Below are 288,358 nucleotides of genomic sequence, written 5' to 3' on the forward strand. Positions count from 1 at the left end.
AGGGGAAAACCAGACGTGAACAGTGCAGTCCTGTATTTGTCTATTAAGAAGCCATCACCATTGAGTTCTTACTCTCAAGTAAACATGCTGATACCTGTAAATCAGTGAAACGCTTTGTTGAAAGAAAGTTGCGGGGAACAATTTCACAAAACTATTTCCCTTTCAAATTACTATGTCAAATCCATGGTTTTATGGTTGAAACAGTTTCCCTAAAGCCCTAATAAACTGCTATATGACAGCTTTCAGGTATCTGTAGGCCCCTATCCTGCCTTCTCTTAATATTCTCTTTTCCAGGTTAACCAAACTAAGAACTTTCAACTGTTCCTCATAGGACTTGGTTTTCAGACTGCTCTCCATCATGGTTGTCCTCAGCTGAACATGGTCTTCTTCAAATGTGGCAGCCATGACTGGACATAGTGGTTTGCATTGTGCCTAGGACACATTGGATCAAAACGATGGTTTTAAATTGTGTTAACAGACTATTATTGCAATCTAGCTGGTCATTTTCCTGCACAGGGCCCATGGAAATGAATGGGAACAAGAATATCATTGTTTTTCTCACCTCCAGTTTATTTCCATGGACCTTTCACAGGAAGAGCTGTGTGCTGAGTCTCCATGCCTTCCCAATTCCTTTCAGCTTGGTCAATTCTTCACTAGCAAGAGACTGCCCATACAGACAAGACTTTTCTATATGTACAAGTTACCCCTGTTGGAAATCAACTTGCCTACCACTGTAACAAAGCTAAAATAGCAAACTAAAACCTTCAGTCAGGTAGGTAGTGATTCAAGATGGTGGCGTCAACGGTAGCTTTTCACATTGGCTCTGTGGTTTGTTTTTGTTTTAATTTCATTTTAAGTTTACGTTTAATTTTTTTTTAATGGTTTTCCCTTCATAACTTATCTTTTGCTGACCTCAAGCAGAACAAGCTACGCCTGCTGGCTCTCTGCCTTTCCTTTTGTGAATTAAAGCACTCCAAAGTCTATTTACTTAAATGGCTCTCAGCTGTGTGGGAGACCTTGCTGAAGCTAAGGGCCTTTGCTGTTTGGGGTACACGGTGAATACTTCTGTTGAGTTATTCACATGTGCAAATTGTTGACCTTAGCGAGCTCTTCTCCTCGTTGCATTTTGTTGATTTACCAACAGAGGTTTACTAATTGAGAAAGAAGGAAAAGCCCCTCAATAATAATAATAATAAGTCATCATAAAAAAAGAGACCACTGAGAATGGATGAGGTTTTGGGGTGATGAGTGATTTGAGTGAACTAATGGAAAGTTACGGATTTACCTGGCCTATTATAGAGCTAACTGAAACAAAAGGACTTTGCTACTAAGGTGGAGGAGGTAGTGGAGGTAACGCTGAGTCACGCATGGGTAGGCAAACTAAGGCCCGGGGGCCGGATCTGGCCCAATCGCCTTCTCAATTCGGCCCGCAGACAGTCCAGGAATCAGCGTGTGTTTACATGAGTGGAATGTGTCCTTTTATTTAAAATGCATCTCTGGGTTATTTGTGGGGCCTGCCTGGTGTTTTTACACGAGTAGAATGTAAAAACACCTCCTGCCTAGAGGAGGAAGGGGGCTGGGCTGAGCTGGCTGAGCACCATTTTAAGCAGCCCCTCTCCGGAGCCAGCCCTTTCACGCCTTTCATCTTCCTGCCCCCGCCACTGCCCTGGTGCTCCTGTGGGCCAGAGAGTAGAGCGGACGGGCTTGCTCTGCCTACCCATGAGAAGCAGCAGCAGTGGTGGTGGTGGCAGTAGCCCCTGGGTAGGTAAGCATTGGGGCTGGGGTGGGGCTGGGGCTGGGAGGTGGGGAGGAGGACTACTTGCCCCCCTTGCCTCTTCTTCCAACCCCCAATGTCGCTTCTACGGCCCACCACAAGGTCTGAGGGACAGTGGACCTGCCCGCGGCTAAAAAAAATTGCTGACCCCTGATCTAGATGTAACTGCAGTGCAGAGAAGATGCTTTTCCCATGTCCCAATCAACACACAATTCAAATGTTGCAGGGACACAGAAGGCAGCCTCTGTAGATGATCTTAACTAGAAACCAAGTTCTACATTCAAACAGAAAATCTGAGAGGACTTCTCATGGTTCTTCTTGTTCAGCTGGAGAGACATCTAAGGATGTACCTTCACTATTCCCTCTGGAAGGATTTTAGCATGGGGGTTAACAGCTTTCCCATGAATGGGAAAGGACATCTTTGCACCTGGGAGGACATCTTTGGATCCAACCCAAAGGTTCTGGTGTAGTGGAAGACTTTGAAGTTGAGGAGGCCATGGCCACATCCCCAAGGAGAGTCAAGAATGCTGGCAGCTGTGCTGATACACACCCACCACGTAGCAGCAGTACACAGCATAACACAAAATTAATTAGAATCAGCTGGCAGTCATATAACAGTGAGCTGGCAACGGGTGGGGTAGTGGTTCTTAGCATGTTGGAATTTAGCTGGGGGAAAGTTCATGGCGATGATCAGCCATACTGCACGGCTGCCATTCAATGCACAGTTACCCGAATGCCATTAAACCAAGCGCTGCCTATTTCTCACTGCACAGGTTAAAGTTGAAAAACAAGACATTGAGCTTTAACAACATAAGTGAAATGTAGACCATCTTGCAAATATGTGTTACTATTATAACTGCCAGCATGAAGTGGAAACCCCATCAAAGGAAAGAATTGAACAGTCTCTCACTACCCTATTCTCTGACTTCCTCTAAGCTAATCTGCCGCTAACTAAGGACTCTTGAAAGCCTCATTATCACCTCATTCACTTGCAGAATCCATCCATGCTCCAGCAGGCAGGGTGTGCTAGGAAGGCCGAACCTTAGCTCTTACCTGCCACCTTGTCAGTTTCTTGCCTCTTCTCTTGAGATCCCTGAAAAAGAAAACCAGATGAAGTGTGTTTTGCTCCTTGCTTATGTTTTTACCCTGTATCGGTGGTCCTTTTCCCACTGGAATCAATGTTATCTACTGTACAGAAACAATTCATTTATGAATCTGCCACTGTTCAGTGACTTTGTTCTTGTTGTTTAGTCATTTAGCTGTGTCCGACTCTTTGTGACCCCATGGACCAGAGCACGCCAGGCACTCTTTTATATGCCTGTTGTCTTTGTCCATGGAGTTTTCTTGGCAGGGATACTGGAGTGGCTTTCCGGTTTCTGCTCCAGGTTGATCACGTTTGGTCAAAACTCTCCACTATGACCTGTCCATCTTGGGTGTCCCTGCATGGCATAGCTCATAGCTTCTCTGAGTTATTCAAGCCCCTTCACCACGGCAAGGCAGTGATCCATGAAGGGGGTTCAGTGACTAGGAGGCACAAAAAAAGAAGTACTTTAATGATATTTTATCTTTAAGGATGTGACAAAGCGTTACCTGCCCAAAGATGAAGGTGAAGAAGAGGAGGTTCCAGACAAAAAGAAGACAGTGGTTCGTATGGTTTGGACAGTATGTTTTAAGTATAGCATTTTACCTTTATACAATGTGTGTATATGCTGACATTGCCTGTCATTTAAGTGCTTAATAAACACATACAGTATGCTTAATGTCTCTTATTCTACCACCACAAAAAAAACCAAGTCCTGGAGCTGTCTCCTGCACCACTCTTTTGGTGGGACCCTAGGGCTGAACTGGCTCTTTGCGGTGTGAGCTTTCCTTGCAGAAATCCCCGCAACCCCTTCCTGCCATTAACCTCTTAGAGGAAGCAGAGAGTGCAAGTTCCAGATCTGGTTTCCTCAAAATATCCTCAAGCAATTCTGTTCCCTACCCCACCCCATGTTTCGGTGACCCGGGCATGCAAAGGAGTCTTTCTCTCGGCCGTCATTCTTCCGCCAGGCTCTTCCCCTTCCAGCCGAACCTCCTGCCGTCTCTGCTCATTCCAAGTGACAGCCCAGCCCAGGAAAGTTATTTACTCTGCGTTCCTGGTCCGCTTTGTTTCCTACCTCCTAAGTAAACCCACCAGTATTTATAGCCCTGCCTCCACACTTGTAGTATATATTAGCTTTTTATGCATTCCCTGTCACCTGTTGAAATGAGAACTCGAAGCCTCGGCGGCCCTTCCCTTACATTGACTTAAATCACACCAGATGTGGGCCCTTACTGCAAGAGGAAGACTAATTGATTTCGCCAGCCACAGTACACCTATTGTTTTTTGACACAAATAAACACTGTGGTGTGTGGGGTTCATATACTCCCCCCCCCCTTTCTTGCCACAAAAGCCAAAGGTTATTCAATTAAAGGAGTCCAGAAAGTGTGACTAATAGTCCATGGGCAGAGTGTATTTCTACTGTAAAGAAAGGGGGTGGGGTGGAAATCTCCCTACTAGAACAGTGGCCTCGGCGGGCCTAGCCATCAGTGATGGATGGCTGGTGTGTGCAAGACATTATTATTTGTTATGTGTGTGGGGGTAGATGGCAGGCGCATTGGGCAGTACACCTGCTGAGACCCAAGAACCAAGAACAGCTGTGTGCATTGATTTAGAAGCTTGCTACTTGGGGCTGCAGGAACGAATCAAGCAACAGCTCATAAAAAAGAGGGTTTTATGATTTCCCCCCTTCTTTCTACAAACAAACGGCCACATCATATGTTTTTCTAATGCTGCCATAAGTCAAAATTAAATCCCAGCCCAAGGTGTCAGCTTGGTACCATGTCAGAATTGTAACGGCTTATTTTAAAGGTCATTATGTGTGTGCCGGTGAGAAACACTGGAGGTTGGGATGGCCAGGGGTGGGGGGGGCAAGTTTTGACACAAGGGTGCCATTTCATTTCACTTCAACTCAGCCCGGGCACTTAGGAGCAATTAGCTTTGCTGTTTAAAAAAAATAAAAACGAAATGAGAGTGTTTTAACTGGTGATTTTATGCTAATAACAACCACTAATTCAAACGGTCAAAAGAGAAAGTCGAAGCTGCAAAAGCACCGTGCGCCGTCGACTCTGGGGCCTCCTCGTACCCCAAGGGTGCCTCATGTCAAACGCGCCACGGTGTGGTGTGCACTGTGTCATGCAACAAGTGAGGACCGAGCGTGATAAAAAGAGAACATGCGTTTCGGCTTTCACGATTGTGGTCGAGAGAACTACCATCTCCCTTTCCTCTCCGTTTATGCAGGCAAAAGCAACATAACTATAGCGATGGGTATCTGCCACCACAAAAATTGTCGCTTGATTCCATTACTTAGCCTATTTGACTAGGCCTCCCGGTCAGATATCTCTTCCACCTCAGAACTGAATGCCCAGTAAAAGGAAATAGAGGATGCCCAAAGGTTCAAAGCTTTGGATATTGTTTGCCAGTGTAGATCTTCACTTACCCTTTCTTCCCTGGTGCAAGGCGGTGCCATTTTGTGGTATGCCTCAGGTGCCAAAATGTATTGGGCTGCCTCCGGTGGGGTGCTGTGTGTGTGTGGAATCAGCTGGCTGGCTGGCAAAGAAGAGGGCATGGCCTTAGCAGCCCAGGAGACTTCACAATGCCCATAAGCAGTGATTTTTCTGGGGGTGCTCAAGGAGTACCAGCACCTTTCCCCCCCAAAAAATGTTTAAAGTGTGGCACTTACTGTAACAACTTCCTGGTGAGTATCTGCACTTTTTTTCCTATATAAAAAAGCACTGTTCCTAACTGGCTGACAAGTGTGCAGGAGAGGCTAGCTGTAGGAGAAGATCAGGAAGAGAGAGGAAAGCGGGTAGTTCTATCGATGTGTCTCACATACTTAGGGTAAGATTGCCATACGTCTGGAAGTTCCCAGACATAGCTGGTATTTGGTCCTTTTTAGCAGCGTCTGGAGGGGACACAGGTGGCGCTGTGGGTTAAACCACAGAGCCTAGGACTTGCCGATCAGAAGGTCGGCAGTTCGAATCCTCGCGACGGGATGAACTCCCGTTGCTCGGTCCCTGCTCCTGCCAACCTAGCAGTTCGAAAGCACGTCAAAGTGCAAATAGATAAATAGGTACCGCTCCAGCGGGAAGGTAAACGGCGTTTCCGTGCGCTGCTCTGGTTCACCAGAAGCGGCTTAGTCATGCTGGCCACATGACCCAGAAGCTGTACACTGGCTCCCTCGGCCAATAAAGCGAGATGAGCACCACAACCCCAGAATTGGTCATGACTGGACCTAATGGTCAGGGGTGCCTTTACCTTTACCTAGCAGCGTCTGGGTGGAAATCACTGAAATGTCCAGGAAATGTCCTGGAAAATCTAGATGCATGGCAGCCCATGTCGGAAGTGTAGATTTTGGTGAATTTTATTAAAAATGGATATTGCTTAAAAAAGCAACAACTTTGCCAAAAAAAAGGTCAACAACTTTTGTGTCCGGATTCTCACTTTTTGAAATCCTCTGTTTGCTCCATTGATCTCCTTCTCTTTCTTTTGGCCGCCTCCAAAAGAAATGAACAAAAGCATATTGGAGAACACGCACACAGACAGTCATGAGAACCATTGAGTTGTCTGGATATGTCATTTCCTGGCTCACCCTGAAAAGTGGCGTATGACAGTCCTGCAGTATAGGTCACAGTGCATACTGCTGTTTTGGCTCATTATGCTCTCTTTCATGGAGACAGACGAACAGACAGGGCTGCTGACTGCTTTTTGCCCAGAAGTGCTCTTATATTTGCTGTAGGGGAATGGCAGTAATAATATTATAAGTTTATCATTTACCATAATTTTTGCTCTATAAGACTCCCTTTTTCCCTCCTAAAAAGTAAGGGGAAATGTGTGTGCGTCTTATGGAGTGAATGCAGGCTGCACAGCTATCCCAGAAGCCAGAACAGCAAGAGGGATTGCTGCTTTCACTACGTAGCGATCCCTCTTGCTGTTCTGGCTTCTGAGATTCAGAATATTTTTTTTCTTGTTTTCCTCCTCCAAAAACTAGGTGTGTCTTGTGGTCTGGTGCATCTTATAGAGCGAAAAATACAGTATATGATGCCCATCTGACATTGGGTGCACCCGGCTGCTCTGGGTGGCTCCCAACAAAATACAAGGTATGACCGGAAAGTTCGGTGAACGGTCACAGAAATCGGACAGCGAAAAATATCCGAACATACAATCCGCATCGGAAACCCATGAAATGCTCACAATTGTGTACTGAGATGAAGCTGTAACTCGAAAGACAGCGTATGAGTGGTTTAGATGTTTCCATGAACGGCGGCAAACCATCGAAGATGACCCTCCGTCTGACGAGCAGGACGGCGGCAAATGGCAACAGAGTTCATGAGTTATTGATGCAGGATCGGCGTTTCTCTGTCCGAATGATGGCAGAAGAATTGCAGGTTCACATTATATCGTTACTGAGGTTACTGAGTTGTCCCACCCTCCATATTCTCCCGATCCGGCTCCAACGGATTTCTTTATTTTTCCAAAACTGAAATCTGCACTGAAAGGGCACAGATTTTCCAAGATTCCATACGTCCAAGCTGCTATGATGAGGGAACTAAAAACAGTACGAAAAGAGGACTTCTCCAGAAGTTTCCCACAGTTCTATGAATGTTGTCAATGGTGCATTTTATCAAAAGGTGCCTACTTTGAAGGCCTGTAATACAGGGGTCAGCAACCTGCGGCCTATGGGCCACAAGCGCCCCATGGGGGTCGTTTAAACGGCCCACAAGCCACCCCCAAACTGAGCCACCCGCTTGGCGAGTCCCCACGTGCTGTGCTAAACCGTTGCAGCGCGGAGCGGGGACTCGCATCCGCAGCACCAGAAATCACATCTACGCAGGTGCCGGAAATCACATCTGCGCAGACACGATCCGGCCCACAGAACGATCTCCATGGGAGTGAACCAGCCCAGGCGAGGTAAACCTTGCTGACCCTTGCTGTAAGGTATGTATGTTTGAATATTTCTCGCTGCCCGATTTCTGTGACCATTCAGCGAACTTTCTGGTCACACCTTGTATTAAAAACACAATAAAACATCAGCCATTAAAAACATCCCTGAACAGAATTGCCTTCAGATGTATTCTAAAAGCTATTGATCCGTCTGACATCTGATGGGAGGGCGTTTCACAGAATGGGCACCATTACCTGTAGAGAGAGAGAGAACCCTTCAGGGGCAGAGTACAAAACTTTTAAAACACAAAGTATTTTTCCTATTTGCCCACCCCCCAAAAGTAGCCATCCTGCTTTTTGCCACCCCCATAATTCCCTCTTCTACAAAACTGTTAAAGGTACAAGATGCCCGCTCTCCTTTTCCTCTGATCACCTGGAAGTCAGGGAACAGTAGGAAATAGACATGGATAGTTAAAAACCTAAAAGGGGGCCCCAGCTTGCAGTTAAAATTATGCTAAGTGTTTGAGATGTTGAAAAACCGCTGTCCGTTTGTGTGCTTCTGTAGACCTGCTCAGAAAGGAGCTAAGCTGCTTCCTTAAAAATGCTCGCTTTTGGAGAAGCTTACATGCCTGCAAATAAAAATCAGACCTGTAACCAGAAATTTTATGGTGAGGGAGCCTAAGGATACACTGGGGGGCCATTGTAAGTCAATATGAAACAGCAAAAACCTAAATATACATCTGATATGTTTAAATTCACTTTTTATTACTTTAAATTGAATTACGTTTTAAGTGCCAGGTGCCCAAGGAATCCATCTAAGCCCTAAATTCTTGAATGACCACAAAATGGTTCCATTCAAATGAGGGAGGATGCCTCAGTCCACCGATGCCTTATCTGACCAAGCTGTTTTTGCACTTTGCAAACATAAAGGGACAGTGCTAACGTTCCATCCAGCTATACGCAGAAGCAGAAATATATCATTTCGGATTCCTTTTCAGCATTTGCATATGAAAAGAGCTGGGGCTTTCAGCTAAAGGAGAGCAAACAAGAAGGATAATAGGATCGGGCATGAACTTGGAACTAGAGCATATCATCCAGCTATGGCTTTTATTCAGTTGTAAAATGCCTAAAGTTTTCTTTGGTGACTGGGTTTGCAAGAGGCTAGCCTATGCAGTTAAAGCTCTGGTTTTCCCAGTAGTGATGTATGGAAGTGAGAGCTGGACCATAAAGAAGGCTGATCGCCGAAGAATGGATGCTTTTGAATTATGGTGCTGGAGGAGACTCTTGAGAGTCCCATGGACTGCAAGAAGATCCAACCTCTCCATTCTGAAGGAAATCAGCCCTGAGTGCTCACTGGAAGGACAGATCGTGAAGCTGAGGCTCCAAGACTTTGGCCACCTCAGGAGAAGAGAAGACTCCCTGGAAAAGACCTTGATGTTGGGAAAGATGGAGGGCACAAGGAGAAGGGGACAACAGAGGATGAGATGGTTGGACAGTGTTCTCGAAGCTACCAGCATAAGGGAGGCAGTGGAAGACAGGAGTGCCTGGCGTGCTCTGATCCAGGGGGGGTCACGAAGAGTCGGACACGACTAAACGACTAAACAAAAACAACAGCCTATGGAGTTCTATGAAACCCCAAAAGGGCACAAAGGCAAGATTTGGTTCAGATCTTGATTCCGTGTTTCAGAAAGGGGGTCTTAGTCCAAATCTGATGCATGCTTTGGAAACCAAAGGCTTCACATGTCTCCCCTCTGACTAGCATGAAGAAATGGACTTTAACTTTTTAACTTTTGCATGGAATTCACAGGCTTAGTAGCTCCTTGTAAGCCTACCAAATATCACACAAATATGCACAGAAGTTTCTGTACTGTAGGAGTGGGGATCTTACAGCCCTCCAGCTGTTATTGGAATACAACTCCCATCATTTCTGACCACTGGATATCCTGGCTGAGGCTGATAATTTCTAAAGGGTCCTCACCCCGCTTTACAGCTTCAGTGTTGGGGGATTCATTTTTTTAAAGCACATACACAAAAATGAACAGGCAGATGCCTACATACAATGCTTTCTTTCTTAAAAAGAATGTTTAGGGGTACTCTCATTTTGACTCAAGAAAATCACCATTTTATAATTCAGATTGCGAAAAATAAATACAGTAAATGGACAAAAGTACAAAGATTCACAAAATGTTTAGGAGTATGTGTACCTTTGCAGAATTGAATGAAATTTGCAGGTGTGGTTGCTCTTTTTTCATAATGATAAGTGTTGCGGGGTGTTATGCAAGGGGAGTGAAAGTTTCATCCAATTTTTTAGGGCAAATGTTGTGGAGGTGCCCCTGTGTAAGCAACCTGCAAAATTTCAGATGAGGGATTAGGAAACTATAATGGATGAAAAACTGAGTATTTTCACCAGCTGTCTTCATCTTTCTGAAAATCTGTGTGATTTGGAAGTATAAAAAAGGACCCCTGTAAAAAGCTAGAGCTGTTAGTTACAAAATGACAATCCTCCTCCTCCTAATAATAATAATAATAATAATAATAATAATAAAATATATTATTTATACCACGCCTATCTGGCTGGGTTTCCCCAGCCACTCTGGGTGGCTCCCTTCATCATCATCTTCATCATCATAAAATATCAAACATTAAAAATTTCCCTAAACAGGGCTCCCTTCAGATGTCTTCTAAAAGTCAGATAGTTGTTTCTTTCCTTGACATCTGATGGGAGGGCGTTCCACAGGACAGGCGCCACTACTGAGAAGGCCCTCTGCCTGGTTCCCTGCAACCTCACTTCTCGCAGTGAGGGAACTGCCAGAAGGCCCTCGGAGCTGGACCTCAGTGTCCTGGCTGAACAATGGGGCTGGAGATGCTCCTTCAGGTATACTGGGTCGAGGCCATTTAGGGCTTTAAAGTTCAGCACCAACACTTTGAATTGTGCTCGGAATGTCCATGCCTGACATTTTCCATCTATGGAGACCTTGGAGAGTAAACGTAACCATTTTTGAAAGGCAGTCTGAGGCTGCCTGATTCTGTTTGCACCCACCAAATCTCCAAGACAGACCCGAGGCATCAAGAGCTTCTTTCTTGAAGTCTTGCTTCAGCTTAAACAAAGCCTGAATCACTCTAAGGCAGCCCTCATTTTGGAGTCAGGTTTTGTATGAAGTGGATGCACATCGTTAAAAAATGAGGACTAGTCTCCTGTCATTTAATTCCAGGAGCTTTGCTCAATTTGGGCAGGGTGTGTGTCAAAAGTATCCCAACGAAACAAAAAGGTGCAGAAGTGCCAGAACAATTTAGGAAAGGGGGGAATTTTATTTTTATTTTTCTTTGTTTAAAACTTTAAAAATATGTTTTAAAGCTGGCAGCATGCCTGATGACTTTTGTTGGTGTTTCAGAGGGCTCCTAATGCACTGGTTCCACTTTGGAAGCAAAATAAGGTAAACATCTCTATTCTTGATAGAATGGTATAAGCCTCCCGCTACACACGTCAAGCACTGGCATAGTTAATCATTTGGAAAACACCTCATAAACGGAACAGACATTCAGATCAAACAGGCATATGAAGAAGAAGAAGAAGAAAAACCCTTGGTTGCTTTTGCTATACTGAGCCACTGCTATCAGTCAGTCATAACTTTTGAACTTTGCTTACACACCCCCCCCCCCATCGTCTAGGCTCCTTCTTTGGCCACCACCTGGACCCCCAGATGCTTATATTTCTACCCAGGTGGCCTTGAGTAACGTTTGCAGTGGAATTTGCTTCATTTACCAGCGTGGGGGCATTGGGTGGTTTTGTGATGCTGTGAACAGGACACCTCTAGCAATAGACAAATCTGCCAACCACGTCAATTCCTTATTGAATCCATTCCACGAAGCACATTAATGGAGGACGACAAGATAGATTCAGGTTCCTGGTTACAGAGCTGCTGCACCCAGAGGCCCTGAACACCACCCACCCAAGATGTTCTGGCAGCGCTAGGTGCACAGATTATCACCATCCTGAAGAGTCATTTCAGAATACAAATCCCTTAACGGCCCCAATCTGCAAGATGCTTTTGCAGCTTAGCGTGGTTACAGAGCACAACTTTCTTTCTTTTTATTGCTCTTAGATGTAGAAGAGGGAAAAGCCATTACTCACTCTCCAGGATACAGCACTTAAATGCCTGGAGTTGTTGAAGGGGTCTGGTCAGCATCAGCCGATTTTTCATTTCCTTTCAATGGGGACAGTGTGGTGCTCTGGAATCCCCAGAGCCGGGCAGCATGAATGCAGGTATTGAATTTTCTGGGAAGAGACAATTAGCGCCAAACATGTGACAGAGACATGTTCTTGTTAAACTCCCATTCATTTGAAAAGGGCTTAAACAGAAGTTCGTTATCTCTGCTACTTGTCCCTAGCCTTCGAGACCGGCGAAGTGGTTGGGCATAGGAAGTGCAAATGTAAAATCTTTGTCTTAGAATTGTTCGGTTATTTGCTTTCTCCTGAGAGTTGTCAGTGCTCGGTGTCTGCAGACATCATTAAGCGTTCAGGTTGTCAGTTCATGCAAACTTCACCGTGCAACACAGAGGCACGCTGGCTAAGGCAGGGGTGGGGAAGTTCTGGCCCACAGGTCTAATTACACCCCGCAGGAGTTCTAATTTGCCCCACAAGTCTGCTTTCCTGATGCTATGATCACCTATCCCACCCCTGACATAATCTGTCTCTAAGCACCCAGCAGCTGACGGAGTGATCCAGTCAATGTCCGTTTCCATCTCAGCATTCCATAGTGCAACTGGGGACTCAAGCAAAGTGCCCGCCATGACAACTGTTATGTACTGAAGTTCTCACCCTGGGCCAGCAGGGGGATACTGTAGATAGTTCAGGTCCACATATGCAAATAAAGGATCGAAAGTGACGTTCAGTGATTGGATAGTTACAGAAAATGGTTCCTGTTGCGTTCTAGTGGAGCTCTATATAAGCAGGCTGGCTGAACCCTCCAGTTCAGTTCTGTTCTGGCCTGTGAATAAACAAGAGCTGTTTGAAGAATCGCTGTGTCGTCTGATATGTTCACCCACAACTTAACACTGGCGACGAAGGTGGGATCGATGGACATCAGAGCACAGCCAGATGCGGCCACTTTCTGAGCTGAATCACTGAACGCCAGATTTAGATGAAGAGAGGCCCTCGGCTACTCCACTTGTGAGGCCCTCCCCATCCCCCACCCTCACAACTAGAAGGAAATGGAAGAGGGTTATAAACAAAATTGAGTGAAGCCTGGGATGATGACGGGTATTTAAAATTCTAAAATTCACAATTTCTCCTCTAAAGGACATAAGATATTATTGTTAAATACCACGGTGATTTTTAAAAATGCATAAAATGAACACTGAAAAACTTTTGCAATAACTGAACTTGGTAAACCTTTTGTGGCTGGGCAGGCCTGGAACGAGTTCCCATGTCTTGTTCCTCTCTAAGGAGTCAAGTTCAGCCTTCATGGTATTTAACCAGGGCTCAGCATCCTCTGAGGTTAAACTTTGGACCTCTTGGAAGCTTCTCTGAGCTACTAACAACAGCTGTATCTGCTACGACTGTTTTAGCAAACTCTTCAGCATACCTTTTGGGTGGTTTACCCTTTGTGGCCCTTTCAGATCTGCGTACTATACACAAGTCTTCCATGCTAGGCTTCTCCTCTTTAGGAGAATGGTGGGCAGGCTGGGTCGTCCTCTTATATACCTGCGGGGATTGGCAAGGCATCTGACCCGCACCTGAATCTCATAGCTCTCCTGTAGCTGCCTCTGAGTAGTTATAATTTAACTCTTGGGGGAAATAATTAGCATCACACGTCATGTGCATGGAAGTTGCAGAACCATTTAACCCACCCTGGAACTTTTCTTTATTAGTGCCACTTTGTTTTGTACGATCCCTTGCAAATGAAGGAAAACAACTTTTCTGCTTGTATATGTTGATAATATAATTTTGGTTACTGAGGACAAACAAGATTGTACAAAAACAAGATTGGGTGCAGGCCTGGCCAGGACATAGGCATCCTGACTGTGACAAAGGTGACCTGTGTGCTTGCTTGCTTGCTTGATTAACAGCTGTTAGGAACTTCAAGGTCCCTTCTCTCCCTTCTTATGGTCTTTGTACTGGACCTGGAGACTCCAATAGAGAGCATTCCATGTCAAGAAGGAGGGCAAGTGGGCACTCTATCAAATGACAGGGCAGGCGTTACATTGAGCAGGGTCTTTTCACTGGTGGTGCCCATTGTATGCTTCTCTCTCTTCCCAGACCTGCTCTCTTTTGCCCTGTATTTTGGAGCTTTATAATTTAGGAAGTCTTTGGAAGAAGTGGTTGACAAATCTTATCAGTTGCTGACGTATGAGCAGATTTTATTTGCTGCTATTCTGTGCTTCTGGTGCACCAGGGTTTACACCAGTGTAATAGAGTTGGCCAGGATGCCAGAAGGGATACAGTTTACGAGCTTTCTCCATTATCTGCACAGCAGGGGGTGTTCAGTCAACAGTGCAAAGGCTGAGCTGAAGCATTCTCTGCTGGTTACCTGCTTTCAGCAATAGGGATCGCTGTATGGTAGTACCCAATTGGTTAGCTGTCAGACTCTAGAGCTCCCTATTGGTGGCTCTTAGGTAATTCACAAAATACAGAGTCCATTCATAAAATACAGTGTTCATTCATAAAGCAGTAACATAAATCTCCATTGCTACATATTGGGTGTACGTTTCAGTGGTTGAATGTATAGGTTTATGGCCATGCTGTAGTGTAGTGCTTATGCGACTGTGAATAAAAGGTGGCTGGGCTCATTGTCTCGGGGTTTGGGGGGGAAGAGGTGACAAAACTGATTTCCAATAAGTGCCCCCCTTTATTTCCATAACAAGTCCTTGAGTCTGTACTCTGAATGGTGACACCAGGGACCTAGAAGGTGCAGGGCTTGTCAGTCCAACCCCTGTATAGTCATCAGGGCTGACCTTAAGGCAATTGGAGCAATTGGGCCAAACTGGGCCCCACGGGCTGCTCCTAAGGGGGCCCCTGCACCAGGACAATCTAGATGGATTTTATTTATATCTATAAGATTTTGCAGACTTTGGCTGTGAACTGGGGCCCTAAAAAAAATTAAAAATCAAGTTGTGCCCCATTGGCTAGCCCTGAGTCTAATAGTTGCTGGGCCTGAGATGCCCTGCCCTTGCATGAAGTCTTTGGTTTACAATTTTGGGAGAGGGAAGACTGCAGCTCTGGGGAGCGGGCAGGGTGGCGAGGCCCCGTAGATTTGGAGGCCCTAGGCTTCAGCCTACTTAGCCTATACATAAATCCAGCACTGCCTGGGAGGTTCTGGTTGACTGCTGTCGATCGCAGGCTCCTTTTCCATTGCTTTTGCCAAAGAGCAGCTGGCCCCGCCCTCTCTCCCCGCCCTCCATTTTTGCATGATCGCTGGAACGTAAGACAGAGTTTTTGCTGTGAGGCAGATTGTTTCTATAGTGATATTTTGGTGAGGGACTAATCCCCTTCCCCATTTACTGTAGTGTGACAACTTTGGCCTGAACACCCCCCCCCCCATGGAACTTTCCTCTCTAAAAAACAACAACTTTGACCTGAACCCCCCCCCCCAAAGGGGGTAGATCACTGCCAGTCCCCCCACCCCCATGAGTAGATCACAGTGTCTTGGGAGTTGGACGTCCCTGATCTAAAGCATTCAGGAACCTCTCCAGTTCCAAAGGTTTCTGGATGCAGACCATCCTAATAGGTCCCCTACCCCTGAAGGAGGGAGGAACTGCCACCGCCAATCTAAACCTCACCAGGAAGTGATCTATCAATGACAACTGGGTTATTTGAGCATCACTACCACTAATACTGGGGCACTTTCCCTAGAGGCCAGATCCAACTTACCGAGGATACTAGACATTGAAATACCAAAGAAAGCCTCAATGGTATTTTATTATGTGACTGCAGTGGCAACGATTCTCTATGCACAGAAATGGAAAAAGGAGAGAACACCCTCAAAGGAATAACGGTTGATGAAAATCTTGGAACAGAGATGGCAAAACTGGTGGCACTGATAAGAGACACAAATTTAGAATCCTTTAAAGAAGACTGGACACCCTTCCTAGTCTATTTTAAAAGTCATTTCCCATATGTGAAGAACACGGTGAAGTCTGAAGTGTAAGAAAATAGCAGAATATATTAAGAAACATTTTAAAGAGGATGAAATTAGATAAAACAGAACCTTAAAATGCAATTGTATGTAATTTGGGTTATAAACATCAATGTTGGGTGAGTGGAAAGTCACCAGTTTTGTTGAATTGGAATATAACTGTTGAGTAACAAATGTAACTTTCAATATGAAAAAATGAAAAAATATTATAATATATATATGAACAAATTAAAGGAAATCTGTTGTGATGAAATATCATGTGGAGTTTGGCAGAATATTTTGAGAGCCATGGACACTTGTGTCTGTCCAAAGTGCAGGAGATGCAGAAATTTGTGTGGAGGGAAATAAAGATGTCAGCTGTGCATTTGCATCCATGTCGAAGGGTTATTAAAACCACAAAGTGCACAGCTGGCTCTCTATGATCTCATGCAAAGTTCCTTCTCACCCTTCTACTGGAAGGGACCAATTGCATCTGGGACTTCCTAAGTGCAAAATATGAACATACCGTGTACCATCATCTCATGCACAAACACAATGCTGTGGTGTCACATTGAGAAAGCATTATCTTTTCTATGATAGAGAACCCCATTTTCAGGGACAGGAGGGCCATCATGATTGATGAGGCTGGAGGCTGTGTTAGAGCCGGCTGGAGCTATTTGTTTTGACAATAAACCATCCTTTTTAATTAACTACGCTTACTGTGTGATAAAGCCGGGGACTGGACTCGTGACACCAGAGTTAGAGGTGTGTCAACAGATTGTGAAGAGTTTGAAGAGGACCTCTCCAAACTGAGTAAATGTGCTATAAAATAGGAAATGCAGTTCAGTGTAAACAAGTGTAAAGTGATGCACATCAGGAGAAAAATAATAATATTAATTTCACATATACGCTCATGGAGTCTGAACTGACAGTGATCTTGGGGTCAATGGAGATTCAAATTCCATGCTAGGAATAATCAGGAATGGAAAATGAAACGGCTGATATCATAACGCCATTATGCAAATCTATGGTGCGACCACATTCAGAATACTAACTCATCACAGACCTATTTCCATACCTGGAAATTAATCAATCTTACACTGTGAATTGCAACCACAACTGTGATGCTTTACTGGTCTGGAAGAAGAAGGTCAAGAATTAACCTAGTGACCAGCAACCAGCACTTCGCTGCCTACTCAGTTGTTGCCAAATTTCTACACATTCACACCGCTTGGTGGGCATTTATGTTTTTATTATTACATTTCCACCCCTCCATCTTTCCTCCAAGGAGTTCAAAGTGGTGTACATTCTCCCCTGCTCAATTTTATCCTCTCAACAAACCTGGCCCCAAGTCACCCAGTGAACTTCACAGCCAAGTGGGAATTTGAACCCTGTTCTCCCAGGTCCAAGTCCATAAACCTCTATGCCACTCAAACCCCTACGCCACTCTTGCCTTTAAAGCTCATTGACTTGACCGACATATCGTGAGATAAGCTACTGAGCCTCCTGTGTCCTTCGGACTTAAAGCATTCCCCCTCTTCATGTGATTCAGTGGCTACCCAGAGAACAAAGGGCAAAGCCTGCACTGAATTGCTACACCCCGACAATGGTTAATCTGTATTAGTAAAGGTAAAGGGACCCCTGACCATTAGGTCCAGTCGTGACCGACTCTGGGGTTGCGGCACTCATCTAGCTTTATTGGCCAAGGGAGCCAGCGTACAGCTTCCGGGTCATGTGGCCAGCATGACTAAGCCGCTTCTGGTAAACCAGAGCAGCGCATGGAAATGCTGTTTACCTTCCCGCCGGTGTGGTACCTATTTATTTACTTGCACTTTGATGTGCTTTCGAACTGCTAGGTTGGCAGGAGCTGGGACCGAGCAGCGGGAGCTCATCCCGTCACGGGGATTTGACCCACCGACCTTCTGATTGGCAAGTCCTAGGCTCTGTGGTTTAACCCACAGCGCCACCTGCGTCCTGATGTAGCTTAGTTTATTTCTAATTTGGTTAGGCACTAGGGTTGGGAAGCTCACCCACCCCTACTTTAGGTTATGCATGCATCCGTAGATTTGCTCAGGATGTGGCAACGGATTTGGAGCTGAAATACAGAAGACCTGTTTTCCAAAAGGTTTCATCAGGATTGAAAAGGTCCTTTTTGCAGCAATTTTAGGCAGGGTTTTTAAAAAATCAAACTGCGGGGGGGGGGTATTCATCTATTCATCTACATAGTTGTGCTGGCTGTTTTCTGCTGCAAGAGTGGTATTGACTGTGCATAAAATAGCCATATCTATATGTCAGGAGTTCAGCTTATACTAGAGTAGGACTCTGGTAGAGACACATGCCCGACTGGCATGTTCCCTCCCTCCTGGTCGATCGTTTGGGAGCTTCAAAAGCTTTCTTCAGCCCAAACATCACAGCGACTGATGCCAACAGACACAGGCACACTTAGGGATCCACAGAATCTTCGCAGCTTGTGTAACAGACCTTAGCAACTCAGCATTTTGGCTAATCTACTTTATTTACACATAAACACACACGGAGCACTGCAACATGGCTCCCTCTCTCTCTAGCATCAGACAGCAAAGAGAAAGAACAAAGGACAATAGTCCCACTTCACGGAACACAGTAACACAAACATCCTGTTTCCGTCACTTCCCACTCTGTGGAGTCAAAACATATAATGTCATGTGAAAGACAAAAATCCCATGACTGCAATCATGGAGCAGGAATTCTAACACTATACACACATGCATATATAAATACACTGGTTCCTTGGGTTACATACTCTTCAGGTTACATACTGTCAGGGGTTCAGGAGCAGAGGCACAGGAAAGGGAGGAAATAGAGAGCGAGGGGGAGGAGTCCGAAGGAAATGTTAGCGATGACAGCGGTCCGAGGTCTCTGAGTCTTTCCAGCGAATCGGAAGATTCACAGAAAGGGGCTCCCATGGTCAGAGCAAGGGGAGTGCCTAGGGGGACACCCCAGGAAGAAGGGGCCAGAGGGGACTCAGAGAGCAGCAGTTGGAAATCAGGACCAGCGTCCACACCAGAGTGCAGTAGGGGGGAGGAGTCCCAGGCATCGGGATCAGGCGGCGCACTGCCAGTGGGAGGACATGAGTCAGGATTGGCCACGCCTCCATCGGGGAGCGAGGAAACGGTCGAGAGGAAGGTTGAAGGCTGGGCGCGCGCGCCAAGTTCAAATGTACAGGAGGGCGGCGCAGTTGGCAGCCCGGATAGGGAGCCAGGTCCCAAAGCCCGCCGAAAAGAGGGGGAGGAGTCAGGGGGGTCAACGTCAGCGTCAGAAGAATCCAGGAAGGAAGGGACCCCGGGGGGTAGCAGGACCCAGAGGAGAAAGGAGAGACGGAAGAGGTGGAGTAAGGCTAGAATCTTAAACTGGTGTACAGGGGGCGGAGACTCAGATGGAGCTTCGCCGATCTAACCCCTAGACGTAGAGCTGGGGCGCTGCGGCTTGAAAATGGAAACTGTACTTCAATAAAGACTTTTGTACATTACTGCCGGCTTGCGTTGGTCCTCTGTGAGCTGGGACCTGGAGCCAGCTCTGACAGTAAGCTCCATCTCCAAAAGTTTTGCACCAAAAACCTCGTAACGTGAGTGGACGCAGCGAGGGAAGAAGATTGGTGCTTCGCGAGCTCACAAAAGTCAGGCAAGATAACTACAGAACAGCAACTAGCAGCCCTGCAAGATGCAGTGACACAACTCAACGCGGAGGTACTCGCATCCAGGAAAAGGGAAGAGGAAGCGGCTGCCGCCTGCAGGGATCTCCAAGCCAGGTTGGAAGTGCTTGCTAAGCAGGGGCAACCGGGACCCAAATCAGAGGGGATTGGGCTGGGGAAAAGAGGAGGCAGCCTGGTATCTCATTTCGATGGGAATTTGCAGCAGTACCCTAACTTCCGAGCAGACGTGCTGTTTGCGCTGGAACTGCTGGATAAAGACTTTAGAGATGAGCAAGAGAAGGTGGGGTTTATCTTGTCCCATTTGCATGGGGAAGCTAAAGGGTGGCTGCGCAATCTGTGGAGAGATAAGGATCCGGCGCTCCAAAATGCGGATGCATTCATTAAAGCGATGGATTCGTGTTTTTTATCAAATATAGACATTGATATCGCCAGAAAAGACATACATGGGCTCAAACAAGGCAGAGCCAGTGTAAGGCAGTACCATTCCCGCTTTTTTGCATTAGTCCATGCGCTGGGATGGGAGAAGGATTCTGCCCCAGCCAGAGACCTTTTTGGGGAAGGCTTGAATGCAAATGTGAAAGATGAGATTGCAAGGGGGGAGAGACCAAAGAGCACTCAGGAGGTTGTCCGGCGGGCGCTGCAAATTGGGGTGCGTCTGGAAGAACGTCCATGGAACAGAGAAGAAGGACGTTGGGGACGTACGCCAGTGAGAGCACCTCCCCTCTTTCCCAAGGATGCAGCGCGTGCGCAATCCACACCTCCGCAGGGAGGGGGAGAGGAACCGATGGAGATTGGAGGCGCCAGGGCTCAGTCAGCAACCAGAGCCCTAACACCGGGAGCAGTCAAAGCGAAGCCTCCTAGAGGGAACAGGAAGTGCTACATCTGCGACAGTGCTCAGCACATGGCGAAAGAGTGTCCCCAGAGGCTCCACAAGCACACTGCAGCCTCAGCAACAGTAACAGACGCAACTCAGCAGAGAGAACCACAGCAGGGAAACGACAGAGTCTGGCTGGAGGAAGAGGCACTGGGGCCCAGCCAGACAAGTCAATGAAGCCGTCCCCAGAGATTTTGCAGCCCACAGACCCCCTCCCGCCCAAACCAGTGGTGCAGCTCACAGCATCGCTCCAACTACCCAATGGACTCACTATGGAAGTGCCGATTACCATTGACTCTGGTAGTAACGCAGACTTCATAGGACTGGATTTCATTCAAGAGCACAACATAGCACTCCTGCCAGCCACGCTGCCTCTGAAGGTTGTCACGGTGGATGGCAGGGAATTGCTGGGGGGGCAGGTGGTGCAGCAAACGCCTCCGATGGTGATGCAAATTGGGAATCACCGAGAAGTCATCAGCTTCAATGTCACCCAACTGTCGGACACGCCTATAGTATTAGGCATGAGTTGGCTGCACAGGCACAGCCCAGCATTGGCGTGGTACCAGCGACAACTGACCTTCGGCTCCTCATACTGTGCGGAACATTGCATTCTGCCTAGCCCGGAAGGGGAAGAGGATGACCCGCAGCTACAATTGGGCAAGCTGCAAGCAGTGCCACTCAAGTACGCAGCGTTTTTGGAGGTTTTCTGCGAGAAGGAAGCGGACAAGCTGCCTCCCCACAGGTCCTATGACTGCAAGATTGACCTCCTGCCAGGGGCGACGCTGCCAACCGGGAAACTGTATTCCATGTCTGAAGACGAGCTGCAGGAACTCAGGGAGTTCATAGACCTCAACTTGAAGCGCGGTTTCATCCAGGAGTCGAAGGCAGTGGGGGGCAGTCCTGTATTCTTTGTGAAGAAGAAGGACACGCCCCAAAAAAGGCTTGTGGTGGACTATAGAATTTTGAACTCGAAAACCAAGCCCACAGCCTTTCCCATGCCCAAGATAGATGACCTGCTCGCAACGGTGAGGAAAGGACGCGTTTTCACAAAGTTGGATCTGCGAGGGGCGTACAACCTGATTCGCATACGGGAGGGCGACGAATGGAAGACTGCCATGTTCACGCCCCTGGGCACCTATGAATACAGAGTTATGCCCTTTGGATTACAAAATGGCTCCCACTGTTTTCAAGCCTTCATGCATCACGTATTGGCGGGTCTCCTCTACAAGAAATGCGTCTGCTTCCTGGACGACATCCTGATATTTTCAGAATCAGAGGAGACCCACGAGGGAGACGTCAAGGAAGTTCTGCAGAGACTGCAGGAGCACAGGCTGTACGCCAAGCTGGAGAAGTGCCAGTTCGACATGAAGGAGGTAGATTTCCTGGGCTACAAGTTGTCGGACAAGGGGCTCGCCATGGACAGCGCCAAGGTTCGCTCAGTGTTGGACTGGAAGAGCCCGCGCAATCGGAAGGAGGTCCAGCGGTTTGTCGGTTTCGCCAACTTTTACCGCAAGTTCATCAAGGGGTTCACGATGCAGACGGTGGCCATTACCGACACGCTCAGCTCCAAGAAGAAGAAGTTCATCTGGACGGAGCAAGTGGAGCAGTCCTTTCAGAAACTCAAGCGTCTCTTCTCGTCCGAAGAGCAGCTACTGCATGTGAATCCCAGCAGACCGATGAGGGTTGAAACGGACGCCTCAGACAGAGCCGTGGGAGCAGTACTGTTGCAGCAAGACCCGCATGGGGACTGGAGACCGTGTGCCTTCTACTCCAGGAAGCTCAGCAAGTCAGAGCAGAACTACACCATCTGGGACAGGGAGTTGCTGGCCATTCATGCAGCATTCAAGGCGTGGCGGCACTTCCTCATTGGAGCCAAACACACAGTGCAGGTCCGCACGGACCATAAAAACCTGGAGTACTGGCGCACGGCAAGGTTCCTGAACCAGAGGCACATACGATGGGCGGAGTTCTTTGCGGATTTCGACTTCAGGATAGAGTACATCCCAGGCGACAACAACATCATGGCGGATGCACTGTCCAGAAAGCCGCAATACCTCGAGGAGGCGGCACCAGCAGCGGCCAAGCACATTTTCGCACCGAAAGCGTGGGCGTGCGCTTCAGCAACCGTGGACCTGGATGCTGTACGTCGAGCACTGCAGGAGGACCCCTTCGCACAAGCCAAGATGGAGGAGGTGCAAAGGGGCACGGCGGAGGACGACGAGTTCCAGATACGCGACGGATTGCTCATCCGCAGAGGGGCCCTCTACGTACCGGGAGACGACCTCCGCGCGAAAGTACTGCAGCAGTTGCACGACGCACCCACCGCCGGGCACTTTGGCAAAGAGAAGACGGTAGAATTAGTAGCCAGAGATTTTTGGTGGCCCAAGATGCGGGGGGAAGTCGCGGATTACGTCTCGAGGTGCGACACCTGCCAAAGGGCCAAGTCAGTGCACAAACCGCCGGCGGGACTGCTCGAACTGCTGCAGACACCGCTCGAACCGTGGGAGAGGGTGGCCCTGGACTTTGTCACGGATCTACCCAGCTCGAGGGGCAAGACGGCAGTGCTAGTGGTGGTGGACATGTTCACCAAAATGGCCCACTTCATTCCGTGCGCGAAGGTGGCCACGGCGGAACAGACCGCCAAACTGTTCATAGACCACGTGTTCAGGGTTCACGGTCTGCCACGGTCTATCCTGTCCGACCGGGGGCGACAGTTCATCTCGAACTTCTGGCAGAAGCTGATGGGTTTCCTGAACGTCAAGATCAACCTAGCGTCGGCGAGACACCCGCAGACGAACGGACAAGCGGAGCGAGTCAACGCCATCATGCAGCAGTACCTGCGATGCTACGCAAATCAGCAGCCGGCAACATGGGTGGACTACCTGCCGCTCGCTGAGTTCGCCTACAACAACACGAAGCACGTGTCCACGGGGGTGACACCGTTCTTCGCCAACAACGGGAGGCATCCCAGAACCTTCCCGGGATTAGCGAGAGCGGGGGAGGGGGAGCCACAGGCAGCGGAAGCCTTAGCATCAGAGTTGCAGGAGGTTCACGAACAGCTTCGGAGGCAGTTAGAACTAGCAAAGCACGCATACAAACTGCAGGCTGACAAGCACAGAAGGGTTGGGGAAGACATACAGGTGGGAGACTGGGTTTGGTTAGCAGCCCAGGCAGTGCCGGCCAGATCGTTAGCGAAGAAGAAGCTAGGGCATAAGCAGCTAGGACCTTACCAAGTCGAGGCACAGGTCAATCCAGTGGCCTTCCGGTTGACACTGCCGGAGGGATCCAGAATGCACCCAGTTTTCCATAGATCAGTGCTCACGCCCTACAAAGCACCTCATAGATTTCAGGAGCCAGGCACGGCACCAGACCCGTTCAGGGAGACGCCCACAAGGGGGGGGTCGCCAAGGCGGGAACCCGTCAACGAAGTCACAGAGATTTTAGACTCGAGATGGGGGGAAGAGGGAGTAGAATATCTTCTTGCCAGAGAAGGTACCCCGGCCAGCGCCAACAGTTGGGTGCCAGACTATGCCTTGGACGAACCTCTTCTCAAGGACGAGTTTCATGCCCTTTTCCCACACAGGCCCATGCCAGCCGAGTATTTCGACGACTGGCTTTTCACACCCACATTTTCAGCCAGCACATTCCAGGGGTTCACCTCGGACGAGGAACCGGCACTAGAAACACGTTCCCCGGAGGGATCACCCTCGGGGTCTGCCTCAGACCGTTCCTATTGGTGGGACGATCGACCAGAGGAGCAGTGGCGCAGGAAGTGGCTGGGGGGTCCTTGGCAGGCAACGTCCCCGGAGGAGACCGGGGGAGAGACGGACATGGACGTGTTGGGGGAGGACCTTGGGTTCGAGCACGGCGGCAAAGAGATGGAAGCAGAGGAAATTGAGGTCGGCGAGAGCACGGAGGACGAGCCGGACTTATCCGGCTGGATGCACGCCACGGGGGACGAACTGTATCCGGCACTCACCCCCACAACGACGGAGCACCCAGTACCCACACCTGAAGGAGGGGAGGGGGGAAGGGGGGGCTTCGAGGGGGGGATGGATGTCAGGGGTTCAGGAGCAGAGGCACAGGAAAGGGAGGAAATAGAGAGCGAGGGGGAGGAGTCCGAAGGAAATGTTAGCGATGACAGCGGTCCGAGGTCTCTGAGTCTTTCCAGCGAATCGGAAGATTCACAGAAAGGGGCTCCCATGGTCAGAGCAAGGGGAGTGCCTAGGGGGACACCCCAGGAAGAAGGGGCCAGAGGGGACTCAGAGAGCAGCAGTTGGAAATCAGGACCAGCGTCCACACCAGAGTGCAGTAGGGGGGAGGAGTCCCAGGCATCGGGATCAGGCGGCGCACTGCCAGTGGGAGGACATGAGTCAGGATTGGCCACGCCTCCATCGGGGAGCGAGGAAACGGTCGAGAGGAAGGTTGAAGGCTGGGCGCGCGCGCCAAGTTCAAATGTACAGGAGGGCGGCGCAGTTGGCAGCCCGGATAGGGAGCCAGGTCCCAAAGCCCGCCGAAAAGAGGGGGAGGAGTCAGGGGGGTCAACGTCAGCGTCAGAAGAATCCAGGAAGGAAGGGACCCCGGGGGGTAGCAGGACCCAGAGGAGAAAGGAGAGACGGAAGAGGTGGAGTAAGGCTAGAATCTTAAACTGGTGTACAGGGGGCGGAGACTCAGATGGAGCTTCGCCGATCTAACCCCTAGACGTAGAGCTGGGGCGCTGCGGCTTGAAAATGGAAACTGTACTTCAATAAAGACTTTTGTACATTACTGCCGGCTAGCGTTGGTCCTCTGTGAGCTGGGACCTGGAGCCAGCTCTGACACATACGCTTCAGGTTACAAACTCTGCTAACCCAGAAATATTACCTGGGGTTAAGAACTTTGCTTCAGGATAAGAACAGAAATCACGCTCCGGCAACGCGGCGGCAGCAGCAGGAGGCCCCATTAGCTAAAGTGGTGCTTCAGGTTAAGAACAGTTTCAGGTTAAGAACAGACCTCCAGAACGAATTAAGTTCTTAACCCGAGGTACCACTGTAAGTGTAATAAAGGATACAGGCATGAGAAGCCAACCAGTCCTGGGCAATCGAGATATAAAAGGAGTTTCTCCTTGTCCTGTCTTTTTCCCATTCCCCACATCAGCACATCAACTGTTTAGGGACACCATATCCATCTGGGGAGTCTCACTTTCCTTGTCTTCTGAGCCAGCCACATCTGCTGTCCATCCCACCCACCCCAGCCACTTTTCTCCCTGCAGACCACCTCCTGATTCCCCCAGCAATGGAGCCCCCCCCCCGAGTCCTTCCCTCCTGCTATCAGCAGCTTAGTCTGGGCAGTATCTTGGTCAACCGGGAACCAACCCAACACCACCTGCCCTGTTGGAACTGCTATTGCTTTAGCTTGTATTTGGCTTGTCTAAACAGGCAACCGGCCAGCCAGCCACTTCCTTCTTGCCAAGTTTCCTCCCGGTGGGATCACGGCTGGAGTTAAGGACTGTCCTTCCAATCTCCTCAGGTGACTGTGATTTGCTCGAATGGGCCTTGTTCTTTCTCATAAGGTTCCCATTGTTGCTCACGCCACAGACAAGGAATCTAACCGAAAAACTAACAGACAAGAAGTGCTCGCCTGCAGGGACCATGGTGCAGAAATGGCTTGAAAGTCTCCTGTTGTCAGCATGCTCTTTAGAACTATCAGCACCACGGCATATCCTTAGCCTCAGAGAGATAATTCCTACCCCCCTACTGAGCATGCTAGAGCCGGCTCTCATGAGCTGCTTTTTGTTTCCATCCTGAGTTCAGCATTGCTCAGTTTAGATGGGATCTACAGCTCTAGGAATAGACTCCTGTCATGTACAGTATGTGCAAGGCTATTCCCCCTGCCTAATCTCAGCTAATTGGCGACAGAAGCCCTGGCATTAGGTGCAGAGGTGTGAATGATATTAGCAAAAGAATATGAAAAGTCATTAACGTTTGTGCTGACTGAAGGACAGGTGGGACCCATTAGATGACACGGCCACCCTCTTGAGATCGTGCCTCTTGCACACAGCTTTGCAGATGGAAGTTTCGCGAGGTGCATTTCATTCACCCTGACCAAATTGTTGTGGGTAATACAGATTATGAGGGACGCCAGAGTTGGCCACAACTGGACCTAATGGTCAGGGGTCCCTCTACCTTTTTAAGCTACACCGGGGGGGGGGGACACCTGGGAAAACGTGTCAAAGGCTCATAATGTTGTCTGAGTTAATCCAACTCCAAATCAACCTTGCCACCCATTTGCACATACCCATTTTCATGATGTCAGGCTCAGAGGATGAGGGTCAGGGTGAGGATGAGCTGGCTATCGAACCACCGCTGGGTTGAGATGCTGTGCCAGAGCTTTTAAGAGGCCAGATGATGCTACCTGACTCTCCTGCAGTTCTGGATCGAGCCTAGGGTGGCCACCTGGGTTGCTGGCAGATCTCTTGGCAAAACCACTGCCTGGATTTTAAAGCGCAAAGGGGAAAATGCATTTTAAATCTAGCTGTGCTGCTGCAAGCCAATGGTTTTACGGATGCCTCCGCAGCAGCAGTTAGCCCAGGTTGGCTGGCTGCCATTTAGGAAGGGGAAATGGAACTATGCCGCGCAATTATGTTCCTTTCCCAGTTCCCCGGTTCCACTTTCAAATTAGCAACGGGCCTGGCCAGCGATCCTAGCCCAGAGGAGAGTGTGGTCATTCAGCAAGGGCTGGTGGGGGGAGTGGTCAGGGCAGCAAAGAGACTCTCTTACCCAGGGTCCTCTCAAACCTGGCAGTGCTTGTGGCAGGGGGAAAAATTACATATACTCAAAGCCATTTAGTCTGCCAGGCTCTGTTCATGTCCCTTCATCAGCACAGCCTTCTCACCTGCAGCATCTGGACTGTGGAACTCACTGCTTCATGAAATCCATCTGAGTACTTATTTATATACTTCAGGCATCAACTTAAAGATGACGCCTGATGCATATTTGATAAAAATGCCTTCTGAAGTTGAATTATCTGTGGTTTAAGCTTTCGCTGCTGGTTATCTGCTTTTGTTTTAATTGTTTACCTGAGTTGATGTCAGAACTGGTCTCAGAATTGGTCTGATGGCCCCCAAGCCAGGGCTTTTGAGGAAACCTTTGCTTGCCTTGTCTGGATTGGCTTAGGGTTTCGTGGCCCCCATGACAACGATGGTGCTGTCTCAAAAATAGACTGGTTCCACTTGTGGCAGGCCACACCTATGGTATTATGTTTTCCACTGGGCAGGTAACAGGCTGTTATTAAGATTGAGGTTATGTGCACATTCTCTGTGAGGCCTGGTAGATCTGCACCATGGCTGGTTTTTATGCACATTAACCATTCAAATTACATTATTCCTAATATACAGACCATCACTGAAGATCACTAGGGACTCAGCTATATAGCTGCAAATAAAACGCTTTAAGTATGTTTTAAGTGCAATGTATGTGACACCAGATGGCGACAGTGAGCCTTCTGGAAAATTCTATGTATTTTTAAAAAATGCAGTTTCAGAACGGTTTTTATATGTGTGTAGATTCCACCTAGTGCTCACATGGAAACCAACTTTCTTGCATAACAAGCTAACAAGCAAGTTGTTGCAGAGCTTGGGACCAAGTTTAATTATTGCGAAATTCTCCAGCATTCCTAGTCAAGAGCATAAATTTGTCCTCCCAGGCTACCTGAGTTCTGCATCTTAGCCCATTTTTAACTGCTTCTTTGTGGCTCATTTTATTACGATGGATTTGTTTTGCTGTGCTACACTCATTTTTATTACATGGATTTAATTGTCCGTATTTTACTGTGAATTGTCCTGGGAGTCATTTGGCTGAAAGGCAGTATGCAAACAAACATGCAAGGTAAATATTGTTGTTGTTTCTTTAACTGTTATTTTATTCCTTTGTTTTTAAAACTTGTAATTCATCCTTTGTCCTCAAGACTCCAAGGTGGATTACAACAGCAAACATAGAAAACAATCAACATTGTTGTTGTTTTTTAATGTAAAATACCAGCTATACAATGAAAATGTAAGCAAGCTGCCTATTTCCTGAGACCTTGGAATCCCTCTCTATTAAAGAGACAAGCTGTCCGGAAGGTCCTGCGTGTAAACGAAAAGGTGCAGGATATAAATTATACTGTATAAGAGCCTAGCTACACTTTGTGCTTCATCACATAAAAGGAAGCCGTATATAAAGCTGGACTCTGCTGCTGAGAATTTTTAAAAGCTGCCCCAGAGACAGGCAGAGAAAGCTGGGAAGGGATCTTGAGAATGAGAGGAGAGTGTTGCTTGTAATGACTGCCAGATCCTCTTCATTAGACTATATACAAGGTCTTCTATCTTTTCTTTACACTAGGCATTACCTCTTATATTTTTGGACTGGGGTGTGTGTGTGTGTGTGTGTGTGTGTGTGTGTGTGTGTGTGTAATGCAGAGATCATTATTTCAGCTGGAAGTTTTTTCACCTCATTGCAGCATTACCCTTGGAACAATAATCGCCCCTGCCAATCTGACCCAGGTCCATCTATAACCGGTAACAGAATATTTTTGTGTGTGTGCTGTCAGCTGGTAATATTTTGCTTCTCAGTGAAGCAGGCACTGGATACCTCTCTGCGATCCAACTTGCACATTCCCATTAAAGCCAAATTTGCCTCCATGGCAACATCTGTGTTATGCTGAGTCTAGTATCTCTCTGTGTTTTCAGAGCTAGACTCATCTATCATCGAAGACAGAAGGTTGGAACACGGTCGCTACTGCTGTTGCTTTGGGTCCCGGCTTAAAGGGGAGGGGGGTGTTCGAAACTTGACTAAGGTCCAAAAACATCCAAGAGATGTGGTTACCTTGCCCAGATGTAGCCGTTCTGCTCCTTGAACTCTGTGGTTCTTGTCGGGTGGCAAGTCTCCCTGAAAGATGCCTGGAATAAATGACACCCTATAATTCCACTTCCAGCCACTGAGTGAATGGTGGATTTACCCATAATCAGGGCCAATTCAGACGTAACATTTTACTCCATGGGAGAACTTTTAAAAAATTATTCCTCTGGACGAATATAAATAGAAAACATGAGCAGGAGCCAGCAGGAATCTAATATCCTGCTCACAAATCCTTCCTGGAAAATCAATGTGGATTTTCAGTTCTGATGTAATGTTTACCCAATGCAGACCTCTAAAGGAATACTTCCAAAATCACTTCTCCTTAGGAGAAGAAAACCTGACATGAGAATTGGTTCGATCCTGTGTATTTTCCTTTAGAGAGGTAACATGCAATTCAGTTCAAAGGGCCTTGCAAGCGTCTAAATGTTCACCGCTATCTCAGCGTAGGAATCATTCTGCTACCTGGCTTCTTCCATACCCACTCAGGGTGCAAAAGCATTTCTGTCATAACTACAAAACGAAAATAGCCACTAGTGTAATAGAACCTGCATGCTGTTGTCAAAAACAAGCACTCGTATTGTAGCTAATGTTTGGCAGCCGGCCTCAGAGTCAAAGGCCACAAGGGGCCTCCTGCAGGGAATTCCGGGATTTGCTCTCCGAGTACATACACCATGCTGTACACAGACTTACGATATATCATGTGTACACGCCAGGAATAACACTCTAAGCTGGACCTATGCATCAATCAACGCAGCACACACAATAAGCACACATATATTTCCATTCTGGGACAGGGAGTGAGTGCGCTGGTGTGAATTAATAGATGAAATAAACAAACAGGTTTTTCCTCCCCTGGGGGTGCAGAATGTGAAGACTCCAAGAAACAAAGCAAAAAAACGAACAACAATGTTCATAAGTGTTCCAAGTAGTAAATAACAATGGTACATTCAAAAAATATAAAGCAATGTGCTACATAAAACAGAAGGACAAAAACAACAACAACAGACAAATGTGAGGCCAGGTTGCTTTAAAAAGTCCATACTACAATAATAATAGTAATAGTAATATGACGATGGTGATGATGTTACAATTAAATCCATAAAAAAGCTTACGTAATTACCCTTATTCTGGGCAAATACACCAAAATGGAGAAACCGTATCCATATTGTCGATTTATGATGGATAACAAGAGGCAATGTCTTCCATATGCTCTGGAACTGTGAAAAGAATGCTAAAAATCCCTCTTACTAAAAATAGTTGGCACTCATTCCTTCTTCAACATCTACATGTGATCGTTGAGATGGGGTCGTCTGGGGATTTGGAATAAGGTGCCATCAATATGCTGATGACTCCCAGCTCCATTTCTCCATTTCATCAGTTTCAGTTGGCACCATGTCGGTGCTGAACTGCACTCCTTGCTCACACCGAACTTAGTTGGGGAAGGGGGGGGAGTTTTTGTGTCTGATCTGTGGGTGTCGGGTGTAGACCCCCATGCAGTGGGTGGGGTGTGGCCTGGGGGGGTGACTATGATAAGCCAGACTCTGCCTCTCTTCGGTTCAGCTACTGTTATGTACTGAGAACAATAGGATCCAAAATGCAGCAGTCTGATTGGTCCTAGAACAATGCAGCAGTATGATTGGTCCACAGGAGCCACCTAATCCAGCTCCGGGTGGAAGTGAATCCACAACCTGATTGGCCTACAGGAGAATCCCGGAATTAGCCAATCACGTGGGGCCCATTGTGTAAATAATGTATATAAAGCAGATATTGAGGGGGAACTTCCATTCCTCCTCACCGCTATGAGCTGAATAAAGAGCATGAAATCCACTCTCAACTCCGAGTATATTTCAGCTACAAAGCATTGCAGCGTTTGTAAACGACCTTAATCTTTTTTGAAACCAAAAAGTGGTCTAAAAATGGTTTTAATAAATAAGCAAAATGGATTAATATAGTGTAGGCACATCCCAGCTAAAGTTAAACATTTTAAAGTTGTATTGATTTCAATGGGATGAAATTGGGCACTTCCTTTCATTGGTAAGGGAAGTTCTTCATTTTATCTTTCGTGAGGTGTGGGGAAACTTAGTTGGCCTCTAAGGTGCTACTGGACAATTTTTTATTTTTATTATTATTACTACAGCAAGCGTGGGGAACTCTTGGCCCTTCAGACTCTAACTTCCAGCCAGCCAGCATGGCCAATAGTCCAGGATTATGGGGACCGCAGTCCGCCAACATCTAGAGGGCCACATGTCTCCCCATCCTTATCCTACAGTGAGAGAAAGAAAGACAAGGATCATTTTCAGATTGGCTTGCAACGCACCCCTTGTCACTTCAGGTTGATGAAGAACCATCGATTAGGACTTCAGTACTGTTTCCCTCTTTTTTGCAAAATGTCACTCCAACTTCTGCATCGCATGAAAATGGTGTTAACATTTAAGGGAGACATTTCTACTCGGTCCTTGTTGGCAAAAAAGGAAAACAGTCTTAGAGAAGTAAAGCAGAATGTGAAAAGTTAGACAGAGTGGCTAAGTTTATAGCTGAGTGCATTACAAAAATTAACCAACAAGAAGAATGGGAGAAGGAAGGAAAGCAACATACCTCCCTGAAGCTGCTAATGTTTTTGCAGTTCTAAACAGCAGCAGAAATACAAGTAAATCTGCTTGACTATAAACCAATGCAACCTCCTTGGTGTACAATTATTCTGCACATAATGGGACCGAGAGCCTTGTCCACTGCGGTTTATTTACTGCCTCCCGAACATGGGTCAGTAACAGAGCACTTTTAACATGCACCAGGCAATCTTCCAGAATAGCGGGTTGATGAATACTCAAAACAGAACCGAGTGACACTCGGAGTCTGTATGATAATTATTATGCAGGACATCTGGAACTTGTTTAGCAGCAGAATGAGCTGATACAAAATCATGTTATGAATATTTACATACGCATAGAGGTGTTAAAATTCAGAAATGCCACATATGTGTTTAAATTTCACTTGTTGAGAACACTGCCTATAAGCTTTAGGTAAACTGTAGCTATTACTTATTACTCTACTTACGACTATTATTTTAAAATGTATACTATTTCTCTATCAGCACCTAACAATTTGCACTTCAGGAGATGTATATAATCGTAATACTATAGCGTATCGAATAAACTTAATATGCCATAATAAACATTTCAGCATGATTTTGGGCTGAAAAACTCAAAGGGCAATATAAGTAAACAATGAATTGCCATAGTTGACAAATCCCATCAGGTCCTACCTCCCTCATATGGGAGAAATGGGGGCTGAGGAGCGGGAACAAGGAAGTCAGTTATCAAGCACCTGCACAGATTAGCCAACTATGGGCTGACACCAAAGCTATGGCCATTTTTTCAGTCCTTGAGGCCTTTTGCTAAGGCTTAGATGAGCTTCCCACACAGACGCTGAGCTACACTCACAGTTGACTCTTACTGGCATTTGGCCTGCACAATTCAGTCATTATTGTTGTTTAATCGTTTAGTCGTGTCCGCCTCCCACAGTTTGGTCAGACTCATGCTGGTAGCTTTGAGAACACTGTCCCACCATCTCGTCCTCTCTCGTCCCCTTCTCCTTGTGCCCTCCATCTTTCCCAACATCAGGGTCTTTTCCAGAGAGTCTTCTCTTCTCCTGAGGTGGCCAAAGTCTTGGAGCCTCAGCTTCAGGATCTGTCCTTCCAGTGAGCACTCAGGGCTGATTTCCTTCTGAATGGAGAAGTTTGATCTTCTTGCAGTCCATGGGACTCTCAAGAGTCTCCTCCAGCACCAGAATTCAAAAGCATCAAAGAAGGCGATCAGCCTTCTTGATGGTCCAGCTCTCACAATTTACTCAAGGGCTGGGAGAACCTGTGGCCCTCAACATGCTGTTGGACTCCCTGTCAGCCCCTGTCAGTAGAGCCAATGGCCAGGAATGGCAGGAGCTGTAGTTCAGCAGTGAAATTTTTCATAGGGGAACAGTTAGGGCCATCACACCTCCCTAAGTCGGGCAGAAGCTTCCCAAGGTTTGGGAAGGAGGTGCCAGGGAACATTTAGGGGACTAGCCTAGTCCCCCTAGGCCAGGCATAGGCAAACTCAGCCCTCCAGATGTTTTGGGACTACAATTCCCATCATCCCTTACCACTGGTCCTAGGGATCATGGGAGTTGTAGTCCCAAAACATCTGGAGGGCCGAGTTTGCCTATGCCTGCCCTAGCCCACAAATTGCACGCCACTGGAAGGTCCCAGGTTCACCACACTTGTTTTACTCTCTGTCTGAGGAGACATTTAACATCAGATGGATGGGCCCTGCTAAAACCTTCTGTTGTGAAAAATATTTGTATTTCAAAGTTAATATTTTAGCCTTAGGAATGCTTGCAGGGCAACCCTTATTACAATTCTCTAAGCCATAGTTCCCATGTTTCCAATCTATATACATGCTTTTCCCTCACAGAATTCTGTCCTCCAGAGGTTTGTTGGCTTCTTAAAGGAAAGTGTACAACTAAGACTTTACAATAGCAAGTTGGTCTGCAGAAGCACTTTTAGTGGGGAAGAAGTGAGCACGAGCAAAATTATTTTTTAAAAACCCCTCCCATGTAAAGCAGAAAGTAGATATTTTGCTTCTCCCCAAACCCTGGTCCTGAGAAGGAGGCTGAAACCCTGAAACTGCAGGTCAAAACCAGATACTTTGAGAATAGAATTACTATAAATATGCTGAAAGGGTGCCTTTTTTTTTAACCACTTCAACCATCTTATTTCACTGCAGGTTTTTAATGCACTCTTTAAGTGAAATAAAAATAACTTTTCCTCAGTAAACAGTTTTATATCTCAAAGTCACCAAGGGTCCATCTCCCATGTCTCGAAGGAGGGGCAGACTGCACTCCGCCGACTTGTGAGAAAGCTTCCTCTCTTTCCCCCTCCAGCGCCCACAAATCAATCACAAACAAGAGCGGCAGTATTTCTGCAATTAAAAATACACTGGACTACACAGTCAACTTTATGAAAGGAAAGGGCAGCGTTTCTTTCTGGCACAGTGAAGGAAAGAGGAGAGGAGATACGCTTGCGAAAAACACACACGCACGCCTTTCCTTTTTGTTGTTGTTGAGGATCCAGAAAATGCTGGACTTTGGACAAGCGAGAAAAACACGAGTCTCCCCACCAAGCCAGAAAATGCCCTAGCGTTAAACACCTTGTTAATTTTTTTAGCAATTAACAGCCATTTAGCACATGGAGGTGCAGTGAGTGTATTGCAGATGAAAAATAAAGAACAGCTCGGCGTTTGTTCCAACATAAAAATTCAAAGCTGTCCATTTTATTGGAAAGGCATCTGCAAAGCAGTAGAGAAGGAAATTGGTATCTCATTAAAAATGGGGGAAATAGAGTGGAGAGGGGGAGCAAGAGGCAGAGAGAGGAAACTAAAAGCTCATTAAAGCAACTAGGAGGTTGCCAGAATTATACCTTCCCATTAGCTGAAAACTAATGAGCTCAAGACATTTTTTCCTCCATCGAAAGCAGAGTGAAGGCAAAGCACAAGTGATCTTGTTCCCACACCAACCAGCCCCACTGAGACACTATGGGGCGTCTCGTTCCCCACCCTCCAGACCTCCCATCTCAATACCTAATTGGGAACACAAGGAGCAGAGAGGCTGCGGAAGAAGCCCTAGTGAACAGCTCCATATCCATGGTTGTTGAGAGGTGCTGCTGCAGGCCTCCTCCCTTGGGCAGCTCCTAGCGGCTGCTGGAGAGCAAGTGAGGATGAGGAGAGGCTGCCACCACTAAGGCCCTGCTCTGCGTGATGCACCGACTCTGAGGGGCAGGCTGAGGACAGGCTGAGGAAAGGGGGAGCGGAGCAGAGCGCAAGGAGTCTTGATTTTTCTTTTTAAAACAAAAACAAAAAAAACCCCATGCTTTGTGCCACTGCGTTGAATCTTGCCCCTTTCTTAAAAAATGTTTATTGGTATAGGGAGCCGGCGTTTGTCCACAGACAGCTTTCCAGATCATGTGGCTGGCATGACTAAACCGCTTCTGGCGCAATGGAACACTGTGACGGAAACCAGAGCACACGGAAATGCCATTTACCTTCCCGCTGGAGCAGTACCTATTTATCTACTTGCACTGGTGTGCTTTCGAGCTGCTAGGTTGGCAGGAGCTGGGACAGAGCAACGGGAACCCACCCCGTCGTGGAGATTCAAACCGCCGACCTTGTGATCGGCAAACCCAAGAGGCTCAGTGGTTTAACCCACAATGCCACCCACATCCCATAGTGTTGCGTTATCCTGGTTACATGTTGCTAATGAGATGGTAACAGATCAAGGAATAAAAAATCAAGGAATGCCTTTCCTCCCCACCAACTATCTCCGAATTTTAGTCCCTGTATGTGTGTCTATATTTATTTATGTCTATATTGAAGTCTCCAGCGAGGTCTCAGTATCCTTCTGAAAAACTCAACACAATTGGGAATTCTTTGACCAAAAGAAAGAGAAAAGAGGCCTCCTGGGTATTTGGGGCATACAGTGAACCTAATGTAATGCTTCTTCCCTGTATTTACCTTTTAGGAAGTGCCCCATGGAGTCCATTTTCCTCTTCTCCAGAATAAACAGAATATAGTTAGCTAGAAGGATGGCTGTGCTGTGACTCTGCTAAGCGCCTGGAGAGCCAAACTGCTGTGTGTGCTTGGCTGTCTGCAAGAGCTTTTCCCAATAGGAGTTTACTGTATTTCCTGTAAAAAGAAAACATCTTTTTTTACAGACTGCCCTGTCATCTTCATGTTATTTGGACTATGTTCATTAAGTTACCCATTAACTATTGGTAAGAATATGCTCCTTGAATAGGGATAGGGAGATTTCCAGTTTGCTCCATGTTTTGAAACCAAGCTATCCATTTCACCTTCTTCAGACTCATGTGCCGATAGAAATGTAGACCTGTGGATCAAGCTTCAGAATTGGCAAACCTATCTGCGCCTGGGTCCACACCCTGCTTATGGGGTGATCCCAAGGGCTGTTGCTTTCTTTAACCTTTTACAGCTTCTTAGAGCAGGTAACAGCTCCTCCATGGCTGTATGGTAAAAACAACAACAAAAACCTATTTTAAAAAGCTTCCAGGAAGCAACTGTGCAATCCCTGCCTGAGGAATTTTATGCAGAAAAAGATTATTGTCCCCACGTACCTATAGGAGCAGCCATCTGTTTTTCCATATAACATCCTTGTAAGGCTACCAAGCACATTGCGTGGAAGAGAAAGATGGCTGTCCCCATAGGGTTTCCCAAAAGATCTGCCCAGAAATGAGACGTTGCAGAACTGGTTTTGTGAACACACAAAACCAACACGGGATGGGGCTAGGTTCGTGCATCTATCCCTACTCTTGTGTGCTTGTGAATCTTCAGAATAAGAATGTGGATCCAGACTATGCATAGTAAAGGTAAAGGGACCCCTGACCATTAGGTCCAGTCATGACCAACTCTGGGGTTGCGGCGCTCATCTCGCTTTATTGGCCGAGGGAGCCGGCATACAGCTTCAGGGTCATGTGGCCAGCATGACTAAGCCGCTTCTGGCGAACCAGAGCAGCACACGGAAACGCTGTTTACCTTCCCGCCGGAGCGGTATCTACTTATCTACTTGCAATTTGACGTGCTTTTGAACTGCTAGGTTGGCAGGAGCAGGGACTGAGCAACAGGAGCTCACCCCGTTGCAGGGATTCAAACCGCCGACCTTCTGATCGGCAAGTCCTAGGCTCTGTGGTTTAACCCACAGCACCACCCATGTCCCTTATGCATAGTAGATGTACAGATTTATTTTAGAGCATGGGTAGGCAAACTAAGGCCCAGGGGCTGGATCCGGCCCAATTGCCTTCTAAATCTGGCCACGGACGGTCCGGGAATCAGCGTGTTTTTACATGAGTAGAATGTGTGCTTTTATTTAAAATGCATCTCTGGGTTATGTGTGGGGCATAGGAATTCATTCATTTTTTCTCCAAAATATAGTCTGGCCCCCCACATCCATTAATGATGACAGACACAGGCTTAGAACCACAGGTCTGAGGGACAGCGGACCGGCCCCCTGCTGGAAAAGTTTGCTAACCCCTGTTTACAGTCCCTTCCTTGCCTACAGCAACATGCAGATAAGGGTTACTCATAAAATGTAGGAATTTTAGTTTCCCATACCCCTCATTGTCATCTCCATTGGCAGGCCAATTCAGGAAAAGCAGTACTCTATAGGCTTTCAAATGTAAAGTGATATTTGTGGGCTTTTATTAAAATGTATCTTAAAAAGCAGAGACATCACCTTGCTAACAAAGGTCCGTATAGTTAAAGCTCTGGTTTTCCCAGTAGTGATGTATGGAAGTGAGAGCTGGACCATAAAGAAGGCTGATCGCCAAAGAATTGATGCTTTTGAATTCTGGTGCTGGAGGAGACTCTTGAGAGTCCCATGGGCTGCAAGATGATCAAACCTCTCCATTCTTAAGGAATTCAGCCCTGAGTGCTCACTGGAAGGACAGATCGTGAAGCTGAGGCTCCAGGACTTTGGCCACCTCATGAGAAGAGAAGACTCCCTGGAAAAGACCCTGATGTTGGGAAAGAATGAGGGCACAAGGAGAAGGGGACGACAGAGGGTGAGATGTTTGGACAGTGTTCTCGAAGCTACCAGCATGAGTTTGACCAAACTGTGGGAGGTAGTGGAAGACAGGAGGGCCTGGCGTGCTCTGGTCCATGGGGTCACAAAGAGGCGGACATGACTAAACAACTAAACAACAACAACAAGGTAATTTATTTTAATAGGTGATACTGACAGTGTTTTAAAGCTGTAGGTGATTCTGTTAAAGTATTTTTGATGTCCAATACAGTATATGATACACAATGATGTTTACTATTTGAGTGAATATAGGGCATATGTAACAAAAAAAACCACATAATCATAAAATGTGTTTCATGTAAATGCATAAAAAACAGAACCATTTTTCAACATTTTTTTCCTGAAGTTGTTCCAATTTTACTCTTGAGGGCTACTATATCCACAGTTTAAGAGGGAAATCAAGAATAGAAGGTGATCCAGGAAGTTGCCCACGTTGCAGCAATGTGAACTCTGGCCATGATTTATAAAATGGTTTCCTTAAAAGAAACACTACTTTTCACATCATAGTTTGCAGAGTAATGTTTCTCTGAGGAGACGTAGAGTGATAATAATGAAAAGCTGGCGTGCTAAAAGGCTGGGTGTTACTATATGGGAGAAAAGACCAAAAAGAAAAGAGAAAAACCAACCACCAGGAAACTTGAAATGGGGAAACCCCGACCGTATACACAGGCTGGGGGTGTTGGCAGAGATATGGATCACGCTGATACTACACTAGGAGATGAAAAGGACACCATCAGGCCGCAGAGCAGAGGCATGGCCATCCCATCTGCTTGGCTGAGATACCGTATTTTTTGCTCTATAAGACTCACTTTTTCCCTCCTAAAAAGTAAGGGGAAATGTGTGTGCGTCTTATGGAGCGAATGCAGGCTGCGCAGCTATCCCAGAAGCCAGAACAGCAAGAGGGATTGCTGCTTTCACTGCGCAGCGATCCCTCTTGCTGTTCTGGCTTCTGGTGCATCTTACAGAGCAAAAAATACGGTAACTGCTCATTTTGACTCCCGAGAAAGGAATCAGGGCCACTTCATCAACTCTGATGAGAGACCAGCTGCAGTTGGTTACTCCTTTTCCAACAGTTTCTATTTCAGCTGGTTATTATAGGAACTGTAATGCTAAGAAGCAAGACCTGAATATGCCCCCCCCCCCATTTTTTTGTAAGCCTGAAGGCAAGAACTATCTTGTTTTTCTTGATCTGCAAGTTGCTCTGGGAGTCTTTGGGGCTGAAAAGTGGGGTAAACGTGCTTTGTGTACAGCACTTTTCACACAAAGAAGGAAGTCCTGTGTGATACAGTGGTGCCTCGGGTTACAGACTCCGCAAACCTGGAAGTAGTACCTCAGGTTAAGAAATTTACTTCAGGATGAGAACACAAATCGTGCGGTGGCAGCGGGAGGCCCCATTAGCTAAAGTGGTGCTTCAGGTTAAGAACAGTTTCAGGTTAAGAATGGACCTCTGGAACGAATTAAGTTCTTAACCCGAGGTACCACTGTACTTAAAAAGAGGGAAATGGAATAGTGTCAATCATACATATGATTGCCTGTAAAATGAATCAATCCATTCATCTATCCTATCCTTCAAGTGCATTGTCTGGGTGGCTTACAATAAATATTAAAAGGCATCTGGAAATAATGACTGCTTTGACTGTATATGGTAGCATTCAGGGAACAATTCCCAAGAAAGATAGATATTTTGGCAGATTTTTATTTTTTTAAAGAATTGAATGGAACAGAATCCTGGCCGAACAAATGGAAAAATAAAATGGATCAAAGGCAGGTAGATTCATCTATCTATAGCCAGGATTTCAGTAATGTAAAACCAATCAACATGAAGGGGAATGGTTGCTTGTAATAGAGTTTCCCCTTTCTAATAACAAGATCTCTGAGCATGACATTTGTGGAGGGCTTTATCTAATCCCAATATGCAATCATATGGTTGTCTTCCTGCTTTAGAATTTCCCTGCTCCATACACCGTACATGTCATCAGTCTGTTGACGTTCAAAAGTGTCCTATAGTGGCATTAGGTGTCTTCCGTCTGAGACTGGGAGGTGGTGCCACCCTGTGGCCTCTTTCCATTGCTGCAAGTGTTGCATTAAGGGTCAAGAAACATATTTTCCTCAGCCAGGAATACAGGAAATCGATCAACAATCTGCATGTCTATTCAGAAGTCAATTGCCTTGAGTTCAGTGGCACTTACTCCCCAATGGGAATCAGCAAATATAGGATATCAATATATTTAACCCTTCCGCTTTTGCATTAAATCCATAAAAGTTCATCACCCCTGCACTGGTGGTTCTTCAAATTGTGCACCTGATCTTGTAGTTCCTTTTCTACCTGCATAATTTCCTGAATTTTACTGTCCCATTTCAAAGTCCCTATCTGTCCTCAGTTCAATCAACTTGGGTAACTTCATCTTTCAAGTCCATCAATGCAACCACACTGAGACAATCTTCTTTTAAATCACATCAATCCTCGCATTTCTCTCTCCTTTTGGTTTCCTCCGTTTGCCCTGTGTCTTGTTGTCTGTTTGGGAGGTAGAAAGAGAAGCCTTAGAAGGCTTGAATGAATCCTTTCGGTAATTTCTGGGCAAAGGATGACATATTAAACAGCTCTGCTAGCAAAAATGTTTACTAAATCAAGGTATGCTAAAGTGAGGGGGAAGATACCTATTGTCTATTTAGCAGATAGCCTCACATTACCAGTGTTCAAGAATGCAACCAGTGCGCAATGCCTGGATATCCACAATTATGACTTAGTAAGCCACTTATCCAACAGACCCCAAGGACTCAGCTACATTAGTCAAAAACGTTTTGAATGTGTTATAAACATGCAACACCAAATGGTGTTGAAGAGCAAAACAAATTTCCATGTGATTTTCCATAGTGCCCCCCCCCCCGTTATAACGATTAAATTTCTGACTTATTTATAGCGGGTTTTTCCTGTGAGAAGATCCACCCCAAGTAGGATAAGGATCCTACAGCTTAAACAGTTGTGCAGAAGAAAGGATTTTGGCAGAGGCAGCTTTTCTCACCCCATTGTGCTCTAGGGGGTGCCCCCAGGGACTGGGGGATAATCCCAAGAGGTAAAAGCCTTTTGCCAAAACACTTACCCATGTGGGCAGGTATCAAGGTGCAGCAGAGTCAACAAGCCAAGGTCAAGCACAGATCTATCATTCTAAATCCAAAACAAAATTCAGAAATGAAGTCAGGTAAGAATTGATGCTTTTGAATTCTGGTGCTAGAGGAGACTCTTGAGAGTCCCATGGACTGCAAGAAGATCAAACCTCTCCATTCTGAAGGAAATCAGCCCTGAGTGCTCACTGGAAGGATAGATCCTGAAGCCGAGACTCCAGTACTTTGGCCACCTCATGAGAAGAGAAGACTCTCTGGAAAAGACCCTGATGTTGGGCAAGATGGAGGGCACAAGGAGAAGCGGACGACAGAGGACGAGATGGACGAAGCTACCAGCATGAGTTTGACCAAACTGCGGGAGGCAGTGGAAGACAGGAGTGCCTGGCGTGCTCTGGTCCATGGGGTCACGGAGAGTCGGACACGACTAAACGACTAAACAACAACAACAGTCCAAGGTCATTATTGCAGGGAGTTCAGCAAGAGGATGGGGTAGACTCAAGAGCAAGGAACCAAACTCCAAAGAACAAGGAGCCAGAGACCTCTCTTGTTTCCAGCAACTGGAAAGCTCAAAGGGGAAACTTATGGCCTCCTAGACCAAATGCTAATGACAGCTGCCGGTAGTGAAGGGGTTCCAAGGATTGCTTACTCACAAGCAGACCCCTTACTCACTGAGCTGTGCAACAACAGGCACATGTTTTGTCTCAGGCTTTTGGTACTGGTAATTTTGACGACTAGGGCATGGCTTCACCTCCTCCTCTGACCGCTCCACCAGAGGGCCCCTCCAGGGGATGCTTCCAGGAGAACCTGCTTGCTCCTCAGGGTTCTTGACCTGTCAACTGTCTGGTTCATTCTCCAAGGACTCTGTGTTTGGCAGTAGGCTAGGGGTAAGCAGTGACAACCCTTGGAAGAAATGTCTTTCCATACATTTCAATACATCTGGTCACCTGTTGGCCTCTGTTTTCAGATGCTACCTTTGCCTTTCCAGTTGTACAAATTAGCTCCCATTTATCTCATGTGAAAGTTTGACATATCCTTCTGCCCCCCACCCTTTCCCAGCCGCTCAGATACACTCAGTTGCATTTTTCTCTTTCCCTGACAGTAACTAGGGACAGCAGCTCAGTAATTAGGACGTGGGAACTGAGAAAACAGACTATCCCGAAAGCATGGGGTTTGGACCCAAAAAGACCACCTCATATGAAAGTGAGTACCTGGTACATTAAACCGTGAATTTGTTTCATCCACTGGAGTCAGCTAGATGCAAGACAGCTGTCTTACTCCCTCAAGTATTCCAGGGCTGGGCGGACAATTATTTTTGCAAGAGCTGAAAATGGCAAGAAGGGGAAATTATTCGGAGAAAATGTACATAATTATTTTATCCTACTATTGATCAAGGAGGTTTTACTGGGTTTGGGGAACCACAAAACTGTCCACCATAGGCAATGATGTCTCTAGCCATCATCATAGCTGTCAACGTTTCCCTTTTTTTAAGGGAAATTCCCTTATTCTGAATAGGATTCCTTGCAAGAAAAGGGAAAAGTTGACAGCTATGGCCATCATACCAATTTTAACTCAGGAGGAGAAGAGGCTCTGTTTAAAGCCAAGTCTTAATCAATAGTAACTATATGGTTCAGGGATAACTTTGGTTTCAGTAGGAAAGGAGCCCAAGTCCATTTTTCATGCCTTTTCTGTGCGCTCGTCACAGCCTTTGGTTCAGCATGATCAGGATAAGTGGACAGAAATGTAGCCAAAAAGGCAACTGGGAATGCAAAACTTCACAGAACTCCTTCAGCAGGAAATTCCAGGCTCGTATCTCATTTAAGATCATTATTACTCATTTTCATTTCTCACTGTTTTGAAAGGTGGTCCCCCCCCCCCCCCGATAATCCAGCGTGCTGGTATTACCAGCAATTCACAAGTGTGTCTAAAACCTTGACGACAGTAATTAATGTATTCTATCAGCAGTTGGGTCTCGTAGCCAGCTGTTTGTTGCAAAATCTTCCGTTGGATTTACCATTGGAAAACTACTTTTACTTGTCACCCTCCCCTTTGTGCACACAAACCACTGAGCAATGCCTAGTATAACTTTCACTTAACGATTAGTGGCTTTATTCAATCCATCAACATGGGGCAGAGGTTACTTTGGTCTCTTGGGGCATCCAGCAAAATCTGATCTGATAAGACAAGCCTCTTCTGGCAGGCTGTTTGCTATCAGAAGAGAGTGACTGCAGGTGGGGAAATGAGAGAGGCAAATTAGAAGTTTTAAGGGAGGGAGGGAAGTTCCCTTCTTGTGTATTCAGCCATCCTGGATTGCAGCAAGAATGATGGTTCTGTGGCAGGCAACTGTTGTGGACGTTCCTGCAGGAACCTCTTTGTATTTCATTACAGAGCCCTAACCGTACAATTGAATAGGCATACACAAGAGCCAGCAGGTCTCAAAGAGCGTGGAGGACCTGTGAGAGAGCAATGAAAAGGACACAAATTAAATGGCACCATTCTCCAGTGAGCCTCAAGTACCCATTCCTAGGATGTCTACCTGCCTCCTTGTCTAATACAGCAGAATTTCCCGTTCTAGAAGGAGGCTGCCCATTGAATTACATGCATTTTTAAAATAATCTTATAAATTGTGTGTCCTTCTTTCTCAATTTGATCCTTTCACATGGTTTTATGGCATTTTATGCACTGTGACTTGCCGTTATTTTTATTGATGATAATCCAGTCATTCTTCATTGTAATTGTTAAGTGTAAACTGTTTAATTATTATTTGCTGATATTTATTTTTACCATTTACTGTTACATTCTAATGGATTGTTGAAAATTGCTTTATTTGCTATAAGTTGTTTATTTTAAAGTTATCCTTTTATTGTGACTTTTTGTATTAGATCAGATTGTTGTTAGGTGTGTGATCTTTGCTGTCTATTTTGTTGTTTCTTCAGCTTGTAAACTGCCTTGTGTATAGTAACATAGAAAGCATACAAATTAAGCATACAAAGGTAGCATACAAATTAAAAGTGAAATGAAAGGATATTTTGGCTGATATCGATTTTTGTTTTAAACTATCTTGTATCTTCTTTCTGATATGAGCCACTCCATGAGCGGAAGAACAGGAGGAGGAGCACAGCAGCAGCAACAACAACAATTATTTTGCATTAATTACTATTTTTACAAACATGTCTCTCCCGTATCAATCTCTACAGCCACAGCAGGCGCTGTAACTCTCCAACGGTTTGACATACTTCCATGGTCTTCTGAGACAGACAAGTACCAACATTATTTCTCAACAGAATCAACGTGGATGGTAAAAGCAGGCCCCAAAAGTAATTTTCTAGTAAGAACATGCAGTCATCAACCTGAACAACCACTAAGGTTGAGAAGCCTTGAGAAATCTGGGAGGAAGCCAGAGAAGTAAAGCATATTTCTGGGAGTGAAAAATGATGGCTGCGAGCTCTGAACAGGGTGGCAAATTGAGAGAAGACCTTTCTATATATTCCTAGGTCTTGAAATATTGTAACCTGGAAACATGGAGCTGACTGTAGTACAGGAGGTGACCATGAGTGATGTCAAACATAGGGTCTGTCTGTAATTACCTTTTAATGTGGTGTGGTTGCTGTTTGGGGAGATATATATATATATATATTGTAAGCATGCTTCTATCTACATCTAAATGCGGAAAGTCCCATATGGCAAACACACAGCATTATTGGCCTCAGCATAATATACATGGGCGAATTGCCAAGAAGGTCCAACACAGTGACATTTGATATCAAAGGAGGAAATTTCGGGGTGGAGGGGGGAATTAACTGGATTAGTTAAAAGGAAGTTGAAGGAGGGGAGTCAAGAAACTTTGAGGTAGGTTTGAAATGACTAAAAACCACAATAATAGAAGCTGAGCAAGAATGCCTACTGCAGATTAGGAAAGGTATCACCAGAGGCGATGAAGAAGTATTTATTTATTTGTTTATCTGCGGTTCTATACCCCGCTTTTCACTGTATGTCTCCAAATGGCTTACCTTACATAAAAAATGTACAATCAGGGCTGGATTTAGGTTTGATGAGGTCCTAAACTACTGAAGGTAATGGGGCCCTTTGTATGTCCAGCTGTCCTTTGTCAACAACAAATTGTCGCTGTTTTTTGTGTTGAATATATGCTATATGGTAATTTATGGACCCAATAGGTATCTAAAGCCATTTGCACATAGCAAATAGGAGCCTACACAACTCAAAACACTGTTGCAGTATGTAGGTTTTATTTTATTTGTTTTTTTTATCTTATATTTTGGAAATGTACGTCCAGTTGTTGTTTTCCTTTAACTTTTTGGGGGGCCCCCAAGAGAGTGGGGCCCTAAGCTATAGATTGTTTAGCTTATACGTAAATCCGGCACTGTGTACAATGTACAACATAAAAATTCCTTGGAAAATAGAAACACTGTAATACAGTACAATGGCTTCTTGAAATAAAACTATTGAAATTTAACAGGGACCTTGAATCATTGGAGAATAGAGTGGAACCTGCTGCTAATTGGTTTGTATTTCTGAAAGAAGAGACCCCAAGTTTCTCTTTCTATCTCCACTGCAAATCTTTTGATGTTTTACCCAGGTGTTTTCAAAATGCATTTGATATGATTACTCAGAGAGACAGGCAGGGAGAGGGAGACTGGAAGAACAGGGGGCAATGTAAAAAAAAAAAAAATGGTGGGCAGAGGCTGGGGATTCTTCTGGCCTTTTATTCTGGCTCCTCTTCCTGATATTTTATTTTTCCGGAATGGCCGAAATGATGAACTATTGAATAAAACCCTGCAACTTGCCCGGGTTACGGTGAATACACATTCAAATATTTCAACCTACATGTTCCAGCAACTTCAAATTCTGTCAGACCCCTGACCTGTTATCTGTCTACACAACTATATTGCAACTTCCAAATGAATGCTCTTTTGGCAAGAACAAGATTTTAGGTGTGGGTGAATAACTGCTTGTTTGTAGATGTGCTCATTTTGCAGAAGAAGATAATTCTAAAGGAGAAATTAAAAGTGCAAGACAGGCATTTGTGTATAAATGGAGGTAAAGGTTGGTATAAGAAGAGTATAGAGTTTATAAATAAGACTTGCTGCAAACTGCCATTTGAAGTTGCAGTGGAGGTGAATAATATAAGCTGTCCATTGTGTTGTGTGGGACTGTGACATTTTAAAAGAACAAACCACTGATTAACATTTGACAGCATGGCCACAGATTTAATTCTAGAGAAACAGCTGCAAAGGAAATAACCCTTCTGATTTTGAACCTCTCTCTGCTGTTTCTCCATTTCTGTTTCTGATACTGGTATTATTGAAGGCTGAAAATACCCACACTGCATTCAGTTTGCAAACATTGCAAGGAAATTAGACGGCTTCGGAATGATCCGAAACCCCCAGCAATAGGAAGACAAGTACTGGCAGCCTGATTTATCACTCCCTTCAGATGGTTCTCGCCTGCACAACTTAAGCATGTATGGAGTGGCACTTGGGGAAGGAGAAGAAACCGATACCTTGTGGAGGCCTGTGTGCGCTCACTGAGAGACTCCTCAGATGCTTCGCTAATTAATTCATTTCGCCCTCAATTAAGTTGCTGCGTGTCCCTGCTTTTGGTTGGCCTGTAATTAGATCTCCACGATGCACCTCAGAAGTGTGAGGGACATGTCAAAGCAAGAGCAGATGATCCTCACTCAGAGCTAAACTTGTCACCCTCTGCTAGGTGGTGGCCTGAATGCTGGAGAGCATTTACCACAGTTAAGCCGTCATGACCTGTGCCGCTCTATATTGGGCGCTGGGCAGGGTAATAAATCAAATGACACGGCTATTTGGAACAGAAAAGCTATTTCCAGATGGCATTGGTGGTTTAAAAGTAGCCTCCTTCTTCAGATATCCAAACTGGTAAAATGATGCCTCAAGTAAACTGAGGTGGAGACAGTTTTAGTAAGACTTACAGCACCAGGCAGATTTTCTGTTCATAGTGAGAATAGCAGAAGAATCACAGAACTGGAGGTGGAAAACACACACAGGAGATGGATACTGAAGACCCTTCAGATGGCCACTAGCGAAATTCAACTGTGAGTTTATAGTAGGGTGATTTTAGCAAAAGGCCAGCAATTATGCTGTGTTGTTCCAGTTTGCAGAGGTTTAGGCACACAAACTCATAAACTCTTTTTTTCTGGAGCTACGTGAAATATTTTCCACTTTTGATTATTGCATAGTAATTTTAAGTTTGCATGGAGTAACATTTTTCCCCCTGAACAACACTTTAAATTGTATGAATAAAAATTCGTTTTGATCCTGGTTGGCATCATTGCTTTCCCAGACTTGGGCATCTTCAGTGCCTTCTCTTCCCTGACTACTGCTTTTCCTTCCTTCCTGAATTAGTCGCATAGGATCATGCACACAGTGGCCAGGGATGAGGCAGAGAACTTGATGACAACATAGCACGATGTAGCCATTCAGATTTGCAATGTGATGAAGTCACTGAGAAGGAATAAGAACAAACAGAATGCCCTTCACCCATGATGCCCCAAGCAGAAGAGGATTTGTGTGACATTGTGGAAAACATTGATTAAAAGCTGCTTAAAGGTAAAGGGACCCCTGACCATTAGGTTCAGTCTTGACAGACTCTGGGGTTGCGGCGCTCATCTTGCTTTATTGGCCGAGGGAGCCGGCGTACAGCTTCCGGGTCATATGGCCAGCATGACTAAGCCGCTTCTGGCGAACCAGAGCAGCACACGGAAACACCGTTTACCTTCCCGCCGGAGCGGTACCTATTTATCTACTTGCACTTTGACGTGCTTCAAATGCTAGGTGGGCAGGAGCAGGGACCAAGTAACGGGAGCTCACCCCGTCATGGGGATTCGAACTGCTGACCTTCTGATTGGCAAGCCCAAGAGGCTCAGTGGTTTAGACCACAGCGTCACCTGCGTCCCTAAGGCCACACAAGGTTTCCTGAAAAAGAGGGTCCCTGTTTCAGCTCATTCTAAAATATTCTGTTTGACCAATGGTTTGACTTCACCCCCAAAGGTACACTTCTCCATTGTCTCCCAAGACAGACCCCAATAAAACAGCTGTCAGCTTCTAGTGAATTATGCAGCGATGACTACAATTTTTGCAAGAGAGAGGAATGAAGAGGTAGTGTCGCCAGTCAGAGTCACACCATAAAGCAAAATATAAAATGTGCACAGTTATTACAGCATCACTATCCAGACCAAAGGTGGAAAGAACACTGCTCTTAAACCATCCCATTCGAACAGGAGAAATATTTGCTGAGCATCACCGCTGAAGGCTGCTGCACCACTCAGCTTCAGCCTCAGTCTAGGAAATAGTAAAAAAGGTAAAGGACCCCTGACAGTTAAGTCCAGTCGCAGACGACTCTGGGGTTGCGGCGCTCATCTCGCTTTACTGGCCGAGGGAGCCAATGTTTGTCCGCAGGCAGTTTTTCCAGGTCATGTGGCCAGCATGACTAAGCCACTTCTGGCGCAATGGAACACCAAAACCAGAGCAGCGCACGTAAATGTTGTTTACCTTCCCGCCGGAGCGGTACCTATTTATCTACTTGCGCTTTGACATGCTTTTGAACTGCTAGGTTGGCAGGAGCTGGGACTGAGCAACAGGAGCTCACCCTGTCGCGGGGATTCAAACCGCCGACCTTCTGATTGGCAAGTCCTAGGCTCTGTGGTTTAGACCACAGCGCCACCCACAGAGTACCTTTATTTAAAAAGCACAGGCCCTGTATTTGACAGCTTTTAAATCAGTTTAATAGAACTGCTGTGCTAGGCAAGATATTGTGGCACTGGAAGGCAATGTCTGATGCCAAATGTTGAGTGAGGTAAGGTATGCGAGACCAGAGTGAGACGCAGTTTACTTGCTCACAACCTTTTATAGCCATCTGAAGCTCATATGACATCCTGAGGTGATAATCAAGGCTCAATTTCATTGGAAAGCAGAAGTGGAAAGGCCAGGATAGAAGCAGGATTTCAGGCTGACACCATAAAGGTGATTCCTGTGAATTTCTTGGATGACTCAGTGTCTCTCGTAGGCAGTTTCACACTACCTGGTACTTAACCATAAATGCATCCAAGCTAGACATGTAGAATAGCCCCAGAATATTATTTCAGAAAAGAACTGTACATATAGATTAAATGCAATGCATATGAAGATGTGATTTAAAATTTGTGTACTCGCTTTGTCTCCACAATTAATTAGAACGCCATGCTTTGGAAATTTAATTATGGTTAATTAATCAAATTATTGTTGGGGGATTTGAATGGGTAGGACAAATTTTAATTGGTAGAGTTAGGGGGATGCTAGCTTACTTTTTGAGACTATTTTGGTTCTATCAGGGAAGGAAAAAATAAAATATTATTCTTTTCTGTTTATCTCAATGTGGCATCTATACTGAGATATTAGTAGTAGGCAAATATATTTAACTTTATTTAGTGAATTGATTAATTGTTAAAGGGCAGATAATAGGTTAACAAAAAATGTTTGGTGAGTCCTGAATAGTAAATCTGAACAGAATCCTGAATAGCGAATTCTGAAGCAGTGATTTTTTTTCTGTATACCCCCAGTTAATCCTTTTTTTAATATTTACACAGCCTAACTGGTCAAAACTGGTGAGCTTTGTTGTAATATGAGTTGAGAGTCATTAGATGGTGGTTGAGCTAACCAATTTTCTCACTGGCCACAGAGACCACAGACATATCAGAAATGGAGCAGATTTCATGACTGGGTCAAGACAACAATCCATCTCCAATAAAAGGACAGCTTTCAGAAAGCTTTCACTCTCATTCCTGGTCTCCTTGGAAACCTCTATATCAAGGGCCCAAATATCCTCTCCTCAAAACCCATTTACTATGTGCATATTCTGAAACCCAAACCTTTGCTCCAGCAGGTAATGTGTGAATAGCTAAGTTAGACTGATCTTTTGAATTAAAATAAATCTGTGTGATTGTTATCTTCTCTTTTTTTCTTCCATTACCCCATCTAGAAAGCTGTGAGCAGAGCATGCATTTTAAAATACAGTAAAAACACAAAATTATGTTATACATCAGACAACTTGATAAAATAATAATTATTATTTATGTAAATATCTAATTAGGGACGCAGGTGGCGCTGTGGGTTAAACCACAAAGCCTAGGACTTGCTGATCAGAAGGTCGGCGGTTCGAATCCCCACGACGGGGTGAGCTCTCGTTGCTCGGTCCCAGCTCCTGCCAACCTAGCAGTTCAAAAGCACGTCAAAAGTGCAAGTAGATAAATAGGTACCACTCTGGCGGGAAGGTAAATGGTGTTTCCGTGCGCTGCTCTGGTTCGCCAGAAGCGGCTTAGTCATGTTGGCCACATGACCCGGAAGCTGTACGCCGGCTCCCTTGGCCAGTAAAGCGAGATGAGCGCTGCAACCCCAGAGTTGGCCATGACTGGACCTAATGGTCAGGGGCCCCTTTACCTTTTTAAATATCTAATTACATTCCAGTTTGGTAGCTGCATCGGCAGAAACAACCAAGAGTTTTTAGGAACCTTCAATAATAGCAAATCCATTGTAGCATATTCTTTCATGGGCCTGAATCCTTGCAACTGATGCAGCTACTTAGTTCCTCACTTCATGCTTCTGACCAGGTGGGATCTGGAGCCGTGAAAATTGACACTACCGTGAATTTGTTAATCTTTAAGGTGCCGCAAAATGTGCTGTTGTTTCTCTGATGCATGTGGAGAACAGTAGGCGAGTAATGTCTAGCTCAAGTTAACTTCAATAACTGTACAATCAGCCAACGTAGGGCTAAACCTTCAGGGGGCATCATCGTAAGGTGCCTCACATTCCAGTTAAACAGAAAGAAGACATGGGATCTGGTGTTGCTCGTTTTCTCAAGAAGCACTCAATTGATCAGTCAATGCTTTCATTTGGGTTTTTTAGATGTTCAGAACGGAAGATCATATTTCCCTCTAGTTGGAGGGCTTGTCAGATCCTGAAGCTGCTGCTGTTTAGTCGTTTAGTCGTGTCCGCCTCTTTGTGACCCCCTGGACCAGAGCACGCCAGGCACTCCTGTCTTCCACTGCCTCCTGCAGTTTGGTCAAACTCATGCTGGTAGCTTCAAGAACATTGTCCAACCATCTCATTCTCTGTCGTCCCCTTCTCCTTGTGCCCTCCATCTTTCCCAACATCAGGGTCTTTTCCAGGGAGTCTTCTCTTCTCGTGAGGTGGCCAAAGTATTGGAGCCTCAGCTTCAGGATCCGTCCTTCCAGTGAGCATCCTGAAGCTAGTGCGGTGGTTTTCAACCAGTGTGCCGTGGCACCCTGGGGTGCCTTGAATGATGCTCAGGGGTGCCGCAGGCAGCACTGGCCTCTGTCCCCCTTTCCTTCCCTCCCTCCTCTGATGCCCTCTCACGTCTCTGTCTCCCAAAGGCTTGCACAGCTGTTTGTTGCAGCAGCCCGGCCTTCAAGCTCCGCAAGCGAATGGGACCTCTGGGGCTGGCCAGGGGGTGCTGGTTGCCAGGAGCTGAGGCGGCCTCGGAGTAGGCAAGCAAGCGGGTGAGGGAGCCCAGCTGGCCAACCCGCCAGCCCTTGCTGCTGGGAACGGACATACAAGTCCCAGGCCCCTGTGGGGCAGTGTGAAAGGGCACCTCTCCATGGGGAAGAGGGGGCAGCTCACAGACCAGGGGCGGCAGCAGTAGCTGCCCAGAGGACTCCCAAGGAGAGGGGAGAGGAGGCTGCGGGAACACCTGTTTGTAAAAGGGAGAGAGGCTGCCAGCTCTGCAGGCAAGGTGTGACATAACTGGGCGCCTAAGCCCCACAGGGGTGCCACAGAAAGAATATAGTTGGCCAAGGGAACCATGGGCTCAAAAAGGCTGAAAACCTCTGAGCTAGTGGATTGCCATCAGTTTGTTGTTGTTTTTTCCAAATGCTTTTTATTGATTTTTCACAAACATAAATAAAACTTAATCTTTTACAATCAACATTTTGTGTCGTCTTATTTACACTGCGTAAGTTCACGCCCAGACTTCCTTCCTTCCCTGCTTTGGTTTTCTTAATTTATATCTTCTCTTGCAGATTCTTATTTACCCTCTATACACATCACAGGATTTATGTTAACCCTGCTATAGTTTTTAAACTTCTACAGTTAATTCTTATGTATGCAACAAATTTACTCCACTCTTCTTCAAACTTTGTCCCTTTTTGCTCTTGAATTTTATAAGTCATTTTAGCCAATTCTGTATACTCAAAAACTTTGGTGTGCCACTCCATTACCGTTGAGATCTCCTGTGATTTCCACTTTTGAGCCACAAGAATCCTAGCTGCAGCCGTGGCATATTGAAATAGTTAACGATCCTCCTTTTTCACCTCCTGCCCTATTCTCCCTAATAAAAAAGCCTCTGGTTTTTTAGGGAATGTATACTTAAAAAGTTTCTTCAGTTCATTATATATTAGATCTCAAAACTTTTTCATCTTTTCCCATGCCCACCACATGATTGCCATCAGAGTTTTATATCCCTTCAGTAGGCATTGGATTGTTTCTCTGTAGCCCTTAAGCTGCTTCTTGCCACTTCTGCTGGATCTTTATGGTGCCTTGGTCAGTATGGGTCTTAGTAAGTGTTTCAGCTCTTGCAACACATTCGTGCAGGGGAAAGGCGAGTCTGCTGCTGCTCTCCACTTTGAGTTGTGCATATGCGCACCCCAATTATAGCCTCTGAAGCTGGCTAAGTATAGCACTGCCCCTCTCACTGTTAATGTAAGTAATGGCAGTGCTAGCAGGAAATTCTCTTTTGGAAAAATGAGATAGAAGTAGTACACATTTTTATAGCTAAAGGAAGTCTGACATTATCTCATTTGGACTTTCTGAAACAATATACTAACTGAAACTTAACTTAACTTTGAAACTTACACTTACTCGAATTTTGTGATGCAGTTATTCTGTCAAGCAATATATGCAAACATGCATGTACTAGGATAAGGTGTGTGTATAAATGCATATATTAGCAAAAATAACATTAAAAATGCATTATATTAGGGGAAATCAGTCTGGGAAAATGTGTGCAATAAGGAAATTTGCATATAAAAATATGCATAGTGATAAAAATTGACGTATTCACCCATTCCTACTGACATATCAGTATTGGGCTTTGGAAGGGGGTTGACAACTTTGCTTTAAAGGAGAAGTTCTCCGTCTCCTGGGGGTGGAAGCAAATCAGAAGTGTAGGGGGGAAAGGAATATCTCTTAAGCTGGAGGTTACATTGCCTGAGAATCAGAAGGATATGGGGTGTTATTTAAAGAATTATATTTTTAAAAATTGCATGGACAGAAGGAACAAATATGCAGAGTAGAAACTATGTGGAGAAAAGAATGTGAATATCAACAATCTATGCATCTCTTTATTTGATACATGATAAGTCACTCTGGAGGTATCTGCTATTTTGCAAACTGAAAAGGCCATCATCTGCTTCATGGACAAATAAAACATTTGGCAACGTAATCAGCTAGCTAAAGAAGAGTTAACTCCCAGCCTAGTCCCACATAGCTTGCTGTACAGCTGGTGAAACAGATCTGTCAACACAACTATTACTGCCAGCCCAAGATCAGTGCAATGCCCTTGACCCTGAAGGTCAATTGGGAGACATGGGCTGTTCCATCCCGTCAACTTGTTTTGCAAGGAAGGAAAGAAAATGCACAAAATTAGAGCTTAGATTATCTGATAAGGAAAAACCAACCAGAAAACTCTAGAAATCCGGCAGCGGAAAGGGTAGAATGGGAATGCGCAGGTGCAGCAGCACAGAGCAGGTAGTGAATAAAGATGTGCCTATATTTCATAACAATGCAAGCTTCATTTTGGCATTCGCTGTTCGTTTGATTGTTTTTAAATGGGAAAGGCCGCAAAAGACCTTAGGACAGTAAAGATGGCCAGGGGTTGTTTGATGTACATTTTGATGCTTTACTTATTTTTTATCTTAAAAAAGCAGAGACATCACCTTGCCAACAAAGGTCTGTATAGTTCAAGCTATGGTTTTCCCAGTCGTGATGTATGGAAGTGAGAGCTGGACCATAAAGAAGGCTGATCGCCAAAGAATGGATGCTTTTGATTTATGGTGCTGGAGGAGACTCTGGAGAGTCCCATGGACTGCAAGAAGATCAAACCTCTCCATTCTGAAGGAAATCAGCCCTGAGTGCTCACTGGAAGGACAGATTCTGAAGCTGAGGCTCCAAGACTTTGGCCACCTCATGAGAAGAGAAGACTCCCTGGAAAAGACCCTGATGCTGGGAAAGATGGAGGGTGCAAGGAGAAGGGGACGGCAGAGGACGAGATGGTTGGACAGTGTTCTCGAAGCTACAAACATGAGTTTGACCAAACTGCGGGAGGCAGTGGAAGACAGGAGGGCCTGGCGTGCTCTGGTCCAACAACTTATTTTTTATGACTATCTCTGTTACGTTTGTAATTATGTGATTTTTAAAAAAAAAAATCTATTTGCTAATATATTTACAAAAAGTTTATAATCATTGTTCAACAAAGATATAGATCAACAATTTTTAAGCTGCTCAGGGTATATAATCAAAGTTATATAAGCATTCTTCCAAGATTCTGGCAGCTCACCTGTATTTAAAGTCATATTCATAATGTCCTTCAATGGTTGTATTAGGTAATCTTGCAACTTCTTGTAATATATTGCTGAAAGTCCATCAGGTCCGGGTGCTTTCGAAAGTTTTGCTTGTGAGATTGCTTGCTGTAATTCCATCACTGTCACCGGTGCATTCTAAATGATCATTTTATCTTTTGGTATTTTAGATATTCCACCATTCTCTAGATATTTTTGCATTTAATCTAAATTGTCCTGTTTAGCTCGATATAATTCTGTGATTTTTAAAAATATACCATAAGCCACCTTGCACGTGGCTTTACCTCTGAAAAGGCAACATACGGTACAAGTAAAATGATTGATTGATTGAAGAAACAGTGACCAAGACCTTCCATAAAGCTTTGTGCTGTGCTCCTCTGTCTTTTGATTTATTTTATTACATTTCTATCCTACCTTCCTCCAAGAAGCTCAAGGGAGACAACGTAGTCCTTCCCCAACAGCGCCTGGTGGTGGCTTGTGGCCTAACCTGTTCCGCAGGTTGACCACCTAAGTTGTAGATACACAACGCTGAAAACAACGACCACGAATGCTTAAGATTCCCCATGATGGAAAAACAGATTTCTGCCTTCAAACTGAACAGATTTTTTGGATTAGAATGCCATAACTCATATAACGTAACCACCCTGGTCTGCAAAAAAGCTTTTTCCCTGTTCAGGTGTTCACACACAATTAGAATAGCATGAATGGGAGAGTGAAGGCAAACTCATGGACTTTTCTGTTGTGTTCCCACTGCTTGTTCCATCATCTTCTACACTTCTGGTGCAATTTGGAACACTGATCTCTGATATCAACCTCTGATATGGACAACGTCTCTCTTAATTCTGTCCCGAATTTTGAGTTAGCATTACTAGGCTTTATGACAGATTGCTGAAGTTCATGCAGATGTGACTTGGAGAAGGCAACTGAACATATCACTTTAGAAACATTTATAAGGAAACCCTCAGTCAATGCAGAGAGTTATAATGAACCTCTGTCTGCAGTGACTCTTGGATCTGCTCCATGTGCCCCAGCTGTGATCTTGCGAGGCAAAAGTGTTTGGCCTGCAGTAAGGCTCCAGCTGGGGACAGATGATAGCTTTTAAGAGAGATGAAGGGCAAGTGATAAAAATTTGCATTTCCAATTTTTCCATAGGCATTCCCTCTGTCCCACTATGATCTCTGACCAAGCAGGTTTTTGAAACTTTACAAAGCTTCTGATTTTCCCAATGCTCAAGTCATTCCTATCTAGCAGTACCATGCTGTTGTTGTTGTTGTTGTTGTTGTTTAGTCGTTTAGTCGTGTCCGCCTCTTCGTGACCCCCTGGACCAGAGCACGCCAGGCACTCCTGTCTTCCACTGCCTCCCGCAGTTTAGTCAAACTCATGCTGGTGGCTTCGAGAACACCATCCAACCATCTCGTCCTCTGTCATCCCCTTCTCCTTGCGCCCTCCATCTTCCCCAACATCAGGGTCTTTTCCAGGGAGTCTTCTCTTCTCATGAGGTGGCCAAAGTCTTGGAGCCTCAGCTTCAGGATCTGTCCTTCCAGTGAGCACTCAGGGCTGATTTCCTTCAGAATGGAGAGGTTTGATCTTCTTGCAGTCCATGGGACTCTCAAATGTCTCCCCCAGCACCAGAATTCAAAAGCATCCATTCTTCGGCGATCAGCCTTCTTTATGGTCCAGCTCTCACTTCCGTACATCACGACGGGGAAAACCATAGCTTTAACTATACAGACCTTTGTTGGCAAGGTGATGTCTCTACTTTTTAAGATCACATGTACCATGTGATACCATGCTACTGAAATCTTATTGTTTCCCAGGACCTTTGCTGAGTCAATGGTCTGGCAAGCGGCTATTTTTCTAGAATAAAAAGGTGCCGTAGCTCACCGTGAACTTGTTCTCTTTAGAATGGCAATGGCACCCACCTGAGAGGTGCCAGAACTGAGCTCCAGCTGAAAAAAAATCCCATATACAACCTGCACCTAGATGGAGGGATTGCAGAGCATTTCCATCCTACGAGGGACTGGTTTCCCCCTTAAGGGCAGCAGAAACCCATCCTCTGTGTCTCTTAGTTCCAGCCTGTCACCCCCAGCTCACATGGAGGTCTGCCCCTCCTTCAGCTTCTTGCTCCTGAATGACTCCAAGGACCTCCCCACAGCCTGTGCCATTCAAAGTTGGAACCCTAAACTCGGCCTTTGTCTCTGCCCACTGGCACCCAGCAAAGAAAGGGCCCCATGCCCCTCTGATGGTTTCCTTGGTGGGCAATTACTGGCCTTTGTCCCCACTCATGACCTATCAAGTTAGCTCTGACGAGCTGGCATGGTTCGTTAGCATAACTATTGTGCTGGTCCCGTGGGCTAACCGAGAGGAGAGGTCCGAGTCCAGTCCAAGATCGAAGGTGCAGTATGGAGGCAGACCGTAAAAGTTGAAGCTGGATGCAGGGCAGGTAGTTGGGTGAGGTCAGGAGCTTCAGCAGGATAGAAGGACAGGGTTCAGGCAGGAACTAGCAACCAACAAAGTTGCTTCTGCAACCTTGGGACTGAGGCTGGCTGGCTTTTATTTGCCCCAACGCACAGGGCGGCCCCGATCCTCAGGCGACTCGCCTCTCCTGGCCTGGAGGTGAGCACTCCTCCTGCGGGAACTTAGTTCCCTCTGCCTCTCTGCCCTGAGCCTCTGCAGCTCAGGAGAAGCTGGAGGGTTCCTGGACCCAGAGGCAACCTCAGCCTCTCCTGATGGGACTGAGAGTGGAGCACCTGCAGGCAATGGGTCCTCCATCACCTCAGGAGCCAAAGCAGACTCAGCTGGTGCCTGCACCTGAGGATCCAGCACAGGTGAGGACCCTTCAGGCTCATGCCCCAGCCCCGGCTCAGCTGGTTCTGTAGGCGGGGAATCCTGTGCAGGCTGGGATTCCTCAGGTTCGGCATCCGAACCCAAATCCCAGGCCATCACAACTATGTACAGTGAAATATTATTATTATTATTATTATTATTATTATTATTATTAGTTTTTCTCAGAGCTCACTTTATTCAGCGGGCCTTATTCCATAGTAAGTGTGTTAAGGACTGCAGATGTTGAGCATTTTACTGAAATATATATGTGATTGTTAAATCACGGTTTTAGAAAATATTGATGCGATTTAGATGAATACAGTGGAGCCTTGGTTCTCAAACTTAATCCGTGCCGGAAGTCCGTTCCAAAAACCAAAGCGTTCCAAAACCAAGGCATGTTTTCCCATAGAAAGTAATGCAAAATGGATTAATCCGTTCCAGACTTTTAAAAAACAACCCCTAAAACAGCAATTTAACATGAATTTTACTCTCTAACGAGACCATTGATCCATAAAATGAAAGCAATAAACAATGTACTGCAGTCACATAATCAATCAATCAATCAATCAATAGCTGAACTGGGTTCCACACAGTCACAAAAAAGAGCCGCAAAACTGCAAAATAGCAAAAACAGACAGACCTCAGCGTAACACTCAAAATGGAAGTGTGGCACTCAAATCGGAAGCGTAACACTCAAAACGGAGCATGTTCGGCTTCCAAAAAAAGTTCACAAACTTCCGGGTTTGCAGTGTTTGAGTTCCAAGTTGTTTGAGTACCAAGGCATTTGAGAACCAAGGTATCACTGTGATTGATTTTTATTAACTGACATTTAAAAGCAACACAAAAAATGTAATACAAACAAATATAAAAAAGGGAAGTTAAACGAGGGAAGGGGGACATGGAGTAAGATATTATGACCATATAATATGTTGATGCAAATATACTAGACTGCCACCTATGATGCAGAAGCATCAAGAGTATCTGAGCAAAAGTGTTTGCATTTCTCTTCTTTGCGCTCACCTCAATATATTGCAAGCGACATAAACGGAATTGCAAATATTACAAGGGAAAAGAAGATGAGAGCAAGTACAGTGGTACCTCGGGTTAAGTACTTAATTCGTTCCGGAGGTCCGTACTTAACCTGAAACTGTTCTTAACCTGAAGCACCACTTTAGCTAATGGGGCCTCCTGCTGCCGTCGTGCCGCTGGAGCACGATTTCTGTTCTCATCCTGAAGCAAAGTTCTTAACCTGAAGCACTATTTCTGGGTTAGTGGAGTCTGTAACCTGAAGCGTATGTAACCTGGAGCGTATGTAACCCGAGGTACCACTGTAATCGGACCACCAGGTCAGGAAAGTGGAAGCTGAGCAGCAAGTATTAAGTTCTGCACACTGAAAACCCACGTTAGTAATGTTACAGATCAGCTTGCAATAAACTTGTCAGATGCACTGAGCAGTCTGACCTCGCTCCCTTTTCTATGACTGATCTTACTCCTTGATATAGATATTCAAGGTAGAATTTAACTTGGTGCTTTCACATTTCTTAATTAGCATACTTTTTGATGCTGGCAGCCACTACAGTATAAAAAGAACTTTTGGCGAACACTCTTGCCTATTTCCCACAAAACTCTGGAGTGGAACCCACTCTTTACTACAGCTGTATTTATTTTACTAGGTTGGCCCTCTCCAGTAGTGGATTTGTGGTGTTATGACGGGTGGCAGCCACAGAACAGAATTCACCAGGATATGCTCCCATCTAAACCCCACTGAAATGAAGAGCAACCTTGTGAAGCTCCTGCTCATTTCATTGGGGTTTATGCTGGGTGACTCATATCCATCGTTTATTTATTTCAGCACTCACATGCCATTTTTCAGGGCAAACTTTCTCAAGGCACCTCACAACTGGAGGCAGATGGGTCAGTTCATGTCAGTGTTTGCTTGTGGTCATTCATTGGCAGTGAGAGATTTTACTTTCTTGGGTTCCATGATCACTGCAGATGGTGACAGCAGCCACAAAATTAAAAGACTCCTGATTCTTGGGAGAAAAGCAACGACAAACCTAGACAGCATCTTAAAAAGCAGAGACATCACCTTGCCAACAAAGGTCCGTATAGTAAAAGCTCTGGTTTTCCCAGTAGTGATGTATGGAAGTGAGAGCTAGACCATAAAGAAGGCTGATTGCCGAAGAATGGATGCTTTTGAATTCTGGTGCTGGAGGAAACTCTTGAGAGTCCCATGGACTGCAAGAAGATCAAACCTCTCCATCCTTAAGGAAATCAACCCTGAGTGCTCACTGGAAGGACAGATCCTGAAGCTGAGGCTGCAATACTTTTGCCACCTCATGAGAAGAGAAGACTCCCTGGAAAAGACCCCGATGTTGGGAAAGATGGAGGGCAGAAGGAGAAGGGGACGACAGAGGACGAGATGGTTGGACAGTGTTCTCGAAGCTACCAGCATGAGTTTGACCAAACTGCGGGAGGCAGTGGAAGACAGGAGTGCCTGGCGTGCTCTGGTCCAGGGGGTCATCAAGAGTCGGTCACCACTAAACGACTAAACAACAACAACATTCATTGGTCTGTTCCAGTCAGTTTCTGCATCTGCAATTTTCTTAAATACTGTATGAAATCTTGGATGATTTGTGAACGTATCTCCCCTCCACACAATTCTCTTTATTGTATTCCTTTATATATTCCACTTTGGGTGGAATTCAACATAGCATTTGTAGCAATTCATTTAGACGCTAGGAGACGATATATTGTTTAGGTATTATCCATCCTTTACAGCTTAAACTTGAAAGCAAAGACAAGGTTTGTTTAACCTTCTACAATAATTACCAAGGGTGTTTTTAGGCAGACTGGATTTTTCTGAAATTACCCCTTTTCTTTCCCTTAAAAACAATACTCTCAGGCACATTGTTTTATGAAGAAATAAAAAATATTTAGTTACGTAATAGCGTGTTCTCCTTCAGGGAGAGCACGTGTTGCGGTGGGGTCTACTGAGCCACCCCTTTGTTGCTGGGTAAATTCTCCAAGATGGCCAGGGGACAGTGATTGGATTGCTGAGTTGCTGGGGAAAAAGTTATGTTGCAATTTTGGTGGGAGGGGTAAAAGGTTTAAATACTCTGTACGCAGCCTGGTACTTTCTCTTTTGCTGCGTGCAACGGATCACCCGCCCACCCGCCCTAGAGTAAGGGGTTGTTGCGTTGACCTTGCTATGCCTGTCATGGGGTCGTCTACCTTTGAGCAGGGGCCTGGTAGGAATTTTTCCACCTGGCAAATTGGCTGGCTGGGTGGTTTTTGCCTACTGCGTAGCAAATCGTCACAACTTGTAAGGTTGTGGTTAGGCATTGGTTATAAATCTGGTGGAGGAGGGGTTAGGATAGGCTGGGCCTGCCCCTCCATGGTTGCTGCGGAAAGGGAATTCCGTTAAAGGAATCCTGGGGCTTGCCATCTTTTCGTCCAATCCCTGGAATGGGACTAGGGCCGGCAAGCCTTCGGGGAGCAGGCGGGTGAGAATTGAGGGTCTGTGACTCAGCTCCAATTCTTCCCGGACTTGTTCTCCCACACTGTCTTTCGGTGGTGCCCGGAAGTCAGTTCTGTCCCCAGGCGGGGGAACAGATAGTCTTAACCAATGCCTAAACAACCACTCACGGTTTGTATTTGAATAAAGTTGTGGCCAAAATCATGCCAAAAATCTTAAACAAAAATTACGTGTCCGTTGTGAGTTATTTTGGGGGGTGGATTGGGGACCTCGACACGCAACTACGTCTTGAAGTTTATGTTGTGACGTGGGGTTTGTGATTTCAGCTCTCCTGATATAACATGCTGGAGACAGTCTCTAGTAACACTTCTTTATTAAAGCAACCAGACTCAAGACTGGGGAGAGTAAAGCTACATTTATAGGGACAGGGAACTAGCAAGAAAGGATACATTTTGGAGGGAACAATATCACGCAATCACAGTCCTGCCTTTTGGAGGGAACCAATAAGACAGAGGATCCAAATACAGCAGCTTAAATGAACCAATAGTAGCTGTACCCTCTGGAACCAAAAGGCAGTTACTTTACCCTAATGCAAATACAGACAATAATAATACAGATATAAAATCCTTTGACTCAATACACAACACCCCTTCCCCCCTAGTGAGCACAGCAGACGTAATCTCTCAGGTACTGTGGGGGCCTACAACTTCTACTTGATCTCCTGACAACAGGTGTTGCAGGTTCTGGATTGGGTGTTACCTGTGGTAGAGGGGCTGCTCTAGGGGTTTCGTCAGGAACAGATGGAGTCCCCGACATCTCAGGGTCCTCTATCTGTACCTCGTCATTGTGAGGACTAGCAGACCCTGGTTCATTTGTTAAAGCCCCTGGTGATTGCACCTCTGGGCCATTTTCACTCTGGTCTTGCAGCTCTGCGTCGTTAGCCAGGGATGAATTATCTGGCTCCTCCCTGCTGAGCGCCCGGCGCCTCAGCTGATCTATATGTCTCTTCCACACTTGCCCATTTTCCAAGGTCACATAATAGGACACAGGTCCACTAGCCCGGGTGACCACACCAGCCACCCACCGCGAACCTCGTGAATAGTTCCTCACCCAGACCAGATCTTCAGGGGCGAGATACCTTGTTGTGTCAGTCTCAGCCTGGGGGGTTGCTCTTGAATTATGGTTTGGCATTTTATCCGGGTGGACATAATCCAGCACCGTTACCAGTCTCCTACCCAAGAGCAGCTCAGCTGGCGACTTGCCCGTTGCGGTACACGGCGTCGCATGCTGCAAAAATAACATTCGCGCGATGCGAGCTGACCAGTTACCCTCCATTAAGCGCGCAATGGATTCTTTGGCTGTTCTTACCATGCGCTCAGCCTGCCCATTGGAGGATGGGTGAAAGGGCGCGGATGTGACCCCTCTTATGAAGTTATCAGCCAAGAATGCCCTGAATTCTTGGGATACAAAAGCTGCCCCATTATCTGATACAATGGTCTCAGGTAACCCGTGGGTTGCAAACAGCTGCCTCAACACCTTGATGACGGCAGCTGATGCCATGCTAGGGACCATCGCCACTTCTAACCATTTGGAATATGCATCAATGATAACCAAAAAGACCTTTCCTTGGAATGGCCCAGCAAAATCTAAGTGCAGCCGGCTCCAGGGAGATCTGGACTGCTCCCACCAGTGGACTGGTGCTCTGGCCACTTCTGGCCGCACCTCTTGGCATGCCTTGCATGTTCGTACCCATTGTTCTATGTTCTGGTCCATTCCAGGCCACCACACATAACATCGGGCTAGCGACTTCATCCTAACCATTCCCGGGTGTCCCATGTGAAGCGTCTCAAGAACCCTGTTTCTCAGTGGTGCTGAGATGATCACCCTATCTCCCCACAGGAGACAACCCTTATGCATGGACAACTCGTGCTGCCTAGTCGCATAAGGCCTGAATTTGTCTTCATGCGGACCACCTGGCCACCCCCTCCCCACCCAAGTGAGCACACGGGAGAGAACAGCATCTTTCCTCGTTTTCTCAGCTATATCAGTAGCCGTTACAGGAGCCCCCGGGAGTGTTTCCAGCATCATTATGTGCTCCGCTGGAGCAGGATCCTCAGTGCTCCCGCCAGGAAGGGGCAATCGACTCAGCGCATCCGCGTGGCACAACCGTTTCCCCGGCACATGGGTCAAGGTGTACTGGAACCCGTTCAGGAATATAGACCAACGTAACATTCTGGGGGAGAGAATTTGTGGCGTTTGTTTGTTCGGGTTGAACAACCCTAACAGTGGCTTGTGGTCCGTTTCAATGTAGAAATGGCGACCGTACACATAATCATGGAACTTTTTGATTCCTGCCACAATTGCAAGCGCCTCTTTGTCAATTTGAGCATAGTTGCGCTCCGTGGGCGACAACGTACGGGAATAGAAAGAGATGGGCTTTTCCGACCCATCCGGTTCCCTATGACTCAGCACCGCCCCCAGGCCGTATTGAGAGGCATCACATGCCAGGACCAGAGGCTTTGACTCGTCATAATGAGCAAGGACACTCCTGCTACTCAGCATTCCTCGTAGGGAGTCAAAAGCCTTCTGCTGCCCCTGCCCCCATCGCCACACAGTCTTTTTCTGCAACAGTCTATGTAATGGTTCAGCTACCGAAGCTTTCTGGGGTAAGAACGAATGATAAAAGTTAATAAGTCCCAGGAATGACTGCAACTCCGTCTTGTTCTGTGGTCGTGGCGCCTCGATGATGGCCTTAATCTTAGCATCTGTGGGGTGGGTGCCTGATGCATCAATTTTAAACCCCAAGAAATCCACAGTTGGCACCCCAAAACTGCATTTTTCCTTTTTCAGTTGCAACCCCACCTCCTTGAACTTGAGCAACACTGCACGAACACGCGCAACCAGTTCCTGTGGGTCTTTTCCAGCAATCAAAACGTCATCAAAAAATGGCAAGACCCCCGGCAGACCTCTTAACAGGTGTTCCATGAGCCCTTGAAAAATCCCTGGGGCCACACAAACTCCAAATTGTAATCTGTTAACTCTGAACGCCCCTTTATGTGTGACAATAGTCTGTGCTTCCGCTGATTGTGGGGTTACTGGCAGCTGTTGGTAAGCTTGTGCCAGGTCAGTTTTGGCGAACACCTTGCCCCCAGCCAGTTTAGCCAACAGATGTGATACGACTGGAATGGGGTATGAGTTTCCCCTGAGTGCCTTATTGATAGTACATTTGTAATCTGCACAGATCCTGACTTCCCCATTTGCTTTAAGGGGCGTGACGATTGGAGTCTCCCACTTAGCAGAGTCCACGGGTGAGAGAACTCCCTGCTTGACCAATTTCTCCAGCTCTGCTTCGATCTTGGGTTGCAGTGCAAATGGCACTCGCCTTGGTTTGAGTCGGATTGGGGCCACCCCAGGGTCCAACTCGAAGTCAACTGGGGGCCCTTTATAACAACCCAGTTTTCCATTAAAGAGACCAGCAAATTCTTTGCATAATGCCTCGCTCATCTCAGGGCAGCTTTGGATTGAATTAAGCCCTGATATACTCAGTCCCAGGGCGGGGAACCAGTCAGTGCCCAGGAGACTGGGGCGACTGCCCTTCGCAATCACCAGTTTGAGTACAGCCTGTTTGTCCCGGAACTGTACTCTCACGGCACACATTCCCATAACATGGATGCGGCCCGCTGAGTATGACTGCAAGGTTGCCGGGAAGGGTTCCAGAGGGGGCAACTTACCCCTGGGGAAGAATGTCCTCGCGGTCTGGTCCGACACGATAGTGAATCCAGATCCGGAGTCCACCTCCATGTCGCACTGCTGACCCTCAATCTTCACCTTGACGTGTGCCTTGCCTTGTGCTGGAAACTGCACGACCCTCCCGTTGATCTCCGTAACGTAGTGGCAGTCCTTTAGAAAATGGGTTGCTGCGGGCGGTCTGCGATGCTCCGGTCTAGGTGCTCCTGTCGCTCCCAACGCCGCCGATCTACAGACCCTGGCGATGTGACCTGTCTTCCCGCACGTCCGGCACATAGCATCCCGGAAACGACAACTCTTCCGCTCATGGTTTCCGCCACAACCTGGGCACCTGCCTCGGTGATCTTTGTGCACTGTGCGGGCCTGACTCACTGACTCGACCCCACGGACTGGGCTCTGGCTCGGAGTAGCCTCTAGCTCATCCATGGCATGCGCAACTTCTATCTGTGGCTTAGGGGCCTTGCGACTGGCATCAAGCTCCTCTCTTTCATAATTCTCCGTGGCGGTGGCCTCCTTCAAGGCTGAAGCAAGGGTAACCTCTTCTTTAGCCACGATGCGTCTTCTGGCCTTCTTGCTGCTCAGACCACCGATAAACCGATCCAGGAGAGTCTCTTCCAGATTTTGGAAGTCGCAGTGCTGAGCGAGCTTCCGCAGTTCAGCCAGAAATGCAGATACAGACTCCCCAGCATGCTGCTGCCTCTTATGAAACTCCATCCTCCGAGCCATCTTGGTCTCAGTAGGCGCCAAGTGGCTTGTTAGGCAGGCAAGAATATCTTTGAGAGATGTCTCACTTAGCTTCGCTGGAACAAGCAATGCCTTGGCCAGCTTGAAGGTCTCAGACCCACAGTAGCTCAGGAATGTGGCCCTTCTTTTGCTGGCATCGGTGATCCCTTGAGCCTCTGCGAAGAACTCGAAGCGCTCGACGTAGTCTTCCCACGTGTCGGGCTCTGATGGCTGGAAGGGCTCCAATACCCTTGGACTCTCCATTGTCCTGTGGCAGGGTCGTCTTCTCAGCTGGCCAGTGAGTCTTGTTCTTAGCTGCAATCCGGACTCTGAGGCAGGGCTGCGTTTAACCGCTCCTCAGCATTCCGGATCCCACCTTCGTCGCCAGTTGTTGTGACGTGGGGTTTGTGATTTCAGCTCTCCTGATATAACATGCTGGAGACAGTCTCTAGTAACACTTCTTTATTAAAGCAACCAGACTCAAGACTGGGGAGAGGAAAGCTACATTTATAGGGACAGGGAACTAGCAAGAAAGGATACATTTTGGAGGGAACAATATCACGCAATCACAGTCCTGCCTTTTGGAGGGAACCAATAAGACAGAGGATCCAAATACAGCAGCTTAAATGAACCAATAGTAGCTGTACCCTCTGGAACCAAAAGGCAGTTACTTTACTGAAATATACTCAGAGTCGCAAAGTGATTTCATGCTCTTTATTCAGCTCATAGTGGTGAGGAGGAATGAATAAATGTCCCCTCACAGTATCTGCTTTATATACATTATTTACACAATGGGCTGCACATGATTGGCTAATTCTGGAATTCTACTGTAAGCCAATCAGGTTGTGGATTCACTTCTATCTGGAGCAGGATTGGGTGGTTCCTGCCAACCAATCATACTGCTGCATTGTTCTAGGACCAATCAGACTGCTGCATTCTGAATCCTATTGTTCTAGGACCAATCAGACTGCTGCCTTTTGGATCCTATTGTTCTAGGACCAATCAGACTGCTACAGTTTGGATCCTATTCAACTCAGTACATAACACCCCTCCCCTCTAAGTTCCAGTCCTGCCCGGGAGGTCGCATTCATAGTCCTCAAGGTATGCCGGCGGCCTACGTGTGCGTTGTGGCCTGGGGTGTTCCCTGGTCCGGGCTCCGGGTTCTGGCTCGTGTTCCAAGGATGCTGGCTGTGATGCGGCTGTTTGGTCTGGTGCAACCGGCTTGCTTAGTCGTGGTTCTGGTTCCGGTGTCCTTTCGGCCTCACGGGTCCTCTCTGTATTTACTGATTCTGCCTCTCCTGCTGGCCCCTCCTGCTCTATGGGCCTCACTGCCCCGCTGTTCCCTTGGGACTCCTCTGACCTGTCCTCCTCCTGGTTTTCTCCCGGGAATCGTCGCCGTATCTGGTCGCAGTGGCGGCGCCAGCATTGCCCCCCATCCGTTAGCACCTCGTACAACACGGGGCCAGTGACCCTGGTGATTGTGGCGGGTACCCATGCTGGGCCTGCCCCAAAATTCTTTGCGTACACTGGGTCCTGGGCCTCGAAGGTCCGGGGGTTCCTGCCTTCCCCCACCACTACCTCATCCTGAGCTCTATCGGGGTGAAGGCGGTCCAATCTGATTGCAAGGCGCCGACCCATTAGTAGTTCAGCGGGGCTCCGGCCAGTCGTTGAGCTGGGGGTGCTGTGCTGTGCTAGAAGGAATGTGGCAAGGCGGTACTCCCAGTCCCCTTGCGTCATGCGGCGAAGGGTGTCCTTGGTGGTCCGCACCATGCGTTCTGCTTGGCCATTGGTGGCAGGGTGGAACGGCGCCGAACGGATGTGGCGGATGGCGTTCTGCGCTGTGAAGGTTTGGAATTCTCCTGACGTAAATGCAGTCCCGTTGTCTGAGACGAGAGTGTCAGGGAGCCCGTGGGTTGCAAACAGCCTGCGTAGTACCCGGATGGCTGCGGACGTGGAAGTGGACGGTACCAGTGCGACTTCCAGCCATTTGGTGTAGGAGTCCACCACTATGAAGAATGTTTTCCCCTGAAAGGGGCCAGCGAAATCCACATGCAGGCGTGACCATGGTGCTCGGGCGGACTCCCAGGACTGGACTGGGGCCCTTGGGGGATCTGGGCGGGATTCTTGGCAGGCCTGGCAGTGTTTGACCCAGGCCTCTATCTCTCCATCGATCCCCGGCCACCACACATAACTCCTGGCAAGGGCCTTCATTCTTACTACCCCTGGATGTGTCTCGTGTAGGGCTGTGAGGACCCTTTTGCAGAGGGGCTGGGGAACAACGACTCTGCTTCCCCATAACAGGCACCCCTTGTGGGCCGACAGTTCATGTTTGCGGGTTGTGTAGCCGGCGAATTCTGGCCCGGGGCTGCTGCTGGGCCATCCCCTCCACACCCAGTCCAGGACCCGGGAGATGACCCTATCTTTCTTGGAATGGTGTGCAACTTCTTGTGCCTGAATGGGGCGGTCGGGAAGCAGCTCCAGGCTCATAACCTCTTGTGCAGGTGCTGGGTCAGGGCCTGTTTCCGGTAGTGGTAGCCTGCTGAGGGCGTCCGCATGGCCCATCGCCTTCCCAGGTCGGTGAATCAGTGCATACTGGTAGCTGGCAAGGAAAATTGACCACCTGAGGACGCGAGGAGACAGCACTTGGGGGGTCTGCTTTTCGGGGGCAAACAAGCCAAGCAACGGCTTGTGGTCAGTCACCACGGTGAAGGGCCGCCCGTACAAGAAATCATGGAATTTTTTTACTCCCTTTACGATTGCCAGACCCTCCTTGTCGATTTGCGAGTAGTTCCGCTCGGTTGTGTTGAGTGTCTGGGAAAAGTACGCCACCGGTACCTCTCTTCCATCCGGGAGTTGGTGCCCCAGGACAGCTCCAATGCCATAGGGTGAGGCGTCGCATGCTAGCACCACCGGCAGCCTCTCGTCGAAGTGTGCCAAGACCGAGTTTGAGACAAGCAAGTCCTTGACTGCCTGGAATGCGGCCTCCTGGCGCTGGCCCCACACCCAAGGGGCCCGCTTGTCCAGGAGTCTGTGTAGGGGCTCCGCTACCGCCGCCTTGTGGGGAAGGAAGGAATGGTAAAAGTTCAATAGTCCCAAGAAGGCCTGAAGTTCAGTCTTGCTCTTGGGCGCTGGGGCATCACAAATGGCCCGTACCTTGTCCCCAGTCGGGTGGACCCCTTCTGCGTCCACCATAAATCCCAGAAAGTCCACCTGAGGCACTCCTAGTAGACATTTTTCCCGCTTCACCTTGAGACCCGCCGTCTGGAAACGGTGCAGAACGGTGCGGAGGCGGTCCTCAAACTCCTCTGGTGTGGGGCCGGCAATCAACACATCATCGAAGAAGGGGGTGACGCCAGGAATCCCTTTAAGGAGAGAGTCCATTATATTCTGGAATATGCCTGGTGCCACGCTGACACCGAATTGCAGCCGCTTTACCCTGAACGCTCCTCTGTGCGTCACAATCGTCTGTGCCTCTGCTGTGGCCTCATCTACTGGCAGCTGTTGATATGCTTGGGCCAAGTCCAGCTTGCCAAAAATTTTCGACCCAGCCAGGGTGGCAAGGACATGGCTGACCACTGGCACTGGGTATGCGTGGGCCGTGAGGGCCTTGTTTATGGTACATTTGTAGTCTGCGCAGATGCGGACCGAACCATTAGGCTTGACGGGTGTGACGATTGGGGTTTCCCAGGGAGCATTAGGCACCGGCTCCAGCACTCCTTGCTCTACGAGTCGGTCCAATTCCTCGTCTATACGGGGTTTCAAGGCGAACGGGACCCGGCGGGCCTTGAGCCTGACCGGTCGTACTGCGGGGTCAAGCTGTAGCGCAATGGGGGGGCCCGTATACTGTCCCAATTTCCCATCGAAAACCCCTGGAAATTCCTTGCATATGGCGTCCACGTCCACTTGTAAGCTAGTGTGGTTCACCCCGGTGACAGCTAGCCCCAGTGGTCCAAACCATGCCAATCCCAGTAAGCTAATGTAGGGGCCCTTGACCACAAGCAAGTCCAGTTGCCGCGTCCGCCCTCGGTATTGCACCCTGAAGGTCCCCACCCCCATTGTGGGGACCTTACGTTTCTGGAAGTCCCGGAGGGTGAATGGGGCCGGCCTGAGTTTGGGACCCCCAGTGGGACACAGTTTCCTTAAGGTCCTTGCCGAGATTATGGATAGAGTTGAACCCGTGTCAAGCTCCATGCGGCATGGGGCCCCCTCTATCTGTACCTCTACATAAATTTTCTCTACGTTGGGGTGGGGCAACTGGTATACCTGGAAGTCCGTGAGCTCCGTCGAGTTGCCTTGGTGCGTTGGGCCCCGGGACCTGGGGCTCTTGGATTGGTCATCTGATGCCTGGTGTCGGGTGGGCCGAGCCCGACACACCCGGGCGATGTGTCCCGATTTTCTGCACTGCCTGCACTCTGCGTTGCGGAAACGGCAGGTCCTCCTCTCGTGACTCTCCCCGCAGCTTGCGCAGTTCCCTCCTTCTCGTCGAGGCAGCTGTGGTCTGTGCGCTGCTTGAGTGCGCTGCTGTACTCGGTGCACCTCCTCCCTGTCGGATCCTGAGTCGTCGGTGAGGTCTTCATGGTGGACCCTCGGTTGGGATGGCAGGCTCGGCCGTGCCTCTTGGGTCGACCTCTCGGCAGCTTCTGTTGCCAGGGCCTCCTCCAGAGCGACCTGGAACGTTAGGTCCTTCTTAGCGTAGAGGCGCCGTTGCAGCTTCTCATCCTTCAGGCCACCGACGAGGCGGTCACGAAGCATGTTCTCCAGCTCTGAGAAGTTGCAGAACCGGGCGGCTTGGCGGAGAGAGGTCACAAACCCAGTTATGGTTTCCCCAGGGGCTTGCCGCTTTGCGTAGAAGGCATTTCGACGAGCCACCACTGAGGGCTGCGGCGAAAAGTGCCCCTTCAGCTGTTCCATTATTGTTTTGTATGGAACAGTAGCGACGTCTTCAGGCGCAAGGAGAGCCCGGGCGATTTCAAACGTCTCCTCTCCGCAGACGCTGAAGAATATCGCCCTCTTCTTGGCGTCTTCTTCGTCGGTGACCCCTTTGGCTTCTAGGAGGAAGGTGAAACGGGAGGCGTACGCTTCCCAGTCTCCAGATGCTGGGTTGAATGGCGAGAAGCTGCTGTTGGCTGCCATTCTGAGTTCCTTGTGCCCCGGAGCTGAAGCCTGGATACACGGTGCGAGGCAGCGGTGCGGCAGTTGGCGGTGCTGCGGTGCTGTGTGTGGCAGTCAGCTCAGCGGGATCCCACCTTCGTCGCCAGTGAAATATACTCAGAGTCGCAAAGTGATTTCATGCTCTTTATTCAGCTCATAGTGGTGAGGAGGAATGAATAAATGTCCCCTCACAGTATCTGCTTTATATACATTATTTACACAATGGGCTGCACATGATTGGCTAATTCTGGAATTCTACTGTAAGCCAATCAGGTTGTGGATTCACTTCTATCTGGAGCAGGATTGGGTGGTTCCTGCCAACCAATCATACTGCTGCATTGTTCTAGGACCAATCAGACTGCTGCATTCTGAATCCTATTGTTCTAGGACCAATCAGACTGCTGCCTTTTGGATCCTATTGTTCTAGGACCAATCAGACTGCTACAGTTTGGATCCTATTCAACTCAGTACATAACATTTACCCTAATGCAAATACAGACAATAATAATACAGATATAAAATCCTTTGACTCAATACACAACAGTTTACAGTAGCAAAATGTAGGCAGCTTGAAAACTACTATCTTAGTTACAAAGGTACAGAGCTTAAAAATGGGGTCTGAGCTGCAGACCTCAGACGTGCACATGTGGTCCAGCTTGGCGGCATGATGAAGAAAACGGAGGTTGCCCAAGACAGACAAAGGAAGTGATGTCTCAGTTCTCTCTAGCAAATTTTACAGGAAAGCTGTGAGCTTCAACACCTTCATGTGCCTATCTGGCAAAACATGGACTGTTGGTTTGACTGCAATAATGTCCCACCGCACTGAGCAATCATTCCATCAGTGCAAACATATCTGCTTGGCCAACAGAACAAACTCCCCTTTCCGCCCCACATGCTGTTCTGGGGGTTCTCCCATGCATGGCAGGGGGGAGTGAGAAAGTGAACATGATGCTGGACTAGATGGGCCTTTGGTGAGGAAAAAGGAACTCAAGATGTGCGAGGGTTCCATAAAAGTAAGAAACTGAAGGCACAAATAAAAGGGAAGATAAAATACTCTTCATGTATGCAACAACGGCAGCAAGAATTCTTTTAGCCCCAAAAATGGAAACAACAAGAAGTACCAATGAAAGAAGAGCGGCAGATGAAGATGGTGGACTTTGCAGAACTGGCAAAGCTGACAGGAAAAATCCTAAACCAGCACGATAAAGTATTCCGAAAGAATTGTAGTAAATTTATACGATATCTGAAAGATTATTGTAAGCAATTAACATCATTAGCCGGGTTGTCTGAAAACTCGTAATGAGAAATTTTATATCTTTCTATATTTATTTAAATTCTGAGTCAGTCTGTAATGAGTGTAATTAGAATTGGAAAATGTATAAATTGTGATGATATAAATGTTAATTTTGAAAGCCATGAGGCGGGAAGGAAGGAAGTCGGTATGCTCTAAAGAGCCAGGGTGGTAAAGTGAATAATGATGATGTGAATGTATAATATTAAATGGAAAATAAATAAGAATTATATATATAAAAAAGACCATAAACCATCCAACGAGAAAGAAAATGGGAGGTGTCCAAAGAAACTGGGTTTACTCCCAGAGGAGCACAAAAGAGTAGCCGAAGCTTGTAGAGCAGGCATCCCCAAACTTGGCCCTCCAGCTGTTTTGGGACTACAATTCCCATCATTCCTGATCACTGGTCCTGTTAGCTAGGGATGGCGGGAGTTGTAGTCCCCAAACAGCTGGAGGGCCGAGTTTGGGGGTGCCTGTTGTAGAGAGAGAGATAGCCAGGAGAGCTACATTATTGTTATGCACTGAGTTGAAAAGGATCCAAAAGGCAGCAGTCTGATTGGTCCTAGAACAATAGGATTCAGAATACAGCAGTCTGATTGGTCCTAGAACAATAGGATCCAAAATGCAGCAGTCTGATTGGTCCTAAAACAATAGGATCCAAAAGGCAGCAGTCTGATTGGTCCTAGAACAATAGGATCCAAAATGCAGCAGTCTGATTGGTCCTAAAACAATAGGATCCAAAAGGCAGCAGTCTGATTGGTCCTAGAACAATAGGATCCAAAATGCAGCAGTCTGATTGGTCCTAGAACAATAGGATTCAGAATACAGCAGTCTGATTAGTCCTAGAACAATGCAGCAGTATGATTGGTCCGCAGGAGCCACCCAATCCAGCTCCAGGTGGAAGTGAATCTGCAACCTGATTGGCCCACGGGAGAATCCCGGAATTAGCCAATCACGTGTGGCCCATTGTGTAAATAATGTATATAAAGCAGATATTGTGGGGGAACTTTCATTCCTCACTACTATGAGCTGAATAAAGAGCATGAAATCCACATTCGACTCAGAGTATATTTCCATTATCTTGTGAAGAACAATGGAGCCTGAGAACCAGTGTTGCTGAAAGGCTCCCTTGAACAATCACAGCCACACAGCAGGCAGGCAGGAAGTGGCAGCCTCTTGACTTTCCAATGAAAGAGCAGCTAGCTTAGCACTCACAGCAGCTGGCAAGCTTCAAGGCAATTCTGAACACCCCCCATCTTCAGATTTCCATGCATAATCCACAAGGTTCGCCAGCTTTGCTCCCCATTCCCTGTTTTCATGCTGAAAACTCTAACCTTGCACCGTGACCTACTTTTCACTCCCTCTCTCTGTCTTCCACACGCACACACATGCACCTCTCCCCCCTATCAGGTTCCATTTTAGGAATTCGGGACATGCGAACTTCATAGTGCAAATGGGCAAGTCGCTCTCTGTCTCGGGAAATCCCGCACCAGAGCAGGGATGATATTTTTGAATTGTGTTTATTTGTTGGCACCCTGGTGTGAAAGTGCTTCCCATCAACTGCATATTAATCTTGTCAGTCATTTGTGGATGTTTCCCTCTCTCTCTTCCCTGGTTAATTTATGGCTTTTGTCTCTTTTCACTTTCATCCGTTGCCATCTCCCTTTGTGATTGGAGGGAGGGAAGGCGGGAGGCCAGGAAAAAAAACACCTTCTGCTGTCTTAAAAAGATTCCTTAGAAATGTAAATACAAAACCTGTACTGTCCAGGTCCTTTGGAAACAAGGTAAATAATAATAATAATAATAATAATAATAATAATAATAATAATTTTTAATAATTTATTTATACACCACCCATCCGGCTAGGCTTCCCCAGCTACTCTGGGCGGCTTCCAACAAAATACCGTAATACATCAAACATCAAAAGCTTCCCTAAACAGGGCTGCCTTCAGATGTCTTCTAAAAGTCTGGTAGTTGTAGTTCTCTTTGACATCTGGTGGGAGCGCGTTCCACAGGGAGGGCGCCACTACCGAAAAGACTCTCTGCCTGGTTCCCTGTAACTTGGCTTCTCGCAGTGAGGGAACCGCCAGAAGGCCCTTGGCGCTGGACCTCAGTGTCCGGGTAGAACAATGGAGGTGGAGATGCTCGTTCAGATATACTGGACTGAGGCCGTTTAGGGCTTTAAAGGTCAGCACCAACACTTTGAATTGTTCTCAGAAACGTGTTATTGTTGTTGTTGTTTAGTTGTGTCCGACTCTTCGTGACCCCATGGACCAGAGCACGCCAGGCACTCTTGTCTTCCACTGCCTCCTGCAGTTTGGTCAAACTCATGCTGGTAGCTTCAAGAACACTGTCCCACCATTTCGTCCTCATAGAATCATAGAATCATAGAGTTGGAAGAGACCACAAGGGCCATCGAGTCCAACCCCCTGCCAAGCAGGAAACACCATCAGAGCACTCCTGACATATGGTTGTCAAGCCTCTGCTTAAAGACCTCCAAAGAAGGAGACTCCACCACACTCCTTGGCAGCAAATTCCACTGTCGAACAGCTCTTACTGTCAGGAAGTTCTTCCTAATGTTTAGGTGGAATCTTCTTTCTTGTAGTTTGGATCCATTGCTCCGTGTCCGCTTCTCTGGAGCAGCAGAAAACAACCTTTCTCCCTCCTCTATGTGACATCCTTTTATATATTTGAACATGGCTATCATATCACCCCTTAACCTCCTCTTCTCCAGGCTAAACATGCCCAGCTCCCTTAGCCGTTCCTCATAAGGCATCGTTTCCAGGCCTTTGACCATTTTGGTTGCCGTCCTCTGGACATGTTCCAGTTTGTCAGTGTCCTTCTTGAACTGTGGTGCCCAGAACTGGACACAGTACTCCAGGTGAAGTCTGACCAGAGCAGAATACAGTGGCACTATTACTTCCCTTGATCTAGATGCTATACTCCTATTGATGCAGCCCAGAATTGCATTGGCTTTTTTAGCTGCTGCGTCACACTGTTGGCTCATGTCAAGTTTGTGGTCAACCAAGACTCCTAGATCCTTTTCACATGTACTGCTCTCAAGCCAGGTGTCCCCCATCTTGTATTTGTGCCACCATTTCGTCCTCTGTCGTCCCCTTCTCCCTGCGCCCTCCATCTTTCCCAACATCAGGGTCTTTTCCAGGGAGTCTTCTCTTCTCATGAGGTGGCCAAAGTATTGGAGTCTCAGCTTCAGGATCTGTCCTTCCAGTGAGCACTCAGAAACGTACTGGGAGCCAATGTAGGTCTTTCAAGACCGGTGTTATGTCGTCTCAGCGGCCGCTCCCAGTCACCAGTCTAGCTGCCACATTCTGGATTAGTTGTAGTTTTCAGGTCACCTTCATATGGTTGTGCAAAGTTGTGCAAAGGTCCCCGGCCTATTTGTGGACAGAGAAATTGGGGGGTCCCTTCACCAAACACCTCCAAGAGGAGAAGAAATTATGCATCCAATTATTGGGGGGGCGGTGTTTCACCACAATGCCTGCATCTCTGCCTGGTTCCCTGTAACCTCACTTCTCGCAATAAGGGAACTGCCAGAAGGCCCTCGGTGCTGGACTTCAGTGTCCGGGCTGAACAATGCGGGTGGAGACGCTCTTTCAGGTATACTGGACCGAGGCCATTTAGGGCTTTAAAGGTCAGCACCAACACTTTGAATTGTGCTCAGAACCGTACTGGGAGCCAATGTAGGTCTTTCAGGACTGGTGTTATATGGTCTCGGCGGCCACTCCCAGTCACCAGTCTAGCACATCACTTAACATCCCTGCTCACTAAATATGAAAAGCATCACGTTCACCATTTTCTCATGAATAAACTTCATCCAACTAAGAGTTCTGCATGGCTGCCTATTCATAGACCATATTTATTTTATTTCATAAAATTCATACACCATTGGGTTGTGTTTTTTAAAAACCCTCAAAGTTTACAAGAGAATAAAACAATGAAATATCAGCAGAAACAACTCTTTAACCTTCAAAGGCAAAAAATCAGCAACAAACTAAAAACCGATTAAAACATACTTCAACATTCCACACGCTAACAATGAAAGGAAGCCTGGTTGAGGTTCATCTATGTATAAAATGAATGAAATGCAAGCATTTAAAGAAATGTGCCGAGTGTTTTATATCAAGGTAGTAATATTGATACAGTGCATGTGGGAGCCATTTGGTTGAAAGGTAGCTGTGAGCATCTAATTATGTTCAGTACAGTAACATAATGCTAATTTTTCCTTATTTCTAAATTACCAGCCACTTAAATTATCTCTTTCTGCATTAATTTGGTTTCTGGCCAACCATCATTCTATTGACAAAAAGATATCCATTTCCTACCCCATTCAGCTCATAAATTATCATTGTGCAATTTACAAGCAATGTTTCTCGGTTAGAGATTTGCCCGGGATGTGGCTTCACACATTGCCTTATATGCCTATTAATCAATTATCTCCAATTCTAGTTTTCTTTCAAGAGGACCTGAAAGTGTAAAATCAGGGACATAATTACGGTCAAATCTGTAGGGAATATCGCAAGGGGAACGAGGCTATTATCAACAAATCAGGTTTTAAGTATAGAGCTGTTGAACGAGGAGTGTTTTCAATTAATTTCTAATTAAATAAGGGAAGTAATTTAGCAAACCTTGAGAGATCTTCCCACACAACGTTTATCTCATCAGTCTCAGACAGGCATTCCTCCAGAGCACGATCATTGTTTAGATCTTAGACATGTTATGTGATCTGAAATAGAGGAGTAATTTAATAAAACATCAATATTTTCCTTCTATTAGCCCATAGTGTCACAGTGAACGAAGAAAACTCTCTCGCTTCCCATAGGACGTAGTCGGCTCTTATTCCTCTGCCTCATTGTCAAGACCAGGGCAAATGTCTGTGCTAAACAGCCTGGGGCTTCTTGGACAGAGTGGGGGGAATGGCCTATACAGTGGTACCTCGGGTTAAGAACTTAATTCGTTCTGGAAGTCTGTTCTTAACCTGAAACTGTTCTTAACCTGAAGCACCACTTAAGCTAATGGGGCCTCCCACTGCTGCTGCGCTGCTGTGGCACAATTTCTGTTCTTATCCTGAAGCAAAGTTCTTAACCCGGGGTACTATTTCTGGGTTAGTGGAGTCTGTAACCTGAAGCATCTGTAACCTGAAGCGTCTGTAATCCGAGTTACACTGTATATATTTAACAGCACTGCTGACTGTCAAAAATGCACACTTGAAGATGGACAGGAAAGACTGTGAGCTATGAACGTATATCTACACTGTATAGATATGTGTGTGTATCCAGCCTAATTAAACTTCAATGACTTTCCTCAAAGAATTGTACAGTGGTACCTCGGGTTCCATACACTTCAGGTTACATACGCTTCAGGTTACTCACTCCACTAACCCAGAAATAGTGCTTCAGGTTAAGAACTTTGCTTCAGGATGAGAACAGAAATCGCGCAGCAGCAGTAGGAGGCCCCATTAGCTAAAGTGGTGCTTCAGGTTAAGAACAGTTTCGGGTTAAGAACGGACCTCCAGAACGAATTAAGTACTTAACCCGAGGTACCACTGTACTTGGGTGAGGGTGCTGCCTCCCAGAGATTCATAGCTGTCAACGTTTCCCTTTTTTTAAGGGAAATTCCCTTATACCGAATAGGATTCCTCGCAAGAAAAGGGAAAAGTTGACAGCTATGCAGAGATTGGATTGCCAGATCTTGATTTGACCTGAACTTCCTTCTCAGTGTCTTCAATAGAAAAAGTTAAATCTCAAGGTGAGAGGCCAGAAACCAGAGGACAAGGTATTCTTCACAGGGCCCACCCCATTTTCTATTTCTTTCTGAAGTTTAAACCCTTCCCATTTGTGGAGGAGAGTCTCTGCTTAAGTTGGGTTCGGTAGGCCTAGCAATAACTCAGCTTTGTTGGTTGATGGCACAGGTAGTTTCACCTTGGCAAATGGTCCCCAGTAGAAGTGCAGCCAGTTGAGGAGCTGCCCTTGTGGCTCTGACACAATAGCCATGCGGTGATGCCTCCTTTGCTCCTGAATCCACCTACTTCCAACAGCTAAATAAAAATGTCTGAAAGCGATAGTGTATTGATGTCTCTTATTTTAATCATTTTATTGATTTCCCAATAAAAACAGCCAATCATCATGTCCACATCCTAATCCACTTAAAAACAAAAAACTAAAATAAAAAAAGACCAAATTGTAATTATTAATTGTTCCAGGCTCCCCATAGTCTGGACCTCTGAAGCATATCTCCAAATCTTCAGTCCTGCCTCTTCTCATTGTTTTCATATTTTCCACATCCCGATCTTAATGCTTTAAAGTTCTCCGTCCGTGGCTCTGTGATTCTCAGTCATGTAAAAAATCATATATCCTTTCGTCCGTTGAATACAGCTTTATTTGTGTGTGTGTGTGTGTGTGTGTGTGTGTGTATGTATGTATATATATATATATATATATATATATATTCAACTGATACTTTTGAATTCTGGTCTGGAGGAGACTCTTGAGAGTCCCATGGACTGCAAGAAGATCAAATCTCTCCATTCTGAAGGAAATCAGCCCTGAGTGCTCACTGGAAGGACAGATCCTGATGCTGAGGCTCCAATACTTTGGCCACCTCGTGAGAAGAGAAGACTCCCTGGAAAAGACCCTGATGTTGGGAAAGATGGAGGGCACAAGGAGAAGGGGACGGCAGAGGACGAGATGGTGGGACAGTGTTCTCGAAGCTACAAACATGAGTTTGACCAAACTGCAGGAGGCAGTGGAAGACAAGAGTGCCTGGCGTGCTCTGGTCCATGGGGTCACGAAGAGGCAGACATGACTAAACAACTAAACAACATATTTTCAACTGCCTATTTGCCAATGCAGCCTTCCCTGACTCCACTCCAATCCACGCTGTTGTCCAAGTCTCGATAGTGTATTGATGTCTTAATGTGATTGTTTAGAAAACCGGAATCTTAAGGTGAGTGATAAGGGTTAAAGATTTGGAGTACAGTGGTACCTCGGGTTAAGTAGGTCCGGAGGTCCATTCTTAACCTGAAACTGTTGTTAACCTGAAGCACCGCTTTAGCTAATGGGGCCTCCTGCTGCCGCCACACCGCTGGAACCCGATTTCTGTTCTTATCCTGAAGCAAAGTTCTTAACCTGAAGCACTATTTCTGGGTTAGCGGAGTGTGTAACCTGAAGCATATGTAACCTGAAGCGTATGTAACCCGAGGTACCACTGTAGCTTAAAACTGGACAGTTGACAGGAACTGGACTACCTGGTTGTCAGCCTTTATAAGAGTGGCTCTGCTACACTCATGGAATCATAGAGTTGGAAGGGACCCTGAGGATCATTTAATCCAATCGATTGTAGTGCAGGACTATGCAGCTGTCCCTAACAGGGATCGAACCTGCAACCTTGGCATTATCAGCATCATGCTGCAGCCAACTGAGCTATCAGACATTTCATATCCGGGTTGCAGTTAGCGATTCCCTGTGCTGGAGTATGGGAGCATTGGGGGCTCTGGCTACAGCGCATGATAGAAGAACAGGAGATGCCTGTCATCTTGACTTCAGTTCAGTTCATAGAAGGTTAAGGAGATGTTGAGGAGCACTGAAATCGCAAAGAAGTCAATGCAACATAAGGGTTAACAACGAGAGAGTAAAATAGTGACTTTAAGCTATTTAAAATTTTCTTTTCAGAAAGGCAGCTGAATTAAGTTTAGGGTATATGTGGTGGAACAGCTCATCAAAAAATCTGGGGTGGTTTGTCCAAATATGAATGTCCTAAAGCAACAGATGGGAATTGAGTGTCTGTTTATGCAACGAGGAGTTTCCTAAGATTTTTTTGTTATAATTACTGATAATGCCAATGAAGGCAGCTTTATAACCAGGGGCCTAGAAATGTGAAACTTGATCATCAGAGATTTGCAGCAAAAATGGAAGATTGATAGGTGACATCAAACAGCTGACAAGGAACCAAGGGCAGCCAGATGGACAACAGCTGCTCAGAGCTTCAGAGAGAGAGAGAGAGAGAGAGAGAGAGAGAGAGAGAGAGAAGGAGAGGCAACTGTCTGCAAGAGAAATTGCGGGAGGAGTAACATAGAGGAGATGCAGCCATTTTAACAGTTTTGTTTTCCTCTCTCCCTCCAGAAGATATTGCATATAGGAATGTTCCTTGTTATTTGCAGCGAGAAATTTGATTCTGTTTCCATTTAGACATAACCTCTCTAATTTGCCTTTCCCCAAACGATACAAGAACTGAAACATAGCCATCCTTTGAAATTCACAATTTCCCAGCCAATGAACGTGTACAAACATGAGTATGCTATGGTAAAGTGTGCATGAAAATGAGTATCCTAGCGAATAATGTGTATATTAGGCAAAACTGCTTTGTAAAAATGTGTAAGTTGGACACCATTGCATTCACGTGTGTATATTAGCAGAAATTTGATTTAAATGCTGATTAATTTTCATGAGGACTTTTTATAATTAAAAAAATTGCACACTAGTATGGAAATATGGAGAACTGAATTTAAGATTTGGGGGGAAAGAGAACTTGAGAGAAACTGAAATCGACAGATTCTTCCATCCCTATTCAGGATTTGTGACTGCATTTGCTAGCAGTTTTTAGGTAAACCACTGGTGTCAACTATCATCGGGTTCAAATAGGAGGGATTGTCAACAAGATGAATAATGTACCGTATGTCTGCTCTACAAATGTGTTCTGTACAAATGGATTTTGACAAGGAGAAGCAAGAAATACCGAAGTGGTCACCCACAAATGTGTGATAGTTCTCTTCTTCATCAAGCATATCCAACCCCAAGCCTTAGGGGTGAGGGAAGAATTCAGTGGGCTCAGCTTCTGAAGTGAACTCATCTGATCCTCAGCAACCAGAACAATATGTGGATCAGAATCTGCAGACCTGCTAGATTCCATGCTGAGATGGTCTGAGGTTGCTTCTCTTTTCTGTCTCTCTTTTCAGCTGTCCAGAATAGCTATCCCCCCCCCCCTCCCACCATGATGTCCCTTTACTCCTCGGCTGGAGTGGGGAGAACTGTGGCTGCGACTACGGGCAGAAGAGTCTCCAGGTGGCTGATATCTGAGATGCTATTCCCCCAGGTGCCTTTAGGTACCAGGCAAAAACGATTCTCTTCAACCAGGCCTTCGGCTGATTATCATCCTATACCCTTTTAAATGTGTTTGTGAGAGGAGGTTTACTGATCTGTGATTTGTTTTGTTGTTGTTTTTATTATGTATTTTGTGTTTTTATCTTGTATTTTTATGTTGTGACCAGCCCTGAGATCTGTGGATGATGGGCAGTATACTAAATAAATGAATGAATCCAGTTTTGTTATACTACTAGAAAATCAAAACAACATATTAATTTAGAGTGTTTTTAAAATAAATAAATACATACATACATACATACATACATACATAAGGATCTTCAGCTTTTTGTGTGTTCATTTCAACTGTATGACCCAACAGCTCAGCTTAGCCGAAAACATGTTGTGGTGTGATCATTAATAGCCCTTCCACTTTCATCACGCTGTTTATCCTTCTCCTCCACCACTGAGCTTTTGGCACCGCAGACTAAGTCCTCCTTCTCAAATGACAATTAGAAACACTAGCAATGCCAGGCCATCTGCCTTGTCGCCTTCTTTCTGATTCATAGTCATAAACAATTCACAGGCAGGTGTTCTTCCTGTATCAGCTCCCCACTACGTGAGGAATTCCTGCTCTAACTGGGTTGCCTAGTTATGGAAACAGCTCTCAGATGGGGTCCATGCTAGCAAGCTAAGAAAATATAACAGGTTTTGGGCATCTGAAGGAACTATAAAAAAATAGTTCTCAGGAAATGTAGGGCTTTTATTGTTGAAATCTGGAATTTGATAGTTCAACCTCCCACCATCTCCTTAGGCAATCATGTGCCACCTTCTCCAATGCACAGAAGTTCAAGAGTGCTGCCAGGAGCCCCGGGACAGCTGCAGCGCAGCAGATTTAAATGTTTTTAGCATGCTTGAATGTGGCCTGAGTAAGGCTAGAGGTGGAGCACAATGGCAAATCTCTATTCTGTCTGCTCAAGATAGCCAGCTGTTATTGCGTGTCCTCACCCAAATGTGTCAATTATTACATGTGTACAGGGGGAAACTACATTTGAAGTTTCGGCTGAGAGTCGCAGTGTGCCACTGCTCAGATTATACATACAAGGAAATCCATACCCTCCAACATTTCTCTGATGAAAATAGGGATGTCTTCTTCCTTAATAATAATTTTATTATTTATACCCTGCCCATCTGACTGGGTTGCCCCAGCCACGCTGTGTGGCTTCCAGCATATATAAAAACATAATAAAATATTTTAAAACTTCCCTATACAGGATTGCCTTCAGATATTTTCTAAAGATTGCAGTTACTTATCTCCTTGACATCTGAATGTTTGCAGTTGTAGTTTTGGCCAAACAAGCACAGGCCTCTACATACTTGGAAGTAAGCCCCACTGAGCTCACTTACTTATGAGTAGACTGGCACAGCCGTGTTCTCCAAGAGTCATCAAAGTTTAGAATTTAATAGCATGTATTTTCATAGACCCCTTCATGGATCACTGCCTTGCCGTGGCGAAGGGGCTTGAATAACTCAGAGAAGCTATGAACTATGCTGTATAGTTAAAGCTATGGTTTTTCCAGTAGTGATGTATGGAAGTGAGAGCTGGACCATAAAGAAGGCTGATCACTAAAGAATTGATGCTTTTGAATTATGGTGCTGGAAGAGACTCTTGAGAGTCCCATGGACTGCAAGAAGATCAAACCGATCCATTCTGAAGGAAATCAGCCCTGAGTGCTCACTGGAAGGACAGATCCTGAAGCTGAGGCTCCAAGACTTTGGCCACCTCATGAGAAGAGAAGACTCTCTGGAAAAGACCCTGGTGTTGGGAAAGATGGAGGGCACAAGGAGAAGGGGGCGACAGAGGACGAGATGGTTGGACAGTGTTCTCGAAGCTACCAGCATGAGTTTGACCAAACTGCGGGAGGCAGTGGAAGAGAGGAGTGCCTGGCGTGCTCTGGTCCAGGGGGTCACGAAGAGGCGGACACGACTAAACGACTAAACAACAAACACATTTTCATAGAGTCATAGAATTGTAGAGTTGGAAGGGACCTTGCGGGTCCACTCCCCTGCAACACAGAAATATGCAGCTGTCCCATACAGGAATCAAACCTCTAACCTCAGCAATTATCAGCACCACACTCTAACCAACTGAGCTCTCCATAGCACTGACCCAATGGGCTCAGGCATGCTAAATTCTTCCCAAGGACTGGGTTGTAACATTTCAATCAAACGGAAAAACATAACCAGTTCACAGACAATAGATACAGTGTTACGTTAAACTTAAAGCTAGCAAGCTTTTCCTGCCGTTATAACAAACTTGGGATTATGTCTTTATTTTAACAAAACTAAGTGAGAGCTGGACCATAAAGAAGGCTGATCGCCAAAGAATTGATGCTTTTGAATTCTGGTGCTGGAGGAGACTTTTGAGAGTCCCATGGACTGCAAGAAGATCAAACCTCTCCATTCTGAAGGAAATCAGCCCTGAGTGCTCACTGGAAGGACAGATCCTGAAGCTGAGGCTCCAAGACTTTGACCACCTCGTGAGAAGAGAAGACTCCCTGGAAAAGACCCTGATGTTGGGAAAGATGGAGGGCACAAGGAGAAGGGGATGACAGAGGACGAGATGGTTGGACAGTGTTCTCAAAGCATGAGTTTGACCAAACTGCGGGAGGCAGTGGAAGAGAGGAGGGCCTGGCATGCTCTGGTCCAGGGGGTCACGAAGAGGCGGACACAACTAAACGACTAAACAACAACAGGACAGAAAAAAGGCTTTCCTGGGGCTCCAGAATGACGTGCATGAAAGCAACTCCCAAGCAGAGGCTTGCAGCACACTCTTCTGGCGCGTCAACTCTAGCATCACTGCCTGGCTTTTAAGTAAAAGGAAATAAGCTTTGCTGCTGCTGCTGAAATTGCCATCTTAACATGAAACAAATCCAGTTAATGTGGGGAAAGCTGCTTACAAAGAACAGGGTTCAAATGGAGGTCTGCATCAGCTATGGGATTTAGAAAATGCCGAAATTCCACAAGTTATCAAAATGCAATTTCCAAATGTAGCTTGCTCAGTTTTAGCCTTCTTTTAAAGCAGAGGTTTGCTTGGCTGAAAGGAAGCCTGGTTCAAAAGCTGATATTTGTTTACTGAGTGCTGCTATTGCATGGCAGCTGCCAGAAACTTGCTGACTGTTCTCACATGTCAGCTATCAAATATTGCCAATTGCTACTACACATCATCTGTCAAAAGCAGTCAAATGCAGATCGCTCCTGCGTGTCGTATGGCAAACACTGTCAAATAACAACTGTCAATTAATGTCAAATCAAATATTCTTAGTTGCGCCTTGACATTAAATTTCATAGAGAGTGTAAACCTCTTTTGAGTAATATGCATATGTACATAAAATAAGCAACTCTAATTCCCTGGCAGCTATTGATAACACTTATTAAATAGACATTGAATAATAATATATACTGATAAGAAGGAATGGGGGCGTTCAGTGTATTGGTACGTCACTGTAGACACTAAATCTGTAAGCCTATTTCAAAAATTTAAAAATGACATGCACAATCCTATGTTCCAGAGACACTGTCTGAGAAGACTTAAGATTGGATAGAATCCAGTACACTGCTGTATTTCAGGATATGCCTTCACTCAAAGTCCATTGATTTCAGTGGCTGGCTCTACTCTGAATATGCCTTAATTGGATATCACCCATTATCAATAAAATGTAATTTTGAACATCTACTTCACAAAAACCAGCATACAAAAAAAATAAAAAAAAAAAAATAGCCTAGCATATGTTACATACGAAAACCAGGCCACACAACATCATTTCTATAGCTCAGTTTACGGTTAGCCACTAGAGACCATGACATGAAAGTTTATATTCAAGGCCTGTGTACATGTACTGAGGGAGGGGCCTTCCTGATCGCATGTAAGACTGAATTCCATAACTGTGGGGCCACTGACAATAAGCCCCTGCTCTACGTGCCAGCCAACCTAACTGTTGCTGTAAAGTCTTCAGAGCAGATCTTAAGGTACAGGCCAGTTGATAACAGGTGCAGGCAGCTCTTTAGGTAGTCTGGTGCCAACCTGCTCAAGACTTTAAAGGACATCACCTGGACTTTAAATTGGGGCCTGGGGATGGCAATTATATTGCTAGAGCAATATAGGTGCCATATGCCCCAGTTGCCCAAATTCAACCAGTAGCCAGGTGGCTATATTTTGTAGCAATTAAAATTTCCCAACCATCTTTTAAGTCTATTACCTTTTCTGGTCAAATTTTCCATCCTCCAGCTTTTTTAAAGGACTGGTTCATCCAGCTATTTAGGTGACCTTCCCTTCTTCCTTTCCTTTCCCTTCTTCCTTTCTTTTCGTCTTTCTTTTTGCACACAATTTATCTCTCCTCCCCATTTGTACTAGACTAAAAGCGTTTGGTTACTACTAGCTCAGGCACTTGAATGAACAGGGAAGGGCAGTATCCTCCCAGCCGAAATTTTGGGCTGAATCAATAATTCAGCAAAGAGCAACATTTCAAGGCTTGCTTGAAATTTAAATAAAGATTCCTGGCTCTGAGGAGCCAGATGGGTATAATAGAGTTAGGGGTAGAGGTGGGGGAAAGCATGTGTTTTGGGATATTTTCACAGAATGTTAAATCACACAAAATATTTCACTTGTCTCCAGTGTAAGATCACAACATGACTCCCCTGTAATGAATTCTTTATCTTGGCAGCTCTCCTGCTCTCTCCCAAGCAGCAATCCTCTCTCTTCTTTCGTCTCCGTGTGGGAACATATGGTAATATTTGGAATGTGATTTCGGCCAGAGAGTGAGCCTGGCTTGCCCACACCTGTGCAGACCTCCAAGTCACTGCACAGTATGCGTCCAGGCTGAGGTCATGCTCCAACACTATTGTGTGAGTTCAGTTTGCTCACTCTTCTTCCAAGACATGCCAAGAGCCCCAGAATACTGGTTTCACGTAAATCCCATTTGGATTTGTAATTTGTTAGATACATTATAAGGCAAATCTTCCCAGCATCCGTCTGTGTAGAACTGCAGCTTTCAAATTCAGACCTAACCAACCCGCTATTGATTTTGGACTAGTGTCTTGAAGAAACACTTCAAGCATAACCCCCAAAAAAGAAAGAAAAAACCAACGATGGTAGACTTTGGTCCATAATATAGAAGGAAAGCCTTCTATTTCTTTCTACTTCCTTTTATTTCTGGTCTGTTAATGAAAGTACTACACTGAGGTCAAGCTAAAGTTCCCTGTACGTTGAACTAGTGCGAAGTATATAGGCTGAACTTGATGGAGTGGTGACAGTCACATCTATTTAATCAAGTTTCTGCTCTGTTCATGTATAAAAGGGATTGGGGTGTGTGTGTGTAACATATTCACCTTTGCTCTCCATGGCTAGCCAGCATTTTTTCCCCAGCCTGTGTCCAATACAAGCCAGGCTGGGCAGGTGTGTGTATGTCTAAGTGATTGACTATGGGGAGGAACAAGGTGGAAGAGTTCAGTTCCTTCACCCAAGTGTCCCTTCTTGATATAAAAATCAACCACCCCCACCACATTCTACACGAACGGGGCAGACAGATAATTTAACATTGCAGTGTCTAAACCTGCAGATAGCATATAATTACAATGATGATTAAGAACAACATTAAATACCTGGGTTGTGCAAGGAGTCACACACTTCTCCAGAGCCTAATTTGTAAAATACTGAAGAAGCTATGAAACTTTGCTCTCCACAGGCTATGGAAAACTGATATAAATTTTACAGCTTGCTATCTGATAAAAGAAAATTTAATGAAGATGTTGTACCATTGGTATCTTACCCCAGTAAAATTAGCAAGGATTTATAAAAAAATACTCAAATCTCTGTTGGAAATGCCAAACAGAGGTAGGAACGATGTATCATATGTGGTGGGGGTGCAAGGTGGTTAAGCAATTTTGGATAGTGGTACATGAAGAGCTTAAAATTATATTTAAGAGTTCAATTTCCAAAAAGCCAAAAGCATATTTGCTGGGCTTAAAATCCAGTGACATCCCCAAGGACAAAAGAAATGTATTCCTATACACAACAGCAGCAACCAGATTACTTGTGGCAAAAAATTGGAAAACAGAAAAAATACCAGAACTCTCAGAATGGAGAGCTAAAATTTGTGAATTTGCTGAGATGGCAAAATTAACGGCAACAATTAGTGGCTGTTCTAATCAAAAAATTTACCAAGAGTGGGAGTGTGTAAAGGAATATATGGAAGGAACTGGGATTGGAGCTCAAATTTAATATGCAATAGCTAAAGTGCGCAAGGATACAAGATGACATCATAGTATATACGAAGCAATAAATACAACTTTAATTTACACAACAAGAAACAATATTATATAGAGAAGATTGCATGTGGGTGAAGGGAAGCAATGGGTTGGGGGGAGGGAGGCATAGGGCAATATTTGGAAAATTGTTAAGGATACATAGGTGATTTAAGAGGCTAAGAACAAGGAGTTAAAAGAAGAAGACTAACATTAAAGAATAGAAAAACAAGGGAATTTGGAAGAATTTGGTACAAATGAAAATATATGAGTCATGTTTTTGCTTGTATTCTGGTTTATTTTGGATGTAAAGACTTCTGTTGAAAGGACTGTACATAAATAAAATAAAATACCCTAAAGAAACTTTGCTTTACACTGGTGGGAAAGGTGAGAGGACCCTGGGCATCTAGTGAGAAGCCTTTAATCTTGCACTTATTAGCCTGCAGTGGTTGAAGAGATTGCACCTTTGGTACAAACTACAGATGAAGAACCTTTTAATGAGGGTGAAAGAGGAGAGCACAAAATATGGTCTTAAGCTCAACAATAAAAAAAAAAAGATCATGGCCACTGGTCCCACCACTTCTGGCAAATAGAAGGGGAAGAAATGGAGGCAGTGAGAGATTTTACTTTCTTGGGCTCCATGATCACTGCAGATGGTGACAGCAGCCACTTAATTAAAAGACGCCTGCTCCTTGGGAGAAAAGCAGTGACAAACCTAGACAGCATCTTAAAAAGCAGAGACATCACCTTGCCAACAAAGGTCCGTATAGTAAAAGCTATGGTTTTCCCAGTAGTGATGTATGGAAGTGGGAGCTGGACCATAAAGAAGGCTGATCGCTGAAGAATTGATGCTTTTGAATTATGGTGCTGGAGGAGACTCTTGAGAGTCCCATGGACTGCAAGAAGATCCAACCTCTCCATTCTTCAGCAAATCAGCCCTGAGTGCTCACTGGAAGGACAGATCCTGAAGCTGAGGCTCCAATACTTTGGCCACCTCATGAGAAAAGAAGACTCCCTGGAAAGACCCTGATGTTGGGAAAGATGGAGGGCCCAAGGAGAAGGGGAAGACAGAGGACGAGATGGTGGGACAGTGTTCTGGAAGCCACCAGCATGAGTTTGACCAAACTGCGGGAGGCCGTGGAAGACAGGAGTGCCTGGCGTGCTCTGGTCCAGGGGGTCACGAAGAGTCGGACACGACTAAATGACTCAACAACAACAGGTGAAGGACGAAGACCAAGTACATCTTTGCCATTATCCTTGGAGGTGGGCATGGAGTGGATGTGCTATGCTTTCAAATAATATTACGTATTGTAATGTCAGATTATGTGATTTATATACATTTTCCCTTTTGAGGCTGCCTTTAATATGCCTGCCAAGCCTTCGAAGTGCCTTATGATACACTTTCCCCCCTCTATATTTTTTCAATATCATATCTTGAGTTGTCTCAGTGTAATAGGATCATGCGTTAAGCTTAGTGGTGCATTTTATGTGCAGGAGTTCAATGTGACAACCCCAAAGCCATGTCCCTAAGGGGAGTCCATAGCCATGCTCCAAGAAGAGCGCAAAAATGCAGGCAGAGAAAAATAACTACCAAACTTTTAGAAGACATCTAAAGGCAGCCCTCTTTAGGGAAGCTTTTAATGTTTAATAGGTTATTGTATTTTAGTGTTTTGTTGGAAGCCGCCCAGAGTGGCTGGGGAAACCCAGCCAGATGGGCGGGGTATAAATTATTATTATTATTATTATTATTATTATTATTATTATTATTTTACACAGAGAGAGTTACAATACATAGTGTAATACAAATTTTTGAAGAATCAGCATGATTGCAGTCCTATGCACTCTTAACACTGTGAAGACACACACAAACACTGAAGCGCAACATGTTGACAGGTATTTTTATTATTATTTAGTAAAAGCGCACGCCGCCCTTGAGACCACAGGCCGGTTTACAGCATGAAAGCACATGATGCATTTTCCCCCCAAGGCAGGTTTCCCAAAATCCAAATGTGAGCAAAAGGTTATGCCCATTTCAAAGAAAAACTGCGAGGGCGGGAGAGGCTGAGGTAGGAAAAAAGATGCTGAGAAACACGGATTTTCGTGCTGAACAGCCAGTGGCGCCAAATAAATACGTGGATAAATAACAAGAGGGGCCGTAAATTAACGCCTATTGGATTAATAATTATGTTTCGGAGCTGCTTTCGCGACCCGCCCTCGCAGCTCCCAGCCAAGCCGAAGCGCAGGCCTCGCTCGCCCGCAGGCCAGGCGGCGCTGGGTTGCCCTGGCGACGGGGGCGGCTCTTTGGGCGCATGCGCGAAGGGCCGGCCCGCTTCTGGTTGCCAAGGCGACCGCTCCGACTCTTCGTCTCCCTCCGGGGAAACCGGCCATGGCGCCCAAGCGGCCCAAGAGCGGCAGCGCGGCCTCGGCGCCACCCGGGACCGGCTCCAAGAACTGGGAGGCTGGGCTGGTGTCTGCCCGGTTAGAGGAGGTGCGTTGCGGGGGGGGGGGGCGCGGGGAGACACACGTGTACACACACGCACACATTCATGTGTACAGGCATATATGTAAACACAAACGTATATACACACATATACGTGTACACACACATATATGCACACATACACAAATGTACACACAGATACACACACATATGTACACAAACACAAACATATACACACATGTGTACACACACATACACATATTTGCACACACATATAGTGCTTTTTTTCTTTAAAAATTGTTTAGGAGTACTCTCATTTTGACTCAAGAAAACCACCGTTTTATAGTTCAAATTGGGGAAAATAAATAACAGTAAATGGACAAAAGTACAAAGATTCTCAAAATGCTTAAGGGTATGCGTACCCCTGCGTACCCCTGCGTACCCCCCCCCCCCAGAAAAAAGCATTGCATATATACACATGCACACATATGTACACACACACACCTGTACACACATAGACATATATGTGCACACACACAAACATATGCACACATATATATACACAGATACACACACATGTACACAAATATATATACTCTCACATATATATGTACACACGCACACACACATGCACAGGCTTCACTTGAGCTCACCTGTGCTAGAGATCCTAGTTTTGCTTCAGAGTCTCCCTCTTTGTTTAGTGCGGTTTACACTGAAGGAAGGGCATGTGATGTGTTGTAGCCCAGGCGAGCCCTACACTTCTCCTTGGAGTAGTCCCTCACTCACCAATTGAATAAAATGGAATTTAGCACATTCAGATCCCTCATTTTCTCCAAGGAGCTCAAGGTGGTGTACAAAGAAAGAATCATTTCATTTATGTTATTATTTGCATTTATATTTCGCCTTCCCCCCTCCCCCACGTGGCCTCCATGATTCTCTTGCTTCCTAATTCCACCTGCACAGCAACCCTGTGAGATGTAGGTTAGTCTGAGAGGCCTTGACTGACCCCAAGGTTGCCCAGCTTCATGGCCAAGTGGAGATTCAAATCTGGGTCTCCCAGGTCCCAGTCCAACACACTAACCACTATACCCCACTGGCTGCTTAGCCCTTGAAGTTTCTTTGATCCTTGGACAGGTGTCAATACTCAGCCTTGAATAAGGAGCTAATGCATCATTTTGGTCTGAGACTAACAAGAGCACACCATACATTTAAAGCACATTACTTCACCCAAATAACCCTGGGAATTGTATTTTCCCTTACAGAGCTACAATTCTCAACACCCTTAACAAACTACAGTTCCCTGGATTCTTCATTTGGCGGGGGTGGGGGTGGGTTCATGTATTTTAAATACACTGAATAAAAAAATGAGCTGTGAGATCCTCAAATCAGATTTTATTTCAGCCACAAATTCATGAGCAGCCTGGTCCTATGTGGCAATAGGCATTTCTAAGCCCAGCTGCAGACAGTAGACTTTTGTTGTTGTTTAGTTGTGTCCGACTCTTCGTGACCCCCTGGAGCAGAGCATGCCAGGCCCTCCTGTCTTCCGCTGCCTCCCGCAGTTTGGTCAAACTCATGCTGGTAGCTTCGAGAACACTGTCCCCCCATCTCGTCCTCTGTCGTCCCCTTCTCCTTGTGCCCTCCATCTTTCCCAACATCAGGGTCTTTTCCAGGGAGTCTTCTCTTCTCATGAGGTGGCCAAAGTACTGGAGCCTCAGCTTCAGGATCTGTCCTTCCAGTGAGCACTCAGGGCTGATTTCCTTCAGAATGGAGAGGTTTGATCTTCTGGCAGTCCATGGGACTCTCAAGAGTCTCCTCCAGCACCAGAATTCAAAAGCATCCATTCTTCGGCGATCAGCCTTCTTGATGGTCCAGCTCTCACTTCCATACATCACTACTGGGAAAACCATAGCTTAGATGAGCCTAATGCTTTAAAGTGACTAGTCAGCATAGTTAAGCAAGTCACTAGTTTCACAGCTTTACTGCCCTTCTTAGGGTTATCTACAGTGCCTGATAGTTTCGCATCCCACTGAAATTAATGGGACATAATTCAGTTGCAACTAATATTGCATTGATTTCTGCTGAATTGCTTTATTGTGCTTTTATTTTTTATATCATATATATATAAATGAAAAATCCTAAATAAAATAAATGCCACGTTCTGCTCTTCCCTCAAGCCCCTGTAAATCCAGATGACACCTTTGCAGCTAATTTAAAGGAGATGCTGGCAGAGGCTGATGTAGTGATACAGTATCAGCCATTGCTCAGTCAATTTCTTATTAAAAGGATCATTAGTATCTTAGCCTTGAAGACAGTTCAGTAATTTGTGTGGAATGTGGCAGAGTTGCTGAAGGTCACATTTGGCACCCCAAATGCTGCTGGACTTTATTATTGACAACTGTGAAATGCACGATGGCTTGATACATTATTGATACATTATTATTAAGGTCATTACCCATTAATTTCATAATGGTCCTGCCAACCTTTCAAGCAGCCCTTTAATAAGCAAGACTAATAAAGTGTATTTATTGGCTAACACTGGAGATGTGTATTAATTGAAAGAAGGGCCATTTACAGATAGCAACACAAGGACAATCCTGATTACTTTCCACACTGTCAAGCGTCTGTCTTATATCACTGAAGCCCTCTTATTGATTTGGAAATCTAGCATAATGGCTTTAGATTTGAATTTTGCTGTGGCTGGTTTCAGTATTTTGGGTGGACCTCAAAAATAGGAGTTAAAGAATTAGGTGTATTTGAAGTGCAGACAAAGGATAGTAAGAATTGGCAAATGTGACAGCTCTCTTTGGAAACCATTAGCGTTTAACAGCTTACCGTATATATCCTGATGGAAAATACAAGGTCATATTTGAGCAATCATTTTAAAAGCGTAGCTTGTCATTGCCTTTGCAGATATTAATACAAAATTCCATTTGTTCTGAAGTGTGTTTTGATCTGCCATACATTTCTAAGTGTGTAAGAAATTATAAATTTGAAACTTTGCTTCATATTATTTTCACAACCAATGCAAGTATGTATGTCTAAATCATACAGAGAAGTGTCACTGAATTTTGCTAGCATCAAATACATTGAGAAAATTATTCTGCAGTATAATATTGCCATCTGGTGGTAAGAGAGTAGTTGTCTATACTTCTTGAATGTAAAAATTGGTTTTTTTAATATTTGGCATAGGAAAATTGGATTCCCAGTATCGCGATGGTTGTTGGGGAACAAACCGAGGATGAACTTCACACAAAGGCCCTGTCTCTTGCTGTGCAGGTCCCAATGCGGAGGCTCTTTAGTGTGGTGACTTGGGAAGGAACATTAGCACAGGTATTTGGTATTTATAATGGTGAGAGGTGGGGTGTGGATGCTGGGGTTAAAACTGAAACGAGAATGCATCTCTACCAATAGTGATGTAAAATAATGCTCACCCCATTGCCACGGGATGGAAATATGCTTCCTGGTCTCCTGGGATCTGATTCTCAGAATAAGCTGGAGGAGAAGGACGTGGGCACTGACAGAGAGGCAGAATTCAAAGACTAGATGTAGCTGGATTGAGAGGAATCACCCTGGGGCTCATTTGCATCCCTTGAAACTGGATTGGAGGAAGGAAATTGGAAGCTGTTTTACCCGCTTTGCTTTGTCAGATATCTGAGTGGAAATCTTGGAGCAAGAAGCCTGTACTCTCTGTTGAGTCTTGACACTATACCTTACAAGAGCTTTATTAGCAGTAGTTTAAGACTTTGGTCAGGATAGTTTTAAATGTCTAACATGCAGCATGTTTATAAGCCATGTAGAGTTCAATATACTTACTTTCCTTAGAGTTCAATACATGTACTCTCCTTAAAAGATTAGGCTAGGGATTTAAGGAGTAGCAAAACCAGTTCTGTTTGCGCAAAGGATCATTGGGCATGCACATGATAAGCCATTTTTGAATTTCAAAATCAGATTGTGATATGGCATAGGAGCTTGCTAGTCAAAATTTAAAAAAAAGGTAAATTTTACCTTTCCCCAAGTCTTCAGACTCAGCAAAAGTAGTCTACATTAAGCAAAACATCTCACTCTCAGGATGTCTGAGTATTATAATCCTAAACCAAAAGTAAAGGACCCCTGACAGTTAAGTCCAGTCGCGAACGACTCTGGGGTTGCGGCGTTCATCTTGCTTTACTGGCCGAGGGAGCCGATGTTTGTCCACAGACAGTTTTTCCGGGTCATGTGGCCAGCATGACTAAGCCGCTTCTGGAGAAACCAGAGCAGCGCACGGAAATGCTGTTTACCTTCCTGCCGGAGCGGTGCCTATTTATCTACTTGCACTGTGTGCTTTTGAACTGCTAGGTTGGCAGGATCAGGGACCGAGCAATGGGAGCTCACCCCGTCACAGGGATTTGAACTGCCGACCTTCCAATCGGCAAGCCCAGAGGCTCAGTGGTTTAGACCACGGCGCCACCCGTGTCCCTATTACAAACCTAGGGGAGCATAAAATAAATTCAGAAAATTGATTCTCTTGTCTTTGTTCATTACATTATATATGTTTTACAGATCATGGGAAGTGGAGAAGTAAGCAAACCAAAGGGCAAAGAAAAAGAAAAAGAAAAGGAAAAGGAAAAAGAACCGCCTTTGTATACTGAGGTGAGTGAAAGCATTTTTAATTACCTTTGCTTGGATTACTTTTCTAGCTCTTGTCTCTTCGGAAGAGAATGCTTTCATGGTTGGGGCTGTTTGCTTTGCAGCTGGTACTGAAGAAAACCTTGAAACTTTTTTTTAATGAGACGCTAGATGTAGAATAGTGTACACTATACCATTTCTAGTCAACATACTAAGGGTAAGCAATGATGTGTCAGGATGTTATATGGTGAGCAGCCAAGTGCTACTTCAGAGGTCATTTCACACGTCTGCACTTATTTTGGAGTCCAAAACAAGACAGACAGCTTCAAGGCCACGCAACGCACAACTGGACTTGTATAATAATAATAATAATAATAATAATAATAATAATAATAATTATTTATTATTTATACCCCGCCCATCTGGCTGGGCTTCCCCGGCCACTCTGGGCGGCTTCCAAAAGAATATTAAAATACTATAATACATCAAACATTAAAAGCTTCCCGAAACAGGGCTGCCTTCAGATGTCTTCTAAAAGCCTGGTAGTTGTTGTTCTCTTTGACATCTGGTGGGAGGGTGTTCCACAGGGAAGGCGCCACTACCGAGAAGGCCCTCTGCCTGGTTCCCTGTAACTTGGCTTCTCGCAGTGAGGGAACTGCCAGAAGGCCCTCAGTGCTGGACCTCAGTGTCCGGGTAGAACGATGGGGGTGGAGACGCTCCTTCAGATATACTGGACCAAGGCCGTTTAGGGCTTTAAAGGTCAGCACCAACACTTTGAATTGTGCTCGGAAACGTACTGGGAGCCAATGTAGGTCTTTCAAGACCGGTGTTATGTGGTCTCTGCGGCCGCTCCCAGTCACCAGTCTAGCCGCCAGTCTAGAGGTTTGGACTCTATAAAGTCATCATACCAAACCATGGTTTGCAAGATTTGAGCTTCCAGGGCATAAACAAATAATTGTTTAGAATTTCTGGAACATTTTTTTCTTTCACTTTGTTAGGCACTCCTCTAGGTGCAGTGGACTGTAGAAGGCCACCAGGTCTCAGTCACATGAGCAGGGTTGGCATGCTTTTCCTGGATCCCATTAACCAGCCTGGTGTTCCTTCAAAGCATCTTCAGGTTTAAGACTACAGACAAGCCACTAGTATTATTAAGACCTGATGTTCCTTCCCTACACTGCTATAGTGCATAGTGGTATCTGCATCTCCTTCCTGAATCACTGGCCCTCTGGTCCTAGCGCAGGCTAATCCAGCATTGTCCTAAGAATAATAAACAGTGTTACTTTATAATAATAAAAATAAATGTAGTTAACAGGAACCACACTCGCACCCAGCCCTCCAGACTTCAATTAGAGTAGATATAAATATGTTAGGAGTTGTGCTCATGTTTCAGTTAACCATGGAAAGATGCACCTGTAATTATCACTTTAATTACGCTCTCCATGCTCAGGAGAGTGAGACTTGGCTTTTTCCCCTTGCTTTCTTACACCCAAAGTAATGCCCCCCAAAGGGATGGTACCCTTTGGTGAAAACTTGCTGCATTTAGGATATCATTTAGACGGTTTCCAACTTTGCTGACTTGTTTAAGTCCTCCGAAACTATTAATCCTTTACACAGTTCCAGTGCAGCCTGCAGTTGATGGTACAAAGTGAAAGTGACTCTCCCTCATCCACCATATGAACCCTGGTAGCTGTAGGCTAGGAACTACATAGCATCTTTCTCTGCCCTTGTGTTTGTCGAGAGTGAAGCCCTTTGACTGCATTCTCAACATGAAGCCTGCCAGCTTCAGACATGCAGCAAGAACAGTCGTCCATATCTATGAAAGCAAAATCGACACCATATGCAGTCGAGTGCAATTTCTCCAGAGGTGTGAGGGTATGAGAGGATGTCAGAACTGTGGAGTAACACCTCATTCATTCAAAAGCTATAAATAGATCCAGTATGCTTAAAAAGAAAATTAGAGAAATGTTTTATATAAAGTCTTCCTTAGAAATACTTTCAACCTTGGAAGAACGTTTTAAGAGTCATTATCATGCAACGCCTCTCTCTTCTAAAAACTATTGATGAGTTTTTGTGTCATGTTGTTGTTTTTAAGTGGTTATGTGAATGTAAGGAAAAAATCCCAGATGTTAGTAAGTTATATGAAATTTGGTGGAAACAAGCTGTAAAAAACATAGTCATAAAACAGCTTGTCAATGCCACACATCTGGACAACGTAGCCGTATGTTCTTACTGCTGTCATCACCCAAAGAAAATTCAATAACCTTATTCCACCCCAATTAGGCTACACACCAGCAGAATCAGTATGAACAAGAAAGGGGGAAATTGTACCCGGATGGAAACTCTAGTACCCAAAAGTAATTCTGAAACTGCCATTGGTTAGTTTCCATTTGTGTTTGCAGGTACAAATAATAGCAAGGTTCCCATTGTTGGTTTACTGTCCGAACAAATTGTACTTAAAAACAGCTATGTTATAGCAGTGCCATATCATACCTGAAATCTGAACCTGAAGGTATGGTGGAATCTATGAACACCGCTTGAATGCCAAACCAATAGTGCTTGTTCTACTGGAGTGGGACTGCATCATGGGCATATCGTTGTCCCATGTCCTAAGCATCTGTGTTTCCATGACACCCACATCCATGGTGTAATTTCGCACCAGGTCAAATATGGCAGGCTCACACTTCTGTTTGCTACACTCACCAAAATTTGCCAACACAGAATCATGTCCTGTTTTGCCCAGGTTGCTACCGGTGAATTACAGCCTTTCCAGAGGGGTTGGAACAGGCTCTGTAGCTGATTTTCCTTACCTTTGAAGACAGGCCAGACTTGCAAACCAGACTGGTACATCCCTATTCCTCATTCCCTATCTTTAACCAGTATGCTTATGTCTCCTGTTCCAGGACACCACATATACTGAATTTCATACTGAAGCAGTAATCATTCGCTTTCTCTTTGCAGGTGTTAGAGGTGGCAAAAATCATTCTCAATAATGGAGAAGCACTTCCCGTAACTCTGATTGGAAAGTTAATTAAATATCAGATGCTCTGCATTAAACAGAAGGACCTGCAGAGAAGGGCTGCTGAAAAGAAGGTATTTTAGGATCACCTGGGAGTAAGTCCTATTGAATTCAATGGACTTCGGAGCTGAAACATAACAAATTGTACTTTTAGTCAAATGCGAAACAAAATACCACTTGAATCATAAGCAATTTGTTGAAATAGCAATCTGTATTATTTTTTGTTGCATTCAGAGATGGGTTATATTTTTCTAACTTTGCTTATCTGTGGTATTCATTAGTACTCTGCATTTATTTAAACTGAGTTTAATTTTAGTTGTTCTTACTGTTGTTACTGTTTAGGCAGCGGTCCTAACTTTCCTGGGAGGCTGAAGGGCCTTGGGAGGTGGTATTAAGTGATTTTGACAGAAAAGGCGTGCCATTGGCAAGGCAACACTTAAGATGCCAGAAGTTGCCCAGTACAGCGGAATGAAACTAGGTGTATTAAGTTCAGGCATGCATCTGCCAGATCTAAAGCGCGCATGCACACACACACACGCACATTCTTCAAGCAAGCCCAGAGAAATGGCCCAACATCATGCCAGCCCAGGGTACAATCCTGCCCTGGTCACAACAAAACCCTGAAGCAAGGGGCGAGGAGGTTACTTTGCCAGTGGATTTTCCTGCTAGCTTAAATGCAGTTTAGCATTGCGTGGACAGGCAGAGACCCCTGCCCCCAACCCCAGGCGACTCCCTGGTGGAATAATGACTCATGACAACATGTTATGGGATTAAAATTGGCCAGAAATTTATTAAAGATTCAGATGTAGGGAGACCTTGGCTTAGGCCATGGGTAGGCAAACTAAGGCCCGAGAGCCGGATCTGGCCCAATCGCCTTCTAAATATGGCCCGCAGACAGTCTGGGAATCAGCGTGTTTTTACATGAGTAGAATGTGTCCTTTTATTTAAAATGCATCTCTGGGTTATTTGTGGGGCCTGCCTGGTGTTTTCACATGAGTTTTCACCCATGGTTTAGAAAGACCTTTGAGAATGGAAGAGCAGCTTCCAGCCTGGGTAGGCAGTAGTGGGCTGGATGGACTGATGGGCTGACTTGAGTAATATAATAACATTGCTATCTTATAACTATTTGCCTCTTCCAGTGCCAGAGTGCCTGCCTTCCCTGATTAGATATAAGCCATAAAGTGGAAGCAGAGATACTTCCCTTGAGGAAGGGCAGAATAAAAATGTAACCACTCTGACTAGTAGCAAACTTGAGTGGTTGGATGACTATTCGTTTGGAAGCATTGCTAGTTAAAATGGGGGGAGGGGAGGGTATTTTAAATGGTCTGAGAAGAATCTGAGTTGTCAGGGTGTGTGGAACGTCAAAGTATTCGTTGAGGGGTGAGAAGGAAACTAAAATATCATAGGGAAAAGAAGGAAGTTGCCTGCTTGGGCTCCAGCAGGTTATAGTGAGTATCCTGGAGGGCATTAGGGTTGAGGGAGAAGTGTGTTGTGCAGTAAACAAACTCTCCTTCCTGCACATAGCTGTCAACTGTCCCTTATTTGGCAGGAAAGTCTCTTATCCCAGCACTATGTCCCGCTGCTTATTGATGATGTCCCTTAAATTTCCCGGGTTTCAAAGGAAGGAGCTCCTCTCCCTCCCTCCCTGCCGGCCAGGGAGGAGGGAGGCTCCAACTGTGTTGCTTGGCTGCGTTGCTCATCCAATAAGAAGTCTAAGAACGACTGGGGGGTGGAGCTTACATGCCTTGTGCCAATCAAATCGGCCGCGTTGCCTGGGGACTCGCCTTTGCTCAGCGCTTCCCAGCGGAGAGGTGACGGTGGTTTTCCTTGCTGCATCCCCTTGGCCGGGTTGCTGCGCTGTGGGAACCACCACTTGAGGCTTTGTTTGGCTGCTGGCTGGGCTTTCTGCCTTTGGCTCGGAGGGGCTCAGAAGTTGAACATACCTGTGCTTGGAAAATCCCTTATTTTGGCTGCTGGTCCCTTATTTTCGAGGCTGCTGGTCCCTTATTTTCAAATCTGTAAGTTGACAGCTATGTTCCTGCACCATGCAGGGATGCTTCAGTAGGAAGGAGCAAGGGGGTGGAAAGGGACTCATTTTTCCTTTTCAGGAAACTTACTAGATTTGGAGCCAGCTGCCTCAGATAGGAATACAAATGATTGTATTACGCCAATGTAATATTTCCCCCTGTTGTTTTTCATAAGATGTGCATGTAGTTTATCTAATTTGGTAGACAACCGAGGACAAGGACAAGGAGAAAGACGAGAAGGGGAAAGGGAAAGGGAAAGGCGGCAAAAAGGAGAAACCTCCCAGTGCCAAAGGCAAAGGGAAGAAGAAGGGACCCGAGTCACCGAGTGCGTCAGCAGCTACCGTTAAGAAAGACACCAAACTTAAACGACGTGGAGAAGAAGATGATCTTGACAAATACATCGGTGTGTAAAATACAAATATGCTTCATGTCAAAAGAACTACAGATTCAGGACTTCAGACTGATTCACACTAAGAGGAAGCTGTGGCTAATCCTGGCATTCTGAGGAGCCCAAGCATATGAGACATGATATTAGAATGTAATAAATTAAATTACAGGAAGCCAGCAAACATAGAATATATGAAGACAGTAACTGACGATTAAGCAAATCCTTTTGATCTTTGCTTTTAGATTTCACATATTTTTAGAAATTTGTCCTGCTAGTTTTAAGAGGAACTTAGCATTCAGCAAAGCATGTTTAGGCTCACAGCTTGCAAAATTTGCCTGTAAATACTAGAGAAGGTCTTTCATTTCTCTTTGTGGCTGCCTTGTGCACACAGGCAAAGGGGAGAGCCTTCTTCTCATTCAGAAACAATTATTGTACTTAGTAATAGAAGATAATGTGTATCCAGAAGCATTTCAGGTGCTGAATAAACAGGCATAGGAAGAGCAGGGTATTCCTTGGATAATTGTTCCCATTTCCTGCTCCCTTGAAAGGAGATGGGATGCTCCCCCACCACCATGTTGCCTTCCATTGCTTGCTCAGTGAATCTCAATATGGTATAACCCTTTAAATGTCACCTGTCAGTTATAGCTTTGGCAATGCTTGCTGGGAAACACCTCAGAAATAAAATAAGGGATCCCTTTACTGCCTCTTTCATCCATTCCATGGCAGCACATTCCAGCAGGAAATTTTTTCCTTGGAAATGCCTTTCTGAAGACAACAAAGGGAATGATACTACTTGGGCAGGACATACATTTATCCACTCTCTCCAAACACTAAATGTTAGTTAAATAGTTGCACACTAATAACCTTATTTCAAAAGGGTTTCTCCCTGCCTCCCTTCCCCCTCCTGAGTTACACCCATTCCCCTTATAAATTGCATATGATACAATCCACACTCTAAGTCTTCAAAGGTTACATGCATTTGAAAAGCAGGATTTGTAATAGATGTATTTATGGAAAATAGCTTATATGCAAGCCATCTACCATATATATGTAAACTGCCAATTTGGATGCTTTCTCAATATTATGCTTTAATAAAACCAATGAGCTTTGTATGATGTTTTGAACAGATGATGAACCAGATGACGGTGCTCAGTATTATTTCATAATTAGTGGTTTTCCCTACCCTCAACTTCTGCCTGTGCTATCCGATCTTGGGATCAATGTTGCAAGCGTCATTAAGATTTCTTCTGACAATTATGAGCCACTCCAGACCTACCTGGAAGGAGTTGCTCTGCAGGAAGAACCATTTCTTGAAGCAGAAGGTGAGCTGATGATTAGCAGTTGTATGTGATATGAAACTGAAGATCCACCATTCTTATTCTTGTTTTAGATGGGCATTTTTGTTGTCGCATACTTTGAGCACTTTAATTAGCTGTTAGAAGAAAAAACCCCAAACCCAAGATATACTATTGATATTTCAATAGACTTTAAAATCTGTATCTTATTCCTGAGCTAAGTCCATTTCTGGATGAATCAGAAGAGTAATAAGTAATGGTGACTTGTGGTTTCAGTTTCTGTACTAAAGCCCAGGGTATGGGAAACAAGCAAGATAAATTTGAGCTCTTAATATGAAGCTCATGACAGGAATGTAGAAATTGAGTAAATCCTATTCAAAAGAATAGACCAAACAGGAAAGGAGGAAGAAGTACATTACATTAGGGAAAATTGCTTTACAAAATGTGTACATCAGTGTCACGGAATGAGCTGGCCATTTCCAACGGCTCCCAGTTGGCGTTAACTCTTTATTAGCACAGACCTGACTGGGTGTCAGGCCTAATGAGCACAGCAGCTTATTCCCTGTAAGTCTTACTCCATGAAATCAGTTGCCAAGACTAAAACTCCCTGTCTCCCCACAACCATCTATGTCTCCTCCTCTCCAGGGCTCCCCCCCTCAGCAATCGGAGACTGTGCCTGTCTTTGCTCCTCCTGTTTCATGCTTCTTCTGTTTCTGGGAGTTGGGGAGAAGGGAGCTTGTCACAGCAGGAGGGGGAGATACCCATGACACTTCACCAGCTTGATTCATCTCTGCTTCTTGACCTCCTTCCTCCCACTTGCCTGGTTCAACTTCTTCCTCTGCCTCTGGACTTGTCTTTGCCACAGACTCCCAGCTCACTAAGCCCTGTTACCTCTTCAGCTTTCAACACCTCTTCCTCATCTCCCTCTGACCACTCATTGTTGTCCCACCACCACTCCCTGGGCTCTGAGCTTTTCCCCCTTTGGGTTCCCCAGCTGGTTCCTCCTGCCATTCCTCTGCTTCCAAGCAGTCCATCACAATTAGGAGAAATTCTCACTAAAATTCTGATCAGTTTTCATGAGGACTTAACAAAAAAAAGCTGTCATGGAAAGGTAGAGAACTGAACTTAGAAATATGACAAAACTGAAAGAAACCAAAGTTGACAGATTCATCCATTCCTATGTATCATGTTATCTGACCAAAGCTTAGATTATTAAATAGGCTTTGCAAAAGAGTGAGCTGACCGTGGCTTAATCCTTTTTGCCCAAAGTATGTTTAAGATTTGCTATGGGCATACTTGCCTGCTAAAATAATTCCATGCTCATGCAACCCTAGTTGTCGAAGCTGAAAAGAAGAAGAAGCAGAAAGCTGCCAAGGACCTGAAAACCTTCTGGAAATATTTGGAACCAATTCTGAATAGTGGGAAACCAGGATCAAATCTTTTTCAGATAGCTCGACTCCATCACCTAGTCAATGAGTCTTCCTTTCCTGCTGACTGGAGTAACACTGACATGTTGGTTAGTAGCAGTGCTATTTTTCTAGAAATATGGTGCCAGAACTCACCCTCATTTTCTTAGAATGGCAATGGTGCCCACCTGAGAGGTGCCAGAACTGAGTTCCTGTGAGTTCGCCCTGAACTAAAGGCCTTGGCTAGGCGTATTGGGTTATATTTGATGTCGCACTAAGGTTAACATTCCATTAGTGCATGGATTTCTCCTTGCGCCATTGATCATTTCCCCGCTCTCCTTGCCCATGCACCCCCTAAATAGGATTTAAGGCCTTCTCCAACACTTTGGATCAGATTTGGGGATAGTACGGGCCATATGGGAGGAATTCTCTTGTGCCCGTTGTCTTTTACAAGAAGCATTTGTGTTGAGTAAGTGGGCAGTAGTACATGGTGTGACATTTGTTTCTCATTCTGGAGTGGGAATAGCTGTTAGTCTGAACCCTGAGGTTTAGCATAATCCCTCACCAAGGTATTGTTACAGATCAGTATACCCTTAAGGTTCAGTTTGAGGCTTTCCAGAGCAGAGATGGGGAACCTCCAGCCCATGGCGAATCTTGGCCTTCCAGAGAGTCCACTTTGGCCCACGAAGCCATTTTTCCCAAAAGTGCCAACCCACACACCCATCAAATGATATATCTGGTGCTGTCAGCTGATTGGCGGGAGGACAGGGTTTAATGCATCATTCATTGGTTCAAGCAGCCCAGCACTCGTGCTGGAGCCTCTGAAAAGCAGAGGTTCAATCAAGAGTGGTCTGAAAGGGAGAGTGCTCCTCTGTTTAAAATCTGAGCGGGTGGCAACGAATAGAAAGACGTCTGCATTGTACAGACTCCTTTCGCTTTCAGCCCTGCTTCCTGCTCAGATGTTTAAAGGCTCCTGTCTCCTCCTCCTACCCACCCCAAGCAGGCAGCAGAGGGTGGGGAAGAGGAGAAAGAAGCTCACTCATTCAGTTGCTTAAAGGGCTTTACAAGTTTTCCCACACTCCACTTATAAGCCTCCAAGACGGAATGTTTAAAGAGGAAGCATGGCGAGATTTGCAAAACTATACAAGGGATTTTGAGAGATAGTTGAGACAACCCACCTGTCAGTTTGTATGGTGTCATCATGACAGGTGGGTGACTACACCCACTTGTCAAATTTGGCTCGTCTGTGGCACTTGACACCAAAATGGTTTCCCATACCTGTCCTAGGGACTAGTGTAGTAATCAAAATACAGTAGGTGGGGGGGGGGGGAGACAGAAATTTGGCTAAACTTTGTTTATTTGTGATGGTCTATATCCCCTTGGGTGATGCAGCATTGTAACAGGAGATGTGTCCAGTTGGGTGGCAGTTGGTTAACTAAGAGAAATAAATAGTTTTTCTGAGGTCTGCTACTCCTGGCTTGCATTCCAGTCTCCAATGTGCCTTGTCAACCGTCAGTGCAGTTAGGCATGCCACGTGGTTGGTTAATTCCAACATTTTCCTTAGGGGTGTGTGATTGCATCATAGGGAAGTAACTGCCGCATTGTTCATCTCTGATCATTGGGCAGGGTTAAACAGAAGCTTCATTTGCAAAACAATATGTCTTGTATACCACATTCTCTTAAATGGATGATGGAAAGAAAAAGCATTTACTGTAGTTGTCATTTGGCTTGGAATTCTGGTCTTTGGTGGTATGGATTTACTGCCATGCGCTGGTGAGTGGAAGAACAAAGAGGAACTCTCCCATAATTGAAATATGGGCATTTTTTGAGGTGGGATAATATTAATATTAAAATGCATTCAAACTGAATCATGCTTGTTGTGTTATTCACATGCTTATGCTTAGTAGTTGGCTGAGTTCCCATGTGTTCTGAATATTATAAAGCCAGTCTTTATATTTCCTCCTTTTCTTTTATGTAGCTTGAATTTGGAACGGAGCTCTTTGAAGTTGTGGCATGTTTGATGTATGACTGCCTGGACTGGAAAAGACAGCATCAGCACTACTTGAAATCCACCAAATTTATTAATGTCCCCGTAGTAGAAAAGAAGAGCAAGGCTGAGGTCAGAGACCACGTCCATGCTTGGTAGCAGATATATTTCCATGTAAAATTGTGCATAGGAGTACATTTCTGCATAAATATGCATCATCTGGTAGATAGTTCAGTGTCAGTAGTGTGGTCCAGAGCAAAAATGGTTGGATGGATTAGTCTTGGGAAAGCCATTACTTCTCAGGTCACTGGGCAATTCTATGATCCTGCTACTACTTTGGGGCACTTATATCTGATCCAAGCACAAGTAAAGAAGAAGAAAACACTCCAAATGGCAAAGAAGGGAGGAGTACACAAAGTACATGAATACCAGTTGCTAGGCATCACAAGTGGGAAGAGTTGCCTTCTGGTGCTGCTTTTGAGCTTTGCACAGGCATCTGGTTGGCCACTGTGAGAACCCGAAGTTGGACAAGGTGGGCCATTGGCCTTATCTAGCAGGTTCTTACATTCTTACTACACAGCCAGGATCCATAGGAGCCCTGCCAATTGTGGGGTGGCGTGCCAAAATGTATCAGTGGAGACATTACAGAAGGAGCCAATTTGGTCTGAGCTATGGGGAGATTCCCCTATAACAATTCTCAGCTCCACGTACAATCTAACCTCCGCCAGACACAATAATGCCACAGCAGCCTGCTGCATTTGCTACTGTAGAGCAAATCTTGCTCCACAGGGGTATGAATCCCCCTTTTTTACTCACCCACCACATACCTGTACACACAGACTCATGTATCTACTGCACATGTAAGCGCTTTTTGACTTCAAAACACAGAAGAAGTGAGAAGAGGCCAGACACCCTCTCCCACCCAAGGACTCCCTGGAACAAGGGTTCAAGATGCATGGGGGAGGGGGTGAAAGGAGCCCTTTGTCGGGCATGGATAAGGAGGGACCAAAATAGACAACACAGGAAGCCATAGCCATTTGTCTTAGGAGCAACCTACATTTATGACATTGCACAGGCTTAGGAAGCAGGAGGCTGCAGTTCAGCAACATTTCATTGCATTTCGAGGTAGTGAACCTCCCAAAGATCGGGTGAGATGGTGGACTTTTGGGTGGGGCAGGTATTTTGTAGTAATGTATGACTACCTAGCAGTTTGAAAGCACGTCAAAGTGCAAGTAGATAAATAGGTACCGCTCCAGCGGGCAGGTAAATGGCATTTCCGTGCGCTGCTCTGGTTCGCCAGAAGCGGCTTAGTCATGCTGGCCACATGACCCGGAAGCTGTACGCCGGCTCCCTCGGCCAATAAAGCGAGATGAGAGCCGCAACCCCAGAGTCGGTCACGACTGGACCTAATGGTCAGGGGTCCCTTTACCTTTATGACATAGTCTGAGGACATAGAAAATAACCCTTCTTTTTACAGTTTAAAGCCCAAGTCTACTACAACAGGCTCTCCATAGGACTTTGACTACTCATAAAGTTTAGCCGGTTGAAAAAGCAAAAGCCAGACCAGAGCTGGCTACCTGTCCTTTTCCCAAAAGCATAATTAAATATACTGGTTATGATCTACAAATCCCTATGTGACTATGTGGGCAGTTATTCACCCATACAAATCTGGATTTTAAGATCCGCAGGAGATATCCATCTTTCTGTCCTGAAGTACATGTGTGGTGTAGTGGTTAAGAGCGGTAGTCTCATAATCTGGGGAACCGGGTTCGCGTCTCCGCTCCTCCACATGCAGCTGCTGGGTGACCTTGGGCTAGTCACACTTCTTTGAAGTCTCTCAGCCCCACTCACCTCACAGAGTGTTTGTTGTGGGGGAGGAAGGGAAAGGAGAATGTTAGCCGCTTTGAGACACCTTAAAAGGAGTGAAAGGCGGGATATCAAATCCAAACTCTTCTTCTTCTTCTTCTTCTTCTTCTTCTTCTTCTTCTTCTTCTTCTTCTTCTTCTACATTTGGCGGAGACTCGAGAGAGGGCTTTCTTGGCTGCTGTCAGGTGCTGGAATTCCTTGCCAAGGGCATGCCAGCTAGTCCCATTTCAGATGGCCTCGCGTCGGCTGGCAAAGACATTTTAATTTTGACATGCCTTTTGGCCTATAGGTTGCCTTGTAAATGGTTAAACTGGTTGTGTGAATTGTATCGGAAAGGGGGGGGGGGGGTTCATCTAAGTCATGGAAAGGACAGCCTAAATTCTACATTAATTCAGAAATTCTCCTCCAGGTGATCCCAAGATTCCTCCAGCACTCTATGTGACTCAAACCTGCAGTAGTTCCTTGCATCACATTACTCACAAAGAGTGTCCAGCAGCAAAATTGACAGCCTGTTTAAGTACTTCATTCAAGTACTGCAATAACTGGGTTGAAGATTTGAATATAAGACGGCTGTATTGTCATAAATGTTTTTGTTTCACAAGGTACCACCCGCTGCTCCACCTACACCTTCAAGGAGAAAGCAGGCAGCAGAAGAGCCCGCTGCACCAGTTTTAACAACAGGTATGTGTGAAGTGTCTTCAAGTTATTCCTAAACTTTGTCATTGAAAAGAGTGATTCCTTTTCAACATGCTGGAGAAATAGGGCAAAATATGTGTAAACCTTCTGCAGGTAGCAGTGGGGTGATGAGTTTTGATTCAGGCTGCCATCCAGAACCTGAAAATTCCAACTTCTGTAATGAGATGCCTTCTGAAGCGATTCTTAACCATTTTCACTGCATCAAGGCATACTGAATGTCAAAAACTTGCTGTTTATTTCAGGGTAGATTTTATATTCTCAAGTATGGATGATCAGCCGTTGTATATCCCTTCTTCCCATCAACTACAGGTCCATTTCTTATACCCATCTTGCACCTAACCTCCTGGATCTTCCTGCTCCCATACATTGCAACTACCTTTTGCTTTCCCCATCAATTCTGAAGCTACCACTCCTTCCCTTTTTTGCAATTCCTCCTTGCACATAGACTCCCATTTAACTGGTTAGATCTCCCTACCCAATGCAATTACTAACCTTCCTTTTAACCTCCCCATTTCTAAAGCCACCACTATTTTCCAACCCCATTTGCACCTCCCCTTTTCGCCTTCACCCTCCTTTTTCAAACCACCTCCCTTCCAAGTTTCCCCTTGCACATGGAACATCCACATGGTGATTTTGTAGCTCTTCGTTGCCCCCTTCTCATCTCTGCTCTCCAGCCCCAAGCAGTCTCCTCCTTCCTCACCTGCATATGTGCTGTTGCTGATGCCATAAGCAGTTATGCCAATCTCTGCTATAGCTTGGGGGGAATTCCTGAATTTTCCTCCTGCTGAAGAAGAAGAGTTTGGATTTCACTCCCTTTAAGGAGTCTCAAAGCGGCTAACATTCTCCTTTCCCTTCCTCCCCCACAACAAGCACTCTGTGAGGTGAGTGGGGCTGAGAGACTTCAGAGAAGTGTGACTAGCCCAAGGTCACCCAGCAGCTGCATGTGGAGGAGCGGAGACGCGAACCCGGTTCCCCAGATTACGAGACTACCGCTCTTAACCACTACACCACAAGCAATGGACTCTGGAGCTGCCAGCCTCCTCTGGGGACTTTTCCAGGCCACAGCCACCGTGAGGACATGGCAGCGACTACTAAGGATGAAGCAACACTGTCGCTGATGCTTCCTCCTTCTGCCACAGCCCAGGAAGCCCATGCCCAAATACAAGAGTTTGAGGTGTTCTGGTAGGCTGTGAAAACCCAAGCCCAGCCGGCCCATCTTTGAGCAGAGATGAGGACGGAGGGTCATTGGGGTCAAACTAGGCCAGGGACTTGCCTGCATACTGCTCAGAGCTGGGTCTGCTGGTCTCAAGCTTCTTTGGTTCTCGGGAAAACCCCACACTAGATTGTCAATACACTGTAGTTCATATGACACTTTGCGATGCTAGCACCATCTGCTGGTGACCACACAAATTTCAGTGTGATGACAGACAGGTACAAATATTATATACGAAGGAAGGACAACATTACTTTTTGATTACAGATGTAGACATGAGGTATTATAATGACCTCCTGAACCCAGTCCCTGATGAGATTGTTTCTGTTGCCTTGATACTGGATTGCATGTTGCAACAGGTAAGCACAGTCTTCAGTACAGTCATACCTCGGGTTGAATATGCTTCGAGTTGAGCACGTTCGAGTTGCACTCCACGGCAACCCGGAAGTAACGGAACGCGTTACTTCCGGGTTTCGCCGCTTGCGCATGCGGAGATGCTAAAAATGACATCATGCGCAGAAGCGGCGGAAAGCGACACGCGCGGGCGCAGACATGCTGTCGCTAGTTACATTTACCTCTAGATGCGAACGGGACTCCGGAACGGATCCCGTTCGCATGTAGAGGTATCACTGTATATTCAAGAATAGTTGTCATTTTTTAAAAAAGGTTTTGTGTGCAGCTAAAAGTCCTTCACACGTTATGCATGGGAAAGTGACCTTATGGGGAGAGAACTGCTTTACTAGTAACAGGACTGGATCTTTCTCAGTTATAACCGTCCCAGTTCTCAGTGAACAGTTTTCATAGTTGTTGAAGACATCTGAAGGCAGCCCTGTTTAGTGAAGCTTCTAATGTTTGAAGTTTTATTCTGTTTGTAATGTTCTGTTGAAAGCCACCCAGAGTGACTGAGGAAACCCAGCCAGATGGGTGGGGTAGAAGTAATAAATTGTTGTTGTTATTATTGTTGTTATTATTATTTATAGTGACTCCATCCTAAGCTGGGTGGGTCCCAATATTCCTTGTTCCTGCTAATGGACAGATTTGGGATTCTGCTGGTATTCTGAGTATCCTGATGCTCATACTATCCATGACAGCCATGGAGTTATCCTATTTATGTTTTCTTTTGCTAGGTTGTTGCATCAGAACAGAATCTTACACCACCAAGCTTGGTGGTTCCAGAGCCTCGTGAAGATGGGCTGGATCATACCATTGCAAGTCACATGGTTTCGATCCTGCCTTCTCTTGCCCTTCCTGAGAGTGAGAAAAAGGTTTGTATTGCCAAGTATTACTATTTTGTTGTTTAGAAATATAGATATTTTAAATTTGTGTTTTTTACTTTCATTAACAGAATCTTTACAACTCCTTTTATCCTGAAAATAAAGAAAAGACCACGGATCAGAAATGGCCTCTTATACTGAACTACCATGATACCCTGTCCCAGAGATTGTACTTCCTAAAGGTAGAATGTGGAGCAGTTTAGTCTTACTTTTCTTTTCTTTTCTTTTCTTTTCTTTTCTTTTCTTTCTTTCTTTCTTTCTTTCTTTCTTTCTTTCTTTCTTACATCAGTAGCATTAAATGCGTAAATAATGACACTTTGAACAATGAGGGGGAAATAGCAAGTAGGAACATTTTCCTATAAATTTGTTAGGACCCAAAGAACTTCAGAGGCTGGAACTAACTTCACACTCATTGCATAATAATAATAATAATAATAATAGGTAAAAAAAAGTAAAGGACCCCTGGACGGTTAAGTCCAGTCAAAGGCAACTATGGGGTTGCGGCACTCATCTCGCTTCAGGCTGAGGGAGCTGACGTTTGTCCGCAGACAGTTTTCCGGGCCATATGGCCAGCATGACTAAACCGCTTCTGGCACAACGGAACACCATGACAGAAACCAGAGCTCACGGAATGCCATTTACCTTCCCTTCACAGCAGTACCTATTTATCTTTTTGCACTGGCGTGCTTTAGAACTGCTAGGTTGGCAGGAGCTGGGACAGAGCAACAGGAGGGTTGTGCGGATTTGAACCACTGACCTTCCAATTGCCAAACCCAAAAGGCTCAGTGGTTTAGACCACAGCACCACCAATAATATATTTATACCCTGCCCATCTGACTGGGTTCCCCCAGCCACTCTGGGTGGCTTCCACACAGTAGGACATCAAATATTAAAAACTTCCCTATACAGGGATGTCTTCAGATGTCTTCTAAAAGTCAGATAGTTTATTTCCTTGACATCTGATGGGACGCTGTTTCACAGGGTGGGTGCAAGTACTGAGAAGACCCTTTGACTGGTTCTCTGTAATTTCACTTATCATAGTGAGGGAACTGCCAGAAAGCCCTCAGAGTTGGATCTCAGTATCCAAGCTGAATCTAAGTGCCAGTTTTCAGTTAAATTTTCAAGTTCAAGAATATTTTTATGTAGGATACATAGGGCATTAACATCGGTTAATATTTGTTTCTTTTTTCTCTTCAGTTGCAGGGTGGTTTAGACCCAGCCAAGGTTGAAGATGAAATGATGTGCAAACTGCCCTTGATGGATCTTCTTAAATTCCCTCTTCCGCCACCTGGAACCAATACCAGACGCCTTGCCAGAATCCATGAGCTCATGCACTATTGCACTAGCGGTAACATGCTTCCTTTACTGTAAACAGTTTCCCCCAAAGTCCCAAAAGGTTGTTATAAGGTATTTTTATAGGACCAGGTAAAGGTTTGAGTCCCTTCACACATTGTTTAATGTATTATAGGCCTCCCTTGGCCTGAAGAGGCTGGTACAAGTGTGAACTGTAAATGGTAACAAGAGAGGTTTCCTGGTAAATAGGGTACAATTGTCTTTAATTCTGCTCCGGTTGCCAGGCACTAAGGGACTGTGCTTCACCTGTTGCAGTGCAAGTCATTGTTCGTCTTGTTCCTGAATCCTTTCCCCAATTCATAAGTCTGGGCTGTAAGCCGTACATTGTATTTTTAAAAATAGGTAGTATAGTACAGTACTGAGGCGTTCACAAAGTAAAGGAAGGATTGAACTCTGATTAATAAGAATACACACAGAGGCTTGAACCAGCAAGACTCTGGGAAGGGTGCGTATAATAATTTCTCTCTCTCTCTCTCTCTCTCTCTCTCTACCCCTCGGCCCAGGTCGTTTTATTCACAAAAGAACTTTTTACAGAGTGTTCGTAAGAACCAATCAGATTTCTTCTGAGCAGTTCAACAAACCCCACGTAGGGGAAAGTTAAACTACCAAAATTAATTAAGCACACATATTTCTGGGGTAAACAAAGAACAGAACTACAAAGGAGTACATTTGGCAACCCCTGAGGTGATAAACAAGCAATGTACATGATAAGAAGGATGGCCAGGAGGACAGCGATCATTATCACCTTCATGTGAGATCTGTTTCCTGGCCCTAAGATTAACATCCTAGGATTAACATATCAGAAAAGCTACATCAAAGAAACTTCCCCACTATCTCTATGGCCCAGGATGCATGCCTGGCAAAGCAACTGGGCTGTGAACGTGACTTGTCAAGCAAGAGAAATGGACAGTAGAGAAAATGGCCAGAGATGCAGAGGGTTGTGGGATTTGGTCAGAAATTATTGCCAATATATCAAACCCAGCCAACACAATGCATTCATCGTGGACACAATGGCTTGATGCATATTTTATAATTCCTCATCGTAATCCCACCTGACCCCACACTCTGGATATTTGCACTCCTACACAGTACAAGCGACTCCCCACTTATGCAGGGGTTACGTTCCAGTGCCCCACGTGCATAAGTGGAAATCACATAAGTGGGGAGCACCCTCTAAACACCCTTTAAATGCCCGCTCTGCCACTCTCTCTGCAACCCAGATCAAAAATACTGTACTAAGAAAGATCCACAACTGGAATTGAAGCTCTGGGGCTGCCTGGACAATGTGTGGAAAAGTAGCTTGAGAGCTGGGCGATATTGCGATTAATTGTCTGAAACTGGTATGGCCTTCAAACTGCGATACCAGTTTCAGACTTTTTGAGCTGGCAGTACATTGCGGCTCCCCAGCCACTGCCGGCACCTCATTTCCGCCTGCCTGCCTGAGCTGTGCTGGCGGCAGCCAGGAAGCCACGATGTATCGCCAGTTCAAATTGCCTTGATCAGCTGAGAGGTGAGCAGGAGTGATAGGGTTGGGCAATTCCAGACATCGTGATATATCAGTACATCACGATATTCAGCTACTGATCTATCACAGTGTTGAAAACCAGGTATCGCCCAGCTCATATGCTGCTGCTGTGCTACTCCACGTTTCAGGTGTTAGGCAGGGAGGCTGAGCAGCCTCAACAAAGCCCTGCTGCGCCTCCAGTCCCTTCCCTGCCCTTACTGAAGTCCTCGTCGAGCTCTGGGATGGGTCTCCTCACGAGCCACGAGGACTCTCCAGCTGTCAGGCTTTGGGGGACCAGATCCCTCCCTTGGTGGCAGTAAATAAGCAGATCAAACAAAAGGAGCATTCTTACCAGTTAGTTTCTTTAATAATCACAGCGAGAGAGAAAGGAATGCATATCTCTCTAGAAATGGCGTTGCTCCCAGTTAAGGTGTACCCCCTCCGTCCCTATTAATCTATGTCACTCCTACATCTGGTAATCTGAGCTTGTTGCCGCTACACTTTCTGTTCTAGCACGCTCAAAGCCCATCTAGTCTTAGGCGAAGAGGGGTTAGGGATTCTTTGCAAGGACACTGAATCTGCCAGCTGTCCCTCTCCTGGCATTTCCTCTTCTAGCTGTTCCTCACCCAGTATTTCCCAGCTTTCCCCCTCTGGTCTATGCGCCTCTGCAAACCACTGTTCTAAATCAATACTGTCCTCCTGCCTTTGGGAAGGTTCAGAAAGGGAGGGGGAGCTCCCACAATTCCTCCTCAATCCAGCCCCTGACACCAGCTTTCTCCCTCCATTTCCTGGTATGAATTAAATTACTATTTCCTGGCACCGCACATATACACGGTTGCGCACAAGCCGATCATGCGCAAGTGGGAGGGATTCCTGTATATCAATGAAAAGTGACCAGTGCCTGTAGGAAAAATATCTCATCATGGGACACACTTTGCTGACATCGCTGAGTTTACTTTCTGTGCCTTGATCTTCCTACAGAACACATGAACTGGGCTGAAATAGAGCGAGCTTTTAAAGTGTTTACATTTGAAAGTCTGAGGCTGACAAAGGTTGATGACTCTGGACAGCTAGAAGGCTGTGGCAGAATGCTTGGTGGTGGTGGTGAGATTTCTTACATCCCATGGGATAATCCTGCTGAGTTTGCCAGACAACTGAGACAAGAATTGATGGACCTAAAAATATCACAGGAATATCTGAACAAATCAGGTACAGAGGTTATCATAATTTTTATTTATTTATTTAATGAAATTTATATATCACTTGATTGTTTAAAAAAACACACCTCAAAGCTGTTTATGAAAGATAAAACAGTAAAATCAAGAAAAATTCACAACCATGTATTAAAATGGTGCGTGTTATTGCTAGACCTCTTACTGAAAGATGTAACCTTGGGTTACATACGCTTCACGTTACAGACTCTGCTAACCCAGAAATAGTGCTTCAGGTTAAGAACTTTGCTTCAGGATGAGAACAGAAATCGTGCTCCGGCGGCGCAGCAGCAGCAGGAGGCCCCATTAGCTAAAGTGGTGCTTCAGGTTAAGAACAGTTTCAGGTTAAGTACGGACCTCCGGAACGAATTAAGTACTTAACCCGAGGTACCACTGCATATACATTTGCTGCTGAAACAAAGGGCAGTAAAGGCACAAGTTCAAAAAGAGATTTTAGAGCATGCTTTGTAAGTCATCTTGGCCAAGAGATACATTTTCCAGCATGGCCATCGTTTGCCTTGGTCCACACCCACACCCAAAGCAAAATTGCTGAAGCCCCTGTTCTCAGACTTCTGCTCTGCAATGGTGGCGTGTGGCATCTCCAAGATGGCTCTGCATACACATTTTGCACAGATCACAGAGAAAGTGGTTATTTTGAAAAACCCAAAAGAAGAGCTAGAGATAGGAGAAAGCTAAGTGTTGTTAGCCAAAGGATGAAAGAGATGGAAGTATCCTAGCTAAGCAGGGGTGATGAGAGCTCAGAGGCAGGGTAGGAAGAGGATTTAAAGGCAAGGCAGTTAGAATAAGGAAGAAAAAGTTTGACTGCTAGGGCCTGATCTATAGTAGGATGGGAGAATGGGACGCGGGTGGCGCTGTGGTCTAAACCACTGAGCCTCTTGGGCTTGCCGATCAGAAGGTCAGTGGTTTGAATCCCTGTGATGGGGTGAGCTCCCGTTGCTCAGTCCCTGCTCCTGCCAACCTAACAGTTCGAAAGCACGTCAAAGTGCAAGTAGATAAATAGGTACCGCCCTGGCAGGAAGGTAAATGGCGTTTCCGTGCGCTGCTCTGGTTCGCCAGAAGCGGCTTAGTCCTGCTGGCCAAATGACCCAGAAGCTGTACGCCGGCTCCCTCGGCCAATAAAGCGAGATGAGCGCCGCAATCCCAGAGTCGGCCACGACTGGAACTAATGGTCAGGGGTCCCTTTACCTTTAGGATGGGAGAATGCTGAGGTCATAAAACAGATTACAGTACTAAAGAATGCAGGTATGCTACTTAAGAACACACAGAAAGAAAACACCATGGTGCACCTCTACTAGTGAAACCAGATGCCTTCATCTGCCCCACCTGCAAGGAAACATGTCTCTCCCATATTGGTCTCTATAGGCACAGCAGGCACTGTAACTCTCCAGTGGTTTGACTTTACTCCCAAAGGTGTACTCCTCCATTGTCTCCCAAAATAGACAGATGCCAACAACAGCTGTTAAAAGAATTTATACTGAGCTTGGTAATGTTGTATATGTTTGGAGATGGCTACAATCCTAAAAACAAGTACTAAGGAATAAGCACTGTTGAAGGTTCTTCCAAGTAAACATACCTAGAGAATTGTGCTGATGCTGTCAGAAACCCGAGTCTTATAGTACTGTATAGGTCACAGTATTCTCTTTTGCACTTAGCATTTTTAGTTGATTTACGATATTCCTTCAGAGCCGAAAAGATTCAAAGTTATTTGACATGCCTTCACTCTCCTTCACAGTGAAGTCATGGTCCATATTTAACATTTTTCAGAGGTCAGTCCCTCTCCACAGTCCACTTGCCTCAGGCCATCCTGCAGATGAGCAGCTACACTATTCACAGACCACGTGACACTGCCAGAGTCCACAGGAGGCCAGTCTGCTTTTCCCGCATTGTTTCTGTGCTGCCACTTTGAATGTTGAAACTTAAACTGGAGATTAGGGAACTCCCATTCTGACTTCGGAATTTTTCTGATTTGCACCTCCTGTTCATAGGGCTTTTCACTGACAGTGCTTTTCGTAGTCGACAATTTTTCTCTTTTTCATTTGACAACGGTATTAAGAGACCATCAGGACTTTACAATTCAGGTATGCTTTATTTGGAAAGAGCCTCTTTCCCTTTCCCTCTGTCTTCACTTTGGTGTTAAAACAAAGCACTTATTTTTCTCATCGGTGATCAGTCTGCCAAAATACACCCATATTAGCAAACTATCTACAGAGAATACCAACAGCTAAGCAAAGCTTATCCCTGAAAGTCAGTTAGGTTCCTTAAAGAATCACAAGGCAATCCAGCGGGCTGGCAGTGTTGGGAAACGGCCCCCTCGGGAAAGGCTGACTCCTCTTCCCAGGCACTGGGGCCTGTTGCCAGTGATCTGCCCCTGGCTGGTCTTCGGTCAGTCCAGGAAGATCTGAAATAAGCGACACCTCCCTCTTGAGAGATGCACACTCCCTTCCCCCTTGCATGTCAGCAGGAGAAAGAAAACAGTCTGGAAGTAGTCTGACTCATTCTACTTTATTCCCGGACTGTACACTGTACAAAACATGTCTGCTCTCTCAGAAACCTCCGTACAACTCACTGACTCCCCCTTTACAGCAACAACAGGAAGGTCTCAAGTTACACTGAGAACACAACCCTGAGAAGAGCGTTGAACATCCTGTCTCACGCTCAGAAACATCAGATGAATCACATGATGTAAACAATGAGCTGCTAGTTCGCAGCTGCTGAGCACTCATATCCCAACAGGCAGAACCAGCAGCTAGTTTATGCTAGACTATTGCATAGTCAGGCTCCTATGCACTCCCATCAGTAGAGTGTAGCTGCCAGTCCACAAACTTAGCTATGCAAAAAAGCTGCAATAAGAATGCAAGCCGTGTAGTGCAGCAGAGCTCATAAACAGGTGGTCCCGGGTCCAGTCTTCCTGCCGGAAAAAGCCAGGTGCAATCCTTGCACACAGCACAGCTTAGGAGTCAGAGCTAAACAGGGGAAACGCTACATGAGCCAATTGGCTGCGGCATCACACAGGCTCAGCCAATCACATCGGCCAGAGGTGCACCCTCGCTTCTCATTCGTTGTTAAAGAGTATGTGTGTATGTGAAACACAAAGACACAAAGATTGTCCATTTCAGATTAAGGAGAAAAAGAATTAAGGCTACAATTCTATATACTGGGAGTAAAGTCCATTGATTTCTTTTGAATGGGATTGCACCGTAAAGAAGCAAATTCTCGCTCCTGGTTCATGCACTTGCTGACCCAAGGATTTTTGTGGAAAATCCTTATAATAAACAGACATTATTATTTAGAGAGAGGAATGTTGTGAGAAAGAGGCAAGCCGGTGCTCTAAAAAACGTAGAGACCGTTTATCAGGGTAGAGCAGGACGGAGTTTGTGCCACCAGCATTTAAGTAACAGGAACAGCCAAACAACCAGATGAAAAGATAAACTATGTCTGTGGGTGTGTTAGTGTATGCATCTCTTATCCATCCATCCATCCATCCATCCATCCATCTATTTAGCTTTATTTTTCAGATCCGGTTGCTGAATGTAAGAGTGATCTCAACGCTTCTCTTGAAAATAAGGTAAGAAATACTGAAGTTGAAATGTGCTTTACAGTATGATATGAAAGTGGAGTCTGTACATGTGAATTATGGTAGCTGAGAATTTTCGGTGCATTTTTAACTTCAAATGTATATATAATAGATGGATGCTCTTTGGTGATTCAAAACCTTTCCTCTTAAAGATTATATGTACACTAATAAAAGTAGAATAGGAACTTCTAATGCCATGCTGTTGTACTCTAAAATCATAACCAGTTAAAAATTCTTACCCATTTTCATTCTGTGCTGCCTGCGATTCTGTCTCCTTTCAGTATGGGCAGTTCTCTAGACTTAAAGATAAAGGTAAAGGACCCCTGACCCCTTAACTAAGTCCAGTCGCGAACAACTCTGGGGTTGCGGTCAGCTAGTATTTGTTGAAGCTGTTTCCATTGCTTTATATAATTTGAAAGTTCAAGATTGCTCTTGAAGAAAAAACCTGTGTTCCAAAATAGACTGAGCTGTAATAAATCCTATTAGTACTCATTTTGGGGAACTAATTAATTCTTTTAGTTCTTCCTGGTCTCACATCTAGGTGTCCGTCCCCCGTCCCTCCCACTTTTTTACTTCTGTTTTGAGTTTTTTATTGAAAGGAGAGGCAGGTGACACATTCCATTCCAGCTTCCATTCTTAGTGGCGGCTTTCTCCTTTATCTGAACAGATCCATGCCAAACTTACTTGGATAGATTATTTGAGAGCGAATCTATGTGATAGTTTGTGTCAGGATGGGTGTTGATGCTTATCTGGAAGTATCTGTCCAAGTCTTCCCATTTACTAAATTAAAAATTGGTTTTGTGACTCCCAAGCCAAAAGAAAGAAAGAAAGAAAGAAAGAAAGAAAGAAAGAAAGGTTAGAATCATAGAACTGTAGAGTTGAAAAGGACCCCTGAGAATTATATACTCCAACTCCTAGCAATGCAGGAATCTCAACTGGATCATGCATGACAGATGGCCGTCCAACCACTGCTTAAACCCCTGCTCTGTGGCCTTCGTTATATGTGATTGTTTTATACCTCTTGGTGTTTCTTCAGATACGTTCAAATACAGATACAGATACAGAATTAGTTGCCATACAGGAGACCCAGCAGCGGTGTTTGAAAGACTGGAGTTTTGCAGAACATTTTCAACCACACCTTCTCTTCCAGGTATTTTTAGTTGCTTTTTCTTCATGATGGGGGTGGGGGGACAGAAAAGGATAGTGAGCATTTCATTTCTATACCCCTGCTTCAGATGTAAAGCTGATGAGTGATGTTTCTTAACCATTTGCATTTAGCCACCCTTTCAAATCTTAATTGCACGCGTTTCACCAAAGCAGGGGAAACTGTCTTTGTATTCTGTTTTATCTTGGATGCCATCATAGGTATTGCTTGTTGGAAAGAGTAGAGGTGTCATTTACTGCGCCCACCTTGACTTCTATGAGTGTCCTTTCCCTTGATACAGAAAATAGGTCACATAGGACTTAGTAAAAGAGATGTTCCTTCTCTTATTTACATATGAAGAGCTTGCTGGGCACCTTTTTATGGGCAGAGGGGGAGTTACTCTTCCATCATAGCTCTTCTGCAATAAAATGTATTTGCGTACACATGATACAATCAACCTGTCACAGAGCCTGTATATTAACTAAGATAGAGCTGGTGTCATCAGTGTGTTAATGACACTGGTCTCTAAATCTCCTAAAGTCAGCTCCAATGCCTTTATAGAGATATCAGACAACATTGGAAACAAGAATAGTGCCCTGTGGCACAACTGCTAGTGGGTAGACATGTAATCTCCCAACAGTATTTTCTGAACTGAACCCTGTAGGTAGGAATGGAACCTTCAGGTTGCCCTGGGCAAGATAAAACAACTAACAAATTCAATAAATGAAATCAATAATAGCCACAGCAACACCGTGCCACCAAGCCATGGAAACTGTGCAAGAGGATAAACTGCTCAATGGTATTGAAAGCTGATGCAAGCAAAAGCAACTAGATTGCACTTTCCTTGTCCCTTTCCTGATGGTGGTCACCATCTGGGCAATCAATGTCTAGTATTAGTTACAAAAAAGTTACGTTAAGTATGCTATAAATATGTTTTTTATGTTAAAACTGTTCCCCTGAATGCCCCTTTCCCCATTGCTAGTCACTTACAAAAGTTGAGTTATGTTTTCCTTTCGTTCTCAGGTTCTTCACAATGCAATCCAGCATTACAAATGCATTGATTCTTATTATCACACTCAAGATAACTCCTTGCTGATAGTCCTTCATAATCCTATGAACCAACGTTGCCAGTTTGAAGAGTCCTGGAATGTTGCGTTGCATTCTGACGTTGGATTCAGGTGAGAGGTTCTTCAGGCAATGCCTCCAAATAGCCCAGAAGCCATAGGCGTGGAATACAGCATGAAAAGGAGATGATGGTGATTCATGATGAGAATGGCAAGTGCATGCAAGTGTAAACAGGTGCACATTGCGGCGAAAAACTCCCACCCCAAAACACTTCGTTTTGAATATATGGAATAGGTGGTAAGGGACCTGGAATGAAGCATAGTGCAGAGTTTGATGAATATGTTGACCCAGTAGGTGGCAGCTGTGAAAAAGGCAAATTCTACATTAAGGAACATGAGGAAAGGGATTGAAAATAAAGTTGCCAATGACATAAAGCCATTATATGGTGTGACTACTCTTGGATCACAGTATTGTTCTGCTTAAAAGCTAAAGGGACCCCTGACCATTAGGTCCAGTCGTGACCGACTCTGGGGTTGCGGCGCTTATCTCGCTTTATTGGCCAAGGGAGCCGGCGTACAGCTTTCCGGGTCATGTGGCCAGCATGACTAAGCTGCTTCTGGCGAACCAGAGCAGTGCATGGAAACGCCATTTACCTTCCCGCCGGACCGGTACCTATTTATCTACTTGCACTTTGACGTGCTTTCGAACTGCTAGTTTGGCAAGAGCTGGGACTGAGCAACGGGAGCTCACCCCGTCGCGGGGATTCAAACCGCCGACCTTCTGATCGGCAAGTCCTAGGCTCTGTGGTTTAACCCACAGTGCCACCCGTGTCCCTTCACACCTCAGAAACAGGATATTGCAGAGTTGGAAAACATTCAGTATGGGGCAACCCAAATGATCAAGGAACAGAAGCAACTCCCTGATGTGGGAAGGTTGCAGCATTTGGGGCTTTGTGCTCTTAAGAGTGAGAATTAATGTCCTTAACCGAAAGCAATGGTGGACAAGTGAGGAAGGAAGAGGATAGCTCAGTCTGCCCTGTGCAGATGCATGGCTGACCAGCTGCCATTGCCTATGCTAGCATCTCATGTTTACATACAGCACACATCTAGCTAGTAAGCAGTTGCACACTTGCACAGTGCTGATTGAAACTGCAAAAAGTCAAGCATGCAAGTTCCCTTTCTGTCACCCCATAGCAGCCAGCAGTTTCCAGAGGTGAACCATTTCGTCAGCTGCTGTGCAGATCCGATTTGCTTTTGTTTGTTTTTTTAATAATCCACAGAGTTAATAATGCAGAAATATTTTTAAATATAAAATGCAATATAAACTATTTAAGGGTTTTAATTCTTTCATATGAGAAGGCAAAGATTCTTGATCACTGTGTTTTATAATCGATAACAGTAGAAATTCTTTTTTCCAGGAATTACCTGGAATTGGTGGCTGCTTCCATAGATGAATGGATAGTAAGAGAAGAAGTAAAATATCAGGAAGAAAAAATGGCAAAAGAACTGGAAGCTCTTAGGTTAGCTAAAGAGTTAGCAGAAAAAGCACCTGTCGAAGTCAAGTCCCCACCTACTGGCAAAAAGGGTGCTGCACAGAAGAAGTCCAAAAGTAAGTTTACTACATATGCCTACTCAGAGGTAAGTTCAGTGGGCCAGGTAAGCATGTGTAACAAGTCTCCAGTCTTAGCCATGTTCTTATTCAGAAAACAACTTGCAATCTCTAGGCATGAACGGAAGCCTAGAGGAAACAAATTATATAAGCCAGCTCCATTTACCTGTGTTAGGGAATTGCCCACCCAAAGGCCTTGTTTTGGGTGCCATAGAAGGCTTTGTTCAAGCCTACCTGCAGCAAGGGAGGATCATTTTCAAAAGGGCCACAGCTGGGGGGACGGGAAAGGATAACCCCTCTTGCTGCAATTAGGCTTGGAAATAAACCTTTGATTGCTTGCAATAGAAGGGTTTTCTCCAAGCCTAATTGTTTGGAGACAGTGGTTGACCTGGATATTGTAGCTGGTGGGGGAGGGTTAACCACTCCATCTCTGCAAGAAACTCACCCATCCCCTCCAAATTTGTTTCCAAAGTGGCTAAAGTCCTTTTTTCAAACCTCATAGCTAGTGAGATTGGAGTATGAGAGAGGGGTTGCTGTGTGATTTGTGAATGTGTAATTGCAGTATGCAGTGGATGGTGATACGAAGTGTCTTTTGCCCATAGTATGTGACCGATAAGTTTCTTGTTGTTATTTCTGCATCTTAGGGGTCTCCCTTTATTGACTCCTACCAGGGCTTGCACACGAGCTCATTATTAAGATTGAAGACATTTTTCTTTTACAGCTCAAGGAAATTTGGCCCGTGATCTCCATACTTTAATGTAGCTTACAAATAAATGTTGCCAAGTTAAAATTAACGTGCCTTTAAATGATTTTTTTCAGAGTATAAGGGAGCATATGAGATGATGGAAAGAGATAGAGTAATAGCCAGATTGCTTGTGCCAAATATGGGAATTTGAGCTCTACTTTTTAAGCTTTGGTGTTGCATTCGTTCTATCGCTCTTTTAACAAATCTTTCTTGGTAGCTGGTGGTTGCTGTTGCAACATACATTTGAAGATGCTTTATCTTTATCTCAATTCTCAAAGCTCCTACCAAAAGTAAAGTCGACGTTTCTCCAGAACCTGCAGTTGAGAAAGAAAAAAACATTTTTGTCAGAGATGACTCTCTCAAGGTAACAAAAAAACAAAAAAGGGAAGGGAAAAGCCTAATCCAAAAATAATTTCATTTGTTCCAAGTGTTTTTATACACCTAAGGGTGTTTTGTTTTTGTTCCTGTTTTTATTATGCATGTTGTGTTTTTATCTTGTATATTTTTGCTGTGAACCGCCCTGAGATCTTCGGATGAAGGGCGGTATACAAATTAAATAAATGCTTAAATAAATAAAACATACTTATGTCAGCAACAGAAGCTGCAGAGTGATAATAGTAATGATTTTTTTTTTTTTTTGTATAAGCTGTACACACACACTTACAGTTTGTATTGAAAAGTTTTGGAAACACATAATTACTGGGCTTTAAATAATATATTAAAAGCACTTAAAATATTGACATTTTTAAAAAGGAGGGAAGGAGGGTTAAACTAAAAGTAATCCAATAGTGACTCAAAAAAAGTTTGAAACGAAAAGTTTTCCATGCGCTGCAAAGTCAAGACCATCATGTTAATTTAGGTGCTGAAGTCTTAATTGTTTGGACAGGCTTGGAAGGAAGAGCAGGAGCGGCTGTTAGAGGAAGAGCGGTTGAAAGAATTAAAGAAAGCCGAGAAGAAGGAGAAACCTGGCAAGAAAAAAGGCCAGAGTAAGGAGCAAGCAGCCTCTGATGAAGGAAAGGCATCCAAAAAGAAAACGAACAAAGAAAAAAAATCGCCGTCCAGATCACCAGAGTCGGCTAAATCACCAGACACTGAAGATCAGGCAAAGCTGGCCGGGCAAACTAAACAAATTACCCCTCCTCAGCCACCCGTGAAAGAATATGAGGTGTGTAACTCCTATTAGGAAGATATTGCCTTTTTTCATATGGTGCCTGTATATCTTGTCTCTCCATGGCAGCCTATCAAAAACTGCTTCTTTTTTTAAGTGTGCAAATACAGTCATACCTCGGGTTAAAGTAGCTTCGGGTTAAATCTTTTCAGGTTCCGTCCTGCGGCAACCCAGAAGTAATGGAATGGGTTACTTCTGGGTTTCGCAGCTTGCGCATGCGCAGATGCTCAAAATGACGTCAAGCGCATGGGCATAAGCGGCGAATCACGACCTGCGCACACGCAGACACAGGTTGCGTTCTGCTCAGGATGCGAACAGGGCTCCGGAACGGATCCCGTTCACATCCAGAGGTACCACTGTATATGAAATCTCTTAATAAACCCCACAAGGTGTTTTTTTTTAATATAAAAATATGGCCATATGCAAGAGTCAAAAAATACCACTGTATGGAAGCTCTCTGGTTATGTGTAGCTACAGAGGAAGGGAGGAGCTTGTTGTTCTGCACCACTTTTTCTTAGAGGGGAGCCATATAGATGATAGCTATATAAAGGGCAGAATTCACACACTTCCTGGGTTTTCAGAATATTTATATTTTATTGAAATAATTTCGATTATAAAGAAATAAATTGATGCAGGAAAGAACCACACACTTCATGAGTCACAAAATTGCGGTGGAGTCATCTTGCTGATAGAGTATTCCAGTTTTCCTTGGCTGAAAACTTCTGTCTAATTATACCTTTTCCTGCAACTGTTCTGTCCTAGTTTCTTGGATACAATATGGCTGAGAATCCCATTCAAGTTGCAGGGACTACCCGATATCTGTTCCCTACTGATGGAGGACAAATCCAGGCAGAAAGGATAACGTTTGAAAAAGGTGATTCTTTCGCACTTGGCATTTCTATGGGTTTCTAAACATGCATTTAGAATCAGTATTGATAAGGAGATCGAACAAGCCATCCAGAACATGCAACTTGGCAAATCCCCAGGACCAGATGGGCTGACCTCCAAGTACTATAAGACACTAAAAGACTATTTGATACAACCTTTGATGGAGGTCAGCAATGAAATTATGGAGGGGAAGAGGGCACCGGAGTCGTGGAAGGAAGCGTTCATCACATTAATACCAAAGTCGGAAGCTGAAAAGACACAACTTAAGAACTACCGTCCCATCTCTCTTTTAAATGTGGATTACAAAATATTTGCAGACATTTTGGCAAATAGATTTTAAAAAGTTTTAAATGAAGTAATTCACAAGGACCAGGTCGGCTTTCTCCCAGGTAGACATCTGTTTGCTAATACAAGGAACATTATTGACATTTTGGAACTTTTGCAAACAGATATAAATACAAAAGCAGTTTTAATTTTTATAGACGCGGAGAAGGCCTTTGACAATATCTCCTGGAAATTTATGATGGGAAATTTAAAAGAGATGGGAGTGGGACGGGGTTTTGAGAATGGGATTGAGGCGATATATTCAGAACAGAAAGCTAAACTGATAGTTAATAATGTGGTTACAGAAGAGTTTAAAATTGAAAAAGGGACACGACAAGGTTGCCCTATTTCCCCTTTGTTATTCATTTCGGTTCTGGAAGTGCTATTGAACATGATTAGAGGGGATCGGTTGGTGGAAGGAATTCAGGTCGGTCAGAAACAATATAAATTAAAAGCTTTCGCAGATGACCTGGTTTTGACCTTGCAGAAGCCAGAGCCCAGTACGAAAAGAGTATTACAATTGATTAATGATTTTGGTCGGGTGGCTGGATTTAAACTAAATAAACAGAAAACTAAGGTTTTGGGGAAAAATTTGACTGATACAGAGTCAGAACGGTTTCAGAATGAGACGGAACTTAATGTGGTTAAAAAAGTAAAATACCTAGGGGTAAACATAACAGTAAAAAATCTAAGTCTATTTAAGGACAATTATGAAAAATGCTGGACAGAAATCAAGAGAGACTTAGATAGTTGGTCAAAATTGAAACTTTCTTTGTTAGGCCGAATTGCTGCTATCAAGATGAATGTATTGCCAAGGATGTTGTTTTTATTTCAAACACTTCAGGTTTTGGACAAAACGGAGTGCTTTCAGAAGTGGCAGAGAGACATTTCTAAGTTTGTCTGGCAGGGCAAAAAGCCCAGAATTAAGTTTAAGATATTAACCGATGCAAAACAAAGAGGGGGCTTCGCCCTGCCAGACTTAAGGTTGTATTATGAAGCCGCAGCGTTCTGCTGGCTAAAAGACTGGCTACTTCTTGAAGACACTGATGTGTTAGATTTGGAAGGGTTTAACAATGCCTTTGGATGGCATGCATATTTATGGTATGACAAGGTTAAAGCAAATAAGGCCTTTAAGAACCATATTGTCAGAAAATCATTGTTTAATGTCTGGACAAAATATAAAGACTTGCTGGAAAATAAAACACCAAGGTGGCTTTCACCTTTGGAAGCCAAGGCCCGAAAAAGACCCAATATGGAGGCTAAATGGCCAAAATATTGGGAAATACTAGAAAAGGATGGAGACAATTGGAAATTGCAGAGTTTGGAGAAAATGAAAGACAAAGTGCGAGATTGGTTACATTACGCTCAGATTAAAGAAGTTTTTAAAAATGATAAGAAACTAGGGTTCCAGGTGGAGAAATCGAAATTAGAAACAGAATTGCTAGAACCAAAGATTAAGGTACTTTCAAGGATGTATAACTTGCTGTTGAAATGGAATACACAAGATGAAACGGTTAAATCGGCTATGATAAGGTGGGCACAGGACATTGGGCATAATATCATGTTTGAGGACTGGGAGAGGTTGTGGAGTAATGGATTGAAATTTACTGCATGTAACGCTCTGAAAGAAAATGTAATGAAAATGATTTATAGATGGTATATGACCCCAGTCAAACTTGCCAAAATTTACCACCTGTCTGATAATAAGTGTTGGAAATGTAAAGAGTGTGAGGGAACGTTCTTCCACCTCTGGTGGACTTGCCCTAAAGTGAAGGCGTTCTGGGAAATGATTTATAATGAATTGAAAAAGGTATTTAAATATACCTTCACTAAGAAACCAGAGGCTTTCCTTTTGGGTATTGTCGGCCAAGGGGTGGCAAAGAAGGACCAGACATTTTTTATGTATGCAACAACAGCAGCAAGGATACTTCTCGCAAAACATTGGAAAACTCAAGATCTACCCACACTGGAAGAATGGCAGATACAACTGATAGACTACATGGAACTGGCTGAAATGACCGGCAGAATCCGTGACCTGGGAGAAGAGAGGATTGAGGAGGACTGGAAGAAATTTAAGAACTATTTACAAAAGTATTGTAATTTGAGTGAATGCTAAATAAGATGCTAGATTAAAATAACTGAGCACCACTAAATTTAGAAGTTTTTAAGAAAATAAGTAAGACTGTGAAAATTTAGCTCCTTTCGAGAATTATAAGATTATGAAATATAGAAGGGATATAAGAATTTAAATAAGATGATAAATTGCTGACAAAATGTTATAACGATGAAAGTGGGAGCGGGAGATGTGAGGAAGTCCAAAGAAAATGTGAAACTATGTTAAGACAAATGTTATATTGTTTATTATGTTTACTTTTATTGTAAAACCCAATAAATTGCTTTAAAAAAAAAATAGAATCAGTATTGATAGTCATTTCACTGTTGAAGTAATAATAGTGTAGCGTTGTGGTTAACAGACTAAGCTATGAATCAGGAGCTCCTGATTTGAATTTTGCCTCTGCCAAGAATTCACTGAGTAGCCATTGGTGAGCCATCTTCCCTCAGGCACCACCCAGCGGCGGAGCAAGCCGGTCGGGCACCTGGGGTGGCGCAAGTGCCCTGCGCACTGGGGCGGGGCCAGCCGGGGCCGGATGCTCCACAGGGCCTCTGAGGAGTCTGTCTGCCTTCTCCCACTCAGCTGCCCTATAGCTGAGGGCAAGGCGGTGGGCAGACTGTTTGGAGCAGTGCGGAGCCTGCGGGCGCCCAAGCCACCACGTCACTCCCAGGAGAGACGTATGTCTCCCCCCCCCCCATTTTTTAAATTCATTTTATAACACAAATAAAAAACACAAACAGAAAAGACAAACAATACAAAGACATTCTTGTCATATCCTTATTTTCCTAAACATTGTGGGCTTCCCCAAGTCCCACCTATCTGATTTTCATTTTACTTCATCTTTAGCAGTTTACATATATCATAATTTCTAACCATCTCCCCCCCCACACACTTACTTTAACCATAAAAAACTTCACATTTTATCACTTATAAAATACACTATCTTCTACTTCTAACCCTACCGCCTATATCCACTTCCAAAGCTATTCTAAGATTTAAATATTAACATTTTTTTTCAAATATTCTTTAAACTTCTTCCACTGTCTCTTCTCTCTGGTCTCGGAGTCTCCTGGTCAGTTTGGCAAGTTCCATATAGTCCATCATCTTCATCTGCCATTCTTCGGTAGTTGGTAAATCTTGTCTCTTCCAATTCTTCGCTAGCAATATTCTCGCAGCTGTTGTGGCATAGGAGAGACATATGTCTTGGGCTCACTTGGGCACCCAGCATTTTATCATCCCCCGCAGTGGTGACACCCACGGTGGCCTGCCCCCACCGCACCCCCCTTCCTCCGCCCCTGCCACCCCCCCAGCATTTGTTAGAGTGTTAGAGATGGGAGACCAGGGTTCAAATCTCACTCAGCCATGCAACTCACTGGTTGAGCGTCAGCCAGCTGCTGTCTCCTAGTCTAACTTTACCTTACAGGGTTGTTGTGAAGATAACATGGGGAGAAGGAAAACAATGCATGCCTCCTGGAGCTTGTTGGAAGAAAGGAGGAATATAAACACAGTAATACTGTGGTAATAAAACTTAGAGGATAATGTATGAGATATGCTTTGGCATTCACTGATAATGAGGAGCACCATATTCTAAAATAAAACTCTGGACTAAGTTGATTAGAATCCTGGTTCTAAGGATATATTTCTATGCCTCAAGGAAAACATTTGATTGAAAATTATGTTTTAAATGCTACTTACATTTTACTTTTGTAAAATTGGAGAATGAATATTTTGCAGTCACATTTTAAATGTAATTAGAGAAGTTAATGTGGAAACAGCTCTATCTAACCTTGGGAACCAGTGCAAACCAGTTCAGCAAATACTCTAGCAATCTGTTTTATTTAATTTTGGTCTCATTCATTCTCTGGTACCAGAAACGCAAGTCTTTGGTGACCATTTTCATTCTGTTTACTGTTTTTCTTTCCTTTTCTCCTAGGGGCAACTTTGGTCAAAGTGAAGGTAATAAAGGACAACCACTGTTTCTTCATTCATATCGTAGACCCTCGGAAATGTGAACAAGAGAAAGAAACTAATGAAGAAAGAGGTGACTCCCCAGGTGAACAAGAGCCAGAGCCAGGTCAGTGTGTTAGCATCAGTTGTATATAAATAAAATGATGTGAAAAGTATGATGAGTGTTATATCATTGAAGTTTCCCTAGAAAATTAGAAAGACCAAAGTTCTAAGAAATAACCAACGTTTGCTTCTCCCAGGGAGTTGGCCAAGGATTAATGTGACCGTAGAGTCAAAAAGGCTTAGCTACCCCTAAAGAGAGAAAGCAACTCATTTTAATATTAAAAACTGGTGTTGTCTTCTTTCACTTCTTCTTTAGACAAACCATTGAATCAATCGAAAGCTGTGAGCAAATTTGGATCATTTTCTGCAACCTTAGAAAATGAAATCCATCTCTCCTTTAGCTGCTATGGAGCATCAGGAAAAGCAGAAGGTAAAACAAGCAAAATGAAGAAAATTATGAAATCGTTTTCTGAGATCTTTGTCATATCTGTTTAATTCTCGTGCTGCTGCCCTCTGGACCTCTTATGGAAGAGGCACACGAAGAAGGGCCTCAGCTGTTGATCACAGGGTCTGGATCATTTCTTATGGGGAGCAGTGGTCCTTGAGGTATTTAAGGCTTTATGGGTCAAAACCTTGTGTCTCTGGCACTTTGAACCTCGCCAGAATTGAATCCTCAGCTGTGGCCTGTCTTAGAGCTTGGCCTAAGGCCTAACCCATAAACTCAGATTTTAACCAGTGACGCAGAACAAGAGCACATCATCTCCATGTTGTACTTCAACTTTCTTCTTTTGTCTTTAAACAAACATTTTGAAAAATCATATTTTCCCCAAGTTTGCCTAAATACACAAGAAATTTACATGTCTATGATATTCTTCTATTTCATAGAAACCATTTTGTTCCCCTGCAGAAGAAAGTGATCCCAATTTAGCGGCCATTTTGACTATCCCTTCCGTAAATGTGCCCACTTCTGCTCTGGTTACTTCGCCTGTTTCTACTCCGGCTACTACAACTACAACTACAGGAAAGACTAAGCCTTCTAAAGAAAAATCAGGCAAAAACTTACCATCTGCCAAAATGAGCTCCCGTCTCACAGTGACTGGCTCTCCAGATGACTCTTCAAAGCAAGATGAGAAAAAGGTGTTGCTGTATTTCCTACTAAGTATAGTTCCTGAGCCCTGAGGGAATGTATATCATTGCCCTAGTACACTGAGAGGTAAAGGACCCCGGATGGTTAAGTCCATTCAAAGGCGACTATGGGGTTCTGGCGCTCATCTCGTTTTCAGGCCGAGGGAGCCGGTGTTTGTCCACAGACAGCTTTCCGGGTCATGTGGCCAGCAGGACTAAACCGCTACTGGCACACGGAGGATGTGGGTGGTGCTGTGGTGTAAACCACTGAGCCTCTTGGGCTTGCCGTTTGGAAGATTGGCGGTTCAAATCCCCACAACAGAGTGAGCTCCCGTTGCTCTGTCCCAGCTCCTGCCAACCTAGCAGTTTGAAAGCACGCCAGTGCAAATAGATAAATAGGTACTATTGTAGCAGGAAGCTAAACGGTGTTTCTGTGCGCTCTGGTTTCCGTCACGGTGTCCCGTTGCGCCAGAAGTGGTTTAGTCATGCTGGCTACATGACCCAGAAAACTGTCTGTGGACAAACACTGGCTCCCTCGGCCTGAAAGCAAGTTGAGTGCTGCAACTCCATAGTCGCCTTTGACTGGGCTTAACCGTCCAGGGGTCCTTTACCTTTTAAAAATAGTTTTAGAAATGCTATTTTCTGTGTCTCTTTCATTCTCTAGGTAGATATAGACGAGTTGATCCAAACGCCACCTATTCCAGATATCCGTGTTTTCAATAGTTTGAATGTGTCCTGTCCCAATGGATTGGTACTAACCTTTCTTGGCCAAAAATTCACAGGTTAGTGCTGATCATTGTTACGCGAGCACAACATGCTATTGCAAAAGTATTCATTTTGAAGGCATTCTGAATCCAGGTGGAGATGGGTGGGAACTGAGGGCTGATGTCTGCTGCCATATAATGCCATGATGGAGCTGGTTGGAAGGGAAGTGTTGCAGATACTTGCTGTGTTTTGCTCTCCAACATCTGCTGCAACTGCATAAGAGGTGAGGGTGGAGGTGGGGGTAGAAGCAGATGTGGTAACAATAATGACATGAGGTTGGTGGGACTGCTGAATGGTATGACATATAGGTCTGAAGGGAGAGCTCTGTTTTCAGCCTGAACAATCATTTAGGGCTGTATGCCAGTGGTGTGTGGGGCCAGGGGGAAGTGGGTGGAGCAATGGGTGTGACCCTTACCTTTGTACGATAGGTAGGAATGGAAAGATCTGTCAAGTTTTGTTCCCCCAGTTTCTCATTTTCCCATTTTTAAATTAAATTATCCACATTTCGTAGCCATTGGCAGGTTGTTGTCTTTAATCCATCACCGTTTTAGTGCAAAATTCTCCTAATAAACACTTTTTAAATGCAGTTTTGACTAACGTACTGATACTTTTAGTGCCAAAATAAATATGACTGCAGCAGTTGTGTGTATTTAAACACAAAATGCCCTGATCATGTAGACAGAGGTGACAAGTGTCTGATTTTTGAAAGAGGTGCGTAGATAAGGAGTGCAGAACTCTCTTCCACCAGTGAGTAGACTTCTTATGGCTGGGGTTGGGAGGATGTGATCTGCAACTACAGGGAGGGTTTTTGCACTGTCCCCCATATGTCCATTTTTGCTATTAATCTTAGATTCCCCTCACTTTTCTACATGGTTTTTGTGGTTCCATGTTTAAATAAGTAGAACTTCTGTCATCCATATAGAATGGCTCTCAACATAAATTGGGCGTAACATCTGGACAATATCTATCTTGAAGTCATTCATTTGCCACCCTGATATTTTGGCATATATTAGTTAGCTCCATAGTTTGCAGTTGCTAATAATTATTACCTGCTAAGGGGCATCATGTTTTGATCCGTGAAAGGTGAAGAAATGGGAAACAAGGCCAAGAGTGAAGATGAAGGAAGCAAAGTAGATGAAGCTAAATTGGACGAGGGCAAAACGGATGAAATGAAGACACCGGAAGCCAAAGAAGAGCAAGTGAAGGCCCATGAAACCATAGCAAGCAAGACCAAAGGAAATGAAGACAAGGCAGACGAAGTCAAGCCCCTTGATGAATCTGTGGCAGATGATGCCTTAAAGGATGAGGCCAACGAAGGCAAGGCTGAGGCTGAAACAGAGGAGGACCCTGCGAACAAAGCCAGGGAATCTATTTTTGAGATATTTACTAGGCAGAGTTATCCCCAAAGGGTGAAGCACTCACAGCTGCAAAAAGCAGTGAAGAACCCAATAGATCAGGAAGTGTCTAGAGTTACTACGAGACAAGGAACTGTCATAAAGTACATGTTGGATGGATCCACTCAGGTATGCTAACAAAATTCATTTGGCATTGACTAAGATTCAGTTTTATTATTTATTTCCTGAAGTGATGGTTACCGCAGCACAAAATCCCCCTTCTTCATTTCCCATCGGCTGTACATATTTCAATTCCTGCTTAGACTTTTATTTAACTATAACATATTCCCAAAATGCCAAGTAGAGTTACTCTTCACTTTGTCAGCCCACAAAAAGCATTAGTTATAAATCAGTATTCCACAAATGCAACTTATACCTCCTGCAGTTTTACGTGCCCAAAAGTCTGGCTGGTGATGGTAAATAAGAAAACCTCCTCAGCTGCAACATTCTGAGTTCTTTCTCTCTTTGCTCATGTGGGTACAAGTGAGTCAGGGCGCTTAGCAAATGTTCCTAGCCTTTAGGTCATTTCTTAATTCAAAATATAGCCCCTGTTAAGAGTTACTTTCAGCCAGGGGTCTGTTGCTATTGTATTTCTCTATATCAGTGTTTCCCCACCCCCCAAAAAATCTTCCTGAGCTAGTTCCTCATTTATGCCACCCATATTTGAGCATTTTAGGCTGTAATCCTATTACCTGTGAGTAAGTCCCATTGGGGATGCGGGTGGCGCTGTGGGTTAAACCACAGAGGCTAGGACTTGCCAATCAGAAGGTCGGTGGTTCGAATCCCCGCGACGGGATGAGCTCCCGTTGCTCGGTCCCTGCTCCTGCCAACCTAGCAGTTCAAAAGCACGTCAAAGTGCAAGTAGATAAACAGGTACTGCTCCGGTGGGAAGGTAAACGGCGTTTCCGTGCGCTGCTCTGGTTCGCCAGAAGCGGCTTAGCCATGCTGGCCACGTGACCCGGAAGCTGTACGCCGGCTCCCTTGGCCAATAAAGCGAGATGAGCGCCGCAACCCCAGAGTCAGTCACGACTGGACCTAACGGGCAGGGGTCCCTTTACCTTTACCTTTACCTTTACCTTTACCTTTAAGTCCCACCTTTAAGTCCCACTGAGTTCATTGAGGCTTACTTCGGATTGCCCTGATAGTTCTATTTGCTGAGTGTAAATGTCATTGACTGTAAGGATTTTAAGACTGTTTTTTTTCTTCCCTAGATACTGTTTGCTGATGGCACAGTGATCAGAAGCCCTGATTCTGGTCCTGTTTTACCACCTCCACCTCCTGCAAGTACACCACATACAGAGGCCACACCTCCTCCTGATACAAGCACCAAGAAATCTAGTAGGTGGTCAGGGGGCTGAGTAATCTGAAACTTTTATTGCCTGATTCATGTTTTATGTTCCCACATACTTTACCATTTGGTCTGATATCAAGATGGCAATCACAATTCAAAATAGTATAAATCTCGCCCTTCTTTTTTTAAGCATGTCTATGAGACGCCAGCTCCCTTGGCCAGTAAAGCAAGATGAGCGCCGCAACCCCAGAGTTGGTCACGACTGGACCAAATGGTCAGGGGTCCCTTTACCTTTATGAGACAAATGTTGCACTCGAAGGGACGCGGGTGGCGCTGTGGGTTAAACCAACAGAGCCTAGGACTTGCCGATCAGAAGGTCGGCGGTTCGAATCCCCGCAATGACGGGGTGAGCTCCTGTTGCTCAGTTCCTGCTCCTGCCAACCTAGCAGTTCAAAAACACGTAAAAGTGCAAGTAGATAAATAGGTGCCCCTCCGGCGGGAAGGTAAACGGCGTTTCCGTGCGCTGCTCTGGTTCGCCAGAAGCGGCTTAGTCATGCTGGCCACATGACCTGGAAGCTGTATGCCGGCTCCCTCGGCCCATAGAGCGAGATGAGCTCCACAACCCCAGAGTCGGTCATGACTGGACCTAATGGTCAGGGGTACCTTTACCTTCATGAGACAAATGTTGCACTCACTCTGTAGGCCTTTAGGTAAATAGAGACTCTTTGCTGTGTAAGAGTGTGTGAATGAATTAATTGCTGCTCGCATTTATCCAAGGACATTCATATATCATGAGTGTAAAGTATAGCTCTATATTCTCTGTCTTACTTTTCTGTACAATAAACCACTCTTTCATTTAGGTATTGGGGATACGGAGTGGTAAATTAAAGTATAAACATGTATCCAAAACCAGGAAGATCAAGTATTTTTTAAAAGATTGGAGTAAATTTTTAATTTATTTAAAAGACCACTGTAAACAGTTAAAATCACTGGCAGGGATGTAATGACACTTGTAATATGGAATTAACTATGGTAACTATGGACATACAACAGATGGACAATGGTAAAAGATGCAGTAAATTTAATCTTAAATATGGAACCCATGGAGGGAGGGAAGGAGGTCTGAAGGTTCAAAAGAACCTTTTATTTTAATGTTTGAAATGGTTAAAGTTAAAATATATAAAATTGTGAAAAACCAATAAAAAATGAAAGTATCAGCATGCGTTTAGACAATGCATGCTTTTTCCTTCTAAGGAAACTATTTCTGTTCCTCTTAGGAGGGTGGTTTGGATTTTAATGTAGAGAGGGCATATATTTAATCTAGACATACACTTGTAACAACAGATCATATTGAAAGGCACAGGCTGAGCTTTAATCTTTCGCAAGTGGAAGGACAGGGAAAGCCCATGCCTTAAGACCCCTTGCAAGCCTACCTCTTGCAAGTCAGTAGGGTCTCTTGAAACCTCGTTAAAAACGTTGAGTCAGCAGCTGACTGAGAAAGATCGTCGTGAGCATGTTCCTTAGGAGCAGCCTCAGCATTCATCTCTCTGTTCTTGGGACTAGCTGTGGTATAGAGAAGACCAGTTCTGTTCTCAGACAAGGTCAGCCCAAGAGCAGCAAGGAAGAAATCATCATCATCATCATCATCATCATCATCATCTTTATTGCGGTCCAACGACCCATAAAATGGATTCAGAATAAAATACAGATTCGTACAGACAACCCCCCAGGGAAGCGTTATTTGTTTAGTCATGGGTATGCTGATATTTGATTTGTATAACTACTGAAAGAAACTTTGCCATGGCCACTGTGATATTACTGGGCTTGTTGTCCAGAAGATATTTGGTATAGTAGGCTTCAGATTGACCCGGCCAATTTGCCAATAGTGGTTTAATCAATAGCTTGATCATATTGTCCACAATGCAATAAAATATGCCTCGTACCGTCGACATCCTGAGAGCATGCACACATCCTATTTTGATAAGGGATGCCTCTCAGTCTGCTATCCAGCACTTCTGACGGGAATACATTTAATCTGGCTTCGGTGAAAAGCCGCCAATATGTTGGTACAGGCAAATTTCAAAGCTATGCAGGTGTCTGAAAATTGAACCCACAGTGAATTCCTACTGCTAATGGGAAGAAATAAGTCTTCCAAACTTCAGGGTTCCTGCCTGTCATTCTGTGTAGGATTTTTTTCCGTGAGGGGAGAAATAAATTCTGACCCCACAGAAGGTTGTGGTGGTGGCAGCAGCGATGATGATGATGATATAGTGCTGTTAGTGTATTTAAGTGATCCTAATTTTTCTTCTTCTCTAGGAAAAGGTACCAAGGGTGCTCCGGCACTAAAAGTTGAAGCAGCTGAAGTCGCTGCTCAGGATCACCTGTTGGATATGGAACAATCCCCAGATGCCCTGGCAGGCACCTGGATCACCACTACCCCATTAGGCATTCAAATAGGCACCAAGGGCTCAGAGAGGCTGGACCTGAAGCCACTGCTGGCCTACCAGGCCACCGACCCAGTTACTGGAACGGTAATACTGTGTTTGTAATCTCCCATGGCGTTCTCCTACCTCCAAGTGGCACAGTGATCACATGCTACCTTTGTTTCTCTATAGTTCTTTCATAGTAAAGCATGCAAAAATACTACGTTCTTTTAATAAAAGGGTGTGAGGAGCAAGCATGCACCTCCCAAATATGTAATGCAGTCATACCTCGGAAGTCGAACGGAATCCGTTCCAGAAGTCCATTCGACTTCCAAAACGTTCAGAAACCAAAGCGCGGTTTCTGACTGGCTGCGGGAAGCTCCTGCAGCCAATTGGAAGCCCCGTCAGACGTTCGGCTTCCAAAAAATAGTTTGCAAAGCGGAACACTCATTTCCACGTTTGTGGCATTCGGGAGCCAAAACGTTCTAGAACTAAGCTGTTTGAAAACCAAGGTACGACTGTAAAATGTTCTGATTTCATGTTCAGGATCAATCCACCGATAAAACTCCAGTATTCTTCTATTGGCACGTATAGGGTTTAGGGGAAGTGTAGTACCTCTGGTGGGGGACCTGTTGCATTCTTTCTTGGATAGTTTGTCCTCCTTTGGTCCCCACCCTGCACTCAGCTCTCACCTGCGGCTCCTAGAAGCTGTCAGCATGTGATAGCGGCCACACCCTGGAAATGACTTTGACTGGCTGGCTAAACCAGGCAAGGGCAACCGATGGGTTTCAAACCCTCGGTGACTTAAGAACTTCCCCTGTATGCGAAGACAGGCTCTTGCAGATTGAGCAGATGAGACTAATAGTGGCTCCAATGGTCAAGAAGGCAGTTTCTGCCCCTGCTGCAGAAGGAAGTGGGGGGCAGATGGGGCTCGTCAACCTGGGAAGGGAGCCCATCTAGGAGAAGGTAAACTCTGATTCTAAACCTCTGCTGCCTTGCGAGATATCTTCAGGAGAAGGAAAGTCTAAGGCTAAACCAGGGGTCAGCAAACTTTTTCAGCAGGGGGCCAGTTTACTGTCCCTCAGACCTTGTGGGGGGCCGGACTATATTTTTTTTGGGGGGAGTGGGGAATGAACGAATTCCTATGCCCCACAAATAACCCAGAGATGCATTTTAAATAAAAGGACACATTCTGCTCGTGTAAAAACATGCTGATTCCCGGACCGTCCGCGGGCCGGATTTAGAAAGTGATTGGGCTGGATCTGGCTCCCGGGCCTTAGTTTGCCTACCCATGGAGTAAACCCAGCCCAATCGCTGTCTAAATCCAGCCTGCAGAATGTCTGGGAATCAGCATGTTTTAACATGAGTAGAATGTGCCCTTTTATTTAAAAATGCATCTCTGGGTTATTTGTGGGGCATAGGAATTCGATCATTTCCTTCCAAAAAATATAGTCTGGCCCCCCACAAGGTCTGAGGGACAGTGGACTGGCCCCCTGCTGAAAAAGTTTGCTGACCCCTGGAGTAAACCCTATACATATCCAAAGTGGAGTCCCTATGATGATTGGAGGGTGCCTGATATGCCTCCTTCCGGCAATTCCTGCAACCAAGCTAGAGCCAAACGTATTGCTCTGGACCACATCAGTGAAGCCAAGAGGGGGTCCTTATTGCCTGGGCAGACCAGGACCTCCATGCACCCTGGCCAGGCTTGTGCCGCAGGGAGGTCACTTCAGTGCTGCTGGTGTAGAATTTGACTTCACCCCAGTGGCACCCTCAATTGCCTCTTGGGAAAGATGGATGCCAACAACAAATCTTCTATTTCTCCAGGTAATGACCATAAGGGAAGATATGGTCGTTGTGGTGGAGAAAAGCGATGGTTCCAGAATAGTAGATCATGCTGATGGCACCAGAATAACCACTTTCTTCCAAGAGTGTGTTGAAATGGTTGAGTCCGCTGACAGTGAAGAAACAGGTATGTGCATGATTCTCGTATAGCCCTTTCTCGTTGCAAAAAAAACAAAGGTGGGACCGTTTAAATTCCTGTGTTTTCAGTTGCCTTTATCATATTACTTTATCATTTCCACAAGAAGAAATTCATTTACACCGATTGTAAAAGCTATTTTGAATAATTACATTCAGCTGATTTTAGTTATTCACCTTCTGAATCCTGGTGATGGACCAGAGACAAGAAAGGTGTCCTATGTTTTTGTTCTCAAAGATGAAATACATCTTTAAACAGATTGAGAGTTGCAGTATAGCTGCTGATGGTGGCGGCTGTCCTCAATCTGCTCACTTGTGACAGTTATTGTGATGATCAGAGAACAAAGTTATATTTGCCACAAGCAGAATCTTCCATCTTACCTAGGGAAGCCTGAAGAACCTCATCCTTGATATAACAAGATGGAGGCATTTAGATGATTTCTTACCAACATACAGACCTTTTTGCACCAAGAATGGTGGTTAAATAAGCAGTTGCTCTCAGTCAAGTGTTGCTGATTGCTGGTAATGCATCAGATAATACTTTTGAATCTTGAACAGAATTTAATTTATTCTTTCGTCCTGCCCAATGCATTGAATTCTGGTATTCTCTTAAAGCAGGGAGAGATTCATCATGCAATGAGCTACGTCCAAAATCCTGAAAGGTGCCAACATATCAGGGCAGAATGAGCAGAACGAGATGGTTGAAACAGCTACTGCTGTGTATAGAAACCAAATTTATTGAAGTGTATTTGTCAGAAAGTATTCAATTGGCAGAAAGTGTTATAAATATGAGCTCCAAGGATACGATGGCAAGTTTAATAGTAAATGACAAGAGTTTTGAAGCCATCCTTGTGAGAAATAACATTGTTCTGCCACTCATCTTAGGCTTTGTCACAGTTCACAGTATAAATGCTCTTCTGAAGTTTGTTGACCTGGTTTCATTCCTAGACACCGAGCCCCAAACCATCACAAGGAAAGTAAAATGCATGCGTGTAGAAAATCCAGACTTTGCAACGATCATAACAAATTGTGAGGACAGTACGTGTTGTGCCATCTTTGCTGATGGAACTTCGATTATATCAAAGCCTGAAGGAACATACCAAGTGAGTCTACAATTAAAAATGTATCCTATTATTATTATTATTATTATTATTATTTATTATTTTTATTAAATTTCTACATCACCACTTACCTGCTGCCTTGTGGAACTTCTTCAGGAGAGGAAAGGGCTAAGGTGTAAACCCTACACAAATCGGGAGTGGCATCCCTAAGGTGGTTGGATGCTGCCATGTGCGCCTCTTCCTGGCAACTCTTGCAGCCGAGCCTTTCTCCTTCTTGATCGACCGGTGATTCTGGATCACAACTAGGATTGTCTTCAGAATCCCTTGATGCTCTTGCTCTCATTCTGAAAAGATATCTATCCATATTCTGCGAATAAAAATTATTTTTATACTATACTGTACTATACTATACTGAAATGTTTCAATGTTTGTCCTTGAATCTTCGTGCCGCACTTGCCACCCTCTCTTGCCACACCATTGTGGCACACCCTTTGAGAACCACCAGTCTAACTCCTTGAGTTACAATGTCCATTTTGTGCCCCATTATTTCCCAAGCCCCAGATTTCCAGTTATGCTAAGTTTTATATGAAATTGATGAATGCGAGTATTCTAAAACAGCTCTATTATTAGAACACACATTTGGGAACTGTTATTCCCGAGAGTGAAAATGTTGACAAATGGCAAGCAGGAAGAGGTTCATGAAAAGTTGTTGTTGTTGTTTAGTCGTCTTAATCGTGTTCGACTCTCCATGACCCCATGAACCAGAGCATGTCTTGGAAACTCCCACTTTCTTCTCAAAGCTTCTCCTTTTTTATGTCCATGGAGTTTTCTTGGCAAAATACTGGAGTGGATTGCCAGTTCCTTCTCCAACATGAAAAGTAGTTAAGCATAAAGGGATGGACTGCAATCCATTTTCATACTAATTCATCCTGCATTTCCATGGCACTTACATTGATTAGTAAATTTATGGGTGGCTGAATCTCCTCCTTTATTATCGTGGTAGATACTGCCCATGAACAAAGGCTGCCTCTTCGTCGATGAAAACTGTTGTGCAGTTTACTCTCCAGAGGCATTTGAAAAAAGTGGAAGTGATCTTGTATCCAATTTTGAGGATCAGCAGGCAGGGAAATACGTTATGAAACACAACTCCAGTATTGCCTGTGAGGTGACAGACCAGGCAGGAAACATTTTTAAGGTAAAATACTACAGTTTGTTCTGCAGTTCATTGTGTGGATTTGTTTTACGAGGTTTGCTTTTAAATTGGGTTGTAATTATTTAAAATATATATAGTCAATCATTTGGCTTTTAATTTATTAAGATAAATTTAAAGAGCCTTCAGCTAGTGTGCTTCCAGCTCCTCTTCTGACATGACTCTGAGAAGTTGAACATTGGAAGCACTTGCTTCTCTTTTCAACTAACTTTGCACTTTGTTCAAAGCCAGAAATACTGGTCAGTGCCAACTATGGTTTATGTTTGTGTGTTTGTTTGTTTTTTAAGCCAATCTGCTTTATTGGCATTTTAAAAAGTGCATCGTACACATGGATCAGAACACAACACAGTTAACGAAACATAGTTGGAGATACTTTAGGATAAAACTGTCCAGACTTCATGAGGTACGAAGATGGCTCTTAGGACCTACGGTGATGTCATTTTATGGCGTCACTCAAAAATCTTGCCACATTCTCCATAACGTCATTACTACAATTGTTGAGCAGCTGGCATGAACAGATTCCCTCTGTTAAAGAAGAAACGGGTGATAGCCAGAGCTAGAGTATCCTCTCCGTTAAGTGCAAGCTTACAATGGTATTTCTAGGAAGTGTTGTATTGGAAGTGGACACCTAGGTCAGGGGTCAGCAAACTTTTTCGGCAGGGGGCCGGTCCACTGTCCCTTAGACCTTGTGGGGGGCTGGACTATATTTTTTGCAGGGGATGAACGAATTCCTGTGCCCCACAAATAACCAAGAGATGCATTTTAAATAAAAGCACACATTCTACACATGTAAAAACATGCTGATTCCCAGACCATCCGCGGGCCGGATTGAGAAGGCGATTGGGCCAGATCCGGCCCCCGGGCCTTAGTTTGCCTACCCATGACCTAGGTATTTAAAGTTTTTAACCTGTTCCAATGGGTTTCCACTGATCTCCCACCTATGAAGGCTTCCAAGATCTTGAGAAAACAAGCACTTTAGATTTTGCGACCTTCTGTGGTTTATGTTTTTTATGTATTTCTTCTAGATGTGGGATTATATGCACGAGTAAAAAGAATTTGTATGTTTTTAATACATTTTTGTTCCTTCTATCCCTTTGTTCAAGGAAAGCATTTGTGATAATCTTGTCCTACATTTCCTAGTGTTATCCTCACAATAATTCCTGTTATGCTGCCAGTGACTAGTCTTATGTTTACGCAGGGGGCTTCGTGGTTGAGCTGAGATTTGATGCCTTCATCTCTGTTATCAAAAGCCAGCGCTGGCCATAACACTGGCTTGGCCTATGGCAAGGAGCCACAGTGAAGTGGTTATGTGAGAAGGGTGGCATTAGAACAAGAGGGGAGTCCTCGTGGGGAGATGCTTGACTCATGTTGGTTTTGGTGCCACGTGTAATGGAACACACAACTCCGGGAACAGGCTCATCAGGCAGAAGTGTGTAGACACACACATTACACCACAGCTAGCTAGGGACATTTGGGGAAGGAGAAGGTCTCCTGGGAATGCACCGCGAGGCCAGCTCTGCTCCCTCTCTGTTTGCATTTTATACCTCTTTTTTAGGGCTCCTGTATAAGCCATGCCAGTGGCGCTGTGGGTTAAACCACAGAGCCTAGGACTTGCTGATCAGAAGGTTGGCGGTTCAAATCCCCGTGACAGGGTGAGCTCCTGTTGCTTGGTCCCAGCTCCTGCCCACCTAGCAGTTCGAAAGCACGTCAAAGTGCAAGTAGATAAATAGGTACCACTCCGGCGGGAAGGTAAACGGCGTTTCCGTGCGCTGATCTGGTTTGCCAGAAACAGCTAAGTCATGCTGGCCACATGACCCGGAAGCTGTACGCCGGCTCCCTCGGCCAATATAGTGAGATGAGCGCCACAACCCCAGAGCCGGCCACGACTGGACCTAGTGGTCAGGGGTCCCTTTACCTTTTAATAAGCCATGCCAGATTATCTGGTGAAAGCGAGAGAAAGATGAGAATGATGTTACCACTTCAGATGAAGCAATTAGAGGCTTTAAAGCAGAGTTGAGCAAAATGTTCATGAAAACGTATGTTCAGCAGATGTCCCCCGCCTCTTTCTTTCTTTCTTTCTTTCTTTCTTTCTTTCTTTCTTTCTCCCCTTCTCTCTCTACATTGGTTTTGTGCAACTGGTCTCAGTTGAACACTTTTGCCCCCATTTGAAGACCATCCCAAAATATCACCCAAGGGGTGATGGGGGGGGGGCTTAAAGCATTACGGAAGTGTTTGAAAAACGCCGTCATTGCCCTTCAACTTAGTCTTCTTTTCATTAAATGATCCCATCCCTTTAAATTTAAATAGATGATTGTAACAGGTGAGGCTTCCAAGGAAGAGACGAGACTTGAATACAATGGAATAGGTAGTTCCTCCTTACAGATTCAGGTGGAAATAACCTCTGTATACATAATGCCAAAGATGTGAGTGCCCAGAACTATAGTTATGGCCAAGTGACTTTGCTTTTCATTGCAGGTCATGGCTGATGGCAGCACCTCTGAATTCATTGCTAATATTGATGCTGATGGAAAGGAATCAGAGATCACAGAAGTTAAATTGCCAATCGTATATGGAGAACATGCACCCAGGTAGGAAATCAATAAATGTTGCCCATTATGTCATTTATAGGGCCAGCTGCCATATTTTAACCAGTGCTTTTTTGTGTGTGTCTTTTGGATAAATGGCCTGTTTACACATATATGCAACCTGAGCCAACGATTTTAACTATTGCTTGAAGTTTCCTTGGTCCTCTTTTATTTCTCACCACATTTGTTGTGCCATATCTGCCCCTCCTTCGTTGTTCTACATTGCAATGATCCAAGGTTTTTTAAAAGCAATGCATATGAAGTGACTGAGTCAATGGTTCGGAGGGAAATTTATAGTAGCCCAGTTTTGACTTTTCATTCATTCTTCTACTGTTCTGGTTTTGTTTGTTATGTACTTTGCTTGAACTTGAACTGACCAGATGTGTGGGATTGATGATTTAGATTCTTCATTGTGTATGCTGACGGCTCAGGGACTGAACTCCTCCGTACCAGGGATGCAGAGGGATACCTGACCGATGCGTATGGTGATCCAGTTACAGCAGTTATACAAGAGCCAATACAAGAATGCCCAGGTAGGAGCACAATCCTCCATTCAGATCAGTCTTGTTTTGATGACGACGATGATGGTGATGATAAATTTAATATTTATACCCTGCCTATCTGGCTGGGTATCCCCAGCCGCTCTGGGCAGCTCCCAACTGAATATTAAAAACATCAAACATTAAGATCTTCCGTTAACAGGATTGCTTTCAGATGTCTTCTAAAAGCCCAGATAGTTGTTTATTTCCTTGACTTCTGATGGGAGGGCATTCCACAGGGTGGGCACCACTACCGAGAAGTCCCTCAACCTGGTTCCCTGTAACCTCACTTTGCGCTAAGTACCTCCCATATGACCAGTGTTAGCCAACCACAGGAGAACTACCGGAGAACTCTCTAGAATTCAGTTACCAACCAATCAAATTTAACCACATAGTAACACATGCAAGCATTTACAATTTACAATTTCAGTGAATTAAATTACTATACATTTACAATTTCAGTGAATTAAATTACTATACATAACAATTTCCCCATGATCAGTTATTTATTCAGTCTTATTCTTATCGGTCTTATTCAACATCTTTATCAACGACTTGGATGATGGACTCAAGGGCATCCTGATCAAATTTGCAGATGACACCAAATTGGGAGGGGTGGCTAACACCCCAGAGGACAGGATCACACTTCAAAACGACCTTGACAGATTAGAGAACTGGGCCAAAACAAACAAGATGAATTTTAACAGGGAGAAATGTAAAGTATTGCACTTGGGCAAAAAAAATGAGAGGCACAAATACAAGATGGGGGACACCTGGCTTGAGAGCAGTACATGTGAAAAGGATCTAGGAGTCTTGGTTGACCACAAACTTGACATGAGCCAACAGTGTGACGCGGCAGCTAAAAAAGCCAATGGAATTCTGGGCTGCGTCAATAGGAGTATAGCATCTAGATCAAGGGAAGTAATAGTGCCACTGTACTCTGCTCTGGTCAGACCTCACCTGGAGTACTGTGTCCAGTTCTGGGCACCACAGTTCAAGAAGGACATTGACAAACTGGAACGTGTCCAGAGGAGGGCAACCAAAATGGTCAAAGGCCTGGAAATGATGCCTTATGAGGAACGGCTAAGAGAGCTGGGCATGTTTAGCCTGGAGAAGAGGAGGTTAAGGGGTGATATGATAGCCATGTTCAAACATATAAAAGGATGTCACATAGAGGAGGGAGAAAGGTTGTTTTCTGCTGCTCCAGAGAAGTGGACACGGAGCAATGGATCCAAACTACAAGCAAGAAGATTCCACCTAAACATTAGGAAGAACTTCCTGACAGTAAGAGCTGTTCGACAGTGGAATTTGCTGCCAAGGAGTGTGGTGGAGTCTCCTTCTTTGGAGGTCTTTAAGCAGAGGCTTGACAACCATATGTCAGGAGTGCTCTGATGGTGTTTCCTGCTTGGCAGGGGGTTGGACTCGATGGCCCTTGTGGTCTCTTCCAACTCTATGATTCTATGATTCTATGATTCTAGTTGGCTTTTTGGAGGGGGGGGGGCACATCCTACCACACAATTTCAGAAATTCAAAGAACAACATTCTGTTTCTGGGAAAGTCTACTTTCCCCAGGTGTATCATCTATTTGCTATTGTGAATGTGGCAAAGCAAAACCCTTCATCACAGCTGTTTCTTGCTATCTGGCGGGTTTTTTGTCTAGACTTACATCATTGTTGTAATAATAATAATAATTTTATTATTTATACCCCGCCAATCTGGCTGGGTTTTCCCAGCTACTCTGGACAGCTTACAAATATCTAAAAACAAAATAAAATGACCACCTACCTGAATCTTTTCAGAGATAGAATGACTAGTGATGTTCTCTGGGTTTTCTATTTGTCTTTCAAACCAGGAATCCTAAGCATTACCGTACTTCGCCCTTTGAGTGAAGTGTCTCGATGGGTGATGAAGAGAGATTCGTCCACTATCATCCCTTATAATCTCCAGTCAAGGGCCTGGGAAGATTTCCCTCCAGTTGAGGTATGCAGCGTTCAGAATTGCTTCCTTCAGTACTTGATCGTGATATGACTGCACTCACTGGCTGGCAGGCCAATTTTTAAAAAAATGTTCATCTGAAGAATTCACAGTGATTTATTGAGGGCAGGAGTGCCTGGACTGGGTCCACGTACAGTGGTACCTCGGGTTACAAACACTCCGGGTTACAGACTCCGCTAACCCAGAAGTAGTACCTCGGGTTAAGAACTTTATCTCAGGATGAGAAAAGAAACCGCGTGGTGGAAGACCTTGTTCAGGCTCTGTGTCGCAGAACTTTTTTTTAAAAAATGTGCAACTTGACATAAAACATTCCAGGAGGAAATTAGCCATTCCAAATTCAGGTTAGTTACATTTAGTTACTGAAGAGATAGGTGGAATGTTGCCAAAATAGTGCAATGCTTTGTTGTGTTGATAAAGAACATAGAAGCTTAGATAGTTACAGTGGTACCTTGGGTTACATACACTTCAGGTTACAGACTCCGCTAACCCAGAAATAGTACCTCGGGTTAAGAACTTTGCTTCAGGATGAGAAAGCCATTTCCGAGCTTGGGAGGAGAGGGGGTTGCGGGTTACCCCCTCCCACACACGCGGGGGCTGGCCTTTTGCCCCCGCGAGATCCAGGGAATCCCCGGGCGTGCCTGGGACCCGGCCCGCCAGTCGGCGGGCTGGGGAGGCGTGGCCTAGCCTACTTAAGGCCAGGCACGCTCAGGGACCGCCCTCTTTCCCCTTGCCAGCTGAGCGGTTTTCCCATCCCACCCACCCTTAGGTTTAGCTAGCTATGACCTTGCTATGGACTCCAGTTGGTCGCCGCAAGGGGCCTGGTAGGAATTTTTCCAATTTGGCGCACTGTCAGCCTTTTGGTTTTTTCGCCTACCTCGTAGCAAACGCCACAACTTCCGCGGTATTGGCGGTTAGGCATTGGCAGGGGGTTATTGTTATGCAAATGAATGGGGGGGAAGGAAGCGCCATCACCTTCCCCCAAGGAAAGGGTAGTCTGGTAGAGGACTCCGGGGGGCGTTGCCTTGTCCGAAACCTAGGGAGGTAAGGGCCTCCGGCACGCCCCCGAGCGGTGACACCAGTGGGATCCTAGTTGGCGTACTTCAACAGGACTCCCACGGCTTGTGGATAACCCTTCCCGGTCTCCATGCCGGGTAGTCGATAGGAGCCAATGCCTAAGGCCAATACCTTTCAATTCTGTAATCAATAAAGTTGTGGCCTTTTTTATGCCCATTAACCTTAAATAATGTGTCCAGTGTCTTCATTTCACATGGGGGAGGGGACTTGCCACGCAACAGAAATCGTGCTCCGGCGGCGTGGCAGCAGCAGGAGGCCCCATTAGCTAAAGTGGTGCTTCAGGTTAAGAACAGTTTCAGGTTAAGAACATACTTCCAGAACAAATTAAGTTCGTAACCAGAGGTACCACTGTGCTGTTTCTCCTCCTGTCATTGATGCAGCTGCCTGTCTGGCTAGACACAAAAGTCTATGCAAACGTATCCGCTTCTACCAGCCAAGCAAATGACTAGGAGAGGGTGCTGGTGATGTCACTGTAACAGCTTTCCTCAGATTTTCAGCTCCCGTATGCTGTCCCTTATATAATTTTGGCCTTTTAGTAGAGTTTGGACTTTGCTTCATTAAGGTAATTTCCCCATCAATCCTTTGGGATGTGGGGAGAGAAGAAAAGAGATGTAGATTAATTAAAACGTTTGTGATCCAGAAAACATCCTCATTTTAATATGTCGATTTAGGCATGTAAAAATCGGCTCCTGCTACATCTCTGAAGGATCTTCTGGGGGAAATCAGAATCTATTTCTAACTTCACTTTTAAGAACCTTCATAATGTTTCATCATGCTGCCTGTAAAATCATTGACTTATTTAATGGGCTCATTATTTTATTACTTTGTTTATTTATTAAATTTCTGTACTGACAATCAGTGCCGGATTTATGTATAAGCTAAACAAGCTTTAGCTTAGGGCCCCACTCTCTTGGTGGGCCCCAAAAAAATTAAAGGAAAAAACCTGGATGTGCATTTCCAAAATATAAGATAAAAAACAAATAAAATAAAACCTACATACAGCAACAGTGTTTTGTGTTGTGTAGGCTCCTAGGATGTAAGTCATGGGCCCGCCTGCTAGCCTGCTCCCTAAAATATCACTGCTTTCCTCCTTTCTATATATAGGGTGCCTGCATTCTGCATGTGCAAATGGCTTTAGATACCTATTAGGTCCATAAATTACCATATAGCATATATTCAACAGCGACAATTTGTTGTTGACAAAGGACAGCTGGACATAGAAAGGGCCCCATTACCTTCAGTAGCTGAGGGCCTCATCAAACCTAAATACGGCCCTGCTGACTATCATCTAAGGCTCACAGGGCAGTTTACAATATAAGAACACAAAAATGCATAACATGGTAACAAACAAAAACTACCCTCCCACTTTAAAAGGTTATACAGTAGATTGTTGAATTAGGCAAAGGCCTGAGGAAAGAGGAATTTTTTTGTCTGGCTCTTAAAGATATGTATCAAAGGTGCCAGGTTGAGCCTCCCTGGGGAGAGCATTTTCCAAATGGGGAACCACCACAGAAAAGGCCCTGTTCTTGTGTTGCCATCCTCCAGACTTCTTGCGGGAGGCCTCAGTTGATGACCGCAGAGTCTGGGCTGCTTCATATGAGGAGAGGCATATGATTATGAATAGCAACATAATCCAAGGTTCAAAAGCAATAATCATTCAGGCTTTTATGTTTATTACCCTAATACAGTGGTACCTCAGGTTAAGTACTTAATTCGTTCCGGAGGTCCATACTTAACCTGAAACTGTTCTTAACCTGAAGCACCACTTTAGCTAATGGGGCCTCCTGCTGCTCCTGTGCCGCCGGAGCACGATTTCTGTTCTCATCCTGAAGCAAAGTTCTTAACCTGAAGCACTATTTCTAGGTTAGCGGAGTCTGTAACCTGAAGCGTATGTAACCTGAAGCGTATGAAACCTGAGGTACCACTGTACATAGTTCATATGATGATAAATTAATGAAGAAGAAAAATAATTTATACCCCACCCATGTGGCTGGGTTTCCCCAACCACTCTGGGCAGCTCCCAACAGAATATTAAACAGAATATCTGATGGGAGGGCATTCCACAGGTTGGGCGCCACTACCAAGAAGGCCCTCTGCCTGGTTCCCTGTAGCTTCACTTCTTGCAGTGAAGGAACTGCCAGAAGGCCCTCGGCGCTGGACCTCAGTGTCCGGGCAGAATGATGGGGGTGGAGACGCTCCTTCAGGAATACTGGGCCGAGGCCGTTTAGGGCTTTAAAGGTCAGCACCAACACTTTGAATAGTGGTTGGAAACGTACTGGGAGCCAACGTAGATCTTTCAGGACAGGTGTTATATGATAGCAAGCTTTCTGATGCAACTGGCTGAAAGCAGATTTTCTGATAGGTTGATCCAGAAGACATTGCCTAGAAGAAAGTCCCACTAAAATGCATAACAAGTAAAATCTCGATTTTCTCTTTGTCATTTGGATTCAGAGAAAGACTCCCGGTCCTCCATTTGGGATGAATGCTTGGAAAGGGCTGTGCATAGAATTCAAGCAGCTAGCAGGTTCTCCGGCACCTATACAGAAATGTCCAAATGTACTCCAAATCCGCCGCTTGATCCAGTATTCGCCAGTCACTGATGAGCTCAGGCAGAAATTGCAGCTTTCTGTGAAGGTAAGGCAAACCCTGTGAAGATCTAGTGAAGCAAACCCGCAGCTGATCTGTTAAGCTTTCAATAGTACATCTAAAAAAACCTGAATGCTCAGAGAAGCTTGAATTAAGGGACTCACCCTTCCTTCTTTAAATGATGTCCAAGAAATTCCCAGAAGTTCTACTTAATGGGTTAGAACCAATGAGCAAGTCAAGATTAGAAGGCAAATCAGGAAGCAGAATTAAAGAACAAGTCAGGAGTCAGGACTGAAAATCCAGGCAGGATCAGATGGCAAACCAGGAGGCCGGCTTGATGAATGATCCAGAAGAAAAGAAAAGAACTAAGACTACAGTACTGCACCAGAGCTCAGGAAGACCTCTCGTTTAATCAAGGTTCATATGGAAAACAAAGCCCTTTATGTTCCTTTCCCCCCAACGATCCAGTGGTCACTCTGAGTAGGCAATCAGAATTTTGCTTTTCCTTCTATTTTCCTTCATGAAATGTTTGGTGTATCAAACAAACACCAAAGGCTCAGCGCTGAGAAGGCTGTCACTTTCAGTTCGTTGGTTCAGCACACAGGTCAGCCATATATAAATGTCATCTTCATCTGACAGTACAGAGTCCTGTACACAAAGAAGCACTTGTGAAACTGGTCATTTCACACCTTCCTGAAGGAATGAAGGACAGGTGACCCCATCTAGGCCCGAAGTCACCCCCCCCCCAAAGCAGGCTCAAAGCTTCTCAAAGCTTTTCAAAATCATTTTCTCAGCAGCTAAGCATCTGCTCATTTGCTCTGCTGTTGCAAGGCAAAATGTTACTTTTAAAGGCTAATGAATAGGCTCTGTCATTGCCAAGAATACTCAGGCCTGAGAAACAAATCTTATCTCATTCTAGTTGCAACATCTTGGACATGCAAGGCTTCTCACCCCCCCCCCCTTTCCTGGGAAAGGTGCCAAGAGTCCAATAGTCCCAAGACAGTTTTCTGTTCATGCTCAGAGGAACTCATGGGGCAGGACTCCTGGGAAAAGGAGGAGAAAGGGGGAGGGAACTGGAATGGGTATATAAACTCTGTGCACATGACTGTGAACCCGTGCATGCTTTTTGTGAACTATCACACTTGCTTCTTCTACCAGTTCATGGATGGTAGAAATAAAAGCCTTTTCTCCGAAACTATTCATTGAGTGTCTGTTGACTCCCACTTCCCTTTCCCGGGCGCAATATTTTTCCCACCCGAGGGCAAAGCCTCATAAGGCTACATTCCAAGGATCAAAGTGTGGAAGAAACTTCCTGGCATGTGGGCCAGTGTGCAGTTCAGCCATTTAAATATGTCACTAGTGTTACAAATTGTGATGATGGTGATGACTGTAATAAACTAATGAATATGTGGGTGGGAATGCAGTTCGAAAGCACGTCAAAGTGCAAGTAGATAAATAGGTACCGCTCCAGCGGGAAGGTAAACGGCATTTCCGTGCGCTGCTCTGGTTCGCCAGAAGTGGCTTAGTCATGCTGGCCACATGACCCGGAAGCTGTACGCCGGCTCCCTCGGCTAATAAAGCAAAATGAGCGCCGCAACCCCAGAGTCGGCCACGACTGGACCTAATGGTCAGGGGTCCCTTTATCTTTACCTTTAATGTGATTCTTTTTGTCCACCCCCACCCCCATTTTGCCCATCTTTTTGTCCATTTTGCTTTTCCTTCTATTTTCCTTCATGAAATGTTTGGTGTATCAAACAAACGGCAGTTTATTTCATCATAATGTACTGCAGTTTGAAAGCTCATCTGGCCCAGTGCAAAGTTGTCATATTGTAAGCTGCCTTATACCAGGCTAGAGCTGTTGCCCATCTAGTCCAGTTCTCTTTGAACTGATTCTCAGTGGCTCTTCGGGGTCTTTTCAATCACTTGCTGCCATCAGGTTTCTGATCTAACGAGTGATGCTGGGGACTGAACCTGGAACCTTCTGCAGGTTTACCACTGAACCTGCCAAAATATCTTACGAAAGGAGAGAAGTATTTTGATATATGTAGGGAGCTCCGCAGTCAGATAGCTTTGAACCAGTTCCAGAAGCATCTTAGTCACATCGAATGTGCTTTTTCACTTTAATTTATTTCAGATTTTTGAAGTTTCTTGTGTGCCGAGCAACACCAAACTGAAAAGAATCATACTCAAATGACTTTGTGTGAATGGATTGTTATGTGTGTTCCATACCAGTAACTGTCTCAGAACAGCTTTGAACAGAAATAGTGTGGAGTACGCAGGCAGCAGAAGCACCTCATTCTGTTTATCTGCATCTCTATAACTTACAAAATAGATTTTTTCTGTCTCCCTCCCCTGGGGGATGCAAAATCTTTCCATATCAATGTAGAAGGAGCACACACATTTCGCGTGAAATTTTATTTCAGGCAATATAGAAGTGTGAAGGAACCGGAAATTAAAGGTACCCTGTTCTCTCAAAACACCGCCACACTTGAAGCGACTCTCAAAACCCACCGTTTGGCTCACATAGGTCTGATTCTACAAAAAGAAAAGAAAAAAAAGATTGTAATTTGACAAAAGCTTTAAAATGCATACACAGAACCAACTGTTAGTTTTCACTTTCACCACCGCTTACTCTAATGAACATTTTTTATAGAAAGTTTATTTTTCCTGTTTCTTCTCCACTGCCCTGGTTTTAAGGAGTACATTGAAAAAATCATGAAGGAAGAAGAAGAAATGGAAGAGATGTGTATTAAAGATCCACGAATGGAAGAAGAGAAGGAAAATGCTGCTGACCTTCTCAAGCTAGTTATGGTAAGGACTGCATGTTTCGTTGTTCCCTTAAATTCAGGTTCCCTTAAATTCCCTTTATAAGGGAGAGTGACACTGCCTTCATTACAACAGTGGCTCAGTTCTGCATTTCCCCAAACCTTGGGGTCTGTTTTCTCCTTCCCTTACATTCTCCTATTTCTTCCCCTTTGTAGCGACCCATTGTCAACCATTACTTCTGAACCAGAAAACTCTGGGTTTGCACTTCATTCACTTCATTGTCTCATAACAGGAACCTTTTCTCTGCCCAGTTCCACTCTGTTCACAGCTGCAGCTGGAATCAGAAACTTAAATGGAACTTCTTTGAACTCTTTTCTTTGATAGTAAGGCACAGAAATAAAATACAGAAACAAAAGAGTGGGTGTTGAGTAAATGGCGGAGCGGTCAAAATGAGATTCTGTTCCTGACAGCCATTGCAAGTAACAGGTGACACTATCTAAGTGTGCCTTAGCAAAAGCAGCTTTTCATTCCCTGCTCCCTCACCAGGAAATGGCTCCAAAGTAGGAGGTGATGCTTGCCGAACTCAAGGCATAAATTCATGGCAACATCTGATTGCTGATTGGAGAAATAAAAAATTAAAAAGCATGGTTGCAGAGCAGAGGAGTTAAAGAAAAGAGCTTTAAAAACTAAGCTGCAAAGGTGCATGGGTCTTTCTTTGTGGGGATGGAGTGGAAGAGTAGGTGTTTGATGACAGGTGCCAGAGATTCCTTTCCATGCCCTCACTCTTGCAGCCGACAAAAGGAAAGGGAAATGAAGATGATGGGAGACATTAACAGCAGCTGTGCACTGCAAAGGCATCCGTACTTTTCGGTGTATAACACAAGATTGTTTTATTAGAAAATAATGTAAAAAAAGGGACACGGGTGGCGCTGTGGGTTAAACCACAGAGCCTAGGACTCGCTGATCAGAAGGTCGGCGGTTTGAATCCCTGCGATGGGGTGAGCTCCCGTTGCTCGGTCCCTGCTCCTGCCAACCTAGCAGTTCAAAAGTACGTCTAAGTGCAAGTAGATAAATAGGTACCACTCCAGTGGGAAGGTAAACGGCGTTTCCATGTGCTGCTCTGGTTCACCAGAAGCGGCTTAGTCATGCTGGCCACATGACCCAGAAGCTATACGCCGGCTCCCTCGGCCAATAAAGCAAGATGAGCGCCGCAACCCCAGAGTCGGTCACGACTGGACCTAATGGTCAGGGGTCCCTTTACCTTTAATGTAAAAAAAGTGGGGTTGTCTTATACATGGGCAGTTAATATGTGGGGCAGGGGAGCGGTTGCTGCCACAAGCAGGAGATTGTTATCTGCAGAAGGGCAATCGATTCGTGGCTGAAGCAAGGGCTGCTGCCGATTGGCTGCTGTTGCAGCTGTTGTGCTGGCGAATGGCGGTGAGCGGGCAGACAATTGGTGGCTTCGGTGACATGTAGGATTGCCATCGTTGGTCTGTCGGGTGAAGTTTTTTTAGGTCAACAACGCTGGAAACCCCCACCCACATTTTCTTAAATTTGAATCCCCCCAAATAAGGGGCGCGTTATACACAGGGGTGTGTTATACACGGAAAAATGCGGTAACTGTTGTAGAGAGATAGCTAAGGAACAGAAATGGACAGGGTAGAAGGAGGGCAGAGTATGATACAAACATCTTTTCTGCAACACCAGCAGCTAGGCTAAATGTCTCTATTAGATCCAGCTGGCTTGGTGCCACTGTCATTGAAATTCTATATAATATTGATCCAGAGCAGATTCCAATGTCTGGTTAGCAGAGTAAAAACTTAAACACGTTGCAAAAAACAGAGGCAATTGTATTTCATCCAGCAGAGCTTTACTACTACTGAAGGCAAATGAGCATAATGGTCACACATCCAGTACATTCAGGATTGGCACAGTCCATAAGAAATCCAGTTGCAGCAGACTTAATTTAAACTTACAATAACTTGTAATAAGTCTAAACCTTGCTTGCAGGTCAGAAAAAAGTAAAAAGTACAGAAGCGGTAATTATACGTATCCATATAATGGGTCTGTCTGCTGTTTAATTTTTAGACTGCAGAGGAGCAATGTGCTGCAGTGGAAATCTTCCTCATATTTCTATCCCGGTCTCTCAAAATAGTCATCTTCTTCCAGACACACATATTGACAGCAGGAATGACACACACCACTGTATCACCAATGCCTTTGGTGGCTTTAAGCCCCATAATAGCTGTTTGTTAAATATTTGGTGTGGCTGAAGTGCCATGGAAAATACGTATTTAGAACTACACAACTCAAGCTATGTTTCTTCATTGCAGTCTTTCCCTAACCTTGAAGAACCTTCAGAAGATCTAGGCAGCAGAGGTAAGAGTGAGAAAACGTGCTTTGCTCTTTAAAAATCACTAGTGAGTCTTGTGTGCAATATTTCTCTTCATCTGCCACAAATATTCTGTGTTAGCTTTTTATTTTTATAATTACATTTTGGGACCAGTAGGGAAATCTTGTTGCTGGTGCTTAAGTAATATCTGTTAAAGAACTGCTGGTGAGGAGAATTGCCAGTGAAAATGGTTGGTGGATGTAAAACTTCTCTTCCACCAACCCTTTCCTCCCTCCTTCTTATAGACCATGCGTGGAGAGGTGACATCATTTTAAAGGTCTCTCATTTACAACTCTCATAAAAAAGTGGTTCTGCAGCTCACAATCAGAAAAATAAGTTCTCGTGCCACAAAGCTGTTTGGTGTTCTTGCTGCAAAGGATTAATAGTTACCCCTGTGGAAATTTCTTAACTTTGAAAACAAAAACACAGGGGAAGTAATTAATTCACAAGTATCTATTGACGGCTGAAATATGCATGTACATAAACTGTGCTCTATGATATACATAAAAATGCATATATAGTATATTTCTGCATTGGTGGACAATCAAGCAGAAGAAAGACCTGTATAAAATCAGGTGATAGCAGCAGAACAGAAGACAACACAGGTATGTGAATGTCAGAACAGATTGAGACATGTTGCTACATCGCTTTCTCTTGTGGCTTTACAGCTCATATTGCTGAAATATATGAGCAGGCAGTGGCTTCACACTCACACCATCCATCAAGGGAGTCACTTGCAAAGAAAACAGAAGAATATTGGCAGAGGTTCCGGTAAGAGTTCAGTATAATAAGATGTCATAAATGCACAGCCATGACTTACTCATTACCTGTAAGGTGTGTGTTGTTGTAATTAGCCTGATCTGGACCGCTAGACAATTATGCTAACATAATTGTTGTCGCAGATTCTGTCGTCTTCCCTAGCTAGGCCCTAAATCACAGGCTCTGATGATGTGTGTTTTATGTTAAAGTAAAAAAGTGCTCCTGAGGCTATTGGGAGTGAATTATTTACTCACAGGCATTATTACAGGCCAGTTGCCAGCTGCAGGAATCTTTACAAGTGAAGGTAAAGTTGTTGAAAGATTTCATATATTGTGTTATTTCTTTGCATAAGATGTCAGTGTCATATTTCAAGAATAATATTTGGTGAACTTCTTCATTTCTTCTCGTACAGCCAGGAAGAGGCACAGGATGTATCTTTCTGGCAGGTCAAGCTTGCGCAGACCAGGTAACAGTGCTGCTTGTTTAAGGGTAGAATTCAGAAGCTCCTAAGTGGAAGCTGGGGTGGGGTGCAGGGGGAGAAAGAATGTGGTTGAGTCTGTAGATTTTGGAAACCCCTGCTGCCTTGCGGGATATCTTCGGGAGAAGAGAGAGCTAAGGAATAAACCCTACACAAATCCGACAAGTCCCTAAGGTGGTTGGATCAAACCTTGTATGCCTCCTTCCGGCAACTCCTGCAGCCACGCTGGTCCCAAATGTACCGTATTGGCCCGAATATAAGCCACACTTCCCCCCCCCAAATTCTGACCATGAAAAGTTAAAAGTGTGGCTTATATTCATGACCTTACGGTATGCAGCAAGGAGCGTGGGGCAAACAGCACCAGGAGCATAGTTCTCCCCCAAGGACAGGAAAGAAGAAAGCGAGGAAGGGGAAAGGCCGCTGGCAATGCAGTGTCTCCCCCCCCCCCCACATAAGGCGCACCTAGTTTTGGGAGGAGGAAAACAAGAAAAAATTATTCTGAATCCCAGAAGCCGGAACAGGAAGAGGGATCTGGCTTCTGGGATACCGTGTGGCTGTTCTGGCTTCTGGGATAACCGCGCCAAGCCTCTTCAGGGCAGCGGGATGAAGGCTCCCCCTGCCCTGAGAGGCTGCGCAGGGCTAAGGCAGAAGCCAGGACAGGCACATCGCTGAAGGGGCGCTGCGCAGTTCTCCCTCTCCATAAAACACACTCACATTTCCCCTTTTTAAGAGGAAAAAAGTGCGTCTAATGGAGCGAAAAATACGGTATATTCAGGTGCAGCTTATATTTGAGCCAATACAGTATTGCCCTGCTTTCCTTTGGACCACATGAGTGAGGCCAAGAGTGGGGTCTTCTTGTCTGGGCAGCCCAGGACCTCCAGACAGACTGCCCAGGCTTGCACCCCGGGGAGGTCACTTTGGTGCTGCTAATGCGGCCCTTTGACTTCACCCCGGAGGTGTACTCCATTTTCTCTCGACAAAGAAAGAAAGGAGGGGTGGTTTTTCTCCTGTCCTGGTGGGGCAAATTTGCCCAGTTTTTCACTTTTAAACGTTCTAGACTTAACTATGGGCAATCCATAATTCCTGGTTATAAAACAGTCTAAAATCATCATAGTGTTGTGTATTTCTTCTTTTCCTTCCAATTAGGCAGGAAATTGAGGATGGAAAGGAATGTCTCATGAAGATAAGGAACAAAGTCATCCCCCCCTATTTCAGTTCAGAATTTGGCATGGAATTTCTGAATAAGGAGGTAAGTGGGCTGTGAAAGTTTAACAGAGTTGGGCTAATACAAACACCTCATTTACACTGTACTGGGCTACTGACAACCTGCTCCTAATAACTTTGCCCTTCTCACTGCTCAGACATACGGAATTGTGTGTACGGCACTGGTGGACATAAATTTGTTACTCGTATTTTGACTGTTTTTGTTAGAAAGTTAATTTCCTCCTCTGTTTTTTCTTTAAAGCTTCCTGATGTTGAAAGTCTTTCGAAAAAGCTCCCTCCATTCTCAAAGAAAGGAAAGAAGGGACCATTGCTGGATACAATTACAGAATCGGGTGAAAGCAATCTAGGTAACGCTGCAACACTAAATGACCCTCTCTTGAATTTGTGAGTGCTAGGTCCCCATTTGCCCTTACATCCTCCATAGTTGGACATGGTGGGAGTGTCTGCAAGTTGCACAGCACTTTCTCATGCTCCTTGTGTGCTACTATAGAGCACAACAGGGCACATACCGTATTTTTCGCTCCATAAGGTGCACCTAGTTTTTAGAGGGGGAAATCAAGATAAAAAGCCTGTCTGCTTCTCCCAGAGCTTCTGGGGCTGCCAGGGGAAGCCTGGGTTCCCTGCCCCCAGCCCCAAAGAGCAAAGAAGCCAAGACAGCGAGCGGGCTTTTCTACGAGGAGGGAGAAGGGACTGACTGGCCGTGTCAGTCCCTTCTCCCTCCTGGGGAAAAGCCCACAAGAGCCACGCGGAGCTTGTGTGCGGCTCTTGGGGGCTTTTCCTGCCTGCCTCCCCCCTGCATTCGCTCCATAAGACGCACACACATTTCCCCTTACTTTTTAGGAGGGGAAAAGTGTGTCTTATGGAGCAAAAAATACGGTAAGTAGCATCACATAAAGAGGCAGGTTCCTTCCCTCACCCGCCCCTTCCAAGACAGCTTCACACATTTGGCCTGGATAGCTCAGTTGGTTGGAGCGTGGTACCGATAACGCCAAGGTTGCAGGTTTGATCCCCATATGGGGCAGCTTCACATTCTTGCATTTCTGCATATTCCTGCATTGCAGGGAGTTGGACTAGATCAGAGTTGGACTAGATCAGACAAGTGTGTACCGTGACACGTTAGTGTGTCGGCTGCAGTATGTAGGTGTGTCATGCGAACACTCTTCTAAGGGATTAGTTTAACCTCTGATTTGCTAGTAAAACTGAATTACAGTCGTATCTTGGATCCCAAACGCCCTGGAACTCAGACGTTTTGGCTCCCAAACACCTCAACCCCCCCCCGGGGGGGGGATTGCCCTAAGTTTGTAGTATTGTTAGTTTGTCAGTGTAACTATTAGCTTGTCAATGTCACTATTATATTTCTCTAGGAATGCTGGAGCTGTCAGACAGAAGCAAGACTTCGGGCGGTACGCTCACTAATTCATCAGGTTATTCTGTAATCTGTGCTGAAGTTTACCCAGAGTTCTCCACAACAGGTAAAGTATTTCGGCAGGTCACTTGGAAAAGGAAGTCATAAATTGGATGTGGCAACAAGTAAAAGTTTTGTCAGCAGTTGAGAACTAGCAGGCTTGCATGCTGGCACAGTGATAGATGAGCAGACCTTCGTGATATTTGACTACCCCTAGGGGGGAGCCAAAGGGACGCGGGTGGCGCTGTGGGTTTTGAACCTAGCAGCTCAAAAGCACGTCAAAGTGCAAGTAGATAAATAGGTACCGCTCCGGTGGGAAGGTAAACGGCGTTATCGGTACCACGTTGCTCTGGTTCGCCAGAAGCGGCTTAGTCATGCTGGCCACATGACAAGGAAGCTGTACACCGGCTCCCTCGGCCAATAAAGCGAGATGAGCGCCGCAACCCCAGAGTCGGCCACGACTGGACCAAATGGTCAGGGGTCCCTTTACCGTTACCTTAGGGAGGAGCCAAAGTTGAAAACTAGAGACAGCACTTAGTGCTAGTTTCCTTTGGATGGTCAAGCACTGCAGACTTGACGTGCCTTCATAATATGTACTCCATTTACTAATAGAAACATATCTCATTGTTTACTTAATTTATTTCTAACTCACTCTTCCCAAAGGAACCCAGGGCTGTCAAACAAACAAACATTTCAAACAATCATCTCACAGTTAATTTCAAGGGTGCCAAGAATAATGGATTTGAGCTATGAAATACCTGGTCAAGCAGGAACATCTTTAAATTCCTCCAGAATGTTAATTATGAGGGAGGGAGACACGCCTCACATAATCATAATTATAATCATCATTTTATTATTTGTACTCTGCCCCTCAAACATTAAAACCTTCCCTATACAAGGCTGCCTACATTCAGGGAGGGCATTCCAGACAGAGGGAACTGCTACCAAGAATCTGTCTCTGAAACTTTTCTGAGACCCTCTGAAGTGTTCTATATTTCTGAGACTGAAACGGCACAAATTTCTGAAACTAGGCCTTGAAGCACAAAAGTGTGTACAACGCTTCACAGGGTGATAGATGCCCAATTTTTGTACCTACAGTTAGTTTACCTTTTACAAATATAACCTTTAAGTCTAAACGTATTGTTGTTTGCCCACAGTCCTTAAATTACAAAAGCTTGTTGGTATCATAGAATGGATAGTTCAGAAAAAGTATCAAAGGAGAAACTTGAAGAAGCCGATTTGGGGAGCCAGTGTTTACAGGCTAGCAACGTTGCTCTTAAGAAAGGACATAACTGCGGCATAGGATTGCACTGGAAGAGAGCTATAAAAATGCCATGTATTCTTACTAGTAGCATGTTGTTTCAGGGATTTTTCTTCCAAAAAAAAACCAGTCATGCCCTCTGCAATTAGGACTGCTACTACTTTTGGATCAAGGGTTTTCTTTTTATGGTTTATTGATTTGCTTATGTTTTTTTTAAAAAAAAAATGTATTCCAGTTCCCAGAAAAAATAGAACACTCCTGAATTTTCAAAGCACATTTCATCTTTGAAAGATGATGGGATGAAAAAGAATATGAGAAAATGTAGGGAAGTGAGACAACCTTAAGTAGCTAATAATAAGGGTGGGAGTGAAACTTAAGTTACTCTGAGCTAAAACAAATAAAAAGAGCTGCAAGCAGCCCAAGATGGCTAATCCACTTTTAATGTCCAAGTAAATATTACAGCAAGCAGATCAGCAGGCTTAAACCTATGTCTGTTCCAATCACGTGGAAAAGAGATGGAAGTTTGGTTTAAGGAGTGTAGGGATGGTGGGATGACACACTGTCGCTCCCATCCACATCTTACCTTCCCTGAGTTTATCACCTTAAAGTCTTAGACACTTTCTCCTTAGGAACCAAAAGTAAGACTGGCTTGCAGAAATGTACCTCGAACAGGAGGCTATAGGAAAGTAAGCAGTTGCTGCACAAGAGCCTTAGGATCCCCTAATCCACGTTCCTCTTTTGTTCTACAAATTTGGCCCCATGTACCTATCCTTTTAAGGGACGCGGGTGGTGCTGTGGGTTAAACCACAGAGCCTAGGACTTGCTGATCAAAAGGTCGGCGGTTCAAATCCCCGCGATGGGGTGAGCTCCTGTTGCTTGGTCCCTGCTCCTGCCAACCTAGCAGAGACCTAGCAGAAGAGCTAGAGATAGGAGAAAGCTAAGTGTTGTTAGCCAAAGGATGAAAGAGATGGAAGTATCCTAGCTAAGCAGGGATGATGAGAGCTCAGAGGCAGAGTAGGAAGAGGATTTAAAAGCAGGGCAGTTAGAATAAGGAAGAAAAAGCTTGACTGCTAGGGCCTGATCTATAGTAGGATGGGAGAATGGGACGCGGGTGGCGCTGTGGTCTAAACCACTGAGCCTCTTGGGCTTGCCGATCAGATGGTCAGTGGTTTGAATCCCTGTGATGGGGTGAGCTCCCGTTGCTCAGTCCCTGCTCCTGCCAACCTAACAGTTCGAAAGCATGTCAAAGTGCAAGTAGATAAATAGGTACCACTCCAGCGGGAAGGTAAACGGCATTTCCGTGTGCTGCTCTGGTTCGTCAGAAGCGGCTTAGTCATGCTGGCCACATGACCCAGAAGCTGTACGCTGGCTCCCTCAGTCAATAAAGCGAGATGAGCGCCGCAACCCCAGAGTCGGTCACGACTGGACCTAATGGTCAGGGGTCCCTTTACCCTTTACCTTCCTTTCCTTTGTTTGTGATTGGGTCTTTCTTTATTCATGGTCAGGCCACACCTTGGTTTAAACAAATGGGTCTGCTGATATACCACATCTAGTTTGGCCCCGAAACAAACCACGTAAGATAGGGGACACCTCCCAGAAAGGGTCGTTGGGATTTGAGCAGATATTTGGATACATGCCGCGCATGCATTTCAGAAAAGAAAAACGAATAGCTCTCAGTTAATTGCGCAAGAACTGTAGAAGTGGACTCGTGCAGAGTCTGCAGTCAGCCTTGGAACTCTCTTCGTTTTCAACAGAAATGGCTGAGAGTAGATTGGAGATTGTCTTTGAGCCAAAACTCCAGTCTCTTCTGGTGGATGCAGCAGGATCCCCAAGGAAAGAGAAGGTGAAATTGCCTGTGTCCATACAGAGAGACAAGACACACTCTGTACCCAGGCGAAAGGTAAGAAAGTTGATCTTCCACTGTTCCACCATTTCTAACCTAACCATGAATACAAACGGTAGAAGTATAACTTCTTTCTTAAAACACTTTTTTTCTTAAGATGCACCATCTGCTATTATACTGATGTAATAGTGCTTAGAAACCTGCACAATCCATTTAACCTGAGACAACGGTGGGACAAAATGAAAGTGGCTCTATTGCGCTACATTTAGCATCTGGTCTGCCTCCAGCCTTGGATTGGCCATCAAGAAATACCAGAGCCAATCAGAAGCAGAGGGAGGCCGCACAGTTCAATGGCAGCTCACACATTTTGATCTCTGCTATCTCTATCTCCAATTAAAAGAACTTGGGTTGGGAAAGACTTCTCTCTGCAAGAGATGTCGGAAAGCTATTGACAACTCTAGGCTGGAAGGATAATTGCATGGCTCAGTATAAGGTGCATCCTGTCTTCATAGATGGTCACTCTGTGTGAGTAGTTGATGGGAATTTGTTGTAGCCTCTAGGTCCCCACTCACCCCAAAACTGAAGGGCTGATTTTGCTCGAGTTTCCCCGTGCTGAAGTCGATACAATTGGACTTTTTCCTTTGCATATGTATGTGATGACGAATCAGCCTTATGAACGGTTCCGTGCATTCCCACATGACAGGCCATCAGCTCTAGGTCAGCCATTGTACATCTGCTTAAACATTCAACTTGCGTTATTTCTACCCAACAAAAACTGCCATATTGCTTGGAATATAATGTTAGGGCTGGCCCCAGGGGCTGCCGGCAGCAGAGCTGATGGGAGCAGAGCTGGCCTTGGCTCTGTTCCATGTGTGAAGGCCACCATATTTCTTGCAAACCTCTTAGAGGATTTATTACAGTTGAGCAGTTTACACGTTTTGTTGACTAAATAAATACTGGGTTCCCCAAGAGGCAATACGCAACATCAGGCATCATATATTGGGAAAATCCAAGATGGTGGCCATCGCCCAGAGACCCAAACCAATTGCCAGCATAGCTTCTATAATCAGTTCTGCTGCCCACCACCACTGGGTAACATCTCACCCTATTCTTTCCACAGAAGTAATTGGCTGGCAGGAGCAAAGCATCTGTGCCCTGTGGAGATTCTGGGGAGGTAACAGTGCTAGGCAGGGGCCCAGGTTGGCACTGGGCAGAGTACTACTGGCAGCGCTACCAGGTGCCCACCGGTGTCTGATGCTGGTTGTGTTGGGCATCTGAGTTCTGGGCACAGAGCGCCAGTCTACTGTGAAGCGTACGAGTTCTGTGAATGGAGGATTGCTTGATAATGGGTCATTTTTCTCAGGCCAGTTTGCCTTCAAATTAGGAGAATGTTTGGCCTCCCTAATCCGTGCTTCTCATTCATGCAGGGTGAAGATCCCGTTTCTGGCAAAGTTCACACATGCTCTGCTACAGCAGCTTCGCAGCAAATGTCAGGCTTTCTTCTCATCCCACCTAAGGTGTCATTTGGGGTTCTCAAGGAGGGCTGCACTTACAAAACCATAGTAGTCTTGAAGAACATCGGGATGAATTTCTGCAGGTTGGCATATTTATTTATTTGAAGCACCATATTTGTTTCCTTGCTGCTACATGTTTGGCAAGACTTCCACAAAACGATAAAGGGGTGCAGAGAAATCTTGGCAATCATGAAAAAAGCAAAAGATTCTACGTTTCTGCTATTTTCTTGCTTCCTGATCCAGTCAGTCCCAACCAACAAGCTAGCTCACTTTGTTTCTTGGCAGGTTTCGGGTGAAGCAACCACCACCCCGTACTGGATTGCGAGTGTGCTACACCCCAGGGCCTGTAAGTCAGGGGGTGTTTGTCGTGTTTTTTTCATGTGCTGGGGTCCTCAATGTTTCAAGACGTTGCTTAGGAGGGAGGAGTTTCCAATATTGCAGTGGCAGAAGCTTTCTGAAAAAGGCATTCAAAGCTATGAAACACCTGAATCTCAGTTTCAGCTCTCATAATCCTGACAAATCTCAATTTATCACGAGGCAGGCGCACATGGCCATCCCCCCAGGTGCATTCTCCCGTTGCTTTTCCTGCCTTGCCTAAGAAGAGCAGCTCTCTTGCTTAAGATTTTTCTGAACTCCTGCCTGTTTTACTTCCCCGCTCTTCTAAATCTGCAGCTCTTTATTTTCCTTCTCTGTTAAAAAGAAAGAAAAGGGGAATTTTATTTTCTGATGCTTAACCACCACCACCCACCCCAGCAACAATGAGAAACATCATTTGGTTTAAAAATGGCCGCTAAGCCAAAAGCCATTCCAATTGTCTGATCTAAGGACAGTCCTCAGAATAATTTATCCAAAAGGGTTTCCGGTATGCTACTGCCCATTCTTCTACAGCAAACACTGCAGAGCACACATCCTTTTTTTTGAAAAGGTGCGTTTGAATTCTCTGCACACAACTTGTTGCTCACATTGGGAGCTACTTGCTCTATAGTAAGGCTGGTAAAGAAGATTCTGTTGGAGGTGTAACATCCTGTTTTGTAGCGTGCTATGAGGCGGCACCATCTTGAACATTGTAGGTGAAGTTCTCCCATTCCTCATCCATTGTTCCCCTGGTCCTTGTTCACTTTTTGGTAAAGCAAACAGCCTTCAATGTGAGTCCAACTAATCTGGGGTACTTTCAGCTTCGTCCTTTTTTTTTTACTGTTAAAGTTTCTGGTGTCCTCCTGCATGATGTGAGAAAAACCATTCATGAGGAGGTTCAGCGTTGCTCAATTTTAATGATCTTTTTTTATAGGTAGCTTCTGGGTTGCAAACAGAGCTGGAAGTCGATATCTATGCTATGGCTATTGGAGTAGAAGGCAGTGAGGGAGCAGGTGAAGTTTCCCATCGGATCGAAATTTACACAGAAACGGAAACTCTTTTCCTACCTGTGGAAGCAAATATCCTTTATTGCTTTTCTGTGCAGGACAAACTGGTGGCCTTTACTGCACAGACGGCCACAAAACTCCCCACCCACCCACCCCCAACACACTCACACACTTTGAGCAAGTTACTTTATTTTGAAGACTTTGCAGTCCCTTAAAATACTTTTGGAGAGAGATGTTTATTGTTGACATCTGTCTCTCTCAGGAGACAATGGGAAGTGTGTGCCTTTGGGGGTAAACTCCAACCCTTGGAGATGTTTACGCAACCCAAGTTGTTTCAAAATGTTGTTTTAATGTTTGGGAAGAGAAATTCTATAAAGGCTAAATGTTTAGAGCTTTTTACAGGGCCATCCTGTGGTCCCCACTGCCCTTTCAGCCAGAAATCTTCTCCTTAACATTGGCTGAGCGTAGTTGAAATCCTATATGCTCTGATGTTCTTCTGATGTTGTAAAGATGCTCTTTGTAAGGTTCTCCTGGAAATGACTCACAGTGATTTACAGACACAATAGAATTGAAGAAAACAAATGACAGGAACAGTAGAAATCTCCACCCATGCAACTCCCTCCCATTAGTTCTGGTCCTGCCTTCTGGAACAAGAGAGAACACATCTGCTCCATCTTCTGTGTGGCAGCCTTTCAGATATTTGAAGGCCACTGTCATATGCTTGCTTAGTAAACTCCTAGATACTAATGGGGAACAGGGTGGCACCTCTGCCCCTTCCACCATTTGTAGGAACTTGGAAAGCTGCTAATCATTGAAGCTGCTCTTCATCATCCAGCGAAAGAGTAAGAGTTTGGAGAGAACCCAAGTTCATATCCCAGATGTGAGCTAAACTCTACTTGAATAACATCAGCTCTTGTCTCCTGAATCAGCCTGCTCCCATAGCTTCATTAACTATGAACCCTGAAATTTGGGATCGCCTTCAAAGCTTTGACAGAGTTTTGCAACGAATGTATCAGTTACTCAGCTTGGAGGAAGCTGCAAAACTATGGCACAAGTTTGCAGGGGATCCCAAATTTGGGGGTTCGTGGTTAATGAAGCTTGCTCCCATCTCTGTTCTTTACTAGTTTCGCAATGCTTTTTTTGTCACCAGAAGTGGAAGTGCCAGCTGGAACCTAATGGCCAAAGCAGTCCTCTGCCGGTTAGGAGAGATGCTCTTTATATATATTAACAGGGCACACACAAGTGCTTCACAAAGCAACATCCATCCTTAACGTGCCTTTCACCAGTCTTAACAAGCAACATCTATGACAGCAGACCCCCCAACTATCCTCAAGGGGGGAAGGCTCCTACCACTCAGCTGGTTTCAGAAAGCCCAACCTCTCATTTTAGAGTTATACTACCCCACAAGCTACCTGGTTAACGTAAGTAATTTAATTGCATTTAAGCGCGGAAACTCCGTTTGAACAGTATGTACTTTCTGATAACTGATTCCTACCACACTGTGCAGATCTCAGTGCATCTTCCAAAAGTGAAGACCCTGAAATTTATAACTCACTGGCTTCCTTGCCACTGGCTTCCTTGCCAATTGTATGGAGGCTACCGGCAATGGTGTCATAGTCCAAAATAGTTCCATGGCACTGCCTACCTCACCATTAAGACAACAAGGATTACTGGTATAGTGATAATTTGAGGGATTGGGGTAGGAGAGGACCGGAACGGCTTTAGCTGAGGTTGCATCCATTCTGGAAACAAGTGGAAGATAAATCGATTACCCCTTTTCTTCCTGCCAGGGCTCCTACACTGAACCCTTGTGGTTGAGGAGGAACTGCTGTCGACACTTCTTGCTGCATTTGACTCCTGAAGCAGATTTAGCTGGTCTGCTACTGATCAGTTGCAGCGTTCCCCTCTAAATTAGGGGTGAACAACCATTTTGCCCCCAAGCAACAGTGGGTGAGTGCTCAGGGGCCATATGCCAGTGACCTGGGCATATGCACACAGGGCTTTCAAATACTCTCTCCACTCCAGCAGGGAGAGAATAATAATATTTTTTTATTTATACCCCGCCCATCTGGCTGGGTTTCCCCAGCCACTCTGGGTGGCTTCCAACAAAATATTAAAATACAGTAGTCCAAACATTAAAAGCTTCCCTAAACAGGGCTGTCTTCAGATGTCTTCTAAAAGTCTGTGTCAGGGAACTGACATCGGAGCCAGAGGCGGAGGCTAGGCTCTCAAGCGATGCTGGAGAAGGGCCCAGCAGGGGGAGAGGCGGCTCACCAGCTGGGGAAAGAAATCAGTGTAACACCAGGGATAAAGGGGGGCAGATGGGGGAATCGGCGAGGGGGCTCCAGGACTCCTCGCCGGAGATCAGCGAGGAGAGCACGGGTCCTCCGCTACCCACGCCCTCCCTGCGCAGAAGGCTTCCGTGCAGGGAGAGTAGGAGGAGACTTGGAGTCAAACAACTTTTATGCTGGAAAAGGTTTAAGAAACCTGTCCAGACAGAAAAGGTTTAACAAGGCAACCTAGCCAGGAGTGGCACCAACTTGCGCACGAGCAACCCCTACATTTATTACAGTCTGGTAGTTATTTTTCTCTTTGACATCTGGTGGGAGGGCGTTCCACAGGACGGGCGCCACCACCGAGAAGGCCCTCTGGCTGGTTCCCTGTAACTTGGCTTCTCGCAGTGAGGGAACTGCCAGAAGGCCCTCGGCGCTGGACCTCACCTACTGCAGCATGATTTATGGGGGGAGGCCCACACCATGGCTCTCCCGGAGTGCCTTTGCTCCCTGTCACATCCACGCTTGCCTCTGCTTGCCAGTTGCTTGGTAGGCTGGGAGGGATGCAGTTTACATTCAGAGAGGGATGGCTCTGTCTCAGCATGCTCCCCACAGCCTGCCCTAAAGCTGTTTGGCAAGCTGAGAGAAATGTGATTTGTTTCTGAAGTGAGGAGGGGAGCTCTAGGTAAAATTCAGCAAAGGGATGAATTCAACGGCAGGAGGGTGACTTGGCCACCTGCAGTGGGCCACATGGAGGTTATCCACAAGTGCTCTTAAGATTAGTGAAATAATTACAAAAAAGGCACTTTTTGAAATTTTCAGTTTTCTTGGTTTCAGACTTGTTACTCAGTGGGCGAATATTCTTCCTTAGTGATGAAACTGTCACATTACCCTACGCTGGAATTTCAATGCTGCAACAAGAACTACAATGAAGTTTTTAACACAGCCCGGCTATCTTTTAACTTCGCATTGTTGCTGTTTTTCAAAACAGACCATGGCAGGCTTGGAATGGTGATTATAACATCACAACAGCCCTACAATGGTAAAATTATCTAGCAGCAATATCATCTTGATGTTTTTGAAGTATAAAAATTTCCCATCGATACTTATTAATATATATTTAGGCATCAACGTTTAACAATAAAGTTTAGTTCCTCGTCATTGTGGTTCTCTGATTTAGACTTTGACAATATTTTATTTAACAGTGGAACTGGGAAATGAGCTTTCCACTCCATTTGTGCTACCACCAAGCAGTTTTACTGGAGAGAAATAGCTATCCAGTCAGACTATTTACCAGATTCAGTTTCTGTTTTAAGATAAGACATGAAACAATAGGATGGAGCAATTAAGAACCAAATGCTCCATGAAGGGAATCCTGCCCATTCTTTTCCAGCAGGAAGAGGACCTTTCACTCTCAGGTTGACATTAGTGGGGTATACTGAGCGATGTCTCATTAATGCTTTTGTGGCTGATGGGGCACATGTATCTGTTAACTAAAGGTAGAAGATTTAAATGTAACTTGCAGTACAATCCTATATATCTGCTTTGAAGTAAACCATCTTGAGTTCAGTGGGGTTAACTATGAAATTCTATAGAAACTCCCATGTAAGTGTGTGCCTCCTTATTTAACCTCTGGTGGTGGTTTTTGAGTGCCCTAGCTTGGATAAAGAAACTGGCATGTGAAAGGAATTATCCTGCATTTCAAGTTTGTAGAAACGAGCTTCAAGCTTCTAAATTCTGCCATTCATCTCAGACTCACACACCATGCATGAATAACCCTTCACCACCACAATCTAATAGACACTCAGAAAACCCCCTTGACATGCAACACAAGCACCCAGCCCCAGCTCCCTAAAGCTGTTTCAGAAGCTGGCAACTCCTGAACTGAGCCAAATGTGAGTAGTGGATAAGTTTGCTTCTGTGAACAAATTAATACAAATCTCTTCAGTTTATTCAAGAGCAGACAATGCAAAATGTCTTGAACACCTGAGACACATTGATAATGATGAAGGGAGGGATATTACTTATTTCCCTTCGACCTTTCAATCCTGTAGCCAATTTGGTTTAAGAGCTAACACAATAATTTAGCTACTGGTTTGCATTTGGAATGTGGCCGTATTGGAGCATCTAAACAAGCTCTAAGCATCCCTTCTCAGAAAATGCATCACCACATTGCTTGATGGATGCATTCAGTGAATAAGTACATGTACCGTTTGAGGGCTTTTTAAACTTCTGTAACTCTTCAGTGAACTTCAGTTCAGAAAAACTTCAAAGGAAACAAGCTGAACCCAACAGATATAATGTATCAAAACATTTTCTCCTCTCTGGTGTTTAAATTGCTTGAGAAACAACTATGAAGCTTAAATTGCAAAGGAAGATGGTAGACTGCAAAGAAGTTTTAATTCTAGGGATTAGCTAAACAAGTACATTTTGGGAAAGGCTTCACTCAACACATCTGCACCAAATTTTGACGGTGGTGGAGGAGGAGGAATGCTGTTGAAAACCGGCAAAAATACTGGTCCATTTGAGTGAGGGCAGAGAGTACTGCCCTTATGATTTAGCCTTGGTGATGATTCATTCCGAAATCCAATGGACTGTGCGATGTGAGGTCACTACGCTGATGGGCAGGAAGAGAGGTCTGTTTAAAAGGTGCCAAGGCCACAGATCAGCGAAAGCAGCAGCTGCAAACAGTAGGTGAAATATAAGCTGGGGAGGGGGGGGGCAGTGTTTTGATCCTTCTCTGACCCCTCCCTTTTGATTTGTGAGTGACAACCTGACGCAGCTCGGGTTAAGCTTCCACAGAACCTCACACCCCTCTGTGCTGGAGACAACAAACCCACATTCTCCTGGAGCAACAAATCCAAAATGCCCCAATTAGACCATTGCAAGAATCATCTTCTGTTTCTTCTTTCTCTTCCTTTTTTTCTCCTCAAATCGGTCAGTAGCATCAGCAAAAAAAGTCACTTCATCTTTGGCTTCTATTTCTTTCTTCAGGAACTGCAGGCCGGCCATATTAAATCCCAGCACATCCTATAGACAGAACATAAGTAGACCTACGTAAGAAGCAGGAAGAAGGCAGACGTGGAATGCTTTTGCCATCACTTGCCAACTTCAGTGGTTCTTTCCCTACTGTTCTAATACCAAACTATGTCAGAGACAGTGGGCAGGATTCAGCTAATGAACCCTGTCAGCTGAAGTCCCTGCAAGGACTTCCATTTGTGTGATAAGGCTTCCCCTCCACCTCCCCCCACAAAATTGGCTCGGAGTGAGAACACTTCCAGAAAAGTGCATGGAAGGAGAGGGGGTCATTCTGTCTGGGAAGTCGAAAATCTTGCTCTGATAGAACCATCAGCATAGCACAGTGTTCATTTCCTCAGTAATCTTCACAACTACCCAAGAAAATATTCCAACTTTATCCTCCTTTAACTGCAGGTGGGCCCCTAAATCTGGAAAAAGTAATAGGCTAGCAAGGCTGAAGTGGGATTTCCCAGCTCACATGCTTAACCCTGCTTTGTTACAAGAGATGCACATGTTACTGTCACAACGCAGATACTCCTGAAACAGCCTTCACAACCAGTGCTTGCTAAAATTATTCATCCCAATCACACTGATAGTTTTTCTGTGTTCCTGGCAGAGGGAAAGGTGTGGATTGTGATGGAAACCCAGTCTACAGCAAATACTTTCAATCAGGGTGGTCCTCACCACCACAATCACAAGCCTCCCTGCTTCTCTCCATCTGAGCGAACCATGGAAGCAGTAGTTGTGCTAATGGTGTCCTGGGGAAATTCCTTGCAAACGTTCCAGCCAAGGCAAAGACCGCTTGCCACGGAGGCCTTTTGCAGCAATGTCCCCAACACAACCATATGCTCTGACCCCACGATTAAGCTCATCACATTGCTAGCATAGCTGGACAGACCGAAGAAACTAAATAGGAAAATGGTACAAGATTAATCTGCAAAGATGCAATTATTATTATAATAAATGCAAATCTCAAATACTAAGATTCATAATTAGAGGTTTATGGCACTGTACGTGTGATAACCAGAACTTACTTGCTGTCCCACGCCATTACTGACACCGGAAGAGGGATCAAGAGGCAGTGCGGCTTGGGCAAAGCAGATGGGCACCCAAAATTTGCCCCCTTTACATACATTACCCATAGATTGTGTAAATTTCCCATCGATGCACACTTACTTACCCTCACTTGGCTGACTTTGGAGATGGTGGTTTTCTTCAGGTCCTCCATCACCTTAACAAGAAGCTGATTGGTTGTAATCCGTCCAAAGTGTATCCTAGGGATGGAGTGGGGAGAGAACCCAAAATTCACTGTCAGACTGCCAAGTTTTGGTTTCCAGACTAATCTATAAGATCTACTCTATTCTGGCTTCCTGGTTGATTAAGAGATGCCCAGAGCGTTCACTCTTACAAAGGATCGACAAGATGACACCCTTCAATCTGAAGTATTTCACATTGGTAAAGTAAAACAGAAAGTGGAGGGCAGTGATATTTCTGTTGAATTGTCATGTTAATTGGGGGGGGGGGGTTCATTGTTGCAGTGTTGGATCTCATTGTATTTGGTCATGGTAAAAAACAGATCCCCCAAAGAGAAGAGATTAGGCGAAGCAACAAGGAGACCACTGAGAGAAATAGGGTGGGGGGAGAAGCAAAGAGACACCCACCCTCCCCAACAGGAGAGGAGGAAACAAAGCAAGAACATACAACCAGAAAGGAAAAGGGGTTAAAAACAAGCACAGAGTCGCCCAGTGAGAAAGAACACACACTCTTTCCATTTCTTTTTGGTCAGACCACTCTCCCCCCTCCTCTTTTCTCTCTCTCTCTGCTTTCCCTCCTGGTCACTCTGCTTTCTACCTCGGCGCCAGGCTCAACCTACAAAACTAGACATTTGAAAGAGGAAGTGGGAGTGAGCAACATGTCTTCCATTTCCTTTCTCAACTCTGTAGTTTTCCAGGCAGAATCTGCTCCCTTCCCACTTCCAAAGAGAGGAGAAACTCCTGGCAAAGTAGGCAGGAGAGGAGCGCAAAGGCTTCTTACGGGTGCCAGGAGAGCTATTAAGAGATGCTGTTGCACTCAGAGGCAACATGTTGTAGATGCCAGGTTTGATGATTAAGTGACATATCTGATGGAGAAATACAGAGCTTATGAAAGACCCTTTAAGCTTTCTGGGCATTCTCCTAAGGCTATCATTATGCCTCAATTTGCAGGGGAGGGGGAAGAAAACAGAGAGGTAGCAGAGCAATTCACACTGAAGTCTGGTTTTGCCAAGACCAGACCTAAACAGAGACTATGATGTCTTCTCCCTATACAAGGGTTGAATAGAATTAAGGAACGTGCTGCTGTTTGGCAACTCAGTTTGCTGTCCAGCTGGAAATTACTATATGAAATAAGCGATAGAGAAAGCATCTTAAAAGACAGCTCTGCCTGAGGGATTGAAGAGGCAATGGTTTGTCAACACTTGCCTATTCATAAAGTTAATGTCACTGGAAGCATTGAGAAAGCCTGTGCTTTAAGAATAAAAGGAAGTCTCTATGGTACCATAGAGCTCATTCACCTTTTGGTCAGAACCATTCAAGGTGCAGGGCTAGACATGACCAGCTTCAAAGCCAGGAAGCTTCCCTGCACTCTTTTCAGCCGTGGGGTTTACCTGAGAAGGAACAGGAGAGCTCGGCATAGCAGTTCCACCTCTGAACCCAACTGGAGGTGTTGATTGAAGAGCTCAAGGAGGTCGGGCACATATGAAAAGGGCAGCACCAGCAGAGATTCCTCCAATTCACTGTGACGAAGAGAGGAGAGTAAGGCATTCTCCCACCCCAGGCGTCAAGTAGGGCTGGGCAATTTCAGGTTTCAACATTTCAATGTGTCACCAGCTAAACATCGCCATACAATGATACATCACGATGCTGAAAAGGAGGGAGCATCGGCCCAGGCCCTGCAAGGCACTCGGGTGAAACTGCCACCACCCCCACCGCCACCGGCACCCAGCACAAGGAGGAAGGAGACCGTCCGCCTGCTCGACCGGAGGAGGAAGGTAAGGTGTCGACTGGCCGGCAAGCCCCACCCATGATATACCGCTGGGTCAAAACACTATGGCAATCTGACCCTCAAACCGACCCTGAATGATGTATCAATACATTGCCCAGGCCTAGCATCAAGCTATAATAGTAAGCCCTTATCAGTGGGATGCCTCTAACACAGGAAGACCCAACTTTTCATACCAAGTGAGCCACAAGAGTACTTTGACACTGAACCCATGGGCTGCACACTGCCTTGTCATGCAGAAGGGGGAAGCGCTGGGCTTTGGGAAGGAGGCATGAGGCTCTGGCAGTGTCCTAGAGTCCTCCCACCTCCTTCCCAAAGCTGGAAAAGTGCCAACGAGGCTTTGGGAAGGAGTTGGGAGAACTTCAGGATGCTGCCAGAGTCCTCATGCCTCCTTCCCAAAGTCCAGCTCCTCACTTGCCTGGCTTTGGGGAGGTAGTGTGAGGGTTGGGGGGTTGTCAAATGTTTTTGAGGGCTGCCAAAAAAGGACCGCACATTGGACCACCCTTCTCTAGCGCAAAGGTGGCAGGGCAACAGATTCTGCCAAAGCAAAGCAAGGCTTTTTCAACAGTCACTTGGCACTGTTACTGCCTGCTTTCCCAGGAAGAAACGTCACGTGACCGATCAGCAAAGCAGGGATCATCTGGATGGAATGAGGCTTAAATGTCAACTCTTGCAATTTCTAGCCACAGCTCCGCCAGGACACAAACTTCCCGCCATTCCGTAACAAGAATTGCTGCAGAAAGTTTGCTAACCGTATTGCAAGGAAGTTGTAAGCAATGTTAAATAGACTCACAAGTGCCAACCTCACAATGCATGTTTCCCAGTGGGAAAGGACCAGAGCTCAGTGGTAGATCCTTTGCTTCACACACAGGTTCAGTCCCTGGCAACTCTAGGATTCCTGCCTGGATCCTGAAGAACTGCTGTTGCCAGTCAGGGCAGCCAGTACTGAGCTAAGTGAGTCAATGGTTGGACTAAGTGCTAGGCAGCTTCCTATGTTCCTAAAGCCTGCACATATGCCTGCCATCTCCAGTCCAAAGCGCTCTGGTGGCAGAGTACTGACTTTGGTCCTCACTACGTGTGGCGCTGTGGGTTAAACCACAAATCCTAGGACTTGCCGATCAGAAGGTCAGCAGTTCGAATCCCCGCGACGGGATGAGCTCCCGTTGCTCGGTCCCTGCTCCTGCCCACCTAGCAGTTCGAAAGCACGTCAAAGTGCAAGTAGATAAATAAGTACCACTCCAGCGGGAAGGTAAACGGCGTTTCCGTGTAAAGCGAGATGAGCGCTGCAACCCCAGAGTCGGCCACGACTGGACCTAATGGTCAGAGGTCCCTTTACCTTTACCTACCATGCACTATGAGCACTAAAGAACTTACGACCCCAATAGTCAAGGACTCTGTGTACTGTACATCTCCAGAACCTGCAGATATTATATTCCAGATTCAAATACTCAACTTCAAATACCTTCTCACAGCAAGCTGTGTCAACACACAAAATCACAGAACCGTAAAACTGTAAGGAACCTTGTGGGTCATCTGATCCAACTCCCTGCAATGCAGGAATCTCAACTAGATCATACATGACAGGTGGCCATCCAACCTCTGCTTAAAAACCTCCAAGGAAATAACTACTTTCATGTTTCATGAATGTGCATACATCCTAAGCCCACACAACTTTGGTGTAACCATCTTATTCCAACCTCAGCTCCTCCTTCAGTCAAACCTATGAGCCATTCATAATACTTTGAAGCAGCTTCCTGGTACTCACCTTGACTTAACCTTCTTGAGGACATCCAGTACGTAAGCAGAAGGCTGCAAGAAAAGGGCAAGAGTGGATTTCATTGCTAGCTGAAATTTCTTATGGAAAAATCTGTATCTCGCAACAATTTCTCTGGCTCTACAAAGAACTCCCACCCCACATCCCACTCAGAGTGTTGAAAGGTCTGGCCTGCAAACCAGTCTCAATGTCTCAATTATTTTTTATCGAAACAGGCAGCAGCAGAATAATAGACTAAGTCAAACTAATCAAAACACACATACCCCAACCCATGACAACTCCCCACCTCCCCTCAATAGCATTGCACACCATCTGGAACACAAGAATGCCAGGAAAAGGCAGCTTAACATTCCACATGTCTCAAAATTCCAGAAAGCAGCCCCATACTTCACTTACCGAAATATTGCCATATGCCTGGAGAATAGGGTTTACTGGAAGAGGAACCTGCAGAAAGAAAGCAGGTTGCAAGTCAGGCACATGTATCTCTGCAGAAAAGTTTAAGTAATACTGTTATATTTATTTTACTGAAATGCGGGGTTTTTGCTATGTTATTACGTTTGCCCTTGTTTTGCTTTGTTATTATGAAATTGGTACTATGTTATTGTTTTGCTATGTTATTATAAAGCTCCTTTTGTAGTGTTTGTTTAAAAAGTATTTCTGTTTCCTTTGTTGTAAGCCACTTTGAGCATTTTAATTTATTTTTTGGTGGAAAAGCAGCATACATATAAAATGAATAAATGAATTGCACACCACACATCGTGAGATCACCAAACAACTGTGCTACCCTTTTTGATCTGCTTCCCTTTGATTTTTTAAAAGTGTTCTGAGAAAGAAACTGGCACCACACTGTGCTGAACAGAACACAGACCACAACTCCTTCCTACCTCTTTTCCTGCCGCTCTGCAGATCACTTTATGCTGCTCCAGCTTGGCTGTCTCTTCTCTGTACAGCTCAATGGCTTCCATGATCCGTTCAGCCTACAAACACAAAAATGGCACATCAGCAGCGCGACAAAATGAAGGTGCTGTGATAATGCGGAGTAGAAAGTTGAACATCCATTTGATTATGCACAAGAGGGTGGAATAATCAAACACATTTTCACCTGGTGAGACAGCTGAGGCCTGTGCATTGTCTCGCCAGAGTGGTTGAACTATGGCAATGCACTCACCTTTGAAGGTGACTCAGAAACTACAGCTAATCCAGAATGCAGCTGCAGGGACCGTGTAGCACTGGCCATAAAGGATCTACATAAAGGATCTCCCAGTATGTTTCCGAGAACAATTCAAAGTGTTGGTGCTGACCTTTAAAGCCCTAAATAGCTGCCTACATGAAGGAGCATCTCCACCCCCATCGTTGAGCCCAGACACTGAGATCCCACTCCAAGGGTCTTCTGGCAGTTCCCTTACTGCAACAAGTGGAGGTTACAGGGAACCAGGCAGAGGGCCTTCTTGTTAGCAGTGCCTGTCCTATGGAATGCCCTCCCACCAGATGTCAAGGAAATCAACTCTTTGACTTTTAGAAGACATCTGAAGGCAGCCCTGTATAGCAAAGCTTTTAATGTTTGATATTTTATTGTGTTTTTAATATTTGGGAGCCGCTCAGAATAGCTGGGGCAACCCAGTCAGATGGGCGGCATATAAATAATGAAATTTCTTCTTCTTTTGATCCTCAAGGTGGCTGTTGGGGGTTGGCAGACTGTTGTAACCTCCCCTGTGCCCACTCCACCTCTCATGGCTTTAAGTGCCATTGAAACAAAAGGACATGCAAAATGCAGCTGAGAAAGTGCTGCCTTTTCTCCCACAGCTGTAGAACTGCTAGAAAAATAAGTGTGGTGATCATCAAGAGGAGTTCTGCAGAGGTCAGCAACACATCTCTGTCACAGAAGACGTGACTTGCATGTTATGGGCAATTTCCATCTCTCACTGAAGAGGTCACTGAAGGCTAATTCAATTTAAAAGCTGTGATTCCTTAAGAGACACTCCCTAGCACTAACATGTAACCAGAGCTTTAAACAGAACACTCCAAGCTAGAGAGTCAGAAAGGCATCTTTTTTCCCTTATGAGTGCCCCGCATTAAGGAACTTGGAGTGTCAAACTTACTGCCTTGACAGTTTCAATGGTCTTCTTTCCTGCTAACCCAGCCTCTCCCTGAGTCTCCCCAGGAACCTGAAAAGAAACAAAAAAAAATGGTGTCACAGCCTCTGCAACATCATGATGGACAAAGCAGTTTTATCTCCAGTTTGCCTCAGAACAGTTGCATTGGTCTGTGTTTGAATTTGAATGGTAACAGAACAGTAACGGTTAACCTGTCGCAGTTTTCAGTGCAAAGCCAAGCTGGTGCAAAACGTATTGCTCTGCTTTCCTTTGGACCACATCAGTGAGGCCGAGAGGGGTCACTGGGCAGCCCAGGACCTCCATACCCACTGCCCAGGCTTGTGCCCCGGGGAGGGCACCTCAGGGCTGCTAATGCAGCAAAAGCAACACGGGAGGCAGCATTTACAAGTTACTGGTTGTAGCAACCACAGCAGATGCTGTGATTCTTCAGTGGTTTGACTTCACCCCCCAAAGTGTCTCTCAAGACAGACAGATGCCAACAGCAACACAGTGCCAATATGTCTCCCTGTTTCATTAGCAGGGAAGAAATTATGAACCAAGTGACACAAGGCATATAAAACAGCAACAGGTCTGCTGTGGTAAAATTATGAGCTGCTGTTGCTTCCAGACTGAAGTGGGTGCTGAGGGTTACTGCTAAGGGCAATTTTCACATTTTATTTTACAAGATTTGTATACTGCTTAGTTGACAAAGACCACCTAAGCAGTTTACATTTTGCTCTTTTGTTTATGTTCTTCCACTACAGAAATACCAGAATGTTGTTGCACTGAAGAATAGCTGACCCTATCTGGGCAATGCTGAATTCTGTTAAATTCATTTTCTTGCCTATTCCATCAACTGAACTGTTGGATTAACAACTAATATCTATTTAATTTGTTTAGAAATGTTAAGATCTCGCTTAGAATCAAATATAGGGTTTTAGTTAACTATTATTCAGAGTAGACCCACTGAAGTTTTTGGACCTGAGTAAAAGTTAGTTGAATACACTCCTCAGAAAATCTTCAAGCAGTTGGCTTTCCAGCATACCTGCTTCTTGGGATCTGAAATAATCATGGCGGTTCCCTCACTGCGAGAAGCCAAGTTACAGGGAACCAGGCAGAGGGCCTTCTCGGTGGTGGCGCCCTCCCTGTGGAACGCCCTCCCACCAGATGTCAAAGAGAACAACAACTACCAGACTTTTAGAAGACATCTGAAGGCAGCCCTGTTTAGGGAAGCTTTTAATGTTTGTTGTATCACAGTATTTTAATATTCTGTTGGAAGGCGCCCAGAGTGGCTGGGGAAGCCCAGCCAGATGGGCAGGGTATAAATAATAAATTATTGTTGTTGTTGTTGTTATTGTTTCCAGTGGGAAACTGCTCCCCTGCCTCACTCAAGCAGGAGGAGAGCAACATGACATGGTCCAGAAAAAGGTGTGCAGGAAGCTTGATTTTCCCCTCCCCTGGGACTGCAAAGCTAGGGGAGGCACATTCTGGCCTCTACCATCTAGTAGGGGCCACTGGAAGGCTGCACTACCTGCCTCCCTGGAAAAACATCAACTTGGTCCCATCCATCATTCAATGAAGCAGCAGCTACTGCAATGCTTGCGTTCCTTCTGTATTACAATTGTGAGCCTGCAAGCAAGGGCTGTCTACTATGTGTGCAGTGATGCTCAGAACATTTCTGGCGCTTTGTAAGTGGTAAGCCAAAATGTATATGATGGTTTTCTGGAAAGCAGATTAAGTGAAAATTCTGGCACAAACTAGAACTGAATGTTATTTCAATTACCAGAGCAAGTGTTCAAGTTATCTCCAAGCTCAATCTAATTGGTAACCCAAAACATGCATTTGAAATGTCACGCACAAACACAGTCAAGAAATGTGAGCTGACATATTTTACATCCCCCAATGCACTGAAATGTGTGCTTTCCATTGTAGCTGGAGAATCGCATCTTGAGACTCCCAGGAAACTCCACTGCTTGACTTGGGAGCAAGAACATTTGAATGTGCAAACATGTATTACTTACCACGGGCTGGTCCTCCTTTGCTACACTGTCTTCATACTCCATTTCTCTTTGCTGCAGAGGAAAATAATTCGGTTTGTCAGCATTAGCAAGCACTAAAACACACCTGCTTCAAATTCAGAATACCTGAAGCAGCACATTTTCCAGTACATATCTCCTTCCCATGGTCCTTTTACGTCAAAAGTAACTTAAAAAAAAAAAAAAACTTTGGAAAGAATGCCACAAAATATGGACACACAAATTTATTTAGTTATTTTTAAAAGGAAAAGCTGCACAAGAACTGGAATCTGGATCCCTTTTAAGATTAAGGGTGGATACCAAAGGTACCCTCTTACACAGGATGACATTTCTTACCATCTCTCTCTCCTCCTCCAGAACAATGGGCTCCCTTGTCCTTTCCCAGAGACGCAACGATTTGTCATGAGAAGAGGAGACGAGAAAGTCTCCGTTGGGACTGAGTGCCAAACACCACACTTCCTGGTGATGCCCCTACAAATCAGAGATGCAGATAGTGAGGAGCGAAAGGGGAGAGACCATTCTGCATGATTTCTGCATGATATCTAGCAATCAACAGAAGCGACCACTGCTTCCAGATTGGCAAATACACACATCTCCTACTTTACCTCCAGGGTTTGGATATGCTCAAACTTATCAGCATCCCACTGCTTAATCTTGCGATCCTTCCCTGCTGTAAAGAAGAGGTGGGACTTGGGTACAAACTGAAGAAACATCACACTAAAGAGAATAAGAGAAAGATATGGAGTATCAGTTCACTACCATTTCCAACACAACATTCATAGTAACATTTCTACATTTCTCAGAGGTTATTTAGAAAGGGGGAAAGATACATGCAGCTATGACTTCAGTTGCCACTTCCTTCCATTCTCCTGTCCTTATTCCTTCCCTCTGGAGTCTGTGGCTTCCATTCCAGAAGCCCAGGTGCTTTTAAAAGAAACACTAGCAGCCATGCAACAGTACTCAAGGAGAGCCAAGAAGTATCTGCTGCTGTCATCAGGAGCCCCATCAGCACCACTGATGCAACAGTATGTCACATTCAACTTAAAATGATAGGAGCACCAGGGATTTCTCCAGTGAGATGATATTCAATGTTAGTCATCCTGAGAGTAGACTTACTGAAATCAGTGGTTCTGTTCCAAGCATGACTTAACTAGCTATCACCAGTATTTTCCTTGAACTGTTTTCATGGGTTTTGTGAACAGAAAGGGCTAGCAAGTTGTGTGATGTCTTGAAGGGAAGCAAAAGCTCAGGGCTAAAACACTGCGGCTTCTCGTTCCTACAAAAACTCAGATCCCAAAACACATAGACACAGGCAGTGAACGCCTGCCCTGCAACCCTGGTCCCTTAAGTACCACAAGTGCAAATCCACAATAAGAAAACCCACACCGTACAGCATGAGCAACTCATAGAAACATGTTTAATATTCCTAACCTGGGAGACCAATGAATGGCGACAGAACTGGGCAGCTGAGGCCCTGTGACCTGCCCTTCCGCTGAGGTGTCTGATGCCAAAGTTAAGGGGATGGAAAGAAGCATCCTGCAGGCTCCAGACTAGAAGATTCAGCAAGGCCAACTTAACCGGCATTCTAGCCTAGAGCTTGCAGAACGCAGCCCCATATGTTGGACTCCACAGAGGCTATGACAATTGTGAACTTAAGCACCAGAGAAACCTAGTTTTGGGGGCGGGGAGAAATGCTACACCAGGGGCATCTAGGTGGCCTTTGCTATCTGCCCACCTGTCGTCATGGGCAAAGACAGACTTATGGCAATCTCCAAAGTCCAAGCCCCAGATCTTCACGTTCCTGTCAGCAGAGCCAGTTGCAATTAATGCCCCATCCTATAACAGAAAAATGAAAGAAAAGGGAACTCAGTTGTGGATGTGAGAGCATGATTACCCCCAGCTTCCATTTATCGTCAAGTAACACGCACTTTTTTGAATCAGAACAAGGTCTTGCGTTATGCTTCAAGGAAAGTGAAGAAAATTAATTTCTTAGCTCTCATCATCAGGCAGCCAGCTCTAGGTGTCTTATTTCAGGGCACCTAATACGGGTATCCCTACCAGCAGGTAGGCAAGCAGCACTCAGGCTCCAAGAAGCTCTGTGTTATTCTCTGATTTTAATTACACCAGCCATTTATGCCCCATGGAATGTTCCAATAGACAAGCACTTCGTTATTCCAATCAGTGCACATAACTTTCAAAAGTTAAAAGAATGACAATCTCATGTTGCTGCACACTGCCAGAGAAAATGAATCAGCCTCTGACCATTACTCAACTTTCTCACTGAAAACAGAATTTGAAAACTACAGTTACATTGCCCAGATTCTACATGTCTACACACCAAAGTAGGTATGGACACAGCTTTGGGCTGCCTTCAAGCTAACCACTGGGGGAGCAGGAGCTCCTCAACACAATGAGGCTACAACTTCTTGCCTTCATTCCACTCATGCCATTCTATGGTCTGTATTGAATTATGAGACTAGCATGAAGCAGCACAGAGAAGATTTACAACTGGGGGGGGGGGGGAAATGGGCATTTGTCATGGAGAAGAACTGCAATATGCAGTTCCATCACTGAACAATGCCAAAATCTCCAACAAATGGCATACTCACATAGGAGATATCCATGCACAGCACGGGCAACTTGTGTCCATAGAGAGACAAAAAGAACTGGAAAGCAAGAAGACGACATGTATATCAACTAGTTACAGGTTTCTTTATTTAATGACATAAATTTTATATACGCCACTTGATTGTAAACAACAAACAATAAAAACATTTCAAAGCAATGTATGAAAAGTGTGCAGAAGTGTGGAAGAACCTTGCCCTTTCCACTATCCTCTCACATCCAAAAGCTGAAAGCTTTGTTCATCTATCCCAGTATTTTCTGCTTTTGAGTGGCAACTTGCCAAAGTCTCAATGTTGATCACATCACATCCATTTAAATGAAGTTGGCAGCATTAGACCATGGGGCCTTGTACATTCAAAGCGTACATTCCACTACTTTGGACCCTCCTCCTTATTACAGACTCACATGGGGAGTTCTGCATCCCTATTTGCAGAATACTGAAAAATAATGGACTTGCCAAGATCTCTCAGTGAAAACACGTAAGATGAGGGAACCAAAAGGCCATCACAGGAAGCGGCAACTGCTTCCCAGAGTTTTGGACCTCAATTTCCAAAGATGCTTACCTTGAGGGTATCAGTGTAGAATATTTTCACAGTGCAGTCCAGTAAGGCTACAGCCAAAAGCTTTTGGTTGGGGCTGTACCGTACACAGAGAACATCTTCATCCAGTTGCAAGATGCGTGTCTGCTTCACAGAAAGCCTAGGATCGTATAAGCAGAAAACTGATGGAACTGGTATTGCACAGCAAATTCAGAAAGCTTTGTTAGATCTGCATTGCAAGTTCTTAGGCAAGGAGACCCCAAACATCGGTGTTTAGTGCCTATTCAGATGTTCGCCATACACCCACCCTTTTCCCCACATTCTCCCAGGGAAGAGAAACTTATGTTGGGAAGCAGATGTCAGCTGATGGGAAGACAATGTTGTGCTGTATTTTTGAGGGAACTGTACACTCCCAAGAGAGTGAGGACAAAATGTGGAGTTCAGATGTGCTTTGTTTCCTGAAAAAACACCCTCACCTCTTTTGGACACTGTCCTTATCCTTCACCAGTTCAAACTCCCAGAACTTGACACATTTATCCGCACCTCCTGTAACAAAGCCACGCTGATAGGAAAAGGAAAATTCAGATTTATTTCATCAAATGTGTGGATCACTTCCCACTACAAAAAGTATCAAAGTGATTTACAATCAAAACTATAAAAATACAAAAGCATATTAAAAACATAATCACAATACATGATAGCACTAATTGTTGAGATCTTTTGATAAAGAGTAGTATATAAATATCATAATAATAATAATAATAATAACAACAGACAATAATGCATCCTTAAATGTGGTACCACTAAAATAATTCATATGAATTATTATTATTTAAATTTATTGGTCACTTTTTTACCATGGTAACTTAAAGTGAAACAAACACATACATTAAAGCTGGCATAAAAGCAAAATGAAGAAAATTTTAAAAGACAATCCTGTTTTTAAAAGGATTAAAACATCCCACCCACTCAAGACCACAGATAATTAAGAGTCAAAGTCCTGGCAGAAAAGAAATGTTTCCGCCTGGCACCAAGAGCTATGTATTGATGATGCCAGGCAAGCCTCCCTGAGGAGAGCAATCCACAAGCAGGGAGCGACCACTGAAAATGTCCATTATTTTGTTGCTACCCTCTGGACCGCCAAAGCAGGGGGCAAATGAAGAGGGGCCTCAGATGACAATCACATGGCCTGAGTCTGTTCATATGGTGAAAAATTAGAAAGCGTGCTTTAATTACCTGGTCTGAAGAAGGACATATGGACCACAAACCCCCATCATGAGCATCAATGGTCTCCAATAAAATCCCGGAAGCCAGATCAAATAGCTGCAGCTTCCCTGTCTAAAGCAATAATAAAGCCAGATGATTAGTTACAGAGATGATTCCAAATTCTACAGAATGTAACTCATTATAGCCTCCAAGTGTGAGAAAGAAGGAAAGTGGGATGGTCAGGCAGATTCAATTACATCTGTCTAGAATAGCATCCCATTTTGAGCAATGACCCAACAGCAGCTTAGCAGCTTAATTTGCAATCCTGTAAAGTAGGTGGGCATTCTTATCCCATAAAGCAGATTTGGGGTTGAAGGGGGCTGAGGCTGAGAAAAAAAGGTGTGCCTAATGAGTTTCTGGTTGAGGCAAGATTCAAACGGGGCACTTGCTGATTTGTAACTCTCTCTTAGCAACAATGATTTTCACTGCTACTGATTTTTCAGTAATTACACCCAAGGGAGATGCCGGTGAAGAAATAGAGACATTACACCATGGGTAGGCAAACTAAGGCACAGGGGCCGGATCCGGCCCAATCGCCTTCTAAATCCGGCCCGCGGACGGTCCAGGAATCAGCGTGTTTTTGCATGAGTAGAATGCGTCCTTTTATTTAAAATGCTTCTCTGGGTTATTTGTGGGGCATAGGAATTTGTTCATTTCTTTTTTCAAAATATAGTCCGGCCCCCCACAAGGTCTGAGGGACAGTGGACCGGCCCCCTGCTGAAAAGGTTTGCTGACCCCTGCATTACACTCTGGCCAAAACAAAAGACAGTTCCTTGTCAAGTCCCAGGTGCAGGAGAGAGACAGCAATATCAGGGAAATCTCTTGTGTTTCATTTTTCACTCACAGCCATGCTCTTAGCACACTCATATGGTTAAAGGTATAGATGAAGAATTCAAAACTCATTAAAGACAAAGACAACCAGGAGCAGTTTAACACATCCACAGTCTGACTCATGAGTAGGTATGGTAATATAAATTCTTCCTTATAACTCTGCAATTTTCTTCCAAGTCACCTGAAGTATAACTCCATGTTTGAAAAATATGGTGTTGTAATAGCTGTGGTCAAAGTTAGCCATGTAAGAGAAAACATTCCCAACCACAGGCCTTCAAACAAATCCATAAATTTCATCACCTGAGCCTCTTTTCTCCCATGTCTTCAGAGTAATTTGGAAAACACATAGAAGTAGACTTCCCTACTGCTCCGAGGCTTATCTAGCCAAAGCAATATACTGAAAATCAGGTATTAGGTGTACAATAAGGATTTTTCTCTCAGATTGTATACCTAGGACAAACACTAAATTGCATCTCCCTTTAGGACTCCATTTGTTGAGGAGCTATGCCTCCAGGAATAACATTCCACATGGTTCTAAGTTACACATACTGAACTTCCTCTAAAGATGATTCTTGAAACATGCGGGGGACTGTTCAGGTTCAGAAGGTACAGAAATTTACCTTGGTTCCTATAATGACCTGCCGATCTCCGGGAACAAAGAGTGAACAAAGCGCATATTCACATGCCATGGTCCGGATACACTGTAAGGTAGACCTGGGATTGGAAATGGCACATGAAAGATACACATAGAGAGAAGGCAGAATCAGGGGAAGACTCAGTAAAACCGGGAACACATGACATTCCTGACATACATGTGAACGAATGGGTGATGTTGCAGGGGGGAAGGGAGATACTATGAATGAATGGGTGGTGTGGGTGAGAGAGAATGAATGGAAAAGGAGTGCCAAGAGAGCAGAACCGAATATGCAGGCCCCCATCACTTTCTTTCAAGGGACTATGGCCCTCCGTTTCAAAAAGCTTAACCACAAGGAAGCCTTTTGCCAAATTAGTTTAGTGACTGGCACAACCCCAAGTTTTTAGCTTCATCTGTGGCTACAAGAAGATACCAAAAGATCAATGGCAAAAAAGAAAGGCTTCTTCCTAAACTCAATGTGTAACCATCTGAATATACAGTATATCTAAAGTTAAGATGTTTAATGCTTCCTGTAAACATTTTACTGCAACTAGTTTCTCCTCCAATGGTCAGAGACATTTCATACCTGTTCCAAATCTTAACTGATTCAGCAGCAGCAGAGAGAATGGCAATGTTGTCCGAGCTAAATGCCAGGGTTCTGACATCACTGCGGTGACCACCAATAGTTATTTTGGACACTTGTAGAACTTGGGGTATCTGCGCTCTTGGGTTCAGGCTGTAAGATTCGATTATGTTGTTCTGGAGCATTACAGTGGCTTTCAGCTCCCCTTTTGGGCTGAGTATCAAGTCAAAAGACCTGTTTAATAAAATAATCATCTTTGTTAGAAAACTTCAGGTAGCAGATACAGTGGTGCCCCGCAAGACGAATGCCTCGCAAGACGGAAAACCCGCTAGACGAAAGGGTTTTCCGTTTTGGAGGTGCTCCGCAAAACGAATTTCCTATGGGCTTGCTTCGCAAGACGAAAATGTCTTGCGAGTTCCTGCGGGTTTTTTTCCTCCCCCCCCCCTTTTCCCAAGCTGCTAAGCCGCTTATCAGCTGATCCGCTAAGCCGCTAAACAGCTGATCGCTAAGCCGCTTATCAGCTGATCCGTTAAGCCACTAAGCCGCTTATCAGCTGATCCGCTAAGCCGCTTAACAGCTGATCCGTTAAGCCACTAAGCCGCTTATCAGCTGATCCGCTAAGCCGCTTAACAGCTGATCCGTTAAGCCACTAAGCTGCTTATCAGCTGATCCGCTAAGCCCGCTAAGCCGCTAATAGCGCTAATCCACTAAACCGCTAATGGGCTTGCTTTGCAAGACGAAAAAACCGCAAGACGAAGAGACTCGCGGAACGGATTCTTTTCGTCTTGCGAGGCACCACTGTAAAAGAGTTGAGGGGGCTAAGCACAATGGTATAGCTTTAAAAACACAAGTTCAGAACGTCCCTTTCTCTTGTAGTTCTGGTCAAGTGGCACCCCTCCCTCTCATCAATTCCCTTTTCTTGGTCCCTTCTACACTGTGCAAATTCCTTGTCTTGACCTCCAACCCTCCACTGCCAGGTCCGTCCCAGCCCATTTTCCACACGTGAAACCTGACAAGGTGCACAACTCTCCTCTTCCAGCTCTATCACTCTCAGCGGCCAAAATTCTCTTATTTGTTTAAATAGCTCCTCCACCTTTTGTGCCTTACTACCTAGAATTCTCCCAGACATTTGCATCATGCCACCTGTTTCCCAATCCCTCAAAATCTACACCGGAAGAAACACACAAGCTTAAAAAAAAGCTCACGTACATGTAACTATACTTGCTCACATTTATCCTTTATAACCCTTGGCTTCTCTAAGCTCTCTCCTTTCCCTCTCTCGTCTCTTTTACTGTTAATTGCTCTGGGATTTGTGTGGTGGGGATTTGAACCCTGGTCTCCCAGGTCATAGTTCTAACCATTACGCCACACTAGCTCTCTTTAAGAGCATCAAAATTATGAGCAACACCCTTAATGCCTCAAACTCACTTGATTTTAGAAGAAGCTTTGATGTTAGTGAGACGCTGAATCTTGTCTTGTAGGCTGCACTCCACAATGATATCACATTCTTCCTCCTCCACACCTGACCTCTTCCTAGGAAAAACCAGAAAAATGAGACAAATGTTAAACTCAACCTCAGCTAGAGTCAGAAAATAAGAGCAAAAATGCACATAAACAGGATAATGTTATGCTAGTGACAACTGGCAGCTCTTGAGCCAAACTCAGCCTCTAACGGGTGTCAACTAACTCCAAAGTGCCCCTTCCCTTTGTTCTCCTGAAACTGCTTAGATGGAATTTACTTGCTCTTCTCAATCTCTCCCGCTATCCAATATATTTCAGCAAATTGGAGACTTCCCACCTCTGCCAAATCCTGTACTACTAAACAGTTATCTGCTTTGTTTTGTGCTAGGCTAAGAGGGAAGAAGAGAGCTGCATTGCTGAGATTTCCCATGAAATCCCCAAAGCTCCATCTCAAGGTGGCTAAGTAGATTAAAGGTCTTGTAACACAGCTGGGCCAGATAGAGTATTATGCAGCTGTGTTGCACCATCAAAACTGACAAGGCCTTCCACACACAAGTCTTAAGGGGAAGGATTAAAGAATGCATTTTAAAAGACAGTAGATTAGAACTTTATTTCACCAAGCCTCTCAGCAACATGCAAAATAAATAAACTGTAAATTTGTATGTTATACACACTATTATTCTAATTGCAAGTGTTGGAGTTATCACAGATTATGAAGCTACATTCAAAACCCTTTGCATAGGATAGGACACTTCCATCCTGACATGAATCAAGCTCTTTATTGGTTCTCAGCATAGAAAAATAAAATGTATTGGCAATATGAATTTACTTGGCTTTTTTCCTTGCTTTCTTCATCTTCCTCTCAATTTTCTTGCGAACCTCTTGTTCACTAAGGACATAAAACACTTCCAGGACAGAGTCCGTTCCCTTGGAAAATGATAACAAAGTCAGTTGCAGGGGTCTCTAAATCAGAAATCTCTATAGAAAAGTGCTCAAAGAATTTAGGAACACCCACCCCCCCGTTAGTTCCAAAAGCTAGTAACATACATGGCAAGCGAGAATCCGCCCTGTGCGGTCGGTAGCAAGATTAACAACTCGGTCCCTTCCTTCCCGCATCACAGAACCAGCTTTCACGCATCTCAGGATGTGCTAAAAAGAAACAAAAAGAATTGAAAACAACCATAGTGCAATTTTTTTCAAAAAATACGTCACCAAAAGCGTACATCAAAAGAGAAGAGTAATTCAGGACAGTATTGCAAATAATTGGTACTAATACACCATAAATGGCTTCTTTCAAGAGGACTCCTAAAAGCACTGATGGTCTGGAAGTCAAACATTCTTCCAGATACATAAGGGTATCAAGAGATCTTCAACCTAGCACTGCAGGCCAAGGTAAGTACACCATAATAATGGATTCCCAGACTCTCTTTCCACAGTATAGTTTGACTGCCTCCAACTACAGCAAAAGCAGCCAAAGGTCAGCGGCCAGTTACAGAGCAGCTGTCTCAGAATTGTGGGTCCAGGAACAGTCAAGGCTCTTTAAAGCAGATCAGCTTCGGCAATGAATCTGAGGATGCACAGAATGACTTTTTAATGCAAGGAGGAACCAACGTTCTGACACAGATCCTGCATCAACTTGCCAATGCATTAAAGGAAAGCATTTCTATGGAACAAAGATTACTGCTAAAAAGGGGGGGGGGAGCAGGTGGTCTTGTTTGGGGAAGAGCAGGAGAGAGGAGACTGAACACCCTCACCCACATTGTAAGAAATCCTTAGGGCACCAAATGAATATGGTTTGAATCCAACCTGACTGTCCATCACAATTGTGTATTCTGCCCTTCGGAGTTTTTAGTTTTCTTTTATACGGACCCATGTGCACAAATAACACAGAAAACGTACCCAGTGATAACTAAGAGCACATTCACCCTTTGTATGCATTTCAGATGGGGACATTTTAACAGATTTTACATATGTTGAAGAAGACTCATGAATGTTGTATCCCTAAGATCACAAGCAGAAAACTACCTCATCCTCCGTCTCATCCTGATCTTCTGTCCTATCCTCTTCAGAAGATCCTCCAGTGTGGTCTGCAAGCCCTTTGCTTCTCTTGTACTCTGGCTCACTTGGGTCTGGTTCCTGTTTATGGTGCCAAAATTAGTAAAATACATTTAGAATAACGACAGGGCCTCACTCTCTAACTTCCATTTTCCCTCTTGCAAGCCAATTCTTCATTCCCTTAACATTTTAACAGGTGCAGAATGGAAGATATGCTCACACTTGAAAGCCAAAGGACAGGCAAGTGCTTGACAACTGAGTTAGTGAAACAACTAAAACTGAGCACTGGGGCAATTAGGCATGCTGAGCAGACACTGACTTCCAACAGTGCTGTGCCCAATGAAAACAGAAAGCAAGTCACTGTTATTATTTAACTTCTCAGAGATTCACCTTTTGGCCAGCCAGTGCAATCCAATAGCTAGCTTCATACTGCATGCGGCCTAACCCAATTAAGCAACATGGGGTGGCCGAGTAATCTCTGAGGCACCTCCAATTGCTCCCATATTGTAACAGGGAGTGTAGGAGGAACTATAGATGACTGCTTCACAACCCAAGTGATCCCTTCAATTATAGTCACAGATTCCATATATAATTCCTGCAGCTTTGCATCTACAAAGCTTTATTGTCCAGAAAAAGGCAAGGAAGTGACTTTTTCCTCAAAAGGCCATTGTTAGAACTTCCTAGGCCACTTTTAATACAAGACCGGAAGCAGTATATTCAAAGGACTAATGTCACAAGGCACAGGAAAATTATTATTATTTGTTTACATTTACGTCCCACTCTTCTGCAAAGTGTTCATGGAGGCAACCAGCGATATGGAATACAAATAAAGGAACCGTATAAATTCCATAAAAACAAGCAGATACAAATGTTACGATGCAAGTGCTATGCTCTTACCTCCTGGAAATAGCTGATGTCCCATGCCCGCAATTCGCTGTCAGCAGAACCGGTGATAAGCAGCTTTTCGTCAGAAACTATAGCTAATCCCCACACCTAAATGAGAACATGCCAAAGGGCTTCATTATCTTTAATTAGGATCGGCCCCCTCATTAACAGCAATAAATAAGCAATTCAAAACCAATTTGGATTCCTTGTATTCGTAGGATAAATATGTAACTAGAGCTACTAAATGAAAATGGGCCACTTTTTGAGAAGTGGAAAAGGGGTCCTGTAAAGCTCTGGAACTGCCCTTTCTTACAGAATTCAACCATCCCAGAAAATCTTCTGGACCCCAAAAGGGAAGGAATGTTTTGTAGATGGTGAACCCCCCAGCACCATGCCTTTCCTGGTCCCTACATAATGGAGTTTGTGCCTGGCCTCCAGTGCTGCACCTTCTTTTTGATCAGGGTTGGTTGCCCTGCCCAGCAGGGTCACTGTACCACTAAATGTCTCCTTCCTCCTTGCTGTTGGCAATGACTAACCCCCCCCCCCCATATTAGCTGGTTATTCTGCAATGTGTATGTATGTGGAAAGAACCACTATGGGCTTTTAGAGACAGAAACAGCACAGCAATGAAGCAGCACAATGCCCTTATGCCTTGGAGTAGACAGGAGCTAACTGGGTGAGGACTCCTTCCACTTTGGCAGTCGGGGGGTGTCTATGGAAGCAAAATTTGAATTGGCCCTTTCTACTGGAGAAAGGGGAAGACAGCCACACAAGAGATACTGTCCCCTTGCTAAAGGAGGACAGATTAATTAGTACCGCTTTACCTAAGAGATACTCAATGAAAATATCCTACAGCACACACCATCACAGGTAGAAGCCAAAAGTTCTGCGCAAGACAAACACCGGTAAAATTGGTTGGAACATTTATTTATTTATTTATTGAATATACCCGGAGGTCTAAGGCGGCTCACAGAACAAAACCACAAAACAACAAAACACATAATCAAAATAAAAACAACAACCCAATAACACCCCCTTCCAACATCCTACTACACACTTTCTGGTTCACTGACTATTGCAACAGCATGCTTTCCTGTATGTCAGAGAAACAAAATGAAACATTTGCACAACAAAATTTGTAGACTGGACCACTAGGATACATCTTGTCAAACTACACATTTTAAATGAAACGGGGAGGGAAAGGATAGAACTGTGTGAATCCTGAGATTGCCATACTTGCCTTTTTATTTATCACTGATTTTATCACACATATAATAAATGCAATACTTCTCCTTAAAGATGAATTAACAATAGAAGCAAATTATGAACTACAAGCGGAGCCAGTTTATCGAGATATGTAAATTCAATTCAAAGGTGGTATTCTTCCTACGGACAGTGTATCCAAAAGACATATGATACATCTCTCAGATGAATTAAGGATATGCTCATAAGCACACATTTAGCTGGGAATAAATTCCGCAGTTACTTGGAAAGTAAGTTCAATGAGGCTAGCTTCTGAATTAAAGCATAACTGGACTTGTTTTCTAACCTGTCTATGATCAAACACACAGCTAGAGAAATAGGGAAACAACAACAGTCATGACTTTTTCTGCATAATCTTGTTATATGAACTTCTGCATCCTATTTACCTCAGTACGGTGCCCAACCAATGTTTTGAAGCAGTGCTGTGTATCCAGGTCCCACCATTTCACCAGGGTGTCTTTTCCACTTTCAAAAAAAAAAGATAGACAATGAATGGCAACAGTTTCACCCTGCTTAAACTACAGTGGTACCTCGGGTTAAGAACTTAATTCGTTCCGGAGGTCCGTTCTTAACATGCAACTGTTCTTAACCTGAGGTACCACTTTAGCTAATGGGGCCTCCCACTCCTGCTGCTGCACTGCTGTGCAATTTCTGTTCTCATCCTGAAGCAAAGTTCTTAACCCGAGGTACTATTTCTGGGTTAGCGAAGTCTGTAACATGAAGCATCTGTAACCCAAGGTACCACTGGATTAGGTTAATATTAAGCACTCTGGGTCAAGCATCTCTCTTCTGCCGTGGCTGCCATATGTGTACAGAATATCAGTCACAGTGTGTGAACTGAGAGTTTCAAAGGTCAGCATAAACATGCATTACAAAGTTGAAAAACTAGAAAACAGGGCCATGTACAGCTTAACTTAGATGAAGCACACGATTCCTTCATTGGAGGTTTTAAAGCAGAAGTTGGATGGCCATCTGTCATAGATGCTTTAATTGAGACTCCTGCATTGCAGGGGGTTGGACTAGATGACCCTAGAATTCTATGATTCCCATCTGAGAAACAACCCCTCTTAACTATCCCTTCAGAACATATTTTAGCAGGTTTGCCTGATGTATTCTTAATTGAGCACCTTTACCTGGAAACCAGGATATTCTTCTCCTTCAAAAGGACCACCTGTGTAACGGCATCTTTGTGGCCCTTCAGCCGGTACAAACCACTCTCATTGATCACATCCCAAATGATGACATCTGTGTCCTAGAAGGAGAAGGAAACTGAGAATGAACATATGCTACTGCCTTAGCCATGCTCACTATAAACCAAACTGAGCAAGGGATTCAAGGTATCAAAAACAAGCAAATACCAACCTACAATTAACCTCATTGTATTACCTCACCCTTGTCCTCACATTTTAAAACACAAAAATATTAACAGGCTAGATACTTGATATTTTTATGGCCTTCTTTCTTCATTGTATCACCTTTTCATGGCCCTCAAAGCAATTTACAATGAAACAGAAATTATCAATTATGACAATGATGTTCTGAAGATTCAGGGATGTTATGTTCAACCAACACTCCAGACCTCATCCACAACATGCCACATACCTAAATTTGAACCACATTATCAACAAACAGTTGACACACTTTAGTTACATCTATTACCCACCAGTTATCCAAAGAATTTCTAACCTTTGATCCTGAAGCCAGTCTTCCTCCCAGCTCATCATACCTCAGGGCAGTAACGGCAGCCTTATGACCATTGAAAGTAACATTTCCTTCACCACTTAGGAGACTGAATACATGGATTGATCCATCCTCATATCCAACAGCCAAGTGAAGACCATCTGGGGATGGGCAAAGAGCAGTAACCTCATGCTTTTGGCCCTGGAGGATGAGAACCTGCAAGGTGAAATACAAAAGACAGTTGTCATATGGTGTGACACAGCCACGCTCACCTAGAAAAGGCTGGAAGGGCACATCTTTTAATTAAATATATGTTGCAAGCCTTAGGACTCATAACACAGATTTGTTAACTACTGTTAACCATCATATACTCAGAGCAATTTAAAGTGTGGGGGTTCCTCCAAGTCTGCTAATACCTTATTAAAAATCGATGTTGCTGCTATTTTGACTATATACTCCACACTAAAAGGAATACATTCTGTATTAACAAATAAATAAAGGGGCAGAAACTGCTAGCAAGAAAGAGATTACCACTGAAAGTGCTCTAAGAGGCACTGCTATAATATCAACTCTTATGCTTAATTCAAGTATTTCTATGCAATATGGATAAGCAGAGTTCTATCCAGTGTAGGGAATGGCAATAGAAATGCCAAAAGGGAATACCGTGCCATCAGTGGACACCATCACAACTCTGTGTGATCACAGCAAACAAAAATACATTATTATACATGAAATGCAACAAACGTGACATCTTGGGCTACTGCACATCCGTCTCAAATGCTAAGAAAGTTGCTCACCTTCTCTCCTTTCCGAGTATCCCAGATGAAAACATGCTCACAGGCCGGCACTGCTACATAACGACCTTTTTCGCCCCGCAGTGTCACATAGACAATATTGCCTTTTTGGCTGGCAACCACTCCAAAAAGGGCAGCGCCTGTGTAACGTAGATATTGCTTGGTAAGCCCCATGGAGAGGTTCGCAGGTCTTTGCAGAATCCAGTCTGGACAAGAAAGGGAGGAGGCAAATGTTAATTCTGAAGCAGAAATGCAGAAAATAAGTACTGGCTCTTAGGGAATGGTTGTTTTTCTTCCATCTCTTAAGAATTAGCATAGAAACATTACTTTCCATGGTATTTGCAGCATTTCCTGCTATTTTTAACGGATGACTTGGATGTATGCTTTTAGCACTGCCTTTAGGATACATCTGTGCAGATGTTATCTACACATACAGTTCAGGTCCATTGGAACTAAACAATTTCATTTTCCCGCGAAATGGCCAAAGAATAGCTCAGTTGGTAGAGCATGAGACTCTTAATCTCAGGGTCATGAGTCTGAGCCCTATGTTGGGCAAAAGATTACCTGCATTGCTGGGGGTTGGACTAGATGAACCTCAGAGTCCCTCCCAACTCTACAATTCTAATCAGGCAGGTAAACGATGTAAATTAGCAACACCTTACTCAAAGTATGTGACCTGGAGAGCCAGTAGCCCTGCTCACATGCTACTTGCATGCAGGGCACGTGTACTGATGGTGGAGCTGGGACACACTTTCAGCCCCATCCTCACTGTCAGGTCTTCTTCCTGCAGCATCCATATTCAGCGTGGCTGTCCACAGACGTATTCCAGTGCACGGACCCCAATTCAGGTACAGTGGTACCTCAGGTTACATACACTTCAGGTTACATACACTTCAGGTTACATACGCTTCAGGTTACAGACTCTGCTAACCCAGAAATAGTGCTTCAGGTTAAGAACTTTGCTTCAGGATGAGAACAGAAATCGTGCTCTGGCGGCGCAGCAGCAGCAGGAGGCCCCATTAGCTAAAGTGGAGCTTCAGGTTAAGAAGAGTTTCAGGTTAAGTACGGGCCTCCAGAACGAATTAAGTACTTAACCCGAGGTACCACTGTGCAGGGCTCTGCTGCCAATTGATTGTTGTTGCTTAGTCGTTTAGTCGTATCCGCCTCTTCGTGACCCCCTGGACCAGAGCACGCCAGGCCCTCCTGTCTTCCACTGCCTCCCGCAGTTGGGTCAAACTCATGCTGGTAGCTTCCAGAACACTGTCCCACCATCTCGTCCTCCGTCGTCCCCTTCTCTTTGCACCCTCCATCTTTCCCAACATCAGGGTCTTTTCCAGGGAGTCTTCTCTTCTCATGAGGTGACCAAAGTATTGGAGCCTCAGCTTCAGGATCTGTCCTTCCAGTGAGCACTCAGGGCTGATTTCCTTCAGAATGGAGAGGTTAGACCTTCTTGCAGTCCATGGGACTCTCAAGAGTCTCCTCCAGCACCAGAATTCAAAAGCATCAATTCTTTGGCGATCAGCCTTCTTGATGGTCCAGCTCTCACTTCTATACATCACTACTGGGAAAACCAGAGCTTTTACTATACGGACCTTTGTTGGCAAGGTGCTGTCTCTGCAATGGGGCAATGGTAGAAAATGCCAATTTTGGGGTCACTGCCCTGTGACCTTGTTGCATGCCACCCCAAGTGGTTCAAGATTCCTGGGGTTCCAAGCATTTCCAGCTCTCACTTCCATACATCACTACTGGGAAAACCATAGCTTGAACTATGCGGACCTTTGTTGGCAAGGTGATGCCTCTGCTTTTTACGGACTTCCTACACTTGAGTAGGTACTCACGAGTTGGAATTTCTCAGCAAACACGTAGGAGAGGGTGACAACTACAGCACCCCGTGCTCTACCGTCCGCACGGATATGCCCTCTACGCGGGAAACGAGAGAAATGCACTCTGCACTGGGTCAGAGACACTCTCTTTCTGCCCTTCCTTGGGGAGCTCTGACCCAACAACCCTCACCGCTTCCCCGCCCGCTGGTTGGACCCACCGTCAGCTGCGGCTTTATTTTCCTCCGGCTTCTGCGCAGCACGTGCTCCTCATCGCGGGGCTCCAAGTTCCGGGAGCGACTGACCATCTGAGGGAACCGGAAGGGGAGGGGCGAAGCGTCACCGGAACAGGAAGCCGCTCAAAACTGCGACGAGATAAGACTTTTTAAAAAAGTATAGAGACACCCTGACGTCGTTGCCTGCGTGGGCAGCTTCCGGGTTCAAAACAGTCTTCTCCCAAGTCAGTCCATAAGTCAATTTTGAGGGGGGGGGGGGACCGGCTTCCAGCTGCTTTCCAGATGTCTTCTACCAGCCTGCTGTGTGCAACGGGATTTGGACTGCCCTGCAAGGCTGTTGTGGGGGCCAAGCTGCACTTCCAGCGGGCCATTATGTGCTATACGAGGGGATACCGTGGCTTTGGGGGGGGGGCACAAATTAGGCAAGTCCGAGAGGAACCCTGTGGTGGGGGGGGGGTAGAATTCAGGACAAGTAATAATAATAATAATAATATTTTATTTATACCCCGCCCTCCCCAGCCAAGGCCGGGCTCAGGGCGGCGAACAACCAACAATAAAAACAATAATAAAGTCCCCCTTGAAGGAGCACGCAAGTCAAACTCACACCCCGCCCCCATTTTGAATTCGAAACCGACGCTGAATATGGAGCCCTCCGCCTTCCCCTCAGAAGGGGTTTCTAGCTGGCACCACTGCTTGGAAACCAAACGTCCCCGGTGGGCTTCTTTCGCAGAGAGAGAGAGACCCCCGCATTTGCAGGGGGTCGGACTAGATGACCCTGGGGTGGCCCCTCCGGTTCAGCGCCGCCGGTCGCCTCAGCGCGGCTTCTTCCTCGCTGTCCCTGCGGCTTGCAACCTCCCCGCCTCCCTCCCTCCCGAGGCGAAAGAGCGGCTGGGTGGCGCTTGGGCAGGATCGGGGCGTTCACCGGAAGGAGGAGGCGGCTTGCGCTTCGTTCGGGGCTGCGCTGGCCTCCCCCGTCGCGTGAGGGGAGGAAGGAGGGCTGCGAGCGGCGCCGGGCCTGGACGGGCGGCGGAGGAAGCAGCAGCAGAGACCGTGAGTGTCCCCCGCGGCCGCCGCCGCCGCCTTCCCTCAGTCAGTCAGTCAGTCAGGCAGCGCCGCCGCCAACGCGCGCCGCGTCCCCTCCCCTCCCCCCGCTGGGCTCCCTAACGGCTCCTCCTCCTCCTCCTCTTCTCCCCTCACGCGCCTCAGTCACCTCAGGAACCCCGCGAGGGGTCTTCCGGGCCCGCCTGGCGCCGCTTGCATTAGCATCCTCAGCCAACATCCTTGTTATTTAATAAATTTGCATACCGCAGGTCTCAGGGCGGTTCACAACATAAACAGAGACATAAATATAAACATATTATTATTATTATTATTATTATTATTAATTTGCATACCGCAGGTCTCAGGGCGGTTCACAACATAAACAGAGACATAAATATAAACTTATTATTATTATTATTATTATTATTATTATTAATTTGCATACCGCAGGTCTCAGGGCGGTTCACAACATAAACAGAGACATAAATATAAACTTATTATTATTATTATTATTAATTTGCATACCGCAGGTCTCAGGGCGGTTCACAACATAAACAGAGACATAAATATAAACTTATTATTATTATTATTATTATTTATTTATTTATTATTTTTGGTGGTGTGAACTGCCCTGAGATCTATAGATGAAGGGCAGCAATTCAGTGCCTGATTGTTGTTGTTGTTGTTTAGTCGTTTAGATTTCCACCCATTTGACCATTGTTGTTGTTGTTTAGTCGTTTAGTGGTGTCCGCCTCTTCGTGACCCCTGGACCAGAGCACGCCAGGCGCTCCTGTGCTCACAGAGCACACAGGAAATTCTCCCAAAGATGCCCCATTGACGTGGATGTGCACTGTGCAAGAACGCAGTGATGCTCCCAAGGCGCATGGTTCATGCCAATGGGGCATGCGCAGAACGACTTCCTAACGCATAAGCTTTGTTAAGCTGCTTGCTTTAGCGTTTGGTAGAAGGGTTGTTGTTGTTTAGTCGTTTAGTCGTGTCCGCCTCTTTGTGACCCCCTGGACCAGAGCACGCCCGGCACTCCTGTCTTCCACTGCCTCCGCAGGTTGGTCAAACTAATGCTGGTAGCTTCAAGAACACTGTCCCACCATCTTGTCCTCTGTCGTCCCCTTCTCCTTGTGCCCTCCATCTTTCCCAACATCAGGGTCTTTTCCAGGGAGTCTTCTCTTCTTGTGAGGTAGCCAAAGTATTGGAGCCTCAGCTTCAGGATCTGTCCTTCCAGTGAGCACTCAGGGCTGATTTCCTTCAGAATGGAGAGGTTTGACCTTCTTGCAGTCCATGGGACTCTCAAGAGTCTCCTCCAGCACCAGAATTCAAAAGCATCCATTCTTCGGCGATCAGCCTTCTTGATGGTCCAGCTCTCACTTCCATACATCACTACTGGGAAAACCAGAGCTTTAACTAGACGGACCTTTGGTATAAGCTACGCAAGCTATAGCTTAGGGCCCCACTCTCTTGGGGGCCCCAAAAAAAATTAAAGGGAAAAAACTGGATATACATTTCCAAAATACAAGATAAAAACCTACATACAGCAACAATGTTTTGTGTTGTGTAGGCTCCTATGATGTAAGTAATGGGCCCTGCCTGCTCCCCTTCTCCCTAAAATATCACTGGTTTGCTTATTTCTGTATCAATTGCTTTGATAAAATACATATTTTGTCGTCTGCAAATGGCTTTAGATAGCTATTAGGTCCACAAATTACCATATAGCATATATTCAACAACAACAACAAGTGACAATTTGTTGTTGACAAAGGACAGCTGCTCATATAAAAGGCCCCATTATCTTCAGTAGCTTAGGGCCTCATCAAACCTAAATCCGGCCCTGATGATGTTGATGATGATTTATTGAATTTATATACCGCCCTATACCCCGAGGTTTCAGGGCGGTTCACAGAAAAGATCAGCATAAAAACCACAATATATGTAATCAAAATAAAAACAGCAACCCAGTAACACACTCCCAGTGTGTTTCGTTTATTAAATTTGTATACTGTACTGTCCTTCATTGTAGGTCTCAGGGCGGTTCACAACAACATAACACCATTATTATTATTATTATTATTATTATTATTATTATTTCATTTATTCCCCATTCATCTGACTGGGTTTCCCCAGCCACTCTGGGTGGCTTACAGCATATATAACAGCATACTAAAACATCAAGTATTTAAAGTTTTGTTGCTGTGAGCCATGGGCGTAGGCAGAATTTATTTGGGGGGGAGGGCAGGATTTATGTTGGGGCAGAACTGAGTTATCTGCAACACAATTGGTCAGTTATGTATTTTTATTTGTTTACTTAATTTGGAGGGGGCAGCTGCACCCCCTGGCTATGCCCGTGTTGTGAGCCACCCTGAGATCTACAGATTAAGGGGCAGTAGGCAGATTTAATAAGCAAACAAACAAAGTGTGTTTCATTTATTTATTAAATTTATTAAGCATCTTGGGGTGGCCAGTCCACAGCATTAAATACACAAAATAGACAAAACACATAATGAGAACAGGAACAAACCAAACCAATAACCACTTACTTCCTCACTTGCCCGTCTTTTCATTCCTCAGGAAGGAAGGGAAACTTCTCAAATGTAAGCAACATGCTGGGTAATAACAGGTCTCTTATTTCTGCCAGTTTTGGGGATAACTTCTAGTTCTTCTCCCTGCAGAAAAGGCTTTTTCTTGATCCAGAGCAGACACTTTTTTGGCTAGATGCACCGGGCCCAGTGAATTTATTTATTACTTTGTTTATCAGATTTGTATACAGCCCTTCACCTGAAGACCTCAGGGCTGGTTCACAGTGTAAAAATACAAAATGGAAACACATGATATATAATGAAAACAAGAACAAAAACAAATGGCATTTGTTATCCTCATACATAGCCATGGAGAGACCCTAAGGGGGAAGAAAAAGTGCTATCCTTGTTCTGAATGAGTATTATTATTATTATTTAAGCCTTGTTTATGTCCCAGCTCTGTGTGGCCTTATTATTGTCCTCCTGCATTTCATGGCCCTGTTGGCGTCACTATTTGCAGTCTCTCTTTGATAAAAGAGAAATAATCAAGCATTGCAACATTCTTGCAGCATATATAGATGTAAATGTACACAAAGAATACTAGCATATTCATATTGGGAGAAAACTAGGATAGAACCCATTTCCCTGTCATGCAAGTGCTGTAAGTGCGCAAAAAACAAATAATATAAAGGAGCATTCTATGATGCAGGCTCTTGCCTGCAATCTGAAGCAGCAAACCTGCTTCTGGACTACATTTTCTGCTTCTGTGAGAGCAACACCTAAAGGGCTTCTTGGAGACTAGTCTAGGAGTAAATAGTATTCCTGAAATGGCATCATTTGGGAGGAAAACTGCGCATCCCTGAATGAGCATTTCTCTAAGGAAGTGCCCTTCGGGTTCTTCTAATTTTATTATGAAGGAATCTTTTGTCAAAACACACACACATCTGTTTTTTTCAAGCTCACACAGCACAATGATTTACTGATGTGCTTTTTCACAGGAACTTTCATCTCCGTTTTTAACAAAGAGCCCGAGTGTCTGATTGTGGTGTGTCCAGAATACCAGCAGGACTCAAGTAGGAGTGTAGAGTGCTTATGAAGTAAACTGAACCGATTGCCGATCCCTTCCATGGATCCTTTGGGGGCTCCTTCCAATTTTGTGGATATTGATGGTTTGCAAGGCTGGGCTGATCTTTATGTGGCTGATCAGTTGAACTCTTCAGTTCCAGTAGAAAAGACTCAAGTTGATGCTTGCTCACCCTTCCCATATAGGAAAGACATCAGTGAAAAAATAATATTATGGTAAGCTTGTGCATCATGATTTTGAAATAATTGCATTCTTTAACATAAAATGCTTAGGCATTATGTGACTCAATGATTTTTTGGTTTAAACTTTGGCTGATATTCATGGGGGAGGGGGTTTAATAAAAAAAATCCTGAGCACTGACTTTTGTGGAACACTGATTACCGTATTTTTTGCCCTATAGGACGCACTTTTCCCCCTCCAAAAATGAAGGGGAAATGTGTGTGCGTCCTATGGGGCGAGTGCAGGTTTTCGCTGAAGCCTGGATAGCGAGAGGGGTCGGTGCACACCGACCCCTCTCACTCTCCAGGCTTCAGGAAGCTCTCCGCAAGCCTTGGGAGCCGGTCTCCCCAGGCTTGCGGAGAGCTGCCTTTATCCTGAAGCCTGGGGCGCGCTGTGCAACGCGCCTCGGGCTTCGGGCAGCTCTTTATTTCTTTATTCCCCCCCAAAAAAAAAACTAGGTGCGCCCTATGGGCCGGTGCGCCCTATGGGGCGAAAAATACGGTAGATTTGCTTTAACGGGTAAGAAGTTCAGCATATTTGTTTCATTTAGTAAATGAAAGTTTCTGTTCCACCCTTCTAATACTCATGTACTTATTTACAAGAATTTAAAATCAGACTACAGTACAATTATTTAAAATAGCTGTAATAATAAAAGTATATAAAATGAGCAACAAATAAAATAGCACAACATTAAAAGTCCATTTCAAAGCAGCAACAGCAGTGATAATAGGTAAAAATGACTTTAGGCAAAACACTATATCCATATGCCATAATCCTAAAATCTGCGTCCAAGGTGCTGTTGAGATGTCTGTCAGAGCTAAATCTATCTGGCTAGCAGGCATAAGAGAGGACTTTTCTGCAGTAGCCCCCTGGTTTTCGAATACAACCCAAAAGTTAAGCAGGCCCCGCCTCTGTTATATTTTAAATGTGCTTTGAAGAGAGAGATTTTTCTAATGGTCTTAGGTGTTTAAAGTGTGGTAACCAATACTGGGACCAATTATCCATTGCTGGTTGTAGTCATTGCTGGTTGTTTATAATGAGACTTTCCCCATTTTCATTTGATGTATTTTCTTCATTGTACACCCTTCGTGAGATTTTTGTCCTAAAGACCACATAGAAGTTTAATAAAAATAAATGGATAAACCTGGCAGAATAAAAATGTACAGTATTTACAAGCTGGTTAAAAATGACCAGAGAAGATGTCATCTGCACTGGAGATGACAATATTGGTGCAGCCCCTGAAAAAAGCTGTATCTCTTGTAGCCATGACCTTTGCCTTGTCATATGTGGGATGCAGAGAAAGGCACCAGCTTTTGATTTTAGAGAGTGGGAAGAATGGTATAGGAGGAGGCAGCCCCAGGTCTAAGTCATTTAGGGCTTTAAAGGTCATCACCAGTACTTTGAATTGTGCCCAGAAGCAGATTGTCAGTCACTGGCGATATTGCAAGATAGGTGTAACATGATCCCATAGACATGCGCCTGTTAACATCCTTGCTGCTGCATTCTGAACCAAGTGTAGCGAAAGCCTCTTCTTAAAAATAGTCAGTTATGAAGTCATGTGGATATCACTTGCATATAAATTTCTGCTGTTCTATAGATAGATAATGCCCTGAATCTTCTTAACTGTATAGTCTGTACTAATAATGAGCACAAAGCAGAGGTAGAGGAACCTATGGCCCTCCAGATGTTTTAGGACTACAGTTCCTTCATTCCTGACAACTCACCATGCTTGCTAGGCCTGATAGGAGTTTCTGCCCTACAACATCTGGAAGGCTACAGATTCCCCATCCCTGGTGTAGAGTTGGTATTAAATCTTTGAACTCCATGAGCAAGATGTTCAAATAACTCTTCTGTAATTTCCCTTTGTAAGGTTACATAACTCTTAACTTGTAAGCACAGTGGAACCTCAGTTTTTGAACATCTCAGAAGCTGAACAATTGAGAAGCCGAACGTCGAAAACCTAGAAGTAATTGGCTTCCAAGGCGCGTTTATCCATTTTTCACTGGATTCTGCCGACGGCCCATTGATCCCTGGTTTTTGAACGTTTCGAAAGTCGAACGGTCTTCCAGAATGGATTACATTCAAAAACCGAGGTTCCACTGTATTGAAAATGAGGTTATGTCTTTCCATTGTATTCAATTCATGAAAAGTGATAAATTGACATACTGTGCACTCCATGACTAACATGAGCACTCACCAGAGACGTAAATATAAATTCTTCTATTACTGCCTTCTTAATACATATCAGGAGAAAGCTGATGGGAAAAACTTAATGAAGTATGTTCTCTTTTATAGCCATGCAGCAATAATCATATAACAGCTCTGAGGAGCTTCCTGTGTGTGTGTTGTGCTTCTATTTTCTTCCGTGCCGCCTGCTGAATGGTGGTGATTTTTCCTCAGGAGGGGGGATGTAGCACTGCTGAACTGCACAGCCATAGTGAACACCAGCAATGAGTCTCTCACGGACAAGAACCCAGTTTCTGATAGTATCTGCACACATGCGGGACCTGACCTGAGGGCTGAGCTACAGAAGCTCAAAGGTAAGTATAGTAAAGTTAATCCAATTGACTTCAAAACGTTCAGCTTGAACCAAAAAGGGGACTGCACTTTGGTTTTAAAAGTTCACTTCACAGTAAAAAAAATCTATGAACAAACTATGCTGTAAAGTTAAAACATGTCTGTCATAATGATCATGCTACATATGTATAAAACAGAGTAAACAAACGTTTGGCATATTTAATTTTTTTTTTTAATTTTTCATATATTTATCTTATATAGTAACAATTCAGTTTATCAGCTACAAAGGTGATAAAAAGTAACAATACAATAAAATTAGAAGCTGATAAACATAACTCTACAAAGTAACCAAGAGTACAAGCAATTCAAAACGTTGCACAATCGTATGCTGTACCAGGAATTAGCCCATCACCCCTATAGTGACGGACCCATTTATTCCAGCTGACCAAAAAGGTATCTTGTCTCTAACTTTGTTCTTTAAATCTGATATATTAAGTTAATTTTGTCACTGATGCATATTTGCTTACTTCATTATACCGGTCTTTGATGGATGGAGCTGTCTTTGCTGTGTATTATTATTCCAACTGTCAACAAATATGAAATTAATTCTGAGCCCTCTTACTGAGCTTTCTAATTAATTTAATAAAAACACAACTGGGTGTAATGGAAGCAAATATTTGGAGGGATGATTTTTTGAACAGAGAATTTGGTCACTGATAAATGTTTCAGGTTACAAAAAATACATATCTGAGGAAGAATTAAACTTGCAGCCCAATTCTGTACCAAGAGTTTACATACAGAAAACCACAACATGAGTAAATTATAAATAAACTACATCAATGACTGTTGCGTGCATTGTGTGTACTACTGTACCATTTTACAGGGCTAACCAAACTCTTCCCCTACAACAATATCTGATTTAGAGAATAGCTTCTGAATTCAAAGTATCTCTCTCTCCTCCTCCCCATTCCCCCACCCCCTCTTCAAATTACAAATTGCACAGCTGAACTTCCTCATAAAATAAGCAAGGTAATAAATTTCTTTAAAATGACCATTAGCGATGCAAGAATGAATAGGTAATGATATGAATAAATAATGAAAAACATTCACGGCAGATCTTTATAAAATATTGCAACACTTGTTGTGATTTACCAGAATAGGTCAGCCTCAGACCATTGCTTATAATATCGCTTCCAGATTCCTCTTCCGCCTCCCCCTCTACCTGCACCAGTGTAGGGTTGTGTGAACCCAAGGCTTGTACCGACTTGTTCTGTCAACAAACCATGGCTTATCTCTATGTCTAACTGAGACTTCTCAGTACCCAGCTACACAGCTGTGCATGCTGCTTTTTTCTCTTACCTAGGTTTGGCAGGAAGCTTGGATATAATATGGGAAGCTGTTGTGTGTTCCCAAATCCATCCATAAAAGAGGATCTCTATGCTAAGCCTAAAATCCTTATATTTCAATTGCTTCAATATTACTTAGCTCATCCTGCTTTGTTTTCCTATAGGCTGCCGGACAGGAGAAGCAAAGCTGACAAAAGGATTTAATCTAGCTGCCCGTTTCATCATTCACACTGTGGGTCCCAAATACAAAAGTCGATACCGGACAGCAGCAGAAAGCTCCCTGTACAGCTGCTATCGCAACATTCTGCAACTTGCAAAGTAAGCATGTGTCTGCTTGTGACAGGCAAGTACCATGTGAAACACACATACACAAACACAGCAACAGTGCATGTAAAATTTTGGAATGTGTAACTAGTGTAAAGGTATCTGAAGAAATGTGCATGCACATGAAAGCTCATACCAATAACAAACTTAGTTGGTCTCTAAGGTGCTACTGGAAGGAATTTTTTTTATTTTGTTTTGACTACGGCAGACTAACACAGCTACCTACCTATATCTAGTGTAAAGAAATAAGTTTTAAAAACTTAGCTATCATACCGTAACATCTTGGATAGCTTGTGAAAGTATACATGTCAACATCTAATCCCCTGGCTCTCTTCATCCAAACATATATTTTCCACGTGCTTTAGATTCTTCCATTCCCCAAATTCCAATATTAGTTGCTTAGTAATGGGGGTAGATGATGAGAAGCACTACATGCCATTCCAAGGAACAGAATGCATTGGAAAGCCTGGTTTTATGTTTTTATATGGGTTCAAAGCCACCCAGAGTAGCTGGAGCAACCCAGCCAGATGGGCAGGTTATAAATAATAAAAGTATCATTATTATTGTTGTTGTTGCTATTGCTATTATTACAAAAGTACTTGTTAAGTATAAATTCTTCTTTGGCAATCACTCGTAGACGAGTAAGATTGTCTTCCATGAACAGGCTTATAGCAGTGAGTCTATGTGACTGTGAAGGCCAATTCTGGATCCACACATCCTTCCACAGTGGGACATAGGTTTCCGGGCGGGAGTTGATCACAGTGAGGGTGCCTTCCAAGCATGCCTTCTTCTTAGCACATTTCTCCCTTTCGTCCTGAGTTCGAGCATCTTCAAAGCCCATCACACCTTTGGTAAAGGCTGTTCTCCAACTGGAGTGCTCGCAGGCCAGTGTTTCCCAGTTGTTGGTGTTTATACTACTTTTTTTTTTTAGATTTGCCTTGAGAGAGTCTTTAAACCTCTTTTGCTGACCACCAGCATTACGCTTTCCATTTCTGAGTTCAGAATAGAGTAGTTGCTTTGGAAGACGATACTCGGGCATCCACACAACATGACCAGTCCGACAAAGTTGATGTTGAAGAATCATCGCTTCGACACTGGTGATCTTTTCTTCTTCCAGTACACTGGCATTAGTTTGCCTTTCTTCCCAAGTGAAGTGTGAAATTTTTCAGACACCGTTGATGGAATCTTTTGAGGAATTGGAGATGGTGTTTATAAGTGGTCTGTAAATAAATAATAAATTGCAATTGAAGATCAGTTCAGAGAATGACTATTAGATTAAGGATGCAAACTGACATCATTTACTAAAAAATTCTATTGTTTCCTTTTAACCCCCTTTTCCATTGCTAAACTGCTTAACACATTTCCTATCTGATGTAACACCAGACACATTTTGCAGACTTCTATGGTGTCTTCATGTGGATTTTGTGTTTGTGAGGTGGGATAGTGGTGAATGGTGGCAGCTCTGTGTGGCTTTTTGTCTTGCCCAGTGTCTGAAAATTTGTTTAAGATCGCAAGCACTGTGTTTCTTGTCCTGTGCAGACTGTTGGTTTGTTAGGTGTCTCACATCTAAAACTATGGGTTTGTGTGCAAAATTACATGTTGGGAGGTATGGGACCTTCAGCGTTACAGCCTCCTCAGTTGTAAACCTAGGCGAGCTCTAGGGCTACATCATCTTTGTCTAAACTGTTTATGCTCTTTGAAACAGTAAAATTTGCAACACTGTGCTCTTCTGAATGATTAACGGCATTTATGATTCTCTTGGACTCCTTTCAAATTGTTTGTTTGGTTTCATGCTGTCACTTAGACAGAATCTATCAGATATCAGCACTATGCCTTGTCCCTCATGCCAAGGGATCAAAAGTCTTAAGCTTCAGAATAATTAAGTTAAATTATTCCCCACCATCAGTTTATTTTGGATTTGTCATCTCCCAAGTTCATAATCTTAAAATTTTGGAAAATTTGTTTCCTTTTTTTAAAAAAAATAAAATCCATTGGTAATTTTAAGAAATAACCAGTAATACTTTTTATTTTACTGCTAAATATCCCCAGTAATCCACATATTCATTTTTTAATGTGATCCAATCTTCACATCTTTTGGCATAGTTTACACCATAGCTCCTCTTTGTGATCTGAAAACCATGTCTTAAGAAGTAACCAGCAAACATAAAACATCCAATGATACAGAAAACACTTAAATCTCCTTTGTCAAGAGCTGTTATAACAGCTATTAGGAGCAGTGGGGGTTTCGTGAAAATTTCAATAGAATCTCTTCCCGCTCTTAAAAGCTTTTGGAGAGCAAAATCTATCCACAGTATGAAGCAAAAGTATAAACATCCATAATCATGTTAGTCATGGGCACCTATTATGGATTAAGCCATCTCTGTGAATCCTTTTTACTATTTGATTCTAAATTTGGTGTTGTTCCGGTAATTATAATGACCACTGTTGGACCACTACAACACATGCAGCCTATTCATACAGAATAAGCTGACATGATCCTGCTATGACATCAGTTGCATTGATTTGTTTGTGATGCTTACGCTTTTCATTATCCTTCTGGCTGCAGGGAGCAAGCGATGTCCTCAGTCGGATTCTGTGTGATAAACACGGTGAAACGAGGTTACCCTTTAGTGGATGCTACCCACATAGCACTGCGTAAGTAGCCTTGAAAGGATCTTTGCTGGATATACAGCTTCATCTGCATGCATTGTGCTTTGCTAAGAACGACAGAGCAGGATTTGTGATTATTTTGGTTATATATACTTAGGCTTAGTTACAGTTGAATATTGGGACTAGAGGGTTGTGGCAAAGGGTTCATAGGAAAATACATGTTAATCTAAGCCACCTTAGATCTTCAGTTGCAAAGCTTTCACTTAAGTCAGGGGTCAGCAAACATTTTCAGCAGGGGGCCAGTCCACTGTCCCTTAGACCTTGTGGGGGACCGGGCTATTTTGGGGGGGGGATGAATGAATTCCTATGCCCAACAAATAACCCAGAGATGCATTTTAAATAAAAGCACACATTCTACTCATGTAAAAACATGCTGATTCCCGGACTGTCCGTGGGCCAAATTTAGAAGGCGATTTGGCCAGATACAGCCCCCTGGCCTTAGTTTGCCTACCCATGACTTAAGTTGTCATAATGTAGAAACTATAAGAATATGCAAGTTAAAATTTGAGGAACTAGTAAAACAGTGAGGCGGGTGACTTCCCCTTTTGGTTGCTAGGAATGCAGTCTGCCCTTATTTGCCGTTGGCGGCACAGCTGTCTTGATGTGGTGCTACATTGAAGTAGGTTGAGAAAGATGGCAATGTGTGGTTGAACTCCCTACAGCCCAATTCAAAACATAATTACTGAAGTGGGGACTATATTGCAATATTCTGACTGCAAAGGCCCTCTCCAATCCCCTGCTCCACTTCCCTTAGACTAAGTTGCAACCAGCTGTCCTTATATTGAAAAGTGCAACTGTCTTTTCAGTTAGAGAAAACAGTTCCAATGTTTTACAACAGCCCTTGTGGTGAAGTAAAATGAAGGAGTCGTAAAGGACTTTCACGCAAGTTGCACTAAGGGCTGTAGGTACTTGTTTTCCTATGTACAGCATTCGTCTGGGAAAGACATTAATTGAGACTGAGAAAACGAAATCCCAAACCCAAAGCTATTATTGTCAGGAAACCCAAACATCACCACAGTATATGTGGTCAACAAGTATGGGCAAAATAACTAATTAAATTAGATCAATTAATAACAATAAATAATGGCATAGAAAAGGGTAGTCCTATATTTTCCATCAACGTGGGTGTCTGTTTCTTCTCGTTTTGCTGACTCTATGTGTTGATTTCTCTCTCTTCCTCCCCCCCCCCCCTCCATTGCAGGAACCGTCCGGCGATTTTTAGAGGTTCATGGGGAAACTCTTGAAAAAGTGGTGTTTGCAGTGTCTGAACTTGAAGAGGTATGTAAAGTACTCTGTCTACGTCTGTAGGCATTGCTGTGCTGCTGAGCTAACCCAGTCCCAAAACCCTTGTGCCTTGATCTCTATTTCCTGCTCTCCACTCAAGTGATTCGATTAACTTCTCGTCCAAAAGTACACGAGAAACTTGGTATCAATACCTTCTTATTCCTTCAGACAAACATACTCCCAAGTTGCAATTTCACAGTTCTTCTAAATAGCCTCCATCTCATCTGTACAATTTACATGTGCAAAGTACTAATATTGAAAGTTACCCTGTGTGGCTGCCAGGACCCATTTCCTCCCCCAAGGCCACTTTTCTGAACTGCAGTATGAAGTTTGGGGCTATCCCATACTCACTGCCACAGCTCTAGTGCTGCAGCTGGACAGGAGAGCTGGGGTTTTGATTTGTCTCTGCACTTAAAGGCACATTCCCAGTGCTCCAAAAGGATGGAACCAAGCCAACAAACTCACGCACCCCTCTCCAGCTCAGAGGTGGAGATGGCAGTGGGAACTTCCTTTGATTCTGTGCTTGTGAGGTGCTCTATGTTCCTTGGAAGCAGAGACACAGACCTGGGCTCGGCACTTCAGCTTGAAGCTAGAAAGGGAGGTGAGAGGTACACCTGTGCTTCCAAAGCACTTTGGGGAAGGGTTAAGGGCTGAAGTTAATCCCTTCTTAGCACTTCCAGAACACAGCACAGCTCTTCATAGCTGGGTGAAGCTTACGTTGCTTGCCACAGCAAGTATTCTGTTGCACTCTGGAAGCAGAATTCTGGCACCTGCCCTCCACAAAATGTTGCTGTGTAAGAAAAGGATGGAAGGCTTGTAGGGATCCATCTATTGGACTCTACTGCACATCAAATCCACAGGTTCCCCATCCCTAGCATTAGGACATAAAGATAGGATGGAGATAAGTGAATAGATTTATTGTTTCAAACTTGTATTAAAACTTATTCTCTACATCCTAACCTTTCTGCATATGTCAGATGTTGAAAGAAAAACGATGGGGGTTGCAACTTTGTTCCACATATGGGAGAACTGTAGATCTTGACTAACCAGTCAGTGTGGTGCTATCATGATCTACCATGCAAAAGAATACCAGGGGGCATTTAATTATCTTTGTGACCTGTTATCAACCTGCCTTGAAAACTGGAGATCTAAAGCATTCTCAAACTTTCCTTTTTTTCCAGGATACTTATCAGAAGTTGCTGCCTCTGTATTTCCCAAGGTCTCTAGAAGAGGAGAAAAAGTCCTTGCCTTTCCTTCCTGTTGATATTGGCAATGCTGAAGGGGAGCCAGTCGTGCCAGAGCGTCAGATCAGAATTAGTGAAAAGCCAGGTGTTTCTGAGGGTGAGTTTCCAGATTGTGTCCAGAGAGTCTTCTGCAGAGTTAGGATAAACATCATCTACAGAGCTAATGTAGTTATCCTCAAGGCATTGGGAGAGATAGGTATTCAAACTATAACTGCTTTTCCATTTGTAGCTGGAATGGGTGAGAACAAGGTCAAGTGAATTGTCTGTGAAGCTGATATAAGATAGAGTCAAAGGGCAGGAGCTAATCCTGTTTTAACTTCTCATGTCTGGGAGCAAATCTTCTGTGGCTCTGGGTCTGTCTAAGTGTATAGCACACTTAAAGCTTTCATATCTTCCATGGAGGGGAAACCCCCTGGAAATACAGTATTTTATTATTTCCCCATAAAAGCAGACCCAGTCATTCCTTGTCAGAGGAAGGCATCTCATGAAAAGTGACTCCTTCCATCAGTGTTCAGAGGCACAACTTGGCCTGAATTTCTTCTCCTCACTGCTGTGGGCAGAGTCCTCATCCAGTTTTCCTCTCATGTTTGCCAAGAGAGCTGGATTTTTGGTGAGAGACTGGAGCTTTAGATGCAGGGCTTGACGGACCTCCTGTTGATCTTTATCTCTTCTCCACCATCAAGATCCCTATGCCTGACACCAGTCAGTTACCACTGAAGAGGAGGAAGAGGGCAGTCTCAGAACATACATCACTTGTTGTTCTTATACATCACCTTAGGCATGCACACAAACGCATATCAAGGTGAAGTACAAAACAATAATGAAACAACTAAAAATGGTTAAAAACAACACAAAAATCAGAGGGTGGATTTTAAAAAGCAATGTGAAATAGACATCCATGGCAGAGATCTATTCATCCAGCTTGGAAACCTTGTGAGTAAAAACCAGCACAAACCTGTGTGTGAAAGGCTATCCATGAAGTTACAAGAGCAGTCTTGCTTCTTCCATGACAGTAGCTTCATCAGATTTCCATGGCTGGAAATTCCATCTGTTAATATACCATTATTAAGTCTGGTCCAGGTGCAGTTGGTGGCTCATCAACCTCCTGGCAGAGGTTATTTATATCCATCCCAATCTGGCTTTGGAGCAGAAACTGTCCTGATTGCTTTGGTTGATGATCAGGGAATTGACCATCTTTGGCTTAGGAGCACATTGTCTTGATGGTTCCAGTCCTATCCAAATTTCAGGGTTCAGAAGGGAGTGCTGGGCTGCCTCCAGGTTCCATTCCCTAGGCTGTCTTAATATATACATGCAAGTTCTGTAATTAAGGCTTGGCTAAGACTTCACAGAATGCCTCCTATATTCAAGAAAGTGCATTCACATGTTCAGTGTTCTGTATTGGCTCTGAACAATTACGCCTAGCTGACATACTTGTTGCTTGCCATATGGTGAACTCTGAGTGCCGCACTTCATCCACTCTGCTTGCTTTGCAGAAAGAGATACTGATGAACTCATAATGCAATGCAATATAATCTCTCTCTATCTCCTGTCCATAAGTCTCATTGTTTTCCTGGACTGGACTTGTATTGTGGCTCCACTTTGGACAGTTACTTCATTGTTCTTGCACATCTTTTGCAGATAATTCTGATGAGGAAAGCCTGGAAGCAGACTTTTCATTTATTGGTTCCCATGCTTTTGCCCGCATGGAGGGAGATGTTGATAAACAGAGGCGTCTTATCCTTCAAGGGCAGCTCTCGGAGGCAGCACTACAAAAGCAGCATCAGAGAAAGTAAGAAGTTATTGCAGATGACTATTCCTGTTGGTGATTCATTGTGTTTTGAACTTCAATTCTATATGCCTGGGAGCTGCTACGCTATTCATGGTGTATTCTAGCAGATTTAGAAACACGTGGGGAACACTTCCTCTTGTGCTGGGGGCTTTAGACATAGCTTCTGTGCTATTTAATGGAAGGATGGCAGCTCAGCTGCTTATTTTTGTTTAATTAAAAAGGTAACGGGACCCCTGACCATTAGGTCCAGTCGTGGCCGACTCTGGGGTTGCGGTGCTCATTTCGCTTTATTGGCCGAGGGAGCCGGCGTACAGCTTCCGGGTCATGTGGCCAGAATGACTAAGCCGCTTCTGGCAAACCAGAGCAGCGCACGGAAATGCCATTTACCTTCCTGCCGGAGTGGTACCTATTTATCTATTTGCACTTTGATGTGCTTTCGAACTGCTGGGTTGGCAGGAGCAGGGACCAAGCAACAGGAGCTCACCCTGTTGCGGGGATTCGAACTGCCGACCTTCTGATCAGCAAGCCCTAGGCTCTGTGGTTTAACCCACAGCGCCACCCGCATCCCCCTTTGTTTAATTATTTCCAACTTAATCCCACACTGCTCCACTTGCATTTTCCTTTTGGATTCTGACAGAGTATAACATCATGTGAGAAGTATGACAGGTTTGTTTGCTGTATTTGTCTAATAATATGTCTCTGGAAGTGGTCTTTGATTGCTAAACATGACAACCAGATCAGTCCAAGTTCTGAAACCTTATGTGGCTGCCTTCCAGTTACAATCGCTGGCTTTGTCGAGCAAGAGCGGAAGACCTGTCTGATATTGCGTCCCTTAAAGCTTTATACCAAACTGGTGAGTTCAAGGTCGCAAATTCTAATTGCCCCTTAACTCTTCCTTCTTGAATATATTGTAGTGAAGATATAATGTGATAAAAGGAAGTCTCCATGTCTTAATGCTACACTGTACAGGAGAATCCAGCCTTTGATAATTATTTTTAATTTTGTACACATAAGTAAATTGGCTTAGTCAAAGATTGGCAAAAGTAATGCAAGATTGTCATAAGTCATTCAGTAGAGGATGGTCATAGACCTGAAAAGGGCTTGAAACAAGGAGCATGACCTTTACAGTCCCAGACAACTGTGGCCCTTGAAACAGTGCCCTATGAAGTGAAAGCTAATAATTAATTTAATAGTATTGCTCCCTCATTGCTAAAACCATGTGTTTATGAGCTACCAGATTTTAGGCTGAGCTTTATTTCTGCTCACAGAAGGGGGGGGGGGGGCTTTAAACTTAACCTTTAAAAGTTTCTGATTTTCATTCTATTTGTAGGTGTTGATAACTGTGGTCGTACAGTAATGGCAGTGGTTGGAAGGAACATTCCTGTAACTCTAATAGACATGGAGAAGGTGAGATCCTAACAAACATAAAAATTATTGGTGATTAAATAGTAAATTTCTCTTTGGATACAGATTTATTTATTCTTTTGTACATTTATGTCCTGCTCTTCACCCTTCAGAGGATTTCTAGAGCACATGACAATTCATATCAATTCAAAACACATCAACATATCCAATAAGGCCAGGCTAACAGCAGTTCTGGACCTGGTCTTTAACTGGGGGTACAATTCCACCAGCATTTCCATTACTTCACCTAAGTTAGATGTGAAAGGGTAATAGAGCTGGCTGTCATTAGTATATTGACAGATCTTTCTGCAGACATAAACAGGCATATACAAAGCATTTCTCCACAGGTAGTGACCAGCCAGTAGACTTCATGGGTAAGGCCTGTGTTATACGCAGGGCTGCCTCTGAAGATGGTTCGGAAACTTCAGCTAGTGAGAATTGAGCAGCCAGGTTGCTCACTGGAGCAAGACGGTTTGAGCATATTACACCGATCCTGGTCCGACTTCACTGCCTACCAGTTAGTTTCTGGACCCAACTCAAAGTGCTGGTTTTGACCTATAAAGCCTTAAACAGCTCACGACCGCAATACCTCAAGGACCGCCTCTTCCCATAGGAGCCTACCCGGACCCTGAGATCATCTTCTGAGGCCCTTCTTCATGTGCCTCCTCCTCGAGAGGTTCGGAGGGTGGCAGCACGAGAACAGGCCTTCTCTGCAGTGGCTCCCCGTCTGTGGAATGCTCTCCCCAGGGAAATTTGCCTGGCACCTTCATTATACATCTTTAGGCGCCAGGCAGAACGTTCCATTTTTAACCAGACCTTTGGTTGACCTGATCAACATCCTATACCCTTTTAAAATGTGGCTCTTTTTGGGGGAGGGGGGGTTATTGGGTTAATGTTTTTGTTTTTATTTTGTATATTTTGATCTTTCTGAGACCTCCAGGTATAGGCCAGTATATAAATTCAATAAATAAATAAAATAAATAAGGGGGAATTGGAGCTTCTGGTTCAAGTCTACCACTTTGTTCATGATAACTCAGGATTTGTGAGCTCACCACTTGTTTTGGGTGAGAAAGGAATGGCATCTTTTGTTGGGGAAGAATTTATTGTGAAGCGTTCACTTTTTTCTTTCTTGAGAGAATCTGTTCTCATATGTAAGTGCTGCATATTCAAAAGTTTGAAAGAACTTTTTCCTCGCTCCCCCTAAACTTTGCTCTGCTTTTAGCCGTATTACTCATGCAAGGATGGAAGCTTCAGTCCTCTGCTGAAATCTGACGTTTGTGACTTTTCTCTTTCTCCAGGCGCTCTTGTACTTCATTCATGTAATGGACCACATTGTAATGAAGGAATATGTCATTGTGTATTTCCACACGCTCACTAATATCTACAATCACCTAGATTCCGATTTCCTAAAAAAACTCTCTGACATTGTTGATGCCAAGTAAGTATAACTCGGAAAGGCCCCAAAGCCTTTCTCCTTACTTCCCTTTTGGATCAAAAAGCATCACAAAGAAACTATTTTAAAAGGGAGTGGGCATGGAGACACAGTGTGTTCAATGAGTACGGGAGGCTTAGCTTCAGAATATGCCCAGTCACTCGTGTGACACAGCATCTTTGGGCTGCTAGAATAAGCTTCCTTGGTTTTATGAAAAAAGCATGTCAGCTGTCATGAGACTACTCATTGTCTCTGTAGAGCTTTCCCACAGAAAAATTCAGGTCAGTGCTGCAAATACATTAATAAGTTGCGGGTTGAAACAAGTGCCCTTTTTTACATGGAGCAGATTGCTAAGAACTTGTTTGATTTCTGCAAAAGTTCATTTAAAACTTGAAACGTTTACTGCTCTTGTTGTTAACCTAGGTACAAAAAAAATCTGAAGGCCCTGTACTTTGTCCATCCAACGTTTCGCTCAAAGGTGAAGTATGCCCTACTCAACGGGGAAATTGTACGTTGTAGTGGGTTCGGTTGTAGTGAATGTGTGGGATCCCAAAATATGGGGCATAATCAGTTTGTACAAGTCCTTTGCATGCTTCTTCTATAACATGAGTTGACTAATTACATAGGAAGATAGGAATCAGGACCACTGTCATTTGGAATGGTTAGTTCTTTCAAGCTTTTCATCCAAGCCATTTAGATACCTGCCCTTAGGGTGAAGGGTGAGTAATTACTAACAACAACAACAGTAGTCTTACAGAATGCTATATTAACATTGCTAAACTAGCAATCTGAATTGTGCATGCACTTTTACTTTTGTCTGCTGAAATGGTGAAGGAATTGCTAGATTGTTAAGATTGAGACTCTGGGCAGTTATTGACAGTTTTTTCTGGTAACATTTATTTCCCATTCTTGTCTATTAGGTTTCAACATGGTTTTTTACAACCTTTACGGTCTCGGGACTAAAGGACAAAATCCACCACGTGGAAAGCCTCCAACAGTTGTTCGCAGCCATTCCCCCCGAACAAATTGACTTTCCCCCGTTTGTTCTTGAATATGATACTAGGGTAGGTGGCTTCAGGCACTACTGAGTGTTTGCTTCTGTTTCTAGTCTGTATGGAAGCAGCTGCATACAGCAAACTGGGGGGTGGGGGGAGCTTTCCTTCCGCCTGATTTAAAAGAAATCTGAGGGGATTGCTTTGGAAACAAGAAAAAGCTTGGAAACTGACTGAATCTGTGAAAGGCTTGAAGCATTTTCTCTAACGGAAAGAGCTTTAGCTACACTACCTTAGTAAAACTGAAGTGAATATTGGTTTAGGTGTTGTGCAGTTCTGAGAAGCCCACAGGCAGCAGCTGGTATATGGAACAAAGAGGAATGCTTATCATGAAATGTTTGACATATGTGGTACTTAAATCATCTTGAGTTAAGTCCTCACTTTCAAAAGATTGTTGAAGAGAGCATGATCTGCAGTACACTGGGGGCTGAGGAGGAGAAAAGCACCCAATAGCCATGAAGCAGCTTATCATGGCTTCTGTTATAAGGCGCATGTCCTCTAAAATCCTAGCTTCTGGTTTGTGCAATAGACTCCTTAAAGTTGTACGCCAAGAGAAATCTTCCCCCACTCTTTAACTTGTTCCATCTCCTAGTTCTTTCCTTCCAAGTTTGCCTAAACTAAGTTTGTGGGCTTCCTTCCTCACAATCTCATGATTTTTTGCAAGTCTACCATAAATCAAATCAAATCAAATCAGATATCTTTAATACGGTCAATGACCAGCAAGAGTCTACCATAAAGTTTGTGTGGGAAAGATTTGTAAGCCAGCCCCCAGCAGATTACACTGTATTGTTCGGTAGGTCAATTCTTATGTTACTTTTTTCAACGTTTAGATTACTACCTTTGTTACAAACATGAGAATGACTGTATGAGAATACAAAAAATTACAAAAAAATAAAAATTGTCCAGTAGCACCTTAGAGACCAACTAAGTTTTGTTCTGGGTATAAGCTTTCGTGTGCATGCACACTTCTTCAGATACACTGAAAGAGAAATCACCAGACACTTATATATAATGGGTGGGTGGGTTTTTTCTCAGAAGGGCAGTGGGACCTCTCTTGATTCGACTCCCAGAACAATTCGAAAACCAAGGCACGGCTTCTGATTGGCTGCAGGAGCTTCCTGCAGCCAATCGGAAGCCGCGCCGGACATTCAGCTTCCAAAAAATATTCACAAACTGGAACACTCCCAGGTTTGCGGCATTCGGGAGCCAAAACGTCCCAGGTACCAAGGCGTTCGACAACCAAGGTACGACTGTAGATCCACTCTTTCAAAAGGTTTCCCTCTTTGTGTGAGTTAGTGAAGTTTTTGCGGGGTGTGTGGGGGGGTTAAAGATCCTTGAGAGAAACATTTGGGATGGTGGCTACCTTCAGAGTCAGAGTGGTGGCCCTGCACATGGCTGACATGTCCACTTCCACAGATTCCCTTGGAGAAAATGTTCCTTGAAAGGAAGGGAAGATTGCCCAATTCTGGGACAGATTTTTCATTCAGCAAGATTTAGGAAGATTTGATTTGTGTTTTACATGTGTATTCACTGTGCCATGTCATCTCTGTCTCTCGATCTCTCTCTGTAGGAAAATGGATCGTATTATTCCTATCCGTCTTCTCCAGACCTCTGACTCTGCAGCTCTGCCCTTTCTGGTTTCCCAGCCTCATGAGATGCTGCTTGCTGTACATGCTGAGCTGACGCAGCCTATTCAGAGAGATCAGAGAGAGGAGTTTCCTCCCACCTCTGCTATTTTTTTACAATGGTATTTGCAAGGACACGTGCAATCTAAACTCTCGTCGCAATGTGCTGTGTATTTAAGCATCAGTCCAGTGGAAAAGTTGATTTATGAACATGAGCATAGATCTCTCCCCCCTCTTGATTTCAAGGGTTTCTCTCCCACCCCCAGTGAATGCCATTTTCCCAAGAGATCTCTGAACCGTGTTTGAATCTGATCTCTGCCAAATTCTCAGCAATTCCTTCAGTTATGTGTGTTAGAGTGGCTTGGAGGAAAAGATACAGTGTTCTAAGGTCTTCTTGCTTTGAGTCCACCTTCAGTGGTGACAGTTACAGAATTCCCTGTAGAAATTTCTGCAAGGCACTGTTTCAAGCCCTACAGCTATTACAAAGTTAAGCATCATAAATGCTACTTAGCTAGGAATCTGACGGTCTTGTCTCTCTTTTCTGGATGATGTGAGATGTAAGGATGCTGCTGCTTTTTCACAAAACAATAAACCCGAAGGACATATCAGCAGTGTCTCCTGTAGTTCATGCTACTTGTACACTTGCATTTGAAAAAACAAGATGTGTGAACCCTGATTATCACCTGGACTACATAATCTCCATTATGATGCAGATTTTTAATCATTAGAAGTAAACCATGCAACTTTTGTTTTGAAAATAAATTATTTGGTAGTGGTGTTGTAAAATTGAATCTATAACTTCTCTTGCAGAACCGTACAGCTTTCATAGTTGCTTCATCTGCCTTCTTACATTTTTGAAGTGGTGGATCCAATGATTCTCTAAATACTTAACCTCAGAGGAAGTTTTAGATGAGACACTGGCTGAAAAAGGCGGGAGGATGAAGAAAATATTCACACATGAGAAAGCAAGTGAAGTTTGTAGAAAGGAGAGAGGTGAAATAACCCTGGTTGAATTTCACATTTCTATAATATAATCAGCCACATTCCTTGCCTTGCTACTATTTTCTGCTCTGTTCTTTCCTATTTGAGAATAATTACACCATATGGGCAGATGTGCACCAGATAAAACTGCAGTAGCTTACTCTGGTTTAGATACAAGGTACACAGCATGGGTATGTTAATGGATACATGCCTACATGACCCATTAAACTGGTAAGCAAATGCAGTTGATTTTCATTTAAAAACAAACCTCTAAGAGGTTCTGAAAATACGTCTCTGCTGTTTCAAGATTCAGATTCACTGAAAAACTAGTAAAAGCAGTGGACAGATTCTGAAGGAAACTTATCTAGAAAGGTAGAACTGAAATTAATTTTTTGCAGTGTGGATAGATGGAGTCAGAGACAAACCGCAACACTTCAGTATCTGAAGCAGGAAATTCAAAGGATGCCACTACCCTGACTTTAAAAAAAAAAAAAAGGAGGTGGGGGCAGAGGAGACTCAAAGTAACTTTACAAAATGAAATTTCAATACATAGAATATTTCTTTAACCCTGAAGGTGATGCAAACATAAGATAACTTTTCTCCTTTCCCTGCGCTGCTCTCAATACTTGAAAGCATGGAGACTAAACCCTTATTATCGAAAGAAGTACAGCAAGGGCTTAACACAAGAAATGCTCATGAGGGGTGAAACATCTTCACCTGGCCCAAAAGATTATGCTGGCACCAAGGGAGCCTTCCTGGTCCACCGCTTAAAAAGCACCCTCTTGTCACATTCATCCCGACTGCTGCAAAAGCATGACACTAAATTAAAGCCATTTCAAATAAGCTGAGTGAGAGAACATAGTCACAGCTTGCATCCAATTAAATATACAAGGTAATTGTGTGGAATGTGAGGTGGTATTTCTGTATGACAACTGAGCATTCTAATTAAATGAGCATGTTCCCTTTTAATGAAAAAAGGGGGATTCCGCTTCATCAGAAATTGTTGCAGACGGCTGAATAGTTTGCATTTTGTGATGTATGGGTATCGCTGAGACTTCAGGAGTCATAAAAGGGTTGTGCACAGGACACACAGTGGGCTTGGAGAACATTCCACCATCAAACACATACATGAGTTCATGCCGCATTGACAGAATTAATTTTATCCTGTTTATGGGTGTCCCCCCCCCCCCCCAGTTTTATATTTACAGATCATATTTTCATCCTTATACAATAATTAACATAAAAAAGAATTTCCTCCTGTTTTGATGTTTTATAGTGTACGTTGCTGTTTTTAACGTACTTGCTTGTGAGCCACCCTGGGATCTATGGATAACTGGTGGTATCGAAAACTGGCATCATTTGTGAAATACAGTAATATAAAAAACGATTGTTTAGGAGATTTGTAGCCTCCATCCTAATATGGCAAGGGTTGTAGCCAAGAGAGAGAGAGAGTGTTGCTAACCAGACAATTTAACCGCTCCTGCATGGTCCTCACAGCTGCCACCAAGTGGAAATCTCTTTTTCCTAGCTGTCTCTTCCAAGCAGCCCTCTGTATAGAACCATAAAATTGTAGAGTTGGAAGGGACCCCAAGGGTCATATAGTCCAACCCCCTGCGATGCAGGAAAGTCAGCATGCTGTCCCGATTTGAAATCATACTGGACCCTGCTTAGTTTTGCAAACATGCTAGCAGTTTTATCGGTGCACCACTAGGAGCGGTTATGACCTTTTGGGGTTTGTGGACCCATTTGCAATCCAGATGCAATTGTGGACATCACACAAGCACTGTAATAATAGAATACTTCTTATAAGACTAATTTCAGCAGGAGGGAGGGAGGGACTCTGTGGACAACAGGGTTGTCCTGTAACTGTGTCTGTGAATAAAGTAGTTAACACTTTGCAACTTAGTTCCAAGTAAGTGTTTGTAGGATTACCAGTACTTCCTCACCCATTCAATTCCCTGCACTGAGTAGTGTACTAAGGCAGCTAAATCTGAGGTAGCAAATTTACATTTTCTTCAGGTTCTGGTAACTAAGAACTAGGTTTCAGTTTCCCAGGCTGACCTTTTCAACCTCCCGGCTTCTAAACAGGAAGCAGTCATTTTATAACCAAGCTGAAAAAAATACAAAGTGGCTGAATAGTTCCATTCCTTAATGCTTAATGTGGAATACAGTGGTACCTCGGGTTAAGAACTTGATTCGTTCCGAGGGTCCGTTCTTAACCTGAAACTGTTATTAGCCTGAAGCACCACTTTAGCTAATGGGGACTCCTGCTGCCACCACGAGATTTCTGTTCTCATCCTGAAGCAAAGTTCTTAACCCAAGGTACTATTTCTGGGTTAGCGGAGTCTGTAACCTGAAGCGTATGTAACGTGAGGTACCACTGTACCGTAGTTAGTACTGTACTCTCAAAATCTACAGTTGGGAGTATTTCTCTTAAGTAGAGATGGTGGCGATTTTTGCAATAATTGAGCTTGCACTCAAACTGAGTCCTCTTTGCTCACTTGCAGACGGTCATTTGTGAGCCAGTCAGGCTATATTTATTGGTATTTATCGGTAATAGCTATATTTATCGGTGCAAATTTCTTTAACTGTAAAATAATAATAATCAAACCAGGTCATTATGACTGCACAACTCATTTCAGTGTCAGACCTGTTTTAATACTGAAATGTGTGTTCTCTTGAATTATGTGTAACTGAGCTGACGACAACAGCCATTAACATTCCTTGTTGCTTTTCTAATCCTGTTTCCTACCATGATTGGGGGAAGGGGGCTAGTAAAGCTGAATTTTGTAGCTCAGGATTGTTGTTTTTTCTAAAAGCCATAAACACAGAAATACATGGACACACGGTTTGCCATGCAGTAGAAGATGTCATTGCCACATCTGTGCCATTTCTTTCACTAACAGCTGATAATAAAAACAATACAACCTATATACACTATCAGGCTAACCAGAAATCCATTCCTAACCATGCCTAAAGGTAAAGGGACCCCTGACCGTTAGGTCCAGTCACGGACGACTCTGGGGTTGCGGCACTCATCTCGCTTTATTGGCCGAGGGAGCCGGAGTACAGCTTCCAGGTCATGTGACCAGCATGACTAAGCCGCTTCTGGCGAACCAGAGCAGCGCACGGAAACACCGTTTACCTTCCCGCCAGAGCGGTACCTATTTATCTACTTGCACTTTGACATGTTTTCGAACTGCTAGGTTGGCAGAAGCAGGGACCGAGCAACGGGAGCTCACCCCGTCGTGGGGATTCGAACCGCTGACCTTCTGATCGGCAAGCCCTAGGCTCTGTGGTTTAGACCACAGCTACTCATCAATAAATCCAATTTAAATCCAAAGCACATCAAACTGCAAGTAGATAAATAGGTAACGCTCTGGCGGGAAGGTAAACAGCATTTCTGTGTGCTGCTCTGGTTCGCCAGAAGCGGCTTAGTCCTGCTGGCCACATGACCCGGAAGCTGTCTGTGGACAAACGTCGGCTCCCTTGGCCAGTAAAGCGAGATGAGCACCACAACCCCAGAGTTGTCTGCGACTAGACTTAATGGTCAGGGGTCCCTTTACCTTTACTTTTACCTTTACCAGGTAAGATTCCATCCATACTCCTGAAGATGTTTTACACCCAATGCCTGAATGCGTGTAGCCACAAGGCAAAGAAGGTTTAGCATCAGAGTTTACTTTCTCCTAGATGAGCTACCTTCCCAGGTTGACAAGCCCCATCTGCCGCTCACTTCCCTCTACAGCACGTGCAGAAACTGCCTTCTTGACCATTGGACCCACTATTGGCTTCATCGTCTCAATCTGCCAGTGCCTGTCTTCACATGCAGAAGTATGCTGTTGCTTTTGCGGCTAGGACCACAGGGTTGCTCTCTGCAAATCTGCTTCATATGGCTACAGAAAAGACTGTCCTTCAGAAAACCACTTCACTGTCAGAATTCAAAGTAAGCGTCCACATTTCCCTCCTTAAACGAATCTGCCTTTCTGCTTCATGGCTCCAGGGTTTCTAACTAAAAGCACTTCATGTCAGTGTCGCTGTACCAGTGAATCCTTAGTCCGTCCTCATGGGGGTAACACGATAGTAAAGGATAAGAAACGACATAGGGTGCCGTTCTATGGATCATGCTTCAATGCAAAACTTATGAGTCAACATCTCCAACAGAACTAAACAAAGAAATGCCTTTCGGTTTTCTCAATTCTTCTCCCAGCTTACTCTCTGGTTTCCACAGTGACGAGGATGTCCAGGAAATGTTTGTCAGAACAATCTCCAGGAAGAGTTAAGATCAGCCAGCAGGGAAGTGTTATTGTTCCATAGCCTGCTGCAAACAAGTGACAGAGACTTGTCCATATTTGCTTGGTTCATATAAGGGAAGAGAAAAAAAGCACCAACCCTCTCCTCTGCTGTACAACATTAAAAAGTGTCTGGCCGTACCTGATGATAGACAGCTGAATACGGTGGGTTAGTTTTTCCAAGAGAGTAGCTGGTCACTTTTGTTGATACAGGCAACCCTCATTTTGCATGGGGGTTACATTCCAGACCCCCGTGAGCATCCGTGAGGATTGCCTAAATCGTTCCTCCCGCCTGTGTTCTGCCCCACCCCTATTCCACCCTTTTAATGACATTTTAGTGACCAGTTTGTGGGACCAATTTCAATGGTCTGCCCCCATCCCTTGATGGATCCAAATGCCTTCCAGAGAGTGGTAGGGCATGTCTTATCCCATGCTGATGGCCTCTCAGCTGATTTCCTGGAGGTGTATTTGTAGGATTTGTTGTCAGCTGCCAAACTGACTTGCTATCCAATTTAGGTCCTTGTGCACCTTAATGCTATGGTTTTCCCAGTAGTGATGTATGGAAGTGAGAGCTGGACCATAAAGAAGGCTGATCGCCAAAGAATTGATGCTTTTGAATTCTGGTGCTGGAGGAGACTCTTGAGAGTCCCATGGACTGCAAGAAGATCAAACCTCTCCATTCTGAAGGAAATCAGCCCTGAGTGCTCACTGGAAGGACAGATCGTGAAGCTGAGGCTCCAAGACTTTGGCCACCTCATGAGAAGAGAAGACTCCCTGGAAAAGACCCCGATGTTGGGAAAGTTGGACATGAGTCCATTATGGTTAGAGGAATTATATTTCAATTGCAGCAATTGTTTCTAAGTTTGCACCTTTACATATATGTTACCGTATGCAAACTGGTGTTCTCTATTCAGTAATGCATAACTGACATTTAGAGAAAATCTCTCTGAGCTGCCTATCTAGGTGCAGAGACATTTACTTTGAATTTTACACACCATGATGGAGTGGGCAAGCTTCATCTACATGTTCTGCAGCCTCTGTTTTTATCCAGGGCAATAAAACATGCACGCTTTCCAATATATGTTCTCGGAAAACACACGTGACAAGCCAGAAGTAAAACTACTTCTGTACCAGTTTGAATTCAGAACTACATTTGTTCCTAACATCCTAAATACTAATGTAATTATATTCAGGGTGTGCAAGGCTGAAACCAACAGGTGTTTGAAACCAGAATGAGGGGGGAGGGGTGTTTGCTTCTGAGCCTTTCAGAACAAACTGTTCTGAAAGCTGTAAGGTTATTCTTGCCTCAGCTATCAAACAGAAACATGAACAACCTACCAAAAAATAATAATGCAACAAGCTAATCTTACCAGAATCTAGTTATCAGTGAAGCTGTGAATCCCTATGTGGGCTATATCATTTCAAAGTACAGGATGGAGATTGTCCAGCAATGCCCCTGAACACATGTGGTCCAAATTGCCCAGCAGACACAACATCCCTTCCCTATAGAAAACTGGATTTCAGAGAGAATGGTTCTAGCCTAGTTGTCATCCTAGTTTTCTAGCAGCAAGGAGATTTGGGGGGTGGTTTTTTTGGGTATGGAGAAACATTGTATGTGGGGAAGAAAATAAGATCCCCATCATACTGAGAACTAAGACCAAAACTCTGTTTTTTACAATCAGAAAATGTGATGTTTCTCTTGAAGGGAAAATTAACACAAAACATACAGAAGTCAGATATTTCTGCGTTATAATCTATAATACACATTTGGGTTTGCCTACACTGGATACTGGAGTTGTATCCTTACTGAATACACAGCTGCACAACTGACTCCCACTGACTGTATCCTTTGATTTGCAGTCCATTTGGGCTGCCAGATTTTATGCATAGCTACAGCATATAGATTTGTGTAGGGTTTACTCCTTAGCTTTTTCTTCTCCCAAATATATCCCACAAGGCAGTGGAGGTTTAGGATCAGAGCTTTCCTTCTGGGCTACCTTCCCAGGTTGATGAGCCCCATCTGCCCCTCACTTCCAGCATGTGCAGAAACTGACTTCTTGACCATTGGATCCACTCTTGGTCTCACCTGTCCCATCCACAAGAGCCTGTCTTCGCATGCAGGGGAGGTCCCTAACTCACTGAGGGTTTGAGACCCATCAGCTACCCTCACCTGGTTTAGCCAGCCAGTCGAATCTGTTTCTGGGGCGTGGTCCCTGAGGAATGCTAACAGCTTCAAGAAGCCACAGGTGAGAGTTGAGTGCAGGATGGGGACCAAAGGTGGACAACCAAGCCCAGAAGGAGCATGATGTGTCTCCCACCAGAGGTACTACCCTGCCAGCACCCCATACACCCCAGGGTGTGATATGAACACAATAAAGTAAATGAATAATGACTTAGCAGGGACCAATATTAACTTAGAGCACTATTGATTGTTTTTATTCAGGCTGCTCTGGAATTAATGTCTCATAGGCCTGGATGGGAGAGACAGTTTTTTGTGAAATCTAGGGCACTGTGGACACCTTGCCAACAAAGGTCCGTATTATTAAAGCTATGGTTTTCCCAGTAGTGATGTATGGAAGTGAGAGCTGGACCATCAAGAAGGCTGATCGCCGAAGAATTGATGCTTTTGAATTATGGTGCTGGAGGAGACTCTTGAGAGTCCCATGGACTGCAAGAAGATCAAACCTCTCCATTCTGAAGGAAATCAGCCCTGAGTGCTCACTGGAAGGACAGATCCTGAAACTGAAGCTCCAATACTTTCTTCACCTCATGAGAAGAGAAGCCTCCCTGGAAAAGACCCTGATGTTGGGAAAGATGGAGGGCACAAGGAGAAGGGGACGACAGAGGACGAGATGGTTGGACAGTATTCTCAAAGCTACCAGCATGAGTTTGACCAAACTGCGGGAGGCAGTGGAAGACAGGAGTGCCTGGCGTGCTCTGGTCCAGGGGGTCACGAAGAGTCGGACACAACTAAACGACTAAGCAACAACAACAACAACAACAACAACAGGGCACTGTGGTGGTCATGTTAGTATCATCTTAATCAGGGCTGGATTTAGGTTTGATGAGGCCCTAAGCTACTGAAGGTAATGGGGCCCTTTTATATGTCCAGCTGTGCTTTGTCAACAACAAATTGTTGCTGTTTTTTGTGTTGGATATATGCTATATGGTAATTTATGGACCTAATAGGTATCTAAAGCCATTTGCACATGCAGAATGTAGGCAGCCTATATATAGAAATGAGCAAACCAGTGATATTTTAGGGAGCAGGCTAGCAGGTGGGGCCCATTATTTACATCATAGGAGCCTACATAACACAAACACTGTTGCTATATGTAGGTTTTATTTTATTTGTTTTTTATCTTATATTTGGGAAATGTACATCCAGGCTTTTTTTCTTTAATTTTTTTTTGGGGGGGGCAAGAGAGTGGGGCCCTAAGCTACAGCTTGTTTAGCTTATACGTACTGTGTAAGGAGTTAACAGCCTGGCTGGTAGGAAAAAAAGTCACTACCCTTGAGAAGTCAATAGGCAAGCTGGTTCCACATCTTTCTCCAGCCTAAGGTACTAAAGAACTAAAGGGATATTAAATAGTTGATATTTGACCTGGGCAAGGGATGTGTGGAGGAATTATAAATTAAGCTGCCATTGGAAAACCCCTTAATGAGGGAGAGGGAAGGAAGAACAACAACAGTCATGTTTAAGTTGACAGACTTTATTTTTCACCTTAAGGAAACCAAAATAAGATACGCATCGGTAGCGCTCCGAAAAGCTGCTCATCTGGCAACTGACATTAGGTTTACAATTTAAAGAAATACATATTTACCAGACGTGCGTGGAAAAGGTTTCTTCCAGTGTAAAGAAATGCTACTCTTAAGATTATAGTCCATTTCAACTTTGAGTTCAGTGCTGGGGGGGGGGGTGGAATCTAAATTTTGCTTTGTTGCTGTAGCCCCACTTAATACGATCCTTCTTTCTGTTCCTCCCCCTCCCCCAAGACACAGGCAGATCAATGTATAGACAGAAGAGCACAGTCAAGAAACATTCAGGCAGTCTGAAATTACTCAGCAAAAAATGTGTAGAATGGCCAAAAGCAATTGAAATTGACAAGTCCTTGGCAGTCAAATCACAAGCCCTATACTTCCCCCCTTATCAGTTTTGTTCAACTACCACTTCACTCAAGGTGCTGCTGCTTTCGAACAGCCAGCGATGTCTGCATTGCTACAGATAGTGTTTATCTCTGTGTTGCAGAAGTAGCAGTACTAAGAGTAAGAAAACCCTCTGCCCTCTTGTTTTGAACAATTAAATGAGAAGGGGGCCAAGTACTATTCCACATTAACTCAATGCCATCCAAACACTGTGTGTTTCCCAGGTAAGTATTTCCATCACGATCCCACGCCTAACCTTAGCTTAGTTTCCTTTGGGGGAAAATGTACAGAAAGTTCGCCTATTAAGTAGGTGGCCGGCCTTTCGACTATAGGAACACCGTGGACAGCCCAAGAGGTTCTTGTTGTTTTTCTTTTACTGCCTTTTGAATTTGATAGACAAATTTCAAGACTTCTGCTGGGACCCACTATTTGCATTTCCCATACCTGTGACAGTTCATCAAAACATGGATTCCTTTAACAAAAGTGCAAATTAACATTGCCAACCATAACACTGATCTTTTGCACTAGCAATGTGAAGGCCCCCAATTTTTTTCTGGGTCTTCCATATCTCTAGTCTACACCATGTTCCCTTTTAACAGGACTTCTTTGCAGGATCCTTTCTTAAAGGCAGGCTCTTTAAACACCTCATGTGAGAACGCACCCACTTATATACTTTGAGGCTTGCCGGGGGGGGGGGCACACAACTGACCCTTGGCCAAAAATATCATTTTTAAATAAATGATACTTAAAAAAATAATTATTAATGAACCCATTTTTCAAGGGGAATCCCCCTGAAACAAGAAAATCCATGTTATAGAAACCCTCTTCCAGCCCAGGCCATCCGCAAGCTTGGAACAATTATTTCAAGTGAGGTTTTTTACCAATTTGTCTTCAACAATACTGCTGTACTCTAGAAATCCCTAACTATGCACACTTACAAGCCAATGGTACAGTACATAAACATAACAAAGTAAAGCCATCCCAGTTTCCTACTGATCAGACTTGTGACATCAGAGACTTAGGAACATCCTGCAGTTTCAGCTGAACTCTGGGGACAGGAGCATTCCACATTTCCCTGGCAGGTCAGTCCAAACACCAGTGGAAAATAATATATTAAACTTAAGTTTCATAATTACCATATATTTTCTAGTACTTTGCTTTTTTTAAAAAAAAGCTTGACTTGGGTTCTTAGAATTTCTGCATCATGTAATTTAGGATAGCCTTAATTTCTTTAAACTAAAAGGGACAGTTTTGGCAGACGTCATTATCCTCTCCAAACTGAAATTCATCCTTTAGTCCTGCTACAGCAGCAATGAGTCAACTGCTAATTTAAGACTTTCTGAGGGAAAAGAAAATGGCTTCAGTCCTGCATACAGTTCAGAAGCTGCTTCAGTCCTATTGACTTTGAACAGCCTAATGTCATACAGGACTGTAGCTATGATCTTCCATAGTCATATCAGCCTAATCCTCATTATTTGCAAAGATAACTTAATTCAAACTTCAGAAGACAACATGGCATGGAAGCAATCGAGCAGTTACTACTACTCTGGCTTTGTCCCAACAGCATCTTTCTATCTTCAGTTTTAAGAAGTTTTGGGGAACAGCATTAGGACAGTTCCCCCAGTGAGAGGAGAGGAGAGGAAAGGAAACCAGGAAAGATGAAGCCCACTCTATGGGTTGACCAAGGCTATTCAAGGAATGAGGAAAGAGAACCAGGAGCCATTCGATTGGTGTGAGACCTAGTTGGTGAGGGGGGCTTGGAAAAATAGGAAGCTCAAAATCAGTTACAAGGCAGCCAGGTGGGATGAGACTGGCCATATGTATCTGCAACGTAGTAGCTGCTGAAGTTTGCATCACTGGTATATGGAGCTGGCTGGTAGTAGCAGGTGACATTGGTGGCATTGGGGATGAGGTTTTGCTCTACCAGCACTCTGAGCGCCAGAAGGGAGATGAGGTTCAGTATCTGCCTTCGCTCATGTCCCATGAGGCACACCGTACTCTCGTTGACTACTTCGCGCAAGGTCATTAGGTAGTCATATTTGCTTCTGTCCTCTTCGGCAAAGTGGTTCAGGAGGTATGTCTCCAACTTGCGCTTCTGCTCTAGAATGTCTGGGAAGTCTATGAAGAACCTAGAACACATGTAACGCTCCAGGGTTTTTATCTCCTCTTTGTCCATGGGCTTGAAGTCCCTCACAAGCAGATTGCTGTACTTCAAGAGACCTCCTCCTCGGATCTCCTCAGGGTTCTTGGTGGCTATCAGCCTGTTCTTCAGGTGATCCAAGGCTGCCTCAAAGTCACCATACATGCTTTCTCCAATCACAGTTGGGTGGAAATGCTCACACATTGGGTTCTCTGAGCAATCATAGAAGAAGAGCAGAGAGTCTAGTATTATCTGAAAAGAGTCCACGCTAAATTCAAACTGCCGCCTTATACGATCCACAAACTTGAGCTCTACATTCCTGCCATGCTTGTTGAAGAGAGAGATTAGACTCCATCGGTCAATATCGGTGCACACTTTCACCAGCTTCTCAATATAGGCTTCCTTAAGGGTCATGGGGCTAATTTTTACGGTGTTGACACCTTCAGGCAAGAATTTTAAGAGGGACTGCAAAACCACATCTCTGACCAACTGGAACTCGGTCTCACTTGGGAGACATACTTGAAAGATAAGGTCTAGATCCTTACAACCCAGTCCATTGTCTTTGACCAAGACATGACCTGCCACGGAACCATTCAGACGGACGTCGTGCACCTTAATGTTTGCTTCACTTAGCCTGCGGCGAACAGTTTGGACAATATCCTTCAGAGTTATTTTCAAAGTCGGAAAGTTGCCTCTTCCGTGAATTGGCACCACCTCGGACAGGACCTCATGAAGACGACTGACCTGATCCCAGCTGAGCACACTGCGGGACAAGGAATCAGCATTTGGTCTGTTGTCTGCCATTGTAGATTGATCCTTTAAGTAACTAAAAAAAAAAAAAAAGAAAGGGGGGGAAAGAAGGAAGAGAACATGTTAATCAGACCATCCAGTTACACCAACAGCAAATATGAGAGACTGCAGTTGGTTTGGGAAGCCCTTCATGGAAAGAGCTGGGAGCCTGGCAACTTATTCTGTGCACCACCAGACTTGCTGTGGGTCACAGGTTCAGTCCTAGTCACCCAGGTTGGCTCCATTAATACCAATGGAAGGATGGACTGTGTTGACCTTCCTTTGAAGTCAGTTTATCTGTAGTAGATTCTAAGCTTTTATATTTTATCTTCCAAGCTTTCTAAATGTTCAAAGCAGCAAATGCAAGTATTTCTCATTTGTTGTGAGGAATACAAACACCTTCCTTTAAAATACTCTGAATATAGAATAGGGTTGTACCTTAGATTTATGGTCTCATTACCTTTTCTGTCTATTCTCTCCCCCCCCCCCCATTATCCCACACCACCCCCACCCCTCCCTCCCTCACCACACAAATCCCTATATTCCGGGTTTAGTTACTATGACTGAGTTCTTTGGAGTTTGAGCATTCTCTACCACACAACTACTGCACAAGGGCAGTTTCTAGAGAGGCCCAGTCAACGATCCAGAACTCATTAATTTACTAAGATGCAGAAGTTCACATACCACAACATCTTGACAGGAAGAATACCTGACAACACAGAACCTCTCCTCTTTTCTCCCACACCCTATTTTATTATAATTTCTTCCATGTCCAATTACAGTATGGTGGTGTTGTTGTTTTGCTCCAAATGTTGCTTTTAAAACCTTTGAAATATTTTAAAGAGGGAAACTGGTGTTGGGTGCCCTCTCCAAAGGACCTGCTACTTGGAAAAAATATATTTTAGTATCCTTGTTGCCAGTCAGACGATTAGACTCTGACTTGGGCTTGGGCACTGACTGAGGACAAAATCAATATACATGCTAAACCCTCTCCCCCTTCACAGGTGCAGGCACATGAACACTGGACGTGCAATGCACATGGACTGCCATTTTACATGCTACTGCTAGTTTGAACCAACCAACCCAGCATGTCACAGAGACGAGGCTTCACCAATGTGTACTGTAATGGCAGTGCCAGAGAGATGTTCAGGCAGTGATCCTTTACGCAAGGTTAGAAGTACTTAGTTAGAAGCACAGGGAAATGCAGTTTTCCAGTACTTGGCAGCTGAACACATGGGAGGTAGAACAACTGTAATACCCGACTGTGGCTTGCAAGTCTTATTTAAAGGTAAAGGGGCCCCTGACCATTAGGTCCAATCGTGGCCGACTCTGGGGTTGCGGCGCTCATCTCGCTTTACTGGTCGAGGGAGCCGGCGTACAGCTTCAGGGTCATGTGGCCAGCATGACTAAGCCACTTCTGGCGAACCAGAGCAGCGCACGGAAACACCGTTTACCTTCCCGCCAAAGCAGTACCTATTTATCTACTTGCACTTTGACGTGCTTTCAAACTGCTAGGTGGGCAAGAGCAGGGACCGAACAACGGGAGCTCACCCTGTCGTGGGGATTCAAACCGCCGACCTTCTGATCGACAAGTCCTAGGCTCTGTGGTTTAACCCACATGGCTAATTGAGGCAGGGGGAAATAAGAGCAAGGAAGAAACCCTAATGTTTTTATGGGTGCTAGGTACACAAATGGGATGCCTTTCCCTGCCTCTTAACCACTCCCCGTCACACCTAGGAATGGCAACAGTTCTCTATATAGCCAGACCCTCAAAAGAGGGCTGGTTAGCGGCAGAAGCAAAAGGCCAGCGAGACCCAGAAACAAGATGCAGGGGAAACAGGAGGCAGCCTTCTTAGGAACAAAAGGGGGAAAGCCAAGAGCCTTACGGCCCTGAGATATCAACATATTAGTGTGCAAGCTTGGCCCAATCCGTCATAATTTCTGTTCACAACCAGGCAAGTTTCAGAACTCTTTTCAGGGCATTTTCAAAATTAGAAAAACGAACACGAACGGAGTGGCAGGTGCTTCCTTAACTGCCGTGGTAAAACAAAACAAAACCCTCCACACCTACAAGCTTTCTATCACATGTGGCCTGTGTCCCAGTGGGAAAAGGAATCAAAGTTGGAAGGGGCACCCAGAGTCATCTAGTCCACCCCCACATGCAGGGATTTTAACAGACTGTCCCTCATCCACTTTGAAACCATACCAGACCCGGCTTAGTCTTGAATGTGTGCTGACAGTTTTATTGTGGCCAACCAAAGGTTAAGTTACATATTTCAACCAGACCTAGTGATAGGGCACCCAATAATAACATGGGAACTTTTTCTGGTGTAATCAAGGCAGTTTTGCAATTTCTTTGTGATTAAGTTTGTACCTCCAGCAACGTTTGGAGCGTCCCAGGTTCCCCACTCTGATCTAAAGACAAGTACCCATCATGAACTTTTCTTGGTCTCTTCTCCACACCCCTTTTCTATTTAACTTGGTGTGAAGAAAAGAGATATGCAAGGAGGCTGTGAAACACAAGAACTTTCTTACGGTTTTTAGCTGACTAAGACACTGTCACTACTGGGGCTTCCTCCCCCTTAAAAAACAAGAAAAAAACTCCTAACATTATTGCGTGCGTTTACTCAGAAGCACGCCACAGCCATTTCGGTGGCACTTACTCCCAAGTAGATTGCGTTTAGGAAAACAAGCCGCATCTTGAAGAATGTGTGTCACAGCGGAGCAAGGCGTTGGAATGAGAACAGACCGCATACGAGTGCAGGGGCGGTCGTGCGGATGGGAAGACCCGCAATTTCCCATGCTTCCTCTGTTAAAAACTCCATGCAAGCAGGAAAGCGGAGCGAACCAGACAGCAAAAACCCACGCAACCCCTTCTTTCCCTGATGAGCTAGCTTTCTGCTTGCAGGGAGCGCGAATTAACAGGGCGCAGCAGCTGGGGCTGGGGGCGGCTGGTACCCAGTAGTAGCGCTCGCGTCCCTTCAGCCATCCAGGCTTCCTGCCATTTACTTGGCATATAGAAGCTCAAAGGGGGGGGGGTCGCACCCCCCAAAAAAACACCCTCTGTTCCCTATGCCAAATGGGCAAAGCTCGGCTTTCAAGCTCGTAGGGGGAGCTTTCCTCCGGAGAAGGAGAAGAAGAAGGAGGCGAAAGCGGAGCCTCCCTTCGCCTCTGCGCTCCACTCCACTCACCAAAGCGCCGCAGGCTCCTCTCCAAAACGCGCAGCAACAGCAGCGGCGGCCAGAATTTTCTTGCGGGGGGCGCCCTGCGTGTCTAGCTTTATAGAGACCCGCCTTCCATCGGGACCCCGCCCCGCCAGCCGGAGGCGAGGGGAGAAGCTCCCTCCTCGGGTTCCTCCAGCCCAGATCAATTGACTGGGCGTTCCTCTTTCGCTCCGCTGCCAAGCTGGTTTGAAGCCGGAGTAGAGGCTGAGTGAGATCGGAGTAAGCCAAAGCCACCTGCAGGTGGAGTTGGGTTTGGGTTTGTTTTAAAGGAAGGCGCACCTCTGAAATGCAGTTCTTTACATAAGCATCCCCACGGGCAAGCCAGTGGCCTGAGGTCTTCCCAGCATCCACGCTTTCCCCCAGGTATAGGATGAGACTGCTTCTGTTTCCTGGAGTCTAAGCAGTGATTGGGTTGCCACGAGAAGCAGCAAACATCGGTGGCTGCCTTTGGGATGGGTCGAGGGGAATGCATGCTGCAGGAATTTTTGATAATTCATGATTCTGTAAATAAATAGATACTTTTCAGCTCCAATCTGGGGCTGCCCTACGGCCAGTCATCCTATGAAATTAACCAGCATCACTTTATATGACTTAAGACTTACTCAGACACCAGATGGTTTGTACAGGATACTAAGTGCTTTATTAAAGCCGGGAAAAACTCGTAGCTTCTATTTTTAAAGGCATAATTGGCTGATAACGAGAAATGGAGCGGAGGTTTCTGGTCGCACACTCGTGAACATAACTTGTGATTGGTGGTGAATGCACATTAATTGAAAGAGGAGGGGAACTGATTCCCCAGGAAGAATTAAAGCATGTTAAAATGTGTGTTACTTCAATTGGGAAGCCTATCAAACTTCCACCTTTTACAGTTTTTCCGCTGCTGCAAAATGCTAGACTCTAGAGCAAAAACCAAACAAACCAAAATTCTTTGCCAAACTTATTTGAAAGACGAAAGAAAGAAATACTCTGAGCGAGTGCAGTTTAGCATTTTAAACTCACTTAAGCCACAGCACATTACAGGTATAAAAAGGAGCATGTTCTGCTACCCTGATGCTAAACACATTTTCATGGGATGAGCACAATTCTGTAGGAAAAGATATGTGTTTAAAATAAAATAAAAGTTCGTTTTTTTAAGCTGGAAATGCTGGCAGGTTCAAAGGTGGTGTTATGTAGTACTGAATTGCTTTGATGTATGTATGAATGAATGACAGTCTGCACATACTCATATTAAAAAGGAGTTCTTTATTTCAAACATGCCAATAAACAAGGTGGTGAGCTTATACAGAAACAGCAGAAATTCAAACAACGAGCGGTTTTGTCATTAATATTTTTATTTGTTGAAACTGGACAATAACCATAACAAGAGAGTTAAAGAATTAAAATGCAAGTCCTTTAAAATTGTTGCTTCAGTTCCTATGTATAGATTGCTCCTCAGTGAAGAAAACAGATAGCACCTAAATAAGCAGCAAAGGGGCAAAATTAATTGCTGTTCCTTAACCTGATTTCCAGGTACTCAGCTGTCAAGTTATGTCCTTTTTGCAATTTGGGGAAATGATGAGAGATTTAACATTCTTGACTTCAAGAATGTCAGCTATACATGTGGCCAGATAAAACAATGTGATACTTGAGTTTTGGTGTGATAAGAAATCAAGAACATCTCTTTAAGTGTATTTATAGTCCAATCCTACACATGTATGCTTACTCATAAAGGTAATGGTAAAGGGACCCCTGACCATTAGGTCCAGTCGTGACCGACTCTGGGGTTGCAGCACTCATCTCGCTTTATTGGCCGAGGGAGCCGGCATACAGCTTCCGGGTCATGTGGCCAGCATGACTAAGCCGCTTCTGGCGAACCAGAGCAGCGCACGGAAATGCCGTTTACCTTCCTGCTGGAGCAGTACCTATTTATCTACTTGCACTTTGACGTGCTTTCGAACTGCTAGGTGGGCAGGAGCAGGGACCGAGCAATGGGGAGCTTACCCTGTCGCGGGGATTCGAACCACCAACCTTCTGATTGGCAAGTCCTAGGCTCTGTGGTTTAACCCACAGCGCCACCCATGTCCCATGCTTACTCATAAGAAAGAGCTATTGTGCTCAAAGGGGCTTAAGTTTGCAACTCTCAGTCTCCATAGGACCTACAGGAGTGCAAGCCTTTACATATCTTCGCAGATGTAAGCCCCACACCTTTCCTTGGTACTTACTCCTAGGTAAATGATATATACAGGATTGCAGTCTTACTCCCTAGAAAGTGTTTTTGGGTTGCGGCATAAAGGAAATAAGACTCTCCACTTTGCAAAAGCTCCCCAGTCCATTAGGAAGAGAAGGGGTGTGGTGGATCTCAACTTCTATAACTAACACACATACAGAAGCAAAGAAAGCTAATGTTGGTCCTAAAACATTGCCTTATAAGTTCTGACTTTAAATTCTCTCCTCTCTTCCCCGGTGATAGCCAGCATCCCCCCAAGCCTCTTGCGCTTTCTTCCCTAGTAGCTCACTCCCCTCTCCTCCCTTCCTGGCTTAACAGGCAGCAAAGGAAGCATCCAGTTTATTTATTTCTTTATAATTATGGTTTGCAGTTGCTGGCATCCGTCTGCCTTGAGAGGCAATGGAAGAGTGCGCCATGGCAGGGTGGGTAAAGTCAAACCACTGGAGAATCACAGCGCCTGCTGTGGCTGTAGATGAGAGAGACATGTTTAATTGCAGGTGAGGCAGATGAAGGTAGCCGGTTTCGCTGATATAGATGCGTTTCTTTTTTTCTGCGCTCCTCCCAGCGGTCATTTCCAGCGGGTTTAAAGTAAGAGTGTAATTTTATTGTCTCATCTTCATTTTGTAAACCACTTTGAGGGGTTTTGTTTTTAAACAATCAAGCGTGGTATAAAGCTCATGAAATAAGTGAATGAATGAATAAATGAATGAATAAATGCATGAATAAATAAATAAATAAATAAAGTGTTAGTTTTAAAGGTACCATGAGACTTGTCTCTACAAACCCATTGCTACCACTGTGCAAGTCAGCCTAACCTACCTCACAGGGTTGTGCAGATTAAATGAGGAGGGGGAAAACTATGTGCACCACCTTAAGTTCCTTGGAGAAAAAAAAGGTGGGATAGAAATGCAAATAATAATAACCATAATTAGATTTATTTTATATTAAAAAAATGCTTCCGGGAATTCTGGGGAAATTAAGATGGCAGTTGGCTGGGTTGCTGCATTGGTTTGTGGCTAACTCGATAACAAAATTGGTGGAGGAGGAAGGATGTGACTGACGAGATTTCACCCCTCCCATATCCAAGAATCTCCTGAGGAGTCTGCTGATTATCCAGAGAGGAGGAGGCATGTTCTGCTCTCTACTTATTCTGCTCCAGCACCAAGTCAGTCAGTCAGTCAGTGTCGGAGAGAGAGAGAGAGAGAGACTGAGTGTTAGAGATCGTGTGTAGAGATAAGGTTGCTGCTAAGAGCAGCTGCAGACACTCAGTGCAGTGTAGCATTTATTTATGCTTAGACCTATTGAGCTCTGTATATAGTTTGTATAGTTGTAGATAGAATAAAAGAAGATATTCTACAGAGCTGCTCTCCGAGTTGTTTATATACTCTGCTAGACTCTGCTGTACTCTGCTGTGCGACGACTGTCTTCTTGTGGAAGTGAATCCGGTGCTCACAACTCTAAGCTGTGAGTCCACAGCACTTTGACCTGTTCCTGTGCAGAAGGTGGTCTCTGGAAGTGCTACCCGGCTCGCCTAGCCCAGTCGGGGCTGAAGTGGATGAGTCCAGTTAGTGGCACTGGCTCAAGGGCGATGCTGACAGTGACTGTGATCCTCTGATGCTGTATCAGGCTAGATGCCCCATCACCTGTTCCAAGGTTGTTGTATGGGAGCCCATGGGCTGTGAGAGCCATTGTTCTAACTGCAAAAGAAACAATTGCCTGGCAACAGCTTGTCATAAACTTCTGGAGGACAGCTGCCACCTGAACCCTCTTGCTCTACAGGTAATAGAAGAGTCCTATAGGTGGCAGATGAGCCGTTAAATTTTGAAGGATACTGTTTCCTTGCAGCTTAAAGACATGGGGCAGGGCGGGGCAGGACCTGACTCCCAAAGCAAGTCTCCTTAGGCACCTGTTAAAGGTAAAGGTAAAGGGACCCCTGACCATTAGGTCCAGTCGTGGCCGACTCTGGGGTTGCGGCGCTCATCTCGCTTTATTGGCCAAGGGAGCCGGCGTACAGCTTCTGGGTCGTGTGGTCAGCATGACTAAGCCGCTTCTGGTGAACCAGAGCAGCGCATGGAAATGCTGTTTACCTTCCCGCCGGAGTGGTACCTATTTATCTACTTGCACTTTGACATGCTTTCGAACTGCTAGGTTGGCAGGAGCAGGGACCGAGCAACGGGAGCTCACCCCATTGTGGGGATTTGAGCCACCGACCTTCTGATCGGCAAGTCCTAGGCTCTGTGGTTTAACCCACAGCGCCACCCGCGTCCCTTTAGAAATGGTGTAAAAAAAAGTGGGAAGGAATTAGCTAAACTAGCCCCACAAGCACTACAGTGGGGAGGGGGGTGAGTAGAATTTAGACCAAAAAGTGCTGATCTCTGAGTTATCGACAAGTGTTTCCAAACCTAATTTCTTTTAACAATAGCATCAAGAAAGCACTTATTTTCCCCTTTTCTAAATCAGGCTATTGGAACAAAGGATGTGGTTTAGGATTGGATTTTTGTATGGAAGGACTGTGAGCTTGTCTGCTGCTGACGACAAACTCCTGGCCCAAACATATGCCCATTGGCATCCTGTTCTTTAATTCAACGCCCACCCCTATTCTGGCACTTACCAGCTTACCTCCTTTGCTATGTTAGCCTCTAACCCAATGAAGTGTTACGGAATATTCAAAAGCTTGCATGTTGTTTTATGATATTTTCGTTTGTCTGATAAGTACAGTGGTACCTTGGGTTAAGAACTTAATTCGTTCTGGAGGTCCGTTCTTAACCTGAAACCGTTCTTAACCTGAGGTACCACTTTAGCTAATGGGGCCTCCTGCCGCCACCACAGGATTTCTGTTCTCATCCTGAAGCAAAGTTCTTAACCCGAGGTACTATTTCTGGGTTAGCAGAGTCTGTAACCTGAAGCGTCTGTAACCCGAAGCATCTGTAACCTGAGGTACCACTGTATATCACCGTAATATGGATTTTGGATTCTTTTTCTGATTTACAGGTGTCCCCCCCCCATTTGCCACAACGTTCTAAGGATGAATTATAAAAGACGACTTCCACGATTTATTTGATTCTTAGATTATAAATTTTTCCACATTAAACAGAAAAGGTAAAACAAACAGGATTCATTTATTTTATTGGAGTGTGTTTTCCCCACCGCAACTATATCTGCATGCAACCAAGGGCAGGACAAAGCAGTAAAAATGTAAATTCTGTTACAGAAATGACAGCGGTGGGAGAGTGTGGATGAAACCGAGAAAGAGCTGGTTTATTTGGGGAAGGGTTGAGAGCAAACTCAGTAAACCAGACTGCTGGTTACGGATGCAGGTGTTGAGTAAAACGAAAAGGGAGATCAGAGAAAGAAAGAAACACAAAGTAACTGAAAAGCTTTGGGTCTGCAGAAGGAACGCTGCTTTTGAACATAAGACCATGTTGCAATGGTGGAACCACATGCTGCAGCCACCTACCGTATTTTTCGCTCCATAGGACGCACCGGACCATAGGACGCACCTTGTTTTAGAGGGGGAGAACAAGAAAAAAAAATCCCCCTCTCTGCTCAGCGCCTCTTCAGTGAAGTGGTAGGAGAAACGGAGCCCCTTCCATTTCTCCTCCTGCTTGGCTGAAGGGGCGCTGCGCAGCTCTCCCTCTCTGCTGAAGCCAGGAGAGTCTTGCTCTCCTGGCTTCAGCGAAAGGAACCTGAAGCCTGCGGAGTGCAGCGGGAACTCGCGCTGCACTCCACAGGCTTCAGGCGGCTATCTCTGAAGCCTGGAGAGCGAGAGGGGTCGGTGCGCACGGACCCCTCTCGCTCTCCAGGCTTCAGTGAAAGCAACACTAAGCCTCCGGAGCGTGGAGGGAGCGCTCCCTCTGCGCTTCGGAGGCTTCACGTTGCTATCGCTGAAGCCAAGGAGCCTGCATTCGCTCCATAGGACGCACACAGATTTCCCCTTAATTTTTGGAGGAGAAAAAGTGCGTCCTATAGAGTGAAAAATACGGTATATATCACTGGAGGCCAAAGATCGAAGTCTCCATGTGCTGTGATACTCTATTTAATGGATTGTGTCTGGTTCACACACAGTGGGCACCAAGCTAAGAGGGTGCTGCAACAATAACAAACAAGGTGGAAGGTGAGAGGTGGGGAGGTGCTGAATTTTGGCATCGCACAGAGCGTCGCTTCAATTTTAAAGTCCAAAGTCCGCCACTGAGATCAGGAAGGTGTTCTGATTGATGCCTACCAGTTAAAGCAACAGCAACAACAGAATGACCTTTCCTACCTGAACTAGGCTGCTGAAATGCAGAAGGTTAATCAGGGGGTGGACTTTTTTTGTGAAAGGACAAGCTCTCTGCATGATTTCAGATCTTTGGTCTTCCTGATTGGTTGGCATCTTTCCTGAATCAAATGGCAAAATAGTTCTTAGCCACCAGGGAAACATCTTTAGGAAGAGAATTACCTTTTTTTTTTGTAAAGAGAAAGGGATATAGTTCTTGCCAGAAGACTCGCCTCGTTCTTTTTTTAAAACAAAAATTGATTTTTATTAAATTTTCTGTTTTAACAATCCAATCAAATCACATTAAATATTCCAAATTATACATATACATATCAAATAGTCCAAATATTCTGCCAAATTATAATTTTTTTCATGGGACGTTCGGAGGGTTCTGATCTTCTCATATCTCTACTGCTTTTCATAGTCATTTCCAATGGTTCCTCTAATTCTTCCAGTTGTTGACCTTCCTTCTTTCACGGCCTCTGAGTTGTTCCCACAAGCGAGTTGAAACAAGCAATGATGTGTTTCTGTGTGGATTTTACGCCTCATTCTTTTTTTAGGGCAGTCTCGAACCACTCAGGGAATGGAACAAAACACTAGCTTTGAGAATTTGGAAATAATTGTAAGGACCTCAGGCAAACTCAGCTGCAAAGTGAATACGGACTTGTCTGAGATGCTTTGTAAATGTTCAGGAAGCAAAAGTACCGTATTTTTCGCTCTATAAGATGCACCAGACCACAAGACGCACCTAGTTTTTGGAGGAGGAAAACAAGAAGAAAAAAAACTAAATCTCAGAACCCAGAACAACAAGAGGGATTGCTGTGCAGCGAAAGCAGCGATCCCTCTTGCTGTTCTGGCTTCTGGGATAGCTGCACAGCCTGCATTCACTCCATAAGACGCACAGACATTTTCCCTTACTTTTTAGGAGGGGAAAAGTGAGTCTTATGGAGCAAAAAATAAAGTATGTTTTGGAGATGTCTGGAGGCTTCTTTAGCAAGGAAACTGGGTTCTAAAAGTGGCCACAGAAGGAGATCTAAAGGAAACCCTGCTATTGGTGGGGTAGGGAGTGAGAGAGGAGGCAGATCGTCAGGGTTTTTTAAAAGGGCTGGTCATGGAAGGCATACCTGAGAAGAAGAAGCCTATTCCCATTTATAAGGCAAGATGTGCCCTGGAAGACCATGAGCATCTCATGAGGCAAGGGGTGAAGACACATGACACCCCCACCCCACCCAACAAGACCTTTCAACAGAACATGATGATTAGATCAACTCTTTCATCTATCCCTTGAATGAAGTCTGTTCTGGGAGTGATGGGGTTGGTGGTAAGGCCATTTTCTGTCCCACTGGTGCTCTCTAGAATGGAAGGGACAATGGCCAGACTGCTCATAACTCCTAGACTGTCAGAAAGAGACCTGGGTAGTGCCAGATTTAGGGCAGTATGGGTGGTTCCCCGGCACAGGGCACTGAGCCGAGGGGGTGCAAAACTGAGAAAGTCCATGATTGAGAAGATCTGTTTGGGGGTGCCAAATTTTGGGCTTGCTCATTCTACCAAAGTTGGCCAAAGTCCACCCCTGTCTTAGGGTTCGGAGGACAAACTGTAAGGCTTCAAGATGCAATAGTTCAATGTATCTTTGATCCATTTGTAGAATTCAGGGATTATTGTTTCCCCTTCAAAGGTAGGAGGAGGATGCTGGTCACCTCTCTGTGGCTTTCTACAGCATCCCCCACCTTTTGAGGCCAGTGGGCACATCTGGAATTTTGAGAGAGTTCTGTGGGCTCCAGTATTCCTGGTTTATATCATAGAAATGCCTGAAGAACTTTATTAATAGAGATGCTACTTTTCATTGCCTTTTAAAAAAATTGTTCCACTTATTTATACAAAGAGCAACAATCAACAGTCAACAAGCGTACTACCTGAATCCCCAGCAGAAGCACAAAGTGTCCATTAAATTACCCTAGATCAAACTTTTTAGTCCTTTCTTTCAGTTTTTAAATGAAGATTTCATTCCACAAGTTGCAATGTGCTACTGGACGCCTGTAACCATGTTCTATCAATATTGCATATGCAAGAAAGCTATGCCAAATTGATTGAAAAGTAGCGGTTTCATTGTCTCTTCGACTCTCTTGGACAGGGGCTGTCAATTTGTCCATTAGTTTTAAGCCCTAAAGTTGTAAGATCCAGATCTCAAACAGGTCTACGTTTAGCGTCTTCCAATACCTTGCAATAGTAAGCTTTGCTGCAGTCGTCAGGTGAGTAATGAGATCCTTGTGGGAAAGTTGTTGGACAGTTTCTGAATGGTATGATAGGAGTGTTATTTAGGATCCAAAGGGGTATCTTGTTTTGTGATAAGGGCTGCTTCATGAAAAACGTTTTTTCCCCAAACACAAAGACTTTGGGGCATTGCAACCACATGTGAATAAACGAACCACACATAGCTGATACGTTTTTAGTCATTTTAGTTTTTAAAAAGGGTGTATATACAATTGGTGCATGATTTTGAGTGTGTTTTCCTGGATTCTTACGGAGACAGATTTGAAGGGGCCTTTAGCCATATTCTGCTTCATAAAGTATAATCTAATGGCTCACCCAGATCTTATCCCTATTGTGCTTTTAAAGTTGTGAGAGGTGACAGCATTTGAGAGTTCAGTGTTCCATAAATCTGGGAAACAAGACCTTTACCTAGTGAATTATAAATGAGCACAATCTTTTCAAAAGGAGTCAATTTATGTTATAATGCCCATTTTGGACTCTTTGTTGACTTAGAAAATGCCGGACCTGGTATATTGCAAACCAATTACAGTGGTACCTCGGTTTTCGAACGTCTCCGTTGACGAACATTTCGGTTTTCGAACGCTGTAAACCCAGAAGTAAATGCTACGGTTTTCGAACTCGCCTCAGAAGTCGAACATGCCACATGGCTTCTGTATTGAGTTTTCCATATTGAGGCTTCCGTACTGAGTTTTCGGTTTTCGAACGTTTCGGAACTCAAATGGTCTTCCGGAATGGATTACGTTTGAAAACCGAGGTACCACTGTACTTGATACTGCAGTTAATTTTAACTCAGGTTCTGTAAGACATTGTTGATCTGTATAAAAATATTTAGCCAGAAAATCCCCACTCAGTCCCATTATCCAAATATTTTAATTCTATCTTCATTATTATGGGGAGTTATGGGGTGTTAGGGCAAACCCTAAATCAGGGTCACCCCTGATTTAGAGAAGCCGTCCTGGAACATCATTGAATAAATGTTGTAGGGTATGGAGTTATCCAACCGCTAAGCCGTCTGAAGGCAATCCTGTATAGGGAAGGTTTTTTTTAACGTTTTACTGTGTTTTTATATATGTTGGAAGCTGCCTAGAGTGACTGGGGCAACCCAGTAAGATGTGTGGGACATAAATAGTAAAATTATCATTATGGAATGGGACGAAGCTATTTTCACCGGAGAAATGTTGGAGGGTATGTTAGGGGAGGGATAGTACCTCTTGTGAGGGACATGTCGTGCTTCTTCTGGGGTAATCTGTCCACCTTTGGTACCGACCCCGCACTCAGATCTCACTTGACTGTGGCTCATAGAAACTACAGTGGTACCTCAGGTTAAGAACTTAATTTGTTCCGGAGGTCCGTTCTTAACCTGAAACTGTTCTTAACCTGAAGCACCACTTTAGCTAATGGGACCTCCTGCTGCTGCCTCACTGCCGGAGCACGATTTCTGTTCTCATCCTGAAGCAAAGTTCTTAACCTGAGGTAATATTTCTGGGTTAGCGGAGTCTGTAACCTGAAGTGTATGTAACCTGAAACATCTGTAACCCGAGGTACCACTGTACTGGCATGCGACAGTAGCCACACCCTGGAATGGCTTCAAGTAGCTGGCTAAACCATGTAATGGTAGCCAATGGGTCTCAAACCCTCAGTGACTTAGGGATTTCCCCTGAATGGGGCGACAGACTCTGGCGCATTGAGCAGATGAGACCAAGAGTGTGTCCAATGGTCAGAAAATGCTGAGAACTGCACAACTCTGGAGTCTCTAAGAAGTGAGCAGCCATGACTGCCGCAAGGATCCTTGTGGCCCAAAAGGGGAAATCTCAAGAGTTACCAATCCTAATGGAGTGGCAGACGAAATTATTTGAGTATGTAGAATTGGCAAAAATGAGTTATAAAATTCGAGACCAAAAAGTGACAAAGTTTGAGGAGGAGTGGAGTAAATTTGTTGTGTATATACGAAATAACTGTTGAAATTTAAAAACTGTAGCAGGGCTAACATAAATCTGGTGATGTGTATAGAATGTAATTAAGAATCTGCAGGAATGGATGTAAATTGGGAAAACTGAAGCAGGGAAGGAGGGAAGCAAAACTGCGCAGGGTAAATAAGAAGACAAAAAATGTTGAATGTAAAAGTTTTATTTAATCTTGTTTTGTTTGTGAAAATCAATAAAAAGTATTTTAAAAAAAAGAAAAGAAGAAGTGAGCGGCAGATGGGGCTCATTAACCTGGGAAGGTAGCCCATCTAGGAGAAGGAAAACTCTGATGGTAAACCTCCACTGCCTTGTGGGGTAACTTCAGGAGAAGAAAGGTCTAAGGAGTAAACCCTACACAAATCCAGAGTGGAGTCCCTAAGATGGTTGGATGGCACCTCTTTCCGGCAACTCCTGCATCCAAGCTGGTGCCAAACTTATTGCTCTGCTTTCCTTTGGACCCCATCAGCAAGGGGTCTGGGCAGCCCAGGACCTCCATACGCATTGCCCAGGCTTGCACCCCGGGGAGGTCACTTTGGTGCTGCTATGCAGCGGCTTGACTTCACCCCCCGAAGCGCATTCCATTGACTCTCAAGACAGATGCCAACAATATTCGTTAGAAAATGATCAGTGATAAATGAATAACATCATAGGCAAGATCAGAGGGGCTGATTTTGAAAGCCACTCTTTCCAGACCCTGTAGTTAGAAGGAAGTACAGTGGACGCTCGGGTTGCGAACGTGATCCGTGGGGGAGGCACATTCACAACCCGCAGTGTTCGCAACCCGCAGCGCTAGCGCTGTGTCTGTGCATGCAGGGGGTCACGATTCGGCGCTTCTGCACATGCGCAAAACACAATTTAGTGTTTCTGCGCATGCACGAGCACCAAAACCCGGATGTAACCCGTTCCGGTACTTCCGGGTTCAGTGCGGTGCGCAACCCGAAAACATGCAACCTGAAGTGTCTGTAACCCAAGGTATGACTGTAAAGGATTAAGTAAATCATCTAAGAACAATTTAGTTTATGAGAAATATCTTTAGTTGCCAGGTGAAAATGCTCCTCTTCAGCTAGGCCTTGGGCTGATTAATACCCTGTATCCTTTTAAATATGTTTGTGGGAAGGGGGGAGTTATTGTTTTGTTTTGACTCTTCTTTTTATTATGCGTTTTGTGTTTTTATTTTGCACTTTGATGCCCAGAGATCTTCGCGTGAAGGGTGTGGTATACAGATTTACTGAATAAATGCTGTTGCTGCTATTTATTTATTAACTTTGTGTACATAATAACATAATCGAGCTCTGCAGTTTAAGGATAAATTTTTTTGAGTTTAAAAACAGAAGGAAAGGGCGGGAATGAAACGGAACCCGCAAGCGCTACTTCCTTTCAGCTCTATGTACTTATTCCACACAGCCACAAAATGGCGGAAGCGCGCGGGTCTACCATTTCGTAAGTTTAGGGTTGCTGGAGACCGGGCGCCTCATTGGCGGAGACGGAGCGGGAAGGCGGGGCCGCGGCAGTTCCCGCTGAGGCGGCGCGGCCTGGTCATGGTGCCCGTGCTCCCCGGCCTGTATCTGGGCGGCGGCGGCGGCGGCCTCGGCCTCCCGGATGGCGCGTCGCCGGCCTGGGCGCTGCTGCTGGTGGACTCGGAGCCGCCCGAGGCCGGGGCGGTGTCGGGGGCGGAGGCGGTGCTGCACGTGCCCGCCCTGGACCAGCCTCACAGCGACCTCCTCAGCCACCTCGACGCCTGCGCGGAATTCCTCGGCCGCGCGCGGGAAAGGGGGGCGCGCGCCCTGGTCAGATGGTGAGGGGCCGGCAAGAAGAATTGCTATTATTATTATTATTATTATTATTATTATTATTATTATTAGAGCATTGCGGACTGGCAGGGGAACAATAAGAATTATTATTATTACTGTTATTGTTATTATTGTTATTATTAGAGCGCTGCAGACGGGCAGGAGAACAACAACAGCAATTATTATTATTATTATTATTAGAGCGCTGCAGACTGGCAGGGGAACAATAAGAATTATTATTATTACTGTTATTGTTATTATTGTTATTATTAGAGCGCTGCAGACGGGCAGGAGAACAACAACAGCAATTATTATTACTATTATTATTATTATTAGAGCGCTGCAGACTGGCAGGGGAACAATAAGAATTATTATTATTACTGTTATTGTTATTATTGTTATTATTAGAGCGCTGCAGACGGGCAGGAGAACAACAACAGCAATTATTATTACTATTATTATTATTATTAGAGCGCTGCAGACTGGCAGGGGAACAATAAGAATTATTATTATTACTGTTATTGTTATTATTGTTATTATTAGAGCGCTGCAGACGGGCAGGAGAACAACAACAGCAATTATTATTACTATTATTATTATTATTAGAGCGCTGCAGACTGGCAGGGGAACAATAAGAATTATTATTATTACTGTTATTGTTATTATTGTTATTATTAGAGCGCTGCAGACGGGCAGGAGAACAACAACAACAATTATTACTATTACTATTATTATTATTATTAGAGCATTGCAGACTGGCCGGGGAACAATAAGAATTATTATTATTACTACTATTATTATTATTAGAGCGCTGCAGACGGGCAGGAGAACAACAACAACAATTATTATTATTATTATTATTATTATTAGAGTGCTGCCTACTGGCAGTGGAACAAGCAGAATTATTATTATTATTATTATTATTATAGCATTATTAGAGCATTGCAGACTGGCAGTGGAGCAATAATAATAATTATTATTGTTATTGTTGTTGCTGTTATTATAATTAGAGCACAGACTGACAGGAGAACAACAACAATTATTATTATTATTAGAGCTCTGCAGACTGGCAGTGGAACAATAAGAATTGTTATCGTTATTGTTGCTGTTATTATAATTATTAGAGCACAGACTGGCAGGAGAACAATTATTATTATTAGAGCGCTGCAGACTGGCAGGGGAACAAAAAGAATTGTTATTATTATTATTAGAGCATTGCAGACTGGCAGTGGAACTATGATAATAATAATCTTATTTATTTATTTATTTATTTATTTTAAACAGCATATAATAATTATATAAGAAAATGATATAATATAGCAATTATTATAACAAGCAGCGCTAGGGCCCGGTTTCTGCCCCTAATTGTGTGTGTAAACCCAGAGACATTTTTGACATTGTTCTGCCACATTTTGTTGTGAAAGGCAGCTGCCCATCTTTCCTGTTCAGCCGAGAAATACTTTTTACTTCTTCTCTCCCTGATGCTGAGAAATGCTTTTTACTTTTTCTGAGTCTCACGTTCCAACTGAAAAAAATACATAAAAATTATGTGGCCATCCTCACTTGACATCAAGGGCGCTGCCACACAAACAGGTTGGTTATTGGCCAGATATATATATATATATGTATCTATAAATCAGGGTGGTAGTGACAACTGTCCCACAGATATTGAGAGAAATCAAGGGGTGCTTTTTTAGTTTTTATTTTTAGCACAGCCCGTGATCGGATACCTCCATGTCCAGCCAGAAGCCAAAGTACCGGAAAAGACGGGGTTTCTCTAGCCTTTTTTCTAACTCGGGTCTTATTACGTGTGACCTAGACATGCTGGTGCTCAAAACACAGATAACATTGAATCTTCAGTTTCTTCTGTCTCTCAGGGCATTAAAAAGAAAAAAAAAACACCACCTCCAGGAGAATCCGGAAATCGCCTATACAGGCAATGAGACGCGACTGCAATGTGCTTTCTCTTTTCTCTCTTTCTACCCCCGCAAATCCTTCCCTAGCATTAACTTTTGGCTGAACTTTCACTGTCTAATTTACCTTGTGCCCCGATGTGCTCCCAAATCTCAGCATGTCCAACTCTTAGCCTGCACAGAAGGCGGAGCAGTCAAATAAATTTTTGTTGCTTCGCTTATTACCTGTGTATATAATTTGCTTTCTGTGTTCTTTTTGATGAAGCTTGCAAAAGCCGCAGCAGGCTCCATCTGGGACAGTTGATTTGCTCTTCTGTGTGAGAGATGCAGGATGCCCGTTTGAAGATGGCCACTACCACCTGCCATTTTTGTCTGTTCTTGCACACTTCTTTTTTAAAAAGTGGCACCCTGCTTTTGATCAATCTAGCCAACAATCAACAAAACATCATAGCCCTACCCTAAGATGTAGAATGTGTTCCCCACTTTCTCCATCAAGTCCTTTCTTTCTTTCTTTCTTTCATTCATTCTTTCATTCTTTCTGGTTTTGTGTACTGATTATACCGGATGCTGGTGACAAATGACAGGAGATGGCCACTGTTAGAAATGTTTGGCTGTATGGGTGTTGGAGCAGGACCTTTATGCTCTTTCTTTTGTGTAGGAAGTACGGGGGGGGGGAATCATTGTTCCTCGGTTCAGTATATCTGAAGGAGCGTCTCCACCCCCATCGTTCTGCCCGGACACTGAGGTCCAGCTCTGAGGGCCTTCTGGCGGTTCCCTCACTGCAAGAAGCCAAATTACAGGGAACCAGGCAGAGGGCCTCCTCGGTAGTGGCACCCGCCCTGTGGAACACCCTCCCACCAGATGTCAAAGAGAAAAACAACTACCAGACTTTTAGAAGTCATCTGAAGGCAGCCCTGTTTAGGGAAGCTTTTAATGTTTGATGCATTACTGTATTTTAATATTTTGTTGGAAGCTGCCCAGAGTGGCTGGGGAAGCCCAACCAGATAGGCGGGGTATAAAATAGTAATAATAATAATAATAATATTGTTCATATAGAATTTCAACCACACTCTTGCTCTCTTGTTAGGACAGGAGCAGGATAATTTTCAGGGAGGTCATGTCTTTCAGGTGGGTGGGGTGGCAGCAGGTAATGAGGGGTATTGTGAAACTAGAGTACAAAATACATTGTGCATCAAAGTACACAAAGAGCACCTGGGGAAGTCTTGAGCCTCTGACTCTTGAGTATAGTATTTCTAAGGGAAAAGCTGTTGATACACAAGTATATCTTCCAAAGTTGTCATGAGAAATGTGTGTGCAGTGCTCTATTCCCTGAGTACAAGTGAATTGTAAGAAAGATGTTCTCTGGGGGAAATGCAGTTTGAAGTGAATGAAGGATCTGGTTATTTTTTTTGGGGGGGGGGTCCATTTTTTGTTGTATGTGACCATATTTTATTGGGTGTCTCCTTGTTTTGTTTTGTTTTCAGTCAAGCTGGAGTCAGCCGGAGTGTTGCTGTTGTGACTGCCTATTTAATGAAAGCCAATAAACTCCCTTTTGAAGAGGCCTATGCCTTTGTCCAGGCCATCAAACCAGATGCCAAGTGCGTTTTTATTTGATAAAATTTGTTTTCCTTCCTTGTGAAGATTGGAATGTAATCAGAAGGCTTCCCCCTCTCCCCTTGTTCCAGAATGAATGAAGGCTTCGAGTGGCAACTGAAACTCTATGAAAAAATGGGCTGTGAAGTCGATGTGACCAGTACTATTTACAAACAGTATCGTTTGCAAAAGGTTACAGAGAAATATCCTGGTAAGGAAATAGAAGTGCTTTTCTAATCTCTTAACATTGGGCTAGAAATGGCTACATACAAATTCAGCTACTGTATTCACATTGGAACTGAACTTGCGTTATTGAACTCTACTTGAATTGCCCCCCGCCCCCCCCCCCCGGTTCTTCCACCTGGAATGGGTAATAACAAAACTCTGTAATAAATAGCACTCTTTTTCAAACATGAGTTGTATTATAGATAGACTAGTAAGCTTGAATTCTTAAAGCATGGATACATGTTACTGACTGCTGTTGGAAATCGCCCTCACCCCTGGCTATGAGCCTTGGTACATTGAATACTTGCCATGTAAGACCAGCTCCACCTCTCATTTCCCCTGCTCATTTCCCAACCTCTAGTTAAAATTCGCTTCTGAGAAGAATTAAACGAAGACAAATAGCACAGTGAGAAAGTCAGACAACACCTTCTTCGCTGTATACTTAGCTTTCCATATTTCTTTAGCTTTTTCTACCTGCTGAATTCTTCAGAATCTTCAGCAGCTGGAGCTGTTGCTTGACAGGGGAGTGTAATTTGGAGCCACATTCCCAGTGAAGGGGAAATAATTCCCCCAGTTCAGCTTTCTGTCCCATGGATGCAGGAGTCCACAATCTTAAGTTTGAGTTTGGTGGCTGGGAATTATTTCTAGTAGCCAGTGGGAATATATTTAAAGTATGCCTGAACACATGCAGAGTGTTTTTCTCTTTGCAGTGTATGAGTGAAATCTGTCCTTCAAATAAAATTTCTGTGCTGTCCCTGCATGTCTCTAAATGAAACACTTCCCCCACCTCTATAGTACAGTGGACACTCGGGTTGCGAACGTGATCTGTGTGGGATGCACGTTCGCAACCTGCAGCGTTTGCAACCCGCGTCTGCGCATGCGCGGGTTGTGATTCGGCACTTATGCGCAAATCGCGATTTAGTGCTTCTGCGCATGCGCGACCGCCGAAACCCGGAAGTAACCTGTTCCGATACTTCCGGGTTTCAGCGGTCCATAACCCAAAAGAACACAACCTGAAGCGGCTGTAACCCGAGGTATGACTGTACAGCTAAGGAACACAGACACCCCCTTCCCAAAGTCAAATCTAGGTATTTCAACATTCCCATCCAGTATCATTTCTATTCTGGGATCTCCACTCCCCCAGTTGGTTCTGAGGAAGTTGGTGCAACAAATCTTTTTCTGCTTGTCTGATGTGGGACGTGGGGTGAGAGAGGCCAGCTAGACCTGCACTCAGCTGCAAAAGGCAGTTGTTGGGAGGAGCCCAGGGGTTTGATATCTTCTTCCGAGGAAACTTGCAGAAGCAGGATCTGTCAGTAGGTAGCCTGCAAAAAGCCTCCAACCTTGCTATACTATGAATAATCGAGCACACCTAAACTTGATCTCATTGGTGCAAGAGCAGAAATCAGTTTTCAGCAATCTTTCCTCCAGAAGAATCCACTTTAGGTTTTCTTTTGGCACATGCTAGCTTCCTTTCTCTGTAACAGCCCTGTTTTGGCTCCCCTCCCCAACCTTTCTATTACTCAGTCATTTAGAAATTAGGTAAAGTGAATGGAGTTTTTGTAAAAACATTCTAATTTCAGACTTTACTGATTACTAGTCTGTCTTAAGGTGTTTGTGTGTAAAGGATCTTAAGCTTTAGTGTGACAGTTTTGGGCTACAGTCTCATGTATTCCCTCTCCCTTTTCAAGGCAAGTTGTACAAATGCCTCCTTTTCAGTTTTTTATTTTGTAATCAGACCTTGTGTGTGTACCAAATCTCAAGAGTCTAAATTATGCGGAAGCACATTCACATTTTTATGTTCCTATGAATGAGGCCGATATGTGTAATTCTTTCTTTTCTTTTCTTTTCACATTATCAAGCTGCATAAGGGAACAGTTGAGGCAAGTCTCAATGGCATCCTTGGTTTAGAATTTTGTTATCATTTTCGGGTTGGACTAAATCAAATATGAAGACCCAAAGAATGGGCTTTGCTTGCATTAAGAATAATAAAGTCGCCTCTTCTTCTTCTTCTCCTTCTCCTCTTCCTCTCTCTCTCTCTCTCTCTGTGTGTGTGTGTTTGTGTGTAAAGGAATCTTTCTTGGTCTCCTATCTTGCTGTCAGGACGGTGCTTTGTGCTACAGAAGAACTTAGGCACATGCACAGAGTGTTTGTGAAGCATTTTTCACAATGTAAAGGCTAAAAATCAAGCAGTCCATGTTCTGTAAGACATAAAGCTGGTTGGAATTGCAGAAATATGGATCCTCCACTTTCTAGTGCCTCTGCTCAGTGAAGAAAGTGAGGATCCTGTAAGCATATTTTATAAAACACAGTGTTTCAACTGGAATAGTATAATCTGTTAAAACCAATGAAAAGTCAAAAGTCGTGAGCTAGCTTTCGAGTTTCACAAAACTCTCCTTCAAGCTGGATGCTAAAAATGCTGATAACATCAAACAAAGTTAAAGGTTTGTGTGAGGGGAAACACTGTTGCAGGTAGGAAGTTTGGTGGAAGGTCCATTTGCAAGATGTGACAGTCTTCATTGGCGCTCCAGAAGTTCTTCACAAATTTACCTAGATATTTGCTAATAAAAAGATTGCAACATTTCCCCTTCTGCTTGGCAGAGGCTTGTGAGCTGTAATTAATAATAATATTTATTAGATATTTATATAGTATAATGTATAAATATGACACTTTACAAGGAGGTATCTGCCCCAAGTGGCTTACTTAGAGCCTAGGAATATATTACAGTGGTACCGCGGGTTAAGTACTTAATTCGTTCCGGAGGTCCGTACTTAACCTGAAACTGTTCTTAACCTGAAGCCCCACTTTAGCAAATGGGGCCTCCCACTGCTGCCCCGCTGCCGGAGCACAATTTCTGTTCTCATCCTGAAGCAAAGTTCTTAACCTGAAGCACTATTTCTGGGTTAGCGGAGTCTGTAACCTGAAGCGTATGTAACCTGAGGTACCACTGTACTATGTGCTCAGTCTTTTTTTCATCATTAGCATGCCTCTTGGCTCCTGGTGCTTCACATGAGTGGCAGTACAAAGCATGGCGCTTTCTCAGGCACAGAAAAAGAGGCACACAGTGGCATGAACCAGCAACCCTCCCTAATTAGATGTAGACACGTTCTCATTACAACGAGCAACAAAGACGTAGTCGCAAATGTCTTGCTTTGTATCTGATTCCTTTTTGTGCACGGCCAGCATAAGAACACACCTCAGTTTGGTCTTTCCAACAAGCATTTCTTAAACTTAGGATCTGCTACCCCAGTTTTGTACATGGACTTAGACACTCATGCTCAAGGTTAATCTGTTTTCCACATGGAACTCAGCTTTGCCTGTAAGTGAGGCATGGCCAAACTCGGCCCTCCAGCTGTTTTGGGACTACAATTCCCATCATCCCTGACACCACTGGTCCTGTTAGCTAGGGATGATAGGAGCTGTAGTCCCAAAAACAGCTGAAGGGCCAAGTTTGGCCATGCCTGCTGTAAGTCATCTCATTACTGCTCCATGGCAAGAAACTTAAAAGTATTCTACTGTCAGTCAAAAGCGATGCTACCTTTTCTTATGGGAAAGCTCTTCCTCTTCTAGCCAGATTTGCAATCTTGCTGTCTTTTCTTTTAGGTATCCCCTCCTCCCAAGGAGCAGAACCTTTAAATTCTTCCCCCAAAGGATTGAATTGTTCACACAGTCCATTTGCTCAGTCCCTGTGGGATCCTCCAGGATGGATTGTTCTTGCCCTAGCTAGTAGCTCCCCCTTCCTGTCGCCTCTGCTTGACTCCTTTCTTTTTGTCTGTCTGTGTTCGTTATTTTTCTCAGATCTAGTCAGGAGGTTAAAGGGAGCACACAGGCTTATGCTCCCCTTTTAAGGCACACTTTCTGCTTTTCCCCATTTGGGGTAGAGGGTTCGAGGAAAACCTAGGTTGCTTGCTTGGGTATTGCACCATGTGGGTCTTGGAGGATCTTCAGAATCCTTGCCTACATTGCAGCCTTTTCCCCTGGTTGTCCCCAGATAAAAAGTGGTATCCTGTTATCTGAGAATCAGGTTGCCTGACCCCCCCCCCCAAATTTGTACTTGGTTGCTCCAAAAACCCCAGACTCTTGAATAACACTGAATCTTGGGATATTCACTTTCCTTTGGAACAGGTAAATGGCACTTCAACTCTTGCATTTCTCTCTTTCACTTCAGTTTTCCTGATCTTGCTCTTCTTTCTGCCCTCGGGTGGCCCAAACTTGTGCCATTCACATTTCAAGCTTTCATTCCCCCCCGCTCCTAGGCCTCCATTGCAGGCTGCAAGATCCCTAGTGCCCCTTCTCTTCTCCTAAAATGCAATAGTAATACTTTCCGCTTTCATCTCTCTCCATAGAAACCAGTGTGTTCAGATGTAATGTGTGATCAGGGACACATGTAGGCAGCAGAGGAAAAGGCTGGAAACTGAGGTGCAGTAATAGGGGGAAGAACATGCAACATCTGCAACATGTGCTTTTGGGCCCAGGTGGTTGTGCCAAAGGTTTCACAGAAAATGTGGCTTTTTAGGGTGGATTTGAAGAAAGCAAGAGAGTGGGAGTATCACAGGCATTTTGAGAGGCAGCTCTAGGCCAGGCATAGGCAAACTCAGCCCTCCAGATGTTTTGGCACTACAACTCCCATCATCCCTAGCCAACAGGACCAGTGATCAGGGATGATGGGAGTTGTAGTCCCAAAACATCTGGAGGGCCGAGTTTGCCTATGCCTGCTCTAGGCATTGGGCTGCAATGGAGGAGTGATCCAAAGGAGCAGAAGACTTGCCCCCCCCCGGCTCCTTTGGGAGGAAGGGAGGGATATAGATTCAATAAACAAACTAAAACAAGACCCATGAACAAGTAGTCATGGGTTTGAACGCGTCTGGATAGAAGAGTGGAGATGTAAGGGGCAAGGCTATTGATGGTTTTGAAGGCAGGGATGCAGGATCCAGGAGTGGATAGGACTTTCTTAGATTACTGACAGAGAGACACAGAACTACATAAGTGCTGGCTTTTATAGTTTCAAAAAGAGGGATGGTTGCTGCTTTCCCCCCAGTATGCTGTGGGGCAAACAGATCATTTGCACCAAGCACTAACTTAATTCATTTGCAAAGAGCTTCCTGGATAATCTACTTAAGATACATAAGTTCTTAACCCGAGGTACCACTGTATTGCAAATAGGCTTCCACTATGCCCTTTATCATCAGCATATTTCTCCTACCCCTTTTGTTTAACATCCAGCCTGCTCAAAAGTTCCATGAAATGCAAAAGTTAGCGTACTGCTTTGAGACTTTGACATGAATATAATAAAGGTATCATGGCACCTTGAACTTCTTGAAGGAAAAGTGGGCTATAAATGAATTACTGTATTTTTTGCTCTATAAGACTCACTTTTTCCCTCCTAAAAAGTAAGGGGAAATGTGTGTGCGTCTTATGGAGCGAATGCAGGCTGCGCAGCTATCCCAGAAGCCAGAACATCAAGAGGGATTGCTGCTTTCACTGCGCAGCGATCCCTCTTGCTGTTCTGGCCTCTGAGATTCAGAGTTGTTTTTTTCTTGTTTTCCTCCTCCAAAAACTAGGTGCGTCTTGTGGTCTGGTGCGTCTTATAGAGTGAAAAATACGGTAAATAAGTGAAGCAGGTACTGCTGCTTTTGTTTTAAATTTTTTTTAATGGATCAACATAGCTGATAGCATGTTTATGTGAAATTGGATTTTGCAGTGATCTCATAAAGTGAGAATAAATGCACATCTGAGTATAGGCTTTTTTAATGAAGGAAGGAGTGCTCTGTAGGCAGTTACAACCACAATAGTTCCTTTATGGTATTTATTGGGACAAAAGCTTTCTTTTTTAAAAAGCAGATTTTATTGTAAAGTCCCCTGAACATTTTGCTTCAGGATAATATATAAATGCAGTAAACCAATACAAGCTTTTAATGTTTAATGATGACTATCTGCAAGTTTATAAATGCACCGTTGCTTCTTCTTTTCAGAGCTACGAAATCTGCCGCGAGATGTCTTTGCAGTTGATCCAAACACTGTACAGCAAACTCCAAACACTGAGGTTCTGTACAGGTGTAGAAAGTGCAGGTATGGGGCTCCACAAATATATTTATTAGATTTATATCCTGCTCTGTCCTGTGACTAACAGCAGTTATCTTCAAATAGTAACACTTCTGTCCCTATGGATCTGGTCTGGGGAGCCGAAAAGGTGTCCCGTCTTGATTTACTTGGTTCACGCAAATAAATGTAGTATTTGTGCTGGCTAATAAACGTTGTGATGCAAGGGTCCTCGCCAAGGCTGTGTTTTGGCAAGCTTTTAGTAAAACCATATTTCTGTGGAAGTTTTGAGTAATTTATTGTGTGGAAAAATATATCTCTTCTGACTTGTAGGGCACCTTATTCTGATAGGTAAAACTGACCATGTTCTTGCAAATTGCACAGGATGTGGTAAACTTGTTTTTGTGAGTGGATGTCAAACTGAAGAAGATGGGAAGGTGATTTACTATTCTTCTGTACCAAAAAATGGGTGCAGATTAAAAAGTAGAATCAGGCAGAAAGGTCCCCACCTAATCATCTCTGCAATAAGCTAGGTTTCTATGCATTTCCCCCATGAAGAAAGCATCCATCATTCACTTTCTACGTGCAGTTTGAAGTGACACTGTCCCAATACAGATTTACCCCTTTGTCTGCTTTTATGACAACTGGCTCAGTGTCCCAGATATACAGCAGCGAATAGATTATATATAAATATAAATAATACTTGAAAAATGGAGATGTTGTGGTCAGACTGTGTAAGGAAAGGGAAAGAGATATGATTCCAGATGTCAGAAGCCCAGGGCTAAGGCTCTGTAGCAGAGCAAGAAAACAATTTGGTTTTAATTAACCCTTGTGGGCAATATATAATATAAAGTAGAAGGAAACAGTGCTATAAACGTTTTGGAACTTAATGCGGCAGCAGAGCAAGCTTTCTGAAGGAGCCATGGTGATTTGGTGTCTCATTAGACTGCACAGCCATGAGATCTGCCTTGCTGGAGGTGAGAGTAGAAGTGTCAACTGAGATAACCTGCGGCTCTTAGCGGCTCATGTCCTTTGGCAGTGCTCCCTGGTTACTGCTGAGAGGCAGTGGCATGCCTGCCAATTGCTTGATTTGGGGAGAACTCTGCAGATGGTGGCAGGAGAGACCCGATCCTTCCTTTTCCCCCTTGTAGCAGCCCTTGTTATCTTGCAGGCAAACTGATAGCAGCTACATGAGAATTGGGTGTTGGATGTGTATTACTTAAGTGACCCATTGAACAAAGAACTGGAGCCGATCTGAACGCATTTGATTGCACATGCCAACTTTAGTGGTCTTTGTGTCTGACCCGATTACAAGTTTGCTTGCTGGCCGACTGTCCTGATCCCGTGGCCTACTTGGCAGTAAGTCAGTGTGCCAAGTCCAAGTTCAAAATCCAAGGGTCAGTCAGCAGAAGCCACACCCAGAGTCAGAAATCCAAAGTCCAAAGGTCAGGAAAGGAGGTTCAGGGTCAATCCAAGTAGCCAAGCCTGAAGTTCTGCAGTTAGAATACAGTCCAGCATCAAACCCAAAGTGCAGTCCTGTGGAGGTCCCAAGAGCACCCAAGTCAAGGTCCCTCAAAATGGGCAATTAAACAGACACAGCACCTCAGCTTTGCTGCCCTATTATACTGTACCTGCTGACTGCAGCTTCTGGGCTTGATGAGGCATGTGACGCTCACCTGCTCCCAGCCTACTCCATCTGAGGAATCACACACTTCCTCCCAGAACTAGCGAGCCCCACCTGGCCAGCTACGGAGCTGGGCTGTGGGCCCTTGCCTGCCTTAGCCTTCTGGAGCACCCTGCCTGCTGCTTCCGACACCTCAGAGCCTGCTGTGTACATGGAGACATCTGGTGATGGGTCCTGTTGCTCCTGTTCACTGACCCCCATCCCCTCGCCCTCCTCTGCCCCCCTGTGAGTACTTCCTACACCAACATCTCCTTCCCCATCCCCAGCTTGCCGTGGTGTCTCCAAGTCCTGGCCACACCTTTTGCTGGAATCCTCTTTCTCCTCCCTGTAGTCCTGATAATTCAGAGAACCTATTGGGACTAGCATGGCAACATTCCCACACCTGTATAGGCGACGACTATTTCAGGTGTATCCAGTTGACGTGTGATCGCTGATGTGCAGGTCCCTTTGGATGTGGAAGAAGGCAGAACAGGGCAGGACGCTCAGCCGATGTGTGTAGGGGCCGGGAATGGAACCCCTGCGCAAAATGGTTGCTGCCTGAATATGTAATAGGGTTGTGGTATAGGATGCGGTTGCCTTCTGGTGTTGCTGTGCAAAGTGTGCATTAGTTTAAAAATGCAAGAAAAATGAATATCCAATTCTAAACGATTGTTGTGGGCCTACCCAGTAGTCTTGGCCAGAAATGACCGCCTGGGTTAATTTATTGCAGGTTGCTTGCAAATGCCTTATCCTTTGACCATATTGGAGATACATGGGAATTCCAGTTAGGCTTCAGCAGTCAGATCAGGAGAGCTGCCTACGTAACCAAAATAACATCTTTAGAAGAATGGAAGAAGGATTTCATCCTAAATTAATGCATGGATTAAAGAACTTATGAAAGTGGCAATATGAAAACCTGTTAACGTGCGAAAGAATGTGTTTGCTTTATGATTAGGAACTCCCACAATGAATTTTTCTGTTGACTCCATATTATTTACTCACAGTTTCTTCCTCATATCTTATTGATGTGAAAGATAGTTTAGATACAGTATATTTTTGCTTTTGATTATATGTTTCTTTCATTTCATATGCTTTAATGAACAAAGATGACATTGCTTTCAGATACCTTTCCAAGTCATTCTGTTACCTTTGTTTCTGGACGACAGGCGCCTGCTCTTTCGAAGTTCAAGCATCTTGTCTCATGATGAAGGCAAGGGACCTGCCGCTTTTGCTCATAAGAGGCTTTCAAGACCTGCCCCTTTTCACTATGATGACCAGTCTAGGTGTACTTCTTACTTCATTGAGCCTGTGCAGTGGATGGAACCTGCACTCTTAGGAGTGATGGATGGACAGGTGAGGGGAAACAATCACAGTTTGAATCTTTGGAAATCTTCAGCTAGTTAGCTAAGAAAACGGCAGCAAAGCAAGCAGTGCGCTGAAGGGGAACCTGAGCAAATACCGTGGAACCTCGGTTGTCGAACATTTCGGAAGCTGAACATTTCAGCTTTCAAACGCCGACAACCCGGAAGTGAATGCTTCCGTTTTCGAACACGCCTCGGAAGTCGAAGGGCTTCTGAGGCGCATTTCTCTATTTTCTCAGTGGATTTTGCCAACCGGCAATTGCGCCTCAGTTGTCGAACGTTTCAGAAGTTGAACAGTCTTCCGGGACGGATTACATTTGAAAACCACGGTTCCACTGTATTGAAAAGTGCAATGGAGCTGAGAAAATGATGGGCTTGTGGGGGATTTTATAGGACCCATGGATACTTGTCTGCATGTGTGAGTGTGCATTGTTTGCAATAACTAATAATAATAATAATAATAATAATTTATTATTTGTACCCCACCCATCTGACTGGGTTTCCCCAGCCACTCTGGGCAGCTTCCACAAAGACCAAAAATACACTAAGATGTCACACATTAAAAACTTCCCTGAACAGGGCTGCCTTAAGATGTCTTCTGAATGTCAGGTAGTTGTTTATCTCTTTGACATCTGATGGGAGGGCGTTCCACAGGGTGGGCACCACTACCGAGAAGGCCCTCTGCCTGGTTCCCTGTAGCTTTGCTTCTCGCAATGAGGGAACCGCCAGAAGGCCCTTGGCGCTGGACCTCAGCGTCAGGGCAGAACGATGGGGGCGGAGAAGCTCCTTCAGGTATACTGGACCGAGGCCGTTTAGGGCTTTCAAGGTCAACACCAGCACTTTGAATTGTGCTCGGAAACGTACTGGGAGCCAATGTAGGTCTTTCAAGACCAGTGTTATGTGGTCTCAGCGGCCACTCCCAGTCACCAGTCTAGCTGCCGCATTCTGGATTAATTGCAGTTTCCGGATCACCTTCAAAGGTAGCCCCACGTAGAGCGCATTGCAGTAGTCCAAGCGGGAGATAACTAGAGCATGCACCACTCTGGCAGGACAGTCCGCGGGCAGGGAGGGTCTCAGCCTGCGTACCAGATGGAGCAGAGAGAGTTTGGGTAACAGAACTTCAGATGCTGAGTAATGTCGCCAGAGGAGGCCAGATTTTATGTTGATTTGAACAAACCAGTCAAATCTTTAGAAGCTGGAGATCCATAGCGATAGTTAGTTTTGAAGTTTATCTTTTCCTGTAATTGGATAGAAGATGGAGCATTAAGCGAGTTGTTTGTCTTGTTCTCTTGCAGCTTCTGTGCCCAAAATGTACATCAAAGCTGGGCTCCTTCCATTGGCAAGGTGAGCAATGTTCATGCGGCCATTGGGTGACCCCTGCTTTCCAAATTCACAAGAGTCGTGTGGATGAAGTAAAAGGACTGCTGCCCATGGGTACTGTAAAAAGGTGAACTTGGTTTGTACTTCCGCAGTCCAGTCAGTGGCCTCGTTCCTGTTTAAAGGATTGTGTTTCCTATAGGTTTACAGCAAGTGATATGTACGACAGAACCAGTTGAACTACACGTTGAGTGTTTCCAGGAAAGCCGTTTTGTACTAGAATACCTAGACTTCATGTGTCGTTTAAAAAAAGGAAAAAAGAAAGAGGAGCAGGCCCTAGGGGTAAGCCAGAGCTGGGGGCAAGATTAGGACTGTGGCATGTGGTAATGAGGGCATTAACTATTCTCTCTGCATCACGGTTCTGATGAAAATCTCACCTCCCTACTCTTCCTGTATGCTATGGTCCTGACTTTTATCAGCCTCCCCTGTCCCCATGCCTACGGTTTCTTCAAAACGAAACAAAGATGTGTGCAATGCAATTTGTTGCTTGTCCCTAGCTTGTTCACTTGTTTTGTCAAGAAATTTTCCAAAATGTTCTGCATCCAGTGGGTTTACATAAACAAACCTGCTTGGTTTTAGCGTCCAAAAGACTATTAAGGAAAAGTAATTAGGGAGACACTGCAGCTGTTAGGTTGTTATAAAATAGCGTTCTGAAATTTGATAGTTTTGGTGCAAAATATGATTGGATGTTTGGGAATACAGAACAGGAAGAGAACTCCACATGATGATGCAGAAGTGCCAGCCACTGGATGCCTGATGTCTAATTATCACTTTCAACTGGATTGTAACTTGGAAAAGGACTATCAGAAAAACCGCTTTGCAAGTGTCTCTGGTGACTGTTGATTTATCAGCAATACATTATATGTTATGATTTCCTACATCATGAGGGTTTCTAACAATCTGTTGTGAAATGGATCCAAATTACAGGTAGCCAGCATTTGCTGAATCACTTGATTGACAAAGATTAGTATTGGTTTCTAGGCCATTTACTGAAAGGGTTTGTTATCTTTTCCCAACGAGGTATTACGTGCTGTATGCAAATTGCATTTCGAAATTTAAAAAATTTACTGAAAACTTGGTGTCTGAGTTAATGGTAGGGGAGGGGAATTGGTAGGCTGTTACAGAGATGCTCAGTTGTCGAAGATAATTAAGAAAACGGCACTGCCTGCAGTTCTAAAGCAAGATGACAAATATTAAACATGCTTTTGAAGTATATTTTCATTAACAGAGTTTTTAAGGGCTGGGCTGCTCACCTCAGCTGATAGGGGACTTGCAACTTGCACATCTTGGAAGTACAAGTATTTGTTGATGTCTAAATATATGCACAATCCCTACTTTATGTATGTTTCATCCTTTTCCATGGGACATGGTATTGCTTAATTCCCCTTGAGCAAGTTTCAGGTTAATACACTTAAAAGGTTCCAAACACATTTCCATGTTTCCTTATTTTGCATATACTGTGTTTTTTTTAAAGCAAAAGCTGAGATTTTAAAACAAAAGCTGAGATTCTTGTGAAATAGATTTTAGAATGAAATGTGACACAAATTAGGCCAAGGCATTGGACAACCATAAAAATGGAAGGGTTGTTAAAACTCTGGGGTTGAAGAAGTTAACGCCAACACATGAGTGGGGGGAAAAAAGATTCAGTGGATGGGTATGGGGTTGTTTTTTTAAGTGTATGGAGGGGGGCAAGAAGATGTTTAGTGAGGCAGATACTAGTTCAGGTAATATATTGGTCCAAAGGTTAGAAGAGGCAAATTCGTAATATTATAGCGGATCTTTCTTGGCTCAGAAATGTACAGTATTTGGGTTAACACAGAACACTTAAGCAAGCTAGAAATGTGTGTGTAGAGTCTGACCTTTGTTTTGCAGTTCCACAGTTAAACCCATTGAGGCTTTTTTCCTGGATAAAATGGGGGCCCCTCCCTCCATCACTAGAAGAGTTGCGTGTAGAATTCTGTAGCTGATGATAAGGGATTGAGCTCAGGAGTGAATATAATTGGATTAATTAAGACTTCGGAAGCAGGAAGAAATAAAAACTTTGCACCCTGAAACCCAGCACATGGGAAGTCACACAAAATGTACAGTTGGCTTTATAACTGATATATATTTGAATATGAATTGTAATTTGACACTGAAAAAATGTGGCCGTTACTGGATTTTAGTAATTGAAAATTAATAAAAATTATTTACAAAAAAATAATAAAGAAGAGTTGCGTGTAACGTGAAAGCCCGTTTACAAATTAAGAAACAGAAAAGGAAACTGAGGTTCGACCTGCGTTGGCATAGTAGAACTTTACAAAATGCTGAAGCACACGTCATCCTGTTGTAAGAAGCTGCGCCATCAAAACCAAACTCTGCTACAATCGGTTTTTGCTTTCACTGTTCTTGAGAAGTACAATGAAGGAAAATTTCAGGCCCCATGACTTGCACTGTGGTTACGACACACCTGTGTTGCTCAGGAGAGCTAAAAGGCTTCCAGCTCTTGAACTTCGACCACAGCTATGAAATGACGATAGCCTCTTGGACTTTTTCAAGGTACTGTTCCCCATGCGTGTCCTCTTGCACAGTGATGTGTATAATAGTGCAAGAATAAATCCATGGTTTGCGCGAGTGGAGTTTCTGACTGCTATATTGTTCAGACAACGCACAGAGGACTAGAATTTCTTACATTGTTAGAGTAGTGACAAATTGCTGGTCCAATAAAACATTCACTGATTAGTAATCAAATAACATTCAGTATTCACAATAAAGTGCCCTGTAATTGTGCTAGACATCTGGAAATTCTTTTATTCTCTCACCAGGAAATTACTGTGTCCTATATAAATACACATTTTATTGCATTTGCTGTATGCTTTCTTGATGTGAGTTTGCTGGCTCATTCTTGAAAGAAGCTTCTTCATTTATGCTGCTCTTATCTCAACCCAGTGCATGTCCTACATTGCCGATTGCAGCTCTGGGCTCCTTTGGGAGAAAGGATGGGATATAAGTTTAATTAATAATACTGTTTATTCAGAAGTAAAGTCTCACCAGGTTCAGTGGGATTTACTCCAAATAATCATCTTTCTTGAGAGATTTTTGAAAACCAGCTAGCTTCAAGATTTCTCGACTGCAGCTTTTTCAAGGTTTCGTTTAATTTGTTTTTACGAGTTGATGGAAACAACCGTTTAAAAGCATGTTGGCTTAAATGAAGTCAAATAATAATAGAAAGCTGAATCAGTTGTCAGCAACGATTAGCTTTACGTTTCAAATGCTAATTTATTGTTTTGAACTGTGTTGAAATGGATCTATGCATTGTTGAATAGAAAGTGACATCTAGAGGTGGTTCATAGTACTGCACTTTTTGGTTGGGTTGATAATGATTCTTAGTAAATGCTACTGTTTACTTTCGTCAAATAGAGCTGCACAAAACATAGCTGCCTATTATGTTCACTTTGTGGTTTTCCCACCCATTCATTATAAATTACTGGACAAATTTCTTAACCTAGGACGATTAATTCATGGTCAGTAGAATAGCCAGGCTGAATCAGAAAAGTATAGCTGTTTAGTCTGCAATTACAATCCTTTGTAGTTTCCTCTTTTTTTTTTTAAAATGCAGGAAATGTTGCTGCCAATCATGTTGTCCTTCTGTGTTTTCCCCATTCTTTTTCCTGTTCTATGTTGGAAGTTCATTTGTTGCAATTTACTCGCTAAAAACGAATAAGGATGCAGTGGAATGCATGGAGGCTTTTCTCATGCCAGCGTTGTTCTGCCTTCTGCACATTGACACCTGTGTGACGTTTCCAGAGGTTAAACCTGGCACCATGCCTGTACACTTACTCCTTCACGCACCTTTCCTGCTGCTGGAGCATGCATGCCACTGCTGTGCCATGACCCACAATAACTGTTTTGAAAAACTGAACAATTGCTTTAGACAGTAAAAGACAAAAACAATGGGTCTTTTAATAAAAGAATAGTAATTGTGCCTACAAAGGTCCGTACAGTTAAAGCTATGGTTTTCCCAGTAGTGATGTATGGAAGTGAGATCTGGACCATAAAAAAGGCTGATCGCCGAAGAATTGATGCTTTTGAATTATGGTGCTGGAGGAGACTCTTGAGAGTCCCATGGACTGCAAGAAGATCAAACCTCTCCATTCACCAAGAAAAAAGCACACCAAGAACTCAGGCCAATGTAAGTTTCAATAGTGGGAGTAGTCCCTACTCACAAATACAGTGGTGCCTTGCAAGACGAAAAGAATCCGTTCCACGAGTCTCTTCGTCTTGCGGGTTTTTTCGTCTTGCGAAGCAAGCCCATTAGAGGTTTAGCGGCTTAGCGCTACAGTATTAGCGGCTTAGCCGGCTTAAAGATCAGCTGATAAGCGGCTTAACGATCAGCTGATAAGCGGCTTAGCATCAGCTGTTAAGCGGCTTAAAGATCAGCTGATAAGCGGCTTAGCCATCAGCTGATAAGCGGTTTAGCGGCTTGGGAAAAAGGGGGGGGGGAGGAAAAAAACCCTGCAGGAACTCGCAAGACATTTTCGTCTTGCGAAGCAAGCAGATAGGAAATTCGTTTTGCGAAGCACCTCCAAAACGGAAAACCCTTTCGTCTAGCGGGTTTTCCGTCTTGCGAGGCAGAAGAGTCTGTGGCTTAGAGAAGTCCAAAATCAGAGGCAGAAGCAGAGGTGGGGACAAGAGACAGAGATGAGTCTGGCTGGGGAAGACGTACAAGTGTCTGCCCCTCCTGCTGCGACAAGCTCCACTCCTCTGGTCTCCCAGGACCAGAAAAGCATGTATGAAGAGGGAGGAGCAGAGATAGGTGGGTTAGCGGAGGCTCAGATTGCTTGGGAAGAATCCAGAGGAGGAGGAGATGATTAGGCAGCTGTGGGAAAGCAGGGATCTTCAGCCTCCGCAATTGCCCCATAGGGGCAAGACCTATTGGGAAGAGCTGCTGTGCTCATTAGGCCTGGCTCCCCTGGTTTCTGCTAATAAAGAGTTAACTTCATGTACTCCGTGTGATTTATTGCTGGTTGGCTCCCTGAGATCAGCTGAGGAGTGGTGGTGATTTTGTTCCCAATTGCAGCATATGGGTTCAAATCTCCCTGCCCATTGAACCACAGTGGGGATGAAAAACAGGCCCTTCTCCAGTTTTCAGCTGAACTGCACTGATTGAGGGTTTAGATTAGAAGGACCCGATTTTTATCCTGATATTAGCACATTGTGTTGGAAAATAACCTCCTATTCCCCAGCTGATCTGCATGGATCACCTGAGGAGGGGACTTGGCTGAGAAAGTGGCAGTACATGTGTGTAGTTGGGCAGGTGGTTGCACAGGGAAATCGCCCACAACATTTCTAGTGCTCTAGCACATTGTGTGTGCAGATGCATAAGCCCATTCATTCACTCCTGTCTCTGACCTTCCAGCTGGCAATTCCAGAAACTCATTCCCTCCTTTTTCCAGTAGGATTGATGTGTGAAGATAAACTAATTCCACTAATTTTCTCTACTTACACCTATTTACTGGGGATCAGCTTGAGGAGATTTCACCCCTCCCATACACAAGAATCTCCTGATCATCTCCTGATGGTCTCTGCTGACTCTCCAGAGAGAAGGAGGCGTGTCCTGCCTATCTACTTATTCTGCCCAGCAACATATCTGTGTGTGTGTGTGAGAGAGAGTCAGTCAGTCAGTGTATCGGAGAGAGTGAGAGTGTTGGAGATCCTAGAGATAAGATTGCTGTTAGAGCAGCTGCAGACTCTCAGTGTAGCATTGATTTATGCTTAGAATATTCAGCTCTGTATATAGTTTTGTATCATAGTTGTAGTTATAGAATAAAAGGAAGATATTCTACAGAGCTGCTCTCTGAGTGGTTTATACTCTGCAAGACTCTGCAAAACTCTGCTGCGCAACGACTGTATTATTGAGACAGTGAATCCGGTGCTCTCAGCTGTAAGCTGTGAGTCCACAGCACTGTGACCGTTTCCTGTGAGAAGGAGGTCTCTGGCGGTGCTACCCAGCTCGCCTAGCCCAGTCGGGGTTGAGGTGCAAGAGTCCAGTTGGTGCACTGGCTCTAGGGCGATGCTGACACAGCTAACAGGCCTCTCATCACCAGCTTCCCCTCCGGTGTCCTGTTGGCTCCCTTCCAATTTTCCGATAGTGACAAATTGCATGTTGGAAGATCAGCAATTTCACATTTAAACTGTTTAGGAGCTCCTACGTGGATGTAATCCAGATCTACTGACTTGTTAATTTTTAGTTTGTCAGTTGACCCTACAGCTTACTCTCTTGTTATATCCATATGTCTCAGATCTCCTACCTGTAGGAGGTTCTTCAGTAAAAAGTAGGTTCTTCTGTCGTGGTTTGCTACTTGTCCAAACGTTCCTCTGTAAAGACCAGCGGCAGAAAATTCATCTAGTTCTTTTGTAGTTTTACCTGTCCTCTCTTAACAACGCGGGTGGTGCTGTGCCTCTTGGGCTTGCTGATCAGAAGGTTGGTGGTTCGAATCCCCGCCACGGAGTGAGCACCCGTTGCTCTGTCCCAGCTCCTGCCAACCTAGCAGTTCGAAAGCATGGCAGTGCAAGTAGATAAATAGGTACTGCTGTGGTGGGAAGGCAAATGGCATTTTCATGCACTCTGGTTTCCATCACGGTCCTCCATTGCACCAGAAGCAGTTTAGTCATGCTGGCCACATGACCCGGAAAGCTGTCTGTGGACAAACGCCAGCTCCCTGAAAGCGAGATGAGCGCCGCAATCCCATAGTTGCTTTTGATGGACTTAACTGTCCAGGGGTCCTTTTCCTTTTACCTTACCTCTTAACCCTTCCTCACCTTTGTTCTGTAACAGTCTAGAAACAATCCTTGCGACTGATTTCCTGTTTCAGGTGCATTTAAGGAGGCTTGTGTTTTTTGACTTGTCCCACCCCTTCAGCAAAATTCTTGATTTGCATCCCTTATCTTCAGCTTGCATTGTTTTGCCAGGATTTGTGCTCTCCTTTTGTTCTCATTTGGGCAAGAAGACTTTTTAAGTTCAAGGAAGCTTTCTTGCCTTTTATAGCTTCTTTGACTCTGCATGTGAGCCTGAACCACACCGACATCCTCTTGGATGTCATGGTTCCCTTTCTAATCCGTGGAATGCATTCTGTCTGGGCTTATATTATTGAGGCTTTAGAAACTGCCTGAGCACACTGGAGAGATTTAACCTCGACGCTCTCTTTTAACAAATCCTCTTTGTCCTTTAGAAGTTCCCTCTTGAAATCAAATGTGAGAGTGCTGGACTTCTGGGGCAACGTTCCACTTGAGACTCATAGGACTGTGGCTGCTCTTTCCGGTCAGTGTAACAACACTTACATCTTGCACCAGGTTCTAGGTACCCCTCAGGATTAAGCTCTTTGTTGGACCAAGGCACAGTCATTTATTGTATCAACAAATTTGATCTGGACAGAAGCTTGCCCAGTTGATGGGAGGGTAGCTGAAATTGCCCATTATTGCTACAACACACTTTTTTTGGCCACCTCCCTGCTGTCTTCCTACATGTCAGTAATATATGGCCTATAGTATGCCACAAAGACAGGCTCTGGCGGATTGAGTGGATTACACCAATACTGACCAACCAACAATCAAGAAAGTGATCTCTGCATGTGCTGTAGAGGGAAGTGAGGGACAGATGGGGCTCATCAACCCGGGAAGGTAGCCCTTCTAGGAGAAAGAAAACACTGATGCTGAATCTCCACTGCCTTGTAGGACATCATTGGGAGAAGAAAAAGCTAAGGAGTGAACCCTGCACAAATCTGGAGGGGAGTCCCTAAGACGGTTGGATGGCATCTTGTATGCCTCCTTCTGGCAACTCCTGCAGCCCAGCTGATGCCATTGTTCTGTTTTCCTTTGGACCACATCAGTGAGGCCAAGAAGGGGGTCTTGTCATTCGGGCAGCCCAGGACTTCCATAAACACTGCCCAGGCTTTCACCCCGGGAGGTCACTTTGGTGCTGCTAACACAGCGGTTTGACTTCACCCCTGGAGGCGCACTCCATTGTCTCTTGAGACAGACAGATGTCAATAACAGCATAGTATGTCCCCCCACACTAAATTACTTTTTGCGATCAGGTTCTCAGCCACAGTACTTCATTGGAAGAATTGATTTCTCCTAGGTTTTCTGTCTTATTGGATCCTAACACCTCCTCGACAAAAAGAGCATCTCCACTCCCAGATTTGTTCTTCCTTTCCCTTGCTGTATAGCGTTTCTATCCAGGGTTAACCTGCATTCTACTGTTTCTCCTTGTTGCACCAGGTTTCCAGTATGTTTGCTCTCCCTGTGTTCTCATTCCCCATCAAGGACTCTGATTCTCCCCATTTGTCTTGGAGGGTTCTAGCACTAGCATTTATATAGTGCTTCAATGATCTGCATAGATCCGCTGTTTTACAGGAGGACTGGAAAGTTTCCCCCCAGTCATTCATCCCCACAAGACCTCTTTATCTCCTAAGATCTAGCAGCCAAGCACTGCCTCTAGCCTTGGTAGGCCTTCTGTTGAGATATTGGCATGTTCCATGGGAAGCTTTGGGGCTGATACACCAGCTACTGAATTTCCCCATTTTAATGAAGGAGAGATCAGCCTAAATCAGAGGTCACCACCTTTTTGGGGTCCACAGGGGGATGGTGAATGTCACCCCACTGTCCTAGTCAGGTCACTTCCTGGTGAAGTTTGGATTTGCACATCCAATCCTCTCCTGCAGGGATAGCAGATGGATTAAGATGGTCAGGTCCTGGAGACTAAGGGAATCAAATAGATTCCTAAATGCCCTATGGTAAGGGGTGGGGGTGCCAGTAGATGCAACAGGTGATCCTGTTGAATCCCTTGTTGTATTGTGGAACTGTATGGTACGTCAGGCTATTTCCACTGAATATTGGACTGCGGCCATCTCTGTTGTCTTTTCAACACCTACTGAAGACTTTCCTCTTCCAACAAACCTTGTAAGTATGTTTAGATTTTTCCAAGGCTGTCTCTATATTGGAAATGATTTGATTTATTGCTTCATCGCTTGCTGTTTGCTGCCCCAGGCTGCTTTGGGGAGGAAAGGTGAAATATACATTTAATAAACAAACAAATATAATTTTTTTTAAATAGTCTTGCTCACCTCCCCGCACTCCCCCAAAAGACCTTGATGCAATTTGGACTACTTTTGCCCTCTAATCTCCTGGATGTCAATTAAACAGCTTCTGCTCCGCTATGGAAATGAATTTAATTCTGTCCTTATCTTTTGAGAAACATCTAGGTTCTGTGACTAACGCTTCCCTTTTGCAAGGTGCATGTTGCCGCTTGGTTGTGACCATTTTTGAGCCCCTGTCAGGCCTTCAAAGTGCTTTTCCATGCTGCTGTTGCTTCAAGATTAGATTAGTCCAATTCCCTCAGCTGCCTTGCCTGATAAGGCCCTGTGCAAGAGACCCAAGGAGCAGGTGCCAGGTTCTTTGTAAAATCAAAGGTGATTTAACACACTTTCACCAGCTCTGAAATCTTTGCATTGGCTGCCAGTTAACAGGCTTTTAAAATAGCTATGTTAATTGTGCATACCTTTCTGAAGTTTCTCCCTCCGAATAATTTTGAAGTAGATCAACACATCTTGGTAAAAAGGAGCCCAGTTCTTCTCTCTTTTTAAAGAGCAGAATTGTTAACATCATCTGCAAATGGACAGTTCCTTTATTTTTTTGATAAAAAGCCCAGTCTCTGAAATGGTGCCAAACATATCTTAGCTTGATCATCGTTATGTCAGTTTCATCTAGGATTGCAAACATGCTGACAAGGACATTAAGAGTTGGAGCACATTGTTTTAAGAATCGATAGAGGAGCGCTCAGAAGAATTAAGAAATATAAATATAGTATATGTCTGAAATCTCCCCAGAATATTGCCTGCTTGACTTCATCTTGCCTACAATTAGCTGATGGGGTTTTGACTTCTTCCATCTGCACTTAATAACAGGAGCTCCTGCTCTGTTCAATCACTTGTCTCTCTGTCAGTGCAGAGAAGGAGTCGTGCGCTTGTATTATTCTTCCCTGTGGGGTTTTGTGGTCAGGTGAAAGTTATGTATTTTTGTGTATTTATATTGTAAACCACCCTGTGATCCTCAGATGAAGGATGATATAGACATTTTAAAGATAAAAATTATAAGAACAGGTCAAGAAACTAAGTAAGTGAGTAATTTGCTCCAAGGAAGTGAGAGAGTGATCATATAACCTCCATCGGCTCCCAGTACATTTCTGAGCACAATTCAAAGTGTTGGTGCTGACCTTTAAAGCCCTAAATGGCCTCAGCTCAGTATACCTGAAGGATTCAGGTAGGTAGCTGTGTTGGTCTGGCACAGTCGAAATAAATAAAAAATAAAAATAAAATGTCCAGTTTGTTCTGGGTATAAGCTTTTGTGTGCATGCACACTTCTGAAGAAGTGGTATCTGAAGAAGTGTGCATGCACACAGAAGCTTATACCCAGAACTTAGTTGGTCTCTAAGGTGCTACTGGACAATTTTTTTTATTTATACCTGAAGGAGCGTCTCCACCCCCATCGTTCAGCCCAGACACTGAGGTCCAGTGCCAAGGGCCTTCTGGCGGTTCCCTCACTATGAGAAGTAAAGCTACAGGGAACCAGGCAGAGGGCCTTCTCGGTAGTGGCACCCGCCCTGTGGAACACCCTCCCATCAGATGTCAAAGAGAACAAATACCAGACTTTTAGAAGACATCTGAAGGCAGCCCTGTTTAGGGAAGCTTTTAATGTTTAATAGACTATTGTATTTTAATATTCTGTTGGAAGCCGCCCAGAGTGGCTGGGGAAACCCAGCCAGATGGGCGGGGTATAAATAAATAAATTATTATTATTATTATTATTATTATTATTATTATTAATCTGCAACTGCAAGTACACTATTTGTTCTTTAAACTTTAAAAGAGTGTGACTTGCATAGTTTTTATAGGAGGGTCAAGCTGACTTCTGCAAAATTCTGCTAAATGGGAACTAGTTTCCCGCACTGTGTGCATCCTGGGTTGTTGATGCAATCTTCTCACCAGCTCCTCTCAGTGGCTTGCAATAGGAATACAGAAAATACAATTCATGCAGTAAGACAGATTGCCCACACAGCATCCCAGGCATCATTACAAAGAAGCGGCAACAATCACACTGTTAAAAGCTGGAACAGATTAAAAGGTCTGCGAAATTTAAAAGGCTTCCAAAGGATGTCACAGGAGAACTCGGAGGATAGCATTCCATAGAAACCTCTAAAAGAAAAAGCCCTTCCCCTCTCAACTCCCCTTACTCGGCAGGGCTACTCAGAGAAAGATCTGCCTAACTGAATCATTCAAGAAAATTAATTTTCCACCAGCGGTTAAATGAATAATTCTGCACATTGCTTCCTCCCTAGGATGCTGGCACAGACACACTGTATGCTGATGCTGCTTTTAATGGCAGACATCACTTCACAAATGCTATTTGAAGGGTTGTACACTAGACCTGTAGGGGCGTGGGTGGCGCTGTGGGTTAAACCACAGAGCCTAGGACTTGCCGATCAGAAGGTCGCCGGTTCGAATCCCTGCGACGGGGTGAGCGGCTTAGTCATGCTGGCCACATGACCCAGAAGCTGTATGCCGGCTCCCTCGGCCAATAAAGCGAGATGAGCGCGGCAACCCCAGAGTCGGTTACAACTGGACCTAATGGTCAGGGGTCCCTTTACCTTTACCTACACTAGAACTATAGGGATGTGGGTGGCACTGTGGGTTAAACCACAGAGCCTAGGGCTTGCTGATCAGAAGGTTGGCAGTTTGAAGAAGATAAATAGATACCACTCCGGCGGGAAGGTAAACGGCGTTTCCGTGCGCTGCCCTGGTTCGCCAAAAGCGGCTTAGTCATGCTGGCCACATGACCCGGAAGCTGTACGCCGGCTCCCTCGGCCAATGAAGCAAGATGAGCGCCGCAACCCCAGAGTCGGCCACGACTGGACCTAATGGTCAGGGGTCCCTTTACCTTAAAGAAAAGCTGGACTTTCTGGGATCAAATCAGGAACCGGGGCAGCTTCTGTAAATCCAGGACTGTCCCTGGAAAATAGGGACACTTGGACGGTCTGCCCTTTTACATTATGTCCCCCTGAACACTGCACTGTACAATATTCATTTCCATCACAAAGATGACCACTGCTTGTTGTGCTTGCTAAGAGGGCGTGGATGCTGAAGAAGGAAGCCCCTGTTTGCAAGCCAGGAGAAGCGCTTGCATTCTTCCTTTGAGGAGACATGCGATACTTCTGCCTGGAAAGCTTCCACAGCTATCAGGGGATGAAGAGACTAAAGCCCATGTGAAAGGGGACAACCCTCGCGTACACCCATTACGCTGCTCCTGGCTGATTTGTGCTTTCCAAGCATTGGAAATAGTCTGCCAAGGTACTGAGACTTGGTGCTGTGGTCTTTTTTGGATCACAGCAAAGGCCCATTAGTTGCTAACAAGGTCCAGTCAAATCCTCCCAAGCAGGGCATAAAAAAGTGATGGCTTTCTCGTGTTATTTGTTCAGGTAATGAGCTGCTGCAACAGCTTTTCACAGAGCAAAGCTCTGTGAGCAGAAAGGCAGAAAGGAGGAGAACAGCCTGGTGGTGAAAGTAGGGCTTTTTCAGGCCCAGCCAAGATGTCTGTCCTCCTGGGAAAAGATGAGAGGACAAAGAGGCTCGGAGGCTGTCTGGTTGTCTGGCTGAGAAGCACGTTGCTCATTATCAAGGCCTTGCTTCTATGAGAGGTTCCCAAACTCCCTCTCTGCCCAAGGACCACTTGGAAAGTGCCGAGGGTCTTCGCAGACCACTTCATTGCTTTTCTGCTTCGTGGTGGGCAATTGTAATGTGCTGCGCTCGCTAGACACTGAAGTATTTTGAAGAAATTATATGGGATTCAAATTCTAACGCAGTACAAAAACACCACAAAAGCAGCAATTTAAAATGTCATTCAAAAAATATTATGAATATTGCAGTGTGATGGGTGTTCCTGTTGTGTTGAACAAGTTCTTCAATGCTTGGTGCAGTATCTGTCAGCTCAAGTCTTAGGTCCGATTTGGCATTCATCTACTCTGGGTCACTCTATTTCTCTTCCTTGAGCTTTCTTAGCTTCTTCCCCCCTTTCTCTCTGCTTCCTTTGTTCCCATATATTGACTTTCCACTAAAGTGCCCTGTACTATTTCTAAATTTGCATTTATACGCAAACATTTTATGCAAATTCTATGTAATTTTATACAAATTTTATGTAAATATTTGTCTGTTTTTGGCCACCCTACACACTGTCCCAGAAAAGGAGTAATTAACCTACCCAGACAGATAAGCATCCATTTCCTCTAACTCCCTCCCACCCTCTCAGCCACAACACCACACCCTCATTTCTGCAGCATAGGCAAAAAACAACTTCCAAAATATAATTCTATTTAGGCATTATTACAGCCAATTACATCAAAAGGATGTGTTAAGATGCCCTCTTATTGCTAATCCCTGTTTCTTTTCCAGCCTCTGTGCAAATACTTTACCTCAGCACCTATATTTTGCTAGCTACATTTCTTTTGTACAGTGATAGCGAAGTATTCTGCTTTCCAAAATACATGGTCCCATTAATACTTAAAATGGTGTTTACATTTGTAAGAATGCTGAATAATTAAAAATGCACATCTAGCCAACTTAGCAGCAATAACTTCAAATGTAACTTTTATGAGGTACGCTTCCATTATTTATTTCAAGCGCAGCAATAATTATCAACAATAAAATTTAGTAACAAATGTCAAGAAGCTGCTAGAAATCATCTTGTGGCTAGGCAAATACTATACTGCGACTTCTTGTATATTGCATACAGGCGAAAGCTACACAAGAACCAATTGCAGCTGGAAACCAAAAACAAAGTCCGTTTCAGGGGCCTAATCCATCCCTCTGGTCGATTTAATCCGGTTCCCGTGGAAGTATATGTCCTGGGGTAAAATCCTAAAGAAAAGATAAAACCAAAGACCAAACAACTTTGGTTGGCCCTCACGCATGTTCACTTCATCAAATCCGGCCCTCTTTGAAAAAAGTTTGGGCACCCCTGTTACCCACTGTGTTATGTTTTATTATCACATTTTTGTATTGCATTAGATTGTTATAAGATGTACATTTTTTCTTTCTTTAGCTTGTAAACCGCCTTGTGTATTGTAAGACAGAAAGGCGGTATACAAATTAAAAATGATGATGATGATGATCCAAAATGCATGTGTAAAAGGCTAATCACAAGAGCTGAAGAATTCTCTTATAAACTCTACTGCAGTTATGAGTTAGTAGTACACTCTTTAACAGTTAGAGCAGCAGGTATGTTGTGTTGTGTTGCTGCCTGCCTCGGAGTCAGTTAGTCTGTAACAGTTAAATCATGTTAAGATGTTTTGCATCCACCTGCATTGTATAATCCAGAATGCGGCAGCTAGACTGGTGACTTGGGAGTGGCCGCCGAAACCATTTAACACTGGTCCTGAAAGACCTGAAAGGCCTACTCAAAGTGTTGGTGCTGACTTTTGAAGCCCTAAACAGCCTCGGCCCAGTATACCTGAAGGGGCGTCTCCACCCTCATGGCTATTGCAGGGGTCCCTTCCCTCCCTCCTCAAACCCCAAAGAGTGACACTGCAAGGTTACTTGTGAACATATGCAAGACATAGCACCACTCTTGGTCTAGTGTAAAGGTAACGGTAAAGGACCCCTGACCGTTTAGTCCAATTGTGGACGACTCTGGGGTTGCGGCGCTCATCTCACTTTACTGGCCAAGGGAGCCGGCGTACAGCTTCGGGGTCTAAGCCGCTTCTGGAGAAGCAGAGCAGCGCAGGGAAATGCCGTTTACCTTCCCGCCGGAGTGGTACCTATTTATCTACTTGCACTTGAAGTGCTTTCAAACTGCTAGGTGGGCAGGAGCAAGGACTGAGCAATGGGAGCTCACCCAGTCGCGGGGATTCGAACCACCAACCTTCTGATCAGCAAGTCCTAGGCTCTGTGGTTTAACCCACAGTGCCACCCACGTCCCTCAGCTTTTCTTTAGGACACCGCTATTTTCATTACAGAAACGTTGGAGGGTATGGAGTTATGTGACCCCTGACCCAAGGAGATGAGTAACTAGACAACCTTCAGAAGACATCTGAAGGCAGCCCTGTATAGGGAAGGTTTTTTTTTAATGTTTAATGTCTTACTAGGTTTTTAAATATGTTGGAAGCTGTCCAGAGTGGCTGGGGCAACCCAGTCAGGTGGGCAGGGTATGATGATGATGATGATGATGATGGTGATTGAATAGGACATCCCTATTTTCATCAGAGAATTTTTGGAAGATATTAAAGGAAAGAGCACTGAGGTAAGCAATACTCTTGCCTAAGACAGCAGCTTACCGCAAAATGGAGCCAGGATGCGAATTTGATTTCTGCTTCTGGGATTTGCTAACACCCAGTGGCGTAGCATGGGTTGTCAACACCCGGGGCAAGGCAACTAATTTGCGCCCCCTAACCCGTGGATTTTAGCACTTGAGCAGAGAGGTGCGAGCGCGCCCCCCTCGATGTTGCACCCGGTGCGGCCGGCCCCCCCTGCACCCCCCACGCTACGCCACTGCTAACACCCACCATTGTTGTTGTTGTTTGTTTATTAAATTTACTGCCCTTCACCCGTAGATCACAGATTGGTTTATAGCAGTCCCAGCCAACCATTGATCTGCCCCCCAAAAGGTAATACTGATATTGCTTGTTGGAGGAAATATATTTGTATTGAAAAGAGGGGAATGTGTTAGAAAGAAATGACCCAACCACTCTTTAACGAGGTTTTTTATTTTCTTATTAAATGTGTATACTGCCCTTCATCCGAAGATCTCAGGGTGGTTCGCAGCCTAAATATAGAAGATAAAAATACAAAACACATAATAAAATGAAGAACAAAAACAAAACACCACTGGCATGCCTTGATCCCTCTGTGGAAAGATAGGGGGACTGTGACCCTGTCGGTTCTCCACCCCTTCTCTCCTGTATATGTCTATTGTGAAAACTTTGAGCCTATATGTCAGGGAACTTCCATCAGCTCAGAAGCGAGAGGTGGAAGGGCAGTTGGGTTACAGGGAGCCTCTGAAGATCGTGAGAAGCAGCTCTTCCAGGGAGGAAGGAAGCCACGCCTCCAGTGGGGAAGGGGTGCAGGGCTTGGAGGACGCAAGGGAGACCCATAACACTGAGCCTGAGCAAAGCAGGGGGAGGGGAGGCAGGTCCCCCTTGGCCCACGCCCTCTCTGTGCAGTTGGTTCACGCGCAGAGAGGGGAGGCGTAGGATGGGGGTCAAAAGACTGCTCTGCTGGGGAAAGTTTAAGGACCGCCCACTCCCAGATTCTGCTAGTGACTGAGCAAGACATGGAATTGAGACGCTCTGCACTGTGAATGTTTTTGCACCGATAATAAAGCCTTGAAAAGACCAGTGGGGATCGTGTCTGTTCGCTCTGGAGCAAGCACGGCGGCACACACCTAACACTATAGAAGAATAAAAAATTGCAAACAAAGAATTGTGATGCATGGAAATAGCAAATAAGAGGCACTACTAACACTTCCAAGGAAGGGTCAAGCACAAACAGGCAACATTCTCCACCCAAGCAAAAGCATGAGGTCCTTTATTCTAGGATGGGTTCAGGGATTGTCCCATAGTTGAAGAAATGTCTAAGATACAGTTTTAACATGCTCTATGAAAGGTATGACAACCAGATCTGAAGTCTTCAGCCACTAAAGGTAATAATTAATAAGGCATTCAGCTTAGAACAGATATTTAACGAGAAATGGACTTTCTTTTCTCTTCCATTAATAGGAAATTTTGCACAAGGATCTCACCACTGATTTTTTCCATATAGTTATAATTATAGTTTGCGACATCCCAGCTGGTTGCTGTGGGAACAGATATAATTTCACCAACAAAATTAATCACCACCATAATTTTCTAGCAGAGAAGAAAAGCTGAGGAAATATCTATTCAGATGTCTTATCAAAAAAGAGGTAACAGAAAGAAAAATACTCTTTTACTGCAAAAGCTTGCATTAGTTTTCCGTAAAATGTAACAGCCTACAAGACAGTTTCCTACTCCTTGACAGTTTGATAATGAAAAACCGAACGCTGCTGAGATGGAAACACCCTGATATCAGAACATTAGGGTTAAGGATAAATGTTGCAATTTAATGTGATAATTGTCGTTTCTTAATTCCCTACTAACTCCCCAATGAACTGAATAGTTATGTGTCTGATTCATTGTCGCTACGGCTGCTTCCATGCCCAATCATTTCCATGCAATTGGCAGCATTCACTCACTCACTCTAAAGGCTCCTGTTCCCAAATGTTTACATCCCACGATGCACCTCAACAACATATTGGAGAGTGTAAGTTCAGAGTGTGTGTTCAGAGTAAGAGAGCCCCAGCCAATGCAAGGATAAAGTACATACCATGACTTGACCCAAACCATCCATTTAAAACACTTGATCCTCCTCCCAAAGAATCATGGGAATGGTAGTTTGCTAAGGGTACTGGGAAATCCCAGAATTCTTTGGGGGAAACCATGTGCTTTAAATACGCTTTTAAACGATGGTGTGGATCTGCTGCCAGCAGGGACAGTTTTTTCATGGGGTGTTCAGGTAGGGCTATTGCTTAAGCACCAGAAGAGACCTTTCATGGTGCATTGGTTTTCTGTAGGGGCTATGCTGGCAAACAATGATGTAAATGTGAAAAGCAAAATGTAGAAAATGTTTTACTACAGGGCAGGTACCAGAAAATAGGAGCTGTAAATAAGGAAGATGACGAGAATATATGCCTTTGATATTTCCAAAGAAAGATTTAATGGCTAACACACCACCAATTACATGTCTCCTTAATCAATCCAGCAGTAAAATCAGCAGCAACTAGACCCCTGATAACCTTTGAAAACCTCCTCCTAACAACAAAGGGACAGGGCAAAGGGTATACAGTATGCAAAATACTACTAAAAACCCCCGCAAACCCCCTAGACGTAATCAAAAAACAATGGGAGGACGACATAGGCTATGAAATTAACCCCACTCAGTGGACCAGAAAGTGGTCTAAACCTCCCTTTAAATCCATATCAACGAAAAGGAAAAAACTTGCTCTTAAACTCACTTACAGATGGTACCTAACACCAAGGAAACTAGCGCTAATACACCCGGGAACCTCACCAAAATGCTGGAGAGGATGCACCTCCACAGGCACATACCTCCACATGTGGTGGGAATGCCCCCAAATCCAGCTATTCTGGACAATAATCATACAAGAAATATGCAAAATAAATAGGAAGTATTAGAAGTCACCCCAGAACTGGCCCTACTAAACACCTTCCAAGATAACAATGCCCACTCACATCATAAAGAGCTCATAACCCACCTACTCTCAGCAGCCAGAAACATCATAGCCAGACACTGGAGAGACCTGTCAGGAGTAAGCATGGATCAATGCTATCAAATAATATGGGAAATAGTGTTATTAGAAAAACTAACCAACAAACTGAAACTGGCATGGGGACAAATAGAAGAAGATGCCTTCACCCCGGTATGGCTCCCCTTTATCACATACGCAGCCCAACAAGACAAAGAGAAGAATCCACCAACAGTATATGAATCAATATGGCTAACCTGACTCAAACATACACACACACCTTACTCACACATGAAAACAAAGTTAACAAACAAATAACCACACCCTAGGCCAACCCCAACCTCTCTCACCGCCAAAGGAATGCAAGCGAATGCTGACACAAAACCCCACACATACATTAAGTAAAATAGAAACATCGCCACCCAACTCCATCCCTACCCCCACTCACCATTCCCCCCTTCCCCCCTTTTTCCCTTTCTTCCTAATGTAACACCAATGTCTCAACAAATGAAACTGATCTGTAGAAAATGTAACTTGAAAAAAGAGACGTTGCACATACTTTTGTAAACCAAGAAATCTTTAATAAAAAATACGTTTTTTAAAAAAAAGAGATTTAAAAGACTTACCGCTATTTTGAAAAGTCCAAAGGTCAATTGAAATGGTTTCTGCCTAAAATACATCATATAGCACCGCAGCGCCTATGCCTTAAAATTAAGCCATAGTTCAACTCCCAGAGAGAGAATCTGATTAATAGTCAGAGACAACATAACCCATATCCATTATTTATTTTTGTATCAGAAATGGGTTTGGGGTTTTTTTGTAGCACTCCAAATAATGTACCAATTGAATTGGGTGTCATAACATCTGAAAAAGAAAAGCTCTTCAGAGTCTGATGGTTCAAAATGGATAGTTAGTTGTTTTTTTCACGAGTTGCTCTGGACTGGAAACAGTTTCACCTTGGCTAGACAAGCTGTAAATCAAAAATTGCACCTATCAAGTATTTACATGTTTTCATTTTGTATCTCCCATTTAAATGCAAATTCTGCCATTTAAACAGGGTCCGGATGTGCTTTATTACGCTACAATTACAGTTTCCCTCCTCACCAGACCTCACTGTAATAAGGTCGTAGGTCATTTCTCCCTCAAGCCCTCAGCAAATGCAACTGAAATTAAGAAGTCATCATCTGCTGCGTTTGTGAGTGATACACATTTGCAGTAACCACTATGAAGAATGAGGAGACAGGGGGAAGCCATTGAAATAGTTGACCTCCTGTTCTCACACAACCAAAATAATTATCATAGATACTTTGCATTTACTTAACCGAAAGTTGCACTCAGTTGAGAACTGTGGGAAAATGGAAGGGGCTTATTGTTGCTGTTAGGAGAAAAGGCAGTGTGGTGCAATGGGCCCGAAGTTGCAATCTCACACACCCATACGAGGGAGTAAGTTGTGTTGAACCCAGTGGGACTTCTGAGTGGACTGCATAGGATTGTGTCATGAGTAAAGGGGGGGGGGAGTTTTATATGATTTGAAGAGAAATCAGAGTTGCTTATATTATTGAAGACAAAGTTGATATTGTCAGGAGCTCGTCCTACAGTCGAGTAGGACCCTGGCAGAGACACATGCCTGACTGGCATGTTCACTCTCTCCTGGTCAATTGTTCAGGAGCTTCAAAAGCTTTCTTCAGCCCGAACATCACAGTGATCGATGCCAACAGACATCGGCACACTTAGGGATCCGCAGAGTCTTCGCAGCTTGTATAACAGACCTCAGCAACTCAGCATTTTGGCTAATCTACTTTATTTACATATAAACACACACAGAGCACTGCAACATGGCTCCCTCTCTCTCTAGCATCAGACAGCAGAGAAAAAGAACAAAGGACAATAGTCCCACTTCACGGAACACAGTAACACAAACATCCTGTCTCCGTGACTTCCCACTCTGTGGAGTCAAACCATATAATGTCATGTGAAAGACAAAAATCCCATGACTGCAATCACGGAGCAGGAATTCTAACAGATATGTCTCATTAGAAAAACAGCAACATCACTAACATTTATTAATAACAATAATTACAGAATACCCCCTGGACTTTCTGTATGAAAAGGAATTAATTCAAGACATTTGGGTTGGAAGATTGGGAAATAGTGCCTAACAGAAAGTAGATCAGTTGGATGTCATTCTAGGGTGAATATTAAAAACAAAATATTTTATGTAGCTGACAGATGGAAAATCAGAAGTTCCTTCCTTCCTTCCTTCCTTCCTTCCTTCCTTCCTTCCTTCCTTTTCTCTCTTCTCTCTTCTATCTGTTCTCTCTTCTCTCTTTTTCTTCTGCTCTGGGCTGCTTTTGAAGTCCAAGGATTACACACACATGAAGGTAGTGGATAGTTGATGAAAGGAACCTAAAAAGGAAGACCTTCCAGCATGAGAGAAGAAAGGAAAGCTGCCAAGTGAGAGCTGGGAAGACCCTCTACTTTCTGTGTGAGACAAGGATTAAGAAATATCTTTGAGAAAGGACTCTGCATTTTCTTTTTCTTTATTTTCTTTAGATTAGTTTCTTTTATCTTACTCCATCATCAAAATGCTTCAATAATCTCTTCTTAGTATTTCTGTGTGTGTAAAGGATTGTTCTGTGAGCTACAAATCAAGAAATTATATTTCACTGCTGCCACAAGATCACTAGGTGATCTTGCACATGCCCTATCTACAATGTGGGTAGAATAACTGACCTACCATACAGATTATTATAAAACAATATATGCAAAGCAGCTGGAGTGGCTAAAAGCACTAAACAAATACAAAGTTTATTTCTTATCGAAAGCTAAGGATGTATTCTATAGTTCGACAGGCATGTTGCACAGAACTGCTTACAGGAAAAGATACACACCACGCAATATATAACGGGTGGTGAAATTTATTTTGGTCTGAGGGCCACATTCTCTCTGAACAACATTCTGGGGGCCATTTGCCAGAGGGACACCAGGGGGGAAAGTGGGCAGTGCAATGAATGTGCATTTTGACATTGCACAGTGGTCTACTTTTTGAAGGCACACCCACCCTTCTCTATCCTCCATGCAGGGAAGCAAGGTCCACTCTTAAGAGTTCAAGAACATATTCCATCCAGGAAAAAAAATATTCAAGGGTTGTGGGGCAAGCCAGGAAGGCAGGGCAGGAAAGTCTTGAAGGCCAGTTGGAGAGGCATGGAGAGCTCCTTTTGGCACTTAGGCCTGCGATTCCCCACCTCTGGTACATAATATTGTCAGTTTGCATTTCTTAGTGCAGAGAGTATTGAGCTGATGTCTAGAGATCTTTCCTATTGTACTTAATTCAAGAGGGTTCTGGAAGCTTCTCTGTGTGAAAGAAGCAAGCAGAAGGTTCGTGATGTTTGGGTTATTCCTTCAGAGAAGCTGAGTACAGCTGGCTTAAACTGGTTCTGCTATCTCTTCAGTCAAGGCCTGGGTTTCATTTTCTCTTTCTATCTCTCTTCCTTCTGGTGTGGTGTTATGTATATAGTACGCTTAGTGTTAAGGTTTTAGACTTACTATAAGTTATTGTAAGTTTAAGTTAAGTCTGCTGCAACTAGATTTCTTATGGACGGTTCTAATCCTGAATGCATTGGATTTGTGACCATAATGCTCATTTGCCTTCAGGAGCAGTAAAGCTCTGCTGGATTAAATATAATTGCCTCTGGTCTATTTACTGGGAATCCTGCAATGTGTTTAAGTTTTTACTCTGCTAACTATACATTGGAAACTGCTCTGGATCAATATTGAGTGGAATTCCGTGACAAATATGAACAGTAAAGAACAAGAGTCTCTGAGAGGGAAGAGTCGCTGCATGTTGTCGGTCACCAGAGAGTAAGCTTCAGGCCAGCTCCCTTGCTTTAGGAGTCACTAGGGCAGATATGCTGCTTTCTGTGGATTTCATTTTGGGACGATTGGTTTCATAATACTCAAAATCCAATTATACATATTTTCAAAGTCAGCAACATCTACATGATACGCGTTTTCACAAAAAGTAGAGCAGTAAGCAATGAATCTTGTATAATAAAGAAAATGTCCCGGTATTTACCATTCCAAAATATTGTGAATAAAACTAATATTTCAATAAACGTGTTTGTCTGCTGTCTACCAGGCATTATTTTATAGCAAGTTAATTTGGATAAAATGGCCATGTTCCATATTCTCCTGGACCATTCAGATACTAAGAGGGAAGCTCTTCACATACAGTCTGCTGTTATACATACGGTACTTTTCCGTGTATAAGACTTACATTTTTTACTGGAAAATTAAGTTTAAAATCGTGGGTTGTCTTATACATGGGTAGTGCCTAGGGATGACATGGGATTGGTTGATACTGAGAGCCGGAGATGGTCTGCAGCGTGTTATTGGTGTATGCGGCCAGGGGTGGTGTTGATTGGGTGTTGCTGCGGCAATTGTGCGGGCAATAGGCTGCTTTTGCCGGCGAGGGGACAGACGTTAGGAGTGCGTGAGTGTCAGCGTTGGCCAGGGGGGTGAGTGAATTTTGGCAACCCCCCTTTAAAAAGCTCAGCAACTCTGTGCAATCGTCCGCTTTCCGCTTTCTTAATTTTTAGTCCCACAAAATAGGGGGTGTCTTATACATGGGGGCGTGTTATACACAGAAAAGTACGGTATTTTAGCAGTCAGAAGTAGGCTCACAACAATTTCAAGATCAATTTCATTAGTCAAGTCTTTTACATAACGTAACACTATTCTGGGATCATTGTTGGCACACGTCTGTCTTGAGAGTCAAGACTGCTAAGCTTTTTGAATCCCTGTATGGAACTATTTCCTTCTGTGTCCACCAACTTAGGAGAGAAACAATTCAGCGAATGCTACCAATTTCATTGCCTAATAATGTGATAGAACATTAGGAAACCCCTCGTCTCCTTTTGTTACAGTATCTTTTTATATATTGATGTCCCCTCTTAACTACTGCACTTCCAGCAGTGAATGAGATCGTTATGACACAAAATAAACATGAACTTCTTGCTAGCCTGTCAAGCACTTTGTTTAATTCTGCATATTTGGAAAAATAACCGGTGGTTAATCAAAAGGAAAATGCAGTGGAGGCTATTGAACGGTACTCTGACCCCGCAGTCCGATGGTCCCTGGTGTATTCATGTCCAGAGACCTGACAAAACATCTGTGGGAAGGCTAAGAATGAAAGCAAGCTGTGGCTTTTTCACGGGGCTCTATTGTCCTTCTGGCGCTGAATGGCTGTTACTGCTGCAAGTGCACTTCCGCTTTCTATGTCCCTGTTCACAATGGCTCCCCAGCATCAACAATGTCTACTCTCAGTTCCATAGGCATGGGAGCAGATGTTGTGGCCTTCCTTTATGTCACTTGACATTAGAGAGCTATGTTGCTCTCCTGCAGCTTGTACAGGGAAGCAGCCCTTCCACTTCAACGGGGATGTATTTGTCAAAAGTTATCAAAGGAATAATCAAACAGAGCGTATCTGAGTCCAAAATAACAGATTCAACTATTGGAAGCCGATAATTAGACCAAGCTTAAGTTTAATGAGTTAATTAAAGCTGCTTGTCTCTGTCACCAGCGTGAATCGGCGGAGGGCTCAGAAATACCAGATAAAGAAGACATATAAAAGCCCAGTCACACTGCTGGTTGTTTTAATCTCCTGAAATTGGTTCCTTGCTTGATGCGTTTCACTGCCAGTTTTGAGAACAATGCAAATCATCACTCTTTCCCAATATAAAATCAGAGCACCATTGTTCATTGCTGATTAGCTCTATGTTACTAAGGGTGTATGGGGCGTTAGGGGAGGGATAGTAGCTCTGGTGGGGGACACATCATGATCCTTCTGGGGTCTGTCCACCCTTGGTCCCCACCCTGAACTCAGCTCTCTCCCAGAAGCTGTCAGCATGCAACAGTGGCCACACCCTGGGGAACAGCTTCAACTGGCCAGCTAAACCAGGTGAGGATAGCCGATGGGTCTCAAACCCTCAGTGAGTTAGGGACTTCCCCTGTATGCAAAGACAGGCTCCAGAGGATTGAGAGGACAAGACCAATAGTGGGTCCAGTGGTCAAGAAGGCAACTGCCTGTGTTGCAGAGGGAAGTGAGCGGCAGATGGGGCTCATCAACCTGGGAAGGTAGCCCATCTAGGAGAAGGAAAACTCTGATGGTAAACCTCCACTGCCTTGTGGGGTAACTTCAGGAGAAGAAAAGTCTAAGGAGTAAACCCTACACAAATCCAGAGTGGAGTCCCTAAGACAGTTGGGTGGCACCTTGTATGCCTCCTTCTGGCAACTCCTGCAGCCCAGCTGGTGCCCAAAGTGCTGTTCTGCTTTCCTTTGGATCTCATACACAAGACCAAGAGTGGGGTCTTGTTTTCTGGGCAGCCCAGGACCTCCATACACACTGCCCGGACTTGCATCCTGGGGAGGTCACTTTGGTGCTGCTAACACAGTGGTTTGACTTCACCCCTGGAGGCACACTCCATTGTCTCTCGAGACAGATGGATGCCAAGAACAACAGCAACTAAGGCAGTTCCAAGGACAAATAGGAGTCTCACTACACCAGTAGATGCTTTGTTGTTTAGTCGTGTCCGACTCTTCGTGACCCCATGGACCACAGCACGCCAGGCACTCCTGTCTTCCACTGCCTCCCGCCGTTTGGTCAAACTCATGCTGGTAGCTTCGAGAACACTGTCCAACCATCTCGTCGTCTGTCGTCCCCTTCTCCTAGTGCCCTCAATCTTTCCCAACATCAGGGGCTTTTCCAGGGAGACTTCTCTTCTCATGAGGTGGCTAAAGTATTGCAGCCTCAGCTTCACGATCTGTCCTTCTAGTGAGCACTCAGGGCTGATTTCCTTCAGAATGGATACGTTTAATCTTCTTGCAGTCCATGGGACTCTCAAGAGTCTCCTCCAGCACCATAATTCAAAAGCATCCATTCTTCAGCAATCAGCCTTCTTGATGGTCCAGCTCTCACTTCCATACACCACTACTGGGAAAACCATAGCTTGAACTATACGGACCTTTGTTGGCAAGGTGATGTCTCTGCTTTTTAAGATGTTGTCTAGGTTTGTCATTGCTTTTCTCCCAAGAAGCAGGCGTCTTTTAATTTCGTGGCTGCTCTCACCATCTGCAGTGATCATGGAGCCCAAAAAAGTAAAATCTCTCACTGCCTCCATTTCTTGTGCCAATATGGGAACCTTTCTGGTTCAAATAGTCCTGCAGCTGCAACCTGCCTTACAGGCCTTTTCCACCCGGCCTGGGAGGATGGGGCCTTGACTGACTGCAGCTACAAAGGATGAGGCTGCTGTACAGACACTTAGACTGGGGTTTTGTTGGGGGGGGGGTTGTGGTGGTGGTGGAATTTGTTGCTGTTATTGATATTAATTTTTTTGTATCTTTATTTTAGATCTTATGATTTATGTGGAAATGGTGCAATTTCATAGTGTCCTTTTTGACTTATGTTTCTTGTTTATGACTACTTCTGTTATGTGGTTTTTTTTTCATGTCATAAGCTGCCTTGAGCATGGTTTGAACTATGGAAAGCCGGCATACAAACAAGTGTCGAAATGTAGAATTTAAGGTCCTCAGGGCAAAAGGCTGCCTGTGTTTTTCTTATGAATCAGTAAGTACTAGATCAGGCTTCCTCAACCTCGGCCCTCCAGATGTTTTGAGACTACAATTCCCATCATCCCTGACCACTGGTCCTGCTAGCTAGGGATCATGGGAGTTGTGGGCCAAAAACGTCTGGAGGCCCAGGTTGAGGAAGCCTGTACTAGATACATGGATGATGCTGTATAAAACCACAATGTCAAGCTCATGTTGACTATTGCATGGCATCTCTCCATTCTTGCTCTTCACGGATCCTTTTCGGAGAATGGGGAGGCATCACAACTAAAGCAGAACCTTGTAATGTTCATTAACATGCACAATTCATTCTGCTGCTTTTGAACTCGAGTCCTGCTAGTTATGGAATGTTCATTTTTTGGTTTATTCCCCTTGTTGTTTTTATTCAATATAAGCTTAAAAATTTCCTTAAGAGGTAAAGAAATCTAGCCCTTGCTTGTCGTTGTTACCTGTGGTTGAAATGTTCATCCTCATCTAATATATCTCCTAAGTGTGCCCTTGCATATAAATTACATATTTTGGCAGAGATGCTGATGTAAAAAGGATTACTACAATAGATTGAAAAATAAAACAGATTTATCTCAATTCATCAGCGGGAGGAGTTTAGTCCTCAGTATGGATGGCATGCCAGGCTGTCAGATACTAGAGGTGAAAGACGGTTTAAATAAGAGAAAGTGTAGCTCATGCAATGTAATAATGGCCAATGTATCTCGTGTTGCTAGCAATACAGGCAAATAATTGGCTGGTTAGTTCAAATCAATAGGAGAAATTCATCTCTGCCCAAATACAATACCTCTTTTTGGCCCCTCTTCCTCTCTTCGAATTGCTAAGTAAGAATGCTGTAAGGAGAGAAAAGCTACAACTCCACTGTCAAGATCTAATCTCTCCCAGCAACCCTGAGTCCCTGTGGCTCCTTTCATAGCCCACAATCAGCAGTTCCACTGACCTCTGTCTTGCCTTGATTAATTTATCTGCTGTCATCCAGTCCATTACCACTGCCATGCACTGATTTAGTACTCTTCTAGTCTTCTTGGAAATGGATGGGGAAAAGAGTTGGAAGCTGTCCACATATTGGTGGCACTGCACTCCGTACCTCAAGATGAGCTCCTCTAGTGGTGTCATGAAGATATTAAACAGCATGGGGAACAAGATAGACCCTGGTGGGACACCACAGGTCAATGGCCTAGGTGTAGAACAGTAGACTCCCAGCACCGCTTTCTTGGAGTCACCTTGCAGGAATGACCAGGACCAGTGTAAAATGGTGCCCCTCATCCTACCCAGGTTTCCCCAAAGAATACCATGGTTGGTGGCATGAACAGCTGCAGAGAGATCCAGCAGAACCAACAGGGACACACTACCTGACTCTAGTTTCTGGTGTCGGTCACCCTCCAAGGTTGATTCTGTACCATAATCAGGCTTGAAGTTGAAAGTGGATCCAGATACTTTATACAGAAGGACTCTCTGGAGGTGAGTCACAGAACTGTGCCCTTGAGCACCTTGATCAAGAGTGGAATGTTGGAGAGGGCTTGGACATTGTCTAATATGGTAGGCTTTTTTCAATAAAGGTCTTAAACAGCTTCCTTAAGGCTCACTGTGGTATCTAAGGAGGTTCTTTCCTTAACCACCATCATAGACCTTTTCTGGCTGTTTCAAGCACTCAAGAATGGCAAGTGCTAAACACTCATGATTTGCTTCACTTGTTCAAGAATCCTTAGGATGCACCAACTGAAAGATGCCCAAAACAACAGAGTGGGCAATCACCCACTTACATAACTGATTCTATTCTAACTGTAGCATCAAAGAGAACAGATCTGAACAATTTTATCCACAGTGCCCAGCAAACTGGTCACAGCAGGCAACTCAGTGACCTTTCTTCCTATCCCAAAGTAAAATGTAGTATTGTACAGTAGTTCCCAACCTCATCTTATGGATGATAATGGCTGAGGGACTTTGTGGATAACTTGATGATTTTTATACTTAGATGAGTAACCGTAATGCACTGTACTAGATGATGCACGATTTTAACTGTATTTTTATAGACCTGTTACAAACCACCTGAATCATCACCATTGTTTTATCTGCATGCTGCCATTCCAGAGTTAAAACCATGCTCAGGGCAGCTTACAACATGAAAAGATTTACATAATTACAAAGAAAAGTGGTCATAAACTATAAATAAACCATTTCAAATGGCACACAACCAAACTGAACAATTTCCACATAAATAATAATATCTAAAAAGAAAGGTATAAAACATTGAAATCAATAACAGCAGCAAAGACCCCTAAACCAGTGGTTCTCAACCTGTGGGTCCCCAGATGTGGTTGGACTGCAACTCCCATCATCCCTGACCACTGGTCATGCTGGCTAGGAATGATAGGAATTGTAGTCCAACAACATCTGGGGACCCACAGGTAGAGAACCACTGCCCTAAACAAAACCCCAATCCAAAAGTCTGTGAGGCAACCTCAGTTTTCATAGCTGGAGTCAGTCAGGGCCCTGCCCTCCTATCCCAGGCAGAAAAAATGGCCAGCAAGGCAAGGAGGAGGTCTTACAACCAAGATGGTATCTGGCTTCAGCAGCCTCAGCTTTTGGAGCTGGAGTCAGCCACAGCTCTGTTCTCCCAGGCCAGTTGGAAAGAGGCTAGCAAGGTAGGGAGCATGTCCCCCAGGACTGACAACCAAGATTAATGAAGCTCAGGAACCACTGGTGATCCATGGACCACAGTTTGGGAACCCCTAATGTAGTAGATCACTTAGTTCCTTCAGCTCTGCTGCACATCTCCATGAGGTTACAATGGTGGTAGACAAGTAAGTTTCCTTTGTCCCAGTTACTACTACAGCATAGGTCCTACCAAGAACTTTAGCCTGTGCTCCATCAGATCTGTCATGAGTCATTAGAATATAAATCTCTCATGTGAATTATATTCTTATTTGCTATGGGCTGTGAATTTTCATTTCAGCCTTCGTGTTCTCTGCCCTGAGATCCTCAGACGAAGGGCAGGCCATAAACATTTAAAATAAATAAATACTGACATTGCTCAGGAGTCTAAATTCCCAAGATGTTGATGCTACAGAAGACAGTAGCAGTGTATATTAAAAAATATTATTACTCACATGTAAGGTATTCTCTCCATATATTTATAACAGTATCAAGCTTTATCATCGCCATCCCTTTCAAAGTTCTCTTGGTGCCCTGAGATAGCATTCTCTCCTCAAAATAACCAGCAGCATTTATGACCGTTATCACCCTCGTAAACGTCTGAACTAAACATTTTCTCGGCAGCAGATATTAACATAGAACACAAGTTCATTAGCAGTCAATAAAACACTTGTTAGTACATATAGATGGGAAATCTTCCCAGAAATAATAGCTGTGTTGACATATCTTCCCTCAGTCTCTAAAGTAATGTTAGTATTTATAAATAAAACATTCTCCAAGTCTGACTTTTAACAGACTCACAGAAGTAAGTCCTGTTGAATTCAGTAAGGCCCAGGTAACTGCAGCCTCAGTTATTAATACTAATAAGCTGGGAGCGTTTGACAAAGCAAACAATAATATTTATACAGGTTCTTCTGGGCTATAAAGCTCTGTTAAGGCCGAAGGTCTTCTCAGTCATATATAGCAGCATCAGCATCCGTTCTCTTCATCTTTAAAATGATGTTTAATGAAGAATAAAGCTATCAGTGGGACGCGGGTGGCGCTGTGGGCTAAACCACATAGCCTAGGGCTTGCTGATCAGAAGGTCGCGGTTCGAATCCCCATGACGGGGTGAGCTCCCGTTGCTCGGTCCCTGCTCCTGCCAACCTAGCAGTTCGAAAGCACGTCAAAGTGCAAGTAGATAAATAGGTACCGCTCCGGCAGGAGGTAAATGGCATTTCCGTGCGCTGCTCTGGTTCTCCAGAAGCGGCTTAGTCCTGCTGGCCACATGACCCGGAAGCTGTACGCTGGCTCCCTCGGCCAATAAAGTGAGATGAGCGCCGCAACCCCAGAGTCGGCCTCAACTGGACCTAATGGTCAGGGGTCCCTTTACCTTTACCTTAAAGCTATCAGTGGCTATTAGCGATGACAGCTCTGCTTCCACTGTGGGATGCAGTAGGTCTCTGAATATTGGTTGCTAGGACTCACCAAAGGGGAGGGTGCTGTTGTACTCAGATTCTGTTTGCAAGTGTCTCATGGGCTTCTGGTCAGCCACTGCAAGAAAAGGATGCCATACTAGATGGGCTTTTGGACTGATCCAACAGAGCTTCTCTTCTTACGACATTAATATTTTGCAAGCGAGAAGCTCTCTGAAAAGATAATGTTAATAGTGCTAATAACTGTTATTAGTAGATGCAGTCAATAAAGTGCTGTTTGTGCTTAGAATTATTATTAATGTTCAGGTTTACAAAGAAGATCTTCCCAAGGGCTGAACAGTATTCATATCCTTTTTTTAAAAAAGCTTTTGAGA

The 288,358-nt window shown here is 44.4% G+C and overlaps 5 protein-coding genes and 1 long non-coding RNA gene across 9 annotated transcripts; 3 read left to right on the top strand and 3 right to left on the bottom strand.

The window, feature by feature from the left end:
* Positions 1 to 28,437: 28,437 nt before the first annotated feature.
* On the bottom strand, positions 28,438 to 29,759 carry LOC308466486. Its single transcript, XR_013980844.1, has 3 exons — positions 29,723 to 29,759; positions 29,259 to 29,332; positions 28,438 to 28,519 (listed from the first exon to the last, which is right to left on the bottom strand). It is a non-coding gene; the product is annotated as an uncharacterized lncRNA (long non-coding RNA).
* A 59,840-nt stretch (positions 29,760 to 89,599) lies between these two features.
* SPAG17 (sperm associated antigen 17) lies at positions 89,600 to 166,662 on the top strand. 2 transcript variants are annotated; one of them, XM_080987075.1, is made up of 49 exons: positions 89,600 to 89,747; positions 92,889 to 93,029; positions 94,239 to 94,328; positions 97,263 to 97,394; positions 99,552 to 99,750; positions 100,863 to 101,057; positions 102,365 to 102,546; positions 104,415 to 104,555; positions 106,892 to 106,970; positions 108,466 to 108,557; positions 109,326 to 109,463; positions 109,544 to 109,654; positions 110,670 to 110,820; positions 113,311 to 113,538; positions 115,547 to 115,639; positions 117,077 to 117,126; positions 118,172 to 118,285; positions 119,303 to 119,457; positions 120,762 to 120,952; positions 121,976 to 122,061; positions 122,584 to 122,862; positions 123,628 to 123,739; positions 128,124 to 128,264; positions 128,517 to 128,630; positions 129,108 to 129,337; positions 129,990 to 130,107; positions 131,174 to 131,613; positions 132,696 to 132,822; positions 135,092 to 135,306; positions 137,023 to 137,167; positions 138,124 to 138,278; positions 139,240 to 139,431; positions 141,922 to 142,034; positions 142,434 to 142,564; positions 144,423 to 144,550; positions 148,091 to 148,273; positions 150,923 to 151,036; positions 153,325 to 153,370; positions 154,052 to 154,154; positions 154,555 to 154,608; positions 155,767 to 155,869; positions 156,086 to 156,191; positions 157,209 to 157,316; positions 160,265 to 160,410; positions 161,781 to 161,950; positions 162,153 to 162,213; positions 163,156 to 163,300; positions 164,512 to 164,649; positions 166,339 to 166,662. In XM_080987075.1, exons 1-48 carry the CDS (start codon positions 89,646 to 89,648, stop codon positions 164,646 to 164,648), a joined length of 6,786 nt encoding a protein of 2,261 aa, XP_080843201.1. In that variant the 5' UTR covers positions 89,600 to 89,645; the 3' UTR covers position 164,649; positions 166,339 to 166,662. The 2 variants fall into 2 exon arrangements, with proteins under 2 accessions (XP_080843201.1, XP_080843202.1); XM_080987076.1 differs by lacking the exon at positions 115,547 to 115,639.
* Positions 166,663 to 167,877: 1,215 nt separating this feature from the next.
* On the bottom strand, positions 167,878 to 194,256 carry WDR3 (WD repeat domain 3). Its single transcript, XM_080987105.1, has 27 exons — positions 194,119 to 194,256; positions 192,081 to 192,283; positions 191,290 to 191,499; positions 190,737 to 190,855; positions 189,990 to 190,068; positions 188,353 to 188,448; positions 187,426 to 187,536; positions 186,448 to 186,549; positions 186,230 to 186,327; positions 185,368 to 185,472; positions 183,943 to 184,173; positions 183,343 to 183,436; positions 181,862 to 181,963; positions 181,102 to 181,187; positions 180,650 to 180,785; positions 180,071 to 180,127; positions 179,197 to 179,297; positions 178,067 to 178,178; positions 177,798 to 177,932; positions 177,447 to 177,497; positions 175,432 to 175,497; positions 174,217 to 174,309; positions 173,729 to 173,776; positions 173,324 to 173,367; positions 171,164 to 171,292; positions 169,700 to 169,793; positions 167,878 to 168,531 (listed from the first exon to the last, which is right to left on the bottom strand). The coding sequence occupies exons 2-27, from the start codon at positions 192,249 to 192,251 to the stop codon at positions 168,376 to 168,378; spliced, it is 2,826 nt and encodes a 941-aa protein (XP_080843231.1). The 5' UTR covers positions 192,252 to 192,283; positions 194,119 to 194,256; the 3' UTR covers positions 167,878 to 168,375.
* An 811-nt stretch (positions 194,257 to 195,067) lies between these two features.
* On the top strand, positions 195,068 to 216,300 carry GDAP2 (ganglioside induced differentiation associated protein 2). 2 transcript variants are annotated; one of them, XM_080987187.1, is made up of 14 exons: positions 195,068 to 195,183; positions 198,701 to 199,001; positions 201,406 to 201,545; positions 203,033 to 203,186; positions 205,759 to 205,847; positions 207,064 to 207,140; positions 208,328 to 208,487; positions 210,029 to 210,179; positions 210,956 to 211,032; positions 211,510 to 211,586; positions 212,882 to 213,021; positions 213,439 to 213,493; positions 213,936 to 214,083; positions 215,638 to 216,300. In XM_080987187.1, the coding sequence occupies exons 2-14, from the start codon at positions 198,829 to 198,831 to the stop codon at positions 215,748 to 215,750; spliced, it is 1,554 nt and encodes a 517-aa protein (XP_080843313.1). In that variant the 5' UTR covers positions 195,068 to 195,183; positions 198,701 to 198,828; the 3' UTR covers positions 215,751 to 216,300. The 2 variants fall into 2 exon arrangements, with proteins under 2 accessions (XP_080843313.1, XP_080843312.1); XM_080987186.1 differs by having other exon boundaries at positions 195,072 to 195,183; positions 213,936 to 214,079.
* Positions 216,301 to 224,659: 8,359 nt separating this feature from the next.
* Positions 224,660 to 231,410, bottom strand: TENT5C (terminal nucleotidyltransferase 5C). The gene is made up of 2 exons (XM_080987237.1): positions 231,229 to 231,410; positions 224,660 to 228,074 (listed from the first exon to the last, which is right to left on the bottom strand). Exon 2 carries the CDS (start codon positions 228,050 to 228,052, stop codon positions 226,889 to 226,891), a length of 1,164 nt encoding a protein of 387 aa, XP_080843363.1. The 5' UTR covers positions 228,053 to 228,074; positions 231,229 to 231,410; the 3' UTR covers positions 224,660 to 226,888.
* Positions 231,411 to 242,834: 11,424 nt separating this feature from the next.
* Positions 242,835 to 259,383, top strand: LOC308466103 (dual specificity protein phosphatase 12-like). Of its 2 annotated transcripts, none has more exons than XM_080986636.1 (6): positions 242,835 to 243,752; positions 247,145 to 247,258; positions 247,346 to 247,464; positions 253,449 to 253,545; positions 256,301 to 256,531; positions 257,835 to 257,970. In XM_080986636.1, the coding sequence occupies exons 1-5, from the start codon at positions 243,304 to 243,306 to the stop codon at positions 256,512 to 256,514; spliced, it is 993 nt and encodes a 330-aa protein (XP_080842762.1). In that variant the 5' UTR covers positions 242,835 to 243,303; the 3' UTR covers positions 256,515 to 256,531; positions 257,835 to 257,970. The 2 variants fall into 2 exon arrangements, with proteins under 2 accessions (XP_080842762.1, XP_080842761.1); XM_080986635.1 differs by having other exon boundaries at positions 242,979 to 243,752; positions 256,345 to 256,531; positions 257,835 to 259,383.
* Positions 259,384 to 288,358: the final 28,975 nt, after the last annotated feature.

This window comes from Podarcis pityusensis (genome assembly GCF_964106645.2).
Source record: "Podarcis pityusensis genome assembly, chromosome: 17".
Lineage (NCBI taxonomy): Eukaryota > Metazoa > Chordata > Lepidosauria > Squamata > Lacertidae > Podarcis > Podarcis pityusensis.

Coding starts and splice junctions, on each gene's coding strand:
- LOC308466103 (XM_080986635.1), top strand. CDS start 243,304: ATGAAACGGAACCCGCAAGCGCTACTTCCTTTCAGCTCTATGTACTTA. Junction 247,259..247,345: donor GCCATCAAACCAGATGCCAA/GTGCGTTTTTAT, acceptor CCCTTGTTCCAG/AATGAATGAAGGCTTCGAGT. Junction 247,465..253,448: donor GGTTACAGAGAAATATCCTG/GTAAGGAAATAG, acceptor TCTTCTTTTCAG/AGCTACGAAATCTGCCGCGA.
- GDAP2 (XM_080987187.1), top strand. CDS start 198,829: ATGGATCCTTTGGGGGCTCCTTCCAATTTTGTGGATATTGATGGTTTG. Junction 211,033..211,509: donor TAAAGCTTTATACCAAACTG/GTGAGTTCAAGG, acceptor TTCTATTTGTAG/GTGTTGATAACTGTGGTCGT. Junction 213,494..213,935: donor ATCCAACGTTTCGCTCAAAG/GTGAAGTATGCC, acceptor CTTGTCTATTAG/GTTTCAACATGGTTTTTTAC.
- TENT5C (XM_080987237.1), bottom strand. CDS start 228,052: ATGGCAGACAACAGACCAAATGCTGATTCCTTGTCCCGCAGTGTGCTC.
- SPAG17 (XM_080987075.1), top strand. CDS start 89,646: ATGGCGCCCAAGCGGCCCAAGAGCGGCAGCGCGGCCTCGGCGCCACCC. Junction 115,640..117,076: donor ATCAGGACTTTACAATTCAG/GTATGCTTTATT, acceptor TTTATTTTTCAG/ATCCGGTTGCTGAATGTAAG. Junction 122,062..122,583: donor TCAGAGATGACTCTCTCAAG/GTAACAAAAAAA, acceptor TTGTTTGGACAG/GCTTGGAAGGAAGAGCAGGA.
- WDR3 (XM_080987105.1), bottom strand. CDS start 192,251: ATGGGGCTTACCAAGCAATATCTACGTTACACAGGCGCTGCCCTTTTT. Junction 179,298..180,070: donor TGTGCATGGATATCTCCTAT/GTGAGTATGCCA, acceptor TTTCTGTTATAG/GATGGGGCATTAATTGCAAC. Junction 174,310..175,431: donor CCATTGAAACTGTCAAGGCA/GTAAGTTTGACA, acceptor TTGTGTTTGTAG/GCTGAACGGATCATGGAAGC.